At 37.2% G+C, this 288,358-nt stretch overlaps 2 pseudogenes; one reads left to right on the top strand and one right to left on the bottom strand.

The window, feature by feature from the left end:
• Positions 1-75,810: 75,810 nt before the first annotated feature.
• Positions 75,811-77,181, bottom strand: LOC118837051 (annotated as a pseudogene).
• Positions 77,182-105,406: 28,225 nt separating this feature from the next.
• LOC118835549 lies at positions 105,407-105,805 on the top strand (annotated as a pseudogene).
• The last annotated feature ends 182,553 nt before the right edge of the window (positions 105,806-288,358 follow it).

Raw genomic sequence — 288,358 nt, 5'->3', positions numbered from 1 at the left:
GATTTTTTTCCTGAATTCTTATGGAAGAAGTGATGGGAGATAATCAGAGCTGTGAAATGTCCCTCAGAAGGGTGATGTCAGTGTCGTGAAAAGAACAAGTCTGAACAAAAAGCCAGGAGGAAGAGATAAGATATCTGAACATCAATAAGGTTTATAATCATAAACTCCTGTATCATAAAAGGCAACAAAGGATAATCTCTCTCTCTCTCTCTCTCTCTCTCTCTCTCTCTCTCTCTCTCTCTCCCCCTCCCTTCCTCTCCTCCTCCTCCTCCGCCTTCTTTCCTCTTCGCCTTTCTGGTAATCTGTTTTATCAAGAGTCAATGATGTTATTGAAAAGAAAAGGAGGAATTAAAAGTAAGGACTTTATATCAAAATATTTACTGGGAAATACAACTACACTAAAGAAGGAAATACAACTACACTAAAGAAAGAAATAAAAATGAAAATGTTGATATTGTTGGAATGAATAGTCAAACTGGGAATAACACATTTTTTAAAAGCAGAAACCATGTGTGATAAACAACTGATATAAACATAATAATAATGTTTGAATTTATGGAGCATCTTTCTTTAGAGGAGTTAGTTTAGTGTTTATCATCCATTTTAAAGAAACTATATATTATATTTCTTTAACAGGTGGGAGACAACAGGGCCTGGACCTGTGATTTCATTGGTTTGAGGACACTTTCAAATGGGAAAACTCCTTTTGCCAATATTGGCCAGCACCTCCTATTCAACTTAGAATTTTAGAGAGTTGCCTAGTGCCCTGAGAGGTTATTTCTAAGGTCACAGAGCCAATATTTTTCAGAGGCAGGCAGACGGGGAAAATTAGGCATAATATATCAATCAATCAATTAATTAACAAATACTTATTAAGCTTTCTATGTGCTAGACCTTGTATTAGGTGATGTGGATTTAGATTATTAGTCATTTTCAATTATCCTCTTCTTCCCAGTTTCCATTACTTGCACAGTTGACTGCATATACATACCCTAATAAGGTATTTTGTCAAAGCATCATAAGGTTCTACCTAAACTTGGCTATTGCATAAGAGCCAAGGGCTGAAAATAAATAATAATGATCTCATTTTCAGAGAAAATTGACAAAAATACTCAGTTATATGGCTTTCTGATATGTTATTCTAAGAGTACACACAACCATAAATGCAATAGCAAATCTGAGAGAGGAACCTGGTAGTTCTTTCTCTTGCCTTGACTTTTTTTTATGTGTTTTTTAATTCATCATTTCCACAGTTTCAATTATCAAGCAATCATTTATTAAATGTCAACTCTGTACTAGCAGGATGAAAATTAAAACAGTCTTTGCTCTCAATGAGCTTACCTTGGGGTGGAGGAGAGAGGAGAATGGAAAAAAAATGCCTATGGATATATAGATAAAAGGTCTATTAAGTGTTTACAATCTATCAGACACTGTGCTGAGAACTGGAGATATAAATGCAAATAATCAACACAGCTTGAATATAATACAACTTATATTTTAATGAGCGAAGATAACACATATAGGGACACTGGTAAAGCTGAGTTGGGTGGGGTTCACCTGTGGCAGGCAGCATGGTTTGGAGCTAGTGGTCCAGAGCCAAGATAGAGTCCTTGTGCCTAGCCAGGTGAGGTTAAATCTCACCTATCAGAGCCTAGGTTCTGAGTCTAAGATTGCTGTTGGGAGGAGGTAGAAATAACGGCCGGAGTGGAGACAGCATGTTTTGGAGCCCATGGTTGAGAAGTACAGATAAGTAAAAGCAAAATATACAACTTAAATAATCTGGGGAGTGGTAGGTTAAGAGGAAATCAAATTCATGTCACAAGATGGAAGATTTCATAGACAAAATGCTTAAATATGTGTTGCTTCTCTCTTCCTTCTCTGCACCTCACTCGGAGCCCTCAGGCATTATATGTTTCATTCCTCTTTGCCTCAGTGTATCTCTTCTTCCAGCAGTTTCAACCTTGAGCTATACAGGGGTCTGGATACTAACCAGGTCTATATGTGGACCTATATAAGGAACTGTTTCTTAGGCACATAACATCTTGGTGTAATACTTTCCGTTACTAAAAAGGTAGGTCAATGGGGTCACTAAAAGTATTGGAAACGACTATGTTTCATTATCGAGGGCCAAAGTAATAATGAATTAATATAGTTAAATATAAATTATGTTCTCATATTTCCTCTATATAATTTGTGGCTAAATTTTTCCTTGCATATTAGTAACCAAAAGGTTAATTTTCATCTCTTCTCATTAATTACTTAGTTCACAGCATTTTTGAACGGCTGTTAACTGTGTTCAGAGTCTTGTATTGTGTACCACAGGGAGACAAAAGGAGAGGTAAGAGGTACATTCCCTACCCTTGAGAAGCTTATGATCTGATTGGGACAGATAAAACATGAACATAAGAAATGCTTTGAGAATACATGAAGAACAACTTATCAACAAATAGAAAGTAACATAGAATATAATATAAATGCCAATCGAATACATAAAATCTAGAGAGATGCATTTTTATTAGAATGGAATAATATAAATTGAAGAAGGCTTCTTAAACTAGGTGACCCCCCCATCTCAAACCTCTCAATGGGTTATAATTTGGAGAAGAGGAAGAAAGGAAATGTATGTCAGGGTTTCTTTGGGGGGTGGGGCAAGGTCAACGCAGAAATGAACAGGGGCAGAAGTTAGAGATCAACAGAGATCAGATTGGTTTATGTACTCTGGGCAATACTTGAAAGGGACAGACAGGAAATAGGGCTAGAGAATGATAGAATCCTTAATGTTGGGCTTAGATTTCATGCAATGAGCCATGGTAAACCATTGTAGTAACGTAATATAATGAAAACAGTATTTGTGGAAGATTATTTTGGCAACTCTGTAAAAGCTATTTAAAGTCAACCTCCTGAAAAGCATTCTCAGACAATGAACCACTGTATGATGATAAAGACATATATAATTAAGATCTGTGGAGAAATCAACATTTTAAAAACAGTTCTTTTTTGTCTCTTTCACAATATTCTTTGAAAGAAATCTCTCTCAGATATTCCTCTTATCTTAAAAGGGCATTCAGAATGCTTTTTCAGGGACAGAAAGAAAAAAGAAGTATCAGAAGGTATGAATAAGAAGTTTGTTATAAATGTAGAAAATGACCTTCATTGCTTTGTCTCCAATTTGTTAACAATAATCTATGTAGATACTTGGTTAGTAATGAATATCTCATTCTAAAACATCCCTTGCATATGTGGGTACAATTTCATGCTATCTTCTCTCCCTACCCCCCCTCCCCCATTTTGAACTTATTCTGCCTTCCCATCTGCCCTAATTCATGCTGTATGGTAACAAAGAGAGCCACATGGTACAATTAACTGACCCAACATTTGCTTTCTTCCTCTTCTAGGGTTTTTTCCTTACTCTGTACTTCTCTCTTCTCTTTTTGTCTTTCAGCGTTTATGGCTTATTCAATCCCACCTCAGGCAATTTCTTTTGATCATATACACATACAAACAAACATTCTCTTTAATGTTTCTCCTTCCATTCTCTCTAAGTTACCTGAAGGAACTCTCATTCTCTTTTTGTTACATCACTTGGCCAATATTAATGCTGATCATGATAAAGTATAAAAATAATACTAGTTCTCCAACTTTATACATAATAAAAGCCCTTGTCATGAAATTAAATTAAATTTAATACAGTACTAATGCTATCAGGTGCTAAAGCCCATGAAACCCTGCTGAAGTTCTTTTCAGAACTTGTATGAATATCTACATCTATCTCTTTACCTGTTTTTAGGTAAATCTTATTTTCCTCAAGTACTAATATTTGAGAAAAAACAACAACCCATTTTTATTCCATCCTATTATTTTATTACTATAAAAATGAATATTATAATATTTGGCAACTAGGGGGGGTAGTAGACAGAATATATTTGGAGTCAGGAAAAACTGGAACACTCAGTAGCTTAACATTTTGGAGTCTCAGTTTCCTAATCTGTAAAAAGAGGATTATAGTACAGGGGTGTTGTGAAGATCAAATGAAATAATGTATAGGAAGCACTTTGCAAAACTTCCACTGCTACATACATGCTAGCCAGCTATTATTTTGGCTTGCTATTAATTTTAATAGAACAAATACATATTACATTTATGTTGTTGACTAAATCAGCTTTTAAATAATGACCTTACTAAAAATTGGAAATCAAGGGGATGTCCATCAATTGGTGAATGGCTTACCAAGCTATGGTATATGACTACAATGGAATATTATTGTGCTATAAGAAATGACAAGCAGGATGATTTCAGAAAAACCTGGGAAGACTTACGTGAACACAAAGTAAACCGAGCAGAACCAGGAGAACATTGTTCACAGCAATAGGAAAATTGTGTGATGATCAATGGTGATAGACTTAGTTCTTCTGAGCTATGCTCTGTCTCTGTCTCTTGGTTTCTCTGTCTCTCTGTCTCTGTCTCTGTCTCTGTCTCTGTCTCTGTCTCTCTCTCTCTCTCTCTCTCTCTCTCTCACACACACACACACACACACACACACGCACAAATCATTTTGAATATTTTTTTGTAAAAAATTAATATTCACTTAGAGATAATGTAGTATAATGGAAAAAGCAGAAGATTTGGATACAGGGAACTGAGCTTCAAGTTGCAAGCAGATCTACTATTTACTCACTATATGATTTTAGCCAAGTCATTTCCTTTCTCTGGGCTGGAGTTTGTTCATCTATAAAATAAGGGAGTTGGAGTAGATGACTTTTAAAATTGCTTCCAGCCTTAGATTTTATGAATATTGTTTTTCTAGTCCAAATAGTTAACATATATAGACATAAGTGAATTGTAAGCCTTTCATAATTGTAAGGTTCCTGTCTATTGAAGCTCTGTTAGGTCTCTATGACTAAAGAGAGAAGCCAGTTAGGGCATAAAAACAAATACTAGCATTCAGATTGCATACCAAGTTACTCCTTTGTTTAAAAACCATGTCTGTCTGTCCATGTCTGTCTGTCTTTCTCTGTAGTACTGATGATTTTTTTTACACCATTGTCACTTCCTAGTCCCACCCCACAGAACTCATTTTTTTTTGTATTAAAGAAAATCAGTTTAACAGAGATAAATGTCAGAGTAACTACAACTGACAGTATATGTGGCATTTTGTGCCACCTCCCTACCCAGAGGAGGGAATTGTGGTCTTCTATAGTGATGATTGCTCATTGCATTTCATTCCAATTATGATGTCTTTCAAAGTAATTTTCATTTTCATTATTGTGCTCATTGTGTATTTTGTTCTGCTTCTTTCTTCACTCTGTTTCAATTCATATAAGTCATACTATGTTTCGATTCTTTATATTCATTATTTCTGAAGCAGTAGTAATCCACTAGGAATAATTACATTTTATAAAAAAGTTCGGATAGGCCAGCCTTTATTATTTTGTCTCATTGGGTGCCATGCACTATATAGTTTGTAGAAACACTTCATATTACAAAATAAATTTATTATTTATTGGCATTGATTTCAAGAGCGAGCTTCTGGAATTAGTTCTTTGGTTGAAATACCACATGAATCAACATGGATAGAAAAGAGGGGCCATTCAAAAGGCTGACTTTTTTGTTGCTTTTTTTCCCAGGGTTCAACTCAAGATGTGATAGTTTAACACTAAGCTAAGGATCGAATAAGTAGCAAGTGCCATAAATATCAATGAGGGAGAAATATGAGCTAACTGTACACCTGAGTGCCTGAAGGTGGGATACAAAGAACTGTAACAAAGCAAAGAAGAGGACAAGAACAGCTGGGGCAAGCAAAAATAAACCTTGCCTGCATTGCACTTTTGTTAGAGTCCAGCTTTGCTCTTTATCAATTCCATATTCTTCCGGCTCATCAGGTGAACTCCCCTGCCCTGGTTTTATCACCTTTGACAATGGATTATCATATTGAAAAGCCAATGTCACTCCATTAGATTGTTATAGTGTCTTTGTCCATAGGGTTTTCAATGACTCAAGCTGGATTTTCTGAAATACTAATATTCTTCGCAACCTCATAAATGTGTAGATTTTCAATTGCTTGATGACCACAGAAAAAAGAGAAGAGTTTGCATTCTGCTAACAACATAAATTCAATGAAATCAGAAATCCTGACTTTTATAGCATTACTTTAAACACTTTATTCTTCTAATAGAATTGGTGCCTAATATTTTTACGAGTGAATTCTTGATAACTTCTGATTATATTTATAATCAGAAATCAGATAAGAAAATACATTTAAGATTGGAGCATAATACATATATAATTGTAGATATAAAACATAAATAACCCATAAATCCCATAGTAACCATCACTTTGACATGTGCAGATGAGATTGTGCCTGCTAAAGAAAGGCCATCAATGGAGGTTATACAGACTTTTGTTGAGAATTAGACTGCAAATCCTTGAGGTAGGGAGCTGACTTTTGCTTCTTCTTGAATCCCTAGAGCTTAGCACAGTGCCTGACACAAAGGTGATATTCAACAAATGTTTATTGATTGATTGATTGAGTAACTTTTAAAAACAGAACATATCTCATAGATTTTTGGAGATTTGGGTGGCAGGGTGGATGATCTCAGGGAATTCCTTCTCTTGCCAATCTATTCAATAGGGATGTTACATTCAGAATAGATAAATGAAAGGCAAGAGTGATTATCTGAGGCTAGATCAAGATGATGCCAACTATGGCTTAAGGACTAGATCTCTGATTATAATGATATTGGGAAATCCCTAGATGAAGAAAGTCTCTCTACCAAATACAGGTTGGCACCTTCTACTCAAGTTAATGTCTTAAAAAATTGCCTGGAGTACCAAATTCCAAAAGACATACATCCAGTAAATGTTTAAGTTGGACTTATACTCATGTTCTCCTGGATTTGAAGTCAGCTCTATATCCATGATGCCATACTGTTTTAATTCTTATTTGATGTCAATTATTAATGAGAACTGAAGTATTTATGATCATCCAAATGTTTTCTTTACAGAGATATGGGCTACAAAGAAGTATTTAGAAGAATATCCTCTCAAAAACTTTGTTTGAAAGACAAAATCAATGCGCTTGAAACAATTAGTCTAAAATGTAGAACAATACATGTTGAAGTGCAAACCTATGCCGTATTGACTCTAAAGGTGACAGGAGATGATGGAAGATCAATAAAGGATGGAATGTTAAGGAGAAATATCATAAAGGAAGTAAAATTTAGGCTGAACCTTGAAGACTACCTTCTTGGGATACCTACCCACATTCAATTCATCATCAGGACTATTACAATTTCAGGAAAATGTTCAAAGAGATCAGTGAAAAGAGTAGCTCTGCATTGTTTTAAGACATTTGCTTAGATGGTGGAAAGAAGCCAGGAAATTGCCTGAGCTCTCTGCAGTTTCTCTCAGAAAAAAAGTTAAATCAAGCTTCTAAAAGAGTTCTAGAGTGACAGAACCCACAAAAAGATTCAATGAAACAATTTTCCAGCTCAGAGTAACTTAGATGGACTTCAGGAAATATTTATCTCATTTGGGTAAAAGGGGAATGCAGCCCAGCACAGGCAGTGTCTGGGCAAGCCAGCAGGAGGCTCTTAGTCACAGTACAGATCAGCAACCAAGAGCCCTCAGTTCTGGCTTGGCAGGCCAGTGGCAAAGCAGAACAGCTGTGAGGCCTCCAGCCGCAGGGCAGCAGGCAAACTGCCATACCCAGAACCAGGGTTCAACAGGCACAACTAGGCCCTGCCACCCTAGTGATTGGTTAAGTACAGCCCTAGAGGCCCTGGTGCAGATAGCGAGTGACCGGGGCCCTTGCCCCCCCAGTGTAGGAAGCTTGGGACAATGCCCCCTGTACCCCAGGAGCAGAGCTCAACTTTAAAAATGAGCAAAAACCAAAAAGATCTCTGACTATAGAAAGCTACTATGGCAACAGGGAAGATCAAAACACAAACTCAGAAGAGGACAACAATATCAAAATGCCTACATTTGAAGTCCAAAATGTGAATATGAATTGGTGGCAAGCCTAAAACGTCCTCTTGGAAGAGTTCAAAAAAGAGTTCCAAAATCAAGTAAAAGAGTTAGATGAAAAATTGGGAAAAGAAATGAAAGTCATTCAAGAGAATTTTGAAAAAGATTCAACAACTTAGAAAAGGAAGGACAAAAATAAACTGAAGAAAACAAACTCCTTAAAAATTAGAATTGACCAAATGGGGAAAATATCCACTGAAGAAAACAACTGCTTTAAAAGTAGAAATTGCTAAATGGAAAAGGAGGTACAAAAGCTAAGTGAATAATTCCTTAAAAGTTAGAAATGGGCAAGTGGAAGCTAATGACTATGAGATATCAAAAATCAGTCAAACAAAATCAAAAGAATGAAAAAATAGAAGAAAATATAAAATATCTCATTGAAAAACAACTGACCTGGAAAATAGATCCAGGAGAGATCATTTAAGAACTATTGAACTACCTGAAAGTCATGATAAAAAAGAGCCTGGACATCATCTTTCAAGAAATTAACAGAGCAAACTGCCCTGATATCCAGGAACCAGAGGGCAAAATAGTCATTGAAAGAATCCACTAATCATCTTCTGAAGGAGATCCTAAACTGAAAACTCCAAGGAATATTATAGCCAAATTCCAGAGCTATCAGGTCAAGGAGAAAATACTGTTAGCAGCCAGAAAGAAATAATTCACATATCAAGGAGTCACAGCCAGGATTACACAGGATTTAGCAACTTCTATTTTAAAGGATTGGATGGCTTGGAACATGATATTCTCAAAGGCAAAAGAGCTTGAATTACAACCAAGAATCAACTAGCTAGCAAAGTTTCAGGGGAAAAAATCAACATTCAAAAAATAGGGGACTTTCAAACTTTCCTAATGAAAAGGCCAGAGATAAACAGAAAGTTTAATCTTCAGATCCAAGTCTCAAGAGAAGCACAAAAAGGTAAATGAGAAAGAAAGAAAACATGTGTTCAATAAGGTTAAACTGTTTACATCCTTACATGGGAAGATGACTCTCGTAACTCTTAAGATCTGTGTTTCTATTGGGATAGTTAGATGGAGTATATATAGAGGTTGCAGGTATAAGCTGATTTTGATGTGATGATATAAAAAATCAATTAAGGGGTGATAAAAGGCTTGTACTGGGAGAAGAGGAAAGAGAAGGCAGAATAGTGTAAATTACATAACATGAAGAGGGGCAAAAGACCTATTACAGTAGAGTGAAAGAAGGGAGGGGGTGAGTATTGTTTGAACCTTACTCTCATTGAATTTGGCTCAAAGAGGGAACAACATAAACATTCAGTTGGGTGGAGAAATCTATCTTACCTTATAGGAAAGTAGGAGGGGAAAGGGAAAAGAAAAGGGGGGGGCTGATAGAAGGGAGGGCAGATTGGGGACGTGGTGATCAGAAGCAAAAGACTAGTAAAGACGGACAAGGTGAAAGGAGAGAAAAAAGTATAAATGGGGAAATAGTAGAGGGGGAATACACAGTAATCATAACTGTGAATGTGAATGGGATGAGCTCTCCCATAAAATGAAAGCAGAGAGCAGAGTGGATTAAAAACCAGAATCCTATAATATGTTGTTTACAAGAAATACATTTGAAGCAGAGAGATACACACAGAATAAAGGTAAAATGCTGGAGCACAATGAATTATGCTTCAACTGGAGTAAAAAAAAAGCAAGAGTAACAATCCTGATCTCAGTCAAAGTGAAAGCAAACATACGTCCAATTAAAAGAGACAAGGAAGGAAACTATATCTTGCTAAGAAGCTACCATAGATAATGAAGTAATATCAAAACTAAGCATATATGCACCCAGTTGTATAGCATCCAAATTCTTAGAGGAGAAATTAGGTGAGTTACAGAAAGAAATACACAGCAAAACTATATGAGTGGGGGACCTCAACCTTCCCCTCTCAGAACTTGATAAATCTAACTACAAAATAAACTAGAAATTAAGGAGGTGAACAGAATTTTAGAAAGGTTAGAGGCAATAGAACTTTGGAGAAAATTGAATGGGGATAGAAAACAATATACATTTTTCTTGGTGGTACATGGCATCTACACAAAAACTGACCATGTACTAGCACATTAAAAACCTCCCAATCCAATGCAGAAAGGTATAAATATTAAATGCATCCTTTTCAGATCATTTTGCAATAAAAATTACATGTAATAAAGGGCAATGAAAAGGTAGATTAAAAATTAATTAGAAACTGAATAATCTAATCCTAAAGAATGAGTGTGTCAAACAACACATCATAGAAACAATCAATAATTTCATCAGAGAGAATGACAATAATGAGGCAACATACCAAAATTTATGGGATGCAGCCAAAACAGTACTTAGGATTTCATACTCTTTGATCCAGCAATACCACTACTAGGCCTGTATCCCAAAAAGATCATAAGAAATTGAAAAGGGCCTACATGTACAAAAATATTTATAGTAGCTCTTTTTGTGGTGGCAAAGAATTGGAAATTGAGGGAATGCCCATCAATTGGGGAATGCCTGAAAAAGCTGTTGTATGTGAATGTAATGGAATTCTCTTGTGCTATAAGATATTATAAACAGACAGATTTCAGAAAAACCTGGAAAGTCTTATATGAACTGATGCAGAGTAAAGTGGGCAGAACCAGGAGAACATTGTCCACAATAATGGAAACATTGTGTGATAATCAGCTATGATTGCTTTAGCTCTTCTTAGCAATACAATGATCCAAGACAGTTACAAAAAAGTCATGATGGAAAATGCTATCCATATCCAGAGAAAGAACTATGATGTCTGAACATATATTGAAGCACACTAATTTCACTTTTTTTGTGGCTTTTCCCTTTAGTTCTGATTCTTCTTTCACAACATTGATACTGTGGAAATATGTTTATATGATTGTGCATATATAACCTATAATAGATTGCTTGCTTTCTTGGGGAGGGGGGTACTGAAAGGAGAGTGAAGAAGAAAGCTTGAAACTCAAAATCTTAAAAAAATGAATGTTGAAAACTATCTGTACATGTAATTTGAAAAAAAAATGCTCTTTACAAAAAGCAAAAACAAACAAAAAGACGTTTGTTTGTACTGAACCTGACTATCTTCTGATTCATATTCACACAGGTATGAAGAGGCTTATGTGAACTGGTTTACTCATTGAAGTCATTGAGGTGACATGGAAGGGTTTTTTTCCTCTGTTAAAATTTTATTGATAACTTTTGTTTGTATACCATAATAATGTCTTAATATCTCTCCCAACCTTATACCTTCCGCAAGAAGAACTGTTAAACAACACATATCTATAAAAACAACCAGGTCCAAAAGAACATGCAACATTCTATACCTGTGGTCTCCCATTCTTTCTTTTTGCCTTTTTATTGGAGGGGAGAAGGCAGGGCAATTGGGGTTAAGTGACTTGCCCAAGGTCACACAGCTAGTAAATGTGTCAAGTGTCTAAGGCCAGATTTGAACTCAGATCCTCCTGACTCCAGGGCTGGTACTCTACTCACTGTGCCACCTAGCTGCCCCAGTCTCCCATTCTTTGCTAAGAGAAGTGTGATCCATGACCTATTCTCTAGGATTAATCCATAAGTATATATTGATTTCCTGCTAAGTTATATATACTATGGTGATTGAGATTCATCATTGCAGTTAATCTGAGTTAAACTTTTAGTATTAATTTCATTTATGTAATTCTATCCATTTTATTTACATTTTCTCCTGGTATATCTTAACTCCTTTTGCATTAGTTCATACAAATTTTCTCATGTTTCTCTACATTTCTTCTATTTGTGGTATGAGGTGTAATTTAATACTAAATTACACTGTTTTACTATGCAATTCCCCAATCATAGGCACCTGATTTTGTTTCTAGATATTATTATCTTTTGCTGCTACAAAAAGTGTTGCTACAAATATTTTGCTATACATGGGGTCTCTCTTTTTCCCTTCTAAGAATAGTTTAATTAGTTTTCTGGCAAAATTCAATATTTTCTTTCAATTTCTAATTCCATTTTTTTTTATTCTTCACATATGATTTCAATAGTGAAATTGTTGAAATAGAACCAAGGTGACAGAGTTGCTTGAAGAAGTTAAGCCCGATTCCTCTGACACAAACTCTCCTCAGAGATTCAGAAAATACACTAAAGCAAGTCTTGCTTGGGAAATCCAATACAAAATTACAACGAGTCATATTTTAGCCAAGGTCAGAATAAGAGACAGGCAATTCTGTGACCATTAGGGAGTCAGGCCAGGGGTGTGCTGCATGGAGCATTATAGTGCACAGAAATTGAAAGAGGACCTAGGGTATGTACCAGGATATGGAGAAGAACCCTGATCTTTTGCAGTATGCAGAAACAGATGCCAACTAACATCTGTCATTCACTGACCATTTCTGGGTCACAGATTCAGGACTGATAGAAAATACCTGTCCCTAGGAGTGAGATTTCAGGTTAATTATGGTCACAGGCCCTAGCTTGTATCAAATAAGAAACAAGTTCAGAAATAACTAGCAGCTGTGTGATTCTGACCTCAGAAATGGATATGAGTTTCATTTCCAAGCTCTATACCAGTTTGAAGCCTACAGGAGTATTATCAGGAAAGGAATCCCAGAAGAAAGGGTAGCCTGCATTTCTACCACTCTGAATCTTCAGGGATTTTCAGCTGACTCATATGAGATAAATCTAGAAATAGTTGGAAGTCTGGAATTTCCAAACAGAGGCAAAGCCAACGGGAGTGTTGCCCGGAATCAAACCCAGGTCAGGAACTTGGAAAGCTCAGAGCAAGAGGGCAGTAGTAAAGCTTTGCTCTGGATTTTGGGACACTGGAAACTTTAAGTTCTCAGCCTTATTTCCTGGAATAACAACACTCAATACCACAAGATAGCAGTGGAAGGACCCAAGAGGACAAAACCTTAGCTCATACATTCTTCCCAGAAGTGCACAGAGCTTACCTCTAAAATAAAATCCAAAGTTTAAAAAGTAGCCTGGAAGAATTAACAAATAAAAGAATCTCACAGTAAGAATTATGGTGATGGGAATGCTCGACACAAAATTAAAAAAACAAAATACAACAAACTACAAAATTCCTATAAGCAAAACCACAAATTAAAACATAGCTTGGTCACAAATTCAACTAGAATTTGTGAAAGAAACAAAACAAGAGATCGTACCCCACCTGCCCCCCCCCCCCGCAATAAGCTGAGATGATTTTAAAAACCTAATGAGATCACTAGAAGAATTAATGAGGGAAGTAATGATAGTTATGGAAGAAAGATTTGGAAAGAGAATTAAAAATTTGGAAACAAAGGAACAAATCTTACCCGATGAGGGGAAAAAAACTCTCTGAAAATTATAATGGGTCAAACAAAAGCTAACAATTTCACAAAACAACAAGAAATAGTAAAACAAAGTCTAAAGACTAAAATCTATAAGAAAACAATAATAACAACAAAACAAAAAACCTTGACCTAGAAAACAAAGAAGGGTTAATTTAAGAATCATTAGAAGATCTGAAAAGCCTTACCCCAACCCTAAAAAAAGAACCTAGCCATCATATTTTAAGAGATAAAAAAAGAATGTTGCCATAGTCTCTCAGAACCAGATGACATTTGTCACCTCCTGAAAGAAATTCCAAAATGAAAAGCTCCCATAAACATTTGAACCAAAATCTAGAATTACCAAGTGAAAGAAAATACTGCAAACAGGAAGTAAGGAAGAATTCAAGTACTGAGCAGCCACAGTTAGTGTCACATATGACTTAGCAGCCACCAATGTAAAGGTGTAGAGAGCTTAGAATATGTTATGTTATTGTAGAAGGCAAAACATTATAGTCTTTTAACCAAGTGCAACCTATTTAGCAAAACTGAGAATAATCCTAAGAGGGGAAAATTCGTAATGAAAAGGCAGAGCTGCATAGAATCTTTGATAAGCAATATTAAACATTTTTAAGAACTAAAATAGCATTCGTTCTAAGTACATAAAGGAAAAATTAAGTGAAATACAGAGAAAACTAACTAGTTAAACTATAATAGCAGAGGACCTCACTTAATCCCTTTCAGACCTATATAAATGTCACCAAAAATAAACAAAAACAATGAAGAATCTGAATAGAATTTTAGAAAAGTTAGATATGATACATATAATTGGATGGGAATAGAAAGAAGCACATATTTCTCAGCTCTGCATGGCACTTTGGCAAAAAAGACTATTTTTGAACACATAAAAACCTCACAAAACTGTATAAAATAAAAAGTATTAAAAAATAAGTTTTTGGAACCACATTGGAGTCACTAAAGAAATAATTTAAAAACCAATATAGACTAAATAACATACTTCCAAGGAATAAATGGGCCCAAGAATAAATAAAAGGATTGATGGATAATTTCATTAGAGACAAGGACAAAAACAAGACAAAATATTAAAAAAAATTAAACTATAGCCAAAGGCAATCCTTATGGGAAAAGGTAACTAAAAAGGTAACTAAATTGATTTGTAAAAAAGAAAACCAAATTATGGATTTCAAGAATAAGATAGATGAATTTATAACTAATGAAGAATAAATAAAATATTAGGAACAATTAACCTAATGATATGCCAATAAACTGCAATGGATGAATACTTTTTAAAAATATAAAATTCCTAGATTAACTGAAAAAGTGAGCACTTAAATAGCCATGCCTTAGAAAAATAAATTGACCATACCATAAATGAACTTTCAAAGAAAAATCATCAGGGCCAGATGGATTTACAAGCAAATTCTCTCAAACATTTAATGAATAATAATTCTAATGTTACATAGACTTAAAAATATGAAAAAGGAAGTTCTAACAAATTCCTTCTATGACATAAATATAATCTTGGTATGTAAACAAAACTATAGATCATGATCCCTAATAAATGTTCATTCAAAATTTGTAAATAAAAGATTAACAAGGAGGCAACAGCAGTATATTACAAAGAATGTCCTCTATGATCAATGTTAGATTTATGTTTTGAATGCAGGGCTGGTTTAACATTAGGAAACTATCAATATAATTTACCATATTAACAACAAGAAAAACAAAAAGCATATGATTACATCAAGAGATTTAGAAACAACATTAAAAACATAGGAATAAATGATTTTTCCTTAATGTGATTAGTAGTATCTATCTAAAACTAAGAGCCAACATTCTCTGTAACGGGCATAAGCTAGGAGCCTTTTCAATAAGATCAGGGATAAAGCAAAGATGTTCATTTCACCATTACTATTCAATGCAGTGATGGAAATGGTAGCTATACTGAGAAGACAAAGAAAAGAAATTGGGTAAATAAGTGAAGGCAAAAAGGAAACACAATTACTTATGTAAAAGAAATGACAAAATAGAGAACCCTAGAAAATAAACAAAAAAAGAAATAATTAGCAAATTCAATAAAGATGCAGGATATAAAATTTTGTTGTTGTTTGGTTGTTTTTCAGTTGTATCCAAATTCATGACCCCATTTGGGATTTTCTTGGAAAAGATATTGGGGTGGTTTGCCTTTTCCTTTTCTAGATTATGTTGCAGATGAAGAAACTGAGGTAGACAGAGTTAAGTCACTTGCCCAAGATCACACAGCTAGTGAGTATCTGAACCCAGATTTGAACTCTGGAAGATTAGTCTTCCTGATTCCAGGCCCAGCACTTTACCCACTGTACCACCTAGCTGCCCAGGATATAAATACATCAAGAAGAGAACACAGTTACAGAACAGTTTTCACACAAAGTCAGATCTAAAAAATTTGCAAAACATCATTTGTTCATGGGTAGGCCAAGCTAATACAATAAAAATGACAATTCTACCTAATTTAATTATTCAGTGCCATACCAATCAAGCTACCCAAAATATTTTATAGATCTAGAAAAAAAATAAAATTCATCTGGAAGAACAAAAGGTCCAGAATATCAAGGGAATTAATGAAAAGAAATGAAAGGGAAGGCGGCCTAGCCATACCAGATCTTAAATTGCATTATAAAGTGGCAATCATCAAAACTATTTGGTACTGACTAAGAAATAGAGTGGTGGATCAGTGGAATAGGTTAGGTACACAAGATACAACAGTCAATGACTATAGTAAGCTACTGTTTGATAAACCCAAAGACTCCAGCTTCTGGGATAAGAATTCACTATTTGGCAAAAACCACTGGGAAAACTGGAAAATAGTATGGCAGAAGCCAGGAATAGACCAACTGTAGTAGCAATTAGATTTGAAGATCTTTCCCACCCCTTAATAGGCCATGTGACCTGCTTATGTCACAGAAGCCTACATCATAAGTGGTAGGAGGAGCTTCCTAACAGGAAAAGGAAGTTATATCACAGGAAGATGGAGAGAGAGAGAGAGAGAGAGAGAGAGAGAGAGAGAGAGAGAGAGAGAGAGATGTTATGGCTACTAATGGCTGCTAATGACCGCCCTTGTGACTGTTAGAACTGAACATGCTTACTTAGCCGTACTGTGAGTTTGTTTTGGGGAAGACCCCAGCAGGAGGTCAGAGAGGTTTTGGGATGGTGAGTCTCTAGGCTGTGATATGGTGTTTTCAGTTCCTTGCTGTTATGACAAAGTGGGCTGACTGGCTGTGGGAGCTGAACATTTGGTTATGGGATATGATTTTACAGTGTCTGAATAAATGTTATACTCCTTTTACCTTCTCTATGGAGAGTCTCTCATACTTTGCAATACAGAACTACATAGGCATGTTCATGATTACCGTTGATGTTGTGTTTATTGCCATTGTTACACCAACATCTTACACCATATACTAAAATAAAGTCAAAATGGGTATATGATTTAGACATAAAGGCTGATACTATAAGCAAACTGGGAGAGCAAGGAATAGTTTACCTGTCAAATTTATGGAGAACAGAAGAATTTATGACCAGATGAGATAGAGAACATTATGAAATGCAAAATGGATAATTTTGATTACATTAAATTCAAAAGTTTTTTTCACAAACAAAGCCAACACAACCAAGATTAGGAGGGAAACAAAAAACTGGGAAAGAGTTTTTTACAACCTGTATCCCTGATAAAGGCCTCATTTCTAAAATATATAGAGAGCTGTATCAAATTTCTAATAATATAAGTCATTCACCAATTGGTAAATGGTCAAAGGACAGGCAGTTTTCAGAGGAATAAATTAAAGGAATCGATAGTCATATGAAAAAATGCTCTAAATTACTGCTGATCAGAGCAATGCAAATTGGCTAACATGACAAAAACAGAAAATTACAAATGCTAGAGAAGTTGTGGGAAAATTGGAACACTGATGCATTATTGGTGGAGTTGTGAACTGATGCAACCATTCTGGAGAGCAATTTGGAATTATGTCCAAAAGGCTATAAAAGTATGCATACCCTTTGACCCAGCAGTACCACTTCTAGATCTGTATCCCAAAGAGATTATAAAAATGGGAAAAGGACTGACATGTACAAAAAATATTTATCGTAGCTCTTTTTATGGTGGCAAAGAATTGCAAATTAAGGGGATGTCCATCAGCTGGAGAATGTCTGGACAAGTTGTGGTATATGAATGTAATGGAATACTATTGTGCTATAAGAAATGATGAGCAAGCAGACTTCAGAGAAACCTAGAAAGACTTATATTAACTGATGCTGAGTGAAGTGAGCAAAACCAGGAGAACATTTTACACAGTAGCAACCACACTGTGCTATGACTTAGTTTGATAGACTTAGCTCTTTTCAGCAATGCAAAAATTTAGACGACTCCAAAAAACTCATAATGGAAAATGCTATCCACATCTAGAGAAAGAATTTGGTAGTCTGAATGAAGATGGAAGCATACTATTTGCTCTCCTTTTCTTTTGTTGTTTTGTTTTGTTTCTTCTTTCTCATGGCTCCTCCCATTAGTTATAATTCTTCTTTACATCATAACTAATGTGAAAATGTTTAATATGAATGCATAAATGGAACCTATATTAGGTTGCATGCCATCTTGGGGAGGGGGGAAGGGAGTGGGAGAAAATTTGAAACTCAAAATGTTATGGAAGTGAATGTTGAAGAAAAATAAGTAAATTAAATTTTTTTAAAAAGAAGAGAATGAAAGAGAAATTACATTTAAAATTACTCTTTATAGTATAAAATACTTGATAGTCTACCTGCCAAGAATCACACAGGAACTATATGAACACAATTATAAATCTCTCTTTATGCTAATAAAGACAGATCTAAATATTTGTAGAAATAATAACTGCTCATAAGTGGGCTGAGCCAATGCAACAAAAATGATAATACTACCTAAATTAATTTACTTATTCCATATCATACCAATCAAAGTAACAAAGAATTATTTTATATAGTTAGAAAAAAGATAACAAAATTTACCAAAACTCAGAAAAATTCATGAAAAAGTATAGAAGGGAAGGAGGACTAGAAGTACCAAATCTTAAACTATACTGCAAAGCAGTATCAAAACAAATCAGTGGTTCAGTAATAGAGAAGTGGATCAGTGGAATAGATTGCATGCACAATGCAAAGAAGCACTGTAGGATAGTGTTTGTTAAATCTAAGGATCCCAAATTTTAAAGGCGGGAACCCAATGTTTACAAAAAGTGTTCAGAAAGCTACAAAATGATCTAACAAAAACTAGTGATATACACAGAACACACAGAGAAACAGACATATACATGCACATTGGCTGTGTGTGTTATTCACACGCATGGCCAATGAAGGAATTTATTTTACTTGACTATATATATATATATATATATATATATATATATATATATATATATATATGTATGTATGTAATAGGAGAACTATATTTTTCTTACTTTCTCAAATGGGGGCAGAAGAGAAGGTGTATCTTCAAAAACTAGAGAATAATTAAGTTGCTGGAGGACATTTTGGCTCATCAGACATGTTTCTTCTCCTCTCAACTCTACCTGATTCAGGAGATCTTGTATTGAATAAATAGCAGTAGTAGTGATACAGGAAGGTACTTTCCTATGGAAAAATATCATTTGGCTTTTAGCTAATTGTTTTGATTATTCTTATTGTGGCTCTTATTCAAGGGCACGGTTAAAACCATTTCCTCAAAAAGAATGAAATTATACCAAGTTTTTATATTGGTCATTGGAAGGATTTTTTTTGTATTTCTGCTTCAACGTAAGGAGGATATTTGTTACATTTATAATAAAATAATATAACCCTCTACGGAAGGAAGACATAGTCATGTTGTCATCCCAAATTCCAGATCTTGTAATGATGATTTTAAAAATATCCAGCAAGAAATTCTTTTAGCAGAGACACAAAGGTCATAATGTATAAGAGGCAATGGGGTTGAGTATACAGAATACTAGATTTGGAGTCAGGAAGGCCTGGTTACAAAACTTAGTAGTTGTGAGAGCCTGAGTAAATGACTTAATTTTTCTGAGCCTCAGTTTCCTCATCTGTTAAAGGGAGCAATAATTGTACTTAACTGTCACAGAGTTTCCCAGAGAAACAATTGAGATAACGAACGTAAAGTGCTTTGCAATTCTTAAAGTGTCAAGTAGATGTGAGCTATAGTTTACAATGATACTCCATTAAAGGCCACAGGAGCTCAAGAAAAGGACTAAAGATTTCTGGGAGAATGAAGTGATTTTTCTAAGAGGTTTATAAACAGATACAAACAGAGGATTCTGTTACTTATCATTCTTTAGGCAAAAACATCTGATTCTGATTCTAATCTGGGATTTCACAAATAGGGGACCCCTACTCTTACAATTGCATCCTTACACCACTGGACTAAGAGCTGCATTGATTTCCCATAGGGATAAGGTCAATTAGGACTATTTTCTTTCTTGTTGTCTTGGACTCTTGAGTGAAGAATGTTGTTCCAACTTCCAGCCATGCTCAGCTAATCTTTCAATGCATCTGACAGCACCTGAGATTGATTTTTTGAGTCACTGAATAGGTTCATAAACTGAGGTTTATCAGTATGACTTTGGAAAGGGAATCCATTTTTAAAGTCCATGGTCCAGGGAACCAGGGAGAAACTGGGAAACTGAAAATGATAGATAATTGCCCCTCCACCATCACTTAGTTGTGATTTTCCACCTTCTCCACCATGAAAATATTTGAGTTACATTCAAGAGTATGAATTTATCTGAATCTTCCTTTTTTCCCCTTTTATCTTCTTAGTGTCTGGGTAATGCTTGACTGCTGGATAGCAATCCAATATTTAAAATCAGAAGAGGAAGGAAATTAAAGGGTCATTTATTAATCCTCAAATATTACAATAAACATTTAAATAAATCAAGAGTTAACTGTAATTCCATCAAGAAAAAATTACTATCTATTTCTTTGGGGACTAACATTCACAAGAAAATATGTAAGAAAATGGCATTTTATAATAGACCATGTTTCTTTGCCTTAGAACCAAGACAGGATGATTTCTAGGCTTAGTATTTTTATTGAAGATTCATTATACCTCAAAGTGAAAGATACTTCATTATTATTGTATAATTTACTTTTTTATAAATATTATTCTTCTTAAATTTTGTCCTAATTTGAATAATTCATGTATTTAAGAAAATATTTTAAAAAGGGTATAAAGAAAAAGAAGTTTTGATGATGATGATTTTGAGTGAACCAATTAAAAACAAAATAGTGGAGGAACATCCTGTTTAAAGAGAAGAACAATCTCAGTATTGATTTTTCTTCATAACATTCTCCTAATACAGGTTCCAAGGGAATACAAATTATTTATCCATCTTTCTTCTAGAGTATGAAGAACATCTTAGGAGGTTTTTCTTCTGGCATGGGCAAAGGCAGGCTAATCATTGGGGTGCAGGGCCTTATTTATGGGACACCTGATTGTGAGTTCCTCCAGAACATGTACCTTGTCATTTAACCATGAGTCTCCTTGCACGTATCTCATTACCTGTGTAAATACCTCAAAGAGCTATGCTTTAAGCACTGCCTATGAACTTTCTCCACTGCGGAAAGTTGCAACCTGCCATGACAACAGATAAATACTAGGTAGTTCCTAGAGGCACAGAGAGATTAAATACCTTGTCTGTGGTTACAAAGCTAGCAAATGTCAGAAATAGAGTACAAATTCAGATTTTCCTGACTCAAAGACAGCCCAGCACTATGCTATCTATCTCTTATTGATAACAACTGCCTAATAAATGTTGGATGAATGCATATCAACCATTAAAAAACAACTGGTACCCCAAGAGGCAGCTAGGTAGTCCAGTGAGTAGAGCACCGGCCCTGGAGTCAGGAGGATCTGAGTTCAAATCCAGCCTCAGACACTTGACACACTTACTAAATGTGTGACCTCGGGCAAGTCACTTAACCCCAATTGCCCTGCCTTCCCCCCTCCAAAAAAATAATTAAAAAAACTGGCACCCTGGAAGTCCAGTTCTGGAGTTCCCACATTAGAAATACCCTCTGCCCATGTGGTCCATCCCTCTGATCAACTGTTTTCTCCTAGACCATCTATTTTAAGGCCACCTAAGACACCCTTGTCTTCATTGAGAGTCATTCCTCTCAATGCTGTACTCTTGAATCTCTTCCCAGATTTTCTCTACAACGACTTAGCGTCCAGTAACTTCTCTCCCTTATATATGCCTTTCTAACTTCCTTTTATGAATTTTCTTCCCCCATTAGAATGTATGCTACTTGAGGGCAGCATCTGTGTTTCTTTCTGTTTGTACTTGTATTCCTAGCACTTAGCACAGTGCCTGGCACAGAGTAAGTGCTTAATAAATGCTTGTTGAATTGACTTGACATAAGGAAATGGAAGTTTAGAGAGATTAAATAACTTGGCCAGCATCACATAGGCAGTATCTAGAGTCAGAAGACTAGAGAGTGACATTTTAAATGACTGATGAAAACTACAGAATGACTCTCAGAGAAAGATCATAGACCTCTTTGCCTTTCAGCCTTTGGACCTCTATTCTTTCCTAGTTGTACTTCACAAATGATTTCATGAATATCCTCTGGTGTATCTCTGTTGTTCTTCCTCTTTTTTTCTCAAGAAAGAAATGCATGTGTACAGAAACATCTCAATTTAATTTTTCCCTTTCAGGTTTAATTAGATCTCCTGGGAGACATGGAGTTGCATGAATTAAAAATGAAAAAGTAGAAAGCATGGGAAAACTCATTATTAGATTTCCAGATTTCAGTATGCTGCTGGGGCTCGTTGGTTTTCTAAGGCTTCTCGAGATGGATGCTTTACCTATAGCAGTTAATACTTAAAGTGCAATGCGATAGGTAAAACCTATCTTGATTCCTTACTAGATCCTTAGATTATTAAACATTTGGCAGCCCAGCATTCCATCTTAGCATACAAAGCCCAGGGGACCTTTCAGCCTTCTGTTGGTCCTTGTTGACTTATTCTTTATAAAGTCATTCAAGATAAAGCAGATCAATAGTGCATCTGCATATTGCTAAAAATCTCATTTTCCTTCAATTTAATTGTTGGGTCATGGGAGAATTTTTTGACAAGTAGTTACAATGTCTCATTTCCAGATACACTTGAAATTTGCCTACTCATATTTGAATATTTAATCTTTCTCCCCAATGGTCCATCTGTCAAACTCTACAATGAAAGCTACATTAACCAGCATTCCATCAGACATATTCATGTGGGGCTATTCCATACTTCCATAGCACAGTTATAATCATTGGTCATTATGATGGGTCTGAACTATTTCAAAGTGTTGAAGTAACTTCTGAATCCTCAAAAAATGGTCAGATTATGGTTAAAAGAGTTTTAGTGGTAAGTATGCTTTATTCTATTCTAATACTTTTTAAAATGCTAATGTATTTTTGGTCTATAAATACATTTCCAGTTAACCAGAAAGTTTGATTAAGTAGACTAGCCCATTTTGTTACTCAAATCCAGCTGGATATTACAGCTTAAGGTATTTTAAATGCTGGTAAATTATAGGAAATCAGAGTTGCCTAACCCTGGTAGAATTGTTTGTGATTAAAGAATCATATTTGGACTAGAGAGATCCTTCTGTTATCTGACTATCATTAGTGCTAAAATTTTCTTGATTCTTCTCTTTCTTGGAATATAACACTGAGTTCCTTTGCCGTCCAAGGGATTTGTACCTCCCCTCTCCCCACAAGCAGACACACACACATACATAATACCAAAGCAAAGCATAGGCTACAAAAGAAAATTATCTTCACTCTTCAAGTTAAATTACTCTCCAGTAAGGTTTATCGTTACTGTTGTGATGTTTTCATTGTCTTCTGATACTAACGGTTGTGTCAGGTGGTAATGAGGGATAAATCTTGGGAATTTTTTTGAGGGGGTTAGGTTTGGGAGGAATGGTAATAATGTTACCTCCAAATTTATTAAAGAAAGAAAAGATTTATCAGTGGAAAAATATAAAATACAGAGAAGAGAAGAGAAGAGAAAGAACTTAAAAAAAATATAAGGAGAGTGTTACAATAAGAATGCTATATTTATGATGTACTTTTACCAAAAATAAGATTTACTTAATAGAAATTTGTGGTTTGATGTAAAATGATCTTTTGTGTTCTTCATATATTGAAATGATCCTATTTACTGTTCATTTTAATTTCATAGTATTAATCATAGTGATTTCATAGTATCTTTATATCTGGCCTGTGCAATATGGATGAAAGGATTGGTTATAAGGACTAAAATTCTTTCCCAGTATTCAACAGAATCTGCTAGTGTCAAATTCGTAGTAATAAAGAGAAAATATTAAAGCCTTAATTAAAGCCACTTCCTATTGCCCCTCTTAATTTTCTGCCTTTCTGAGATTTCAGATTTCTGATTTCCAATTGCTATCTTATTTGATTAGGTAAACAGAGAATCAAGTACCCTAATTTCAGAGGCTGATTCTGGAGTTATCTCACTGCCATACCCCTGTCTTGGGAAGACTCTTGAGTTAACATTCTTTGAATTTATTACTGTAACTCCTTTGTCTTAGTTTTTCATTTTCTTTGTGTGCTCCATTAGAGTAGGCAGCTCCATGCTAGAAACTGAAGTGAATGGTTTGTAGGAGAAGTCATCTATTAAAAAGAACTAACAAAACTGAGAGCTGGGTGAATGGTAGAGTTTGTTTGTTTTACAGTGAGCAATGGTGATGTTTAAAAAAACACTAAGATACCACTTTATAGCACTTTTTAAAAGATAATATATAAATTTTATATTTGGGAAGTATTTTAAGGGGAAATTTAGTTTAATAACATGAAAGAAATTTTATACACTGGTTATTTGGGCAGATAGGGCTTTGTAAGTTTGCAAATTGATCTTGAACATACTCTTGAGGGGCAAGGCTGAATTAAAAGCAGTAAGAAACTGGGAACCAAGATTCTAAAGTAATTTTGGATCAAGTTGGTTTTCACTCATGATGAAAATCTCAGATTTAAGAATCAATTTCAGCAGCAAATATTCTGATGTAGGAAGAAACTCTACAATTGTGTACTAAGTGAAAGGTATATTGGTTAGAAAACCACATTGAAAATATGTTAAGAAATGGAGCAATTTCATAGTATCCTTTTGACATCTGGCCTATGCAATATGGATAGAAGGGTTGGTTATCAGATATAAAGTGTCTACCAAGTACTCAACAGAATCAGTTAATGTATTTGCTAAAAAAAATCTGCTTGTGAAAATCAGTCATAATACTTCTCTTCTGAATTTATCAAGGATTGCAAGAGTGGTGTACTTAGCACCAATGGGCAGCCATGCTGTTAGCTATTTTAGGGACCCCTTAGGAGCTAAGCCAAATCTATAAAGTACCACTTCTTATCACATTTGGAGAATTTACAGCAAGCTGGGCTTAGTGTGACTTTAAAGAAAGTATGAAATGAATTTTGCAAATGTGTGCTCATTCTCCATCACATCAAAATGCTTTTTCTTGTGGGGTTGCTGGCTGAGTTGGCTTTCCTCTCTTTTTGTAGTAAAAATGAACTGGGAAGGAAAGAGAGAAAAGAAAAAAAGATCTTTCAGGCTTAGGGGTAAATTATTCATCTGAAGGTCATTTGCTGCTATCTATCTATCTATCTATCTATCTATCTATCTATCTACCTATCTATCTATCTATGTGTGTGTGAGAGATAGATAGATAGAGACAGAGAGAGAACAATTTATTGGAGTTACTAAAGTCTTTATAAGAAATTGTTCCCAGGAGTGACTTTATAAAGCAGAGCTGACCCTTAGGTAGCAGAGAAAATAGGAATGTTGTATGAAATATACTCAATCTGTGCCTAACGTTTTCCTCTATTGTCTATTTGGTTGTGACCAATTGGAAACATAATAGGATAGGCCACACTACAACATAACATAACACAATGTAATATAATATAGTGCAACATAAAACACAACACAATTGAATAGGATACAATAGAATAAATGGGAGAAAGCAGTGTGGAGTAGTAGAGAGGACACTGGACTGGAATCATGATGTTTTGGTTCTAGTCCTGTCTCAGACACTAAATAGCTGGGTAGAATTGCTTCCTTTCCACTTCCTTGGACCTCTATTTCCCTATATGTGTGTATATATATATATAATATATGTCTTTATGTATATATGTATATGTATGTATGCATGTATGTATATATACATACATATAGATATACGTATATATGTATATACATATATGTATGTGTGTGTGTATATATATATATATATATATATATATATATATATATATATATATATATATATATATATATATATATATATATATATATAAGACCTAGAGACCTAGAGGACCACTAACATTCCTTTTAGTGCTATCATTTGGACTTGATAATTCTTAGAAATGGAAAATCCTAGAGTCTTACATAGAAATATGCCCTATATTAAATGTTTCTAATGATTCCTGAAGGCTAGAGTAATTTCAACACATAGCCTGGCTAGTGGCAGAGCTTGAATATGTGTAGAGAACTCCAGTTTCTTTTCCTGACATGATTACAGGGCAGAGGTAGATTCTCTGGCAGTTATGGCCAATCCTTGGGCAAAGTTATGAAGTTTGCTCCAAAGTGACTAATCTTCACTTTTGCTTGTCCAGGCCCTTCTATGCCCTCAGTGGGTGACAGTTAGTATTCCATGACCCAGTCTTTCCCTATTACCACTTTTCTCTATATTACAACTTACATGTCTGGTCATTCTAGGCAAAAGGCAGAAGGAAATAGTCTTGTTCTCTCTTTACCATAAGCCTTGAGTCCTGAGAAGGCATTCTATAGATAAGGATGATGTTTAGGTTAACAATTATGCTGAAGCAGTCTTTTGTGGCATGCCCTAGGGGTCTGTCCTTGACACTGTCCTCCACAACATTTTCTTTAGTGACTAGAATGAAGGTTTAAAATTTTTGCTTGTCTTTTTCATTCTCTCTAAGTGATACTGACAGTGTTAGTATTAATACGGGGAACCTGAATTTTTACCAGAAACAAGATGGAAGAGCAGTGGATCTCTTCTCATCTCCATTTCAACACAAAATGGAAAAAGGGAAGGAAAAGTAGTCAAATTAGCAATTTTTGCAATAAGCCTTTTCAACTTCTCTGAATTGATCATGGACAACTCATGTCAACAAGCACTTATCCATTAGTGGTGACAGGAGGAAAGCAAGAGAAGGAGTAGAGCTATTTTTTTTCCCACCATATGGGTTCTGTCTTCATCAGCTGTCTCTAACTGATTGGCCCTCCAGGCTACATAGTCATTAAAAGTGCAACCAGAGAAGTGGGAGGGGATATAAAATAGCAGAAAGATTTTCTTCTCAAGGACTCCAAGGGGATAGGAAAGAACTACTTCAATTCAACATGTATTTACTCAGTATCTACTATGTGCTCGACACCTGTTACTTTTCCAGTAGAAAATATAATACATAGACCTTACCCTAAAGGGTTAGCTGGGGAGAAAAGAGAGCCAAATAAAACATTTTAATATCAATGCCTAAAATGTGCAATGTTTTTCAAATTTATATGCTTTCTTTGCTTTAGACTTTGTCGGCTATAGTCGTTTGTTTATGGACATATCTGAAGGGAAATGGTTTAATTCAATTGCATTTAATAAACATTTACCAAGTGCCTGCTATATGTTAAACATTGGGATAGACAAAAAGGAAACCTGTTCCTGCCTCTAATCAACTTTACATTCTTTTGGAGAAAACAATATGCACACATAGAAATAAATATAACATGTTTATGCATGTGTATATGAACCCCTCATATGCATATGTGTGCATGCATACACATGTGCACTAAATACAATGTAATTTCAATGTAGAACACTAATAGCTTTGAGAATTAGGAAAGTCTTCTTGTAGGGGCAGCACTTGAGATGAGCCTTGACAAGAGAGACAGATGCTATACAACTGCAAATGTGAGAAGAAAGAATTTTAGGCATTTCTTATAGAATAGTAGTATTCCTTCACAACCACCTACTGCAACTTATTTAGCCATTACCCAATTGATGTACATCCTATTAGTTTCTAATTCTTTGCCACCACAAAGAGAGCTGCTATAAACATTTTAGAAGATGTAGGTTCTTTTCCTCTTTTTCCTGACCACCTTGGAAAACAGACCTAATAGTGGTATTGCTTGGTCAAAGTGTGTGTATGGTTTTATAACTTTTATGCCATAATTTCAAATTATTCTAAAAATGGTTGGAATGGTTCACAATTCTGCTAACAGTGTATTATTGTCCCAATTTTTCTACATTCTCTCTGGCATTTGTCATTTTCCCCTTCTATACTTTTAGCCAATTTGAAAGGTATGAGATGGTACCTCAAAGTTATTGTTCAGTCGTTTAGTCATATCTGACTCTATGTAACCCCATGGATATACATGGGAATTTCTCAGCAAAGATGTTGCTGTGGTTTTCTGTGTTCTTCTTCAGTACATCACCATTTTACAGATGAAAACTGAAGCAAATAGGGGATAAATGACTTGCCCAGGGTCACATAGCTAGTAAGGGTCTGAGGCTGGATTCGAATTCATATCTTCCTGACTCCCAGCCAAGTGCTCTATCCACTGAGCCACCAAGCTTCCCCTACAATGAAAGCTTAGGGACAGCAAATGGAGATAATAGTTATAAAAATGAGTTTCTCTCTCTCTCTCTCTCTCTCTCTCTCTCTCTCTCTCTCTCTCTCTTTGGAAATAGCATTTTATTTTTGTAAATTACATGTAAAGATAGTATTGAACATTCATTTTTTTTAAATAAGATTTTGAGTTCCAAATATTTTTCTCCCTCCCTCCCTTCCATCCCCCCTTCCCAAGAGGTCAAGCAATTTCATATAGGTTATACATGTGCAATCATGTAAATATATTTTCACATTAGTTATATTGTGAGAGAAGAAACAGACCAAAAGGAGAAATCCATGAAAACAAACAAACAAACAACAACAAAATGAACATCAAAAAACACTGGAAAATAGTGTGCTTTGATCTGTATTCAGACTCCATAGTTCTTTTTCGGGATGGGGATAGCATTTTCCATCATGAGTCTTTTGGAGTTGTCTTGAATCATTGTATTACTAAGAAAAGCTAATTTTGTCGTAGTCGATCATCACACTATGTTGCTGTTACTGTGTACAATGTTCTCCTGGCTCTGCTCACTTCACTCAGCATCAGTTCCTGTAAGTGAAAGGATCTCTCTTGATGGGGACTGACAGTGAAGACAGAAACCCTAACACAGAGGTTCAGCTTCCACATGTTCTAATTCTTCTGTACCCTGATGCAATCAGTCATGAGACAAAAAAAAAAGCAGAAGTGAGAAAGAGACTTGAGCCCTCTCATGGTAAAAAGTCCCAGAATGAGCTTATTATTACCTTTGAGAGGAGGGTGATTCCTTCCATTTCTTTGTGTTCTCTGTTTTGGGAGCATATGACTGTATATAATAGATTCTAGAGCTTATTTTTACTTCTTTTTGTTTGCTGTGATTTCATCTTATTCATTTGCTATATTGTTTTGATTTTCTGCCTTCTTTTCAATCAGATTGGCTAAAGCTTTATCAATTTTTTTAGCCCTTTCAAAGAAACAGCATTTAGTTTTATCACTTCTGTAGTTTTTTTGGTTTATAGTTTATCCTTTACTTTTCTGTTTTTTAAATATACCCTCATTTTGAAGTTATTTTAGTTTTTTGGTTGGCTTTCTAATTTTTAAAAATGCATAGTAAGTTCATTAATTCTCCTTTCCTATTTTGTAAATATATCTTTGTGGGGCCATAATTTCCCCCTTGAGAACTGATTTAACTGCATCCAATAAATTTTGGTTTATTTTGTCATCATTATAATTTCCTTTTACATAATTATTAAGAATTTCCATTATTCATTCTTTGACCCATTCATTATTTAAGATTTCACATTTCAATCTCCATTTAACTATCTTTTGAAAAATACTCCCAGAACTGACTACTATTTTGGTTGCATTACAATCTATAATGGATGTTTACTAATTATCCCTTTTTTGCATTTTTTTTGCAATATTTCTGTGCTTTAATATATGGTCAATTTTTTTTGTAAAAGCTCCATGAAGTACTGAGAAATATGTGTATATTTTAACGGTGCTATTTTAAAGATGTCAGAAGACTTTTAGTTCTAGTTTCTCTAGCAACTTGATCAAGGTTATATTTTTTCCTTTTGTTAACTCTACTGTCAGAATTGTCCAAAAACTGAGAAAGAAATATTGAAGTCTCTTGGCACTTTTGTATTGCTGTCTATGTCTTCTTATAGACCAGTTATTTTTCCTTTATGAATTTTGATGCTAAGGAATTTGGAGCATCTAAGTTTAAAATTGTTTTTGCTTTGTTTTTTATGGGTCCTTTCAGCATAATGTAGTTTACTTCATCTCTTTTTTATGTTGTGAATGTTTGGTCTTTGCTTTGTCTGATAACATGATTACAACTCTTTCTCTTTTGAATATATAGCACATTTTGATGGATAATAATTTTTTTCAGTCTCTTGTTTTTATTCTGCATATGTCTTTGTTTGTAAAATGTGTTGTGTGTAAACAGCAGTTTGTTGAGTTTGATTTTCTTATCTAATCTGTCACTCTATTTTCATTTCATTAGTTTAATCCATTTACACTTAAAGTTATGAGACGTTAATACTTTCTTCCATTTGTCTGTAACATTATTTTTTCTGAATTAGGATTTTTCCTGTCTTCCTCAATGAAGAGAGTACTTTGTTTCTTCAGGTATATTAGCTTAACCTACTTTAAAGTGACCCCATACCCACTGGCTCTCTTCCTTCCCTTTCAGGTGCTCCTCTTCCCATTTGTTATTTCTTTCTCTAGTTTTGCTTTACATTTCTTTTTAAAAATTCTTTTAATCTAGTTGTCTAATTCTTCCTCTCTCTTTTTTCTTTCTTATTTTTATTTTTACTTTTTATTTCCAGCCAAAGAGAGAAACAAAGTTTATTAAAAATTCAACATATTGGGTAGAGTCTTTTGTTCTAGCAAGACTAATGGATTTTTCCTATATTCTTCAGTACATAAAACTAGTTGCTTTGAGCCCCCGGGTGGTGGATGAACCATGAACTCTTTTCACTCTGTCCCAGAAGTTTTTCCCACTAACCTTCTCTGTTGTCTTTGGTGTTTGTGGGTTGAGAAGTCTGGTAACTGCTGCAACTCAATGATTCAGGACCACATGGCCTATTCTGCCCAGCTCCTGGTCTGGTTGGTCCTGGCTCAGCCCACATTGGGCTCTGCTCCACTCAGCTCCCAGCTCCATGTGATAGAACCTTCCCAGCAACCATCCAGGCTGTCCTGGGCTGGAGCCCTGCTTCCCTCTGCTATTTTGTGGGTTCTGCAGCTCTAGAATTTGTTCAGAATCATTTTTTATAGGTGTTTGGAGCGACCTGGGGGAGAGCTTAAGCAAATCCCTGCTTTCAAGCCACTGTCTTGGCTCCACCCCATATTGGGTAGAATCTTAAGAAACTCACCATTTGTGACATTTGTCTGACAAGCTTGCCAGATTCAATTGAATCTGAGCTCTCTTTTGATTAATTATTAAAGTAAATCCCTTCTTTCTCTTTCTCCTTTCAGCTTGTTTTGTTTCTTAGTCTTTTAAATTTAATTTTCTGTTCCAGTTTCTAAAAATTATTTCTTCCCCTCAGTCTCGTCATTATTTCTCATCCACTTCTATATGTTAGGGCCTTTTATTCTTTGATTCAGGGATCTTATATTTATTCTTTCTTTAGTCTCTCTTGTCCTTACTGAATTGAAGTTTTGAAGGTATGTATTTTGGATTGTAGAGTTTCCCCCTCACCCCACCTTTTTTTCTGTTGTGCCTTACTCCAATTCCTAAAGGTGGTAGAGAGAACAAAAATATTGCTCCATGGTAGGAATTTTCCTGTATTCTTGCTGATGCAGTTGAGTCCTACCCTTTGCCCTCACCATGATCATTTCCTTTTCCTGTTAACCCTGCAATCTATTGCTGAGCCCATACCCTCCCACTCTTCTATGTATCAGTTGCCCCAAAGGAGCTCTGATTCAATTCCTCCTCAGGCAAGATAAGTGGTTACTCTAAGCACCAAGTCCCTGCAGTTTATACCCATAATAAAGTCAGCTTATCCATTTCTCTCCTTTTCTCCCCCAATGGAAGCATTCTTCAGTAGGACCCCTTCTCACCACTGAAAGAACATTTCTTCCTTTTCCCCTATGTTTCAATTTATTTCTCAGCTTCTTTGCCTATTCTCCTCTAGACTTTCTTCTTCTTAAGAGATTACAGGAGTTATTTTCCTTTCAATGTTAATATTTCATTTGATTATAGGATATAAAACATCCTCCTCTATCCTTACCTCTCCCCTTTAAAGTGCTTTTTTATTTTGCGTTTTGCCATCATCATTCAGCTCTTTCTGTTGTGTTCAGCTCTCCCTGACCTCACTTTTATTTTTATTTATTGTTTGGGTGGCAAAGATACTTGAATGGTTTGCTAATTTTCTTCTCCAGTTCTTTTTACAGATGAGGAAACTGAGGCAAATAAAGTTAAGTGACTTGCCTAGAGTCACATGGTTAGTAAGTGTCTATGGACAGATCTGAACTTAGGAAAATGAGTCTTCCTAACTCCAGGCTTGGCACTCTATCCACTGGTTTAGAACATAATGTTTCTGACTGGTTTCTGTATCATCTCTTTTTCAATGTGACCTCTACTTTCATCTTTGTCTCTGTATATTATAACAAAGAAATCTGTTATCGAGTTCCTGTTTTATTTTTGATCATATTGTTCTTGTTTGCTGTGTTTCTTGACCTTTCTGTTGTTTGGGGTATCTACATCACATACACACAAAAATTCTTCAGATCCAGTTTTATTTTTAGGGAAGCTTTGTTTTTTTTTTTCAACCTTAAATGTCCACATTTGGGGAAGGAGCCAAAGATGTTGTAGTACAGGCAGCAACCCAGCTGAACTCTCCTAATATTCCCTTACAACTTAAAAATAACTCCTCAAATAAAATTTTAAATCAGCAAAGCCAACAAGAGGTGAGAGTGAGGTATTTTTCCAACCTAAGACAACCTAGGAAATCAGCATGAGAGGTCTGTGATACTGGAGTGGGAGCTGACCTGGGGTATAGCAGCAGCACAACCGTTGGACCTTGGAGCAGCTGCCACAGTGGCATCAACAGCAGCTTTCAGAACTCTCAGCCCAGAGATGGCAAGGGGGATAGAATAATTGATCAGACAAAGATTGCAGGGGATACTTTGCTGTCACTGGGCACAGGACCTGGCACTGATTAGCAACTCCATTGCCCCTGAACAGTTCTGGATTGAAGTTCCAAGGCAGAGAGGAATGCTTCCCATAGAGTCACAAGGGAGCAGGGTTCCCTGGTCACAGTTGCAAAGCCAAGAGGAACATGAGTGCTTGTTGATGTGGGAGAGCAGGGGACCAGGTCCCAGTTCCAGGGCCAAGAGGAACACAAACACTTGAGGCTGCAAGGGAGCAGGGTCTCTCCCTACAAAAGACCAGAGAGCAGACCAGAAGAGTAGTGACTACACCTCCCTCTGGATCACATCACCTTTTAAGTAACAAAACTTACACCCCTCCCTCCCCAGAGCTAGCTCTGAAAACAGCAGCACAAAAAGCCTGAAACTTGAGACAGTGCCTGCCCACCACCAGGTAAGCAAAGCCCAAATTTAACATAAGTTTAAAGTTAAGAAATAGTCTGGAAAAATGAGCAAACAACAGCAAAAAGAACTTGACCATAAAAGCTTCTAGAATTGGGTGACTGGAAGCTAATAACTCCATAAGACATCAAGACATGGTCAAACAAAATCAAAAGAATGAAAAAAATACAGAAACAAAATGTGAATTATTTTGTTGGAAAAGGAAGTGACCTGGAAAATAGATTAAGGAGAGATAATTTCAGAATTATTCAGAATAAATTCAGAAACCATGATAAAAGAAAGAGCCTAGATATCAATTTCCAAAAAAAAACTATATCGGAAAATTACCCTGATATTGTAGATCCAGAGGGTAAAATAGCAACTGAAAGCATCAACCAATAACTTCTTAAAACAGACTCCAAAATGAAAGCTATATTAAGATGCAGAGGACCTGGAATATGACGTTCTGCAAGGCAAAGGAGCCAGGAATACAACCAAAAATAACCTACCCAGCAAAAATGAGTATAAATCCTTTGGGGGGTGGGTATTTAATGAAATAGAGGACTTTCAAGCATTTCTGATGAAAAGACCATAGCTGAACAGAAAATTTGACAATCAAACAGAAAACTCAAGTGAAGCATAAGAATTTAAACATGGAAGAGTAATCATAAAGGAATCAGTAAAACTAAAATGTTTACATTCCAATATGGGAAGATGACATATGTAACTCCTAAGATCTTTCTCATTATTATGGCAGTTAGAAGGAGTCTGCATAGACACAGGGCATGAATGTGAATTGTTGGAATCATCTTAAAAAATGAAGGGCCAAGAAAGAAGGATCCACTTGGGAGAAGGAGAAAGGGAGAAGTAGAATGGGGAAAATTATCTCACGTAAAAGAGGTGTACAAGGGAGAGCTTTTATAGTGGAGGCGGAAAGGGATGGTGGTGGGCAAAGTTTGAATGTCACTCTCATAAGAATTGGTTCAATTCGGTTGGGGACAGTTGGGTATAGAAATCTATCTTACCCAACAAGGAAATACTACATGAAGGGGATAAAAGATGTGAGGGGTGGGGACGTAAATGGGAAGGTGAATTAAAGGAGGCAGTGGTCAGAAGCAAAACAGATTTTTAAGGAGGTACAGGATTTAAGAAGAGAGAGAGAGAAGGATGAACAGAAAAAAAAATTGGAAGGAGGGAAATAATCATCACAAGTGTGAACATGAATTGAATGAGTTCACACACGAAGTGGAAGCAGATAGCTCAACGGTTTTGTAACCAGAATCCAACAATATATGGTTTACAAGAAGCACTCTTGAAAAAGAAACACACAGACACAGACACGGACACGGACACAGACATGGACACAGACACACAGACACAGACACAGACACACACACACACACACACGCACACAATTAAACCAAAGGGCGTAACAGATTCTGCTTCAGCTGAAGTAAAAAAAAGGCAGGGGTAGCAAACACAATATCAGACAAAGCAAGAGCAAAAAGAAACCTAATTAAAAGAGATAGACAGGGAAGCTACATTTTGCTAAATGGTACCATAGGCAATGAAGCAACATCAAAAAGTTTTCCAGCAAGGCCTGTTTGTCTGAATAAATAGGGAATTGAGTCAAACTTACAAAAAGTAAAGGCCATTCTCCAATTGATAAATGGCCAAAGGATATGAACATGCACTTTTCAGAAGAGGTTAAAGCTACCTATGTTCATACAAAAAAACCATACTCTAAATTACTATTGATTGGAGAAATGCAAATTAAAACCATTCTTTTTCCCACTTATTGAGGCTTTGTTAAAAAGTTCATAACTAAACAAGCAATAGAGAGGATTGTATAAGATAATAGACAGTTTTGATTATATAAACTTAAAGTCTGTGCAAAAACAAATCAAATGTAGTGAAAATTAGAAGGTAAACAGGTAATGTTAAAATCTTTGCAACAAGTTTCTCTGATAAAGGTCTCATATCCAAGATATATTTGGAATTGATTCAAGTTTACAAAATTACCAGCCATTGCCCAAAAGATAAATTGGTCAAAGGATTAAGAACAGGAAGGTTACAAGGGAAGAATTCTAAGCTGTCAGAAACAATGTGAAAAACAACTACAATAAATTCCAAAACACTCCAAATCTCTAACAATTAGAGAAATGCAAATTAAAGCAATCTTGGTGTTCCACTTTATCCCTACACTGGTAGAGATGAGATAAGATGACACATGATGGAAGAGCTTTGTGAAAACTGGCATATTAATGCCTTGCTGATAGAGTTGTAAATTGGTCTAACCATACTGAAAAATGATTTGCAACTATGCCCCCAAAGTTACTAAACTGCATACTCTCTGACTCAGATATACCACTACTAATGTGTATATATACCCCAAAGAAATCAGACAAGAGTTAAAGGATTTCTATGTACAAACATGTAAGACAACTCTTTTAATAGTAACCAAAGCTGAGAAACCAAGATACTGTCCTATGGGGAATGTCTGACCAAATCACATTATGTGAATGCAATAAAAAAGTATTGTGCCATAAGAAATTTTGGAAAGGACAGTTTTAGAAGAAATTGTGAAGACTTTTATGAATTTATGCAAAGTAGGCAGAATAAGAACAAGTTATATAACACTATATAGAAAAAAAAACAATTTTTCAAGACTTTAAAATTGTGATTAATTTCAATGGCAAACCATTAATCAACAAGATTGGAGATGAAACATACCACTCACCTTCTAGCAGACTAGTAAGTAATTTAAATTGCAGAGAAATAAAGTATGCATTATGAACAAGGTGGAAAATGTATGTTTTTGGAATTTGTGTGTATATTTGTGAAGTGGGGATTTTTTTTGGTTCAATGGTGGGAGTAGGATAAATTATAAATGATTGTAAAAAATTAAAAAAAAACATATCTAAAGAAACATTTTAGGATCAATTTTACTTTGAAAATGTGGTTGTATTCTCAAATGACCCTAAGAACACAATAACTGGAAAGAATTGAGTCATAGGGCTACTCTTTTCAAATGATGTTGCCCACATTTTCTGTTAGAAATGAGCAGGGCAATATGTAACTATGTAACTATGCCCAAAGGAATATCAAATTGTGTATACTCTTTGATCCAGCAATACCACATCTAGGTCTATATCTCAAAGAGATTTTAAAAGGGGGGAAATGTCTTACTTGTACAAAAATAGTTATAGAAACTCTTTTTGCCATGGCAAAGAATTGAAAATTGAGGGGATGTCCATCAATTGGGATATGGCTGAACTAGTTGTGGTATATGCTTGTGATGTAATCTTATTGTGCTATAAGAAATGATGAGAAATTGGGAGAGCAAGGAATAGTTTACCTGTCAGGTCTATGGAGAAGAGAAGAATTTGTGACCAAACAAGAGATAGAGAATATTATGAAACACAAAATGGATAATTTTGATTACATTACATTTAAAAAAAGTTTTTTTCTGCACAGACAAAACCAATGCAACCAAGATCAGAAGGAAAGCAGAAAGCTGGGAAAGAATTTTTACAGCCAGTGTTTCTGATAAAGATCCCATTTATTGAATATATAGAGAACTGAGTAAAATTCATAAGATATCAACAATATGAACAGGCAGTTTTCAATGAAGAAATTAAAGCTATCTGTAGTCATATGAAAAATGCTCCAGATAAGTATTGATTAGAGAAATGCAAATTATAACAACTATCAGGCACACCTATCAGATTGCCTAATATGAGAGAAAAGAAAAATGACAAATGTTGGAGAAGATGTGGGAAAACTGGAACACTACTGCATTATTGGTGGAGTTGTGAACTGATCCAACCATTCTAGAGAGCAATTTGGAACAATGCCCAAAGGGCTATAAAATGTGCATGAAAAAGAGAGCATGAAAAAGGTAAAAGGACCCAGATGCACAAAAATATTTATAGCAGATCTTTTTGTGGTGGCAAAGAATTGGAAACTGATTAGGGAATAACTGAACAAGTTGTGGTATATGAATGTAATGGAATAATATTGTGCTATAAGGAATGACAAACAGCTGGATTTCAGAAAAACCTGGAAAGACTTACATGAACTGATGCTGAGTGAAGTGAGCAGAATCAGGAGAATGTTGTACAGAATAACAGTAACATTGTGAAATTATCAACTATGACTGACTCATCTTTTCTCAGCAACACAATGATCCAAAGCAATTCCAAAAGACTTATCATGAAAAATGCTATCTATATCCAGAGATAGGACTATGGACCCAGAATACAAATTGAAACATACTACTTTCACTTTTTTTCTTGTTTTCATGGCTTTTCCCTTTTGTTGTATTTCTTCTTTCACAACATGACTAATATGGAAGTATGTTTAACCTGACTGCATAGTACAAACTATATCAAATTACTTGCTGTCTTGAGGAAAGGGAGGAAAGGAAGGGAGAAAGAAAAATTTGGAACCCAAAATTTTATAAAAATGAAATGTTGAAAACTATCTTTACCTGTAATTGAAAAAAAATACTATTATGTGGGGAAAAAAGAAATGATGAGGAGGTGGATTTCAGAAAAACCAAAGCATACTATTTTCACTTTTTATGTTTTTTTCCTTTGGTCTGTTACTTCTTTCACAACATGACTATTATGGAAATATAGTTTATGTGATTGCACTTATATAACCTATATCAAAGTACTTTCCATCTTAGAAAGGGGGAAGGTAAGGGAAGGAGGGAGAAATTTTGGAACTCAAATTTTTTTTTGAAAAAGAATATTAAAATCTGTCTTTACGTGTAATTAAAAATAAAATACTAGTAAAATAAAATAAACAATATTAAAAAAGAAGTGAGATCTGTAACAATTTGGTGAAATTATTTTAGCATTACAGAATTTCAGTCTAGTCAAAGCCATGGTCCTCTCTGGATGGGGCTCACCTTAATATGGAAGAAAGTCTCATCAACTTAATAGGCCTGTAGAAGCTTCTTCTCTGTCTTGGCAGAATGTCAGGAGAGGGAAGGGTGATGGAGATGGTCACTATAATGTAGGTTTCAGTCTAGACTCTAGAGCAATAAGGAGTCTTCACCAAAAATTTTTCTAGCTTTTTCCAACTTTAGTAGTACCATTAAGGGCCATCAAGGTCTGCTCCTGTAGTATCTTTCTCCTCAGGAGGAGATCTGGGCCTGAAGGGAAAACAAGAGTGCTTTGTAATATGTGTGGCCATGAGCATGCAGACAATATCAATTCTGCATCAGAAGAAGTTTGCTAGCTTGTTGCAACTCTAATAGTACCATCCAGGAGTAGGACTCCTATTGTCTTAATGGAGGAGGTGCTAGGGATTTTTATACAAGGCTGAACCTGGCCTAGCCACTGACAGCCCTCCACTGGGTTAGTTAAGTCAAAGCTGTCTCTCCTGACAGCTTTTTCCTACAGATTAATCTCAAAATATGCTACCTCTTAAAGTAACAGGGGGCATTGATGTAAAAATGGTTCTATTCTCCAATGCTCTTGAGTCATGCTTTCTTTCATTCTTTCTTTCTTGAAAGAAGTGTGGGAAAGGGATTTTTCAGGATGGGAAGGTTGAAACACCCTTCAAATTTGCAAATCCTGTTGATGTCTCAGTGGTCTTCAGATCAAAGTTGTAACAGCTATGGTTGTCTGTTGAAGAGGATCCCAGTCACCAGAAAGATTTCCTCTAATGACTTATCAGGCAGCTCAGTGAGAGCTAGTTAAATGAATTGGCCACTGGTGGCTCCTGCTTAGCCTGCTAGTCTGAAAGGTCTACACACCAGGCTGGTCTCAAAAGATCCAAGGATAGTGGTGGAAAAGAATCAAGGCCTCAAAAGACCTACAGATCAAGGTGGGGGGAATCAGGGCCTCCAAGGCCTGAGAACAAGGATAAGGGGTTATGGGTGGTCTAGGCCCCAACCTTGAAGGGCCCAAGGACCCATCTACCTCCTGTGGCATTATGAAGGCTTGCGAAATTTAAAACAATCCTTAAATACCAGTTCACACCTATCAGAAATGACAAATGCTGGAGGGGATGAGGGAAAATAGGTTCATTAAGGAACTCTTAGTGAAACAGTGAATTGATTCAAATATTCTGGAGAACAATTTGGAACTATGCCCAAAGGGCTATAAAACTGTGAGACTCTTTGATCTAGCAATAAGACTACTAGGTCTGTATCCAAAGGGATAAAAAGGCAAAGGACCTATGTGTACAAAAATATTTATAGTAGCTCTTTTTGTGTTGGCAAAGAATTGGAAATTAAGAGGATGCTCATGAACTGGGGAATGGCTGAAAAGTTGTGGCATATGATTGTGATAGATTAATATTGTGCTAAGAGAAATGATGAAAGATGTGATTTAAGAACAACAAAAACAAAAACATGGCAAGAGCAATGTCAAAAGATGCAAAGTGAAGTGAAAAGAACTGGGCCTTGTGCATAGTAACAGAAATGTAATGAAAATCAACTGTGAAAGACTTGGTTACTCTGATCAATTCAATGATCCAATACAATTCCAAAGGACTCATGCTTAAAAAATACAATCCACATCCAAAGAGAGAGAACTAATGAACTCTGAGTGCAAATTGAAATATAATTTTCTAGCTTTCTTTTTGTTGTTGTTGCCTTTTTGCAATGTGGCTCTTATGGAAATGTGTTTAATAAATTTATTTTTTTAATGTCCATCATTTTTTAAAATTAACAAGTAGGATCAAATTTGTAGTGTATGTCACCTTGCGATACATACTGAACTCCTTAATCTTTTGAACGCATTATCCATTCTGTGATTTCCTTAGGTACAAAATAATGCTGGGTTATTTTAATTTCCTTTACGTTTGAAGGTTTTTGTTTTGCTCACTTGAAGAATTTGTTGTCATTTGGAATTGCTAAATTGAACCATGATGTGTATTGAAATTTTTAGCATAGGATTTTTTCCCTAGAGATGAACTATGGATTCTTTTAATTGGCACATTCCTTTCTTCAAAATTCTCACTGGTTTTCTTATATTATTTCCTTTATTATGTTGCTTAGGTTTTTTGAGTTGCCGTGTTCTTCTGAGAACTCTGTAATCCTTAAACTGTTTCTATGTATTGTTTTCTACAATAATGTGTTTTGCTTATACAGTGATCATGCCTTCTTTTAACACTATTTCTTTTTCCTTCTCTTCTTCTAGATTGTCCTGTATTTATAAGTATTTGCACTCCCAATCAGTTCTCTCTTTTCTTTCTTTGATGAAGTTTGTCACCATTGATTCAAGTTTTTCTATTCTAAGAATTATTTCTTCTTTGCAGGATACAAATTCTCCTTCACAATTCCTATTTCCTTTTTAAACCATTCAGAAACATCCTTCAGTGATCCCATGCTTTCTTGGGGTCCTCTGCTTTATCAGATATTGATTTATTTTCTTTTAACTTATAGCATTTATTCATATATGTCTGGGCTCATTTAGCTTACCTAGAGGCCAGATTCCTTTCTCCTATTAATATTCTTTCCCTGTAGATTATCTGTTTGTGTTTAAGGTCTTTTATTGAGTTTTTTCTCCTCAAATCTTTGGTAATTGCAGTAATTTTTCCTTATATTGTCCCATTGCTCATTTTCTGAGTTCTTCTTTGATGGTAGTTATTCAAGGGTCTGGACCTGAAAGTTCTCTCAACCTTTTCCCTTGCTAGACAATTCATATTTCATTTCCCCCTGTCTGTGCACAAAGTACCCTCTAGGATGACAGAACTGGCCTCAGTTAGACATCAGTGTCATTTCCCTAAGATTTATTGGAGAACCAAGAATATGTTCACACATGTCTTGCCCCAGTGCTCTTTGCTCCTCAGTTCTCTAGCTAAGCTTTGTTGCAGCACAGAACACTGCCATAATGTTTGCCCAGACGTAGAAAGTTTCTTCCTTGCCTGAAGGTTGACTTGTGTAGCCCAACAAGAAAATAGCTGCAGTAGGGAGATGAGGTGCTAAGTGATACTTTTAGGAGTTAGGATTTGGAGTTTTTCTGCTGTAGTCCTCAGTTTGTTAACTTGTTAGAGATGTATTTTGTACAGGTTTGAGAATTGGAGGATGTGTCTATTCCTTCATCTTGTTGGTCACATGAAACCAGACATGGGTTAACTTCAGAGCTAGTGATCTTTTTGCCATCTCGTGAGTTAATTCTCTGAATTAATGCCTCTCTGAATCTCAGCCTCATCACTTATATGTATTTCAGAATGTAGGATGGATGGTAGACTCGATGAGCTTTAAAGTTCCTTCTAGTCCTAAATCCTAGGATACCGAATTTATGCTAAATAAACCATGTATTTTTTTATATACAGATCAACTAAGGCTCACAGAGAAGTGGTGTCATGCCCAATGTCATATAGTAGTTAGGCAACTTTTTCTTAATAGCCCTGATTGTATTAGCATGGTTTTGTACTCATAGTGAATGCTTACATATTTGTTGAACTAATATAAGGGCAAGCAAAGTGGGACTTTTTGTTGTCTTTTGTTTTGGAGTGCTTCTCAGCACTGGGGCAATCAAGCACCTTTGATTGAGTCTTGCCTTTGTTTGTAGGAAGGCCCAAACCCTTTTGCTAGTTACGAGGTGTGAAACCCTTAAGAGGGGTGAAACCCTCATGTGCTGGTAAACAAAATGGGCTCTTAGCACTCGGTTCAACCAAGTGCCCTTGAAGAGTTTGGCCTTTGTTTCCTTGATTAAATTGAGAGTCCTTGGTGACCTCCTTGCCTCAGGGGAGGGCCTGGTTTACACATGGGTTTGAGTGGCATGTTTGGGACATCAGAGGCTTTTAGACCACGTGGGTTTAAGTTGCCTCTTCATGACAATTTCAGGTCACATGGGTGAGTCACATGTGTGACTCACCATTGACCCTGAAAAAGATATAAAACCAGGGGTTGGCTTTCTATTTTTCGGAGCTCTTGCCCACAGCCATGGTGGCACTTGTGACTCTGGGCTAGCCCTTGTTATGAGCTCCTGGGCTGAACCTAGATGTTGGTAACTATGAATTGCATTTGGTCTGTCTGTCGATGTTGTAATTTGTTTGTATTTGTTCCGAAGTTTGAACTAAGTGAATAGTATTTGTATGCTGAATTAAAGTAAGCTTATTAACCCTTTAACGTTGCTTTCCTTAGTAAAGCAGATCAAAAGAACCTGGGCTTTGGCAGCATACTTGTTGTTGGGCTTGTGTTGGTCTTTCACACCCACAACAGCTGCTAGCCAAATTGTTGAAACACCTCAAGAGGTGTGATGAAGCCCTTGAGAAGTGTGAAGCCCTTGAGAGATGTGAAGCACTCTGATCCCAAAAAAGGGTGTGTATATATACATGTATATGTATATATGTATATATATATGTATATGTATATATGTATATGTATATATATATATATATATGTATGTGTGTGTGTGTGTGTGTGTGTACCCTTATATGGGGTATCACATGGAGTGGGGCTCACTCACTGGAAGAGTGTCATGTGATTTGACCAGATGAGAATCTGGGTAGCCATTAGGGAGCCCCCGCACCCTTTGAAAAACCCAGATGTTGGTGCTTCTCTCTCTGGTAGTTATGTATGTAATGTCTTGGTCAGACAGCTAGAAGCACGTCTGTTGATTTGTGTTATTTGCTCTGTTTATATTTTCTCTGTAATTTCTGTTTACATTTGCTCTGAAGTTCAGGGTGCTGACTTTTTCCCCTGAACTAAATGAATGGTATATGTATGTTTAATTAAAGTGAGATTGTTAAACCCTTAAAGTTACTTTCCTTAGAAAGGCAGATCAAAGAAATCTGTGCTAGCAGCCCTCCTGTGTGCTGGTGTTACTGATCTTACACAGCCACAGAAGCTGCTAGCAGCATTGTTGTTACAACTAATGAAAACATGAGTCCTTTGACAGTTGTGGGACAGGAACAAAGCAGTTTCCAGATGTACATGTTTGTCTGGTCAATAAACTAAAAATGTATTAATCACTAGTTGGTATTTTTTCTCTGTCCACAAATTATTATATATTTACTCGTGTTTAAATGCTACATCTTCAGGGGGGAACCCAAGTTTCTTATGTTTGTTCTATATCCCCCCACCCCGTATCTCACATAGTGACTTGTATTTAATAGGTGCTTAATGAATGAATAATATCTAAATGAATGAATTAACAATTAATGCTTAAGCTAATTTTCTGTTATTAAAATATATATGGCCCTATAAATTATTTCTTCCTTTTCTGGCTTTCTCATTTTCTCATTTCTAAAAACGAGACCATGTGTTCATAAAAAAAAATCAGAAAGCTTCAGTGTTATCCATTAGTTTTTTGACAGTAACTGGGATTTAATGACTTGCTGAATGTGTTCAGATTTCTCTCAACATCCACAAAGTTTTCAAGGTAAACTCTCAATGGATGAGAAACAAAGTATGCATTTCTACATTGATGTAACCTTCTACTCTAGAGTAGGGATTGCCTTCCTCCCAAACCTCTGTTCATTCTTTTCTTTTTCCTATGAGATACTTTTCAACATTGGCCACAATTAAATGAAAATATTGATTTAGAATCATAAACAAATCAAACAACTGGATAAGCAGGAGAAAAGCTGAAAAAGGAATGGCAAATGCTTAAGCAGCATAACAATGAGGGCTATAAGGTATAGCTAATGGCCATTCATGGTCAGAAAATTAGAAGCCTATAAAAATCTGCATACTGTACTGATGTTTTGTTTACTTAATCAATTCTGTATCTACTTGGCTTTTTGAGATAGACTGCCATTTTTACCTTGCCTACTCTTCCCCTAGCTTGGACCAGGCCTACAAGAATACATTATGTTTTAAAGCCTTTTCCTGTACTGTCTATGGCTACTTGCTTCAACCCAAACGAAATCACCTGCACTTTTTCTCCCCTCCTTGGGAACCTGGCATTGGCCAGGGCAAACTTACCATATTTCCCCTTAATTTGGGGGCCCAAAATTTGAAAAAAAAATGTATTACAAATAGTTATTGAACTTTGTCCATCTTTGCAATCTGTCCCAACTCAAACTGACGTGTCTTCCAACACTGAATGACAAAATGATGAAATTCAAGGACCTTCTGCTCATAGCTTTCAGGCATCTTTTGGGCAAGTCTGGTGTGTGTATATATGCTTAATCCATTCCGTTTCATGAACCTGAAGCACCAGTTGTGTCCTCCTTTGAAATCAGTAACTTCTTTTTCATCAGTCATTCTTCTTGCCTTATGCTGAACCATCTTTGTGGACACAGGAATTCCAATTGCCCTTTGCTCTTCAATCCATATCTTCAATTCCCAATCTAAATCAGGCCATTTTGCTGACTTGCCTCTCATGGCCTTCTTCTGCCACAATGTTTTCAGTAGGGTTTCTTCTTCCTGTAGCTAGTCTCGGATTGCTTTCTCAGTTGGAGGACCAAACGTACGTTCAGCAGCATGATTTCCGTTCACTTTTGCAAACTGCATCACTTTTAACTTGAATTCATCACTGTATGAAAGTCTTTTCTGAGCCATTTCTAGGCAGAATGTGGTAAAATGTAACCTAATATACAGGTAACAAATGTGAAACAATGAGTGCAAAGACAACAAGCACAAAAAAGAGGAAAATGCAAGTAAAAACATCTACAACCACTGTATAAGACGCACCAACTTTTTAGACCCCAAATTTTTCAAAAAAGGGTATGTCTTATACATGGGGAAATACAGTAATAAGAGAAGCACAGAGGCAGAAGTCATTATCACCAATGGCTGCCTGTCTCATCCCTGGATTCTAACCTGACTTCCACATTTTATTCCTGAATTCTTCCTCAGAAATCCAGTATAACAATGTGGAAGGAGTCCAAAGATCCGCCCCCCCCCCTCTTTCTTTCAGCTTTTCACCTTTGAAAAGTCACTCCTGTTTTCTGGCTCTTATCTGTAAAATAAGGAATTTGGTCTAAATCAAACGGTGTCAAACCTGGTATTGTATTCTAAGGCCATTATAGCTGCAAACTTCTCAAGTCTGGCCCAAACCAGGTTAAAATGTAATTGGGGCATATTTGACAAAATAAATAAGAAAATTAATAAAACACAGATAAAGTAATATGTAGCTTTTTCAATATTCCTGTGGGATCGTTATTTATATTTTAGTCTCCTCCATCATTTGAATTTGATACCCTAGTCTAGATGATTTATAAGATTTCTCCTGGCTCTAAAAAGAATACTATATGATTCCATAAGACTTAATTGCTTTGAAGTTAGGGATAAAGACTCAATCTGTGATTTCAAAGCTATGGAAAAATCCTAGGTAAGAAAAGCCCCTCTACCATTGAAAGTTAACACCTTCTTTGTATAGGTTTAGGAAGTTGCTTAGGGCATTGAAAGGCTAAATGACTTTCCCAGAGTGAAAGAGCCAATATCTTCAAAGATGGAATTTGCTCTGTAACTATCACTCAACTTTTTGTCCTTTGAACTTTTAGATTTTCAATTATACCAACCTCTCTGGATCTTTATTACTTATATCTACCTAAATTCAGAGGCTTGGAGTGAATTTCAATGGTAACTGTTTCTCTGTGGGATAGCAACCCTGAGGGTCTTTCCCTCCAAGCTTGATTTTTTCTTTTTTTTCTAATTATCATCATCCTTTTACTCACTTCTTAAAGAGACCTATTCACTGAATGGGTATTACCTCACTCTGAGAACCTGAAAAGACCTCAGCCTAAAAGGGCCAGGGTCTTCCAATGCATCCTGGGTCATCTCCAGTCATCCTGGTGAATATCAGGCCACTGGATCCAGATGGATCTGGAGAAGAAAGTGAGGCTTGATGACCTTGCACAGCCCTCCCCCACTCAAATAAAAGTCAACTGTAAGTCATGTAATCATTTCCCTGATGTCATAGTCCTCTTCGAAAACAAAGGACACATCCACCAGGATTAAAGGCTTCCTCTCTCCTCTCCTATTTTCCTTGAAAACATTAGAACACATCACGTTGATAGTGTCTAAGTTTCCGACCTTTCAGTTCCTTCATCTCATCAACTCCTATCATCTTCATCTTGACTTTTCATCTGCCATTTATACCGCTATAGTTACACCTTAAAACTCAACATCACTCAAAACTGATCAGCTGCTAAGATACAGAACTTTACACTTTCCTCCTTTTTACTTTTTTTAAAAAATCTTTTTATTAATTAATTTATTTTTAGTTTTCAACATTCACTTCCACAAGATTTTGAGTTCCAAATTTTCTCCCCATCTCTCCACTACCCCTCCCCCCCAAATTCCAAGATGGAATGCATTCTGATTACTCCTTCCCCCAATCTGCCTTCCCTTCTATTGCCTGCCCCCTTCCCTTATCCCCTTCTCTTCCATTTTCTTGTAGGGTGAGATAGATTTCTATAACCCATTGCCTGTATATCTTATTTCCCAGTTGCATGCAAAAACAATTTTTAACATTTATTCTTAAAATTTTGAGTTCCACATTCTCTCCCTTCCTCCCTCCCTACCCACACTCATCAAGAAGGCAAGCAATTCAATATAGTTGACACATGTGTAGTCATAGAAAACACTTCCATAACAGTCATGTTGTGAAAGACTAACTATATTTCCCTCTATCCTATCCCACCCCCCATCTGTTCTATTTTCTCCTTTGACCCTGTCCCTCTTCAAAAGCATTTTTTTCTGATTACCCCCTCCTCCCATTTGACCTCCCTTCTATCATCCCCCCCTCTCTTATTTCCTCCCCCCTCTGTTTCTGTAAGGTAAGATAGATTTTTCATACCCAATTGAGGGTGTATGTTATTCCCTCTTTAAGCCAAATGTGATGAGAGTAAAGTTCATTCATTCTCTCTCACCTCCCCCTCTTCCCCTCCATTATAAAAGCTTTTTCTTGCCTCTTTTATGGAGATAATTTACCTCATTCTACCTCTCCCTTTCTCCTTCTCCCAGTACAATCCTCTCTCACCCATTAATTTTATGTTTCGATATATCCCTTCATATCCAACTCACCCCGTGCCACCCCTCTATATGTATATATACATATATTCATATATATGTATATGAATATTGTGTGTATATATATGTATGTATGTATGTATGTATGTACAGATGTATGTATATATATTCCCTCCAACTACCCTAGTACTGAGAAAAGTCTCATGATTTACAAATACCATCTTTCCATGTAGGAATGTAAACAATTCAACTTTAATAAGTCCCTTATGCTTTCTCTTTCCTGTTTATCTTTTCATGCTTCTCTTGATTCTTGTATTTGAAAGTCAAATTTTCTATTCAGCTCTGCTCTTTTCATCAAGAATGCTTGAAAGTCCTCTACTTTGTTGAAGATCATTTTTTTCTCCTGCAGGATTATACTAAGTTTTTCTGGGGGTAGATGATTCTTGTTTTTAATCCTAGCTCATTTGACTTCTGGAATATCATAGTCCAAGCCCTATTATTCCTTAATGTAGAAACCGCTAAAGCTTGTCTTATGCTGATTGTGTTTCCGGAATACTTGAATAGTTTATTTTTTGGCTACTTGTAATATTTTCTCCTTGACCTGGGAACTCTGGAATTTAGCTACAATATTCCCAAGAGTTTTCTTTGGGGATCTATTTCAGGAGGTGATGGGTTCATCTTTTTAATATTTATTTTCCCCTCTAATTCTAGAATCTCAGGGCAGTTTTTCTTGATAATTTCTTGAAAGATGATGTCTAGGCTCTCTTTTTGATCATAGTTTTCAGGTAGTCCAAATTTTTTGAATTATCTCTCCTAGATCTGTTTTCCAGGTCAGTTATATTTCTAATGAGATATTTCATGTTGTCTTCTATTTTTTCATCCTTTTGGTTTTGTTTTATAATTTCTTGATTTCTCATAAAGTTATTAGCTTCCATTTGCTGCATTCTAATTTTTAAGGACTTATTTCTTTCAATGAACTTTTGGACATCCTTTTCCATTTGACCAATTTCTGCTTTTTAAGGCATGTTCTCCTCATTGGCTTTTTGAACTTCTTTTGCCATTTGGGTTAGTCTATTTTTTTAAGGTGTTATTTTCTTTAGCATTTTTTTGGGTCTCCTTTAGCAAGCTGTTGACTCATTTTTCATGATTTTCTTGTATCACTCTCATTTTTCTTCCCAGTTTTCCTCTACTTCTCTTATTTGATATTCAAAATCCTTTTTGAGCTCTTCCATGGCCTGTGATCAATTTATATTTTCTTGGAGCTTTGGATGTAGGTGCTTTGACTTTTTTGTCTTCTTCTGGCTGCATGTTTTGATCCTCCTTGTCACCAAAGTAAGATTCTAGAGCCTGATTTTTTTCCACTGTTTGCTCATTTCCCTAAGCAATTATTTGACTTTTTAATTTGTTAAGGAAGGTGTCTACTTCTAGTGTGAAAGTGTACTGTCCCAAACTTCAGGGGTTTTGTGCAGCTGTTCTCAGAGATATTTCTAGGGACCAGTAAATTTTCAGGTTTTTCAAGATTGTACGATAAAAGAAGTGTTTACTTCTCTCCTGGTCTGTGCTCTGGTCTGTGAGTGACTACAAGCACTCTTTTCTGCCTTGGAAGTGTAAGGAGGATTCTTTCTCCATCTCCACCATGAGCTTTGCCACACCAGCACCCCTCTTTGCTCCAGGACCACTACCCAGGATTGTGACCTAGATTGAAGCATGGACAAAGCAAGAGAATCCTGCCTCAGCATCAGCAAAGAAATTCCTGCAATCTCCCTCTGATCAGCCATTTGATCCCCCCACTGTCTGTGGGCCAAGCACTTGGGAAGCAGCCACTTCCACTGCTGCTGCCACCCTGCAGCTAGGGCCAGACCTTGCTTCTCTCTCACTGAGGTCCAGCAGACCTTTCCTATTGACCTTCTAATTGTCCTTGGAATTTGTGGGTTAAGAAGTCTGGAAACTGCCACAGATGCCAGTGATTCAGTCCCCTGAGGCTTACTCTGGCCCATCTACGCCAGTGCTGCCCATGCCGGACTGTGCTCTTCTCTCAGAGTGGTACAACAGACCTTTCCTGTTAACTTTCTAGGTTATCTTGGACTGGAAATTTGTTTCACTCTGTCATTTTGTAGCTTCTGCTGTTTTAGAATTTGTTTAGATCCTTTTTTTAAAGGTATTTGGAAAGGTCTGGGAGAGAGGTCAAGCAAACCCCTGCTTTTACTCTACCATGTTGGCTCCCCCTTCTCTTTTCCTATAACAATATCTTTTTCTCTTCTTCCACCCCTTTGTTTCTCTTTCAGCTGTTTTTGATCATCAATGTAATCTCTGGTCCTTCTATTCTTCACTGCTATAGCACAATGATTTCTGGCTACATTTGAGTCAGATATTTCAAAAATACTCCCCTTCTGTAACCCTTTGTTTCTTCCTTTGTAATTCCAAACCCTGAAAAACCTTAATTATTTGCTTTTCCTCATACTTGCACAAAACTATTGAAGGAATTCACAAAGCCACACTGACAGGATTTATGACGAATATATGTGAAGTTTATCTGGTCCCCTAGTGCCATTTTAATAATCCTTTTTCACCTTTAATGCTTCCCTATAACATTCCCAATAACATTTTAAAACATCCTCATCTCTCCTTAACCCCCACTACTACCTCTTCCTTTTTTCTTGCAGCAGATGACCTTGCATCCCCCTTTCCTGAGAAGACTGAGGCTATCTATCATGAATTCTGACAATTCCACTCCTCTGCAACTCAAAACTTGTTCCTTCCATCCATCTCTGTCTTTTCTCATCCTGTCCTCCTTTGCTCCAGATTCATAAGAAAAGATGGTCCTCCTCCTCCTTTCTAAAGCTATCCCATCTAAATACTTAATCTAATTCTCTCAGACCTTGTCTGCTTCCATTGTTATGCCCCATCTCTCACTTTCAAATTCTCCCTCTCCTGATTCCTTCCCCTCTGCCCTACTAACTTCAACATTTGGAAAATACTTTTCTTTGATTCAATTATTTCCCATACTATTGCCTCAAATCTCTTTCATTCACAGTTAAAATTTTAGGAAAATTAAATTATACTTGCTCCCTCCATTTCCATATTACCTTCTCAGTTCCTTGTGGTCAGGCTTCCTTCCTCTACATCATATTGCAACTGCTTTTTGCAAGGTCACTACTGGCCTCCCAAATGTAAAGTTTAGTGGCTGCCTCTTAGTCCTAAACCACCTTAATATTCCAAATAACATTTAACACTGATAATTACTGTCTTGGATTTTTTTCATTGATGTTGCTATTCCCTGCCTTTCAACTTACTTCTCTGACTGATCCTTCTTGGAGTTCTTTACTGATTTCTCTTCTCAAATGAAGAAAACACCTGTTTTTCTCAACCTGACAGCTTGGAAATGTAAAGCCAGAAATGTCTTTGAAAAGAATGTTGTCTAAATGTCACACTTATGGATATGTTTGTGGTCAAGACAGATCATGAAGGATAAGCCAAAAAAGCTGCTGGAATTGATGGAGATTATTCTTTCCCTGAATTGGAATGATTTCTTCTCCTTCTGGTTCCTAATTGTGGCATTTCCCTTAGGATCTATTCTCCATACTCTCTCTCCCCCTTTGTGATTAGCCAATCAAAAAGCACTTATTAATTACCTGCTGAGTATCAAGCACTGAAGAATTTCATCCATTCCTATAGATTTAATCATCACTTCTATAGATCACTTGTAATCACAAAGTCTAAAGAACATCAAAGTTAAGCTTCTTCATCAAGTGAAGAAAGTCCAGGATAGAACTTTAGAGAATACCCAGGGTATTCTTTATTTTTATTTCCTATTAAACTTTAATGAAATTAATTTAAAGCATTAATAAACATTTGTTATTCAAATTCTTAAATAATTAATTAAATATTAATAGAGACTAATGATCAAAGTACAAGACACTAATATTTATACAATTCAGTCACAAAAATGTTTATTGATGACCTGTTATAAGAATTATGCTAGGAGAAATCAACAACAAAACTAGCAGAAACCATATGATCATCTCAATAGACGCAGAAAAAGCCTTTGACAAAATACAACACCCATTCCTATTAAAAACACTAGAAAGCATAGGAATAAACGGAACCTTCCTTAAAATTATAAATAGCATCTACCTAAAACCATCAATAAGCATTATCTGTAATGGGGATAAGCTTGATGCATTCCCAATAATATCAGGGGTGAAACAAAGAGGTCCATTATCACCCCTATTATTTAATTTGGTACTAGAAACATTAGCTGTAGCAATAAGAGAAGAAAAAGAAATTGAAGGAATTAGATTAGGAAAAGAAGAAACTAAATTATCACTTTTGCAGATGATATGATGACTTAGTTAGAGAATCCTAGAGAATCAAGTAAAAAACTACTTGAAAAAATAAACAACTTTAGCAAAGTTGCAGGATATAAAATAAATCCACATAAATCCTCAGCATTCCTATACATTACTGACAAAGCCCAACAGCAAGAGATAGAAAGAGAAATTCCATTCAAAGTTACTGTAGACACTATAAAATATTTGGGAGTCTATTTGCCAAGACAAACCCAGGGCCTATATGAACATAACTATGAAACACTTTTCATGCGAAGAAAGTCAGATCTGAATAAATGGAAAAATATCAGTTGCTCAAGGTTAGGCCAAGCTAATATAATAAAAATGTCAATTTTACCTAAATTAATCTATCTATTCAGTGCCATACTAATCGAACTACCAAAAAATTATTTTACTGAGCTGGACAAAATTATAACAAAACTCATCTGGAAAAACAAGAGGTCTAGAATATCTAGGGTGTTAATGAAAAGACAAGCTAGAGAAGGTGGCCTAGCCATACCAGATATTAAACTGTACTACAGAGCAGCAGTCATCAAAACTACCTGGTACTAGCTAAGAAACAGAGGTGTGGATCAGTGGAATAGGATAGGAATACAAGATGGAGAAGTCAACAGCTATAGCAATCTACTCTTTGGTAAACCCAAAGAGGCCAGCTTCTGAGCTAATAATTCACTATTTCACAAAAACTGTTGGGAAAATTGGAAAATGGTAGGACAGAAAGTGGGCATAGACCAATATCTTACACCATATACCAAAATAAAGTCAAAATGGGTTCATGATTTAGGAGTAAAGGCTGATACTATAAGTAATTTGGGAAAGCAAGGACTAGTTTACTTATCAGATTTATGGACAAGAAAAGAATTCATGACCCAACAAGAGATAGAGAGCATTACAAAATGCAAAATGGATAATTTTGATTATGTTAAATTGGAAGGTTTTTGTACAAAAAAATCCAATGCAACAAAAATTAGGAGGGAAGCAGAAAATTGGGAGAAAATCTTTACAACTAGTATCTCTGATAAACGCCTCATTTCTAAAATATACAGGGAACTGAGCCAAATATATAGGAATACAAGCCATTCCCCAATTGAGAAATGGTCGAAGGATATGAACAGGCAGTTTTCAGAGGAAGAAATTAAAGATATCTATAGGCATATGAAAAAATGCTCTAAATCACTACTGATTAGAGAAATGCAAATCAAAACAACTCTTAGATATCACATCTCTCCTGTCAGATTGGCTAAAATAACAAAACAGGAAAATGATAAATGCTGGAAAGGATATGGGAAAATTGGAACATTGTTACATTGCTGGTGGAGTTGTGAGCTGATCCAGCCATTTTGGAGAGCAATTTGGAACTATGCCCAAAGGGCTATAAATATGTTCATACCCTTTGACCCAGCAATACCACTTCTAGGGTTGTATCCCAAAGAAATCACACAAGTGGGAAAAGGACCCATATGTACAAGGCTATTTATAGGAGCTCTTTTTGTGGTAGCCAAGAATTGGAAATCAAAGGGATGCCCATCAATTGGGGAATGACTGAACAAGCTGTGATATATGAAGGTAATGGAATACTATTGTGCCATAAGAAATGGGGATGATACGGACTTCATAACAACCTGGAAAAACCTACAGGACATAATGCTGAGTGAGCGGATCAGAGCCAGGAGAACACTGTACACAACCACAGATATATGGATTCCGTGAGGACCCACCCTGACAGACTTAGTCCTCTCAGTAACACAACGTGCAGGCACAACTCCAAAGGACTCATGATGGAGAATGCTATCTACATCCAGAGAAAGAACTATGAAGTTTGAATGCTGATTGAGGCACACTTCATGCTTGCCTTTTTCTCTTCTCTTTTGTTTTTGGGTTTTTTTTTTTTTGGTTCTGTTTCTTCTTTCTCATTATTCATTCCATTGGTCGTAATTCTTCTCCGCAACTTGACTACTGTATAAATTAATTCAATGCGAAGTCATTTGTGGTAGTTATATGAGATTCCATGCCATCTTGGGGAGGGAGAGGGGAGGGAGGGGAGAAAATCTGGAACTCAGAATTATGTAGAACCGTCTGTTGTAAAGTAAAATAAAAATAAATTAAAAAAAAAGAAATTATCTGGGGAATTCACTAATTCCTTGGAGAATTGAACTTTATTCTCAGGAGCCAATAAGGAAATTCTAAATATTTTGGTAAAGCATGTGCTTTCCCCCTAAATTACGTAAATAGTTCATGTAAGAGAAATCTTTTTGATGAGAGGAGCTAAATTTTCCTAATTATTATTGGCCCAATAAATGAAAATGTTAAAAAAAAAAGAGAGAGAGAGATAGCAGAACAAAAACAAGATAGGCTTTCCCTCAAGGAGTTTACATTATATTGGAGGAACAACATGTTGACAGATAAGCAAATACAAGATTATATAAGCAATGAGAGAGCCCTGATAATATGAGGGACAAGAAAGGCTTCTCATGGTACCTCGTAGCTGAACTGAACCTCGAAGGGGCTAAGAGAAAGAGTTGAAGTACATTCCAGGCATGGGAAACCATTTGTGCAAAGCCCCAGAGTCAGGAGATGGAGTTCCTGGGGAGTCCCAGGTAGGTGAGTTCAGTATGTGTACATATATACATACATATACCCACATGCACACACACTCACACCCACACCCACACATCACTATCCTTCACATCACTTGACTATAGGACCTCTTGCTACTTTTCCACTTGGTGTGCTATAATATCTCATCAACTATCCAGTAACCTATATTTGAAACAACTGGGATTTGATCAAAATTTGTTTAGATTCCCTCATTTCCCCAATCCTGAAAGTATCAAAAGAACAGAAGAACATGTGGCCCATATAGCCTCAGGGGACTAAAATGAAAGTTGCCAAGAGTCATATACTGCTGTGTTTTAGGGGGATGTTTAAAAATAAAGCAGTGTTGGTTTTATAGCAGACGTGCCAAATATGGCAGAGAATGACAGAATGGATGGTGAACTTGACATATGGTATATGGTGGATTTTGTCCTGAATTTTAAATAGGAAATACACCACTGCTCCCATATAGCTTCCTTTGTATGTTGGGATTGTTTTGTTGTTTGAACTTGTGTCCTTAGTGTCTAGCAAATTTTCTGGCACAAAGTAGGCACTTCGATAAATGTTTATTGATTGATTGGACATCAGTGATTTGTATTTTTTCAGTTGACCATGGCTTTCTGGATGGGGACCATGACGGAGAATGCCTAGAAAAGAAGGCACACATAACATGCCTAAGACACAACAGGGACAATGAGAGTTCAGAATGAGGTTGTGGAAACCCTGGATCTATGGCTAGATCATGGTGATGTACAAAATATCCCTTGTTAACCATGGGTCCCCAACATCTAGCCAGGAACAGACTTCTGTCTTTATAGCAGTTGGAAAATAAGACTCAATCTCGTCACATCGTGAATCTGGTTCATTCCTTTCTTTGTAACTGCAATATTGGGGAAATTCCTGGTAGGCCTCTTTAACAAATGGCATCTGAACCCATCTGTTCCCTTGGAAGAAGTGAAGTTGACACCTTAGATCAAGGGATGGAACGTCATCTGGGAGTTTTCTATTGTATCTTTTAACTTTTTATTCCATTCAGTAAGTTTATTTTATTTTTTAATGCACAGGAATTTAGAAACAAATTATAATACTAATGGCATAGGAATAGCTATTTTAACTAAGTTATGAAAAAATTATGATAATTGTTTCATTTTCAACCTTAGATTCAAGGATGGAAGATAGAATCTGGTCGGCACCTGGCAGTTTATGTAGAGGTTATAATCTGAATAGCTCTTTCATCCCTTTACTCAAAACTATGTGGACCTGGTCTGCTTACCTACCTAGCTGTTCTCAGTGGCAAGGTAATGACCAGTTGAATTTGTTAAGAAGAACACCTCATAGGGCTCCATAAAACCTTGTCCTGATCCTCCACCAATGGTGCCAGATCATACAAATGGCACATACATGGACCTTATAAGCAAAGATGGTGTTTAATTAAAACAGATGACAAGAAATTGATTAAAGTAATAAGTATTCTCTACACCCATTTACAAAAAGTTGACAACTTCCATGTCTCTAGAGCTATAGTATCAAGCTCCTCTTTTGTCCCTCTGTTTCTCACAGCATAGTGTCAGGACTTAAGCATTTCAGACTCACAACTGCCAGGGATCCAGGGCTGGCCGGCCATCTCTTGTATTTCTTTCCCTCCATTTTCAGTGGAACAGGCTAGCACTTTATGCTCACTGAAAGCTCTTACTGCTACTCTGGTTCTCTCTATCCCCTCTCTACTATGATGCTCTCTTCTTCTTCCAAATCCATGAATCCCAATTGCATATCACTGCTTGAAACCGTCATTTTACCATTTTTTTCAAATTTCCATTGCATGCTCCTCTCTTCTACCATGAAGCTGCTTTCTCCTTAGAGGCATCTGGTGGCATAGTGGATAAAGCCACAGGCCCGCAGTCAGGAAGACCTGCATTCAAATTGAACTTCACTAGCTGTGTGACCTTAGATTAGTCACTCAGCTACTATTTTCCTCAGTTTCCTCATTTATAAAATCGGGTTAATGATATCACCTACCTCACATGGTTTTTGTAAGGATCACATGAAAGAATATTTGTAAAAAGTACTTAGCACAGTGCCTGGAACACAGTAGGCATTATCCAAATGCTTATTCCCTTCCTTTCCCCTTCCTTACCATTCTCAGCACACCTATTCTTATTTTGCACACAACTGCTATCTGCATTGTGGTTAATGTTGCCATCCACCTGATAAAATTCTATACTTGAGAGCAAAGTGCCCCAGGAGTCCTGTGTCTGGGAGTTCTCTCCAATGAGCTGAGCAACTACTCATTTCAGAATTGTGGACAAAATGAAACTTCTGGAAAATTTATTGGAGCTGGATTGTGAAGGACTTTAAATGCCAGACAGAGAAGTTTGTATTCTGCCCTAGAGGTACAGAGGATGGCAACTGACTGAAGATATGTGAGCAGAGGAGCGACATGGTCAGACCTGTGGCTTAGGAAGATTAATTTGGTAGTTTCATGTATTAAAGAAGAGAAAAACAGTAGGGTAAGTTTGAGCAAGAGGTAGAACTACTGACTCTTCTTAGATGATCTGAAAGGACTGGAATAGTGAAATGAGGATAATAAGGTGGACTGGGAGTGAGGAGATCTGGAGTCTAGTTATAGCTCTAAATTAACTTGATACCTTTTGCCTGAGTAACAGTCTTTCTCTACCTCATTTTTCACATGTGTAAAATGAGGGAGTTGGCTTAAATGATCTCTAAGTTTCCTTTTTCCTCTTAAATTCTAGGAGTCTATGGTTTTAAGATCATTTATTTTTAACATTTTATTTAAAATGACTCTGCTTCATGTTGAGACCACAATATTTGTAGTTCTGTTTATTTATCATCGCTGGGCATTAATTGTAGTGTCACCTTTCATGCGACATAATATTCAACTTCTAAAATTGTGGGCCTTGGAAATTAGCTATGGTTGTTAGCATTTAATATTCTCCTCTTTTGCTGCGCAATTAGCTCACACTAATGCAATTTAATCAGTTTGCCGCATTTCTAGAAAATCATAGTGGTAGACAAGATTTGAAATGAAGTTACAATCCTTGAACTTTTCTTTAAGTTAATTTAAAATGCCAGCAGGGCACCCACTGCTGTGAAAATTAATGAATGAGCCATGGCAGTCTGTCTTAGTTTCATGTTTGAGTGATTTCACGTGCAGAGAACATATGTGACAAACAAAATATACTCAACACCAGAGAAACAAAAATCTATCTGCTGTTTGGCTAAACATTTGGGCCAACACTTCCTTCTCCTTTCCAGAAGAATATTACCGCAATCGCATCTCAAATTTAGCAAGGGAATGGCTTATGTCTTTGGACACTGGAGAGCATTCATCTCTTTCCTGGGAAATCCTTTTCATTTCTCTTGATGCTGGGTGTACATTTGGCATTTTGCTAACATTCTAACTTGCAATTTTTCCATTTCAGGAGCCCATGCCTACTCTCTACAACCAAGCTGCCATGCCCCCAAATCATTTTGGTGATGAAAAAAAGGCTCCATACCATCGGACCATAGAAAATCAAGTGAAAAGCTACTGGGAACTCAGTAGGCATTGGCTAAGCTGAATCTCAACTGTGTTGCTTTACTCTTGCAGACAGTAAAAGAAAGATGCCTACAGTTATTGCATTTAAAGTCTCCCTGTTGCATTTGAATTCTAGATGTAAAATGTAAAAGGGCATTCAAGGTGTATGCTAAGGAAAATGGTATTCAAAATGTTTTCATTCTTCTTTTTAATTAGGGGGGTGCTTTTCAAAAAATAAGTTTTATTGGTGCTTTTTGTTTGTTTGACATACCTAGTCTCTAATGCCCTCTCTCAAACTGAGTCCTCTCGAGTAACAACCTCCTACTCCAGCCCCAGCACAAGTAAGTAAAAAAAATAAATAACTGATTCAGGGATCTAATCTGACAACGTACTTTACTTTCTGCCCTTTGGGAGTTAATAGTTCTAGGGTTTTTGTTTTGTTTTTCATCTCTACTAACCCAAGAGAAAAAGGACATATATATTATCATTGAGTTAAAATGATTACTTCAAACAGAGGAACGTTAATTTAGGAAGGCATCTCCCCCTCTTTTCCTTTTGCAAGAAAGACACATTTCTCCTTCTATATTCTTTTCCTTTTCCCTCTTCTCCCCTTTTCCTCTTCCTTTCTCTCTCCCCTCTTCTCCTTCCCCTCCTTCTCCTCACTACCTTTGCCTCTCTTTTAATACCCCCTCCCAAACAAATATAGAGCAGATACTAGGTGAGTGTAAACCTTGACTTCCCCAAGGTCACATTGAAGTAATTGATGGAGGCAAGATTTGAATTGATATCTGGTGACTCCAAAGGTTCTTTTCATTCACTATAGTAAAGGAATTTGAATAGAGATGTTAAGGCAATAAGGTTTTGTATAAGTCTGAGATATTGGAAAGGTGTGAATCAAGTAGAGTCAAAGAATTTTAGAGAGTTGGAGACAAGCAAGATGGGATTATATTAGTAGAGAGTCAGTGTAGTAGACAGAAAAGAACATGAGGTTGGAAATTAGATGGTCTGTGTTTGAATTCTCATTTTATTACTTACCAACTGTATTATCTTAGGCAAGTCACTTAACATCTTTGGCCCTCAGTTTGCTCATCTGTAAAATGGTAGGACAGAATCAGACTAAATGAACTCCAAGGTCCCTTCTAGCTCTAAATTCTATGATGTTAAGGGATAGAATGGGGGCAGAATATGAACCTGCAATGAAATTTAATCCATTATTATTTTATATCATCAATTTTTTTTCATATTCTTCTTATTCTTTTCAGCCATTCATTTTACCCCTCAAACCACCACTTTAAATTAGTGTTTCAAAACTTTCTAACTCGGCTCCTCCAGGAAACCTTCTCCACTGTCTCTCCTTACAGAAGTGGCAGGATATAGATTCAGAATGATGCATGCATTGTTAGACTTGGCCAATAGATCAATTTGTTCTAATTAAATCACACTGTGTTAAAAAGGAGGGTTCCTTTGGATATATGTACAGAATCATAAATGGCAGCAAATTAAGAAATAGTATCAATGAAATATTTAAATATTGTCCTTTGTATTTTTAGATGAGTGCCCTGTGTTTTTGTCCCTTATGAGTCTCTCAAGGGAAGGAACAAGGACAAAGTTTTCAATATTTTAGGACTCTTTCCCCTACCCTCATCCCTAGCACATACACAGTGCCTAGCCCAGGGCTCTATATAAAATAGGTGCTCAATCAATGTTGCTGTCTGACAAAAAATATTACAAAAAATAAGAAGCCATTCCTGTTGCAAATATTAGCAGTGTGTAGAAATAGCCACCCTGGTATAAACGAATATTGAAACGTATATAGAACTGTCATTTTGAGTTTGGAATCCCAGCATACCAATTCAGAGGTTGGTTAAGTTCTCCTTCTATGATAATATGATTCTGTCCTTCTGGCCATTTTTAGCAGATTGCAATCACGGGTACCTTCCAGCCAAGCATCTCCATTCCATTCACAATGCAAGCAAAGGGGAGACAAGATTCTGCACTTTTCAAAATTGCTGCTCATTAGGGAGGGGCTATAGTGCATAGATTTACACAAGTCTACCTGGCAATTGCTTCTCTCAGTAAAGCATTAGACATTCTACATGGTACTGTCAGTTCCCAATCTATTAAAACGTGAAGAGTATAAAATTGAAAGCTCTGAAATCAATGAGAATGAAATGCCGGCAGAAGACACACTTCCTGATTATACACAGACAGACATACACACATATGTAAGTGAGTATGTATACACCTTCAAATCTTTATATTTTAGTGATTTAGATTAGTCTTAGTTATAAATTTTGATTTCCTGAGTATCCATCCTAGTGAAAAATAGATTTTAGTTGAATACTAATGATTTCTTGAGCAGTTTCAAATTTAAAAATTGCATCACAGAATAGTACTCTGTAAACTCCATGAAAAAAGGATGTTAAGAAATGAATTATCTTTCTTCTCTTCGTCAATTGATGCAAGGCTTTGTGGTTCATATTATAGCTCTGCTATCCTTAGGGGACAATTGCCATGTTTCATATTCACCTCTAAATTCAGGTTTTCTGAACTCCTAAGCCCCCAAACTATTCTTGGTGAATTCTTTCAGCAGTATGTTCAAACTGTCAAAAGTAAAAGGTTAATTTAGTAGAGAATCCACAGATAAAAAGGGATCTAAAGGTAGGGTCCAAGGTTGAAGGCTATATAGATGGAAGTCTATTCTTTCTAGAGCCTGGAGATCCAGGGCAATCCTATTAGGAATGATGCTCTATCAGTTGTGGAAACAGCATGGTTCAGTGGAATGTATGATGAATTTGGAGTCAGAATAAATGAAAAATTATTTATTAAATGCTTATTTTACATAAGGAACTGTGTTAAAGTCTGGGGACACAAAAACAAAAAAAAAGGCAGTCCCTTCCCTCAAGGCGATGATGTTATAATCTGAGGAAAACAAGATATATAGGTAAATACTAACCAGGAAAGAGATTTTTGTTTTGAGGAGCTATGGAAATAGTACATTGGTGAACAATGAATCAACATGGCTTTTCCAGAAGTAATGGGACTACTGATTTGTTTACTGTGCCCAGAGAAATGGTGAAAAGTATATGGGGTAGGCAAAGGGAAGGTTGGGAAGGAAACTATTGAGAATATAAATAGCAGGCAGATGGCCTGGGTAGACAGTAGGATGGTATATGAAGGTGAAGTGTGGTTTGGTGTCTGCTACCAGGACCTGCTTTCAAATCCTCTGACACTACCTGTGAGACCTTTGGCAAATTACATAACTTCTTCAAACCTCCCTCAATTTCTACAAATTTAAAGTAAGGGGGTTGGATTATATGAAATTGGAGGTCCCTTCCAAGTCTAAATCTCTGGTCACATGAGCCTTCTCTGGTAGGTAGAAAGGTAGAAATATCTCTTGTCTTATCTTTGCAGTTTAGAGTTGTCCAGTGTCTCATCATGGCATGGAGATGAACCTGGGTTCCACAAGATATGTTAGGCAGAGTATAACCTGGCAGCTCATACCAAACAGGAAAATGTTTGTGGAATAGGCCCAGTGATGAACTACAACTACATCCTAATAAGTTTAAATAATGAATTTCATGAAGTATTTGCATTATTTGAATTTACAGTATTCCAAGTTATGTGTAAAATATGACAATTGGTTCCAGTCCAATACAAATATGCAGTATGAATTTGAATAATGTGACGACTTCATAGGCTTCATCACTCTAGCTAAATGGGATCTAGTTGAACATCTTCCATCTCTTTCAACTAAAGGCTGGTCTACCTTAACTTAGACTTGTTAATCACCAGATGGTTGGTCATTAGGCATCAAGTTGGTCATTGTTATCATTTTGCTATAGCAATTGTCCTATATCCTCTACTGAGATGTGGAGGGAAATTACCTGTGTTGAAGATCCCCACCTCAATTGAATCATATATCCTTAAAGTAATTAAATAAAAGTATTTAAATGGCCAAAGCAATGAAAAAAAGTATTTAAATGGCTAAGCATCTTTTTAAAAAAAAGTGTTAACACAGCTTCACTTTTAATGTGTTAACATTACTGACTTTCTATTTGTTTTTGCATCTGTTATCCAAATTTATCCTCACAATGACCCTGTCAGATAAGTAGAATAGCTGTGGGATCTTTATGCTCTAGAGGTTGAAATGGAGGCCCAAAGAGGGTAAGTGATGGAATAATATTGTGTTATAAGGAATGATGAAGGGGGTGGTTTCAGAGAAACCTGAGGAGATTTGTAGGAATTGAAGTAGAGTGAAGTGAACAGAATCAGTACATTTTATTCTACGACATAAAACCATAAAGGACACAGAACATTGAAAGACTCAGGAACCCTGATCAGTATGATGACCAATCATGATTCCAGAGGATTTGTGCTACTCATCTCTTTCTAGAGAGGTAAAGGACTGTGAGTGCAGATGGAGGGTTTTTTTTTTCACATGGCCAATATGGAAATGTGTTTTCCTTGATTACACATGTTCATAAGACATTTTCTTTTTCTTTTTTGCTCAATTAGGGAAGGGATAAAAGAAAGAAAAACAATGTTTTTGTTGACTAAAAATGAAATTTAATTTAAAAATAATTATAATAATAATAACTCAAAATAAGAAGCTAGTGATTAGGCAGCAAACTCAATGCTAATAGCTGGGCCCTCATCACCATTGAATGGGGCATGCCAGTGGAAACATTGGCAGCATCCAAAAACATCCTCCTGCAGGAGCTCTGGGGCTTCACCTTTCCTGATAACCCACTGTGAGAGAATAAAACACCCAGGCTCCAAGGGTGCAGGACTGTTTTTCACCTAGAGATAGCTTTGATGCTAAAGGTGCATGGGGAAAAGGCTTCTTGTGTCTTGGTGGGAATGAATGCTCTCTTTCTTTCTCTGTGGACCACCAACCACCTCATCCCCTCCCCTTGGTTACTGCTAATGTAAACGTGTCTGTGTACTTCACTGGGCTACTGGACTGGACTGCCAGTCCTCCTTGTTCCTATTACTCCCCTTGCAATGTTAAAAAAAAGAGTTGTGGTAGTTGGTGGTAATCAGCCTTCCAGTGTTCCTCTTTCCTGGAGGAACTAGAACCCAGGGAGACTAGCTTAATTTCTTCCTCACTTTGGCCAATACTAAGAGGCCTGCAGCCTCCCTATCAGAAGCTTTGTGATAAAATAGAAGAATCTACCTGCTCCTCCACTAGGTTCTCTCCTGGGCTCTATCTAATTTACATTACACATATGCAGTTGTCACAAGTGCCCAAACTGTTACTAATAGTTCTGTCACTAATTCTAGAATTTGGAGCTATTTTGGGGTGGAATGAAAAGTGAGAGGGATTGTAGAATGATACTATTTCTTTAATGAACACAAAACACTTCCTACTTAAACTGGAAATCATTTCGCCATCTACATTATGGCTATGAACTGGAATGTATCCTTTGGCCAAATAAATTTCATACTTACAACATGTTGTTGTTACTGCCCTTTCACCAATGTGCTTCCTTGATTCTCAGAAGGGATTGGATACAAGAGGATAGATAGACAATGGAACTCATCCCCACTGCTAGAAATACAATTCAGAAATCACATCATATTTGTTAGAAGTGATGTCATTTATGAGTGAATATTGTGGAGCGACGTAGAGACCACATAAGCAGGGGCATGCTGGTGAAAGTTTTACACTCAGCTCTCTGAAAATACATGATACATTTTAAAGTTTCATCTTTCATATTAACTTTTTCTCCATTACTACAATAATCTAGATAATCACCAAATAGTCTAGACAATTACTGAAATAGTAAGTCAAGCCCTGATTTGTAGGTGTGCCTCTTTCAGAGGTGTAAATGCTCACTCTGAAAACTTAACAATCAGCTCTTGCTTTGTGCTGGCTCCAGCATATTACTGCCACAGCCCTTTAGGTCATTCAGAGTTCGCAATGTCAGAGAGTATTTCCAGAGACTGGATTCAATGATAACACATAGGGACCCAGATACATCTTGAGTCATAGTTATGCCAAAGTATTTCATTTTCAATAAAAAGGGGATTTATATATGCAACAGTTTGTTCCTCTTCAGTTCTGAACTCCCTCTGAAGGTCTGGCTACTCATGGATGCCATTTTGATAAGAGTCCTATTTCTCTTCTGATGGGTATGTAATGGTAATCAGGGTGGCACTTTTTTTTTTTTACTGTTTTCTCTTTTGGAATGCTGAAGTAATCAAATACCTTTGAAGCAAAGTAGGACTTTTTGTTGTTTTTTATTTGAGTCCTTCTCAGCACTGAGGTAATCACGTGCCTTTGTTTCAATTGAGAGTCTTTGATGACCTGCTTAGGAAACAAGAAAGCCCCAGCCCCCAGTCCCCATACCTTTTTGCTAAGTAGGCTTTGAGCCTACAGGGCCCTGAAGAGGGTATAAGAGCTCTGAGGTTGGTGTTTTGCTTTTAGGGGCACACTCATTGAAAGAGACTTGGTGATGAGACTCTAGGTAGCCTTTGAAAGACCTCCCTCCTTCTTTGAAAACCCAGATGGTGGAGCTTTTCTCTCTGGTAACTATGCATGTATTGCTATGATCAGACAAAAGCCTGTTTGTTGATCTGGTTATATTTTCTGTTTGTATTTGCTTTGAAGTTCAGTGTGCTGATTTTCTCCTCTGAACTAAGTGAATGATATATGTATGTTTAATTAAAGTAAGACAGTTAACCCCTTAAAGTTGCTTTCCTTAGAAAAGCAGATCAGGGTGAAGCCAAGATGGCAGCTGGAAAGCGGGGACTTGCTTAAGCTCTCCCCCAAATCCCTCCAAACACCTGTAAAAATGGCTCTGAACAAATTCTAGAAATGTGGAACCCAAGAAATAGCAGAGGGAAACAGGTCTCCAGCCCAGGAGAGCCTAGATGGTTGCTGGAAAGGGTCTACTGCATGGTGCTGGAAACGGAGCACAGCCCAGCATGAGCCACGCCAGGACAGACCAGAACTGGAGTCAGCCAGCCGGAACAGGCCTCAGGGCCATGAATCATTGAGCTGTGGCAGTTACCAGACTTCTCAACCCACAAACACCAAAGAGCAGATCAGTGGGAAACTTCAGGATCAAGTTTAGTGTGGTCGGGTCCCATCCCTGGGGGGTGGCAGAGGTGGTACAACTGTGGCAGTGGCAGCAGCAGGAAGCTCCTGAGGCTCCTTCCAAAGCTACAGTGTCAGCTTCTTCCCGAGACCCAGGCTTACACGGTGGGAGGAATCTAGCAGTGGATCAGAGTGGGAGTGCAACGCAGTTTCTCTTGCTGTGCCCTGCTTGGATCTGTATTGCGGTCCTGGTTGGCAGTTCTTGGGGGAGGAGGAGTACTGCTGTGTCAGAGCCTGGGGTGATGGTGGAGTTGAAGTAGCTCTGAAAACAGCAGAACGTGGAACCTAAAGCTTGCGACAAAGTACTCTCTACTCTACAAGCAGTCATACCCTGACAAAAAGCTCAAGGGTCGAGTAGTTGACTGGGAACATGAACAGGCAGCGAAAATGAACTCAGACTCAAACTCAGACTAAAACTCACAGTCTAGATTCCTTTTTTGGTGACAAAAAAGATCAAAACATGCAGCCAAAAGAAGTCAACAAAGTCAAAGAGCCTACATCAAAAGCCTCCAAGAAAAATATGAATTGGTCTCAGGCCATAGAAGAGCTCAAAAAAAATTTGGAAAAGCAAGTAAGAGAAGTAGAAGAAAAATTGGAATGAGAAATGAGAATGATGCAAGAAAACCATGAAAAACAAGTCAATGACTTGCTAAAGGAGACCCAAAAAAATACTGAAGAAAATAATACCTTAAAGAATAGACTAACCCAAATGTCAAAAGAGCTCCAAAAAGCCAATGAGGAGAAGATTGCCTTGAAAGGCAGAATTAGCCAAATGGAAAAGGAGGTCCAAAAGACCACTGAAGAAAATAACACCTTAAAAATTAGATTGAAGCAAGTGGAAGCTAGCAACATTATGAGAAATCAAGATATTATGAAACAGAACCAAAGGAATGAAAAAAATGGAAGACAACGTGAAATATCTCACTGGAAAAAAAAATGACCTGGAAAATAGATCCAGGAGAGATAATTTAAAAATTATTGGACTCCCTGAAAGCAGTGATCAAAAAACGAGCCCAGACATCATCTTTCAAGAAATTATTGAGGAAAACTGCCCTGATATTCTAGAACCAGAGGGTAAAATAGAAATTGAAAGAATCCACCGATTGATTGCCTCTTGAAAAAGGTCCTAAAAAGAAAACTCCTAGGAATATTGTAGCCAAATTCCAGAGTTTCTAGGTCAAGGAGAAAATACTGCAAGCAGCCAGAAAGAAACAATTTGAGTACTGTGGAAACATAATCAGAATAATACAAGATCTAGTAGCTTCTACATTAAGGGATCTAAGGGCTTGGAATATGATATTCTGGAGGTCAAAGGAGCTAGGATTAAAACCAAGAATCACCTACACAGCAAAACTGAGTATAATGCTCTAAGACAAAATATGGATTTTCATAAAATAGAGGACTTTCAAGCTTTCTCAATGAAAAGACCAGAGCTGAATAGAAAATTTGACTTTCAAATACAAGAATCGAGAGAAGCATGAAAAGGTAAACAAGAAAGAGAATTCATAAGGGACTTACTAAAGTTGAACTGTCTTGTTTCCATTCCTACATGGAAAGAGGTATAATTCATGAGACATTTTTCAGTATTAGGGTAGTTATTCAGTATTAGGGTAGAATACACATATATATAGACAGAGGGCACAGGGTAAGTTGAATATGAAGGGATGATATCTAAAAAATAAAATAAAATTAAGGGGTGAGAGAGGAATATATTGAGAGAAGGAGAAAGGGAGAGATAGAATGGGGTAAATTATCTCCCATAAAAGTGGCAAGAAAAAGCAGTTCTCTTGGAAGTTAAAAGGGGGCAGGTGAAGGTGAATGAGTGAATCTTGCTCTCATCGGATATGACTTGAGGAGGGAATAACATGCACACTCAGTTGGGTATCTTACCCTACAGGATAATAGGGGGAAGGGGTTAAGAGTGGGGGGATGATAGGAAGGGAGGGCAGATAGGGTGAGGAGGTAATCAAAAGCAAACACTTTTGCAAAGGGACAGGGTCTAGGGAGAAAACTGAATAAAGGGAGACAAGATAAGATGGAAGGAAATGTAGTTAGCCTTTCACAACATGAGTATTGTGGAAGTGTTTTACATAATGAAACATGTGTGACCTATGTTGAATTGCTTGCCTTCCTAGGGAGGGAGGATGGGAAGGGAAGAGGGGAGAGAATGTGGAACTCAAACTTATAAAAGCAGATGCTCAAAAAAAGGTTGTTTTTGCATGCAACTAGGAAACAAGATATATAGGGGATGGGGCATAGAAATCTATCCTGCCCTACAAGAAAGTAAGGGGAAAGGGGATGGGGTGGGGTGGGGTGACAGAAGGGAGGGCTGACAGGGGAATGAGGCAATCAGAATATAAGCCATCTTGGAATGGGGGGGAGGGTAGAAATGGGGAGAAAATTTGTAACTCAAAATCAGTGTTGAAAACTAAAATATTAAATAAAAATGATAAAATTAAAAAAAAAAGAAAAGCAGATCAAAGAACCTGTGCTAAGCAGCGCCCCTGTGTGCTGATGTTATCAGCCTTGCATAGCCACAGTAGCAGCAAGCAGCATTGTTTTTACAGGGTCATAACCCAGAACCCTTAAATATGACAATGTGATCTTAATAGCATTGTAGTCGAATGAAGGTACAATTTTAGAAAACATCTTTGCTTCTCTTTCTAAAATCTCTCCCCTATCTGTAGGGTGATACATTTGCTATTGCCTGACATTTATTCCTTTGGCTTAAGATCTTTGTTGTTCTTATTTTGGTTTTGGACTGTACTTGTGATTTCATTGGTATAGGAAACTACCAAAGTCTGTTAGTACCTACTTTATAATTATAATCACAGAGGATTTTCTAGGGGCATTGAGAGGTTAAATGAGTTGAATACAGTCACCCAGCCAATACACAGGGTGTCCCTAAAGTCTGGACACACAGGCAGAAATGCATATTTTGAAATATTCGGAATATTAACAGACCTTAGCCCCCTTGACTTCTTTTTCTGGGGTATGCTAAAGGAGAAGGTGTACTTAATGAAAACCACAGATGCAACACACTTGATTGAAAGTGCATAAAGAATGAATGTGCTAAAGTTGATGGCAATGTAGAGTTATTGCATCAAGTTCATGTGAATCTTGCAAAGCACATCAACCTTTGCACCACAAATGATGGAAATCATATTGAAGATGTTATTTTTCAATTTTCCAACTAAGTAAAATGTTGTTGAAAATTTCATTCATTTCATTTCTTGAAAATATGCATTTTTGCCTATGAGTCCAGACTTTAGGAACACCCTGTACTTCCAAGGCAGAACTTGAACCCAGTGTTTCCTTCCTTGAGGCCAGATCTTTATCCACAGATTCTAAGACTTTTTATAACTTATTAAAGGTCAAAGGCCTAATTATCAAAACTCTTTTAATAGATATATGCTTCTTCAATATATATTCCATATGTTTTGTGAACTTGGAATCTTTTAATTTTGGCAATAATATGGCTTGGCAGAATGTACCCAATAATTCACACCCTCCTGGTCCTTTCCTTGAAAACTGGGGTGTAAAATGATTAAGCACACAATTAAAACATTTATTGACTAGAATGAGGAGATTTTACCTTACAGATAATTGTTCATCAAAATGAGAATTAGCTCCATGAAATGGCTGCTTTTTAATAAGAACAGAGTTTTAACAAATTCTGGTAGAAAATCATACATCATAGTCTTAGGCTCGTTGATTTAGAACTGGGAGAGACATTTGAATCCTTCAGTTTTATTCCCTTATCTTAGAAATAAGGAAATTGAGAATCAAAGAACTTAAAGCGACTTACTGAGCGTTACACAACTAACAAACACCCTAGGCAAGCTCTAAACCTAAGTCTTCTTGACCCTGGGGTGTGGGCCTTCATTCACTATGCCACACTGCCTCAGAGACAGAAGATATGTACACCGAAAAGAGATACACAAGGCTAAGGTTCATGAAAGAAGGAAGACAGACACACAAAGAGCTAGAGTACTTGGGACAACAGAAGCGGGGCTGTAACTTGTAGTATTTACATTGCTAATACTACTTCTGGGAATTTTGGACAAGGTAATACAGATACCATTCCCTGGTTTGCATCAGCCCACTGTTGGATCAGATAGAGAAAAAAGAGAAAATACATTAGCCACTTAAGTCCCTGAAATGACACAAGAATTATTGTCTTTTGAGTTCCTCTCTAAGTTAAAGAGAGATAAACAAAAACAAAAACATAGAAAATGACCCCTTCTCAAAACAAGACACAACTGCAACAGAAAATAAGAGCCTACTTCTTTCTAATTTTTTCCCTCCACTTTCCAATTCTAAGTATTCTTTTATATATATATATATATATATATATATATATATATATATAATATATATATACATATATATGTATATACTTTGTGTAGACTGTAAAATTTATGGAGGCCATTGATAGTTCTTATATTGTCATGGTAAGAATGTATAGGAGTTCTTTGTTCCAGGATATATCTTCTTATTTAAGTCTTACCTTGAAAACAAACATGCTAGAAAGCTAAACAAAACATTAATGTAGAATACTTAAATATCTTCTTCAAGGACCATTATAATTTACTGTGAAAGGTAGGGAGAGGGTTTTTGTTTTTATTTCTATTTTTTTCAGTCTTGAGAGGATACTTGTGACAGCCTACAGTAGATTATGCTTTGCCAAGTTTTTGATCTGAAGATTGCAAAATGACCTTGAATAGTTTTTCTGGGTCCATTGTAGTACTGTTCAGGGTAAAGTTTGCTAATCCGTGTAAAATATCTTTGTTTTGATCGAAGAGCATAATAACTAAGGATTATTCCCACTTTAACCAGTCCTTCTCACTCACTGCTCCTAACTGTTTACCTGTATTGATTCAAATACAACATAAAGAAGCATTATTATTGTTTTAACATCTTCTTTGGCATATAGCAACCCTCTGCCACCAAAGCCTCAATGTCAATGAGTTTAATATGCTTTTCCCAAGAACGGTTTTTGATAAGATGGAAAAGAAAGAAAGCAAACAGGTCCTAGTGTAGGACTAAAGAGGATAGGCAAAATATGAGAAAGGGAGAAGCAAGACATGGAGAAAGAAGGGTGCTGAGAGGGAAAATGATGCTGAAGGGGCAGATGTATTGTGCACAAAGCAAATGCGACCTACTCCACCAATTGGCAAAGAGAAAGAAGTATTCTCATGTATATGTAAACCCTTTAGAAAATCTTCTGCACAAAGAGGCTAGGCAATTTGTTTAAAGTCACATTGCCATTTAATGGCAGGTTTCCTGACTCCCAATATTTTCTTTTCTGTACTCAGTGATGTTGATGGATTTGAAAATCCTAAGTTTGGTTGTTTCTTTATTCAAAGAAAAGTATTGTTTGAGCAGTTCTGTATTTCTATGGCTTCAAAAATGATCACTCGTTCTCTGTCTAACCAGGAGGCATCACAAACATATTTCTGGGAGTAGTAGTAAGAGACCTGGACTTTCAATTAACGGCACCATGTGTCAATTATTTACACATCCTAAATGAAAGCTGTACCTCAGAGAAGGATCCAGTAAGCTCTCCCAAAAAGGTGGCCATTTTTCTATGAGCTGACTGTAGATATTTTTCATCCTAAATCACTTCTAAATAGATTGCAAAATGAAAGAAAAATGAATGTCCTCATGTTTTCTGGGAAATGCTACTGGACAAATTAGTAGCTGGCAGTGACAAGATAGGATGTTATATTTGTCTATGACTGCAAAGGTAGATGGGAGGACATAATAGACTGGGCTACTATACACACACACACACACACACACATATACATATGTATACACTCATATGTCTGCTGTATAAATACTAATGATGAATGCTTTCTGAAACAACACATTAACGTGATTCCGTTCAAAATACTCTCTTAAATGCCTTCAGTTTATTTTTTCATTAAGTTAAGGTCTCGGAGTGGTGGCTGTGACTTTGTTGGGTTAATGATAGTGGAACATGAAAAAATAAACCAATCTTTGAGGAGATGAAAAGACAGGAGCCTGGAAGATAAAACTGTGGATGAACAATCATTTCTGATAACACATCAACCCTGGAAAGCTAAAAAAAGGTTTCATTTTTGGCAAAAAAAATGGCTTTTAAAAATTGTTCTTTTTTTCCTTTTAGTTTTTCTGATCTATGCAGTGCTCACTCCCCAAGGGAAAGTTTAGTTCAATCTTTCATATATCAAGCTTTTATGAAAAAAAATATATGAGAGGTTTCATTTCAACTTTGGGGGCAGCCAAGTTCCCTCATTATCATGCCAGCATGTTCCCAGGGGTGGGTGGGTTGAAGTGCATTTTGGTTCAAGAGACTTTTCATACCAGCCTTGCTTCAAAAGTGGTGGTGATCTCCATAGGAACCTGTTGCCTTCCCCCATCATTGCCTTGCCACGGTTAGCAAGGGCGGAATAAAGGACAAATCATTAACAGACTGGAGAAGTTTTTCAGAATGTGAGTTTCTATGGGATGGAGAAACTGTTCTTAAAAAAAAAAACTCTTGCCTCTCATGAGCTTTCCAAAGAAAAATGCCATTAGGAAATAAACTAACCCCAGAGCTGGCTGTCAGGATGGTAGAAGAACTGACAAGTTGACGTGATGTTTAATACTCTGATTTGTAGTATAATTGTTCCTCTGACCCTGAAAATGTAGAAATGAAGAGAGGATGGCTCCATTTGCTAACAGGAGTCACTTACCAGAGGACTAGGTACTCTTTGGAGACAAATATACTGAATTTAATAAAAAAAAAGATTCAGAGAGACCCAGTGGGCATGTGCCAATTATGTCTTTTTAACTAGATTGGAAACTATATGAGGGCAGGAAAAATAGGATTCTGGGAGATAAAAAAATGGTTAATGTAGTCCCTGTTCCTCAGCTTGAAGTCTAGTAGGAAGGACAATGTATATATACTGTACAAAAAGATAATGAATGATATGAGGCAGCATGTCATAAGTGCTACGTGAGAGGCAGAGAGCATAGCATAATGGATAGAGAACTAGCCTTGGAACCAGAAATAGCTGGGTTCATGTTTTGCCTCCGACACATACTGATTGTATGACCTTGGCAGATCTCTTAGCCTTTCATTGATGTAATATTGTAGGCAAGTATTCAAAATTACAATTTGTAGAGAAGGTGCCAACCTGGGCTACTATATGTATGTGTGTATATATGTACATATGTATACACACATCCATACATATATTTGTGTATACACACACACACACACACACACACATATATACACATATATATATATATATATATATATATATGTCTGCTATATGTTTTTTTGGCAGGGCAATTGGGGTTAAGTGACTTGCGCAAGGACACACAGCTAGTACATGTGTCAAGTGTCTGAGGCCTTATATGAATTCCGGTCCTCCTGACTCCAGGGCCAGTGCTCTACTTACTGCACCACCTAGCTGCCCCAACTTCTTAAACTTCTTTCCCTTTTTTTGGAGTGGGCAATTGTGGTTAGGTGACTTGCCCAAGGTCACACAGCTAGTAAATGTGTCAAGTATCTGAGGTCAGATTTGAACTCAGGTCCTCCTGATTCCAGGGCTGGTGCTCTACTCACTGAGCCACCTAGCTGACCCCGTGTCTGCTGTATGAACACTAATGATGAATGCTTTCTGAAACAACACATTAATGTGATTCCATTAAAAATATTCTCTTAAATGCCTTCTGTTTATTTTTTCATTAAGCGAAGGTCTCAGAGTGGTGGCTGTGACTTTGTTGGGTTAATGATAGTGGAACATGAAAAAATAAACCAATCTTTAAGGAGATGAAAATATAATAGCTTCCTTTCCTTTCCTGGAAAGGGGGGAGAAGCATCTACCTACTTTCTTTTCCCCCACTCTTTCTTCTTAGGAGCCTGGAAGATAAAACTGCGGATGAACAATCATTTCTGATAACACATCCATCCTGGAGGTTTTACTCATCCAGGAGTTCCCTATACACATGAAATCCCACCTATAGTCTTTACCCCTATTCTTCATCCCTAAGGTCCTTCACCATTGACTATATCTACTGAAGAACATTGAACTTAGGGATCATCACTAACTTACCTGCAGTTGCACACTTAACTTCTTTATTTCTTAGTTTCCCTAGCTGTACAATACAGGTAATCTTGTTTGCTAACCCTGTCTCAGAAGGTTGCTATCAGGAACAAATGAACATTTCCTATGAATGCATGTTACCTCTAAGCTTCAGTCAATATGCCCAGTGGAAGGAGGAAAGTGAAATCCTGCAGGAAATGTTGCCACATTTTAAACAAATATGCTGATAGGCAAAGGGCAGGGATGACAATGATAGTGTGGAGCAGGTCTTGGTTGAGAAAGAAAAATTGAAAGAGCAACAGCTGGAGGAAGAGCTCCAACTATGGGCATTCAGCTTGTCTGCCCCTAGTTAAGGGCATGGTGAGTATTAGTCATTAACTATAAATAGAAAATCTGAAGTAGAAGGAAAACAGATGCTGGAAAATGGACACATCATGGAAACGGGAGGGTGGGGGGGGAGGGACAGAGGAGGACTAAAAGAAAGAGGGGGGAAAAGAAAGTAAATAGATGCTTATCCCCCCCTCCCCCAGGAAAGAAGAATGGGAAAAGATGGGAAAAGATCAAGGAAAAGATATGGGTTTCAGTTCTGGTTCTGCTATGCATTAACTGCATGATCTTCTACAAGTCACTTCACTTCATCCAAGTCATGCTTGCTAACTGTATGGTTTCCCCTAGTCTCTGTCCTCAGTCCTTTTCTTCCTCTTCTCCCTCCCTGCGTTTTGCACGGTGATCTCATCAGCCCCTACAGAGTCTATTATCATCCCCTTGCAGATTTTTCTCAGCTTTTTCTAGCCCTAACCTCTCTTCTGACATCCAGTTTCAGATCTCTGCCTGCCTATTGTTCATCTTAAAGTGGAAATACTTTGGCATCTCAAATCCAAATGTCCAAAACTGAAATAGTGATCTCTCTTGCTCCAAGCCCTCCTTTCTTCCTAATTTCCTTATTATTGATCTCAATCTAGAGGTCATCCTCTACTTCATACTCTATCTTACTCCCCACACCCCAACCAATTTGTTGCTGAGACCTCTGGGTTCTACATTTGTGGCATGTCTCACAAATGCCTCTTGTTTTTTCTGATGCTGCCACCAAACTGGTACAGGTGCTACTGACCACATGCCTGACCTTTTGTCTTTCCCCAATTCATTCTATCTTCCACTTAACTCTCAATGTGATTTTTCTAATGCTCAAGTCTGACCATGTATAACCTCATTAGACTCCAGTGGTTCTATTAGTATTTTCATTATCAAATATAGAGTACTTCATTTGTCATTAGTATTAAAAATTTCTTGGACATTGTATTTTATTTTCTTTCAATATGCAAAAATTCACCTTCTTTCCTTCTCAACCCTATCAAGTATCAAAGAAAATAAAATCCTTGTTACTAACATGTCTAGTCAAATACAGCAAAATTTCTGTATGCACACTCTCTATGTATACATATATATAATATATGTATATATGTATATACACACACACACAAACACACACACATAAATTCTACGCTCTAAGTTCTTCATACCCCTATCAGGAGGTGGCTAGCATATGATTATTAGTCCTCTGGAATTATAGTTGGTTGTTATACAGTTTAGAGTTATTAGTTTTTTTCAAATTTGTTAGTCTTTAGCATATTGTTGTCATTGTATAAATTGTTCTCCTGATTCTGCTCACTTCATTCTACATTAGTTCATAAACATCTTCCAAAGTTTCTCTGACAACCATCCCCTTCATAATTTGTTACAGAACAATATTCCATCACATTTATATCCCATAACTTGTTTAGCCATTCATTAATGGATGGACATCCCTTCAGTTTCCAATTCTTTGCCATCTCAAAAAGACCTATGCATATTTTTGTGTATCCTTGGCTAGAGTTTGCTTTGCTAAGAACTAAACCCTTCCTTAACACATTCTCCCCCTAGTTCCCCCTTCACCCCTTTCCCTTGTATTTCCCCACTGAGTAAATGTATTTCTTTACCCATACTCTTCATTTGTGTGTTCTTCCTTCCTTTGACGAGGCCAAATAAGACTGAGGTTCAAGTGTCAGCCACTCTCCACCACCCTCTCTTCCTTTGTATAAATATCTATTTGCACATTTTTTGATTTCATGAGATAATTTTCCCATCCTTCCTTTCTCTTCCCCTCTTGGTATATTAATTTTTCACTCTCTTTCCATTCTTCTCTTAACATAACAGAACATTCCCAGGGCTTATCTATTTAGAGTCCCAACAAGACCCATGATGATGATATGGTTCTGAAGGAACATATGTATGATCTCCCCATTAAATAGAAGTAAGTTATCCTTTTTTTAGTTCTTTTTGATTGCTCATTAATGTTGAAATTTTTATATTTCTCTTAATATTTATGCTTGAGCTTCAAAGTTTCTATGCAGGGACATTTCATCAGGAATGTTTGGAAGTCTTTTATTTCATTTTGTTCTGTCATTTTTTTAGTCATATCTGACCTTTTGGGACCCCATTTGGGATTTACTTGGCAAATATACTGTAATGGTTTGCTATTTCCTTTTCCAGATTATTTTACAGATGAGGAAAGTGACCTCTCTGGAGTCACACAGCTAGTAAGTGTTTGAATCCAGATTTGAACTTAGGAAAATGAGTTTTCCTGACTCCTAGGGCTATGCTCTATCCACTGCACCACCTCACTCCTGTTTTCATTTAAGGTTCATTATTTTTCCTGAAAGATAATATTAAATTTTGCTGAGCAAGTTAATTTTGCCTGTAAACTTATTTCCTCTGTGTTATGGAATATCATATTCCAAGCTTTCTGTTACTTTATGGTTCTCACTGCTAAATCCTGTATGATGCTGACTGAGGTACCCTTGTACTTGAAGTCTTTCTTTCTGATGGCTTATAGAATTTTGTTCTTTGACCTGAAACATCCGGAATTTACTATGATGTTCCTGGGATTTTTCACTTGGAAATTTTTTTTTAATGCGACCTAGTAGTATCTTTATATTTTTAAGACCAAAAATTTGTTCTTTTATAATGACAAGCCTAATTAAGCACAAATGAGTTTCATTGGTGTAGACTGTTAGCATGCTGCTTTGAAATATGTCAATAAAATATTCCATTTCCCCCCACTCAGGAAAATTAATGACTATTCATAGCACGATGATACCATTAGGTATGAACTTTGGTTAATGAAAAATTGGCTCCCACAGAGGCTTCATTACAACCAGCAGTGTCAGCACCCAAAGTCATTTTTTAGCTGCTGTCCATACACAAGTTTCTGTTCCTCAGACTTCATAGCAGGACAAGTGTAGGGCTGGATGCTATATATGCACCTCCCTTTGCTCACATACCAGAGTTTTGCAGAGAAATCATCTAGCCCTATACAGAGAAGTCTTTCCTTGTGGTAAAGTGAATTTACTCGAGCACTGCATTCTAATAAGGTCTTAAAGGCTTCTCAGTCCTTCAATTGCTTCATTCTCAAAATTAGCTTCTAATAAACTTTCTTCCAATATAAAGTATCCTGAATAGAATCACCAATTTGCCCACTTGAGTTTTTACAGTCTGTCTTGTCATACTGTTGTAGAGACGCTAGTAACCTTATTCCACAGCTCAAGATGAGGCAACATGTAAGTAAGGTCTGAGGATTGAGCCATTTTAACAAATAAAAAATGGATTTCAGGGAAGAATTTTGAGGAACTCTCACTTGAGCAGAATCTCTTCATTACTAGAGAGATACCTGAGCTAGATTGCTCCACTTAGACTAATCAGGAGACCTGGACTTTTATTTTTCTGCAAGTCTGTTGGGGAAAGAAATGTAATAGAAAGGTTATCAAGCCATAACTTAAATTTAAAAAATCCTTTCTCTCCACAAAGTTATGTAAAAATATACCTGAGGGGGCACTCTGGGACCAGCAGGCTGAGGAAGGTGTAAAGGCTGTAAGGGCTCTTTATATTTCTTCTTTTAAATGCCTTTAATGATTCAGGCCTTTGTTTGAATGGAGCTGGTCAAGTAGGATCTTGTCTGGGAATGTTTCTCAGCACTAAGACAATTGGAAGTCATTGACTTGTATATGATGTGATGCTGGGGATGGGGAACTTTCACATACCCAGCCTGGGTGAGGTCAGAGCCCTCATGGCTCTGGATATAATTGAGGGGAGCTTGGTGTCTGACTTTTGGGGCTCACTCACGGAAGGAGTGTTGAGACTCTGGGCAAGCCATTGCAACGGCCCCTCAGCTTTGATAACCCAGACAGATATTGGTGCTTCTCTGGTAACTATGAATTGTGATTTGGATCAGACAAGGTCTGTCTGTTGATGTTTGTAATTTCTGTTTTGTATTTGCCTTGAAGTTCAAGAGGCTGATCTTTTCCCCCTCAACTAAGTGAATGATATATGTATGCTTGATTAAACTGAGATTGTTAACCCATTAAAGTTGCTTTCCTTAGAAAAGCAGATCAAAGAATCTGTGTTAGCAGCCTTCTGTGTGCTGGTTGTTGTTGGTCTTACACAGCCACAGTAGCTGCTAGCAACATTGTGGCTACAGAAGGACACACAGCACCTCGGCATTCAGAGGCCAAGATACCTGAACCTCTTCAGCAGCCATGGTGCTTGTGGCTGCTGCTTGAGCCCTGCAGACTCAGAGGGGCTGTGTCTTTATATCTTTGTCTTTCCATTTTGTTCTCTGGTTCTAAGAGGTCTGGGTAGTTTTTTTGTAAGATTTCTTGATAGATGATGTCTAAAATATTTTTTTTTTATTCATAGTGTTCACATAGTCCAATGATTCTTATTTTTTCTCCTTTCTCTATTTTCCAGGTTAATTGTTTTTGCTATGAGATTTTCTTCCATTTTCTCCAGTCTTTTAACTTTATTTTAATATTTCTTATTATTTCATGGAGTCATTGGTTTTTATTTGGCCCATTCTAACTGATAAGAACTTTGTTGCTTGGGCAAGATTTTGTACCTCTTATATCAAGCTATTAATTCCCTTTCTAATTCTTTCTTATATACCTCTCATTTTCCAATTTTTTTCCCTCCAGCAGACTTTTATTGAATTAAAAAAACACAGAACAACCTTTTAAAGTTCATTGTCCAATGCTTGTTTCATATCTTTCAAGACTTGTAGTTTAATTTGTGTTTATGCTATTTTTTGAGACCTGGCATGTCGATTTTTTTGAGTGATTCTTATCTTCTTTGTGTTTTGAGTTTGCCTGTCACCATAGTAGCTTTTTATGGCGGAATTCCCCCCCCCCTCTCTCTCATTCTCTCTCTCTCTGCCTCTCTCTCTCTCCCTCCCCACCTCTTTCTCTTTCTCATTTGCACATTCTTTTAGACTTCTCCCTGACTTTGGACATTTTGTTAGAGTCAAGCTCTTTGCATTTTGGAAGGGAAAGTCTGGACTGGTCCTCTTACTGCTTTCCTGTGATACTTGGTGTTGTATTATTCCAGGATTTCCAGGACAGCTCGATTTGGGGTCCTGCAAACTTTCCTCTTTGTATCCCCAGTGCTTAGTGCAGTGCTTGGCACATAGCAAGTGCTTAAGAAATGCTTGTTCAGTTGACTATAATTAGAGCTATGAAAAAGTGGTTTTATGCACAGTAAGAAGTAATATGACAATTTCAGCCATGGATTGGGTATAATGAAAATAAATCTCATCAATTAGCTATATGACCCTAAGAAATTTATAGTATCTTTGGGCCCAAGTTTATTGATCTTTAAGATGGGAATAGTGATCCATGAGAATTTTTACCATGAGAATCAAATGATATGAGGAAAATGAAAAATCTTTGAAAGGGATAGAGAACTACACAAATACAGTAAGCTACTTTCAAGTGCTCACATTTTCTCCTACAAAAGGTGATCTCTGAATTTAGGGAAAAAGACATTTTTCCGTAACCACTGACCAACAGAAAAAAAAATTGATGGTCATAAGGAGCTAACAAAAAATTTAATTTCATTTTTTAAGAGAGAGACACATAAAAAGCTAATTCTTACCTAAATTATAAATTGAGTAGAAAATATAAAACAGTATTTAATAAGCACACTTAAATTTTATATTCTGGTAACTAAAATGAGCATTATACAAAGAATGACACCATTTTCAGACTTTTCCCAATTGGCTGGCAGTATACATTTTGTTTTTAGTTCTTTACTATAACAACCTGGAAAAAAAATGGCACAAATATTCTTATGCATATGAACTCTCTCTCTCTCTCTCTCTCTCTCTCTCTCTCTCTCTCTCTCTGTCCTTGACCTCCTTGGAATATATACCTAATGGTAGTATTGATGAGGGCGCAGTCTCTGGGAACCCCCTTGAATCTGGAATACAGTCTCTGGGAGCCCCCTTGAACTGTCCTTGAATCTTCCAACTAGATCTGGCCTTCCCCAGAGACTATAGCCTCACATTATCATTGGGCCCAAGTCTCTACCTAAACCTTGCCCTTTATTGTTACTATAGATATGCATGCCTTCAGTTACTTCCCAACCTTGATACTATCTATATCCATGCCTTCAGCTACTTCCCATCCTTAATCCCATTCTCTTGGTTTCTGGACTCCGACTTCATCTGGTCCTCTTTAGACTCCTCCTTAGACTCCTCCTCAAGACCCTCCCTAAAGCCCTCCTCTAGTCACCCCAGACCACCCCTCAATCCCTCCTACAACCTTTGTGTATATAATCTCCATCTTGCCTCCATGAAGGTGCTCAGATTCAATCTAGTTCAGTAGGTTGAATCTGGCTGGCTTGTGAAAACAGGCGTCACAAAGGGTCGGATTTCTTAAGACAACCCATTATGGTGAATCCCTAATAAACTTTGTCTTCCCTTGGCTGAGAAGGCTTGAGTCGAATTCTTTTGGCAGGACCCAGCGTGTTGGTATTTTGGGGTCACAAGCACCCATAGGAACCTATGGTTCCCCTACAATCATCATTTTTTCCTTAACCTCTTCATTTTCACTGAACAAGTAGTATGTACAGCTTAATGATTTTTTGAATAGCATTCTGAATTATTTTAAAGAATGGCTGAATAAATACTGTTCCTCCAAATGTAAGTTAGTATGCCTCTTCTTCCATGTTTCTCTCAGTCACATTCTTCAAATTGTCAAGGATTTTAAAACAGGAAAATGGCAAGTTGTTGGAAGGGTTATGAGAGTACATTCGCAGAAGTGGCTAATATATTCAATGGTGTTTTGGACCATAAATATATGCTTTTAGAGGCAGTGTCACTTAATGGTCTCAGGACAACTTGAATTCAAATTCATACTGATTATGGACCCTGGGCAAGAAATTTAACCTTTTAGCACTCCAGGAAACTTTATAGCTCTCTAAGTTGCAGAAAATGGGCTGAATTGCATTGACAGAGGGAATTTTCTAACCAGAAGTTCCCTATATAAATGAAAACATAGTTTAAGTGCTTTTCCTGATACTTGTTACAAGGGCAGGTTTCCACTGGTTAGGAAAAAGGGAAAATATGTTAGCAGGTAGTGATAGATATGGAAAAGAAAGGGGCATCAATAAAATATTTTTAAAAATCGAACAGAAGAAAACCAAAAAGGTGTATAAGATGGCAAAGAGAAATTTTGTTACTATCTTGCTAAATATATATACAAACGTGTATCTGTATATGCATATGTATGTGTAGATTAGAAACAAACTAAAAGAAGTTCAATTTTTAGACAGTCCTCCTGGTCTTTGTATATTGAAAAGTTTGATGATTATTAAGTTCAATAAAATACAAAATTTTAAAAAGACAAAAATAAAAATGATAATGTACTTTTATGAAGGTGATGTTACTGATGTGGTTTTATTTTTATTTTTTCTTATATTTAGGCCATCCTTACTCTTTGCCATTTTCTTCTTGCAACAAAAGTTCAAATAAGTAGTACTCTTGACTAGTGAGCCAGTCAGAAGTAGGGTGTACAGTCTGTGGCTGTGGGACAGAAAAAAATAAAACAAAGGATGGAGATGAAAAGATTGATTTGAAAAAAAAATGAAGCTAGAGAGAAGAAAACAGAAGAGGGAGTCAGAAAGAGAGACACAAGCAGAGAGAGACAGAGACAGACACACACACACACACACACACACAGAGAGAGAGAGAGAGAGAGAGAGAGAGAGAGAGAGAGAGAGAGAGAGAGGCAGAAGAAAAATAGAGACAGACTGAGACAAAGACAGAAAGGCTGAGTTAGACATAGTAGACAAAGGGGAAAAAGTTGAAAAGTTAACCTATTTTTTTCCACTGGCTTGTTCAGTGGGGCTCTACCTCAGAATGTTTTCACTTCTTAACTTTGCCCTTTGAAGCTGAGTTGAGCAGATTAATCATTACTCCTAGCTCTTTTAATTGCTTTTTACCTGGAGACTTTACAATCTCTGCTTTGAGCAGGATTTCAGTAGTTGCAGCAGCTGACCAGAAGTGAAATAATTGACTCCTTTAGCGAAAGAGCCAGCGCAGTTCTACTTGCTTCAACCACCAGAAGATGAAATGGAAAATGTTTATTAAATAATATTTGTATTTCCTGGTTTTAATTTATAATTCCCTCAAATAGCCTCTTATATGTCTCTCTATTTTTTTTAAATTCAGTTCATTGCTTTTTACATCTCTGTGGCCCTCGATTGATCCCCCCCCCCCGCCCCCCGCCCCACATCATTGGTCAATGGGCCTTGATAGAATGCTCCTGTTCCCATAGTGTGAGGTCAGCTTTGTGGGAAAACATGAACACTGGAAAATGACGCACTTTGGAGGGCACTCAAACTTTTTTTGGGTGGAATATGGATTTCTCTGCTTGGGAGCAGAGCTTCCTTTCATTCTTTTCTCTCTTATTTCAAGCGTGTATTTTCTCAGACCTTTCCCCAACTAAGTTTGACATGCTCTGATTCCAGGGTGACTTTTTGCCTTCTTGAGCACTTAATTTTTACAGGTAATGGTTCTATTACTGCACTAGAATAAAGCACATTTGTAGCAAAAATCAAATCTGTACAGACTTCTCTTTGAACAGTTCACCTGATATTTTGTTCTAATTCTGAGAGGCTATAATTGTCTTAAAGCTCAGAATCTCATTGAATTTCCATGACTCAGGACACTGCAAGCTCATTATTGGTGTCTGTAGGGAAAGGTGAGAGTAGGGATAAATGAAATCCAAGGATAATCCCCAAACCTCATTTTCATGATTATTTTCAATTCCCTCCTCCAATAAAGCTGCTGCCCAAGATCCTAAGTCAGGGAAGCCTCGATTGGCGGGAGCTTCACCTTCTCTCTCTGCCCTTCCTCACCAACTGTCTTTGATTGGAAAGGTTCCAGAGTGCAATGAGCAAAAGGTGGTTGATTAGAGCACAGAAGGGGAAGCAAGGAGCCTGGATAATCCATAAAATGTATCATCAGCTGCTGTATAATAGTGAATTGATTATACATATAAGCCCTACCAAGGCTATCAAATTGCATCATTATCATCATCATGCATTTATTGAATGCCTAATTCAGTGTGTTCAGGATGATGTCCTAGTCATTGAGGAGAAAAACAAGTACAGAAAATAATCCCAGCTGTCAAGGGCTTTATACCTTAGTGGAGACAGAGGCTACAGACACACACACAAATAACTAACAATACAAGGCAGTGAACACCGAGTGGTGAATGAATGGTACAGACAGCAAATGCTACAGAGAAGGGAGTTGAAAACAATCATTAAAATGAGGTTGAGGGATTATCCATGTATTTAATTTATCCCTCTGCCTACAGGCATGAATAAATGAGTTGCTGTTTTGACTTATGGAAATTCAAGGAAATTCTGAACATTAAGAGAAGTCTATCTGTGTCTAATAACTTCCTAGTGGGAAGTGGTGAATTTCAAGTCAGAAGGCTCTGCCACTCATGTAAGGAATCTTAAGCAAATCACTTAACCTCTTTGGGCCTCAGTTTATTAATAGTTCTGGGTACCTGATTGTCTTGAACTGCTGGGGGCTGCTAGGGGTAAAGCAACAAAAGCTGTATGTCCAGAGTACTGATGACGAGGCATACTACTTGCCTCCTGACAGAGAGGTGAAGGACTCAGGGTTAAGAATGAGATATCTATTATTTTTGGACACAGCCAATGTGGAAATTTGTTTTGCTTGACCATGCATATTTGCTATGAGAGTTTTTGTTTTTTCTTCTTTTAAGTAGGAGGGAGAAAAAAGAAATGCTTATTAATTTAAAAAAAAATTCAAAAATGAAAATAAAATCCAGATCTTTCAAAAAAGGAAAAAAGGCATAAATAAAACTATACAAATGCACACGCATGCACATACACACACCTATATGTAATATATACATACATATACATAACCATCCAATTTTAACTCATAGAGTCACATTTATATATGCTTATCAAGTAGATATGCGTATGTATTTGCACATCATATATACATGTATAAAGCCCATGTGTATATATGTATACAAATGTACATATTTAAATTTTAGTTGATGGGGTGGTTTGGAAAAGGAATCCAGAAAATATATATATACACATATACATACACACATACACATACACATTCATATACATATATACATACACATACATATACATACACATACACATATATGGCATCAATAAGCATATGCACACAAATCTATTTAACTTTAAAATAAAGTATGTGTGTGTTATGTATGTATATACAAACACACATACATATATGTTTTATTTATAGGTTTTCCTTTTTACATCATAGTTATTCATGGATTGACTCCCTGCTCCCAATCTGCCACCACTCAGTGTTCTTTAGTTAAGAAAATGAATTAACAAAACCAATAAAATAACTGTACCTGATAGCCCATGGTTCTGTAGCTTCCCAAGGAAAAGGAGAGAGCTATGCATATCTCCTGAATATGCAATTATTGTTTTTTTACATTTACAGAGTGATCAGCTTTATTTTAGTGTTTTTATCATTTTCATTACTGCAGTCATCCTGTGTATATGTGTATGTAGCTGTCTATCCATTTATTTTATTTTATTTTGTTTTATTCTTCTGGATGAACTGCCGAGATAAAAGTCCCCAGTTGGCAGCAGAATCATGTCAGAGCAAGAGTTCACTTGAAATGTCTTAAGGTTTGTGAGTGGCCCTGCTGGAGCTGTCCCTGCCTGTCTGAAACCTTACTGATCTTGCCTTGTTTGACATTGGATCCTACTCTGTTCTGATTGTCTGCAGCAGTAAGAATTCATGCCTATCTGACCTTAGATTCAGCCTAGTCCTATTATATTATAAGGGCATATAATAACTTAAATGGCCACTTGGAGAGTAAAAACAAGTGCCCCAAATGTATGGAATTGACATTAAGTGCTATAGAAACCAAGAATGAGAGGGATTATAGTTGTTCTCAAAGGATTAACAAGAGATAGTCTATGTGGTGAAATAAGTACTTGGAACAAAGATAGATGTGTTATATCCTTTTTGTTTTTCTGGTTGAATAAGTCAAGAGAGAAAACCTATCTCATCTGGTGTCATCCCAAGTGGAAAGATTCAGATAACCTCAGCATGATAAGAAAAAATTCAGAATACCAATGATAGTCCCAACTGGAAAAGCTAAAAGTCTTCTTTAATTTTTAGTGAGTTCTCTCAGAGTACTCTAAAATGAATTCTAGAGACAGCTAGCAGATTGCAATTCAACAAATTAAGATACAAGTTGCATGCTTATCAAAGTTTCAGGTAAAATAAGGCTGTGAGAAATAGCTTACATGTGGAATGAAAGAATCTGGATCCAAATGATATTAAAAGTCTGTGACCAAATCTAATAAGATACACATGTACACACATGCACACATGCATGCACACACACATGCATATACTATATACCTACCCACCCACCTATACATACATACAGGTATACACATTCATATATACATATAATATGTATATCTATCAGTCTATCTATCTATCTATCTATCTACCTATCTATCTATCTATCTACCTACCTACCTACCTACCTATTTGTCTACTTAGGACTTGCTATTTCACTGGTACAAGAAATATGTCTACAAATGCAACTTCTCTGAAACTTGAACTCTTAGAAATTGCCTAGGGACACTGAGTGGTTAAATAGCCTCTCTAGGATTACAAAACCTAGTATATGTCAGTAGGAGTGGTTTAAATCCAAGGCTTGTTTGCCTTTTCTTTTTTTATAAAAAAAATATTTTCAGTTCCAAATTCTCTCCAGTCATTCACCCTTCCCCACTCATTAAAAAGGCAATACCCATTATTTATTTATTTATTTTTGGTTATTTTATTATTTATTTAATATTTTAGTTTTCAACATTGATTTCCACAAGATTTTGAGTTACAAATTTTCTCCCATTTCTACCCTCCCCCCTACTCCAAGATGGCATATATTCTGATTGCCCTGTTCCCGAATCAGCCTTCCCTTCTGTCACCCCACTCCCCCACCATCCCCTTTCCCCTGGCTTTCTTGTGGCGCTGGATAGATTTTTATGCCCAATTCCCTATATATCTTATTTCTTAGCTGCATGCAAAAACAACTTTTTAATACCAATTATTTATATGAAGCCATTCAAAACATATTTCTGCATTAGCCATGTTCTGAAAAAAAGCAAGAAAAATCAAGGAAAAAAATGTTTTAATCTGCTCTCTGAGTTCATCAGTTCTCTATCTGGAGGTGGATCACATTTAACATCATGAATTTTTTGGAATTGTCTTGGATCATTGTATTAATCAGAGCAGTAAATGTTTCCCAATTGATTATCTTTACAATATTGCTATTACTATGTGTGGAAATATGCTTTATATGACCTGACATATAGAAGTGAAATCAAAGTGCTTGCTTTCTTAAAGGCAGGGGAGGAGAGGAGGTGGTAGAGGGAGGTAAATAATTTGGAACTCATATTTTCAGAAAAATGATTTTTAAAAGTTTTTTACATGTAATTGGGAAACATCTAACAAAATAAATAAAATAATTTTAAACATACTGAGCCCTTGCCACAATACCTGGGTCCTTTGGATTTATCAAACACTAGGCTACTGTGTTCATTTGCTTCTGTAATACAGGTCTTCTTGCCCCTAAGACTGACTGCCCTTTCCATTATACTACATGGCTTCCCAAGATGGAGTTTAGTAGATATTACTGTAAAAACCTAATCTTGGGTTTAAAAATCAACTTCAAAAGTACAAAATGGAGAAGCATGTCTAGATCATCAGTCACTAAACAAGGATTTTTTTTATCCTTAGTGCTTATTATGTTCTAGGCATTGTGTGCTAAATTCTGGGGATACAAAGAAATGTAAAAAGGGAAGATTTCATTAAAAAATCTGGATGTGTTGATGCCTCACAACTTAAACATGAATCAACAGTGTGACAAGGGAGCCAAAAAAAGCTTATGTCATCTGAGACCCCACTAAGGGTCCAAAACAAAGTCACTAATAATACCATTGTGTCCTGACTTGATTAGATCCTATCTGGACAATTGCATTCCTTTTGAAGAACTACATTTTAGATTGTCACTTATAATCTAGAGAGAATCCAGAGCTCAATGACTAAGAAAGTACCTCAGGATTATATCATCACAGATTGACTGAAGGAAATGGAAATGTGTTTAGCCTAAAAAATACATGGCTTAGATAGGGAATGATAGCTGTTTTAAAATATTTGAATTGCTTCCACATGAAAGACGAATTAAATTTGTGCTGATGGACCTCAGAAGCAGAATGAAGAGCAATGGGTACATCTTCAGACCAGTTTTTTGTCAGGAAAAAATTTCCTAGTAATCAAGCCCAATCAAAAGTGAAATAGGCTACCTTAAGATTGAGGGAGTGGGATTTCCTCATTAGAAATCTTCTAGCAAAGGCAGGACGACAGCTAGCTGTGTATGTTATAGAGTGGACACTTGTACAAGTACATACCAGATTTGGTGGCTTCTAAGAATACTTGCAACTCTGAGATTTGGTGATTGGAGAGATTACTTTTTAAACACTTTCTGTGTGCAAGGCACTGTGCTAGGTGCCAAGTATATAAAATTAGAATTAACGTGGGTATTATGCTCAAAGTTCTTGCAGTTGAAAAAAAAGGTAGAAAAATAATCACACATATAACAAGGAGTGTGATAAGTATAATATCTAGATAACGTCCTTCAAGAAATTTAAGAAGACAGCAATAGCTTGCAGGAGGAGGTCATAGGAAAGAGAAGGAAACAAGCACTTACATAGTACCTGCTATGTGCTAGATAGTATGCTAACTGCTTTACAAATATATTAAAAACCCTGAAAGATAGGTGTCATTATTACATCCATTGTACAGTTGAAGAAACTGAGGCAAACATGTTAAATGACTTGTTCAGAGTTACAAAGCTACTAAGTGTCTAAGTCTAGATTTGAATTTATCTTCCCAACTCCAGACTCAGTACACTATCCACTGTACTATCTAGCTGCCTCAAGGATCAGATATCTGGAGCTGAAAGGAACCTCATAAAAAATTGAGTCCCAGAGAAGTTAAGTGTTCTGCCCAGAGTCACACAACTAATAAACATCAGAATCAGGATTTGAATCCAGGTCCGCTGACTCCAAAGCCCATGCTCTTTCCAAAGTGGAACCTAAGTTAGACTTAATGATAAATGGAAGATTTCTGGAATGGAGGTGGTGGATAGAATGCCATGAACAATGGCCTAGATGTGAAATGGCAAGATAAAATTAAGAAAGTATGTATAGAATGTGAAAGATATGTACAAAGGGGCAGTATGAAGTAAGACCAGAAAGTTAGGTTAGAGTCGGATTATGAAGCTTTGTGAATATAAGAATTAAAAATTTATTTTTATTTCATAGTCAATGAAGAACAACTGAAGTTTTTGAGTAAATTATATGATTGATAATTAAGTGCATTATACCGATCATTGTATGAGAGATGGATTCAAGGTGGAGGAGGTCAGAGTTTGAAAGAACAGTTAGGATGCTAACAATGTGATTGAAATAAATGAGGGCTTGAAGTAAAGTAGTTTCAGAGGAACTAGAAAGAAGATAGTCTGATAATTGAATTGATAGGACCTGACAACAGATTTGATTTGTGTTGTGAGAGAGAGGGGAGAATCAAAGATCACAAGGCTTGGTTGTGACTGCATAAAGGACGGTGCTAACAAAAGTATTAGAGAAATTAGGAAAAAAGAGAGCTCAGATAAGCTGAATTTAAGGTGCTAGGTGGGGGATGATATCAAGATAAAAGTATTAATTCAATTGAAAATGTGGGACTTGAGGTTACAGCTCTAGCACAGAAAAAGATAATGTAGGTAGGTGGTAGGTAGCCACATCCAAAGTTGGGCCATCTCTGACCCCTGATGCTCTCTTGGAAATCCAATAACCAGAAATCAGAGCAATGAAGAAGAGAAACAAAAAGACAGTGACATCAAGTACAGATAAGTTCTCTTTATCTTATCCCAAGTGACATTAAAAAAAGAAGGAAAGAAGGAAGGAAGGAAGGAAGGAAGGAAGGTAGGAAGGAAGGAAGGAAGGAAGGTAGGAAGGAAGGTAGGAAGGAAGGAAGGAAGGAAGAGAATCACAGGTCAAGGGTATGCTGGGAAATATTTAACAACTAGCTCTCTGGAAAAAATGTACACATTATATGCTTTTGATTGTAACCTGCATTATTAACATTTTATCCATAATTTTTAAAGGCCAGACAATCAAAAAAAATAATAAACCCAGTCCTCATTTGTAGCATTTGCCCATTTCCAATGTATAAATGTTCACACTGAAATTTAAAAGTCAGTTCTCTCAAGTTGATATGAGCTGGTTCCTGTACACCGGTGATTCTATGACCCAGGAAAGGCTAATCAATTTCTCATTGTCTAGATCATAAGAAATTGCTCTGCCAGTCTTTATTTATCTATGCATGATTTCCCAGGACTTAGGATCTCCACAGAGACAAAACAAGAGCAGCAGAATATATACAAATAAAATGATACAATAAAAATACAAGAATCCTAGACATTGGTGGGAGCTTCGGAGAGTAGCACTGAGTTGGAATTAGTAAGGAAGGAGGAATTTGATAAGAGGCATGAATTGCAGAGGCACAGAAGAATATTCTCCCAAAATTTCATAATTGTTTGTTATGCAGTATGGCTACATCAAAAGGTAATTAGATGAGAATAGAATGTTAACTCTGTTTATTCCCAGGCTCTTTCTTGGGTTGTCTTCTCTCTCCCTTGTGATCTTATTTGCTTCTATGGCTTCAATTATTGCCTCTCTGCTGATGACTCCCAAAGCCATCTATCTATCTATCTATCTATCTATCTATCTATCTATCTATCTATCTATCTATCTATCTATCTATCTATCGTCTATCCAGTCTATCAGCTTAGCCCTGTCCTTAGCTTGATCTTACATCAGCAGCCTATTGGCTACATTGAACTGAATGATACATTAGCATCTTGAACTTAGTGTGTGTGTGTGTGTATGTGAATGTTCATGTACATCTATACATACACACATACATGCACACACATATATGTATATTTGTGAGTATATATACATAAATATGTATATATATGTATATATATGTGTGTGTGTGTGTGTGTGTGTGTGTGTGTGTGTATGCATACATACTCACTATGTTTCCCCATAAATCAGGGATTCTTAACCACTTTGTCACCCTTTAGCAGTCTGCTGAAGCATATGGACTCCTCACAATTGTGTTTTTTAATGACTAAAATAGAATACATAATTTTATAAAAGCAATGAATTATATTAAATACAGTTATTGTTAAGGGCATTCTGGGAAGATGATGGAGTAGGTCAGACATTTCCAGGTTCTCCACATTTCATCCACAAAGAGAGAAAAAATCACTATGAAATCAACATAAAGGAGTAAAGAAATTGTCTTCTTAGGACATCTTGGGAGGACCTCAGAGAAGACTCCAGGGGCTGAGGTTTGGTCTGAGTGAAGTGTAAACACCTCTAGGCTGACTCCACCAAATCAACAAATAGTAGGCCCTGAGAGAAGCAGAGTAAACTTCAAGAAATTTTCATCTCATGAACTTTTACTTCATAAACTTTCATCTAAAGAACAGAAGATGCTGAGTGAGGGAAGATTGAAGGAGTACCTGCTGTTGCCTGAAGTCAGGCCTAGCAGTGCTGACCAGACATGTTCCCTGGTTGTGACTGTGGATGAAGAGGAGTGAGCAGAAGCCAGTGAGAGCCTAATGTGCAGTACTGCAGGAAGCAAGAACATTTTTGGGACAGCAGGGGTGGGGTTTAAAGGAAAAAGAGAGAAGCCCCTGAGTTTGAGCCCCTTGAAAGAATTCAGAAAACAATATTAAGAAGGACTTGGGGCCTAGGGCTGCTAAAGTAAAATAAAACAAATAAAAATTAAAAAAGTGAGTTAGCAAAGGAAAAAAAAGACTGGTCATGGATAGCTAATTTGGTGTAAAAGAAGATCTGGGTTTATATTCAGAGGAAGATAGTAAGGTTAAAAAAACACTCCTACACTAAATAGTAATGTGAAATATTCACAGCCCTGCCCCCAAAATCTTTGAAGAACTTAGAAAGGAATTAAAAAATCAAATAAGAGAGAATGAGTAAAAATTAGAAAAAAAAAACTAAAAGAAATCCAAGAAAATTATGAAAAGATAATTAACCAATTGGAAAAAAAGAGATACAATATCTTAAGCAAGAAAATAACTCCTCAAAAACTATGATTGGGCAAGTGAAATGAATGACATAAGACACCAAAATGTGATAAAACTAGAAAAAATAGAAGAGAATCTGAAACATCTCATTAAAAAAAAAACTTATCTAGAGAACAGATGGAGGAAACACAACATAAGAATTGTTGGACTACCTGAAACTTATACAATATTACAAGAAATTATTAAGGAAAATTGCCTACAAAGTTTTAGAACAAAAAGATAAAGTAGAAATGAAAGAACCCACAGATCACTACCTGAAAGAGATCTTAGGAAGAAAGCTTACGGGAATGTCATAGTCAAGTTTCAAAATTCCCAAGTTAAAGAAAATATATTTCAAACAACAAGAAAAAAAATAAATACTGCAGAAAAACAATCAGGATTTTACAAGATGAAGTAGCTTGTACATTAAAAGGCCATTGGTCTTGGAACATTATATTTCAAAAGTAAAGCAGTGAGGATTGCATACAAGAATAACTTATCCAGCAAAGTTGTGTATAATCCTCAGAAAAGGATATTTGATGAACTGACTTTCAGGTATTTGTAACAAAAAGACCAGAACTCAATGAAAAATTTTATATAAAATATCTGTAAGAAATACAAAGAAATTATTAAAGATTAGTTATAAGGCAATGATTAATATCAAACTGTTTATTTCTTATGTGTGAAATATTATTGTTAGTTTTTATTATTCATAATAGCATTCTTAAAACTGTTATCATTACTAACGTAGTTTGAAAGAAATGTTGGGGCTGTGTTGTGTATTATGAGGTGCTTCTAAAAAACAAAATTGGGTAGGAAAAGGTTAAAAGGAGAAAGTATCTCAAAAACAGGGTATGAAAGGGAGAACTAAAGCAAAGAAGCAGATAAGATGGAAGGCTGGTACTATTGGAACTTACTTTCATCTGTGTAGAAGAAGAAAAAACGTGTATATCTGAAGAGATTTAAAAGTCTTCTGAACTTCAAGAAAGGTGAGAAAACTGGGGAATAGAGTGGGGTAATGACTTTTAAAAGATATTAATCAAGATTAGGAGGATGGGGTAAATAGATGAGGGAGGGACTTTTTGGAGGAGAGTAAAATAAGGAAGACAATGAGAAGGGGAGAAGATAAGGTAACAGGGATAGGGTAAAAAAAAGAGGCTGAGAATGAAAATAGCAAGTAAAAATAAGGCAGAGGGAAATTCACAAATAGCAATTATAACTTTGAATGTGAATAGGATGAACTCACTCATAAAATGGAATCAGCCGAATGGATTAAAAATTAGAATCCAACAATATGTTGTTTACAAGAAATATTTAAAAAAATGAGAGATAAACAGTTAAAGTGGGGGGTTGGAATATAATTTATTATGCTTGAGCTGATGAAAAAAAGACAGGGATGGCAGTTATGATCTCAACCAAAGATATAGCTAAAATAGATATAATAAAAGAGATAAATAGAGTAACTACATTTTGATAAAAAGGTACCATAGACAATGAAGTATATACACAGACATACACTCACACACACACACACACACACACACACACACACACACATAATATTCAAATATTTAAGAATTCCATTCATTCCCCAATTGATAAATGGTCAAAGGATATGAAAATTTCCAATGAAGAAATTAAAACAATTTATAGTCACATAAAATGCTTTAAATCATGATCAATTAGAGAAATACAGATTAAAACAACCTTGTGATATCATTTTGCACCTACCAGATTAGTTAAAAAGTTAGAATGGGAAAGTGACAAATGTTGGAGAGTATGTGGAAAAATTGGAACACTAATTAATTGTTGGTGGAATTGTGAAATGATCCAAATATTTTGGAGAGCAGTCTGGAATTATGTCCAAAGAGTTATTAAATTACATATACCCTTTGACCCAGCATTACCACTGCTTGGTCTGTTTCCAAAGATAATCAGGGAAAAAGGAAAAGAACCTATATGTTTCAGAATGTTTATAGCAGCTCTCTTTGTGGCAACAAAGACCTAGATATTGCAGGGATGCCCATCCGTTGGGGAATGGCTGAACAAGTTGTGGTATATGATTGTGAAGCAATACTACTATCCTGTAAGAAATGATTAGATCAATGATTATAGGAAAAAAGAAAATCCTTGCATGAAATAATGAAGATCAAAAGGAACAGAACCAAGAGAACATTTTATACAGTAACAGCAATATTGTTTTAAGAACTACTTTGAGTGACTAAGTTATTTTGTCTATTATAAATACCCAAATTAACTACAAAGGACAGATGAAGAATGGTGCTACCTGCATCCAGAGAAAGAACTGATAAATAGAAGTATGTATAGAATAATTTTACATGTGTGAACCTATTTGTGCCCAATAATAGCCATCTCTGGGATGGAAGGGTGAAGGAAGAAAAAAAGAAATTTACATGACAATTTTGTGGTATATTTTTGAAAGGAATAGCAAGTTGGGCATAGTAGATTTACAGTTTCATGTACAATCATAGCTTTTATTGTACTATGCAATGGAAATACTTGTTTTATTCCATAAATTAAAATTAAATAAGAAAAAAAAGAAATATAGTTATCAAAATAGTATTTTTTAAACCTACAAAGTCAGGGACCCAACTTAAGAACTTCTGTTCTACCTACCCTAAACCAACTCCTCTTCTGGATTTTTCTAGTCCTATAACCATCCTTCTAATCAGTCAGCTTTACAACTTTGCTGTCCTCTGAGTTTCCTCATTCTCCCTCACTCCATTCAGTTGCTCAGTCTAGTTTCTGTTTCCCTAAAATCATGCGTGTATGTGTGTGTGTGTTTATTCCCTTGTTTTCCCTCACAGGGCCAACACCATAATTCAGCCTCTCTTCCTCTTTCACTTGCACCATTGCAACAGCAGCCTAACCAACTTCCCTTCCTCAAGTTTCTCCCAACTCCATCCTCTCTACAAAGTGATTTTTAAAACTGCATTTGTTTGGCAGAGTCTTTTCCTACCTTCCCAGTCTCTGGACGTACTCTGTGGCTTAGCTATACCTCCAAATTCCCTCCTGCATACATTCTTGGGATGCTTTGCTTCTGCTTCCTCACCTCCACCTCTTAAAATGCTTGGCTTAAGGCAGAGCTCAAGTACCCCTTTCTGCTGGAGGCCTATTCTGGGCTGCTAGTTGTTAGTACTTTCAGTCTCAAGATTAATTTGGCTTACAGCCACTTTGTACATACATATATTCAAACATACACAATTCTTATATATAAACAATACAGAAATATATACATATATTTATGTATATGTATACTCTCCATTCGTATACATTTATGTAGGTGTCTTGCCAAGGCCAAGGCCTCCATGACATTTCCTGCACCATTTCATGTTATTTCCTTTTTAAAAAATTATCTTCCTCTTTTACAATCTAAGTTCCTTGAAGGCAGAGACTATTTTTCTGGTTATTTATATCACTAGTGTTCAATACATTGCCTGGCACATGGTAAGCATTTAATAAATGATTATTTTTATCTAGTTAGCTAACTATTCTTATTCCTAGATGTCATGCCTCTTTCACTTAAACATGAAATGGCACTGGCTTTTTTTTGTGGTCGTAGCACCCAAGTTGACTAACCCTGAGGCATATTGTCCTGGCTGGTCTTACTCTAAAAGAGTAATGATAAAAAAGTCTAATGAAAGAGGACCTTTGGTGGTAAACATCGTATACACCAGTTAAAATGTGTTGTGCTGTAGTATCATCTGTAGATTAATGGTGAAAAAATTGGAATACAGATGGAATATTATCAGAAAGCAATTTTGAAAGCATCCATTTGCATTTTTGCCCAATGTTGTATAAACTGAAAAGACATATTGCTTATGTGTGAGGGGAGTAAAATTTCTGATATATATCATAAACTCAAATGTGCAGGACCACTCGTAGAGGATATTAGACTCCAAGGCAAATTACATCATGTACTTCATCCTGTCCCCTTATCGTGCTTCTTCCCAACAAATATATTTATAAAGGTAGGATCACATTAAACCAAATATCACACCAGCCCAAAGAAAGCACTACATAACACTGAATCAAGGGAAGCTCTAAATAAATTTTAAAATGACAACTTGTAGTCTGAAGGATGGGTTTCTAACAAGGATGGTTTGTTGCACCCATTTTGCTTTACTAATGTCGGGGAGACTTGCTGGCCCATTTTATGAGTCAGATAATGTTTCTTTTTATTAATAATCAGCTGGAAGCCAACTCATTCATCCCTTAACTCTTTTAGTCATTGCCGACAAGTGGTCTGACAGATGAGTGGCCACAAAAGCATGGGGTCAGAAATATAGAACAGCATGTGAAATCAGAGGGTTGGAATTAAAATCCCAGCTGTCTTTACTACCCGGGGCTATTCCTAAAATGATCCTAAGCTTCAGTTTCCTCATATATAAAATGAGGGGACTGGATTACATAATTTCTAAGGCCTCAGCTATAAATCTATGATCAAGAGATCACCAGGTAATAATAGCTGATGATCCTGGATAAAGGTTCTCTGGAGTGGTTTATCAAGACAATTCTTGAATTCAATAACGTCTTTATTCCAAAGACTTCTACCTAATGATCTAGGTTTATGCAATGAAAGTTATTCTAGGTTGAGTGAGCTTTCCCTGAATTGCAAATATTACATTGTGTAGTTGACAACCTACTTTATCTATGGATAAGTTTGGCTCTGATGAGGAGTCCTTTGGCTGCTCACTTAGAACACTGCTGATTGTTGTGGTTTTCCATCTTTTAGTTCAGAGATGGCCTTGATCTTCCCAATTCACTGCTGGCATCGACATAGAACCTCAGGTCCTTGATTGCTTCATTTTCGTGTATTGAGCTTTGTTTGCACTGGTCACTCACTTGGACCCTCTGTGAACTCCTCCAAGCCATGGTTATTTGGAGACAGCTGCTCTGTGTTTGAGCCACTTTGGGAAATGTCAGATTTTAATTAGGAAGCTTGATCTGCCAGATCAACATTCTCCCCGAATCCAAAAGTCTGCAAGGGGTTGTTCATCTCCTCATTAGAGACTGGAAAATAGCTTTTCATTTGGAGTGAGAGTGTGGAGGGAGAAAAAGGGGTGAAGATTTTGTAGATTTTTATTATTATTATTTTCAAAGAGCTACATCATTTATCTCTCATAGACCTGAGCGTGGTACTCAAGAAGATTGGAAAGTTTGTTGAGATCTCTGCCCAAGTCTGACATAGCATTCTGTCTAGATGAATACCAGTTCTGCCTTATGGGAATTACAGACTCCGGGAAGGGAGTATGAAAAGAATAGAAAAATATCTCTTTACTGAACTCTAAGTCCCCTTTATCAAGGGCTGAAAAGAGTTAGGGAAGACCTACAACTGTTATGACCTATATCTTCTCCCTTGTTGCTTCCCTTCCCTCCTACTACCTCTTAACACAAATAATAGCTAACACTTATAGGGCACTTTAAATTTTGCAAAGTGCTTTACAAATATTATCTCATTTAATCCTGACAGCAACCCAGTAAGGTAGATATGATTATTACTGACATTTTCAGTTGGGGAAAGTGCAGCTCAGGTTAAATGACTTACCCAGGGGCCTCAGCTAGAAGAATGAGGAAGGATTTAAAAGCAAGTCTTCCTGATTCCAAGTCCAGCACTCTATCCATCCAGCTGTTCCCCCCTCTCTTTGAGATTGCTGCAATGAATCTTTCCTAAAGAAGGGAAAGGAAATTGTGACTTGGGAGACCCAGAATAGGTGCGAGAAGTTTTCCTGGAGGCATTCTTCCCCTTCCCCTACCAGCCCGACTGGCAACAATCAAGAGAAGCAAAAATCAGAAGGAGATTTTAGGGGGGACTGGAAGAGCAAAGTCTAGTTCCGTATCTAGTTTTTTTTTTTTTTTTGCTTTCCTAAGTGTCACTATAACATAAACAGTATAGGTAGTATCATCCCCACTTTACAGACCGTGAAACAAAAAAGAAAGCAAACATTTATTAAACACCTACTATGTGCTAGCACTATTTGATAAGTCCTTTATAAATAATGTCATTTTATCCTTGCAACAATCTTATTAAGGAGATGCTATAATCTCCCTTTTAAAATGAAGAAAACTGAAGTAGATAGAAGTTAAGTCACTTGCCCAGAGTCAGACAGTAAGGATCAGAGGCTTTATAAAATTTTTTAAATATATATATATACACATACATACACACATGCATGTATATGTACATACACATGTATATACATATACATGCATGTACATGCATATGTACATGTGTATATATACATGTGTGTATATATGTATATGTGTGTATGTGTATGTATATATGTATATTTATCTATCTCTATCTATACACACACACACACACACACACACACACACACATACACACGCATGCCTTCCTGATTCTGCTGTGCCACCTAGCTTCCAAAAGAGTTGTGTTTCTTGTCCTAGCTTGCATATGAGTCCTTACAGAAGCTGGGAATAATCAGTGTAATGCTGGCCCATGGGGAGGTGATAGATTAGAGAAATTAGACAGCCAAGACCCAAAGGAAAAGAGAAAAAAAAAGAGGAGTGTAGAAGAATGTTGAATGTATGTGTGTGTGTGTGTGTGTGTATAGATATAGATATAGATGTAGATATAGATATAGATATAGATATAGATATAGATATAGATATAGATATAGATATAGATAAGAGGGTAAAGGAACAGTTTAAACCAGGGGTGGGGAACCTGAGGCCTCAACCCCCTAGGTGCTTAAGTGCTGCCCTTTGACTGAATCTAAATTTCACAGAACGAAGGAATAAAAACCTTGTACCACTGACAAGAGGGCCATGAAATGGAGGCAAAACATGCTTCAAAGAGGAAGACTCCCATTTTCTCTTATTGGACAATGACTGTCTTTTGGGGGACTGATCCACTTGGAAACTAGGAGATTAGCCTGATATCACAAAATTGTTCACTAACCTGACTGCCCCTCCCTGGCTCCAACCTTGCTCTTTTGACTGTAACCCCAAGCAGTTTCTCTTTGGTCTTCTAAATAATAAAGGGACAGATACTGGATCTGAGATTTCAGTGGTACAAGGAAGTCCCAGGTGTTCCTTACCCTTCTACTGATGCAGATCAGCACCTTCTCTGCAGCATAGTCTCAGAATGTTGCTTAGAGTACTAAGAAGCTGACTCCCTTGTGCAGGGTCATAGAGTTAGTATGTATAACAAAACAAGACTTGATCTTCCTGGCTCCAAGGCTACTTTCCATCCAGCATTCCATGCTGTAAGGCCAATTTGTAAGTGAAAGATCTTTCTGCCTATTGAACAGGCCTCAGGTGGGGCCAACAAAGAGAGGCCTGATTAGAGGCATGCCCATTCCTTTGTGATGCCATTCAGGGATTAAAGACTCTTCCCACTCCCTCAATAGAACTTAGGTGGGGCCAATAAAAGGAGTCTGATTAGAGGCAGGTGCATATCCTTTCATTAACTAGGTGTGACATCCCAGGCCCCACACCTTTTTGTTAAGTAGGACCTGAAACTTCAGGGCCCTGGACAGGGTATAAAAGCTCTGAGGTTGACCTTTTGACTTTGGGGCTCTCACTCACTGGAAGAATGTCATGTGATTTGACCAGATGAGACTCTGGGTAGCCACTGGACCCCCTGCCCCAGCTTTGAAAACCCAGATGTTGGTGCTTCTCTGGTAATTAAGTATTGTGATTTGGTTAGACAGAAATGTTCATCTCTTTATATTGTCTCTGTTTGCAATTTCTGTTTGTATTTGCTCTGAAGTTCAGGTTGCTGGCTTCTCCTCCTGAACTAAGTGGATGGTATATGTGTGTTTAATTAAAATGAAATTTTTAACCCCTTAAAGTTGCTTTCCTTAGAAAAGTAGATCAAAGAACATGTGCTAGCAGCCTTCCTGTGTGCTGGTGTTGTTGGTCTTACACAGCCACAGTAGTGGCAAGCAGCATTGTTGTTACACTTGCTGTCTTTCGTATATGGCTATTATGAGGGGAAAAAAAAATCTCTAAAAGAAGCAATTTTAAAAGTTAGATCCCTCTGATTTTACATGTTAATTACTTGGGTGCCCAAGTCTTTTCTCTGAACAATTTCTGAGTGGTTCAGTACAATTCTGAATGTTCCTGCTGCCATTCTGTTATTAAATGTTAGAAGCAGCTGTTGGTACAGTGGACAGAGTGCTAGGCTTGGAGTAAGGAAGACGAGTTAAAATACAACCTCAGATGCTTGTTAGCTGTGTAAATCATCTAACCTCTGTTGGTCTCAGGTTTCTGAACTATAAAATTGGGCAAGTATGTGGCACAACAGATAGAGCACTGGGGTTAGAACCAGGAAGACTCAACTTCATGAGTTCAAATCCAGACTCATACATTTACTAGCTGTGTGACCCAAAGCAAGTCACTTAACCCTATTTGCCTCAGTTTCCTCATCTGTGAAATGAGCTAGGAAAGGAAACGCCAAACCACTCCGGTATCTTTGCCAAGAAAACTCCAATTGAGTCATGAAGAATCTCACATAACTGAAATAACTGAACAAGCAAAAATTGGGATCAGAACAGCTCCTATTTCTTCAGGATGTTGTGAGGATAAAATAAGCTCTTAGCACAGCATCTGGTACATAGTAGACACTAAATGAATCCTTATTCCCTTTCCCTTTCTCTTTCCCTTATTACCACTGGAGAAGAGAATAACCTATGACTATCATTAGATACCTATGCATTCTTGTACCTTTACATGAATTAGCTCTCCATGAGCTCAGAGGGAGAAGTGGAACTTTCTCATCTACACTAATGTTGTAAATGGCCCTGAGTTTTACAGAAATGAGCCCAATTGCTTTAGAAAGCCTTGCAATCATTCCCTCAAATTAAATTACAGAACTAACTTAAGTATTTTAATTTATACAATATAGCCATGCTTTCTTTTACTAATATGTAATTTACACTATTAACCATAATAATCATTTATTAGAAGCCTACAGCATGCTGAGGTCTCTACATAAATTCCTCGGGAGTTCCTTCTCCCAAGGACTTTCTACTTAAAAGATATAATCGTAAAACATACCCAGTTCATAAAAGGAATGCTTCAAATTCTGCTTTCTCAGAAAAAGATCACTTCATCTCCAAATATATAAATATATTAGTATATGTGGATATATATGTGTGTGTATACACACACACATTTACATACACACACATACATATATATGTATATACGTATATATGTATATGTATATGTGTATATATATAAATACTTTATTGAATCTGTGATCACACCAATGAGGACAGTCCTTGATTGGTACACAATGAAACCCATCAATAACTTCTCATTCTGTATGATTCTTGCCCCAATACTTCCACACATATTTTGTAACAAATCAGCTCAACTTACTGGAAGCTTTCCTCTAAATCTTTTAACATTCCATGGCTACAGGTATAGCATGTTTGTATCTTTCTGCTTTTGTTAGCTGGCCAGTCCACTTCATTTTCCAATCATACTCTTCCTGGAATATTGCCTCGATCCTCTGATCATTACTGGAAATACCCAGTTGTGCATTTTCATCCACCAGGCTCTGTCTTCCCATTGCCTTCTGGGTGACTTGCAATTTCAATTCTTTGGAGATTGTAGTTTTCCGTGACTCATAGCCATATTGCATCATTAGAAGAATATTGATGTTATTTGGTAGGATTTTGCATTAGGGAGAAGCTTGAGACTGTTGAAAGTGCTGTATAATTTCCTGAATACCATCTAAGCCTGATTACTTTCTCTTGTTTAATTTGGGTCTTGTGCCTTCTCCACATTTGTATATTAAAGCACTAACTCATTAGGCTGCCAAACTAACTTCATTCTTCATCCATTCATTTCATCTGGCCTGCTGTCTGGAGAACTTCACTATCTCTTGAAAATCCCTCTCCGGTTAGGAGTTGGAAAAGTGAATCTTCCATGGCAATGGCAAATATATTTGGTAAACCTACATCTTCTTTTATGCTCCCGCTTGACTTAGATAATAAGAACGTTATTGAAAAAAGTTACTGCTGTGATTTTATATATAAATGATACAATCTTATAGCCATACAAGGGCATGATTTTAAAATATTTTTGAGTGACAACTTGTTGCTGGAAGAGAGCCCTCATGACGCTTAGGTTTTGTTCTCTCTGTCTCTGTTTTTCTGTCTCCCTCTCTCTGTCTCTCTCCTATATATACATACACACACATATATGTATATACACATGCATGTAATTAATGAAAAATAAGCTCAGGAAGATTTTGTACTCTCTATACCTTTTATTCATTTATGTAAGGAATTATTTTCAGAATAATGTTTTCATATTGCTATCATATTGACTAATATGCTTGTTGTATCTGTACTTCTTTCTCATAGAGATTGTAAACAGACATACATATATACCGGTAGTTATTGATGTCCTCCTGATCACTCAAAAAGTACATTTTATAATTTTTTTGCCAATCATTTGGTATCTCCCCTCCTTTCAGCTATCTAAAGAATTGATGTCTCAATGCTTTCAGAATTGGGATACCTTCAACCTATTAATTTGCTTTGCTCTTTCTCTGTGTGCTTGGCATGGTTCAGTTTATCTTCCTGACTTCATCATCTTGAGTGCACTTTTCACTCCAACATATGGTTCATCATGTATTGAGATAATAAGAGTCCAAATATAATGTTTCTACTATCATCAGTAATAAAAATTAAAGGAAAGTTCATTGTATTTTTTTATTTGTCCTTCCAATTTTATTTGTAAACGCTTTTTGGCTTGATTTGATTTATATACATCTAATGCTAAAATTTCTGTCATTTTGTTTTCCATTCCTCTGCTCTTGGTTATTTTGTCAGGAGATTTTGCTCATAACCATTCAATACTGTCCTTTGAGATGTTTTACAAATTAGCTTATATAATAAAATTAACATTTTCCTAAGCTTCCCCATTTCTCTGCTATACAAGAAGATAAGGGTTTGATGGATGAAGTGGGTTTCTGAAATCATCTGGAATTTCTGTTGCGGTCATTGAGTTAGTTTGATTAAATTTCTGTGGGGGAAGGGATAATTTGAGTCATCTTTTCTTGTTTTGTTGTTATTCAGTTATTTCAGTAGAATTGTACTCTTCATGACCCCATTTGGGGTTCTCTTGGCAAAGGTACTGGAGTGGTTTGCCATTTCCTTCTCCAGTTCATTTTACAGATGAGGGAACTGAGGCAAATAGGGTTGGGTGACTTGCCCTGGGTCACATAGCTATCAAATATCTGAGGCTGGATTTGATTTTGAAAAGCTGAGTCTTCCAGACTCCAGGTCTAGCACTCTATCCATTGTGCCACCTTTAGCTGTCTGTCTTTTCCTTTATCCATTAATAATTTTTCAGTATCTCTATAGCTTGATTAAGTGGTTTAAGTTAGTTACAGTTGTTATATCTTTCCAACAAAAGTGGTTATTATGGTATTATATAGCATTAAAGTAGGACTTTTATGTAAGATAACAATTATATACATATATATTCATATAATAGTATATATTTATATTAAAATAGAAGTTATATATGCATTAGATGTATATATTCATATGTATATAGATTTGCATACACATATGCATGTACATATATATAGACATCTATGTCTATCTATAAAACTGGACCTGTGATTTCATCACTACAGGGATGAGGAAAGAATTCCCTTTCTCAATGCAAATGTACATCTACTTTGCAACTTAACATTCTCAGAGGTTTTCTGGGGCACTGAGAAGCTATGATATATATCAGAGACAGAACTTGAACTTGTGGCTTTCTAGTGATTATGTGCAAAGCAATGTATCCGAATATACCGATTGATAGAATTCTGCCTATTCGAATTCCAAAACGAGAGTCCTAAAAAGTGCTTCTTTCCTGATGAACTAGCTAGGGTCTTCTAACTTCCCCTACCCAGTCAAACAAGCAGAGCATATCAATTGCCAATGAAAACATTATCAGATATGGTAGGCACTGAGAAGACATGCCCTGATAAAAGTCAATTTTATCTGTACCTCAGGCCTTCCCTCATCTAGTGGGGTGAGATACTTAGGAAGCAACAAAAATGCCCCACACTTCAAAGTCAGAAAATAATAAGTAGTAGAGGAAGTCCTCACTAAGACATATACACATTGAAGGTTAAATTACATTAGTAATACACACGTTGAAAGCTACATTGAGTAGCCGTACAAGCCACTATTACAAGAAGTGCTGTGTAGCAGCCTGAGTGCCAGCCAAATGAGAGGTGCAGACAAAGAAGGGTGACATTTCAGAGGAGGGATAGATGACTCAAGGCCAGTCTAGGTCATCAGGAGTTGTTTACTTAAACAGGTGCCAGTTTATTTATTTATCTATTTATTTATTTTGCAAGGGGGAAGGCAGGGCAATTGGGGTTAAGTGACTTGCCCAAGGTCACACAGCTAGTAAGTGTGTCAAGTGTCTGAGGCTGGATTTGACCTGAGATCCTCCCGACTCCAGGGCAGGTGCTGAACTTACTGCACCATCTAGCTGCCCCAGTACTATTTTATTAAAAAGGAAAATCTTTTACTAATTTTGATAGGGGATTTATTTCCCTAGACTCTTGTCCATTAAAATCTTTAGAGGAATAATTTACAGATTTTTCAGATTGAGGTCTATATACTTCCTAGATTGATATTACAAAGTAGGTTTAAGTATTTTTCTTTACATTTTGAAAAAGATAGAGCCAGTCTAGTCTGGCTCTTCTTAGAAGGGGTGTAGAAGGGAACAGCATTTATGAAGCACCTACTAAGCATATCTCATTTGATCCTTACACCAATGCTTGGAAGTAGATGCTATTTTTAATCTTCATTTTTAGTTAAGGAAACGGAGGCAGAAAGAGGTTAAGTGACTTCCTGAGGATCACATAGCTAGTAAGTATCTGGGACCAGATTTGAAATGAAGCCTTCTGGAATCCAGACACAGTGCCCCATTTACTGTGCTCTATGTGGAGTATGAACTCCCCATTCGAGAAGGGTAAATAATAAAATCGTATACTACAAAAATCTGGGTGTACTACAAAGGAATGTAAGGCATTTATGTTTTTACATACTTTCAAATATAGGGTTCCATTTTTTCCTGCCAAAAAGTGTGATTATTAGATTTATTTACTTAAAATATATACTTAATATTCTTTCTATAGAATTGTTCCATTATTTGTTTGCTTGGTGGTAGTGAGGAAAGAATGGCAAACATATTTATTATGTAATTCCTTTCTTAATCAGATACTTAAAAAATCCAATGGCAAATGTTGGAGAGGATGTGGAAAAATTGGGACACTAATTCATTGCTGATGGAATTGTGAAATGATCCAACCATTTTTGGAGAGCAATCTGGAATTATGCTCAATAAGTTATTAAACTACCTATATACCCTTTGATCCAACAATATCATTACTAAGTCTTTTTCCAAAGATAATTAAAAAAAAGGAAAAGAACCTATATGTTTGAAAATATTTTAACATGTTAAAATTGCAAAGATGTCTATCAATTGAGGAATGGCTAAAACAAGTTCTGGTATATGATTGTGATGGAAAACTACTGTGCTATAAGAAAAGATGAGCTCAATTATTTTAGGAAAAACAAGGAAAGACTTGCATGAAACAATAAAGAATGAAATGAGCAGAACCAAAAGAACATTGTTTACAGTAACAGTGATATTGTTTTAAGATTGACTTCGAATGAATAAATTATTTTTTCTATTATAAATATCCAAATTATTCATGAGACATATGAAGAAAAACGTTATATGCATCACAGAAAGAACAGATAAATAGAAGTATGTATGGAATAATTTTACATATATATTTATTTGTGTCTAATAGTAGCCTCCTCTAGGGTCGGGGGAGAGGGGAAAATAAAAAAAAAGAAATCAATGTGATATGTTACCTTGTAGTCATAAAAAGTATTCGTATCTATTATGTCATTTGAATATCATAACAATCTTATGAGGTAAGCAATGTCAGTTATTATTACTATTAAAATATTGAACTGTATTTTTGTTGTACTAGGAAGACAAATTTCTTTGAAATATGGAACTAGTGATTATTTGCCAGCAAGGCAGCTATTATCATATCTACTTTACAGGTTAAAACAATAGTCTTTGAAATGTATCCTACGCGAAGTTATACATCTGATAAGTGATAGTGCCCAGGCTTGAACTTGGCTCTCCTGACTACTTCTAGTGGTCTTCCTCCTATACTATGCTGCCTCCCCAAAATGGCATTGATGAAATACAAATTAACAATACTGATAATAGCATAAATGAGTATTGCCCTTGTCTTTGAGGAATTTTTACTTAAGGCATAACAGAAGACAGGAATTAGTGTTCTAGGTTTAAACCCTGCTTTTGGTTTTTCCCATCTGTGTGAGACACACACACACACAGCCTCAGTGTCCTCATGTCTAAAATGGGGGTTATAATGCCAATTCCAAGTACCATTATACATATTTCTCATGAGGATCAAGTAAAACATGTGTACTCCAGTTAACTGTAAAAATATCTGTTATTGTTACTGTCATTATTCTTGTATTAGGAAGACAAATTAATTTGAAATATGCAACCAGTGATTATTCAAAAATGTGAATGTATTCACAAATGTGAATTCACAATGTATCAAAATATACTAATTAATAGAGTTTTGATACTCATATCCCCCAAATGTGCTAAACAATACAACATCATTGAAATGGGTGTAGCCTGTTGAGCTTATTTCTATGAAAGAAAGCACTTATTTGAATATAGAATTCCAACACAGTTGTTACAAATTACTCCAATTTTTATATTTAATATATTTGAAATTGTCTTTATGATATTATATCATGGCATTGTTTTGGCCATCTCTACATCAGGCTGCATGCCTTATGCCTGTCATATTCATTTCCTTCTACCAGAACTCTAGACTTTGCCTTTGGGGCACTGGGCTCTGATAGGTGAGCTTTTGCCATTACATGGCAAACAAAATGGGACTTTTTGTTTTGCTCTTTTTTCTTTTGGAGTTCTAGTTTTTCTCAGCACTAAGGTAATCAAGTGCATTTGATTGAGACTTGCCTTTGTTTGAATCAAGAGTCTTTGATGGATGGCGAACCACGGGGGTGGGCAGTGGGAGGAGCCAAAGTTGGAGGAGCTTCCACCTTTTCACCCCTGGGGGGGTGCAGTGCTGTGGGAGACAGCAGCCTAGCAGCGTCTATCATGGCAGGGAGAGGGAAGCTGATCATGGTGATCAGAGACGAGGATACCGTTACCGGTTTCCTGCCGAGTAGCATTGGGGAGCTCAACAAGCACCGCCACCCGAACTTCCTGGTGGTGGAGAAGGACACAACCATCAATGAAATCGAGGACACCTTCTGGCAGTGTCTAAATCATGACGACATTTGTATCATCCTTATCAACCAGTATATTGCTGAAATGGTACAACACATGTTGGACGCCCACACACGTTCAATACCTGCTGTTTTGGAGATTCCTTCCAAGGAACATCCCTATGATGCAGCCAAGGACTCCATCCTGCGTAGGGCAGAGGCATGTTCACCGCTGAAGATCTTCGCTAAGGGATACCCCATATCACCCTTCCCTACATGCTACATTCCATTACTGAAATGAAAGGGGGGAGGGCTAATGGTACTTGCTATTTATTGGGCCTTGGAGTAAAGCTAAGACAGAATGAAGACTGGAAAACATAAAGCCCAACTCCTCAAATGTGTCCCTCTCCTTCTGTTTCCTCTTCCTTCTCCTGGTTGATTTTTGTGTCATCTTTGTCTTATGTCAATGCTAAATTAAAGTTCATTTCTCCAGGAAAAAGAGAGTCTTTGATGACCTGTTTAAGTCACAAGAAAGCCCAAGTCACATGAGTTTGAGTCACATGGTTGTAACATCCTCTGTGGGCTGACCCTGAACAAGTATATATATATACTCTGAGGTTAGCATTTTGCTTTGGGGTTCACTCACTGGAAGAGTGTTCATGTGATTTGACCACATAAGACTCTGGGTAGCTGTTAAGGAGGTCCCGGTTTTGAAAATCCAGATGTTGGTGCTTCTCTTTCTGGTAACTATGTATGTATTACTATGGACAGACTAATTTCTGCTTGTAATTTCTGTTTGTGTTTTCTCTGGAATTCAGGGTGCTGACTTTTTCCCCTGAATTAAGTGAATGATATATGTATGTTTAATTAAAGTGAGATTGTAAACCCCTTAAAGTTGCTTTCCTAAGAAAAACAGATCAGGGGGCGGAGCAAAGATGGTGGCTGGTAAGCAGGGACTAGAGTGAGCTCCGTTACCGAGTCCCTCCAAAAACCTATAAAAAATGGCTCTGAACCAATTCTAGAACGGCAGAACCCACAGAACAGCAGAGGGAAGCAGGGCTCCAGCCCAGGACAGCCTGAATGGTCTCTGGGTGAGGTCTATTCCACACGGAGCTGGGAGCTGGGAGCTGGGAACGGAGTGGAGCAGAGGCCAGCCTGAGTGGCGTGGAACAACCAAACTTGGAGTTGGGCGGATGGGGCCCCTAGCGCCCTGAATATGTGAGCTGCGGCAGTTACCAGACCCGTCAACCCACAAACACCAAAGACTGTGGAGAAGGTTAGTGGGAAAAGCTGCGGGAGCAGAAGGAGTTCAGGGTTCGGCTTCCAGCCCCGGGGGCAGTGGAGGTGGGGCAGCTACAGCTGTTGTTACTTCCGGCTCCAGGCCCACCTGGTGGGAGGAATTAAGTGGCGGATCCGAGCAGGGGTGCACAGCCTGCCGAAGATCTAAGCCCAGTTCGGGTTGGGGGTTCTTGGGGAAGGAGCAGTGCGGGTCTAACAGAGCTGGCACCTCCCCCTCAAATGTGGAACATAGAACTCGTTAATCTACAAGCAGTCATACCCCACTGAAAAACTCAAGGGTCAAGTTAGTTGGTTGGGAATATGGCCAGGCAGCGAAAACGCACCCAGATTCAGTCTCAGACTTTGGATTCTTTCTTTGGTGACAAAGAAGACCAAAACATACAGCCTAAAGAAGACAACAAAGTCATAGAGCCTATAACAAAAGCCTCCAAGAAAAACATGAATTGGCCCCAGGCCACAGAAGAACTCAAAAAGGATTTGGAAAAGCAAGTTAGAGAAGTGGAGGAAAAATTGGGAAGAGAAATGAGAAGGATGCAAGAAAACCATGAAAAACAAGTCAATGACTTGCTAAAGGAGACCCAAAAAAATACTGAAAAATACACTGAAGAAAACAACACCTTAAAAAAACAGACTAACTCAAATGGCAAAAGAGCTCCAAAAAGCCAATGAGGAGAAGAATGCCTTGAAAGGCAGAATTAGCCAAATGGAAAAGGAGGTCCAAAAGACCACTGAAGAAAATACTACTTTAAAAATTAGATTGGAGCAAGTGGAAGCTAGTGACTTGATGAGAAATCAGGATATTATAAAACAGAACCAGAGGAATGAAAAAATGGAAGACAATGTGAAATATCTCCTTGGAAAAACCACTGACCTGGAAAATAGATCCAGGAGAGATAATTTAAAAATTATTGGACTACCTGAAAGCCATGATCAAAAAAAGAGCCTAGATACCATCTTTCAAGAAATTATCAAGGAGAACTGCCCTGATATTCTAGAGCCACAGGGCAAAATAGAAATTGAAAGAATCCATCAATCGCCTCCTCAAATAGATCCCAAAAAGAAATCTCCTAGGAATGTTGTTGCCAAATTCCAGAGCTCCCAGATCAAGGAGAAAATACTGCAAGCAGCCAGAAAGAAACAATTTGAGTATTGTGGAAACCCAATCAGAATAACCCAGGATCTGGCAGCTTCTACATTAAGAGATCGAAGGGCTTGGAATGCGATATTCCGGAGGTCAATGGAGCTAGGATTAAAACCTAGAATCACCTACCCAGCAAAACTGAGTATCATGTTCCAAGGCAAAATATGGATTTTCAATAAAATAGAGGACTTTCAAGCTTTCTCAGTGAAAAGACCAGAACTGAATAGAAAATTTGACTTTCAAACACAAGAATCAAGAGAAGCATGAAAAGATAATCAAGAAATTGCAAGGGACTTACTAAAGTTGAATTGTTTTGTTTACATTCCTACATGGAAAGATGATGTGTATGATTCATGAGACCTCAGTATTAGGGTAGTTGAAGGGAATATGCATATATATATATATATATATATATATATATATATATATATATATGTTATGTATATATATAAGTGAATGTGTACGTATGTATATATCTATGTGTATATGTATGTATGTGTATGTGTATATATATATATATGTGTGTGTGTTTATATATATGTATATACACACACACACACACACACACTCAGACACACACACATATATATATATATATATATGTATATATATGTAAAAGAGAGAGAGCAGACACAGGGTGAGTTGAAGATGAAGGGAAGATATCTAAAAGAAATAAAATGAAATTAAGGGATGAGAGAGCAACATACTGAGAGAGGGAGATAGGGAGAGATAGAATGGGGTGGATTATCTCGCATAAAGGTGGCAAGAGGCAGCAGTTCTGTGGGAGGAGGGGAGAGGACAGGTGAGGGGGGAATGAGTGAACCTTGCTCTCATCAGATTTGGCCTGAGGGGGAATACCATACATACTCAGTTGGGTATCTTACCCCACAGGAAAGAAGAGGGAGGAAGATAGAAAAAAAATAAAATAAAATAAAAGGGGGGGGATGATGGAGGGGAGGGCAGATGGGGGTGGAGGTAATCAAAACAAACACCTTGGAAAGGGGACAGGGTCAAGGGTGAAAATTCAATAAAGCGGGATGGGTTGAAAAGGAGCAAAATGTAGTTAGCCTTTTACAACATGAGTATTGTGGAAGGGTTATACATAATGATACATGTGTGGCCTAGGTTGAATTGCTCGACTTCTTAGGGAGAGTGGGTGGGAAGAGAAGAGGGGAGAGAATTTGGAACTCAAAGTTTTAAAATCAGATGTTCAAAAAAAAAGTTATTGCATGCAACTAAAAATTAAGATACACAGGCAATGGGGTGTAGAAATTTATCTTGCCCTACAAGAAAGGAAGGGAAAAGGGGATGAGAGGGGAGGGGGGTGATAGATGGGAGGGCTGACTGGGGAACAGGGCAACCAGAATATATGCCATCTTGGAGTGGGGGGGGGTAGAAATGGGGAGAAAATTTGTAATTCAAACTGTTGTGAAAATCAATGCTGAAAACCAAAATATGTTAAATAAATAAATAAATTTAAATTTAAAACAACAGATCAAAGAATCTGTGCTAGCAGCCCTCCTGTGTGCTGGTGTTATTCACTTTATAACTCCACAGCAGCTGCAAGCAGCATTGTTGTTACACTCATTTGGCCTAGAACCCCAGGCCTCCACACCACTTCCTGCCCATCTCCACACTGCACACCTCACAGTCTAGCTATCTTCTTTATTCCCTTCCTCTTGGAGTCTGATGTGGGTGCTTCCACATTACTTTGGTACATTTCTAAACTATTCTGCTATGCGAGCTCCCCCCTTTTTTGTCTTACCCATTAGAATTTTAGTATTGCACAGAAATTCTGTTGATTGAGAAGATGACTTTTTTATCTGGCTACTGTGCAAAATCAGCAACTTGTGCAGAGGCAGTTTGAGCATGGCCCCATGTTTAAACCTTGCTTAAACTTCGGGTTTGTGCACAACCAGCCTGCAGGAGATGGCATTCTGGAAATACCCTTGCTGTTCTGCCCTTAGAAATGGGGTAAAGGCTGAGATGGCACAAAAACTCATCTTTTCATGATACATGTACCTGGCTGTAAAAGCTGACACAATTTTAAATCTGTGCACAAACTCCAACTGCTTGATGCCTTTGTGTTTGGTTTTCTTTTCTTGAGTTGCCTCATTGACCATGGAGAGGCCTGAACCAAGATTTCTTTTAACACGACTGTATTGAAGTTAAAAATTATCTTAATTAGTTTCTTCATTGATTCTTTAGTGGTTACTAAGTAAGCTATCATGTGATTTGCAAATAGTCGGTCCCTGACCTTTGACAAGGCATAGTCTAAAATGTATATCATTGCAAAGGATCCATGATCCTATTCATGGAGGTTCTTACTTTAGCAGTGAAAATTGTTATTCATTCACACATTCTCATGCTGTGAGATTCTGATCTATGCCCTTGTGGCAAGTCAAGTCAAAAAGCATTTATTAACCACTTACTATGCATCAGGCACTCTGCTAAATTCTGAGCATACAAAGAGAGCCCATTTCTCAAAAAATTCTAGACAGGAAGTTCATACAACACAGTCTTCTTTCAATCTCTTGAAATTATTTGGAGATACATGCAGCTTTCTCACTCCCTTATTTTTATTCCTCATTCTTGCTACATGACTAGTACAATTCTTTTTTCATTCATGCACTTCTTTGATCATCTCTTATAGTGGGATTCATGAATGTAATTTATCGTGGCTCATAATATATCACTGTTTATTTCAATCAATCATTCAGCCACCTGACCTTTATTAAACACTTGCTAGATTCCCAACATTATATTAGATGTTTAGGATAAAAAGACAAAAATCAAATAGTTCTTGCCCTCAGGGATCTTAATTCTCTTGGTAATGAGTGGAAACAACATGAACATGTATGATATTTACAAAGTATCTGCAAAGTAAATACAATGGCATTTCATGGGTAGAAGGCAGTACTATGTAGGGAATAAGCAAAAGTCTCATGTAGAAGGTGGCATATGGATATATGTGGATATAAAGTGGGACTACATTGATGAAGCATATTTAGAAACAAAGCACAAAGATAAAGGATGGGATGTTGTTTGTGAAGATCTACTCACTTCTGATTTTCAATGAATGAGATTGTGGGAGAGACAGAAGAGACAGGACTTAAGCCCAATAAGGAGAAGGGCATCATGTAGGTGACCTGGATAGGTTTGGAAGAGTCAAACGGGTTAGAGATTGAATTTGGGGAGAAAAAGTTGGCAACATATGGGAATGATTGAAGAAAATTGGAAGAAGAACAATCTCCAGGCCCTAATATTAGTTGAGATCGTACTTCTGGGATGTAAGAAGAAAAAAATCAGGGACATTTAAGTATTAAGGAGGAAAAAGGAAAATTGAGGAATAGAAAATGAAGGGGAAGCCTTGAGAAGGATAAAGAGTAAGCAGTTGTCAAGGCATGTAAAAAAAAAAGTTAAGTGGAACAAAAATAAATGAAATAAAATACAATGAAAAGATAAGTGGGACAAAAATAAATAAAATTAAATAAATAAAAGAAATGGATTGGTGAGTGGGAAAGTAGGTTGTAAAATGTTTAAATTTTAAAAATGAATAATTAAGTATAAAAAGTTTTAATCAGGTGCTTAAAGTTGAGGTATAAATACCCATAAGTAGTTTTATTGTCTTTTTAAAATATTTATTTATTTTAAATGTTCCATTCTTTTAAAATTTTGAGTTCCAAATGCTCTTCCTCCCTCCCCCCACTCTCCTACTCACTGAGAAGGCAAATAACATATCAATTATACATGTGAAATCATACAAAACATCTTTCTGTATTAACCATATCACTAAAAAAAAGCAAAAAAGAGAAAATTATACTTCGATTTTGCACTCAGAGTTTATCAATTCTCTCTCTTGGATAGCACTTTTTCATTGTTACACCATTGAAATTGTCTTGAGCCACTATATTCATCACAATTGATCATCATTATAACATTGCTGTAACTATGCACCATGATTTCTTGGTTCTTCTTACTTTACTTTGCATCCATTTACATAGTTCTTGCCATGTTTTTCAGAAGCAAAACCCCTCATCATTTCTTACAGCATAATAGTACTCCATCAAAAGCATCTGCTACAGCCTGTTCAGCCATTCCCCAATTGATTAGGATCACCTTGATTTCCAGTTCTTTGCCAGCACAAAAAGAGCTGCTACAAATATTTTTGTACATATAGGTCATTTTCCTTTTCCTTTCATCTCATTGGAATGTAGACTTAATAGTGTTATTGCTAGTTCACAGAGTGTGGACAGTTTTATAGCTCTTTGGGAATAATTCCAAATTATCTTCCAGAATGTTTGGACCAGTTCACTACCACACCAGTAGTTCATTAGTGTACATATTTTTGCCACATTCCCTCCAGCATTTTTCATTTCTGATAGGTGGGAGGTGATATCTCAGAGTTGTTTTAATTTGCATTTTTCTAATTAATAGTGATTTTAAGTATTTTCATATAACCATAAATAACTTTGATTTCCTCTTATGAAAACTGCCTTTTCATATCTCTTTGACCATTAGTCAACTGGAGTATGACTTATTCTTATCAATTTGATTCACTTCTCTAGATATTTGAGAAATGAGGCCTTTATCAGAGAAACTTACTGTAAATTTTTTGACATTCCATCAATGTCTATGGTACCATTCAGCAAAATGTAGTTTCCCTGACTATCTCTTAATTAGTTCTAATTTTGCTTTTGTGTCATCTGAGATAATGTTTGCCACCCATGCCCTCTTCACTTCAGCTAAAGAATAATTGTCTCCTCCAGCCCTTCATTTCAACTTTGTGTGTGTCTGCCTCAACTTTGTGTATGTCTCTCGTACACAACATATTTTTGGATTCTGGTTTCCAATTCATTCTGCTATCTACTTCTGTTCTATGGATTAGCTCATCTCATTCACACTGTTGCCAGATTTATCTTCCTTATGTTTAGATCTGATCTGATAATCATGCTATTCTTGCTCAAAAGAAGTCAGTCTTTCTTGCCCCATTCCTATTCTTCTTCATTGGAAATAACCTTTCCTTCTCAGACTTCACATAGCACTTTGTTTGCACTTCCAATCTTTTGTTTTAACCTCTGATTTCACTGCTATGAGAAACACTCCCTCTGATGACACAAGTCTTTAAGAATCCTCTAATAGACTTATCTTGTATTTTATGTTTTTAATATGTTATTTGTTTAGGTTCCTAGAATATAAGGATCACCCCTTATGAATACTCCCTTGTACCTAAAGTGTGTATTGAATTCTAGGTATCTTTCATTTTTACATCACTTTCATTTTTAAATCCAGCCTTATAAACTCCCTTCATCAGAGAGGCATCTCTTGTAAGATAGAATTGAAAGAAAAAAAGAAAAAAAACATCCCACAAAACTAACCAGTATATCAGTGGAATCTGAAAATAAATATGTTATTATGCACTCATAGCTCCCACTTTTATAAAGAAGAGGGGTGGGGTACATTTCTGTTTCTCTCCTTTAGGATCAAACTTAATTATTATTTTGTACAGTAAGCAATTAACTCAAATGAATTCTAAAGCTGGGTAAGCAAATTTGTTTTGGCTTTGGAAGCTAGTCCCACAATTTAGGGACTCCCTCTCATTTGACAGCTTTCAAGGAAAGAAAGCTACAACAACAAAATTGAGAGGCATATGCAGTATGTAATCATAGGGCACTGGTTCTCAGTCTAAAATAAACAATTAAATTAGTGGTCATTATTTGCTTCTCTTTTGAACAAATGGATCAAAAGAGATAATTCATGCAATGCACTTTGCAAATCTCAAAGTCCCATATATATATATACATGAGTTATGACCACTACCACCACCATCATTATTATTTGTTTTTACTACTACTATCATCATTATTATAATTACAAGTAGTAGTAGTGGTGGTGGTGGTAGTAGCAGTAGCAGCAATAGTACAATAGTAGTAGTAATAGTAATGATGGTGTTGGTGGGAGGAAGAGGAGGATGAAGAATAATAGAGGTGGTGATGGTGGTAGTGGTGGTGGTAATTTTAGTAGTAGAAGCAGTAGTAACGGATCTCCTAACTGCTGCTGGATTGAGATAAGAGCCAGAATCTCTCAGCTCTGAGGAAGTGAGTTGATGCCTCTTCAGACCACCTCTCTTCCTTGCCCACAACACATATTCCCACTTCAACTTTTAAAAGGTACCGGGGACTTGACAAGCATCTAGTGGCTTGGAAATGCTTTTTGTCATGCTGTCACCAGACCTTGATCAAGAGGAGCAACTCAGCAGGAAAATTCACTGCACCATAAATTTATAATCCATTTTTCTCCGTATGCTTTGGCCACCTTATGATGTTCATAATTAAAACTTTATACAGACTTATAGCTACTGAGACAGCTTGATTCAGTGCTGGCTATGGAGCCTAATAAATCACTGGGGCTCATAGTATAATTGTGCCTTGATAATTATTCCATCTGCACTATGAAGGGCTAACCCTGTGTAAAATTATGAGGGAGGAAATGTTTGTCCTTAGTCCCTTTCCATCATTTTCTGATGTTTCTTGTGAACTTGTGGCATCTTCCTTTTGCTCAGCATGTGTTTTTTGCCCCCAGGCATACTCCCAGTCTGCTCAAGGCTCTTAACTAATTTTTCAACTTTCTAGGACCCATCAGATCATCATTTCAACCTTCCTCTTTGTTCTCCCTGAAACTCTCACCTTCTTATCACAGTTTACCTGACCTTTATGCAGGAGTGTTCTAGAGCTAACTTGATTTGGCTCACGAGAACTGATCGTTAACATTTTTTATATGAGCACTTTGCCCCAGAAATTGCAGGGCTTGATTGATTGTTTTGTTGATTGTTGACTTTAGAAAATCATAGTGATAATATTAATAATCAGATTAAACTCAAAAGTGTGTCATTCATAACCCCTCCTCCCATTTTAGACATTTACCAGAATACCCTATATTCCATTCCTTTGGACTTTTTTAAGCTCAGGCTAATAATCATAAAATAATTCCAGCAAAGGTATAAATGAATGGAGATTGGTTAGTGGATTCCTCCTCCCAAAAAAAAAAAAAGTTGTATTTTGACAGAAGCTACAAGAACGATTAAGCCTAGGAATTATAGAAAGGGCTGATGATGGGAACATTTTTGGACTAGGAAAATGAGTGCTTCTTATATCCCACAAATTATCCTAAGATCTCTTTCTAACTGTAGATACCACAGACATCCAAACCAAGTTGTCCTACAGACCATTGTCCATGAACTATCAGAGAAGGCTTAGTATAGCACCCCATAAACTCTCATGGATTTACTCTCATGGATTTCCTCTCATTTCTTAGGTAAGAGATAGTTGGAATGTGTGAGAAAAAGAAATGAGTGGTTTGCTAATTAATTAGGGCATGTGTGCCAGTACATCAGCTCTTAGTCTGTGGTCTCCTCTATAGCAACATCCATGTTATAGGCTCGTTAGTCCATATTAACATTGCTATTGATTCAGCAGTAGAAATATCTTCTGATCAGGAGACGTGTCTTCCCTCCTCCACTTTTTTTTGGGGGGGGGGATGTGGGGCATGAGATTGAGGGCAGAAGGTAATAGAATGATTATAAAGAACACAAGGAAAAGCTGCTTTAGATTGAGGGAAATGTCTACAAGATAAAGGAAGTACTTTCCATCTTTGGTTCATACAGCAGACAATTACCCAAATCCATGCCTCTGTAAATATGACTTGGCTTTCTACATCACTGGGCTATAAACTTTAGCAATAATAATGCCCTAGTAGTTCGCTCTTCAATTAAGTTACTGACCAAGAGGATATTTAACAGGATATTACATGTTCAACAACTGAATCAAAGAACTTAATATATTCCACTGCCTATTCAAGGATCAATAGGAAGCATTTAAAGGAAAATGGATGTAAATAGATTAAGATAAAGGAGATGGGGAAACCATACTTGTTATCCCATGCTTCTGGCATGCTGGTGGGTGGGAAAGAAGACACATTATGATGCAATAAACATTTAATAAGTAGCAAATGTATGCAACTGTAGAAGTTTGTGGCTAGAATGCTACTTTCAAAGAATTTATATTTTAGAAGGAAGCAGGAGAGCTGATCTGATCCAATAAAATACCATCTACCAAACATTTCTTAAGTAACTACTATGTGCATATTAGCTACAAAAATAATTAGCTATATAGGAGAGGTCAAATAGATTAAAGAAAAAGCAGAATAAAAGAGGGAGCTTATTGTAATTTAAGGTGGAAAGTGTTGGTTTCAACCCAGTTTCTACCAGAGTATATTCCAGTTTTCCAAGAAGTTTGTAATCAAATTGTGAGTTCTTATACCAGAAAGTCTTGAATTTATTTCACCCTATTCCACTGTTTGGTTCCTTCTAGGTACTGTTTATCTAATTTTTTCCATGCATCAGGACTTGCATTTTTCAGAACTAGTACCAAATTGTTTTGATAATTCTTGTTTCACAATAAAGTTTGAAATTTGATACTTACAGACTCCACTAATTCCTACTCTTTTATTAATTCTCTTAGAATTCTTGACCTTTTATTCCTCCAGATAAATTGCATTATTTTGTCTATATCTATAGAATAAACCCTTGGAAATTTGATTGATATAGCATGAAATCTGTAACATTATTTAAATAATAACATTTTTTATTGTATTTGTATGATTCAATTATGAGCAATTAATATATCTGGAGAAATTTAAGTCTTAATGGCATTGTTGAGGAGAACATTCTAGGCAGATAAAATCATATGCATATATTCACAGAGGTGGGAAAGGTAAGGGAGAAAGACTGGGAAAAGGCAGCAGTTAGAGTACAAAGTTTTCAAAAGTTAGAACCATGAAATGAAGCTGAGAAGGTAGGTTTCAGCTAGATTGTTGAGGGCAATGACAAGGAGAGAGAGAGAGAGAGAGAGACAGACACAGAGAGAGAGAGAGCTTTTAAGTATGAAATTATGGATTAGGAAGATTTTGGCTAAGTCCTGACACCAGATAGCCAGAATCTAGTAGTCTCTGGCATAGACATACCCAGGAGAATAGGAAAAATCTTCAAAGGTATTGTCAAGGAAGTAGTTCATGTTGCCCTTATGACATAGTTCTCATTGACCTGTCCTTCAGTGTTTTCAGAGCTTGTGAATTCTGGCAGTTACAGCATTTTCCCACACAGAAGATTTTTTCCAAGGATACATACAGTACCAGGGAATGCAAACACAGACACACAAGGTAAGTCAGTCAGGAATACCAGATTCCCTTAGCCACATCACTTTGATAGGAGGAAGTCTCACCTAACGTCCATTATTTCTACTTCTAAGGTAATCATTTCTAACTATAACATAATGGGCTAGTCAAAAATCAAACTCTAGCTTTCCCACTTTTATGTAATTCTATAAGTGGTCTCCCTTAAAGAGAGAGATAGGACAGTGCCCTTATTAGGGCTCCAAACAACTACTATTGTCTTTCTGGCATTGAAGATCAATTGTCGGGTCTTTCTGATTATGGTAACAATCAATTTAGCAGTGATATGAAGGTTGGATTAAGAGGGAAGAGATTAGAGTCAAGTTTGGAGAATATTATAATACTCTGGAAAAGAGGTAAGGAGTATCTAAAAGATGATAATGGCTATAGGACCTGATGAATGTGAGAACTGTTTTGCAAGTAGAATAAAGAGTGATGAGGCAATGATTGGCTTCAGGGAATGAAAAAGGCAGAAGAGCAAAAGGTTTCAATCCTAGGTGAGTGATTGAATTGTGGTGCCAAAGACAGAAATAATAATATTAGGGGGAAGGTCATATTTTTGGAGGAAGGTGATGAGTTCATTTTGAATTTGAGGTTATATAAAACCCTTAGTTAGATTTTTTCCAGTAAGTATATGAAAATCCATCATAAGTTCAGGTGAAAGATAAAGATTAGAGATATTGACTTAATAGCCATCTGTATAACATGATGATTGAAGCCATAGGAGTACATGAAACAATCAAGTAAAAACTATTTTTAGAAAAAAAAACTGAGAACAACTTCGGGTGAATCCCAAATACAGAAGGAGGAAGAGGAGAGAACCAATAACTCATAGGAAGAGACAATATCCAAAAATAGAGTCATCAATAACATCAATGGTCTCAGATCTATACATACAGATGCACAAGTAAGACTTGATGATATGGGGCAATAGGACTGGAATATGAGTCTGATGGGGCAGCTAGGTGGCACAGTGGATAGAGTGCCAGGCATGGAGTCAGGAAAACTCCATCTTCCTGAGTTCAAATATGGCTGTGTGACCCTGGACAAATTACTTATTGCTGTTTGCCTCAGTTTCCTTATCTGTAAAATGAACTGGAGAAGGAAATGGCAAAACACTCCAACATCTTTGCCAAGAAATCCCCAAATGGAATCATGGAGAGTCAGACATAACTGAAATGACTGAACAACAAAATAACTCTGAAAGAGTTTTAATGATTCAAAAAACCCCAGAATATTTATTATCAATCGATAAGCTTCTAGGCTTGGTCATCAGAGATGCACATCCAACCCATGGCCTATGTACACTCATGCTGGTCACTTCACGGTAATTGGAACTGAAAAGGGCATCTCTATACCAGAGGTGTCAAACTCAAGTCCATGGACTCTCCCTAATGAGACCTGAACTAGATACAATGACAAAAATAAAAGTTTCTCTTCTCAAGGAGTTTAAATTCTATGGGGAGAGACAATATGTTTAAAAGGTTGGCATATATGGTGTTTCAGAAAGTTTTGGTGCAGTATTAAGTATTAGTAATAAAACTTCACAAAGATTTTGGAACACTCTCAATTAAGTGAAATGCAATGTAAATAATATTTTGAGGGTGAGAAACGTAGCAGTTGGAGGATCAGGAAAGCATGTTGGTAGGTGGTGCTCTAGTTAGATTTTTGAAGAAAATAAGATATTCTAAGAGACGGAGATAAGGACACTAAACAAGCAAGAGAGTCAATGAAAAATCACAGAAATGTGTCAGGAACAGCCAGAAAGCCAGTTTAGCTAGACAATAGAGTGTCAGAAGGGGAGCAAGGTATAGTAAAGTTTAAAAGGCAAGTTGAAGCCAGTTTTTGAATAGCTTTTGTAGGAAAAAAGGTTAGATTTGATTCTAGAGAAAATAGGGAGCCTTGGGAGTTCACTAAATAGATCAACAGCATGGTCAAACCTACACTAAGGAAAATTACTTTGGCAACTGTGAGAAGAATGGATCTGAAACGAAAGAGACTAGGAAGAGGGAGTCCAATTGGGAGACTATTGTAATAGTACAGAAGATCAGTAGGTTAGGTAGGGTGGTAGCCATGCTTGTAGAGAATAGGGGTTAGGTATGAGAGATATTGCGGGTGTTGAAACAGCATGATTTGCCAGCTGATTTGATATATGGGAGATTAAGAAGTCAGGTTTCACTGGTTTACTTTTGTTTCAAAGTTTACAAATAACCTTATTACAGTCTATTAAAATGAATAATAATTATAATAATAGTAGTACTGAAATAGAACTGAAGGTATTCAAGGTGTTTTACTAATGTTATCTCATTTTGCTCTCATGATAACACTGGGAGGCAGGTGGTATTTTTATTCCCATTTTAGACATGAGGAAACCAAGGTAGTGATTCATTCCTTTAATTACTGTGCATTCCTTTAGGATCTACTCAATATACCTTTATGACACTGAGAAAGCAGAAGCCATACTTTTCTTCTTGAGAAAGGTTGGATTTCATTTATAAGTCAACTTGAACCAGCAGAGTCTTATTACTAATGGAGGGGAAGAGACTTTCATGTTCATTCCCTCCTACCATTTGGAAAGTTCCATTACTGCCATTCTTAACTATTACAATAGTGTCCCAATAGGTTTTCTTTTTTCTCTTTTTTTTAATAAAATTATTTTTTTTTATTTTTAGTTTACATCACTCAGTTCCACAAGTTTTTGGGTTCCAAATTTTCTCTCCCTCCCTCTCCTACCCCCACCCCCAAGATGGAATCCAATGTAGGTTCTACACATGCCTTCACATTGAACTTATTTATATAGTAGCCCAGTTGTAAAGAACAGTTATGACCAATGGAATGAATCACGAGAAAGGAGAAAGGAAACCAAAAAGGCAGGAAAAAAAAAAGAGAGAGCAAAAAGTTTGACTCAATCTGCATTCAGACTCCATAATTCTTTCTCTGGATGTGCATAGCTTTTTCTGTCATGAGTCTTTTGGAGCTGTCTTTGAACCTTGCATTGATTAGAGGAGTCAAATTACTCCTTAAAGATACCATGTGTCTGTAATTGTGTATAATGATCTCCTGGTTCTGCTCCCCTCACTCAGCATCAGTTCATATATGGCATTCCAGGTTGTAATGAAGTCCGTCTGCTCCTCATTTCTTATAGCACAATATTATTCAATTATATTCATATACCACAATTCTTTGCCACACTGGTTTACTTTTAACTAATGCCAAAGTATCGATGATTTCACAAAATGAATTCTTTCCCACTAAACTTACCCCACTTCTTGTTATAGATCTGGGTGACTGGAGTGATGAAGTTCTTGGCAGGAATAGAGCAGTTTCTGAAAAGGAGTGAGTTTTGGCAGAGAGATAGTGAATTCACTTTTAGACGTGTTTGCTTTGAGATGCCTACAAGATATCTAGTTTGAAATATCCACTAGACATTTGGAGGTGTGTGAGTGGAACTCGGGAAAGAGAATAGGAATGGATATACAGATTTAGGAGTCACCTACAAAGATATGATGCTTAAACTGTTTACATACATACTCTAGTCATATAATAATTTCTGTGGCCCATTAGAACAAAATGCCTATCTACAATTCTCTTCCAGATAAAGAGGGAAACCTGGGAACATTGTCAAAGTAGTCTTCATTGCATTTTGTAATTCTCATTCATTATTGAAAACTTAAAATCTCATAACTCAAGGGAATTTCTAAAGATTATTAAATCCAACTTACTACTTTTATTGAAGTAAATGTCTACAACCATCCAGAACAGGTGGTTATCTGTCCTTTCGTAAAATAAGTAGCATTAGAACCCCACAAACTTATAATATATTAAAATGATTATCTTTGTTATGAAAAATGCTACTTGCATGCAAACCAAAGGTCTCTTGTTAAAATGTATTGGGACCTCAACATTAGATGGAGAATTACCCTTCTTGTTAATCTATGTTGTTTTAGAGTACCTATTGGAAAGAGAAGTATCTGGTAATCCTCAGGGCAAATATCCGTAGGAGTTACTCTTATACTATAGATTGATGTCTGCTTGATATGATTTGAGGAGTTAAAAAGTGCCAGAAAGAGGTCTCCTTTAAGTTCACCTGAAAATATTGCCATCTTTTATCTCCAAAGGTCTTTGTTGCATATTATCTGGAAAGGAGCTAAGTTCAAACAGAGCTAATGTACAAATATTAATTGCCTTTTTAAATCACCTAAACTGTTGATATCTTTTGCCCTAAGGAGTTGAGATATAGAACAGATTCATTTCATGGAGGAGAGAGAAAGGAAAGAAGGTTCAAGTGGGAATGGGGAAGAATGAACTCAAGGGTGATACTGAGCCAGCAACAATAGGTATTGAGTGATGGGGCATCTAACCTGGTGGACAGAGACACACATCCAACTCATGGTCTATGTGCACTCATGCTAGTCACTTCAAGATCAAAGGTGTTAAACTCAAGTCCATGGACCCTCTCTAATGAGACCTGAACTAGATAAAAATGTAACTGTGGAATGTTTAACCAAGCAAAAATATAATACAACATAGGGTAATGCTAATTTATGATTCTGAACATCAATATTTGATCTTCAGTGATCCATTTCCATTTGAATTTGACATCACTGATTTAATCCATGCTGTATCTATAACCACTCATGCTGGACCCCTGAGGGTAGGTGGAGCTGAAAGGGTTTGTGGTGGTTTTGTAGATAAAATGTAATAGAAAAAAGAGCAGCAACCTTGGAATTAGCTCAGATTTTGAACGCTCTTTTTATTTGTCTCTGTCTCTCCCTGTCTCTCTGTCTCTGTCTCTCTCTCTCTCTCCCTCTCCCTCTCTCTCTCTCTCTCTCTCTCTCTCTCTCTCTCTCTCTGTCTCTCTCTCTGTCTCTCTCTCTCTCTGCCACTCACTAGTTATATCACTTACCCTTTCCAAGTCTCTGACTGCTTGTGAAATTGGATGACAATTTGGACTGTCTATGTCACAGTTTTGGTAGGGGAAAACAGAATGGAGCACATATATCTTTGAAGCAGCATGCAATAATGGACAGTTAGTCTGCCTAACTCAGAGCCAAAGAGACCCTCCTGGATTCAAGGCTTTCCTCTGACATACATTGCATGTCCGTGGACAAGGGGAATGTCTTCTCCAAGATGATAGGATGCAGAGTAGTTGCCTCTCTATTTAGGAATGGAGGCTTCCTCAGAGAATGTTCTTCACATGAATGAAAGCAGAGCTTTGTACCTAAAACAAAGTGCACAGAAATGTAAGTTGTCGTTGTTTTTCCTTTTACCTCACCATTGTTTTCCCCTAGAGCAAGGCCTACCCTCATACTTCTTCTTGAGATTTTAAAGACTACTAGAGATAAATAAAAGTTTGTGGAGTTTAGAGTCTATTGAAAAATTATGTATTTAGCCATTTGGGATTATATGTGAAAATAGTTTTATGCAAATATATGCAGAATTTGTGCGAAAATGACTTTATGGAAATATGTAGTGTTACAGGGGAGGAAATAAACTTTGAAATGACAATGTAGCATCTCCTCAGTAAACCTCTTAACCTCATTAAAAAGGTCTTGACTCTTTCCTGACTACATTGGCAAAGTGATGCATGAACATGCCTGTATTATGAGAAATTATGATGAAAGGCAAATAAACACATGACTTTAAACATGAGGGTTAGACATCGGAAGTGATATTTGCAGTTGTTTTGAAAGAGAATCCTATCTATAAACTCAAAACATGGACCAGATTATATAAGAACCTTAATCATTAGCATTTTTTACTAATCCAGGTAAAAACATTGTTTTTAAAAATTCCTTTGGACATTACTTACTCTGCTATTTGTACTCCTTTGTCGATATTGAGGTAGTAGGAATGTCTTCCAGGCTGCCATTTCCCATGCATACTAGTTGCCTGACTATCTGGTGGTTACAACGTAAGTAGAGCACTCTAGTGTGAATGTATTCTGAGTGTTGTGAGATTGAAAAAGCAGAAAGGTCAGCATGAAAGAGGTGGGAAAGGGATTGGGTTGATTGGAAAGACCATGATCAATCAGGATTCTGGTTGGCATGATTAAGGGGATAAGTAAGGCTGCCACTAATCCCTGAACATAAGAGTTCCTTGAAGAGCTCTGATGATCACATAGAGCAACCTGAGATACATGTCTGTGCTGGAGAAACTTTAGCAGACCCTCATGGAAGTTGTCAGGAGTGGAGGGAAACATGGAGCCATGATGATTCGGGCAGGATAATTTTTCCAATTGTAAAAAAAAAAGCTAATTTATGCTGAGGCCTAAAACCTTCCTAAATGGAGGAGAGTACACACATTTTCGTAAAGGTACTGAGGTTGCTATTGCTTTACACTTCATAGAATCAGAGTTTTTCACTTTCCAATTCTAGCCCAATCACATTCTTTGCCAGTTAATTTATAATTACTATCTACTTGCAAGAAAGTAACTGGATACCTAGACTTGACCTTGACTTTAGTCAGAATTCTTAACCTCTGGTCATTGAACCTCTTTTTAAACAAATTATTTCAGTATATTTGATTTCCCTTTATTTCTATGTATTTTATTCAAAGCATTTAAAGGCATCGGATTAAGACATGGTCAATAGGCTTCACCCAGATGCCAAAGAGGTCCATGAAACAAATAAACATTATGAAGTTCCTTGTTTTTGGTTGCATTTGTATGTCTTTATGGGGAAAATATGTATAATGAGGAGAGAAATGAATAATTGCTAAATATCCCTTTGTGGCAAACAGTTAATATCTGATTCTCAAGATAAGTTGAATATGTATGTCTATAAATATACCTATATACAAATATAAATATAAATTTAAACATGTTGTATTTATTTTTATAGCTGTAACTTCCAAATATTGCAATCTCCACTCCTCCCCCACCCCTATATAGCAAAGAAGTACAATTAAACAAAACAAAATGACATACTGCCAATGTCTGAAGACATTCTATATCCACAGTCCACAACTTCTCTCCCAAGAAGAGAGGATGGAAACAAACACTCATTTAGGACCTATTATGTTCCAGGTACTGTACAAAGCACTTTACAAATATTATCTTTTTTGATCTTAACAACAACTCTGACATTATTGTGCTCATTCTGTAGGTTTTCTCTTGCTTCTGCTGGGTAACACAATGGACAGAATGCTAGACCTGAAGTGAGGAGGACCTTAGTTCAAATCTGGCCTTAGATACTTACTAGCTTTGCAACTGTGCCAATCACTTAACTTCTATCTGCCTCAGTTTCCTCATCTTCATCTTCTGCAACATGAGGACAATACTAGTATTTACCTACAGGATTATTGTGAGGATCAAATGAGTGAATATTTGCAAAGCACTTTGCTTATATATACTTAAGGTACTATATAAATGTGATGATGATGATGATGATGTTTTATTCTGCATTAGTTCAAACAAACCTTCCAAAGCTTCTCTGATACTGGTTATCTCTTGTAACATAATAATATTCCATAGTATTCATAAACCAAAATCTGGTGAAACATTTCACAGTTCATGGGAACCTAATTTATTCCCAGTTTTTGCTAATAGAATGGGGCTGCTATGCATATTTTATATGTATATTACTCTTTTCTTTTTACCTTTTGGAAAATATTTTCCAGTGGTAAGACTTCTGGGTCAAACTATTTGAACAACTGTCATTTTAAAAAAGTAATTTCATCCTGAAAATTGGATCAATTCACAGCTCCAACCTTAGTGCATTAGCATCTTTGTCTTCACAGGTCTCTTCCAATAGTCACTGTTTTCCTCTTTTATAATGTTCATCAATTTGCTGAGAGTGAGGTGAAATGTAATTTCTACCAAACTGCTTCCAAATGTTTTCCTTACACATAATTTTTTTTTAAATAGAAAGTCTTTATTTGTGGAGTTTGTGTCGGGTTTATAGATAATTTGATAAATTTCGTATCTTATTTAGTTAGTTGCTTATCAAGTTAGTTAAATAAAAGGTTTACTTTTATTTTACCTAGTACTAAAATCTTGATGAACTCATTGTCTTTTGCCCTAAACCTGCCTCTCTTCTTAACTATTTATTATTGTTGAAAGCACCACCATCTTTCCAGTTATACAGGTTTGCCATCTTGGTATCAACCTTGACTTTTCACTCTTACCCACCTCATATATTAAATCAGTTACCAAAATCCTGTGGTTTTTATACCTACAATTCTCACACATGTTCCTTTCTCTCTCCTCATACAGTCACCACCCTAGTTGTGCCCTTATCTCCTTTCACCTGGACTGTTTTAACAGCCCCCTATATGGTCTCCCTACCTCAAACCACTGCAACTCACTCTCTACGCAGCTGTTAATGTGATCTTCCTAAGGTTCAGTTCTGAATCAATATACTCCAGCAGTCTCTTACTGCTTCTAGGATCAAATATAAACTCCTTTGTTTGGCATTTTAAGTTCTTCACAATTTTCCCCTTCCCTGCCTTTCCAGTCACCTTACATGCTACTCCACTTCACACACTTGATGGTAAACCTATAATGGTCTGCTTGCTGAGATGCACGTGTTACTCTTTGTCAACCATTTCCATTCCTTTGCACTGTTACTCCATACATAGAATGCGTTCCTTCCACACCACCTCTGTCTCTTTGAATCCCGGGTTTCCTCCAAAACTCAGCTAAAGCATCACCTGATCCGTGAGGTGTTTCCTCATTCTCCTGGGTTGCTAATGACTCTCTCCTAAAACTACCTCCTATTAATTTTTATATGTGCATGATGCACTTATGTGTCTATATGTACATACTGTCTTTCCCATTATTATGGAAGCCCTGAAAGGACAAGGATCATGTCACTTTTGTCTTTGTACCTCCAGTGGTTAACACAATGTAGTGTTGACACTGGATTCAGCTGGATCTGAGTTCTAAAAACTTATTAGTTCTTTGCCCCAGAAATGTTAATTTATCTCTTTCAGACTACATTTTTTCACTTGTAATATAAGAATAATAATACATACAGAGAGAGAGAGAGAGAGAGAGAGAGAGAGAGAGAGAGAGAGAGAGAGTACTTTGCCAGTCTCAATGTACTAATGCTATGGAAGTGATGTATATCATTATTGCTATTATTAATAAATGTTTATTGGTTGTGCAATTAATTCAAAATGATGTTTCCTTCATGTCAACTTTTAAAAAATCATTTCTCCTGGAAATCTTGGCTTTTTGTTCCTCTAAATTAATGTTATTACATTTTATATCTATGTAAAGAAAGACCTACATAATGTAATGCACATAGCATTAAATTACTGAATTAATTTAAGGAATATTATTTTTGTTGCATTAGTTTGGTCCAATTGTGAATGATGAATATCTGAAGCATGTATCAAAACAGTCATCTTTATTTACACCTATTCCCTTTGAAAAGTTATTGTCTATTTTGAAGGAAGGCCTTTAAAACTATTGATATATTTTCTTTCGACAAACATTTCTCAATGAATCCATCCTGCCCGTGGGGAAAACCTTAAAGAAAAAAATATAAACATAAACAAAACAAAAACATAAAACATCTTTTAATTTTGATTGCATGGTGTTAACTTTGATCATTTTACTTTACCATAGTTTTTTTTAATCTCTCTATTGACTCAAATTACATTATTATGTTCATTATGTATATTTTCTTTTGATTCTGCTGCCTTCATTCCACATGACTTCATTCATATTCAATTCATATTTCTATGAATTGTTTATATTTTTCCTTCCATTATATCCATATGCCCTAATTTCTACCACTATTGCAAAATCTTTGGGCATATATTTTGTTTTCAACTTTTTGTTAGGAGGAAGAACATTTAGATTTAAACATTAATTACTTTCTCTGTATTCCAAGGTGTTGATTAGAATGAAATAGAAGGTTATCAAGACATCAAGAAAGGGCATCTCTGCTGAGAGAAAGAGCATTTCAGGTCAAGCTGAAAAAATGATGCTGTCTGTCCTCAGTATGAAGCTAAGGCAAAAGTCACTAGGCAAAGAGTAAGGAATGGAAAACAGAATTATAGCTGTTTGCATCAAATGATTATAATGTGACTTTAGTATTTTGTTTAAATGATTATGAACACCCAGCAATTTGTAGATGTCCAAATCCTAAGAAATATGTGAATGCAAATTCCAAGCCAGAAGGAAGCAATATCTTTTCTGATGTTCTGCTACTGCTTCATTATCAATGCCAGCATTATTTTGTGGATAATTGAGAGATGGTTGAATTTTTGTAATCTTTATATATAGGGTAGAGATTTTCTTCAATGTTTCATTCAGTTTCTAACTGAAGGAAAGAACTAGCCTGGGGACCAGAGGACCTGGGCTATCATTCTGACTCTTCCAATGGCTCATAATGTGACCTATGGGAAATTATTTTCCCTTTTGAGAATAAAAATTCCTTATCTGTGAAATAAGGAAATTGGGTTGGAAAATATATATGATTCATTTTTGCTTTTTAAGATTATAACTCTATGAACTCTACAGGGCACTTGATTGCAACAGAACATTGTTCTCATCACCTTAACAGGACACATCCATGCATGACTCTCAAAACTTCCCCTTTTTCTTATTCCTATTGTTTTATATCCCCTTAATCAATTTTATTATTATATGTCCATATTAATCCAGCAATGTTGTGTTTAAGTATACCAAAGCATTAATTTATCTTTCAGAAATTTGCAATTGTTCTTTCAATAATACTTAGGTAGTGGGAGTAGGAAGGGAATTCTTTGCTTCAAATTGACATTATCAGAAAATATACTTAATCTGTAATAAAATACCATCAGAGTAAGAGCTACCTCTTACTCTGAAACTTCCCATTAATCACATCAGTCATTAAAATACTATTTCTTCTTCCTTTCTTCCTTCCATCCATCCTTCCTTCCTTCCTTCCTTCCTTCCTTCCTTCCTTCCTTCCTTTCTTCCTTTCTTCCTTCCTTTCTTCCTTCCTTCCATCATTCCTTCCATCCTTCCTTCCTTTCTTCCTTCCTTCCATATTTCCTTCTTTCCTTCCTTCCTTCCTTCCTTTCCTTACTCCCTTCCTTTCCTATCATTTTCTTTTTATTTATTTTTTTAGACTGAGTGCATCTTCTTATTTTGCTCAGGATAGAAGTGCAGTGGTCAGACTCCACTGCTGACAAGCATGGGAATTTTAATCTGCTCTGTTTTGTTTTTGTTTTTCCTCAGCCAGTTCAACCCTCCTTTTTCAGCCTTGTACCCCTAGCTCCTAAGGGTTTACCATACTGGACCAGACTTAGTGCAGACTTTGAAACAGGTCAACTTTAGCCTAACTCTATGTTAGAGCTTTGGAACGTTACTAGCCTTGGCATCCCCAGTAGCAGGGATTATAAATGCACTCCATCAGAACCAGCAAAAATATTGTTTATTCACCAAGTACCTGATCCAAACACACTTCCAATATAGTGTTTTACTAAGCAGCCTCCTTTTTAAAGTACAAGGCAGTCTTTGATATCTATATCACTTGAGCTATTTTATGATGTTGAATAGCATTTAAAAAAAAATCCATGTGTACCCTGTCTGCAAACCCAGTAGGTTATCCACTACACTCAGATGCTGCTTGTAACCTAGTATATGGTCTTTGAGAATTATTATTTTCTTTTTTCCCATTTGATAGCATTTTATTTTTCCCCCATTACATATACAGATAGTTTTCAACATTCATTTTTACAGAATTTTGAGTTCCAAATTTTTCCCTCTTCTCCCCTTCCCTACCCCATCCTCAGGACAGCAAGCAATCTGATTTAGGTTGTACATGTACAATTGTGTTAAATATATTTCTGCATTACTCATGTTGTGAAAGAAGAGTCAAAACAAAATGGAAAAGCCATGAGAAAGGAAAAAAAACAAAAACATGAAAATAGTGTGCTTTGATCTGTATTCAGATGCCATAGTTTTTTTCTCTGTATGTAGACAGCATTTTCCATAATGAGTCCTTTGGAATTGTCTTGGATCATTGAATTGATGAGAATAGCTAAGTGTGTCATGGTTGATCATCATGCTAAGTTGCGTTACTATTTACAATATTTTCCTGGTTCTGCTCACTTCACTTAGCATGAGTTCATGTAAATCTTTCCAGGTTTTTCTGAAGTCCACCTGCTCATCATTTCTTATAGCACAATAGTATTCTATTACATTTATATGCCACAACTTGTTGAGCCATTCCCCAAATGATGGGCATCCCCTCAATTTCTAATTCTTTGCTACCGTAAAAAGAGATGCTATACATGTTTGTACATGTAGATCCTTTTTTCTTTTGTATGATCTCTTTGAGTTACAGCCCTAGAAGTGGTATTGCTGGATCAAAGGTTATACACAATGTGATTGCCCTTTGGGCATTCCTGGTATAAATCCTACCTGATCACAGTATATTGTCTTTGTGATAAATTGCTCTATAATTTTCTTTCTCTGTTTTGGCTTTTCCTGGTTTAGGTATCAGCACCATATTTGTATCATAAAAAGAATTTGGTAAGGACTAAGAATTGCTAATTAAAAAAAAATTACATAGGCTGCCTTGCAGGTAAATTGACAATGACTCTGAGTTTACTTAATTTTGTCTTCAGATCTCAAACATTCATTGCATTACTAGGCTTGAATTCAACACTTTCCCACTTTGGTAGGACCTCCTAGATCTTTTGCTCCATTGGCATAAGCTTTAAGAACCCAGGACCACCTATGCCTTGGCAAAGAATTTTAATGGATAATAAAGAAATGCTTGTGACAATATTTCTAACAAAACAACACATAAATTGCATCTAATGTAATTGGCATCCTGATTAGTGAAAAAAGCTTCTTAGAAAAGGTAGTTTTGGTGGAATTGTGGATTTTGCACTGTATTCCTAGCTCAGATGCCCACTGGTTGTGTGATCCTAGGCAATTCACAAGACCTTTCTGGATCTCCTCTGTTAAATGAGGAAGTCAGACTTTACACCCTTCAAGGTTTCTTTTAGCCCTAAAAATGATCCTATATACTTCCCGATCATCTATATACCATGTCTCCTCTGTAGGGCTCATCATCAACCCCCTTTCTTGAGAGTTTTCTAAGATTCTGACTCTGGAACTACACTGGGCTTTCATGATCTTTTTGCTTCATCTTGGCCAAGTTGAGACCCCTCCCCACTACACTTTCAAGTCATCTCCAATCTATGCCACCACCCATGAAACCCTTTCCCTTCATGTATTCTCTTCACTCTATTGGAATGCAATTTTGTCAAGGCAGGAACTATCTTGCTCACTTTTATTTGTATTTCTGAAGATCAGCATCGTGCTTGGAAATACCTCTCTCTTGGTCTCTGTCTGTCTGTCTGACTTTCTCTCTGCCTCTGTCTCTGTCTCTGTCTCTCTATCTCTGTCTGTCTCTGTCTCTCTTTTTTTTTTTCTCTCTCTCTCTCTCCTTTGTTAGCTCACCACTTATTACAGTGCCTAGTGCTTAATAAATAAATGCTTGTTGACTGGCCAACTCTTGCAGACATTTCTAATATTCCCAAAGGCAACACCTTGGCCTACATTCAGTGAGGGGAATAATTGTATTATATTTTCCTTATATATATTTAATTTTGGGTGCAGGAAGGGGCATGGAGAAGTAGGAAAGGTCCGGACCTGTGATTTTATTAATACAGGAAATTCATAATTTACAAGCTCCATCCACAGATACAGATTAGTCATCCATAGCTGGAGAGTTCCTGGGGCTCTGAGAGGTTAAAAGACTTGCTAGTGGTCATATAACCACTATGTGTAAGAAATACTTGAATCCCTGGATCCCTGACTTCAAGACCAGTCCTCTAGCCAATATGCTGCTGCTATTCTCTCTTTAAATACTTCAGTAAAAAGACACCTCTGTACATTGAAAATGGTGCCTCAATTATTCACAAAGCAGTGTCACCTTATTCCTTTCCTCAGACTTTTTGATTCCATTAGTTGTCACATTAACAAGGCAGGCAGAAAAGTATAGGGCAGCAGTAGCAAAGAAAGGACTTTGATGATAGAAATTATTTTCTATCCCACTTCTGCTTCATTTTACTGTTCTACCTGTCTTTGGTAAAAATCAATCAATTCAAAGCAAGTTCAAATTGAACATGGATTCAGACATAACACCCTGCTACCAGTAGAGGCTTAATAAATGTTTATTGATTAATTGGTTGATGGTGAAAGCAGAACATAAGTGGATTGGTAATGAATGTAGAGACAGTAAAGCTGAAGCCATTTGACAGAGACTGGTGAAAGATGAGGGGCTTAATTTTATTTTCCATGTAACTGAAGCTTAATAATTTAGGCATCATTTTTTAAACATTTTAACTTTTTGATGGACTGTATCTAAAATGTATTATAGACTTCCTTGTCTTATTAAGCAAACTCTTCTAAACATAATAAAGTTCTCTTAATTCCGGAGTCTTCCCTCTGTTAATTATTTCCTATTTGTCATACATACTCACTTAATGTATATGTATAATAAACATATATCTACGTAACTTACTTTGTATATATTTGCATGTTGTCTCATCTATTAGATTGTAAGCTACTTGAGGGCAGGTACTATCTCTTAACTCTTTTTGTATCCTCAGCATTTAGCATAGTGCTTGGCTCATAATAAGTGCTTAATTAATGTTTATTGATTGATCATCTGGTGAATCCCCAATCAGTAATATAAGTATGAGTCACTGATATTATTGTGTATAGGGTTGCTTATGTTAATATTAATTGGCCCCAGAGAGGTGTGATTTCTATTTCTTCTGAAAAGGTGACCTTTGACTCCTTAATCTGCTGTGACATGGGTCCCCTCAATTGCACAGGGGCAGAATATTAGAAGAGGTGCTGGAAAGCAAAAAATTGGCATATGTGTATAAGAAATACTTGCTGACCACCATGTCTTAGGCATGCCTTTATGTTGTTCCCCAGAAGGAACAGAGCCCACCTCTGGATTCCAAATGTTACTGAATATTCATTATTTTCACTCCAAGAGAGACCTGGAAAGGACCTTAGAAATCACCAAGTCTGGTCCACAATCTTACAAATGGGGAAAAGTGATTTGCTAAAAGTCATATAGATAATACGTAGAAGTGCCAGGAGTTTAACTCTATTCTTCTGAATCTAACTTCTTTGTTGTTTCCACTATGTCGCTATTACCAGACTCCTTTCCTCCAATTTGCAGTCTTGGTCTATGGATTTCTTTTATAGAAAACCCTGATATAACTTACTTATATGTCCAGGTTGGGAAAAACATTTTCTTTTTTCTTTTTTTTTAACATACTGCCTATCTATCTATTGCCTAAGCTAAAAGTTGAAGTACTACTCACAGGTCTGGACCTACTTTGATTGGTTCCACATTTTTGACCTGGCTCAGTTTCTAACTTCTTAGGTAATCTGGTTCCTCCTTCTCCTCCCTTCTCCCACTTCTGGGGTCTCACTGTATTGATAATGAATTTAGGATTGACACTTGATAGGCTTTACCAATTGCAAATCAGAACTTTTGAGCTTAAGAGATCTGCCAGCTTCAGCCTTCTCATGGGATTGTTGGTATTGTTCAGCCATTTCAGTCATGTCCAACTCTTCATGACCCCATTTAGGGTTTTCTTGGCAAATATACTGGAGTGGTTTGCTGTTACCTTCTCTAGCTTATTTTACAGATGAGGAAACTGAGGCAAACAAGGTTCAGTGACTTGCCCAGGGTCATCCAGCTGGTAAGTGTCTGAGGCCAGATTTGAACTCCTGAAGATGAGTCTTCTTGCCTCCAGACCCTATGGTCTGTTCACTGCAACCCCTAGCTTCTCATGTAGCTGGGATTACAGGCAAGTAATCTGGACACCATGTCTACCTTAATGAGGAGCTTTAAAAGTCAAAAAGAAGAGCTGATATTTGACATTAAGGACAACAGGGAACCACTGGAATCTATAGAGTAGGGTAGTGACATGTTCAGATCTGCAGTTTATGAAAATCACTTTGGCATCTATGAGAATGGTGTATTAGGAAAGGGAGAGACTTGAATCAGGGAGACCAGTTAGGAGGTTATTGCAATAGTCTAGGCAAGAAGTGATGAAGGCTGTCAGCTGATTTGGAAATGTTACTAGGACCAAACTATGAGGATGGGAAGTTTAACATCTTTTAGACCTTTTGAAACTTTCAAGACCTTCCTCTTGCCAAGGGAGGCTATGTGTGGTGGTGGTAGAATCTCTAGGTTTGTCTTGGCAGGTAAACTCCCAAATATTTTATAATGTCTGCAATTATTTTACATGGGATTTCTCTTTTAATATCTCCCTCCTGGGCATTGTTGGTGATATTTAGAAATATTGATGATTTATGTAGGTTTATTTTATACTCTGCAATTTTGCTGAAATCATTCATTATTTTAACTATTTTTTGGTGATTCTCTAGGGTTCTCTTAGTGTATCATCATATCACCTGCAGAGTTTTGGTTTTGTTTCCTCACTGCCCATTTTTATTCCTTCAATTTCTTTTTCTTATTACTATAGCTTGCATTTCTTTTTATTTTATTCTGAATTTGTGAAATAAAAAAACACATTTCTATAACATAGTAAAATAGAAAAAAAGATGTTTGTACATGAAAAATGGAAGTCTATTATGTACAACTTGTTATTCTTTTTAAATATATAATAAAGTTATCATATAAAATCTTTCCTTTTATTCTTCCCTCCCCCCAACCATAGGGGTCTATGATTAGGTACAAATATGTGTGTATACATACATACATGCATACATACATACATGTATATACACATACAAATATATGTACACACATATACATATGTGTGTATGCATATACACATACATATGTATGTGTTATGTATACATGTATACACACACCATTCTATACATACTTTACTTTCTCAGGTTTTTTCACTGGATGTAGATAGTGTCTTCCTTCATATTGAACAATAGTGGTGATAATGGGCATTCTTGCTTCATCCCTGATCTTACTGGAAAAATTTCTATTTTATCCCATTACAGATAATGCTTCATCTTGGTTTTAGATAAATATAACATATCATTTTAAGAAAGACTTTGTTCATTCCTATGCTTTCTAATGTTTTCAATAAGGTTCAATAGGTTACCTTTTGTCAAATCTTTTTCTGCATCTATTGATATAATTTCATGTTTTTTGTTATTTTTGTTATTGACATGGTCAATTTTATTAATAGTTTTCCTAATATTGAACCAGCCTTGTATTTCTGGTACATATCTCATCTAGTCCTGGCGTATGATCTTTGTGATATATTCAGCAGGTATATCTTGATTGATAAGGTGAGTTATCATATTATTACTTTTTCTGAGTCAGGTAAGGTCACTTGATTCATCTTCTCCATCATTTCGCTCTTCCATAAACTTTTAAATTTCTTCCCATGAACTTCATAGCAACCACATCAAAATGTTCTGGTAATACTAAACTTGTTCAAACATACTCTATGATGAGTGATACCATTGACACTTCATGAGAACTATGTACTAGATACCTGGGAATTTGGGCTCAGAAATTAGAAGAATCTTTGGAGAATGCTATAAACAACAAATGGCAACAGACAAATTTCTCAATTTCACCAGTGGCAGGACTCAGCCATAGCACCAGTACACTGTCATGATGATTTGAAGCAGTAAGTCAATATCTCTAGCTTGGAATAAATCAGAAGTTGGGTTACTGGGCTCAATTCTAGAAACCACAAGTTAGGAAGGACATTTCTTAAACTGAAAAAACTTCCAGAGAAGGGAGACCATGATAGTGAAGGTCATGGAAGTCTCTCCATATGAGGATCAATTGAAGAATCTAGGAATGTTTAAACTGGAGAAGACTCAGTCTTTAAGTATTATGAAAACTGTCACATGCAAGATGCATTAGAGTTGTTTTGTTTGATACCAGAGAACAGAAATAAGAGCAATGGGTAGAAGTTGCAAAGAGACAAATTAGTCTTGAAGTTTAAAAAAAATCCCTAAAAATTTTAAGAATGTAGAATGAGAATGTTTTGCCTCAGGAATCAAATCCATCCTTTTATTTGAGCTTCTTAAGCAGAATACATATGTACATACTCACATATCTCTATCTCTCTATCTATGGAGAGAGACAGGGAGGGAGGGAGGGAGGGAAGGAGAGAGAGAGAGAGAGAGAGAGAGAGAGAGAGAGATCCTTTAGTATAGGTTGACTTAAAGGTCCACTGAAATCTTATCTAACTCTGTAGTTTCATGAGGCTACTACAATGAACCAATTTTGAAGAGACTTCTAGAATTGCAGTTAAATTAAACAGTTGTTTAATTGTAGAATTGTGGATGGATTTTGCAGATGTGCAGGAGCAGAACTATGACTCCTTGTAGTGAAGAAGCTTAGAGAACTTAGAGTGTGACATTATGTCACATTAGGGCCTTGTTATATACTAGAGGCCATAATCAGAACCAGGCAGATCCATCTGGAAGGGAAAAATCAATGCCACATCAGAGGTTTATAGGTGTGTGTATCTTACATATGTGTATATATCTATATCTAGATGTAGATATATGTATACACACACATACATACATATATACATACATATACACATACAATATAAAGCTATCTATACACACATTTGTATCTATATTTATATGTATAGATAGAGGTCTTATTTTTCATTGACTTTATTTCCAAATGTAAAATCCCTCTACCCTATCCAGCGAGCCAGCCTTTGTAACAAAGAATAAAGATGAGAGGAAAAAAAAAGAAATTAAATAAAATTAACCAAGACATTAATCAAATCTGATAGCTTATGCATTGATCCATAAATATAGCACTCTTTCTACCCCTCCCCTTTTTTCCATATTTTCTTATCTTTTCTATTGGACCAGGTTTGGTCATTCATTAACTTTCTACAATATTTAGCTTCATTTTTGTTGGTGTTCTCAGTTTTGTTTGGTTTTATTAAAATAAAAATTATTCTATAAATATTTTAATATACATGGGATATTTCTTTTGAGCTTTGAGATTTTTGGGGTGTAGGCCTGATAGAAAGATTTTTGACTGTGGATATTTTGGTCACTTTTTAGCAAGATTCCAAATTGCTTTCTGAAATGGTTGGACCAATTCACAGCTCCAACAGCAGTATATTGTATCCATCTTTCTGAAACCTCAACAGAAGTACAAGTGAGGAATTTTTACAAAAATTCTTCAAAGAATGAGATTAAGAATTACCACTGGTGGAGCCAAGATGGCGGCTGGAAAGAAGGGACTAGCGTGAACTCCCTGCCGAGTCCCTCCAAAAACATATAAAAAATGGCTCTGAACCAATTCTAGAACTGTAGAACCCACAAAACAGCAGAGGGAAGCAGGGCTCCAGCCCAGGACAGCCTGGATGGTTTCTGGGTAAGGTCTATCCCACACGGAGCTGGGAGCTGGGAACGGAGCGGAGCAGAGCCCAGCATGAGCAGCGCGGACCAACCAGACCAGGAGCCAGGCAGAGCGGGCCCTAGCGCCCTGAATCAGTGAGCTGTGGCAGTTACCAGACTTCTCAACCCACAACCACCAAAGACAGCAGAGAAGGTTAGTGGGAAAAGCTGCGGGAGTGGAAGGAGTTCGCGGTTTGGCTAACGCCCTGGGGGCAGTGGAGGTGGGGCAGCTACAGAAGTACAGCTGCAGTTGCTTCTGGACCCAAGCCCACCTGGTGGGAGGAATTAAGTGGTGGATCAGAGCAGGAGTGCACAACCTGCTGAAGATCCAAGTCCAGTCCAGGTTGGGGGTTTTTGGGGAAGGAGGAGTGCTGGTGTGGCAGAGCTGGCGCATCCCCCCAAGCTTGGAACATAGAACTCTTTACTCTACAAGCAGTCATACCCTGCTGAAAAAACTCAAGGGTCAAGTAAGTAGGCTGGGAATATGGCCAGGCAGCAAAAACACATCCAGATTCAGTCTCAGACTTTGGATTCTTTCTTTGGTGACAAAGAAGACCAAAACATACAGCCTAAAGAAGTCAACAAAGTGCAAGAACACAAAACATGAACTAGTACCAGGCCATGGAAGAGCTCCAAAAGGATTTAGAAAAGCAAGTTAGAGAAGTAGAGGAAAAATTGGGAAGAGAAATGAGAAGGATGCGAGAAAACCATGAAAAACAAGTCAATGACTTGCTAAAGGAGACCCAAAAAGATACTGAAAAATACACTGAAGAAAACAACACCTCAAAAAACAGACTAACTCAAATGTCAAAAGAGCTCCAAAAAGCCAATGAGGAGAAGAATGCCCTGAAAGGCAGAATTAGCCAAATGGAAAAGGAGGTCCAATGGATCACAGCAGAAAATACTACCTTAAAAATTAGATTGGAGCAAGTGGAAGCTAGTGACTTGATGAGAAATCAAGATATTATAAAACAGAACCAAAGGAATGAAAAAATGAAAGACAATGTGAAATATCTCATTGAAAAAACCACTGACCTGGAAAATAGATCCAGGAGAGATAATTTAAAAATTATTGGACTACCTGAAAGCCATGATCAAAAAAAGAGCCTAGATATCCTCTTTCAAGAAACTATTAAGGAGAACTTTCCTGATATTCTAGAGCCACAGGGCAAGATAGAAATTGAAAGAATCCATCGATCACCTCCTCAAATAGATCCCAAAAAGAAATCTCCTAGGAATATTGCCACCAGATTCCAGAGCTCCCAGATCAAGGAGAAAATACTGCAAGCAGCCAGAAAGAAACAATTTGAGTATTGTGGAAACCCAATCAGAATAACCCAATATCTGGCAGCTTCTACATTAAGAGATCAAAGGGCTTGGAATACGATATTCTGGAAGTCAATGGAGCTAGGATTAAAACCTCGAATCACCTACCCAGCAAAACTGAGTATCATGCTCCAAGGCAAAATATGGATTTTCAATAAAATAGAGGACTTTCAAGCTTTCTCAGTGAAAAGACCAGAGCTGAATAGAAAATTTGACTTTCAAACACAAGAATCAAGAGAAGCATGAAAAGGTAATCAAGAACGGAAATTGCAAGGGACTTACTAAAGTTGAACTGTTTTGTTTACATTCCTACATGGAAAGATGATGTGTATGATTCATGAGACCTCAGTATTGGGGTAGCTGAAGGGAATATGCATATATATGTTATGTATATATATATATATATATATATATATATATATATATATATATATATATATATATATGTTTATGTATATATATGAATGTGTATGTATGTATATATGTATGTGTATATATACATATATATATATATAAAGAGAGAGAGAGAGTGGACACAGGGTGAGTTGAAGATGAAGGGAAGATATCTAAAAGAAATAAAATCAAATTAAGGGATGAGAGAGGAATATATTGAGAGAGGGAGATAGGGAGAGATAGAATGGGGTGGATTATCTTGCATAAAGGTGGCAAGAGGAAGCAGTTCTGTGGGAGGAGAGGACAGGGCAGATGAGGGGGGAATGAGTGAACATTGCTCTCATCAGATTTGGCCTAAGGAGGGAATACCATACATACTCAGTTGGGAATCTTACCCCACAGGAAAGAAGAGGGAAGAAGATAAAAAAGGGGGGGTGATGGAGAGGCGGGCAGATGGGGGTGGAGGTAATCAAAAAGAAACACTTTGAAAAGGGGAAAGGGTCAAGGGAGAAAATTCAATAAAGTGGGATGGGTTGGGAAGGAGCAAAATATAGTTAGTCTTTCACAACATGAGTATTGTGGAAGGGTTATACATAATGATACACATGTGGTCCATGTTGAATTGCTTGACTTCTTAGGGAGGGTGGGTGGGAAGGGAAGAGGGGAGAGAATTTGGAACTCAAAGTTTTAAAAACAGATGTTCAAAATGAAAAAAAAAGTTTTTGCATGCAAGTAGAAAATAAGATATACAGGCAATGGGGTGTAGAAATTTATCTTGCCCTACAAGAAAGAAAGGGAAAAGGGGATGGGAAGGGAGTGGGGTGACAGAAGGGAGGGCTGACTGGGGAACAGGGAAACCAGAATATTTGCCATCTTGGAGTGGGAGGAGGGTAGAAATGGGGCGAAAATTTGTAATTCAAACTCTTGTGAAAATCAATGCTGAAAACTAAATATGTCAAATAAATAAATTTAAAAAAGAATTACCACTAAGAAGTCAAAATACAGAAATCTCAGTAACAATGGAATCACATTTTGGACTTTTCCAGTGCTGGTGAGTTAAGATTGAACTTCCTAGGTTCTGTGGTCTATGGGCAGTTCTTAGCTATTACTCCTGTTGATAGCAGTTATATCAGTGGTGGAACCACCACAAGTATCAATTAACAGTTTTCAGTGTATCCTAACAACTTCTAAACCATGGCCTCTTTCCAACACATAACTTTTAACCCATAATTATCTGGGTGAAAGCCTGAGGAAGGTGCACAAGTGCTTAGTGACAAGTATTTTCCAACCTACTCAGAAATATATTATTTGCTTCTATATTTATTCCTGTATTACTGGTGATTAATGTTTCTAAAAGAATGATGTCTCAGTAAATGGGATATTGTGGTATTCATTAAGACTGTTTATGATTGTTGCTGTCATGTTATTGAGTTTTTGCAGCTGTGGACATAGGTGAAACTAAAGCCTTTGCTTCTAAATCATAAGGAAACTTAGATTATAAATTTTACCTCATACAAATATATTAAATAATCCAATATGAAAAATGTAATAATTTTGCTTCTATTGCTTGAAGGGACATTAATTATCCTTTTACAATAGAATCTTCTTTGGAAGACAGTGAATTGCTATGCATGAAAATAGGTCAGACTCAGGAAGGGGGAAATGTGTTTATTATAATACGAGTTAAAATACATGAACTTTTTATTTATTTATGGAGTAGGGTTTTTTCCATCTTATAACTGAATAGCTCTCTGGTTCAGGATTAGAATTGAAATTACAGAAGCTTTTCCCTCCAGTCATTCCCTATACAAATTAAATAAATTTCTTCTCCTCTGCTGCACAGACAGCATGCTTTTTTATTTCTCATCTTAGTTGTATTTTTCCATAGATCAGTCTTCACTGTTCTCCCCCATTTGAGAGATGTCTGCAATTCCTCAGTCCCTTTTAGTCCCTTTTCCCTCAACTGCATTAATTTTCGTACTTATGCCATATTTTCACTTTCTTAATGGATTCCTGTTCACTTCTTCCACAGATAGATCAATGATTTTCATGCTTCAGAAGCCATCGGTAAAGATGACTGGGAAATCTAGTTTCTTCTCTGACAGGTGACTTTGGTTTGATGCTGACACTATTTTCTGTGGTAATTCCCATTAGATTTTATTTGGGGATTTTGGAGAAGAAACTCCCAAATGTCATTTTGCTGTTGTACTACAGACAAGGCGAATGCTCTCTTTGTTATGGATTCTTTATTCACTGTGTGACTTTGGATGAGTCCCAAGTGAAGAAGTGAAAGAAAGTCCCCAAAGAAGCTAGACATCAATCTAAGGATATCATCTTATTACTCAGAATTCTTCAAAGTTTGTGCTACCATAGCATCTGTACCTTAGAAAAATTCAAGGGCAGTTCCCCTCCAAGACCATGGGAGAGTTATACCCCAATGCAATGTTGGACTAGAATAAGCTGATGGGTTATAGTCTAGTTATGCCAGGAGACTCAGCTTTTAACAATATGATTGATATATAAGGTCTTTTTATTTCAAGCCTTTGTAACTCATTTTCCACTCAACTCTGCATTTCAATGGATTAAAGATTCAATGTGGTTATTTCAGAAGAGAATGCTAATTTATTTTACTTGGCCCAAACCAGCTTCATAGGAATTTCTTAGGATCTCTCACTAAGAGATCAGGTTGTAGCCATGTATTAAAATGGCTAGATATTTAACTTGGACAGAATTGCAAAACAAAACAAGAGAAAAAATATCAAAAAATTTCCAAAGAAGAAGAACCTCATCCAGGTCAAAATAAATCCAAAATAGTGTCAGTTGAGAAAGAAGAGGAGTTTCTCTAATTCCTGCATTCACCCACCTACATGGAGCATTGCTGTCTTTATTTGAGAAGAGTCTGTAACTTGGGTATATTTAATATTGAGGGATAATTTCTGAACCATGTATGACATATGAGGAAGATATATGTTTAAGTGATGCCCCCAAATTATTTAAAATTAATTAATATTTAGTAGTCTACCAGATCCTAAGAAGACAGAGAAATAGTCTGTTGGGCCCCTACTTCCCCTCCTACTCCTTTGACATTTCAATTGGACCCTACTGGAAGTTTATCCTTACTGGAACCTTGAGAATGAGATCTACTAGTTGGGAGAGCACCTGCAAGAGTCTTCTCCAGCCTGTGAAATGTCACTTGGGAATTTTTCTTAATAATTCCCTGCTATGGGAATTTCAATATATAAGTAAATGGTAAGATCATAGAACCTTAGATTTGGAGTTGGAAAACTCCTTAGTGCCCACAGGTCTAACTTCCTTGTGCTAGCAGTAGGACCTGGTTTTTGAGAGGTGGGGTTGGTTTCCTTTTATGGGGGCAGGGAGGTTGTTTTTAGGCTCTCCTTTGGTTGGGCTTCCTTGATACCTGAGGCAAAAAACTGCAAGCCTAATGGGAAACTGATGTTCTGGCAGGAAATCTTACTACTTTGTCATTCAATACCTTCCTCACCAAGCATGGCCAGTTGTAGTCATGAATAGCCAGTATATTTTTAATAGCTAGTATATTTTTAAGATTAGTAACTATATCCTTTGTAACCTATGTCACTCATGAACTTTTTAAAAACATTTGTATATTATGGTATGCTATTGTTTCATTTTATCCTAACCCCAAGTATGAATCAGTGTGCTGTCCTGAGTCAAGGCTAATCCAGAATACCTTTCATTTTCTGGATGAGTATATGAAGCCCAGAGAGATGAACAGATTTGCCCAAGGTCATAAAGGTAGTAAGTGATAGGGGCAAAATTTGTCTTCAAAGATGATTTTTTCCTCCACTGTACCACTTTGTCTCTTGGGAGAGGGCCCAGGCCCCTTTAGTTTCTTCCTTGGAATAGCTCAAACCTAATTTGTAACTGTAATTGCTGCCTATAAAGCTAGCTAACACTCATCCCACTTAGGCTTTGAGTGAAGCATAGGGAAAAAGAGTGTGTGTGTGTGTGTGTGTGTGTGTGTGTGTGTGTGCGTGGTTTTCATTCTCACCACCTGTCCCACTCATTCCTACTTTAAGCTGCTGTGTACAACCTTTTTATCCAGCTGTCTTATAGCTGTACCACATTGTTAAAGTTGGCACTTGGTCATATCCATAAAAAATTCTGCACACTTGGCTCATAGTCTCCTCCCAATATATAATGACTTGTATTTCTATTTGCAGATTACTAGGAATATCATCTCATCTGTGGAGTCAAGTCTAGTTGGCTTTTTCTTGTCCAGGTGTTTCTTAACAGCTCAACAATGTTATTTGTATATGAATATTTTGACATTAAAATTAAAGTAATGTTTACTGCTAATAGATAAAGTACCATATTATGGGCTTGCTTATGGAGAACATCAACATCCATATAAAATTATGGCATTTTATTTCCATTATGAGCAAGCAGGAGCTCCTTCCAGCAAAGGAATTATTACTTGATATTTCTAGCTCATTTTATTTCAGGAGAACATGAATCAGATTACTAGCCAAATAGAGTCAGTCCTATGGTATCCTGTAAATCAGTTCTCAAATGTCAAGACTTTTTATTTTTGTTTTTTGAGAGAGATTTATTCCTTTTATTACTTGGGGTGCATCACAAATGTACAAAATGTGAGAATGTGTCCTTGAAGAGAGACTACATATGTCTAGAAATTTACCCAAGAAAGCAGAGCCATACAAGAGCTGTGAAATAAGAGCCAGGAGTCTGAGGTTCTAAGCCTGGCTGTGCTGCCTGGGATGCACACACACTTATTAGGTACTTTCTTTACTCAAGGCATTGTGCTGAGCACTGAGATACAAAGATTAAGAAACAAAGAGAAGTTTAACAAGTAAAGATGAAGAAGGAATACATTCAAAAAATGGTGGCTATTCAGTTCTGGTCTTTTCACTGAGAAAGCTTGAAAGTCCTCTATTTTTATTGAAAGTTTGTATTTTGCCTTGGAGCATTATACTCAGTTTTACTGGGTAGGTGATTCTTGGTTTTAATCCTAACCTTTGACCTCCATAATGTCATATTCCAAGCCCTTCGGTGCCCTAATGTGGAAGCTGCTAGATCTTGTATTATCCTGATTGTGTTTCCACAATACTCAAATTGTTTCTTTCTGGCTGCTTGCAGGATTTTCTCCTTGACATGGAAACTCTGGAATTTGGCTACAATATTCCTAGGAATTTTCTTTTGGGGATCTTTTTCAAGAGGCAATTGGTGGATTCTTTCCATTTCTATATTACCCTCTGGTTCTAGAATATCAGGGAAGTTTTCCTTGATAATTTCTTGAAAGATGATGATTTTTTCCTCCACTGTACTACTTTGTCTCTTGGGAGAGGATCCAGGCTCCTTTAGTTTCTTCCTTGGAATAGCTCAAACCTAATTTGTAACTGTAATTGCTGCCTATAAAGCTAGTTTTGATCATGGTTTTCAGGTAGTCCAACTATTTTTAAATGATCTCTACTGGATCTATTTTCCAGGTCAGTGGTTTTTCCAATGAGATATTTCACGTTGTCTTCCATTTTTTCATTCCTTTGGTTCTGTTCTATATCTTGATTTCTCATAAAGTCATTAGCTTCCACTTGCTCCAATCTAATTTTGAGGTAATATTTTCTTCAGTGATCTTTTGGACCTGTTTTTCCATTTGGCTAATTCTGACTTTCAAGGCATTCTTCTCCTCATTGGCTTTTTTGGAGCTCTTTTGCCATTTGAGTTAGTCTATTTTTTAAGGTGTTATTTTCTTCAGTATTTTTTGGGTGTCCTTTAGCAAGTCATTGACTTGTTTTTCATAATTTTCTTGCCTCATTCTCATTTCTCTTCCAATTTTTTCCTCTACTTTTCTTGCTTGCTTTTCCAAATCCTTTTTGAGCTCTTCCATGGCCTGAGACCAATTCATATTTTTCTTGGAGGCTTTTGACGTAGGCTCTTTGACTTTGTTGACTTCTTCTCGTTGTATGTTTTGATCTTCTTTGTCACCAAAAAATGATTCCAAAGTCTGAGCCTGAATCTGAGACTGTTTTACCTGCCTGTTCGTGTTCCCAGCCAACTACTTGACCCTTGAGCTTTTTGTCAAGGTATGATTGCTTGTAGAGTAGGGAGTACTTTGTCCCAAGTTTGAGGGGACGCACTGTTGTTTTCAGAGCTCTGTGATTGTTCCTGGGTCCATGCTCTTCCTGACAAGCCCAGCTTGGAGACTGGTACATACATGCTGGCCCTTCTGTTGCCCAAACAGTCAAAGATAGACTGGGAAAAGATGTGGGGTGCTGATCTTACCCAGAGCAAGGTGAGGAGCATCAGCAGACTAGAGGAGTAGAGAACTGGTGGAACTAGCAAATGCTAGTAATTGATGAGAATGAATTTCAAACCATGGCAAATTTCTTCTTCCCTCTTGATTCCCTTGAGGGCTTCCTGGAGCCCTTGTTTGACCCCTTTTCCTCCCATTTCTGATTCCAACATAAGGGGGGACAAGGGTGTAATAGATTGAGGAGAAACTAGACATTCCCCTGCCCCAAGCCAGCTCTAAGCTGTATTGTAGCTTACCCTATCCTGTTTCAATCTCTCTGTGTTTTTATGCCATTTGACAGTATAATATAAAAGAACATTTCTATCAGCAATGATTTTTTATCCAAGCCTGTAAGTAGATGGCTTGGGGTTGAGAGAAGGAAAGCTAACCCAAAGGGAGAACAATTTTCTCTTTCCCCAAATTACTTTGTAATTACTTATTTGTGGAGATGTAATGTCCTTTAATCTCATCCCCAGGTAGTATGCAAGCTATTGAAGGCAGGCACTACTTTTGTTTTTTTTTTCTTATATACATCAGGCCTTTAAAAATATTGTTTGGTTGGGTTAAGTGGAAAAGATCAAATTCATTACATTTTTTACAAATAACATCTCACTTATGTTTCATCGTCACAATATGATTTTTAATGATTCTTCTAGATAATGTCTGTAAATTGCTGTAATAACTTTTTTTCAGTTGTGACTCAACATTTTTAGGGGATAGTGAAGTGCTTCCTTTGTGATTTCTGTCAAATGTGGGACTTTCACATGAACAAATGTCACCTTTAAAATATTGAGCTGGATATGGTTCTACACTAAGAGGCAATACTGTTTTCTTTGGTTTCCAGCTGTTTCACTTGGACCTTTTTCCCCTGTACAAATTGCTTTAGAGCAGGCTTTTACAATCCTTTTCAAGGGAAGAGGAAGGGGAGGAAACAAAGGTGAAGCCTACAGAGGCCCTTAAAACACTAAGCCACATGACTAAATTAAGGCCAGTGGCAGATATCTCAGGATATAAGAGAATTACCAAAAAGATGAGGCAAAGGAAAAGGGGAAGAAGAGAAGAACCAAATAGATGCTCTGTATGTGAATGAAGGATCAAGGATGTCTATCCTAGAAAGGCATTTAGCAAGAGCCACATAATGCCATTTGATCTGGAATTTCAGGCAAAATATTTGACCTGATGAATAGTTCCTGTGGGTTGTGTGTCCCTTGCCTCATTTTGGCTTGTTTTCCCTGCTGTATTGTGTTTAAACTCATGTAGGACCAAGGAAGGCCATTTCTATTGAATGAGACTTCCCTTGGGTGAAGGTTAAATGGATTAGTGTCATGGGTTCATACTGGGAGGTTTAGAAGTTCATTAGCTATTTTATCCAAGGTATTTTAGACTGGTTGCTTTTGAAGAAAATTGTCTTATCATGTTTCATATATATATATATATATATATATATATATATATATATATATATATATATATATATATATACACACACACACACACATATGTACATATACATATATACACACATATATATACACATATATAGATATAAATATATACACACATATGTACATATACATACATACACACATATATATATACAGATATATAGATATAAATAGAGATAGATAGAAAAAGAAGTCTTTTTAAAAAAACTTTTTAATAACATCATCATCATAAACTTAAATACAAAGTAAGAAAGAAAAAAAGCATGTCATGCGCATAGTAGAATATAAAAGAGGATTCAAAATATGTAACAATAAATTTCATGTCAAGAAAGCCTGAATGATAAATAATACACCTTGTGTTGAGAACTGTCCATCTTTGCTTTCTTGTGTTTTCTTTTGTTCTCTGCTGTGCACTTTTTAACTTTGTTATTTTTTCCTCTTCCCCCACCCTCCAGAAGGCTACAATATAGTTTAGATATGTTTCTCAATATATACACACACATGCATATATATATGTGTGTGTGTATATATATATGTGTATATATACATACATACATCTATACAGAGTATATAGACATATACTTTCCCAAACATACCTTACTCCCGATCTTTGTTATGTTTGTACGTTTCCTATCTTTCCTGCCTCCTCTACTTTACTTCTACGTGCTACATCATCCTCCTATTACTTGCTTACTCCCCTCCTCCACCAACCACCCTGTCCGCCTGCTACTTGCCTTCCCTCCTCCAAGGATCCCTCCCCTATATTCCCATTTCCATTCATCTAAACACCCTTTACCTATTTCCTCACTCTCCCTTCTAAAAATCCCTCCCTTGTCCTCTCCCCCCTCACTATACCCCTACCATTTTATTTCTTCTAAATTTAGAAGACTTTTATGCTCTTCTAAATATATATGTATTGTTCCCTCTTAAACCCAGTCCTGATGAAAGTAGGTTACTAGAACTACCAGGCCTCCTCTCCCATCTAAATCCTCTGTGTCCTTTCTTCCTCTTGCACCTTTTTTGTATAAAATGTTTACTCTTTTTAGCTGTTTCTAAATGGTTTTACTTTTAAATTCATATCACAGTCAAGTTTATCTCCTTCTTACTTATGAGTTCAAAAATTATTAATGAGAATCTTAGACATACATTTTACATTTTATGTTATATAAAAGGTAAACAGTCTGTCCTTGTGAATCCCTTATAGTCAGTTTTTGGTAAGTACCTTATGTTTCTCCTGGAGCTCGTATGTTGAATCTTCTATTAAGTTGAGGATTTTTTTTTAACAAAGTCTTGAAATTCTGAGGGTTTGTCAAATGTCCATATTTTTGAAATTTCAAATTGTTTTATTATTTAATGTTTTTTAGTTTTCAACATTGATTTCCGCAAGAATTTGAATTACAAATTTTCTCCCCATTTCTACCCTTCCCCCACCCCAAGATGGCATGTATTCTGATTGCCCTTTTCCCCAGTCTGCCCTCCCTTCTGTCTTGCCCCGCCCCCATCCCCTTTCCCATTACTTTGTTGTTAAGGCAAGATAAATTTCTATACCCCATTGCTTGTATATCTTATTTCCCAGTTTCATGTAAAAACAACTTTTTTGAGCATTTATTTTTAGAACTTTGAGTTCCAAATTCTCTCCCTTCTTCCCTCCCCACCCACGCTCCTTGAGAAGGCAAGCAATTCAACATAGGCCACACATGTATCATTATCCAAAACACTTTCATGACAGTCATGTTGTGAAAAATTAATTATATTTCCCTCCAACCTATACTGTCCCCCTTTATTCAATTTTCTACCTTGACCCTGTCCCTTTTCAAAAGTGTTGGCTTTTGATTACCTCCTGCCCCAATCTGCCCTCCCTTCTATCACCCCCCATCCCCTTTCCCCCCATTTTCCTGTAGAGTAAGAGACCCAATTGGGTGTGTGTGTCATTCCCTCCTTAAGTCAAATCTGATGAGAGCAAGATTCACTCATTCCCCCTCACCTGCCCCCTCTTCCCTTCCAATAGAAATGCTTTTACTTACCACTTTGATGTGAGATAATTTACCACATTCTATCTCTCCTTTTCTCCTTCTTCCAATATATTTCTCTCTCACCCCTTAATTGTATTTATTGACTTATTTATAGATATCATTCCTTCATATTCAACTCACCCTGTGCCCTTTGTCTCTCTCTCTCTCTATATATATATATATATATATATGTATATATACACACATATGTATATGTACATATATACACATATATGTATATATGTACATATATACACATATACATACATACATATACATATATATGTATATATGTATATTCCCTCCAACTACTGAGAAAGATTTCATGAGTTATAAATATCATCTTTCCATGTAGGAATGTAACCTAGACAGTTCAACTTTAGTAAGTCCCTTATTATTTCTCTTTCTTGTTTACCTTTTCATGCTTCTTTTGATACTTGTATTTGAAAGTCAGATTTTCTATTCAGCTCTGGTCTTCTCATCGAAAAAGCTTGAAAGTCCTCTATTTTATGGAAAGTTTATATTTTGCCTTGGAGCATTATACTCAGTTTTGCTGGGTAGTTGATTCTTGGTTTTAATCCTAGCTCCTTTGACGCCCAGAATATCACATTCCAAGCCCTTTGATCCCTTAATGTAGAAGCTGCTAGATCTTTTGTTATCCTAATTGTGTTTTCACAATACTCAAATTGTTTCTTTCTGGCTGCTTGCAGTATTTTCTCCTTGACCTGGGAGCTCTGTACTTTGGTGACAATATTCCTAGGAGTTTTGGGGGGGGGGAATCTTTTTCAGGAGGTGATCAGTGGATTCTTTCAATTTCTATTTTACCCTCTAGTTCTAGAATATCAGGGCAGTCCTCCTTGATAATTCCTTGAAAGATGATATCTAGGCTCTTTTTTGATCATGGCTTTCAGGTAGTCCAATAATTTTTAAATTATCTCTCCTGGATCTATTTTCCAGGTCAGTGGTTTTTCCAATGAGATATTTCACATTGTCTTCCACTTTTTCATTCCTTTGGTTCTGTTTTGTAATATCTTGATTTCTCATAAAGTCACTAGCTTCCACTTGCTCCAATCTAATTTTTAAGGTAGTATTTTCTTCAGTGGCCTTTTGGACCTCCTTTTCCATTTGGCTAATTCTGCCTTTTTTGGGGGGGTCTGTATTTTTGGGGTCTTCTTTAGCAAGTTGTTGACTTGTTTTTCATGATTTTCTTGCACCACTCTCATTTTTCTTCCAAATTTTTCCTCTACTTGTCTTACTTGCTTTTCCAAATCCTTTTTGAGCTCTTCTATGGCCAAGAGCAATTCATACTTTTCTTTGAGGCTTTTGATGTGGGTCTTTGACTTTGTTGATTTCTTCTGGCTGTATGTTTTGATCTTCTTTGTCATCAAAAAAAGATTCTATAGTCTGAGTCCTTTTATGATGCTTGCTCATGTTCCCAGTCTACTACTTGACCCCTGAGCTTTTTGTCAGGGTATGACTGCCTTCAGAGTGGAGAGTGCTTTGTCCCAAGCTTCAAGGGACTTGCACTACTATTTTCAGATCTACTTCTACACAACAAGCTCTGCCACACCAACACTCCTCCTCCCCCAAACACTACCAATGAGGACCATGATCCAAATCGAAGCAGGGCAAAGCAAGAGAACCCTGCCTCTGTGCCAATAAAGCGCTCCCTGCACTCCTGCTCTGATTCGCTGCTTGATTCCTACCACCAGGTGTGTCTGGGTCTGGATGCAGTCACAGCTGGAGCTCTGGAAGCAGCCACTGGAGCTTCCTCCTGCTGCTGCTGCTGCTGCACAACCTCTGCCACCTTGGGGCTGTGGCCAGACCTTGCACTTCTCTGACCCAGATACAGTAGTGTTCCCACTGACCTGCTAAGTTGTCTTTGGTGTTTGTGGGTTGAGAAGTCTGATAACTGCTACAGCTCAGTGATTCATGGCCTTAAGTCCTCCTATACCTGATCTATTGGCCTGGTGAGGTCCATGCTGGGCTGTGCTCTGCTCCCAGTAGATGTGATAGACCCTTCCCAGTGACCATCCAGGCAGTCCTGGGTTTGAGACCTGCTTCCCTGTGTTATTTTGTGGGTTCTGTAGCTCCAGAATTTGTTCAGAGCCATTGTTTACAGGTGTGTGAAGGGATTTGGGGAAGAGCTTAAGCAAGTCCCTGTTTTCCAGTCTCCATTTTGGCTCCACCCCCATCCATTTTTTTTAATTCAAAATAATACTTAAATTTGAAGAGTATCATATTTTCAGCCAGAGCTCCAGCTCTTTTTGCTTTTCGATATATTGTGTTCCAAGACCTGCAGTCCTTAAATGTCTCTGCTGCTAGGTCTTATGTACTTCTAATTGTGGCACCATCATATTTAAATTGTTTTAATTTTGCTGCTTTTAATATTTTATCCTTGAGCTGGGGGTTTCAGAATTTGACTATGGTATTCCTATGAGTTTTCCTCATAGGATCTCTTTTAAGTGGTGTTTGATGGCTTTTTCATATTTTTATTTACCTGCCTTGTTCTAATGCTTCAGGACAATTTCCTTTCATTATTTATTTCTTGTATTATTGCATCAAGATTTTTTTTATCATAATTTTTAGTTAGTCCAATTATTTTGATGTTTTCTCTTCTTAATCTATTCTCCAAATCTGTTGTTTTTCTTATAAGATGTTTCACTTTCTCTTCTATTTTTCATTATTCATGTTTCATTTAATTATTTGTTGATCTCTTATAGTTTCACTGGCTTCACTTTGCCCAATTCTAATTTTCAAGCTGTCATCTTCCTCCTTGAGATTCTGGATCTCCTTTTCTAATTGGTTGACTTTCCTTTCATAACCTTCTTGTTTTTCTTGGATTATTTTTATTTATTTATTTATCCATTTATCTATCTATTTATTTATTTGTTTGTTCATTCATTTATTTATTTACTTGTTTATTTATTTTAGTTTTTCCTCCATCTCTTGTCATTTGATTTTTAAAGTCTTTTTTAAGATCTTCTATAAATTCTTTTTGAGCAAGTTACTATTTGACATTGCTCTTTGGGGGTTTCTTTACTTTAATATCCTCCTCTGAAAATGGACCCCGGTCATCTCTATTCCTGTAAAAGATTTCTGTGGTTGGATTCTTTCTCCTTTGCCTGTGCATATTTTTTTGTGGTAATAACTTGATTTTTGTAATCACTTCTAGCCCTGGGGTATGGGAAATGGTGCCTCTTCCTCCAGATCTTCTGTTCTGTCCTTTAGCCTGGAACCAATGCCAAACCTCCAACCTCTAGTAAGTACCCACAGCCCAGGGCTTTCTGCCTCACTGCTTCTGCCCTCACTGGACTGTGCTGGTTCCTTCTTGCCCCAACCTCTCTTCGAAGCATAGCTGAGTCTGGAGTTCCTCATCAGCAGAGGTTCCCTCAATCATTCTGGGCTCAAACTCAGGACTCCCCTCACTATCCCAGGGTTAAAAGTTCCTGTGACTGGATTGGAGGCAGCCTCTCAAACCAACTAACTCCAGGGCTTGCTGCTGGTTGTTTAAGCAGCTTGTCCACTTGTTGTTGAAAGGGAACCTAGCCCGGAGGTATTTTCTCTGCACAGGGACCAAACCTGTTCCTGAGATTTTTCTTCAGATCTTCTCAAATTGTCCCATGAAGACCCAGGTTGTGCCCCTATTCTTCTTTGGCTCCACTCATACTTTGTTCTCCTCAAGGTGCTATTTTGTCTCTTTTGTGGTAAAATCTTGAGAGCTTTGAATTTTCTGACCTACTCCACCATCTTTCCAGAATCCTCTCCCAGAAGTCTTTTTTTGATCAGTGTAGTAGGGGAGCGAAAAATTGCTGACTCTTGAATAAAAGTCCTTGAATTAAAATTGCGCCTCTCATGCTTACCGCCTATGTGACCCTGGGCAAGTCACTTGGCCACTCTCGACCTCAGTTTCCTCATCTATAAAATGAGAAAGTTCAACCAGATAACTTCCAAGATTTATACCTCTGAGACTGTAATCCTGTTACCTGTCCTGACACTAAACTGATTACTTCATGAGAGAGGTGAGAGTGGGAGGAAAGGGAGGGTTGTCGTGCTACTGTGGCCAGCTAGTTTTTATATACAATGATTCACAGAATCATAAAATTCCCAACATAGAATGCCAGAACTGGGAGAGAACATCCTCCTTGAATTCTTAACCTTTCTATGTCATGGATCCCTTTAGCTTGAATCTCTAGTGAAATCTATGGATCTTTTCTCTGAATGCTTTTTTAAATGCGTAAGATAAAACACATAGGATTACAAAGAAAAACAGTTATGATAAAATACAGTTATCAAAATATTTATAAAAACAGTTTAAAACCCCCAGACTAAGAACCATTGACTTAATCTAATACTTTCATTTATAGTAATAGGAGACTGGATCTATTCATTCGTTTAGGAAACTTCCAGGTGAAGAAACTCTCTGTACTAATGCAGGTTGACACTTTTCCCACAAATTAAAGTCTGCAAATGTTTTCTCTCGGAAGTCTTTCATGATCTGTTTCTGCCTTTCCTCATTTCAGTTATTAAAATCTTCTCCCATCTCAATATGTTCATCTATCAGTTCCTCCTTAGTCCTAGGTTCAGTGTTGGGAGGTACATGAAGAGGCAATGTGGGTAGCATAGCAGTTAAAGCAGTTGGCCTCATTTATAGGGGAGGAAATCATCCAAGGTCACACAACTTGCTAATGACAGTGCCATATTTATGGTTCAGTGCTTTATCTCTCTACATCATGCCACCATCTCCTAATCCTACCATTAACCTGGTTACTTCTGGAAAGATGTTTTCACACCAGTTAACATCATCCAGGTAGGCAAATATCTATGTTCCCCAAACCACTTCATTCAGCCTCTTGGCTAGATTAGACATTAAGTCTGATTGAGGCTTGCAAGTTGAAGATGAAGTTTGCTTAAAGCTGAAGAGGGAAGCATCATTGAAAATGATTGCTTCTTTTGAAACTACCCATGATGCCACTAGAAAATAATATTTTATTCAGAAGGGCTTGAAATGACCCTCTTTGCATGTTTGAGCATAAGCAATATGCCATGCTTTTTGTGGCAGTTCATAAATAACCCAAATGCAAGCTCATACATATATGCATATATGCATCATCTCTTTGAATATATTGTTATTGTATTAAATTGAAGAATTAACATGATTAAATATGCAAATCAACCACTGTAGTTTTCATTCTTCCCCAGTTACCCCTTTCATTCCTGATTTTATACATATACACACCCACAGATACGTATACACACACACATATATATATATATATACATACACACACATATACATATATATACATATACATATACATACACACACACAAGGAATAGAGGGAGATTCCTTCTCCCCAAGAGTTCCCTAAATTAATAAAGTCATGGGTCTGATGTTAAAAAAAAGTGAAGAACTTTTTTTTCATTTAATGAGCAACACATGCAATAATTCACTTAGATAGAACTGTCTTTAGGTCAGGGCCCTGAACCAGAAGGTTTTTCAAAGTACTTCCTTACCTTAACGTTCTATGAAAAGACATAACAAATTTTTGTGCTAAATGCCCCACTCTCTGCATACACATTCATGCTCATGTAACTTTGTTAAATAACAAACAAACTACTCCCACCTCATCTAAGGCCATATTCAGTCATTCTGATCTATATCTGGCCACTGGACCTAGATGGCTCTGGAGGAGAAAGTGAGGCTGCTGACTTTGTACAGCCCTTCCTCACTTAAATCCAGTTCATTTGTAGATCAGGGCATCACCTCCCTGATGTTACTGTCCTCCAAGATGGCAGCTGGAAAGCAGGGACTAGCATGACCTCCCTGCCGAGTCCCTCCAAAAACCTATTAAAAATGGCTCTGAACCAATTCTAGAATGGCATAACCCACAAAACAGCAGAGGGAAGCAGGGCTCCAGCCCAGGACAGCCTGGATGGTCTCTGGGTGAGGTCTATCCCACACAGAGCTGGGAGCAGAGGGGAGCCGTGGGGAGCCGAGCCCAGCCGAGCCCAGCATGAGCTGCGCAGACCAACCAGACCAGAAGCTGGGCGGAAAGTGCCCTAGCGCCCTGAATCAGTGAGCTGCTGCAGTTACCAGACTTCTCAACCCACAAACACCAAAGACAGCAGAGAAGGTTAGTGGGAAAACCTGCAGGAGTGGAAGGAGTTCGCAGTTCGGCTACCAGCCCCGGGGGCAGCGGAGGTGGGGCAGCTACAGCTGTTGTTGCTTCCGGCCCCAGGCCCACCTGGTGGTAGGAATTAAGTGGCGGATCAGAGCAGGAGTGCACAGCCTGCTGAAGATCTAAGCCCAGTCTGGGTTGGGGGTTCTTGGGGAAGGAGCAGTGCTGGTGTGGCAGAGCTGGCACATCCCTCCCAAACGTGGAACATAGAACCCTTTAATCTACAAGCAGTCATACCCCGCTGAAAAACTCAAGGGTCAAGTTAGTTGTTTGGGAATATGGCCAGGCAGTGAAAACACACCCAGATTCAGTCTCAGACTTTGGATTCTTTCTTTGGTGACAAAGAACACCAAAACATACGGCCTAACGAAGTCAACAAAGTGCAAGGGCCTACACCAAAAGCCTCCAAGAAAAACATGAACTGGTCCCAGGCCATGGAAGAGCTCAAAAAGGATTTGGAAAAGCAAGTTAGAGAAGTAGAGGAAAAATTGGGAAGAGAAATGAGAAGGATGCAAGAAAACCATGAAAAACAAGTCAATGACTTGCTAAAGGAGACCCAAAAAAAAAAAAAAACTGAAAAATACACTGAAGAAAACAACACCTTAAAAAATAGACTAACTCAATGTCAAAAGAGCTCCAAAAAGCCAATGAGAAGAATGCCTTGAAAGGCAGAATTAGCCAAATGGAAAAGGAGGTCCAAAAGACCACTGAAGAAAATAGTACCTTAAAAGTTAGATGGAGCAAGTGGAAGCTAGTGACTTTATGAGAAATCAAGATATTATAAAACAGAACCAAGGAATGAAAAAATGGAAGACAATGTGAAATATCTCATTGGAAAAACCACTGACCTGGAAAATAGATCCAGGAGAGATAATTTAAAAATTATTGGACTACCTGAAAGCCATGATCAAAAAAAGAGCCTAGATATCATCTTTCAAGAAATTATCAAGGAGAACTGCCCTGATATTCTAGAGCCACAGGGCAAAATAGAAATTGAAAGAATCCATTGATCGCCTCCTCAAATAGATCTCAAAAAGAAATCTCCTAGGAATATTATCTCCAAATTCCAGAGCTCCCAGATCAAGGAGAAAATACTGCCAGCAGCCAGAAAGAAACAATTTGAGTATTGTGGAAACCCAATCAGAATAACCCGAGATCTGGCAGCTTCTACATTAAGAGATCGAAGGACTTGGAATACGATATTCCGGAGGTCAATCGAGCTAGGATTAAAACCAAGAATCACCTAGCCAGCAAAACTGAGTATCATGCTCCAAGGCAAAATATGGATTTTTAATAAAATAGAGGACTTTCAAGCTTTCTCAGTGAAAAGACCAAAACTGAATAGAAAATTTGACTTTCAAACACAAGAATCAAGAGAAGCATGAAAAGGTAATCAAGAAAAAGAACAAGAAAAAGAAATTGCAAGAGATTTACTAAAGTTGAACTGTTTTGTTTACATTCCTACATGGAAAGATGATGTGTATGATTCATGAGACCTCAGTATTAGGGTTGCTGAAGGGAATATGCATATATATATATATATATATATATATATATATATATATATATATATATATAGAGAGAGAGAGAGAGAGAGAGAGAGAGAGAGAGAGAGCCGACACAGGGTGAGTTGAAGATGAAGGGAAGATATCTAAAAGAAATAAAATCAAATTAAGGGATGAGAGAGGAGGAACATATTGAGAGAGGGAGAGGGAGATAGGGAGAGACAGAATGGGGTGGATTATCTCGCATAAAGTTTGCAAGAGGAAGCAGTTCTGTGGGAGGAGGGGAGAGGGCAGGTGAGGGGGGAATGAGCGAATCTTTCTCTCATCAGATTGGGCCTGAGGAGAGAATACCATACATACCCAATTGGGTATCTTACCCCACAAGAAAGAAGAAGGAAGAAGATAAAAAAGGGGGGGATGATGGAGAGGACGGCAGATGGGGGTGGAGGTAATCAAATACAAACATTTTCAAAAGGGGACAGGGTCAAGGGAGAAAATTCAATAAAGGGGGATGGGTTTGGAAGGAACAAAATATAGTTAGTCTTTCATAACATGAGTATTGTGGAAGGGTTATACATAATGATACACATGTGGCCTATGTTGAATTGCTTGACTTCTTGGGGAGGGTGGGTGGGAAGGGAGGAGGGAGGAGAATTTGGAACTCAAAGTTTTTAAAAACAGACGTTCAAAAACAGAAAAAAGTTTTTTGCATGCAACTAGAAAATAAGATACACAGGCAATGGGGCGTAGAAAATTATCTTGCCCTACAAGAGAGGAAGGGAAAAGGGGATGAGAGGGGAGTGGGGTGACAGAAGGGAGGGCTGACTGGGGAACAGGGCAACCAGAATATACACCATCTTGGAGTGGGGGGGAGGGTAGAAATGGGGAGAAAATTTGTAATTCAAACTATTGTGAAAACCAATGCTGAAAACTAAATATGTTCAATAAATAAATTAAATTTAAAAAAAAAACAGAAAAAAAAGAAAGAAAGAAGGACAAACAATGACAATGACAACAACACTGTTTAAAGACCAACAGTATAGTGATGGTCACAATTAACATTTAGATATCACCAATGCTCCCCTAGCACAAGGTAGAATATGGAGGAATAGAAATTCACAAATAATCTCTAAATCTCACCTTCCCCTTCCCTTTCTTCTTTCTCCTCCCTCAATATTTGACTTAGTAAAGATAAATGATATGAATTTCACATACTTTATCTTCTCTTGATCACTCAGTGGAAGATATTTAATAGTGAAATAGGTCCACAGTAAGTGGCCATAAAAAAGTAGATCCAGGACTGGGATACATGTTAGATTTCATCTAGCTCCTCCTCTCCCCCAAAATGTTCTAGCTTAGTCTTGACTCAGAGTTGTTTGGTGGTTTAGGTTCAGGAACTGGAAGGAAATGAGATTTGTGGAATATTTAGCAGTTCACAACACAAACTTTACTTAGCATGGGAAGGATAGTCAGAAAGGATACAATATTGATTCATTTGTACACATGTTCCCTGCCTCCACATTTGCCATGATAAATCACATAAAAAATGTGTAAAGACCTATGATACTAATTGTTCCATTCTCTACACTCACTCACAGAGTGACCATGATGGTTCAGATACTCATCACCTGTCACCTCTATTACTGTAATACTCTAATAATCAGGGGTAGGGAACCTGTGGCCTTAAGGCCGTACGTGGCTTTCAAGGTCCTTAAGTGCAGCGTTTTGATGGAATCCAAATTTTACAGAACAAATAAGAATTTGGATTCAATTAAAAGGCTGCACTTAAGGACCTAGAAGGCCATATGTAGCCTTAAGGCCGCAGGTTCCCCATCCTTGATTCCTAATTGGTATCTTTGCCTCCAGCTTTATCCTTCTCCAATTCATCCTTCACACAGCAGCTAAAGTGATAGGCCCTAAGCTTAGTTCTGACTGTTAAACACTGTCAAAAAAGTCAACAAGCTCCAGTGGTTCCCTCTTATTTCTAGGATCAAATATAAACTCCTCTGTTGGATGTTTAAAGCCATTCACAATCTTTCAACAATTTCCCTTCCCAAATTGGTTTTTCATTACCCCTCGCCCCCCACACTCTATGAGTGATATATTGGCCTACTTCTTGTTTTCTGTGCAGGTTTTTCCACCTCATATTTCTGTACCTTTGAACAAGCCATTCCTCACACCAGGAATGGTCTCTCTTTCTCTCCTCACTTCTACCTCAATGTCTAGCTCATGTAAAGATGCAGCTCAAATACCACCATTTATAGAGGAGAGTTATTTTGATTCTCACAACCTCTCCAGAAACTATGTTACTTCTCTGTTTATGTGTTGTTTTCTCCATTAAGAATACAACTTGGGGCAGCTAGGTGGCACAGTGAGTCCAGCACAGGCCCCGGAGTCAGGAGGACTGAGTTCAAATCCAGCCTCAGACACTTGACATACTTACTAGGTGTGTGACCTTGGGCAAGTTACTTAACCCTAATTGCCCTGCCTCCCTCCCTTCAAAAAAAATACAAAAAAAAATACAAGATCCTTGAAGGTAGCAACTGTTTACGTAACTGAATACTAAATCACACAAGTAGTTTTTCTACCATGTCATGATGCTTTTCTCATGGTAGAAAGAGTAACAATTAATTAAATTCCATTCTCTACATCTCTTCTGAGTATCTAGTCAGCTTCTAGTACTGTGCTAAGTGCTTTGGAGACTAAAGAAGTATCAGATAATTGCTCCTAATAGTTTTCTTTAGTTCCTCTTTACTTGTTAATTCTCCTTTTTCGTCTTTGATGTTGGAAATCTGGCTTTCCGGTTTCTTTTTCAAATTTAAGTGAACTAATAGTTGTTCTCTTTTGTTAGTTTGAAATTAATTGACAGCTCCTAAGTTTGTCAATTGAGTTTTTAAATTTTAATTTTGTTAGTCTCCTCTTTGGTCATAATTTGCTTTTTTTAAATTTGTTACTTTTCTATTTTGGGGAAAGGGAAGAGAAGCTCTCGTTACATGCTTAATTCGTCTATTTGTTGTTGTTGAGAGTACTGACAAATATACAGTTTTCCCTAAATATTGCTTTGGCTGAAATTCAAAAGTCAGCTAGGTGGCATGGTGCATAGAGCACTGTGGCTGGAACCAGAAAGACGTATCTTCCTGAGTTCAAATCTGGCCTCAGACACTTACTAGCTGTGTGACCCCGAATAAGTCACTTAACCCTGTTTGCCTCAGTTCCTCATTTATAAAATGAGCTAAAAAAGGAAAGAGCAAACCACTCCAATATCTTTGCCAAGAACACCTGAAAAGGAGTCACCAAAAATTGGACATCACTGAAAAATGACTGAAAAACAATAGTTTTGATATGTCATTTCACTGTTGTCATTTTCTTTCATGAAGCCATCTATATTTCTATGATTTATTCTTTGTTAAAGCCATTCCTAGGATTAAATTATTTATCCTCTGTTTAGGTTTGATTTCTTTCTTTAGTGGTCTTCTGCAGATTATTTTCATTGTACTGAAGTCAGTAAATGTACTTTCCTGCTGTTCCGCATTTGTTTATGAGGTTTTTAAGGCCCTAGTGCATACATTGTCAATTTTTACAAATGTGACAGCTGAAAAAAAATATGTACTCTTTCCTACTCACATTAAGTAATCACTAGATATGTATCATGTCTGACCTTTCTAACATTTTATTTAGGAAATTACTATTGTTACTATTTATTTTTTGTTAGATTTTTCTAGGTGTGAAAGGGATATATTTATATCCCCAACTACTGTACTTTTGCTATGTATTTCTCCTTGTATTTCAATTAACTTAATGCTTAGGTATTTAGTTCAATGCCTGGCAGATAGTACATTTAATAAATTTAACAAATACTTACTGATTGCTTAGTTAGATGCTATGCCACTTTAGTGAGTATATATTACGTAGTTGAATCACTTCATTGTATATAATGGATGCCTTTCTCTTCATATTTTCTTGCAGGATTTGGTTTCTTCTCTTTACTCCTATCTCCAGCCTTAGTGATTGATTAGGAATTTCATGCTAGACCAGGCTCAACCCCCTTTCATGTTCTTGTATAGGCACTGTTTAGTCCTAACTTTGATTACATGAACTCCTCACTCTGACTTCCACCTCTGTTGGTTGATCTGCACTCAGTACTGTCAATCTTTGTCATCTACACACTCTAGCTTCCCATTCCAGGTATCCTACTGGCACCAAATGTCATTGGGATATCAACAGCTTTAAGCACTGACGGACTTCTTATTTGCTTATCTATCCTCATCCTGACTTCCTTGGTGAAGGGATCTCAGCCTTCTGGATATTTTTTGTGAAGTCTCAGACTGAATGAGTATGCTTATTATACTTTCTCTTTGGATTTTTTGGTGATTATTGGTCTTGTGCTATTTTTAGATCTTTGATGGAATATGTGTGGAAAAAAACTGGATACCTTTCTACCATCTTGAACATAATTCTTGTGTATTTCATTCAAAAATCTAATTTGGGTGGTCAATTCTCTGTGTATCTATATGGAGCTTCACAATCAATTTCCCCTTTTCTTCCTAGCATTTTAGAAAATAGCTTTTTATACCAACTGAGATTTCTAAAATCCCTGGCTTTTTATTGAAATAAATTTGCATGGGAAAGCAGAAACAAGTGTTAGAACCTGTCACTAATTGAATTCAAATGATCAATTTATATTAGAGTCAGATAAGGCATTGGTCAGGAAGGAATGATGAATCTTAACATGGGTTCCCTTAACAAATTGTGAAGAAGAAAGAGAAAGGGAGGGAGGAAATGATAAAAAAGTAAAGCCTGGGAGGTGATCGGGTTGAGATAAATCTTATAGGATTGGGAAGGAATAAGTGTTGAGAGTCTCAGGTCAGGGGATGTATAACTGTATTTTTTTTCTCTTGCTTCTGCCTTTGATTAGAGAGAGAAGAAAACTAGTAGTGAGGAATTAGAGAGAAATACCTTCTCTGCACCTCAGCTATTTCTTCCATGTACTAACAGAGACCAGCAAAAACTGTGATGTTAGGTTGTGAAAGTGCTAAGCACTGTAGATTAAATAAGAAAGCTCACAGCAATCAAAGGATTCTCACAAGTGAACTTATAACTGGAAACTGCTAACAGATAGAAATGATTTTTGAGAGCCAATGGGCCCAACATCCAGAAAATTGTGGATAAACCCCAGCTGGGGACTTATTCTGAAATAAATCTTCTGGGCAAATTAGAAAAAAAAGCATTCTATATAAGTCTGGGGAGTGGATTTAGGGGATGAGGGAATGGTGGATCAAAACTAGACTAAGAAATAAGTGACTGATAGCAATGAAAGATCAAGGAGAAAAGCATTAAATTTTACTTCGTCATTAATTTCTTTAGCTTTTAGTGTAAATTGGTATATATTCCTTAATAAGCTGACAATTAAGCTTAGTTCAATTCCTACCCTCCTCAATAAACAGAACAAAACAAAAAAACCCCACAAATATTCAGCAACATCTGCTCTGGTCAGATAACATCTGGAATACTATGCTGAGATAGGGAAACACTGTTTTAGGAAGGACAGTGATAAACTGGACCATGTCCAGAGGAGAGAAACAAGAATGGTAAAGGGACTTTAAATCATACCATATGAGGACTGGATGAAAGAAAAGGATTGCAGAAGAGAAAACTTAAGGGGACTGGTGATTATTTTTAAGTATGTGGAAGAGGGAATACTATTCTGCCAGAAGGAAAAAAAAATTACTAGTAATAGATGGAAATTTCAAAGAGGCAAATTTTAGTTAGAAAAATGTAAGGAAAAGCTCCCTGGTAATTCGAAGTATCCAAAGGTGGAATTAGCTGCTTTTGGAGGGAATGACTTCCGTTTAATTAAAATCTTTGGACAAAAAATTGTATAGCCAATCACCATATATTCTGTAGGCTAGGAGAGATAATGGGAGCAGGTGTAACACCTAATGAAAAAGCAATAATGAAGAAAAAAACAAATTAAATTATATAACCCAAGAAATATATGACAAAAAGATGGTCTTGTCACATGGTGAGAATGAAGAATAACTGGTAGACAGCCCATATGCTCCTCTAATAGCTCCTTGATGTTAGAAGAAAGTGAGGAAAGCAATCCACCATGACATCAAGTTTACCTTCTATGACTAACTGATAGGAGGACGTAAACAAGAGACATATAGGATGGTGAATAATGAATGGTTTGCCATTTGAATCATTGAAGGGAATGCCCTCATTGATGAAATCACAGATTCCTTTGTGTATGAGTACACGCCAAGCTAGCTAACCTCTGAGGAGCCTTCCAAAACTGATGTTGTACAGTTTTGTGATTCCAGGAGCTATATTCAAAAGGCTATACTGATATTGCTAGTTGTGTTTGGCAGTTTAAATGCAGTTGTTTTTTTTCTTTTGTGTTACAAATAAAATAACAGTTTAAATGAAGTTTTCTTTTTTTCTTTCTTCTTTTTTTGCAAATAAAATAACAAAATTAATTATTGTCTCAGTTAGCCATACCTATGAATTGTTTGGATCTCAGGCCATGACCAGAAGGTACCACTACTTACCTGATAGAATTTTACATTAAATTTAAACCAATTCAATGCAGTTCTATGAAGCCAAGCACTTAGGAAGAAATTAATGGAAAGGGAAAAAAAACATTAACAAGCACCTACTATGTGCCAAGCTCTCTGTTAAGCACTTTGTACATAGTATCTTATTTGATTCTCACAACGTCTGGTAGCATAGTTCTATAATTATTCCCATTTTACAGTTGAGGAAACTGAGGCACAGAGAGGTTCCCAGAAAGGAAGTGTCACATAGCTAGGAAGTGTCTGAGGCTAAATTGGAACTCAGATCTTTCTGACTCCAACCCTAGTGCTCTATCTAGTTTGCCAGCCACATGTATCTAATAGCCTCTTAAGTGCTAAATTTGCAAACCTAAACCTAATGGAATAACCATAAGGTACAACTGAGAATGCCCCATAACTCTACTCCAATCTAAGAATGATCAGCTTGGAGAGTCAGTGCAGTGTAGTAAAAATTAAGTTGGCTTTAGAATTAGGAGAGACCTGAGGTTGAAGTTAAATTGTGTAATAGTGGGCAAGCCACTCAGTCTTTCTGGACTTCAGTTTCTACACTTGTAAAATGCGGATAATAATGTTACTTCACCTGCTGTGAAGATCAAATGAAATGCTGGATATGAAACACTTTATAGGACTAAATAAACTATTGCTACAGATATTCCCTCTGTCTATGCAGATTATAACCGATTTATGATCTGGAAAAGAAATCGTAATAGGTTGTTGCATTGACACCTAGAAATTAAACGACTTGGCCAATGTCACAATGTAGTAAGCATCAGAGGCAGGATATGAACTCAGATCTTCCTGTTTCTAAGCACTTGATTCTTTTCATGACATCTCACTGCTATCTTTGATTTGAGTGAGGGAAGACTGTTTCAAGGTCACCAGCCTCACTTTCTCCTCCAGAGCCATCTGGGTCCAGGGACCAGATATTTATCAGGATGACTGGAGATGACCCAGGATGCAATGGGCGATTCTGACCCTTTTAGGCTGAGGCCTTTTCATGTACTCACTTAGAGTGAGGTAAAGCTTATTTAGTGAATAGACCTCTTTAAGAAGTGAGTCAAGGGATGGCCCCTTTAATTATAAAAAAGGGGAAAAATCAAGCTAGGAGAAGAAAACCCTCAGGGTTGCTGTTCTAAAGAGAAACAGTTATCATTGACATTCACTCTAAGCCAGGAGAGCCCAAAATGCAGCCATTAAGTGGAGTTTGGGCTGGGACCTATTCATGAGCTTCTGAATGAACTGCTGTTGCTGCTGCTGCTGATGTGATTTGGGCATTGATTATCTTTAGGAAAACTAAGGGCTGAGCTTCTTGTTATGCATACTTTACAAATCTTTTCTGTAGGTTAGATTATGTTGGTTTTGGGGGAGTACCAGTTGGTTGGGGGGTGGGGTTTTCCACCATAAGATTTTTTTTTCACTCAGAGACATTCGACTGGCAATTTAGTTTGGTCTTCTGTTGAAGTCAGTATATCACGTATTGATTGGCCAGTGATTCACCCACTTGGAACTTTGCTAGCACACAAGATCAAAAATCTCAATTGTATCACTTATGTAATAACTACTGCATTGAAGCTAGCTGAAGCCCTTGAAGATTTATATAATTTGGATATTAAAAATATTACTATTTGCATAGCATGGGCCAACACTCTATTCAGGTGTCTGGCTTTATTGTGTCTTTGGCACTGAGGTCATTTTATCTCTTCTGTTCCAATAGTCCCCTTCCCCCAAATATGTATTTATGAAGGGTTCCTATGCTGCCAACAAGCTGGATTCTATTAGTACAACAGAGCAGGACAAATTATAACAACAAGGTGACAGGAAAATACCAGTGGGGCTTTCTGCACCTTAATCTCACCTTTTTTCATTTTAATCTACTTGTTTTAGGAAAGACAATCGGGACCTTCCCAGTCTTATATTATACTCAAACTCCTCAAATGAATTGGAAATTTAGAGTGGATCAAGGATAAAATTTTGTTTATAACTTTCTTTTCTTTTTGTTTTATATTTTTCATGTTACTTTAACAATTTGCATTCTAAGGCTGTTTCTCTGCTTCTGGATCAATACCCTCCAGACTGGACCTAGACTTTTATATACTGGATCTCCAGAATCTATATTCCCTCTACTCCCAGTCATTGGGAAGTTAATTCATCCATATCTGGAGTTCCTGACCTAGGGTATAGCTATCTTGATTAAAATATCCCACTTAGCTCATTAAATCTAGTTGGCCCAGTGAAACTTCAATTACACATCCCATCCCATCATTTATCCATCACCATCATGCCATCTGCCTGTCAATAGACCAATTGCCCTTGACCACTGCCATCTCTCCTCCTCTCCTGTAGCTCAGGGGACTTTTCTGACACCCTATGCTAGCCCTATCCCTGTCCTTTGCCTTTGGCCTCTATTTTCCAATGATACTGTGCCAGGACTCATTCCTCAATAATTAGCAAACTTACACTTTCCTCTTTGTTGTATAAATTCCATTGTCCATTCCCAACTGTGTGCTTTCTCACTATCATTCCCCTCTACTCTACCTTCCCAATATTGTACTACAGAGTGGGGAATTCTACTGTGCTTCCTAGAATGCCTACTTCATAATTTAGAGCTTAAACAGTTTGTTTTTTTCATTCCTTCCATCTTATAGTACTCAATGAGACCTAGCTCTTTCCTGATAACATAGCATCTCTGGCCATCCATTCCAGTACTGTTTGTACTTTTACCCGTACCATTTGATTTACTGGACATGGTGAGGATGTTGGGATACTCCTTACTCCTCACTACTACTTCTAAGTTTTCTACCTTCATCACTTTTTAACGTCTCCTCCTCTGAGATTCATTTGATCCACGTTTATCATCCCATCCATATTCTTGTACCTCATATCTGTGAACCTCAAGGCATTCTCCTTCCTTCCTCAATGAATTCAGTGTCTGGCTTACATTTTTTCTCTATACCCTCAGCGCTTATCTTATATTGAGGACTTCAACATTTATATTGATATTCCCCTGAATACCCCAAATATTCAGTTCCTCAAATCTGCTCAGTTTATATCACCTACTCTTTACCTCACATCCTGGATTTTGCCAACACTGACAAGTGTGCCATGCCCATATTTATGAATTTTGAATTTTCTTTATATGATTGTAATTTTAATCATTTTATTTTTCCCCTATGTATTATCCTCCCTAACTCCATTTTCATCCTCACTATTACCTTCTGTCACTTCTCCTTTCAGTTATTTCCCATGGCATGAGAATATGCATTAGCTATAGTCCACTTCCTTCCCTAACTTGATCCTTAAGTGAAGCAGGTCATCCTCTAAGAGAAGAGGCTAGACACATGACTTAGTAGCATAAGGATTAAAGGTGCTATGGCAAATATAGGGATAAGGACTGGATTTGTGATTTTATTTCTGATTCAGGTTGCCACCTTCTCTGTGACCTATAGTCTTAGAGAGTCACCTAATGCACTTAGAGGTGAATTGACTTGCCCAGGGTCACACAGTATGTGGTAATAGTCAGACTGTACCGCATGTCTTCTTGGCATCAAATTCCTTTTGTACTACATGTTACCTATCCTGTATATAATACATAATGTAATATACATAATATATATAATACTAATAATAACTAAAACAACAATGACAGTATCAGCAACAGTAAAGAAAACTTATCCATTGTTGACTAGACTCGGGATACGTCTGTTGTAGCTGATCTACTAATGGTCTGGGCACAGGGCAGAGCTCAGAATCAGGGATGTTGGGATGAAGGCAATGTGGAACCATAATCTTTTGAACAAGAAGAGAAACTCAGTCTGGAGGTGGAACTGAGCTGATAAGAAACAGCTTTGCAGAGATAACAATAGTAGCTTAAAGAATATATTCACAGAGAACCCTCACACCGCAAGGAAAGGGGAAACAGATACCAATGTAGGGCCATAGACTAGAGAAACCATCTGCAAAGGAAGGACTGTGGCACTTATTTGCAAGAAAGGGAATTTAGAAGGCTGGTGCACCAAGACCTCTAAACAAAGGGGTAGAATAAATGTTAATAGATGGCAAGATGGATGGATAAATATGACTATAGGGCAGATGGTCTGATATCCTAGAAGAGGATACTTGAATTTCAAAGAGGGAAAGACCTTTCTAGTCTAGATATACAGAAGAGTTATGCTTTCTTACATCTGTATTGAACTAAGTTCTTAACACTCATTTGTGTATGCCAATTATATTGAGCACACTGCTTCTCCCCAACACACACTGACCCTCTTTCATGAGCCTTCCCCTAACACTTGCTTAAGTATTTCTTGTACATACTCCGGCTCTTGCATGAAGCATTGATTCACATGTACATCCCTGCATATTCTGATTCTCTTGAACAGACTCCGATGCTATATGTTGAATGCTAGCACAGAATCTTATATCAACAATATACACACTAAGCTTCCTTCTGCATGCCTTGTTTTTCACTACCTTTTGCCAAACCAGATTCAGAGTGATATCTCTGCATTTGTTAATAGGTCTGCAAAATTACAGGCAACTATTTTCTGGCATAGCCTCAGGAGCCCAGATGTTCTACCTTCTGACCTAGGCATTTCCAGATGCTAACACAAGTTTCAGGGTTTTCTATGGGAAGAGAATGAATTCCACTTTTTATCACTAGTATTTTATTTGCATGTCAAGGACAGTATCCTATAATCAGAGAGCTACAACATTGAAAAACAAAACAAAAATAAGGACATTATCCTCCCTTCCTTTCCTGTACTCCAGAAGTGTCAGGGATAGCAGCTGTGGTCCCTTAGGCTGTGTCACTACAATAAACTTTTATTGGGTGCTTGTGGTAGACTGAGTGGGAATAGGGGAAAGAAAAAAGAATGATGAGATATGAGCAAAATTAGAAATGCGGTCCAGATACAGACCAGATGTGGTCTTTTGTATTCACAAATGCTTAACTTTGGCTTCCTTCTTATATCTTCAACCCCACCTGTTTCTGTTGATGCACAACTTTTCCCAAGGCTGGGTGTTTTCAGCCTCCTCACATTTCAAATGAGAACCTGGCTCAAGTCTCTGGATTGATCTAAGGGTGAATTTCTAGTTTCAATTCTTTTGGGAGAGTTAGGCAGCAAATGGAGAGCCAGGCCTACAGGCAGGAAGACCTGAGTTCAAATTTGACCTCAGATACTTACTAGCTTATGACTCCAGGTAAGTGACTTAACCTCTGTTTGTCTCCTTTCCTCATCTATGAAATGGGGATGATAACAGCACCATCAAATGAGATAATTATTATAAAGCACTTAGCATAGTGCCTGATAAAATATGTTTTTCCAGCCCTTATGAGATGGACTTCAGCGTCAGTCAAGAATGACCCATAAAATCAAATATCATTTTCCAACACAATACGTTTCTATAATATAGACAATTGTTAACTTCCCAAATCATTTATTTTTTTCCCTTCTATAGACTGAACTTTTAGCCAGAAAGAGAATTAAAAAAAAAACAATCCCAAAGGTGCTCCATTTCCACCTCCAAACCTTTCATTTTCTAATAACCTCATTTAAAAAAAAAACATTTCAGCATTTTTCCTGGTGCCTACATGAATCATTAGAAAAAGTACAGTTGTTGAGTTTGATGAGTCCCTGAGCAGATTATCTGTCAGAAATTATACTCTTAATATTAATTCAAGAAAAGCAGTGCCAATCCTTGTGAGATCCTGGCACATAGTGAGCACCATGTAAATGTTAGGTATTATTATTAATTACCTTGTTCATGAAAGCCCTTTCCATCTAGCTGATTCTGAGTTTCTTGTATCTTTGCTCACCCTTAGCCCTTCCATTTGCTCTTCTTTTCCTTTGAATGGCTAAGCAAATTCAGTGTCTCCTATAGTATGAGATACAGTTCACATTGAACCACTGGTGTGAGTGGACTGGATAGAAACTCCACAGTCAGATCTTGATTCACAATCTGGTGTGATGGCTTTTGTGGCCAGAAAGTGGCAAGCAGAAGAGTTTGAGAGGGTAGGGAAGACATGTGGGAGGTTTAGCTACCATGGGTGGGGAAGCTATAGCCTTCTAGGTCCTTGGGTGCAGCCTTTTGACTGAGGCTAAGTTTTACAGAACAAATCCTTTTATTAAAGGCATTTGTTTTGTGAAGTTTGGATTCAGTCAAAGGACTGCACTAGAAGGCCACATGTGGCCTTGAAGCCGAAGGTTCCCCACCCTTGAAACTATCTGATATTATTTCATGAAGTTTTTAAACAAATGTTTCCACCAACTTTGAGTTCTCTATATCTGACACAATTTTTTCTAAGATTTTTGTGCCGGAGAAGTTTGCAGAAAAGAACTTCACTATCAGCTTACCAATCACATAAGCCTCTACTCATCTATTTTTGTTTTTTTGTGTCATTTCCACTTCCTCAGGCACTGCCTTTAGGACTATGACATTAGAGTCTACAGGGGGTGGATTCAGTGTCCTTTTATACTAAAAAAAAGTTTGTTACAAAATATTTAATTATCTTTTCTCATTGTTTTTGTTCCTGTTGTTCTATTTCCATTTTCATCCTTAAATATCCTCGTATGACTCATATGACTCATGGTTGGGTTTCTTACTAACTTTCTTTAAACTAGTTTTTGCTCCATCTCTTCTTTATCTTCCCCCCATACCCAATCTACTTCTCTCCTTATTTCTCACAATCTTAGGCCATTCATTTCCTTTAGAGTTTACCAACAAGTTCAGCTTCTAACCTGGTATTGCACTTGACAGCCATAAAAAAGATTAAAACAACAACAAACAGGAAGGTCACTTATAAAACAACAAAGTCATTAGAGTAGTTTTTGTGAATTAAATGTTGCACAATAGTAAGTGATGAGAGCTTAATTAAGTTACTATATTAAGAAAGAGATTGCAACAGATAAATTCCAATATAGTTTTTAACTTCAAGTTTCTATGAGTAGTCAATACATAACAGGAGATTAGAGGGAAGTAAGATAACTTATGCCTGGGGGTAGTCAGGAAAGATTACCAGGAATGATTTTGAAGAAAGAAGAAAATTTGGATAATGGTTGAAATTCTTGTCATAGGAAATGAGGATGATAAAAGGACCAGGTTGTCTGGACTGTAACTAACAAAATAGAATAATGGATAATAAGGTCAGAAAAGTGAGTTGGGTCAAATTGTCTATAGTATTGTATGCAAGAAAAAAAAACTGAATTTCACCCTGTAAGCAACAGAGAACCTTTAAGAAAACCCATTCAGGCAAGGTTTGAGTGATAGAAGAAGAACATATGATACCACCAGGAATAGGTGATTTTGAAAATTTTGTTTGATAAGAATAAAAGATTTCGTATTTGAATAGTAGTGCTGAGATTTGATATAACGGAAAAACAATTGGAGTAGAGGTCAAAAGATGTGTGACCCTGAGCAAATCACTTAACTTCCCTAGGCCATGATTTGCTCATGTATAAATGAAGGATCCTTAGATAATTTCTTAAGACAATCTTGCCTCTTAAATATCATACAAAATGATTAATGCTCATCTTTGCTTTGTTGGCAAAAGAACTACTCTACAAAACACATACCATTTCATTAAATATCCCCTTGAAACAATACATCTATCTATTCTGGAAGCTTTTAAATCTCTGAAAAATAAATAACCAACTTTACTGCATCCGTGAATAATTTCACCATCTTTCAAAATCAAGTACATTGTGATGAAGATTTGGAACACAAAATGAATTGTGCATACCTGCTGATGAGGGATAAATAGTGTCACTTTAAGGCTCAATCAGAGCCTTCTTCAAGAGGGAGTATGGTGTTGTACAAAGAGCCGTGGACTGGAAGCTGGGCCAACTGTTTTTTGTCTCATAATTTCTAAAAGCCACCAATATGACCATAGGCAAGTCAATGAAAAATGAACAGTCTGGTGTACCTGATTTCTAAGGTCTATTTCAGCATTGAATTTCTAAGTTCTTATTGAATGAGATACATCTGAAAAGATACATGCAAAATCAGTCTTAATTTACTTTCTTTTCCCCCATTTTTATTTAATTCATTTTAAGTGCTTGGTAAACCACACGCAACACAAAATTGAGCAACTGAGTGAAGATTAAAAAATATCTTGGTAGAACAAGTGATGGGACACATGTATTGGAGATAAATGTAAAAACCTAATGTAAGGTTAAAAAACACTCCCACACACAGGATGAAGGAATTATTGCTAGACAGTGTAATGGTAATCAAGGTGGGACTTTTTGTTTTACTGCTTTCTCTTTTAGAATGCTAAGGCAATCAAGTACCTTTGATGAATCTTGCCTTTCAAATGTAATGGCAAAGTGGGACTTTTTGCTGTTCTCTTTTTTTTTTTGAGTGCTTCTCAGCCCTGAGGTAATCAACTGCCTTTGATGAGTCTTGCCTTTGTTTTGATGTGGAGTCTCTAACTGAATTCAAGAGTCATTGAATGAGATGGCATGCTTAAGTCACAAGAAAGCCTAGGTCACATGGCTTTGAATCACATGGTTGTGATGACCTATGACCCTGAGAAGGGTATATATGATCTGAGGTTGGTGTTTTGTTTTAGGGCTCTCACTCACTGGAAGAGTGTTGTGTGATTTGACCATCTATGACTTTAGGTAGCCATCACAGAGCCTGGCTTTGAAAACCCAGATGTTGGTGCTTCTTTCTCTGGTAACTGTTTATGTATTACTTGGACAGATAGCTAGAAGCCTGTCTGCTGATTTGTGTTATTTTGCTGTTTATATGATTTCTGCTTGTAATTTCTGTTTGTGTTTTTCTGAAGTTCAGGGTGCTGACTTTTTCCCCTAAACTAAGTGAATGACATATGTACATTTAATTAAAGTGAGATTGTAAACCCCTTAAAGTTGCTTTCCTTGGAAGAGCAGATCAAAGAACCTATGCTAGCAGCCCTCCTGTGTGCTGGTGTTATTGGCCTTACATCTCCACAGCAGCTACAACCAGCATTGTTGATATGGACAGTAGTTTATGTGAAAAAGATTTTAGGTTTTTAAGGGACTCTAAGTTCAGTACACCTCAACAGTACAATGTGCCAATGGTGGTGGGGGGGAGTCTTAGATCACATTAACTGAAGCCTAATGTCAAGAACAAAAGGTGTTTTAGTCTTGTTAATGTTTGGTCTTTGTCAGTCCCTAGTTGAAGATTTTGTTCAGTTGTAGGTGATATATTTTCGGAACATGTTTAGTATAGTGGTACTAGAATGGTAAAGGGATTAGAGACCATATCACATAAAGATAAGCTGAAGAAACCGGCACCATGAGTGTGATGGTGGAAAAGGTCTATAATACTAATGCTCAAGTATTTGAAAGGCTAAAGTATTTAAAGTAAGCTGATTTATTTTTCTGGGCCTCAAACTTTATTCAGAGGGAGTTGCAGGGGCCAAGTCAAGGATCTAGCTTTCTAATTATGCCCACTCAAATTTCGGGTTTGGATTATTCCTGTCATTCATCACATTCACTCCTACACCCATGCTGCTGCATGAAGTTGGAGAAAATCATGCAACTTTTCTGATTGGGTCCACTGCAAATTTATGTTTATATAACCTTAACTGGGTCCTCCCTGCTGCTAGGCAATTTTACTATACCTCCCTTATCAACTTAGTATCCCACTGTCCATAGTAGCTCTTCCAAACCTATTAATCCCTCCTCAAACCTCCAGTGGCTCTCTCTATTTCCAGTGTCAGCTAAGAACATTGCCTTATATCTTATGGAAAAGAATGAGGCCATTTCCATGAAGTGCCTCTACTCTCCTCTTCCTCATCTCCTATCACTTTGATGGCTTCTGCCACTTTCTTCTCTTTCACCCCAGTCTTAAATGATGAAGTGACTTTACTCCTTACCAAGGCTGCTGCTAAATTTTCAAGCAATCCCCTTTCATCCCATCTACTCCAACAGATTGCCCTTTCTGTCATCCCCACTTTCACTTATTTTTAATCTCTCCCTTCCTACTGCCTACAAACATACCCACGTCTCTCCATTCCCCTCAGAAAAACCTTTCCTTTATCTTCCCATCCCCACAACTGTCCTATTATCTATTTGGCTACTTTGTAGCTAAACTCCTTGAATAGGCTTAATAGGTACCTCCATACTTTCTCCTCTCATTCCCTTCTTCACCTCTTATAATATGGCTTCTGACCTTGCCACTCCACTGAAACTGCTCTTTCAAAAATTGCTAATGTTGCCAAACCCAATGACTTTTTCTCACTCTTCATTCTCCTTGACTTCTCTGCAGACTTTGACACTTGATCACTTTCTCCTCCTTGATTCTCTTCTCTCTGGGTTTTCAGGACACCACTCTCTCCTGGTTCTCCTCTTATCTGACCACTCCTCTGTCTCCTTTGCTTGATCCTTTTCCAGATCATACTCTATAACTGTAGATATCCCTCCAGTTTCTGTCCTGGGCCCTTTTCTCTTCTCCATCTATACTAATTCACTTTGGGATCTCATTAGCTCCCATTGATTTAATTACCATCTCTACAGAGAAGATTCTCCAATCTACCTATCCTGCCACAAACTTTCTGCTGATATCCAGCCTTGCATTTCCAACTGCCTTTCAGAAAGCTCAAACCGGATGTCCAGTAGACATCATAAATTTATGATGTTCAAAATAGAACTCATCATTTCTCCCCTTTGACCCTATCTCTTTCCTACCTTCCCTGTTACTACAGAGGGTAACCATTCCTCCCAGTCCCTCAGGAGTTACCTGGATTTTCCTCAATCTCTCAGCCCCCATATCTAATCTGTTACCAAGCCCTGTCAATTTTATCTTTGCAACATCTCTTGTGTATGTTCCCTTCTTTCCCCTGATGCTGCCACCACTCTGGTACAGGTCCTCCTAACTTTACAACTGGATTGTTGCAACAGCTTGTTACTGGGTCAGCCTGCCTCAGTCCTCTCCCCACTCCAGTCCAACCTCCATTCAACCAGTAAAGTGATTTTCATAAAATGCAGATATGATTATATCACCTCTCCCCCAGCACCCCTGCCCAAAACTCCAGTGGTTTCCTATAGCCTCAGTACCCAATACAAAATGCTCTTTTGGGATTTCAAAGTCCTTTATAACCTAGCCCCCTCCTACCTTACCATACTTCTCATACTTTATTCCCTGACACATTCTCCTCTATCCAGAGGCATTGGTCTCCTGGCTGTTTTATGAACAAGACAACCCATCTCTTGGAATCCTCTCTCTCCTCCATTTTGCCTACTGACATTCATGTCTACCTTTAACTCTAGGCTGAAATCCTTCCTTATGTAGGAAGCCTTCCCCAGCCCCTCTCAATTGCAATGCCTTCCCATCTTAATTATTTCCTATTTATCCTATATATAGTTTGCTTTGTATATATTCGTTTGCATGCTGTCTCCCCAATTAAGATTGTAAGCTCCTTGAAGGCAGTCACTGTCTTTTGCCTCTTTTCATCTCCAGCTCCTAGTATAGTACCTGGCACATAGTAGGTTCTTAAGAATGTTTATTGATGGATTGAGAGACTTATCATCATTGTAAGAATTAAGTTAAAGTGACAAAAGCTAATAAAAACTTAATAGGACATCTCAAGTTAAAATGAGATGCCTCAGGAGAGAATGGGATCTTTATAACTTAACACCATTAGGCAGAGAATAAATAACCAATTTTGGAGATAATACTCATACAATACTTTGTACTGTATGAATTCTGGTATCACAAAAGGCCAATAATTCCATAATTTAGTAAATAAATATATACCATGAAGTATTATATAGATGACAGGTTTAGCCAACAGACAAACAAACAAACCAAAAAACTCACCTTATTATAAGGACTTGTGTGGCATAGTGAACATAATGATAGACTTGGAGTCAGGAAGACCTACCTGGATTTGAAGACACTTACTAGCTATATCTGAGCCTCAACAAGTCACAATTTTTTGAGCTTCATTTTCCCCACATATAAAATTGGAGATAATAATAGTGCTTCATTCCCATGGTTGTTGTGAAGATTAAATGAGATAATGTAAGGTGTTTTGCAAACCTTAAAGTTAATGTATTCATGAAAAAATCTAGATCAAGCACTGACCACGTAGCAAGCACCAGATATACAATACTATGGTTTTTCTCAGTTGTGTTTTTTTTTTCCTGTGGAGATTTTCATGCATTCAAAGGCTCTACTGTAAGCCACTAGAAGTTACAAGGCACAAACAGCATATACCAGAGTTTTGGGTAGTGACTTTGCTGTACCCCAAGCTCAGTTTTGTCTTTTTTGTGCTATAATCAACCTAGGCTATCTCTGTGCCTAGATGACACTTTGTGAATCTTTTAATACTTTCTAAATTATGTTTGTGCCAAAGGTTTCAGGATCCCAATGCATCCTTTATACTTGTAGTTTTTTTCTGGTTCCTAACCTTGAGTCACTTTAATGTATTCTTTTTAGATATTGTGGGACTATTCCAATAAACCATAGCCTAGACCTCCTACCTTGCCTCCGATCTAACCCCCAACCAGAGCTAGGTCAGCTAGGCCAAGGTGTGTCACTATTGTGTACATGATTCTTTATCACTTTACTCTGTCCAGAGTTCCATTCACTTGGTATATTATGCCAGAGAAGTCTGCTAAGACAGTTTTGCTTCTATTTGTTTTCTTTGTTTTTGTCTACTTACCACCAGCTGAAAGTTATTTCTAGTAGTCTCCTCATTTTATGAAAATAGTATTACACAAAAACATATTGAACGTCCCTGAAGTTCTTTATAATAGATCTTTCTCTTCTTGCTCTTAATGCTTGAGGATAGGTTGTGCATTATTCAAAATCACTTTTCTCATTTGTTCCTTCTTTAGCTGAGACCTCTTAAGCTTTAGAAACAGGGGATGGCATAAAAAATAACTAGATGTTCAGCTACTGATTAGTGAAGAAATACTTGTCAAATATTTATTTTGAATTACTTAGGACAAGGCATTATACTTCTTCCTTGTATGAGATTCAATCAAGATTCTGTTTGTGATACTGTGTACACATTGTTCTCTGGTGCCATTCTTTATTAAATCCTGTTAGAACACAGATTTTATCATGGCACAGAGATTGTCATGGTTGATTATAGCATGAGAGACAAAACTTGACTACCCCACTGGTAATTTATTTTGTGTTCTTATTCATCAAGACATCTTGAAGAAAGTTAAGTGAACCTTGTAATGTTACTACTTAAACGCATGTATTCCATTTTGTAAACATGAGGCAGGTGAGTTGTCCTTGAAGAGCTACCTAATTATCTGCCAGAACCCATCTTAGGAAGGCAAATGGATTTTCTCCAGGTTGTGCTTAGGAAAGGACTTCATTTTGTTTTGGGCAACATACATTTTTAATTCAATCTAAGATCGCATTAGTTTATTTCCCCCCCCCCCCAACATCATATTATGCTGTTGACTTCTACTGAACTTGTAGGCAGCATTGCCTAGTAGATTGATTGCTGGACTTAAAATCTTAAAGACTGATTAAATCTAGTCTCTGACACTTACTAGCTGTTTGACCATGGATGAGTTATTTTTCCTCACCTTAATATGGTGATAATAATGCTTATGGTACCTATTTTCCATGGTTGTTGTGAGATTTAAGTGAAATTGTCTATTTAAAGTGCTTGGCAAATTTAAGTTTAAAAGGGTATCTAAATGCTTGCATAATGTTGGAAGAGTCTTCCCCATCCAATATCCTTGTTTCTTCCCCCCCCCATGCTCCCAGTATCCAGTATGTACTTAGTACCTTGTCTTCCTTCTGAAAATGATATTTCACATATAGAAGGGCCTCCTCACTTATTGGAAATAGTTTCTAGAAATTTCCAAGACTTGTGAAGTCTAAGAATACTGTGTTCTTGGTGTATGCTTTTATTTATTTTTTAAAAGAGCTTAAGGAGGAACCATATTGTAAAGTATTGACAAGAAATATTGGGTCAAATCCTGCAGCTGAAAGTTATCAGATTTGTAATTATGGGTGAGCCACAACTTCTCTGACCTCAGTTTCCTCATTGTGGTGCAAAAGAGTTCCAATAAAGAACAGCAAAACCACACAAGAATAGCAGTTAGCAAAACTTTATTCCTACTCGCAAGGGGAGAACAGATGCTGACAGGCAGCAGCCTCAATGCATGGTTTCTCTTGTCCCTGAACCCAAGCCAAGGGCAGTACACAGTGGAAGTGGCTTTCAGACATGGAACCATGCAGTTTTCATGCTCTGGTTGATGGCTCAGAACATTTCAGCACTCAATGCTTATGCAGAGATTTTGACAAAGAAGCAGCTATTTCCAAAAGGAGATTGCCTTGTCATCTATAGGGGAAAATAGGAATACCACTGGGACCAAAGAAATGGTAGTATTTAAATTATGTGATGGGGGTGGGGAGAAATGAGGGGCGGGTTTTAGCCATAATTTTGCCAGTCCATTAAGATTCTGGGGGTGGTAGTTATGATAATGCTCAATCTTTCATTTTATTTAATTTTTAAAATTTTTATTTTATTATGTTTAATTTATTTATTCTCAGTTTTCACCATTCACTTTCATAAGTTTTAAAATTTCTCCCCCTCCTTCTACCCTCCCTCCCCAAGATGGCATGCCATGTGATGTGGGCTCTACACATACATTCCTATTAAACACATTTTCACATTAGTCATGTTGCACAGAAGAATTATAATGCATGGGAGAAACCATGAGAAAGAAAACAAAACAATGCAAAACAAAAGAGAAAAGAGTCTGCTTCACTCTATGACTCCATAGTTCTTTCTCTGGATGTGGATGACATTTTCTATTGTGAGTCCTTTGGAAGAGTTTCAGATCTTTATATTGCTGAGAAGGGCCAAGTCTATCAAAATCAGTTTTCACATACTGTGGCTGTTACTGTATACAGTGTTCTCCTGGTTCTGCTCACTTCACTCAGCTCCAGTTCATATAAGTCTTTCCAGGTTTCCTGAAGTCTGCCTGCTCATTATTTCTTGTAGTCCAACAGTATTCCTTTACATTCACATACCATAACATGCTTATTCATTTCCCAATTGATGGGCACCCCCTTGATTTCCAGTTCTTGGCTACCACAAAAAGTTGCTATAAATATTTTTGTACATGTGGGTCCTTTTCTCATTTTTATGTTCTCTGTGCAATACAGCCCTAGAAGTGATATTGCTGGGTCAAAGGGTATGCACATTTTCATAGCCTTTTGGGCATAGTTCCAAATTGCTTTCCAGAATAGTTGGATCAGCTCACAGCTCCACCAACAATGAAATAGTGTTCCGACTTTCCCACATCTTCTCTAACATTTATCATTTTCCTATTTTGTCATGTTAGCCAATCTGATAGGTGTGATGTGGTACCTCAGAGTTGTTTTGAATTGCATCTCTCTAATCAATAGTGATTCAAAGCATTTTTTTCATATGAATATATATATGTTAAATTTCTTCCTCTAAAAAATGTCTGTTCATAACCTTTGACCATTTATCGATTGGGGAATGACCTGTATTCATATAAACTTGACTCAGTTCTCTATATATTTTAGAAATGAGGCCTTTATCAGAGACACTAGTTGTAAAAATTCTTTCCCAGTTTTCTCAATCTTTCATTTTAATAGCCTTGCTATACATGCAGCCTAAATGACTGGGGGCCATACCAGTCAAATTGGTTTTCATTGGTCAATACTCATCAGGGAAACGGGAATGATATACATCAGATTTCTGCTCTCATAAGTTTGTTGCAGAAGATTAAATGAGATAATGTGCCTAAGTGCTTTATAAATCTTAAATTACTATATAAATGTAAGCGATGAGTTGTGTGTCTGTGATGTTGGTTACTTTTAGTTGTTATGTGGGATAGTAGATATATGAAAACATGATTTGCAAAATTACAAATTGAGAAACTTTCCTATAGCTTCCCTCACATCACCATGGAATCAATACCTGATTCTCATAAAAAAACAGTTTTTAATAATTTTGCTAAACATGGTGTTGTAATTGGAAACACATAATAAGTAAACTGATGGGGCCTTTAGAGCTTAGAGTTTAACAATAACAGAATGATCTGCAATCATAACAATAAGGTTTTCCTGAGATGTAGGTCATCCATTCCTATTGACTAGAATTCATTATGAACAGATAGGTTCTCTTATCATTTCCCTACTTATCTTTGGTTTCAACTCCTTGTTAACTAACCATTATTACTCTATCTATCTCAATCAGAAGGCCGTTCTCCATGTTAGGAAAAAAAAAACAGAAAAAAAAAAAACACCCCACCATTTTGTTAACCATTGCCGTTATCCCATCCATCATGAATAATGGTCCTACCTTTTCTTTAAGTTTACTCTTTCTTTCAACATAGCTAAAGAAGTGTCTTTTCTATTGTTCTCAGTATTTATCATCAGCTCCATCTCATTTTCAACTTTGGAGATCTTAATACTTTTCTTACATATTCACATCATTTTCAGTATCCATTTTCTGTTTCTTGTCCATAATTCTCTCTTCTATGTATGGCTTTCAAAAAGTTCTAGCTTATTTATCATTTCCCTATGCTTCTACAGCAATGTAGTTAGGAAGTCCTTTTCCTCTGTCTGTTCTCCCTCATAACAATTTAATTTTTAAGAACTTTTCATTCACCTTGGGCAATATTGTAGAATTTTAGGCTATGGTCTGCTATCAATTTATTCTCTGCACACTGGTATCTGTTTTCCTAAATTCTAGGATGCATGTCAGACTATATAGTTTACCTCTATTTTCCCTACATGAACTCTAAAATGGAATGTTCATTTCCTTCCATTGTTTCTATAATTTTCACATCAATAACCAGTTACTCCTTATCTATCAGAATTGGGTTTAGAATAGCAGTCTCCCAGTTACTTCCCCTAACTTTTAAAGAAATAAATGATCATTAAGGCAAGTCAGAAATTTATCAGCTGCTCTGTTTTGAGCAAAGAGAAAGCTGCAACAGATGTCCAGATGTCAATGTCCCCCATCACTACTCTATATTCTTATGTGCCAAATTTATCATTCTGTTTCTCATACCCCTCACCATAATAGAAGCCTGTCTGCTCAGCCATCCTTGGCAATATCATAATTACAACTGCCACAAAGGTACCTTCTAGCTATTTTGCATTTTTAAAATCAGAAATGGCATAATTATTGTTCCTTCTCTTCTTGGCATTAAGCAGAACAATCCTGAGCCTTAACACAAATCATGAAAATGTATTAAGGAAGCAATTTTCTACTTGGTAACAGAGTAGGGCCTCCGTGATTCATAAACATCCTTCCTTTTGAATTGGGACACCGGCACTGACTCCCAGAACTTGAACATAGAAACATGTTTCTATCTTCTAGTGGGGTGGAGCTGAGGAGCAGGCTGGGGAACTAGTATGTAATCATTTGGAATAACCTCCCTTTGGGGCCTCCATTTCCTCTTTTCTTAGTGAACAGAGCCTGGAATTATCCTTTCTTTTGGGTGATTCCAAAGGGGGAGCCCTTTGGGCCTAGGGCAGACATTGATGAATAATTTCCTCCCTATTTGAGGTTAAAATTAAGGATGTTATTTTGATGTATTTGTATATTTGTACCAAATAAGGAAATTACCAGAAAAATGACACTCTCTATTAACTATTTCTATTGGACAAAATTTTATATTTATTCATTGTGGTTCAGCCCACCAGTTGTCCCACTGGTCATAAACAAAAAACACTAGCCCTTAACAAATGTAATGTACTTTAATATTAACACATTGTCTCTGACCATGTGATCTGTAGCATAATTCTATCATTGTACAATATGTTTCTTCATAGATTAATCCTCATCCAAAAACTCTTCATAGTACTTCACCACTCTATTTGTTAATTTTCTCACATGATAATAGTTTCTTAATAAACACTGCTATTCCGCTCCCCATTATCTATCTATATCTGCATATCTATATCTATAGCTATCTATCCATATCTATCTATCTATCTACATCTTTCTATTCATTTACTGTAAGTTCTACATTTCCATGGCCATTTTCAGGCACCAATCATATGCAAAATTTCAGTAATATGAAGTAAAATTTACCTCCATGTTTTAGTTCATATTGTTTGTTATCTCTACTTTGTGTATTGAATTTTAGCCTCTGGGGTAATTTGTTTTATTGCTTCCCTTCTTCTGGAATGATGTCTCCTATTAAATACTGGTCTTTTTTGCTGACATTCTTCTTTCTATCTTATATGTCCTAAAAAGCTTCTTGAGAGTAAGAATTATTTCAGTCTTTGCATGTTAATCCCTAGCAGCTAACACATAGTAGGCATTTAGTAAATACTAGATTATTTGTTTTTTATCTGGTTTGGCAGAAGTTTTTCAATTTAAAGCCCTATTGATAAGATTCTCAGGACTATAGACAAATTTCTAATGACCTTTATTAGGGTCCAACCCTTACTAGTCAAGAGTACATCATCTTTCTATCTGAAGTTGTAATCTAGAAATCCAAAATGCAGTTCTCAGCCACTATTTTCTTTTTGGAAAAAAACTTTCATTTATTTTGTTAAATATTTCCTAATTAATGTAAATTTTTAAATTAATATTTAAAATTTTGGGTTCTAAATTCTCTCTCCCTCTTGCCCCTTCCCCACACCTTGAAAAGGCAAGTGATATGATATCATTTATACATGTGAAGTCACACAAGTCATATTTCCATATTAGCAAAGTTACAAAATACACATAAATAAAAACAAATAAAAATATAGAAAGTTTTTTTTTTAAAGAATGCTTCAATCTCTTCTCAGAGTTCATCAGTTCCCTCTTTGGAGGTGGATAACATTTTTCATCATGTATCTTTTGAAATTGTCTTGGATCATTGTCTTGATCAGAGTAGCTAAGTTGACCTAAGATGATCCCACTTGATCAGCATACAATACTTCCATTACTGTGTACGTTGTTCTCCTGATTCTGCTCACTTCACTTTGTATCAGTTTCTGTAAGACTTTTCATATTTTTCTGAAACCATACTGTGTATCATTTCTTATGACACAAAAATACTCCATCACAATCATATCCTACAACCTGTTTAGCCATTCCACAATTGATGGGCAGCCCCTAGATTTCCAATTCTTTGCCACTACAAAAAGAGCTGCTATAAATATTTTTATTGATTTTTATCTTCATTAATTCAATCATTCATTCATTCATTCAAGAAACATCAATCTTTATCAGTGCTCTACTGCTGAATTCCCAATCTTTTAAATTCTATACAAACAGACTTTACCCATAGAGGCAGCTAGGTGATGGCCTGTAGATCTCTGGGTCTGGGGTTAGGGAAGCCTTATCATCAATTACTTTCTAGTTGTATCACCCTGGGCAAGTAACTTAAAATTTGACTGTCTCAATTTACTCAACTGTAAAATGGGGATAATAATGACATATTTGTAAAGCAGTTAAAGTGCCTGGTGCACAGGAGGCATTTAATATTTGTTGCTTTTCTCATACTTCTCTATACTTGAAGTATGGCATTGCCTACAGGAGTGTCTGCCCATTAAGCTCCTTACACCCAGTATCCTACTCTTTAAGCCACATTGGCATATAACTCTACCTATTGTAAGGCTGCTAAAACTAGCAGTGGATTAGGTGAGGGGTTAGCAATCTAATATAAAAGTGTTGCTGCTTGTTTGAGATAATTGTTGATGGTACCCTCCCACTTCTCATTGATAGATGCATTCCTCTACCCCCCTTCACAGGGATATAAGAGCATAAAATGAAAAAAATGGGCCATGCATTTTTATTATAGCATTGACATGACTAGTGAGACTTTGGACATATTAGCAGGTCAGGTACCCAGAGTATGGGTACTTTTATCTCCCCCTCAGATTCTAGATAAACTCCTAAGATGAATGGGGTTCATTTAATGCTATCAGCTTGGCTGATATTCCAATATGTTCTCCACAATATAAATTGCCAGTGATTATCACCACTGGCAATAACATTTGCCAGTGTCAATTATTATCTCCCCAATATCAACTTAATTTTTTCCTTTTTCTTGATTTTAATTAAACAATTAACATCAATTATCTTTAACTGAGGGATGTTTCCTAAAGCAACATAGCAAGACCAAAAGTACAAAATGTCCCATCCCACATATATTTTCTCCTTTTCCACTTGGCCCCTGGGGAGAGCAGGCTCATAATTAAAGTGGTAGTTACAAATAAACTTAATACCTTTGGGTTTACTTTGGAGTGTGGCATGCTAATGGACAAGTTGCTCCTTTGTTTGTAGGACACAGGGCCTCAACTGCCAGGTCAATCCACTGCCAGCTGAGTTTGTGATTGACTCACTGCTTTGGTCAAGTTGGTTAATACTCAGAGGTGGTCTTGTTTACTAGACTTGGAAGCAGGCAAACTCTGGTATGGACTAAAGTTCTGGAATTCTGGTGGCCCTTTAAACCTATTGAACCTAATGAGGTCCTTCCATCTCTAGTACTCCACCTAAAAGCAAGAAAGAATGAGACATGTCAAAGACTAAAACGGTAGTGCCCTATGTTCGTGACGGCTAGGTGATAGTGATACTGAAGCACCTCTCCCACCTAGAGGGCACAATAGTGCATAACTAGTGTTCTGCTTCCAGGGAAGAGCACTAGATTGGACCAGTTATACACACTTTTGGTGTACACGCTCAATATTGAGTTCAGGAGTCAATCAAAAGTCATTTTTTTTTTTTCACTAAACAGGAGGCATCGAGGAAACAGTCACAGAATGCCTATGTATTCTCTGCATTGAGGAGCAAGCGTCTCTCTACTTCATATCACTACAAACTTCCAGGAGGAAGCTGCATGGGATGGCAGCAGGCAGTGGTTAATGTATGTGTTCCCAGAACTGGGCCCTTGTTGACCTGTCCCCATTATGCATGTTGAATACAGTGGATATTTTTTAAGGATTTTTATGTTTAAAGCTTTTAGAATAAGCAACTTGATTGCCAAGTGCTCCAAATATTTTTCGAAGAAAAACACTAACATTTGTAGGCACATAACTGCCTAGATTTGTAGATTTGTTCATTTTTAGGTAGGAGGACCTAATCTCTTAGTCAGATGGGCCTTGCACAGGTGACAATAACCTTTGAAAGTTTTTCAAAATGAATTGAAAGAATCAACATATGAGTCAAGACACTCCGAAGGATATAAATGTAAATGTCAAGTTACCCTCTGCTATCTGCTAAGCAAAACAAACAGCCAAGAACACTTAAAAGGTACGATGGAAATATTCCTGCTTCGATAACTTTCTTTTGACTTTGAAAGAAGAAAAAACACAGTAGAACTGGTTGCACATTGGGCAGAAATTTGCTTATTTTGTTTTCTCAGTTTATATCTAATTGTCCCAGTGGTTATGAGGATCCTAAATATTTCTCTGAATTTAATTAAAGTATATCCAGAAATTTGTAAGCAAGTATATATTTCTACAAATGAATAGATATGCAGCCACATATGAAATTGTTATTAATACAGTGAAAATTTAGCAAGCTAGAATGATTTCTTGCAGCACCATTCTGGTTAATTGATATTTCTCCCTCCCCCGCACGTGACTAAAATTCCTTAACGCTTAACCACAGAATTACAGAGTTGGAAGGAATTTCAAAGGCTGACTAACAGTTAACCAATCTTCACCTGGAAATCTCTAATAAGGGAGAAACCACTCATTCCCAAGGCAGCTCATTCCCCTTTGGGGTAATTCCAAATGTTAGGAAGTTTTTCCTTTCCTTTAGCTGAAATTTACTTCATTTCAACGTTCATTTCTTGCTCCTATGTGTGACTTTCAAGGTGAAACAATATAAACCTAATTTCTTTAATATAACAGTACTTCAGGTACTTGAAGACTGCTATCAAGCTCTATCCCACATATCTTCTTTTCCTTAGGCTAAATATCTTTAGTTTCTTCAGTTAATCTTTGTATGGCAGAGTTTCCATTCCTCTGATCATCTTGTTTACTTTCCCCCAAATAAGTTCCAGCTTCTGAATGTCCTTTCAAAAATACGGTACTTAGAACTGATCAAAATACTGCTGTAGATGTGGCCTGATCAAGGCAGAGAGCAGCAGGATTATGATTTTCCTCATTCTGAAACATACTTCCACATCTCTTGATATAGCTTAAAATAGTTGATCAGTGGCTACATCACATATTGACCAATATGAACTTGCTGCTGTCCACTAAAATGCTCACATCTTCAGAGGAAGGAGGAATCATTGCATATGGAGCCACTCAGGAAAGATTGCACTGAAGAAATGAATTTTAAAATGTATCTTAATAGATAAGTTGTTCTTAGATTAAAAGAAGAAATGGGGTGAATAATTGGCATTTTAACCATGGAAAATTGTGTGAACAAAGATACAGGGGCAGATGTGGACAGAGTGTTTTTGGAGAGTGTAAAGGCAATCAGTGAACAGCAAAATCTTCCTCACCCATTTGAGGGGGTTTTGGGGGTGGGGCTCTCACGGTCCTGGGGGGAGTGACTAGGACTGGAGCCAATGGTAGGCACCTGAGTTCTGGTCCACATGGTGACATGAAGCCTGTGGTGGGAGGAGTTTGCTGAATGGTTGCAGCAGAGCTAAGAGGCAGTTGGTGAGAGCAGTTAAGAGCTGAACAAGAGAGGAAGCAGTTAGCTAGGTGGAACACAGCTTGGAGTTTGCAGTGGAGGCAGCAGAAGTGGTGGCAATGGCAGCAGGTGCTACAAAAAAAGCAGGACTGACCTTCGTGGAGACTGAGAGCACTGAGCAGGGGCTTGAGGCCAGTGGGTGGTCTTCTTGCTGGAGGGCCCTGGCATTGGGGAGGGGGGCGGGAAGCACTAGTATGGCTTGGCTTGCTACCATAATGTTTTTCTGTGGCCTCCAGGTCACTATTGTGAGATGGGCATACAGGTTTCAGAAGGTTCTTGCCAGGATGTCGAACTGGGGACACTGGTCTGTGGGTCTGCTACTTTTGAGTTTCAATAAATGCTTTAACTCCTCTGCCTTCTACTTAGAGAATTCCTTATATCCTGTGATACTGGACCATTCAGGCTTATTCATGGTTATCTTTGAAGTCATGAATTCTGCCTTAATGATATAAGGAGTAATAAAGGTAGAACTGCCTGGAGCAGAGTATATGTATAGGAGATTAATAGAAGATAAAAAAATAAGAAAATCTAAGTACAAGAGCTGGCTCTTGAAGGAAGGAAAGGGTTATAAGAGGTTAAAGATTTCAAGAGAAAATACATTGGAGATTCTCTGTGTTGTCTGTGAATCCTATTTGACTATATTAGAAAAAATAATGATAATAATGGCTATCATTTATATAGTTCTTTAAGGTTTGCAAAGCATTTAACATATATTTCCATTACCCACAAGCTCTAATGTTCCTGGACTTCTTGGAACTCTCCATTATGCCTTTAAAGTTTCCTTAGGAAACTCATCAATGGGAGACTGTTTCTATTTTGCTAGAAACTCTGAGGATCATCCCCTCGCAGACTGATTTTTTTGTGAAGGCAAACTAGGTTATCTTTTGCCTCCATTCTTATATAGCTTTTAATTACTGAGTGGGTATTGCCACAGTCAAACTGAGACCAGTATGGTCCATGGCATCAGGAAGAGTCAAATATGACTGATCATCAACAACAACAGTCTGCCAGCCACTATGCTAAGTGCTCAGGAAACAAAGAAAGGCACATGATAGTCCCTGCCCTCAAAGGGCCTACAATCTGATGAAAGGATACAACATATAAAAGAAGCTAAAATACAGGGTGGAAGGGGAAGAGAGAATGTTATCAGGCACAGGAGCATGATAAAGTCTTGCAGTAGGGATGGGAAATGATCTGCAATGAGAGTTGCAAGGTCGATTGATCTTGCCAAGTGATGAATTCCTAGTAATCATGAAATCCAGGAAAGTAGGTAGGTGAGAAATGATCTGTAGTATGCTTTTGTATTTGTATGCTAATAAATACAGGCATAATATATATACATATATGTACACATGGATATGTTCTTTCTCATAAGATAATAGATTAATAGACTGATGACATAATTTAGGCCAGGGGTTCTTAACCTGAAGTACACAGTCTAAGAAAAGATTTCAGGAGAATGCAGAACTTGGATGGGGGAAAATTACATTTTTATTTTTCTAACCATTATTTGAAATTGAGCCTTTCCTTCAACTGTAAATATAGGCAATGAACATTATTCTGAGTAGGGGTCCACAGGCTTCACCAGGCTGCCACACGCCCAAAAATTAAGAGCCTCTGATCTAGTCAAATACCCTCATTTTATGGATAAGAAAATAGGTCCAAAAAGATTTCTTAGAGTCACATGGGTAGCTAATGTCACAACTGAGAATAGAAATGAGAACTTTTAAGTGAGTAATTTTCAAAATTTTTGGTGTCGATATTCCTATATACACTCTAAAAATTTATTGGGGACCACAAAAGAGCTTTTGTTTATGTGAATTATATCTATCAATATTTACTAAATTAGAAATTAAAAATCTTTGTATTGTTGGAAACATAGTTTTGACTTCACAAACCCCTTGAAAAGGTCTTGGAGACTTCAAGGGGAGCCCAGTCTACATTTTGAGAACCACTACTTCAAGCCCAAATTTAGTGTTATTTCAATGACACTATCAACTTCCTAAATGGAGACTGAGAAAACCTATTAAGATCTTTGATGGACTGCACCATGTACATTTTGGAAAATATTGAGCTAAGGATTTGTCCCCACACTGGCCCTTACTAGTGAAGGGAAAAGTAAGGCATGTTTCTGTCAGGAGTGTTTCTTTGGTGGTTCCCCAGAATAGGCTGGATGCCTTAGCCTCTTTCAAGCTGAGACAATCAATACATTCTAAGCAAAGGCACCTGGAAAAGGTCCTATTTTACAGTTTGATTGATGTTCCATTAATGTTACTGGGAAATGGTTTTCTAGACAATTCAGAGACATAAATATAAATCGGAGGCATAAGCATGAATGTCAATGCTCACATTTAAAGATATGTTCCTCCTCCTCAGCTGACATCTGTAGCAAAGTATCATTTTCCTGTCCTGAGGAGCTTAAATGAACTCAGATCAGAGTGTGTGAGAGCTGGAGTCTCTTGTACAGGAAGGAACATAGGAGATGTTCAGTGGTTGTTGACCCATGAATATCCTTGTGGAAGGCTGATGATAGTTGTTACTGTCTCCCCCTTATTGTTCATACTAGGGTTACCACAAACAATTCTATATATTCTTTATCAAGTTCCTACTATGTTCAATTCACTGGGTTGGGCAATGAGGATCTGAAGATAAAAAATAATATAGTCTTTTCCCCTAAGAAGTATATAATATATTAGGGTTATCAGGAATGTACACAAAAATGTTTGGCAAAATCCAAGTTGCAACAACAAGCATTTACTAAGTACCTACTATATGCCAGATTTTGTGCTAAGTACTAAGAATACAAAGGTTAAAATATAATCTCTGGGGAAAAATGAAAAATGTTCGAAGGAAGGGGGCCAAGGAACACAAATAATATTATGCAACAATAATCCTTAAAATAATTTTGTACTGGTAAATTTGACCATTAGAACAGATTAAGTACACAACATACAGAAGTGAATGATCATAGAAACCTTTAGTTTTTTAACCCCAGGATTATAGCTATTAGGGTAAGAACTTATTATTTCACAGAAAACTGGAAATCGGTCTAGTAGAAGCTACATATAGAGCGACATTTCACATTTTATGCCAAATAATTTCTAAATAGGAACATGACTTAGATACACAAGGTGAAATCAGAAACAAATCAGAGTAGGCTGGAAGAAATTATCTACCATATAAGAGTTCATGACCAAACAAAGGATAGAAACAATCACAGCAGGTAAAATGTTCCTGACCTTTACTTCCTTCTGATTCATTTTTAAAATTATTTTTCTAGCTTTCTGAAGTAATCTTTTGATGGACGGAAATACAGCCAGCAACTGTAACTGTGAAAAACATTTTGAAACAAGCTTCCCTGATAAAGGCCTCATTTCTCAAATGTATAGAGAACTGAGTCAAATTTATAAAAATAAGAGCCATTCCCCAACTGATAAATGATCAAAAGTTATGAAGTTTTCAGATGAAGTAATCAAAACTATCTGTAGCCATATTTTTATAAAAATGCTCTAAATCACTATTGATTGGAGAAATGCAAGTTAAAATAGTTCTGAGGTACTACCTCATACTGATTAGATTGGCTAATAAGAAAAGGAAAATGACAAATGGTGGAGGGGGAAAATGGGGCATTAATGCATTGTTGGTGGAGTTGTGAACTGATTCAATCATTCTGTAGAGCAATTTGAACTATGCCCAAAGGGCTATAAAATCATGCATTCTCTTTGACCTAGCAGTACCACTACTAGATCGGTTTTCAAAAAGACATTTAAAAAAAAACCACCAAAAAGGAAAAAGACCTATATGTACAAAAATATTTGTAGCAGCTCTTTTTTGGTGGCAAAGAATTGGAAATGGAGGGGATGTCAATCAATTGGGGAATAGCTGAATAAATTGTGGTACCTTATTATGATGGAATGCTATTGCTCTGTAAGAAATGATGAGCAGGATACTCTCAGAAAAACTCGGAAAGACTTACATGAACTGATGCAAAGTGACATGGACTCTGTACAAAGTAGCAGCAATATTGTAAGATGATCAGCTGTAAATGACTTAGCTCTTCTTAGCCATACAGGGATCCAAGACAATTCTGAAGTACTTATGAGGAAAAACTGCTATCCATCCCCAAGGGATAAAACTAATAGTATCTGAATGTATGTTGAAGCATACTTTTTTTTTTTACTTTACTTTTCTCGAGTTTTTTGTCTATGTTTTCTTTTACAACATGACTAATACAGAAATATGTTTTGCATGACTACACATGTATAACCACTATTAAATTGCTTGCCTTCTCAATGAGGGGTGGTGGGAAAGGAGAGAATTTTAACAAAGTTTTAAAAAACAAATGTTAAAAATTGTTTTTAAATGTAATTGGAGAAAAATAAGACACTAAACAAGATGAATCAGTTAAAAATAAAATAATCCTTTTGTAATTTGATTGGTAGAACACTGACAAAGCAAATTCATTTAGATAGTATTGTCATTTTATTATATTGACTGTAACAAAATCTTGTATGCTTTTTTATCATTTATGTGAATACTTTGCCTGAAGAGAGCCTTTAGAGATAAATTTTGTTTTACTTTCTCATTAATTAGAAATACTTCAAATCCCCCAATATATTCATCACAGGGTATCAGCGCAACATTTTTCAGGTCTTCTTCACTTCCCTCTCGTTTCAGTGGAACATTCTAGCTGTTCACTGCCATTTTTCATTCTTGCTGCATGTCAAGCTTATCTTCTCTTCCTATCCTGAAATTCCTAGGTGATGTCTTTTACTCCTGTTTTCCTTTGAGTTCCCCTTCAGTTATATATTACAGCCTTCTTACACCCAGCATACTTCTCTCCATTTCCATCTCTGGTGCTCATTTTTAATTCTTCACAGACTTATATTCATGCCTTGTTGACATAGAGCAATGCTGAGAGAATATTAGTGTGAAAAAATGAGGCTTTTCTTTTACAAGGATCTTGGAATCAGTAAAGGAACATTGCAGTTTCCCAAATTTTCTCTCATATCTACCATAGCCATTTGGGCATAGTTCCAAATTTCTCTACAGATCTCCTCTCCTTCTCTTTTTCCATTTGGGGCTTCTTGTTCAATTGTATTGTCTGTGCTGTACTCTGTTCATACAACTGGACAAATTTGATGGGACATCCATTCAAAGGCATGTAGGAATCTGGGTAATATATATTCTTTATCCACTTGGCCTTTCCTGTGTGGCTGGAGCACAGTAGAGTTAAAACAAAAATATAAGATAATACTACAATGTATTATGTAAACAAATGCCAAATTAATGGTATAAGTGTTAAGTTCTTTTTATGCCTATCTTAGATACCCATTGTCCATGGTTTCAATGATCAATAATTTGTATCATATTGATTGGTGATGTTATGAAATTATCCTTGATTTTTTAAAAACTGACAGCAAGGGGGGCAGAGCCAAGATGGTGGCTGGAAAGCAGGGACTAGCATGAGCTCCCTGCCGAGTCCTTCCAAAAACCTATAAAAAATGGCTCTGAACCAATTCTAGAACTGTAGAACCCACAAAACAGCAGAGGGAAGCAGGGCTCCAGACCAGGACAGCCTGGATGGTCTCTGGGTAAGGTCTATCCCACATGGAGGTGGGAGCAGGGAGCTGAGAGCTGAGAATGGAGCAGAGCAGAGCCCAGCATGAGCAGCTCAGACCAACCAGACCAGGAGCCGGGCGGAGCGGGCTGTAGCACCCTGAATCAGTGAGCTGCAGCAGTTATCAGACTTCTCAACCCACAAACACCAAAGACAGTGGAGAAGGTTAGTGGGAAAAGCTGCAGGAGTGGAAGGAGTTTGAGGTTCGGCCACCGCCCCCAGGGCAGCGGAGGTGATGCTACAGCTGCAGTTGCTTCCGGACCCAGGCCCACCTGATGGGAAGAATTAAGTGGTGGGTCAGAGCATGAGTGCAGAGCCTGCTGAAGATCCAAGTCCAGTCCAGGTTGGGGGTTCTTGGGGAAGCAGGAGTGCTGGTGTGGCAGAGCTGGCGCATCCCCCCCAAACGTGGAACATAGAACTCTTTAGTCTACAAGCAGTCATACCCCGCTGAAAAACTCAAGGGTCAAGTTAGTTGGTTGGGAATATGGCCAGGCAGTGAAAACACACCCAGATTCAGTCTCAGACTTTGGATTCTTTGGTGACAAAGAAGACCAAAACATACAGCCTAAAGAAGTCAACAAAGTGCAAGAGCCTACACCAAAAGCCTCCAAGAAAAACATGAACTGGTCCCAGGCCATGGAAGAGCTCAAAAAGGATTTGGAAAAGCAAGTTAGAGAAGTAGAGGAAAAATTGGGAATAGAAATGAGAAGGATGCAAGAAAATCATGAAAAAGAAGTCAATGACTTGCTAAAGGAGACCCAAAAAAATACTGAAAAATACACTGAAGAAAACAACACCTTAAAAAATAGACTAACTCAAATGTCAAAAGAGGTCCAAAAAGCCAATGAGGAGAAGAATGCCTTGAAAGGCAGAATTAGCCAAATGGAAAAGGAGGTCCAATGGACCACTGAAGAAAATACTACCTTAAAAATTAGACTGGAGCAAGTGGAAGCTAGTGACTTTATGAGAAATCAAGATATTATAAAACAGAACCAAAGGAATGAAAAAATGGAAGACAACATGAAATATCTCATTGGAAAAACCACTGACCTGGAAAATAGATCCAGGAGAAATAATTTAAAAATTATTGGACTACCTGAAAGCCATGATCAAAAAAAGAACCTAGATATCATCTTTCAAGAAATTATCAAGGAGAACTGCCCTGATATTCTAGAGCCACAGGGCAAAATAGAAATTGAAAGAATCTACCGATCACCTCCTCAAATAGATCCCCAAAAGAAATCTCCTAGGAATATTATCGCCAAATTCCAGAGCTCCCAGATCAAGGAGAAAATACTTCAAGCAGCCAGAAAGAAACAATTTGAGTATTGTGGAAACATAATCAGGATAATCCAAGATCTGCCAGCTTCTACATTAAGAGATCGAAGGGCTTGGAATGCGACATTCCAGAGGTCAATGGAGCTAGGACTAAAACCTAGAATCACCTACCCAGCAAAACTGAGTATCATGCTCCAAGGCAAAATATGGATTTTCAATAAAATAGAGGACTTTCAAGCTTTCTCAGTGAAAAGACCAGAGCTGAATAGAAAATTTGACTTTCAAACACAAGAATTAAGAGAAGCATGAAAAGGTAAACAAGAAAGAGAAATCATAAGGGACTTACTAAAGTTGAACTGCTTTGTTTACATTCCTACATAGAAAGATGATGTGTATGATTCATGAGACCTCAATATCATAGTAGCTGAAAGGAATATGCATATGTATATATATATATATATATTTATATATATATATGTTTATATATATAAGTGAATGTGTATGTATGTATATATATATATATATATATATATATATATATATATATATATATATATATATACAGAGAGAGAGAGAGAGAGAGAGAGAGAGAGAGTGGACACAGGGTGAGTTGAAGATGAAGGGAAGATATCTAAAAGAAATAAAATCAAATTAAGGGATGAGAGATGAATATTGAGAGAGGGAGATAGGGAGAGATAGAATGGGGTGGATTATCTTGCATAAAGGTGACAAGAGGAAGCAGTTCTGTGGGAGGACGGGAGAGGGCAGGTGAGGGGGGAATGAATGAATCTTGCTCTCATCAAATTTGACCTGAGGAGGGAATACCATATGTACTCAATTGGGTATCCTACCCCACAGGAAAGAGGAGGGAAGAAGATAAAAAAGGGGGGGATGATGGAGGGGAGGGCAGATGGGGGTGGAGGTAATCAAAAACAAACACTTTGGAAAGGGGACAGGGTCAAGGGAGAAAATTCAATAAAGTGGGATGGGTTGGGAAGGAGCAAAATATAGTTAGTCTTTCACAACATGAGTATTGTGGAAGGGTTATACATAATGATACACATGTGGCCTATGTTGAATTGCTTGACTTCTAGGGAGGGTGGGTGGTAAGGGAAGAGGGGAGAGAATTTGGAACTCAAAGTTTTAAAAACAGATGTTCAAAAACAAACAAAAAAAATTTTTGCATGCAACTAGAAAATAAGATACACAGGCAATGGGGTGTAGAAATTTATCTTGCCCTACAAGAAAGAAAGGCAAAAGGGGATGGGAGGGGAGTGGGGTGACAGAAGGGAGGGCTGACTGGGGAACAGGGCAACCAGAATATACGTCATCTTGGAGTGGGGGGGAGGGTAGAAATGGGGAGAAAATTTGTAATTGAAACTTTTGTGAAAATCAAAGCTGAAAACTAAATATGTTAAATAAATAAATTTAAAAAAAAACAAAGAAACAAAAAAAAATAAAAAAATAAAAAAAACTGAGAGCAAGGTTTTAAATGACACCCATCATCCGGTTTTTCATGGCACAGACACAATTGGCTTCTACGATACGCTTGAGGGGCATACATTTTCCATTGGTGCTCCTTCCATATTGTATACATGATGAGTTTTAAGTTATAATAAGAATAAATTTTCCGATATTTGGTCAGAGGGAAATGACTCAATAAAGAAATAGCCTACAAATTAGGTAGTAAAGATCACATTTTGTTCTGTGGTTGTTTGCAGTACTGTTACTGCTGTAAGTTGTCTACCTGAATGACTTCCTAAGCTCTTCCAGAGACATTTAGAAAGATACAACCACATACTCACACATTTAGAAGGGTACATAACAGAAGTACAAGAAAGAGGGACTCATCTGATTAGAGAATTCATACTCCTTGAGGAATTTAGATGGAAAGAATTCAGTCTACAGGTTTTTAACAATGTAGTAACAGAGGACTATCTTTGTGGATTATCATAGTTAGTTTTATAGCCCGCAGAGCCAACCCTAAGTTGCAGTTATGAAGTAAATTATGTGAGGCAAACACCTTCTCCCTCCCTAGTCTTTGCTCAGACTTTCAATGTTCTCATAGACAATAAAGTCCTGAAGACATTCTCTAGCATAAACATAGAGTCTGTGACTATTTTGTTTAGTGAGCTTTTCTCCTCATATACTACAAATCCTTTTTTTTTAAATATAGATTTGAGCAGCTTCCAGCCAAAGCGTTATGGTAACCAATATCAACAGTGAATTCCTAAAGAGTATCCCTGAAGTGTGAGCTTATGTGCTTTGAGACAAAGATTGGAACTTTTTAGGCCCATCCTGAGCAAGGAGTGGGAGCTCAGTCACAGGCAGCATGGCTAGACCATTCTTGAACAGAGAGTAGCTAACTTCCCAAGAAGAGGTAGAGTAGGTCAGCATCAGCCTCCCAGAAAACTTAAGGTACCAATATATTTTTATATGTCATGCTACATATATGAATAGCCCTAAGAAATACACACATGCACACACACACATACACTATATATGTATATGGATGACTTTTATGCGTTGTAATTATGATGCTTTGTAATTGAGTTATTTTTTAATAAAATTATTTTGAGATATTTTTAAATTGCCACCAGCTGCCGGTAAGTATTAATCTCTGAGGCAGCTTTCAGGTGGTAAGTAATCATGGAATATTGTCAACTGATTTGATTTTCTTTTTAGTATAAAAATAAACTTGTATTCAATACAGTGTTCAAAAATAGATTATGAATCAATATAAGTTGAATAAGAGACATGGAATGCAAAGAAAAAAAGAAAAAGAAATGACTATTTTCCCCCAAGTCCCTTCAAAAGTTAATTATTTTTCTGAGTTACCTAACCAATCAATTGAGGGGGTGGGAAGAGAGATTTCATTCATTCATTCATTCATCCATTTATTTATTTATTCATGTATTTATAACTCATTCCAAACTTTCTGTGTCTCAGAGAGCCTGATCAATCATTTGCACATGAGTTTCCCTCCATCTCTTTCTGTCTTATTCTTCATCTTAAGATGGCAAATTTACCAACCTGACTCTTCCTATCAGTCATTGCTTTTTGAACTCTCTCTCTCTCTCTCTCTCTCTCTCTCTCTCTCTCTCTCTCTCTCTCTCTCTCCCTCCCTTCTCCTTAATCTTTAACATAGAAAAAATGTAAATATTTGCAGATAGCAACTGATAAGAAGAAAATAGAAAACAAAAAACAAAAAAGTTGGTAACCAAGGATAAGGCTCATTTTCTTGGTATAAATTTAACCCACATATTCTCCTAGGTCGGACAAAAGAGGTGGGAGGCATCCTCTAGGCCAGACATGTGTAAGGGAAGAGTAGAGCCCTTTCTTAATCCTGGTGCCCATGCAATCACAACCAGCTCAGAGTTCAAGTTCCTTTTCACCTAGTAAATATCCAAGATTTTGGGAACCAAATTATGTTGTTTAAAAAAGAAGTTTTATACCTTATCCTAAAGTTATTCACTTCAGGGAAAGAAAGGCTAGTTTTATTATGTGCCATATGGAAAAAACATGAATACTGTCTTCATTGCCATGGCAACTGGCTTCTTCTTCTAATAAGTTAGGAACACATTACTTTTGTAAGAACTGTTCCTCCTGAGGAGGGGAAAGGACTTAGTCTCTTGCCTCAAATGCCCTCTCTTTATGAAACTGCATTTTCAAATAATATTAGTTGCTTAATAACATCAAGCCAGGACATTGTATTTCTAGATACCTTTGCTGGAAGTCAGTGAATAATGCCCAGCTAGCTTGTTACAAAAACCCACTTCAAAGCTCCCATGGGAATAACGCATTGCAATGGGGGACAGACATATTTTTTTAAAAAAGTTATCATCTTAAGTGTTTAACCATACTTATTACATCTCAACAGTGCCACAGTGTTACTGTCTTATCTGTAAATTAAAGTACCTCAGGGTATGTTGTTCCCTTTCTAACTTAAAAGCATATATGTGTGTGTGTGTGTGTGTGTATATGTGTATATATATATATATATATATATATACACACACGCATATCTATTCCTCCCCCCTCCCCTTTGCTTTTCACTTAATAAAGTAAAAGCTCCAACCTCCTTTTCAGGCAGCCCGATCTTCTTCAATTCATCATCAGAGGGTTTCATCTGAATGATGCATTATCCTAACCCATCACCAGAGTCCAATCCCATTGGTAATATATTACTCACTGACAAACGCCAGCTGGCAAGAATTGCTTTTGTGATTCTCAACAAGAGTTACCTCATTATTTAAAATGATGAATTATTTTTGAAAGGATAACTACTAGTTGGAGAAAGGGAGAGTGTGTTAACACCTGGTCTGGGAAGGTACCCAAAACCAGCCAAGACTTTTAGAAGTCTTTTCTTTAATGAATGAGCACAACTTCATCTTTCCATTTTGGAAAGTGAACAAGATCTTCTGGGGACGATAGTCAGAAACATTACTCTTCCTGTTTGGAAGGGATTCAAGGACAGTAAGGAATGTAAACCAGCTCCTGAAAGTGGCACAGCTATAGATACTCAGAGGGGGCAGAACTGTTCAAAAGGATAAACCATACACTGCATTGTCTTGAGAGGAAGCTGATCCCTCTTTGGGGCTGACAGATGTTTTTCATTTCTAGGGAATATTCACGTCTCTCCCTGACAGAATGACAGTAAGAACTAGCACTTTTCTCACAGACACCCTGTATGATAAGCATTGCTACTTCTTTTATTATTGCTATTTTAAAGAACTACAGTTCAGAGAGGTTAAGAGAATTTGCTATGGACACGTAACTAGTAAGTGGCAGAATCCAAAGTCAAGCCTCTCCTGGAAGATACAGTTTGCTGAGGAGATAGCTGTTTACCTTGGATTCAAGAATGATTTGAACTTTGTACCAGTTATTATATTTTTAAAATGCTAGATTGAAGTAGGCAATGCTAATGGCAAAATCTAGCCCGCCTCTCTTCTGGGACTTTAAGAATTATAATGTGGGCCAGTGCCCACATTCAGACTTGAGATTTGAATACAAAGAGACACTCGTGAGCCATAGACTATTTAAAATTATAAATTTGATCAGCCATTAACAAAAGATGTAATAAAAGTACAGCATGACTTCAGGTAGATGCAGGTTTCCTCTGCTTCTGTGTCTGTAACAGAAATAGCACCCAATGAAAGAGCTATACTCACTCTCATGGCAGTAGGAATCCCACCAAATCTAAGGAGCCCTGACACCCTATCAGCCTGACTTTTTTATATCTCAACTGACCAGATGTCACACCAACAATTGCATTCCTTATCCCCCAGACTAAATGAATCCTTCTTGTTAAGGGGAATTGGTTCAGCCTACATAAAACAATTGTCTCTCTTACCACAAGGATGTAAAAAGGATAACTTCTCAGGTGGAGAAGAGTGCTTTTTGGGAAGGGGTGGGGAAGAAGGCAATTAGTATTAAGTGACTTGTCCGGTCACACAGCTCATAAGTGTCTGAAGCCGGATTTCAATTCAGGTCGTCCTGACTCCAGGGCTGGTGTTCTATACACAGTAGCACCTAAGAGTTCTTATTATTCTTATAACAACAGTTACAGGGTATACCTGTTGTTTTGCATCTACCTTTTATGAATAGCCACCAAACCATAAGTAAGTTAAAAGATTACTAGTTCATCAAATTTATTGGTGGAGAAACTGAAGTTTTGAAAGGTTAAGTGACTAGCTTAAGATCATCTCATGAATTAGTAGCAGCACATTGTATGCAACTTCTGTCTAAATGTGCTCTTTTCCAAAGAGAATAGAGCCTTGCAGATGTACTGCCATTAATCATGACCTTAACACACTGACATTGAATTTTCTTGTAATGCAGAACACCTGTCTTTATGCCATATATTCTATTTATTCAGTCAGTCAACGAATATTCATTAAGTGCCTCATGTACTAGGCACTCTGCTAAGGACTAGAGATACAAAGAAACCCCACAGTCCTTGCTGTCAAGAAGCTCCCAGTCTAATGAATGAGATGGCATGAAAAAACTATATACAATCAAGATCTCATACTGGATAAATTGGAGGTGTTCTCAGAGGGCAGGAATTAAGATTAAGAAGAACTGGGAAAGGGTTATTGCAAAAGGTGGGAACTCAGCTGAGATGTGAAGGAAACCAGGGGAGCCTGGAGATAGAGATGAAGAGAAAGAGAAGTCCTGGAATGGGGGATTACCTACATAAATGGCAGGTGTTGGAAGATGGAGTATCTTGTTCAAGGATAATAAGGATGCTAGTTTAACTAAATTAGAGTATATTTAATAATAAGGCTTAAGAAGATTGGAAAGGTAGGATGGGACCATGTTATAAGGAACTTTAAAGGCCAATCAGAGGATATTATATTTAACCCTTGATGTAATAGGGAATCACTGGAGTTGACTGAATGAGGGAGGGGTATGACATGTCAGACCTGTTCTTAAGGAAGTTGATGCTGATAACAGAGTAGTGGATAAATTGGAGTGGAAAGTGACCTGAGGGAGAGCCATCAGGAGAGTATTATAACAGTCCATGTATGAAGTGGTAAGGACTTGTGTCAGAGTGGTGATAATGTGCGAGGAGAGAAGGGGAGGATGGATTATACAAGAGATACCACGAAGGGAAAATGCCAGGATTTTACAAATGTTTGAATAGTGTGTGTATGTGTGTGTGTGTGTGTGTGTGTGTGTGTGTATGTGTGTGTGTGTACTTGTGCTCCCACATTCATTCATCTACACCTCCCTCTCAGATCTCAATACATTACCAGCACATCCCTGTATCTCCGGGGTACAGGAAAAGGCTCACAGAATGAAGTCATCATCAGACTGGGGTCCTAGAGACTATTGTTATTATTATTATTATCATTATTTTTATTATTATTGCAGCTGGCATTTTTATGGTACTTTAAGGTTTGCAAGTTCTTTATATCATTATCTCATTTGAAGCTCATAATTCCCCTTGGCATAATTCAGGGTTCAAGACTAGTCCATTTTCGCAAAACTACTCCATGGTAGAGAGAATGCTTACTGTGTAAGGTGCAAAGTTGGGTGAGAACTGAAAAGAAGAGAGTCCGCCTTGCTTCAAGAGAAGACGCATGGTCCAGACTCTCTTCTAAAAAAATGTGTAAAGACAAAATATTTTGAAGGCAGACAGGGAGGGGAAACTTACCCCAACCTTCCTTCATATATCACTGATTTCCAAATTGCTTCTTTGGCGATTTTGGGGATTTCCCTTTGGGTCATATTGGGGACTTTCTTTTGACTAAGTGGAAATATCTCTTTCCCAGTTAGAAATCTCATTCACTGCATATTATCTGGTATATTTTAATCTACATATTTTTCTGATTTCTGTTTGCTATCTGCTTGGTTAAAGAAGTATATTTGCCATTCATTGTTTGTGAAGGTCTTTTGTGTAGCCAACATTTGATGGGAAAGGCTCAAGACTTCAGTTGTAAGCTTTAATTCTTCCTTTCTAAGCGATAGTGACTAGAAGATCAGTTTCAACCTAAAAAAATCACTTTCCCTAGAATAACAATATTTAGGAGAGTAGATGCATATAATTCTAGTCTGGTTATTCCTCTCTGATGAGATCTAAGCTGCCAACTTAGGGGCCCCTTTTTCCTGATTCTCTGCAAGCAGGTATCAAAGTCTCCTTTGGAAAGAATTGGGTGAGATTCCAGAGATATCTATTCACACCCTCCTTGTAAGCCAAATTTAGACAAACACATGTAATCATATGCATAACCTACATTAGCAACACATATGCCCTTCATAGCTATTATGAAAGTTTATATGAATAAATTGAGTTTAAAACATAAATGGTTGTGAATGTTTTAAAAGTCAAGTGCATAATGAGTTACTTTTTTCAGATTGTAAGAAGTTGTAATTAAAATTCCCAAAGTGCAGTCTGGGGTGGGGGCCAGATGTTGTCCTCATCATATTTTGAAATCAGCGTATTAGGAAGGAGGAATGAGAATAACCGTTTATATAGGGCCTATTATGTGCCAGGCAATGTATTAGGCACTTTTTACGAATGCTATCTCATTTGATCTTGATAACAACACTGTAAGATAGGTTCTGTTCTTATCCCCATTTTATAGCTGGCAAAATTTACACTGCTTGTAAGTATCTGAGATCAGAATTGAACTCAGGTCTTCCTGACTCCATGCTCCACTCTCTACTCCTTGTGCCATCCATTGCCTCTATATTAACACTTTTGTTGACTATACACACGGATATGTATGTAATATTTAGGATGTGGAAATATGTGGGTACAATTATTTATTTGCTTTAAATGTTTATGCTTTCATGTTTGGCATTCAAGAGGCTACTGATTTTTTCCTAGGCATTGTACCTATAACTTGGGTAACCATGTGATTACTTTACCATATGGTGGGCATTAATTCCTTTCTTATAACCATATAACCTGAATAAAATGGCTGAATCCACAGGTGTGGATAAATATAAACATATTTTAAGCACCTACTGCGCCCCAGGCACTGAAGTGATGGGGGTTAAAAAAAACAACAACAAAAAAAAACAAAGATGTCCTGACTCTCAGGGAGTATATATATCCTATGGAATATCTATCTATCTGTCTGTCTGTCTGTCTATCTATCTGTCTGGCTCTCTGTCAGTCTGTCTGTCTACATATGTGTGCATACATACATATTTCTAATTTTGATTTTTCATTTGTCTTGGCCTCTTTGCAGCAGTTGACACTTTTGACCAACCCTTCTTATTAGACACTGTAGACCAGAGGTGGGGAGCCCGTGGCCTTCTAGTTGGTTGGGTGTGGACTTTTGACTGAGTCCAAGTTTTACAGAACTAATCCTTTTGTTAAAGGGATTTATTCTGTGAAGTTTGGATGCAGATAAAGGGCTGCACTTGAAGGCCTAGGGGGCCACTTACGGTCTTGAGGCTACAGGTTCCCCACCCTTGATCTGAACTTTGGCTTCAATGACACCAAATTCTGATGTTTCTTCTCCTACATCTTTGAATATTTCTTCTCTGTGTGCTTCACTAGTACTCTTTTTTCTTCCTCTTTTCCTTAAGGTCACTGCTCTTCCAGGATTCTTTCCTTAGTCCTTTTGCTTAACTAAACTTTTCCCCCTCGGCAATCTCCTTTATTCCTATAACTTCAACTTTCAACTCTCTGGTAGTGACTACTAAAGAGATTATTAGCATTTCTAACCCCATTTAGTAACTGTTAACCCTAATTTAAAATATTTATTCAAAACAGAACTTCTCTCTACCTCCCCCAAAATTGACTCCTTTTTGTTGTTGTCCATTTGTTTCAGTCATGTCCAACTTTTTGTGACCCCATTTGGGGTTTTCTTGGTGGTTTGTCATTTCCTTCCCCAGCATATTTTATAGATAACGAAACTGAGGCAAATAGCATTCAGTGACTTGCCCAGAGTCACACAGCTAGTAAGCATCTGAGGACAGATTTGAACTCCTTTTCCTGACTCTAGGCCTAGCGCTCTATCAACTGTGCCACCTAGCTGCCCCCAAGATTGATTTCTATTGAAATTTTATTTCTGTTAATAGAACCACAATTCACTGAGATACTCATATTCTAAACCTTGTTATCTTTCTCTTTTTCTTTTCTCATACATCACACAATCAATTCCCAAGTTGACAAATTCCATCTCCTCAGCATTGTCTAGAATCTGCTACCTTTTTTTCTGTTTACACTGTCATTAACCTAGTACAGACCCTTATTACTCCATATGTATAACCTACTAATTATTCTCACTACTTACAGTTTCTCCTCTTCTCCAGTCCATCCATAATAATAGCTAGCATTTACAAAGCCCTTTAAAGTTTGCAGAGCATTTATTGTATCCTCACAGCAATTCCAGTAGTTTGATGCTATTATTTTACCTATTTAACAAATGAGGAAACTGAGGCAAGTGGAGCTTAAATGATTTGCACAGGTTCATGCAGCTGGTAAGTGTCTGAGGTTGGGTTTGAACTCCAGACACTTAAGGTTTTTGAGTTAATCAGTGATGCTGTCAGATCTTTTCCATAGAAAGTTGTGTGTGTGTGTGTGTGTGTGTGTGATGAGGATAGATTAGAAGGAGAGATGATAAGAAGGAATATGAGTAAGGAAGCTTGTTTTTGTCCTTCATTCTCGAAGAGGACCATGACATCAGGGAAATGTTGACATGACTTGCAGTTGACTTGGATATGATTGTGGGAAAGCTATGCAAGAGGCTGATCACCAGCCTCACTTTCTCCTCAGCCAATAAAATAGGCAGAGCACCCTCAGGTAAGTGGAGGAGAGAGGAAAGGAGAGGAGAGAAGACTGGAGAGGAGAGGACTGTACTCACAAGATTGTTTGCCTTTCATCCTAAAAGAGGACCATGGCATCAGGAAGATGATGCATGACTTGCAGTTGACCTGAGGGAGGAAGGGCTTTGCAAGGTCACCAGCCTCACTTTTTCCTTCAGAGCCATCTGGGTCCAGTGGCCTGATATTCACCAGGATGCCTGTAGATAGCCAAGATGGTTTGGGAGACCCTGGCCCTTTTAGGCTAAGGTCTTTTCTAGTGCTCACTGTGAGTGAGGTAAAGCCCATTCACTGAGTAGGCCTCTTCAAGAAAGTGAGTCAAGGGATGGCCTGTGTAATAAAAAAAAAAAATAAAAGTGGGAGGGGAAGGCCCTCAGGGATGCTGGCTAAAAGAGAAAGAGCTTTTACTATTTACTATTTACATTCTCTCCGTGCTAGGAGGGCAGGGATCTATTGTTGTTCAATCTATGAGTTCCAGAGTGAATTGGGTTTAAGGCTTGGTCTTTGAGAAAGGAATCTAGCCAGAAAACCCCAAATTAACAATGCAGCTCTCAGTCAACAAAAATGTACCTCTAAGAAAGCTATTGTAGGAGTAAAAGAATTGTGTTTTTCCTGACTTAATTACTTCCCTCAAACTCCTTGCTGTCAAGATCTCTGTTCATTGTGACCTCTACCTTCTTCACCAAATCCTCCAGGGTAGGTGTTATATAGAACATTCTCAAGTATTGTCTTCTACAAAACACCCAGTAAATTTTGAACCACCTAGATTAGGTAATTCACAGAGCAATGAGTGGTTTCTCTAGCCTTTAATTTGCTACAAATTGTCTTACAATCATCCAGTTCTTTGACATTTATCTTCAAAGTCCTTATAATGTCCTTATTGCTAATTTTTTTTCAACACTCTTAACATTGGGAGATCTCTAAGAGTTTCTAGTAAAAAAAACTTACTAAATATTTTTATTTTTAATTTTTTAAAAAAAACATTTGCTTAAAAGTTTTTTAATTCCAAATTCTCTTCTGTTTCAAATCCCTTCCCCACACCCATCTAGAAGGCAATCAGTATGACATCCATTATACATGTCATGACATTTTTAAAGCAATTTATGCAGCATTTGGTCAATAGTTTTACAATCAATCAATAAACATTTATGAAGCACTTACTGTGTACCAGGTACTATGCTAAATTCTAGAGATACAAAAAGTGGCAAAGGACAGTTCCTGCTGTCAAAGAGCTTACAATCTAATGAAAGAGGTAAAATGCAAACATAAATTTGTAGCAAGCTATATACAAGATAAATAGGACATAACAGAGGGAAGGCACTGGAATTAAAGAGGGTCTGGCAAGGCTTCCTGTAGAAGGTGGGTTTTTGTTTGGGAATTAAAAGAAATTGGGGAGGTCAGTAGTTTGTAATACAAGGAAAATTAGGAACCCCTGAGTAACCCCTAGCTACTGACGAGCCCCCTAGGATCCGGTGACTCCTTCCTGGAATGTCAATAGATAGGACCATCCCACTGAGAGATAACCTGGCAGATCCTGTCTAGCAGATATCCCTGAGACTCCTTGGTTCCTTCCTGGAATGTCAATAGATAGGACCATCCCACTGAGAGATAACTTGATAGACCCTTCCTGGGAGATACCCCTGGGACTCTGTGACTCCACCAAGGAATGTAAATGAGATTATCCCACTAGTACGATAACCTGACTGAATCTTTTGATCAGCCAGGACCTTTGTTCCTCTTCCCCCCTACTCTGTACCCCCATATCCTATATAAGCCAAGCCATCACCCCAACACATTTGCCATTGATTTGTGGTGCCGTACCCCGATGGCCGCCGGCTAATAAATTCTCCACTTAAAACTTATACTCTGTGGTGTGTCTCGCTCGCTTCTGGTACAACATTTTGGAGGCCCCAGCGAGATGTGGCGGTATTTCGTGTTACCGCCCTGGAGACACACACAGAATTCGGACCTCAACAGGGAGTCTCTGCCCCCGATCCACCTTCTCTCACTTCAGAGGGCCGGCTCCTGGGGATTTCTTTTCCTAGGACTCTGATGTGGAGTGATGGTCTCGGAGAATGGACTCTTTGCTGACCTGTCCCTTTTCGGCCTACGGAGAATTCTGGTTTTGTAGACCTCTAGAGGTAAGGTTTTTCTGGTTTGGTTTCTGGTTTGGGGCTAGCCATTTGGGTCTCTGATACCATGCTAAACCCTGACGAGGCTGTGGTACAGAGCTAGGAAGCTGGGACGCCACCCTTCCTATTGGGGTGTGGGAAGATTGGGGTGTTTTCCTTGAAGAGGGAACCTGGTTTATTTTCTTTCCTCTGAGGGGACCTGCTTAGCCCCAGTTAACTCATGCCATTGGTTATATGTTTTGTGTTGGGTGTGGGAAGATTGGGGTGTTTTCCTTGAAGAGGGAACCTGGTTTATTTTCTTCCCTCTGAGGGGACCTGCTTAGCCTCAGTTAACCCATGCTACCGGGTCTGTTTGGGTATGGGAAGATTGGGGGTGTTTTCCTTGAAGAGGAAACCTGGTTTATCTTCTTTCCTCTGAGGGGACCTGTTTAGCCTCCAATTAGCCCATGCTGTTGGTCTCTGTTTTGTGTTGGAGGTGTGAGAGAGATTGGGGGTCGTATCTTTGAGGAGGAAATCTTTCCTCTGAGGGGGCCTGCTTAGCCTTCAGTTCGATCCACACCGTGAACTTTGTTGTGTTTTGAGTTCGTCTCTGTTAGCGTGTCTGTGTCAATTGTGAAATGTCTATGTTTTGTTAAAAAAATCTGAAACTTAGGCAGCCAGAGATATCAGGCTGCCACTAGGGAAACAGACTCCCTTCCTTGTGGCTCCCGTTTGGCCAGCGTGGAACTACGGGAATGGGTTAAAATTTGGCAAATTCTGGGTTTTAAATTGTTAAAAAGTTTGGAAATTGGTTAGTTGAATTTGGGAAGAAAGACTCCTGAAATTGTAAATCCATTCCAGGAGCTCACTCTTGCTGGAAACATCTCCTCCCAATGAATGCCTTCTGGCTAAAACCTCAGTTATAGTCTTCAGCGGGACTCTCGCATTTGTCTTAGTCCCGGATTCCCTTAGATTCAAGTACAAAAGAGGTTTTTGGGAGTGAGCAAGGGGTGAAGTTTACCTGAATTACAATCATTGAGATCTTTTCACTAGGGCTGCAGTAAAAGTTAGAGCAGTTAAATCAAACTCCTCTTCTCCCGGATCAGATTAGTAGAGAATGCAGGAGAACTGTAGGGAAAAACTTAAATCGCCCTCCCCACCGGGCAATGAGGAGAGGGATAGAAAGTCACAGACTGACAGTCAGTCCTGTGCCCCTGAGTACCTTTGTAGCCCGTCCTTGTGGTAAAGTTTAAAAGGTAAATTTATGAAAGAGAGAGATAGAAAACCTGTATAAGGAATTTAGGAGGGTTGTAGAATAGCAGCTTGAGATTACCTGTCTAGTCAGGAGTCCATGTGCTCCTCTTGGCTGCCATGTGCTGCTCCTGGTCTCACCCTTCCCCCACCCTCCACATTGAAAGGTTATCAGAGCTGAAGCTAAAGGAAACTTGTAAAGAAACAGGGCTGGTTAGTTAGTGCTTGGAAGGGTAGGCTCCTTGCCCTCAAGGGGCTGCCAGGCCCTACCTAGGGAGGAGCCCCTTTAGAAAACTAAAAGGGATTTTTTCCTGCTCTTATCTTCCTTGGGAGTCCGAAAAAAATCCTTTTAGGCATTTTTGTATAAGATGAAGCTTGGAACAAAATTAAGTTTCTCTTTCTTTCATAAATTCATTCATGGCCAGGCAAAAGTTCCTATACCTGGACCAGAGGTAGTGGTGCTGAAGAATATACAGCTAAATAAAGTGTATTTGGGATGTTAATGTATTAGTATATGTGATACATGTATTATATATTAATACATTAATATATAATACCAAAAGTAATAAGCTGAATAATTTTTATATGTGTATCTGGAAATGCAATAGACGTCATCTGAAAATTATTGTTTCTGTATTTCTAAACTTGCATTGTGTTCCCAAAATTCTCTTAGATTGTGAAATTTGAGAAGACCATTGTGTGGTAAGAAATGATATTATAGCAATTTTAATCTGATTTTGATATATGTGAATTGGGTTTTTAAAGGGATGTGATAAAATTTGGAACTGTTATATGTGGTTATAACAAGTAAATAATTAATAATACTGATATTTAACCATGAGAACAGACTTTTTGCGTGAAAAAGTTTTCTATTATGAGAATATATCTGGTGATTTAAAGTTATAGTTTCAAATAATGATATGAAAGATTCTCCGTGCAAGGAGATTTAGAAATGTGATCACCTAAATTGATAAAAGGGTTGTTTCAAGTTTTAAAATGCATAATTATGTTTAGGGCTCTGGTACATTTCTAAATTGTGTAATTTGACAAACAGATGTATCAGCAATATTGAAAAATGTGGTAATCTTTTACAATGCAGAGAGTATTGGGCCTTAGAAATTAAAATGTTACCACTAGTGGTTATGAATCAGATTTGATTTGCTTATCCAACTCAGTCATGATCACTAGATTGGTAATTAATTGGAATCTGTTTCAAGTTTTAAGTACATGATAATTGCTTGTGGTGTACTTATTTCTAAGTTAGTTATTATATACAAATTGGTTAACATCGCATTACCTGTGCTGTTAGAGAATAATTCTCTTATAATCTGGATGTTGTTAGATTGAGAATCGTAGTTAGTTAAGATGAGGTTGTTAACTGGAACAAGAACTTTTGAAACCATCTAGTCATGAATTCTTATCAATCTTGTGTGGTTTTCTGTGTAGAGGAATTCTTATGAAAAAAAAAAAAAGCTTTTTCAAGTCCTGGTAAACCTTATTATTGTGATAAGGCTAATTAATTGAGTATGTAATTTATAGATATTAAGTGTCCTCCCATTATAACACTTTTTGATTAAGGAACTTTGCAATGTCTAGGAATTCTGTGCAATATTTGAGAATGAGGACATTTGGCACCAACTTAGTTAATGAATCCCAGCATTTAAGGGTTAATTTGCTTTAAGGAAAAAGGAGATGTCTATCATTTTAAAACCTTCTAAATAATTGTGTTCAGGAAAGTTTAGCGAGCATGCCTTTTAACATCTGGATAAAAAAAAAATCCTTATTAGAATTATTAGAATTGATGCTTATCTATAGAAGGGCCCATTCAATGTCTTATTCAAGTTTTTTTTTTTTTTTTGAGTAAGGAGGTTCCAAACGACAGTCTGAATTCCTTACTCCTCCCCGCCCTTAGTTTAGATAAGAAGAAAAGAATTTCACCTTAGCCCACCTGTCAGAAGGGAAGGAAAGGGGAGGGGCAGCAATAAGAGGACGGTAGGGGCCTAGAAGCCTCCAACCTGGCTTCTTTTTAAAAAAAACTGATAAGATTAGACTAAGACTTGAGATGGGTTTGGCCTAGTAGGTTAATTAGTGAAGTCTGCCAACTAATGGAGAAGAACCCACCTTCAGGGGGAGATGAGATGGCAGATCTTTTTAATAAGTGTTCCTTCTTTTAAAATGAGTTATCACGAAAAACAAATCCCCTTTTGTTGTGTCTTTGTGTGTTTAAGAAGCTGGAATGGGATTCCAGTATACACAGTTATGACAATGAAAGTACTAACTTATGAGTTGTTTTGTCTTATGGTTGAAATGTAAAGAAGACTTAGTACTAGGTTTGAAAGATTTGGAAAGGTGAATTAAGGTTGAGGGAAAATAGGAAAGGCAGATAAGAAAGTTTGGGGACAAATGGGAGTTAGCTAAGCCTCTCCTGTCCCGAGAATGATAGTTTCAGATGGTCAAAGTAAGTTGGAGATGAGTGTGAGGAAGTATTTAGAAGATGGAAAAGTTATGTAGCTTGATTTGATAATTATTAGCTCAATAAAATTTGGGCAGTCTTATCTGAAGGATATTTATTTGCTATTTAAGATTTTATGGGACTACAGTTTAATATTGTCTTAAGCTCTGATTACAGGACTAGGTCACATGAAGCCAGTAATGGCATGGCAGGCGTTACAAGCTGAGAATTTTTTAGGTGGATCTGCCTGGGAGCAGTCGTGAAGACGACCTTGGTCACAGCCTAGGTAGGATCTTCCTGACTTTATTTCCCAACTCTGCTGTTTCCTTTCTGAAAAGGAAAGTCCCCACCTGGTTACACCTAAGCCCTGCTTTCAGCACCTGGTGACTATAAGATTGGCTATCAGATATGACTCGTGCCTGGAATCAAACAGAGCTAAGGAAGTAAGTTCTTTCCTTCTGTTAAGATATATGACATAGTCCCTCACTTCTTTCATAGCAAATTTATATTAACAAGAAGTTTTGTAAGCACTATGCTAAATCTGTTAGGTAATAGATAGATGAATATTGAAATATCTCTGAGTTATTATAATAGGATACAGGTATGAATAGCTTACAATTTTAACTTAGGTTCATGACCAATAAGACATTGAAATAATATAGGGATAACATCCTCCAAAAGGGGAAAATGATTAGGCAAAGCAAATAAGGCAAAGATGTAATGTGATAGATGTCTAATAAAAGGAAAGGATAGCGAATTTTGAAAAAAGGCAATTGATTGATTCCCCTAAGAATTATGTACAGATGTGTATGATTGGCTCTAAAAATTTATCAATTCTGGAAATTCGAGCTGTTAAGTGTGTTTTGGTAATAAGATCTTAAATTTGGATGCTAATACAAGAAAATTGTATAAGATAATGGTACAAGTGAAAATATATCCCCTTTGTAAAGTATCTGTAAGTTATAGTAAGTTAAAATTGTCTGAGAATTTCTAGATCTGAACCAGAGAAGCAGAACTCTCTTTTACTATCAAGGGACCAGATAACTACAATCAGGCATCTGGGATTTTAAAATACTGCTTTAAATGAACATTGTGAGGAGTGGACATCTGGGGCTATAGAAGACCTTGCCCTGCGGTTCCAAGAGCCTGAGAGGGACAGCACCGGATGCGGACGGCTTTCTCACGGGATCCGGAGCCAGAACCTGAGCAAAGACCTGCTTTTTTCCCTTCTGCGTCCTTGTGTTCCCAAGACTGCTTTTCCTGAACTTTTATTATGTTCCCTCTGCTTACTTACAATTAGTTTACAATTTCTGCCCATCCCTGGGGATGTCCAAATACAGAAAAGGGAAAACCTGACTCCAACTAGATAGGGATTTTAAAACTTCACCCTGTGGAAAATAGAGTTTTTTTTTCCATACCTTTAATTGGTCTTTAGGCGAAACTTTCAGTTTGCCTTTGACCAAAAAGGGGGAAATGTGGGATGTTTTGGGAAATGTGGGATGTTTTATACCATTTTTTAAAAATTTCTGGAGTGCAGTACCTGGGGAGGCTCCTTGGACTCTCCTTGAGTCTTCCAATTAGGTCTGGCCTTCCCCTGGGGCCAACGACCTAGCGTTCCTTTTATTGTCACCCCTGCTTAGCGTTTTGGTTGGCCTCCTAATTTTATTGCTATGCTCCATCAGGTCGTTCCTTTTTCAAGGATTTGAAACCCCCCATGAAGAAAAAAAGTGGGGAATGTAATACAAGGAAAATTAGGAACCCCTGAGTAACCCCTAGCTACTGACGAGCCCCCTAGGATCCGGTGACTCCTTCCTGGAATGTCAATAGATAGGACCATCCCACTGAGAGATAACCTGGCAGATCCTGTCTAGCAGATATCCCTGAGACTCCTTGGTTCCTTCCTGGAATGTCAATAGATAGGACCATCCCACTGAGAGATAACTTGATAGACCCTTCCTGGGAGATACCCCTGGGACTCTGTGACTCCACCAAGGAATGTAAATGAGATTATCCCACTAGTACGATAACCTGACTGAATCTTTTGATCAGCCAGGACCTTTGTTCCTCTTCCCCCCTACTCTGTACCCCCATATCCTATATAAGCCAAGCCATCACCCCAACACATTTGCCATTGATTTGTGGTGCCGTACCCCGATGGCCGCCGGCTAATAAATTCTCCACTTAAAACTTATACTCTGTGGTGTGTCTCGCTCGCTTCTGGTACAACAGTTGGAGAGTGTTCCAGTCAAGACAAGGTGGACTTCAGAGAGAATGCCTAAAGGTGAGAGATATAGTGTCTTGTTCATGTAACAGGTAGGAGGCCAATTTCACTGGTTGAAGAGTACGTGTTGGGAAGTAAGGTGTAAGAAGACTGGGATGGTAAGATGAGTCTAGGTTATGAAGAATTTTCAATGCCAGAGAGAGCCCTTTTATTAATATATATTAAAAACATTCAACAAGGCCACAGTATAGAAATAAATCAGATCCACAATATTATATCACAATGATAGAATAAACAATACTGTCAGAAAGTGGCACTTAGCAACTATAAAGCAAATTTGTAAATTAGTCTTTCTTAAAAGAAACAGGAACATAGAAATAAAAAGTATTCATACTCACAAAGAAAAAAAATTAAATCTTTGATAAGCCGCTACTTAATAATGTTGCATCAATAAAGGGACAGTATGGCAACCCGTGTTGTCCAACCACTTCTACTAGTATGACTCACTCTCAAATGAGTTTTGTGCTATAAACAATCCTTCTCTACTCTAGGAAGTAGTATCAAAAAATCTGAAAATATTTTGCAATTTTTTTTCTTATAAGGTCTGAGTCCCTAGCCAGAGAAGGCACTTGTGGAAAAATTCTTCAGTCTTCGATCTACTACTACCTCCTCTCAAGGAATGTTTTCCACATTGTTGCTTTTTCACAATCCTCTTTTATATAAGTATGTTATTAACAGCAGATAAACACATGTCCGTATTCACAGAAAAAAAGGATTTACTCTCCTGTATATACAAGAGCTCAAGAGGAGAAAAACATATGCGATTATTGCCTTGGTGTCTGTAGTTAAGGGCTGTGATGTAGGGTTCAGTAAAATGGAATTGTTCCAACACATATTCAGATCATCCCCAAAAGGCTCACTCCCAGAGTCCTGGCTTTTTTCTTTGTGATAGTTACAGCTCTATTTTTATTCTGCCCTATTCATTCCCTCTGGAGCTAGCCTTCTCTTCAAGTCTGTTTCCCAGACTCAAGAAACTAATGAATAAAGATCACCTAGCAGTGTGGCCTATCATTGTTTATCCTTACTTTCTAATTCACACCTAGACCTCAAAAAGGGATGATCTGACAATGTTGCATTTTTAATATTTATATTAATACCCCATTATTAGGCTCCTTTTCTATGATCATGTCTTCCTTACACAGACAGAAAAAGATAAAGAAACTTTAGAGAAGTGAGGGTCACATGAGAGGAGAATAGTGGAAAGATGTGAAGCTAGAATTGACAGAACATGGCAATTGATTGGATAAGGTAGGTGAGGAAGGGAAGGTTCAGGAATGATTCTGAGCTGTTAATGCTTTTTTTAATTTAGAGGATGGCATTACTCAATAGCAATACAAAATTTCAAGGAAAGTCTAAGTTTAGGAAGAAAGACAATGAATTCTACTTTTGAGCCTGTTGAATATATGTCAATGATACACGCAGATAGCAATGTCTAGTAGACAGTGGGAAATCTATTATTTTGGAGCAATATTAAAGTTGGATACATAGAACTAGTAGTCATATAATTCAAGTCTACTCAGCAAGTACATATTAAATATCTTCTATGTATATGCAAGACATTGCAATAGGCACTGGGCATTTAAAAAAAAAGAGTCATTCTTCTCACCAAACTCATTAGACTAGGGATAAGGGGCAGAGAGCCATGAAGGGTAGGGAGAAAATAAAACATGGATACAAAGAAGTATAATATAAGAAAAATTGAGGGCAGAGAGAACAACATCAGCTGGAAGGATGACAGAAACCTTCATAGAAATATAGTACATGAGTTGCAGCTTCAAGGAAGAAAAGGATTCTGAGAGAACAAGATTAGGAAAGGGTGTATTCCAGTCACAGGAGATGGTTTTTCCAAATGCAAGTGAGTGGGAGGTGGAATTTCAAGTTTAGGGAACAGCTCATAGTCCAGTTTAGTTGGACACAGAGTTGAAGGTAGGTGAAAGTTAGATTGAGGAGGGCCCATGTTCCAGGCTAAGGACTTTGTGATTTTTTTTTCTTATTGGTAATGTAAAGCCATGGAAGAATTTTCTTATTTTATTGGAACATCTCCATGAAGACTCATCTACATAGAAAAGAGAGTGAATGATTGAAAAAATTATTAAGCACTTAATATATGCCAGGAATTGTGCTCTAGGGGAGTGGATACAATCACTAAGATTGTTATGTTTCTTAATTGTTTCTGATTTTTCTTTTGTGGTTTCAAAGTAAGAAAAAAAAAATTTTTCTCCTTACTCTTTTACTTTATGTTTGTAATGCCCTGTATTTATGACTCAGGTTCTATGGTTTCTCTATCTTTACTTTTATTTTTTAAATAAATTTTATTTTTTTGGTTTTCTTTTCACATTACCTGTGTTTTCTAAAAAAAAACCCAATAAACCTTTGTTTCCCAGAGAGAAATCCCTTAAAACCAAAAATAAAAGATAACAACTAGTTTAGCAAAGCTAAAGAAAAAAAAACTTAGATTTAAACAAAACAGAAAAAAAAACCGTTAAGATATGTACCTTTCTAAAACCATAGTCTCCCATGTCTGCAAAGAAATTTTTGGTTACATTTCTTCTTGTCGGCCAAGCTGCTCATAATTAGTTCGATAATTTCACAATATTTTATTTGAATTTTTTGTCGTTCTTCCCTTTACATTGTTATAGTCATTGTGCATATTCCTTTTCCTGGTTTTGCTTACTTAAATTGTCATCAGTTCATAGAACTGATTTGTATCAATTCACATTCTCTGTATTTATCACATTAACCATTGCTTCTGGCCCAATAAAATTACATTCATTTAAAATACCTTATTCAGCCATTCTTTAAATGATGAACATCTTTATTTCCTATGCTTCAAAACTACAAAAGGTACAGCTACATATTCCTGGACATATTCTTTTTGTCACTGACCTTCTTGAAAGTATCCATATGACTTTCCTTCAATTAAAGTTCCCCTCCCTATGGTTTTTACTGTAGCCAAGTTCCTCTCTCAGATAGCTGAGGAAGATAATGTTAAAAAGGAGTAAGGTATAATATTTCTACTCACAAAATCCATCTAAGTCTTAAGAGCTATAATTAGCTTTCTTATCTGTAATCCATAAGGAAGGAGAAGGGGAAAACAAGTCTTTATGCAGGGTATATGTTGTATTTACTTAATTATTTATATATTGTGTTTCTCAGTAGAATGGTAGCTCCTTGAGTGCAGTGACTTCCTCTGCCTTTCTTTTCCTTTTCTTAACTCAATGCCTCATTTATAGTAAGTACTTAATGATTACTTGTTGATCAAAAGACATACATGTGTCTCTCTATTAACAACATCAACCAACCTCCCCTCCACAAAGATTCTTTCTATTGTTGTTACACTGATCAGAATGAATATCTAATAAATGCAAAAGAATCAAATATTTATTGGAATCCAGCTGTTAACTGTAATGTTTACAGGTGATTTTAATAGAATGCCTTTTTTTGTTCTTCAGAAACTGGAGTTGATTTTTTAAAAATCTGCTTTGGATATAGACTATCTTAGCAAAACAGCCTTTACAACTGACTTCATAAAAAACTTGCATTCCTGCCAGAACAAAACATTTTAAGCATCATTTAAAAAGAATTTAATGAGATTTGTAGACATAGATTTACAGTTGTTTTGTGCCTACATCAAATAAAACTCATAACAAACTTGTGGCTAACCCAGATGGGAGAGTGAGTACATGAGGGTGAAAATAATGTCACAAAAGAGACTTCCTTTTGCCTTCCAGAGTATTGTTGGAAAAAAGATAATATGAGATGAACCTAATCTCAGCCTCAATAACCCACAGAATCTGGACAGAATCAATAAAACAAGGGAAAACTCCAGAGTGTCCAGGGCTGAATTTAATAATCAACCCTGAGAGATATTTCATTGTCTAGCCCACACCAAGTTCAGCAAAGGACTTGAAAATTGGTTGGCACACAAAACTTCCTCTACCCCTTTATATAAATAGGCTCAAATTTTTTTTTAACATTCAAAGGTCTCAATGGAACAAATTTAATAACAAATGATTTGCAGCAGCCCAAATAGACATAATAGTTACTAAAGCATTCATTATTGTTGTTCCTATTTTGATGGTAAGGGAAGTTAATTCTTTGGCCTTTAATTTCTGATAGTCTAAAATCACAGAAATAAAGGATTAAGGGGGACCTCAGAAGTGAATGATCTAGTTCAATATCTGAAACACAAAACCCTTCTACAAAGAGCAATATCCCAGTCAAGTGACTGTCCAATCTCTGTTCAATGACCCTCACTATTCATAGAGGTAGCCCATTATATGAAGCTAACCCTGCAAATTTGGTACATTTTTTTGACAAAGTAAAAGAAAAGATAGAACTCCATATTCTGTATATTAGTTATGAGCTCAGTTCTCTACGATCTGCTTGTGTATGAATTGCTTTGTAGAATTTTTGTTCATTTCCTTCATCAAACAGCTATATTTATATTTATTTTACTTTTTTATAATTAAGATGTTTTATTTTTAGTTTACAATGCTCGGTTCCACATAATTCTGAGTTCCAGATTTTCTTCCCCCTCCCCCCGCAAGACAGCATGGAATCCTATATATCTTCTACATATAATTTCACATTGAACTTATTTACACAATAGTCAAGTTGTAAAGAAGAATCATGACCAATGGAATGAATCAGGAGAAAGAAGAAACAAAACCAAAAAATCTTTGTTGCATTGGCTTTTTTATACAAAAACATTTCAATTTAGCATAATCAAAATTATCTATTTTGCATTTTGTAATACTCTCTTTCTCTTATTGTGTCACGAATTCTTTGCTTTTCCATAAATCTGATAGGTAAACTATTCCTTGCTTTCCCAAATTGCTGTAGATCAGTGGAATAGGATAGGTACACAAGATACAGTAGTCAACGACTATAGCAATCTACTCTTTGATAAACCCAAAGAATCCAGCTTCTGGGCTAAGAATTTGCTATTTTACAAAAACTGCTGGGAAAAGTGGAAAACAGTAGGGCAGAAACTGGGCATAGACCAATATCTTACACTGTATACCAAAATAAAGTCAAAATGGGTTTATGATTTACAAACAGCCATATTTATTAAACACTTAAGGGAAGTACTATAATAAATGCTAGAAGATATACTAAACTTGACTGTTACCCTCATAGGAGATAAGATACATACACAGATAAGAGATCAAATGAAAGGGAAGGTCATTATTGAATGGGTAGTAGGCATGGGCATGAAAGCTTTCTTTCTAGATAGAATGATCCTCAGACTGCTTTCTACCTGCCGCCCCCCCCCCCCAAAAAAAACACAACCCTGCTATTAACAAGGAATGTTCAACTGGAGCCCCCAAACACACTTCAGGAAAACAACATTCTTATTGCCCTCAAGTCAAATAATACATTCCAAAACAAATTAGAAATGGTTTGGAGATTATCTAATATTTTAGATAATTCTACTTTATGCATAGCATGAATAATTGAGTGGTCCAAAAGAAAAAAAAAATCAAAGGAATTGAGAAATAAATACTGTCATAGAAGTTGTCTCATGACTCAATTAGAAGTAAATGTTTGGAGGATATGGATTCAGATGAAGCAGAAAGAATTGAGGAAGATTCATAATCTTACAAAATGACTGTCTAGTTGATACTTGGTACACACTTTAATAAAAGTACTATTGTAGAACAGGGCCTCAATAATTAGTAAAGTCATTCATTCATTTATTCATCAAACATTTTCAAGCCCATGCTATTCTCAGAGCACTGAAATCATCACTAGGGGAAGTATAAATTATATATAAGGCATGAATCCTACCCTAAATGATAAGGTTCATGTTAATCACGGAAAGTGTATGATAAATGTGATGGCTAATTATGACTCCGGAAAGACAATGATGAAGCATGCTTCCCACCTCTTGGTAAAGTAGTATTGGACTAGAGATAAAGAATAAAGCAGACATTTTTCAAACACGGCCAATGTTTAAATTAATTATGATTGACTATACTCATTTGTTACAAAGGAGGGATTTTATTTACTTATTTTGGAAGGGCAAGGAGACTTAGGGGTGCAGGGAAGAGTGTGTAGGTAGTAACAGGGATACCAAAAAGCAGAAAAGAAAGAAAAGGGAAGAAAGAAAATGTAATGACAATAGTTGCCAGCACAGAACCCTACACAAAAAAGAGAAAGAAAACTCATGATAAAACATGTCTGACATGTATTTGGAGATGTTCCCTTATCTTTGTGGAGTCCCTTCTCTTTTTTATGGAATCAGAACCAGAATAAATCATCTGTTGATACAAGCCCTGTTAAGCTTGCAAGTAAATGTGATACTGACATAATCATTGTAGCTGTTGGCAATATGATTGTGGGCCTTACCATCACTTTTTCATTTCCCCAACATTGAACCTTTTAGTCATCCAGATATCATCCCAGTTACTTCTCCATTTTATTGACACCTCCACTTCCTCCCTACCCACTATTTCCTCAACCCCTTTCGGTCAGACTTCTTATCCTCTCATGAAATGAAACTGTCTTCAGTATATTCCTATGGCTTTTATAATAAAATGCTTAACTCACTTTTTTTGGCATTCAAAGCCCTTCACAATCTCTTTCCAACCTACGCTTAATTAGACTAATTTCTCATGGGCTGTTTCTCAGTACCCTATGTTGCAGCTGTAACCTGCTATTATCCATGCATTTATTCCATTCCTTGCTTTCATGTCTTTGCAACAGGTGAGCCCCTATATCTGAAATGCTTACCCTCCATACCTCCACCTTTTGAAAGCCCTTGTTCCCTTTAAGACTAAGTTCAGATGTCACCAAACAGTGGAGTCCCTTTCTAATTCTCCTAGATGTTAAAATTCTTCCCATTCTTCCTCCAAATTACTTTGCATACATTTTGCTTTTTCTTTCCCCTAGTAATATTAAGCTCCTTCTTTGTCTTTGTATCTCCTGGTACTTAGAAGGCATGTAATATTACTATGGAGGATACCACCATCCTGCTAATTACCCAGGCTCACAATTAGGTGTCATCCTTGATTTCTTACCAGGTCAAACCCCAATTCTGTCATATTTAATCTGCTGGCAAATCCTATTATTTCTACCTTTGGGATCTCTTGAAAATGGTCCCATCTGAAAAGGACCTGTTCATACAAAATATTTGTAGCATCTCTTTCTGTGGTGGCTAAGAATTGGAAATTGAGGGAAATGGCTGAATTAGTTGTGGTATTTGATTGCAGTGGTATATTATTATGCTATAAGAAATGAAGAGCAGAAAAACATGGAAAGACATGAACTGATGCAGAGTGAAGCGAACAGAATCAGGATAACATTGTGCACAGTAACAGCAATAGTGTATGATGAACAACTGTGAATGACTTAGCTGTTTTTAGCAATACAATGATCCAAGACAATCCCAAAGGTCTCATGAGGAAAAATGCTATCTGTTTCTCTCCAAAGAAAGAAGTGATAGCATCTGAATACATCTGAAGAATAATATTTTTCTTCCTTCCTTTTTTCCTTCTTTCCTACCTACTTTCCTTCTTTCTTCCTTTCTTTATTTTTTTTGTTTGAATTTTCTTCTACAAAATGACTAATATGGAAATGTGTTTTACATGATTGCATATGTATAACCTTTACCAGATTGCTTACTGGCTCAAGGAGGGGGGAGGGAAGGAAGGGAGGGATAGATTTTGAACTCAAAATTAAAAAAAAAAAAGTTAATGGTTGTTTTTACATGTAATTCAGTGAAAATCAAATATTATTAGCAAGAAAGAAAGAAAGAGAAAAGAAAAAAAGTCCCCCTTTCTGCTCTGACACTGAAATCATGCTGTTACATACAGGCCCTCATAATCTCAGCCTTGGACTATTGCAATAATCTGCTTCTTGAGGTCCCTGAACTAAGTCTCTCCCTACTCAAATTGATTATCCATTCAACTGTCAAATTCATCATCCTTAAATACAGGTTTGATCATGTCACCTTCCTATTCAATCAGCTCTAGTGGTTCTCAATTGCCTTCAGAATAAAATATAAAATCCTTTGTTTGGCTTATAAAACGCTCCACAATCTGGTTTTTCCTACATTTCTAGTCTTCTTACATATTACTTGCCTCATTGCACTCATTTTGCAATCTAGAGACAATGGCCTCTTTGATTCACAAAGGAAACTCCAACTTTTTTTGAATTTTCACGAGTGGTCCTTCATACCAAGAACTGTCTCCCTCTTCATTTCTATCTCCTACTATCAGTAGCTTCCTTCAAGTCTCAGCTAAAGTCCCATCTTCTGTAAAAGTCTTTTCTAGTCCTCTTTAATCTCAATGTTTTCTCTCAAATTACCTCTGATCTATCCTGTATATCTTCTTTGTACATAATTGTTTGCATGTTGTTTCCCCGTTAGATTGTTAGCTCCTTGTAAGTGTCTGGCAAATAATAGGCATTTGACAAATGCTAGTTGACTGAGTGAATTGAATTATAGGTCATAACTGCTCTTTTTACCCAGTGATAGTTCCATTTTTAACAATTCCAATATTAATCCTTAATTGTAGATGTGTGAGAAAATGAGATTGGAAGTCTAAATCTTTAGCTGGCAAGTTCGGGAGGCCATTTTGCAGATCCTTTTATTTATTAGTCTCATCTATTTGTTTATCTATTTATTTACATTTTTGGTATTATTTATTTATTAGCATTTACACTCTTTTAGTATAATTCCCTCTGTTTATCTGGTACATTCTTTGATAAGTATGAAGGCTACCTAGAGATATTACAATAATGATGATTTTATAGCACTTTTTCATGTTTTCTCATTTGCCCCTCACAATAATCCTTTAAAGTAGCACTACAGGTATTGTTGTCCCAATTTTGAAGATGAGCAAACTGAGGGGTAGAAAGAAGAAAGAATTAAGTTGCCTAAGATGACATAGAGACTCAGACTGGATCTGTGATTTCCTTGGTATGAGAAACTTCCAGAGGAGAAAACTTCTATTAAAGATGCAGCTTAGCTCCTTATGTGCAATGGATTGTTTTAGAGTGTTGCCTTAGGCACTGAGAAGTTAAAAGACTTTCCCAAGGTTATTCAACTAATTTGCATCAGAAGCAGCTTTAGATCCCAGATCTTATTTCCTCTGAGTCCAGCTCTTTTTTCCATTAACTCAGAGGTAAGATTTAGATCTGGGTTTTTTTTCTTCTAATTCCAATGTCCTTTATCCAATACCATCCTGCCTAGGATATGAATGCCTAAAGCTAGAGAGTAGGGAATGGAATAGAAGCAGCTGCCTTCTTCCCTTAGGCTTTTAAGATGCCTCCATAGCTAGAAGGTACCTTACAGATAAACTAGTCCAACTCCCTCATTTTCTAACTTATGAAACATAATCCAAAGGAAGGTATCACTTCCTCAAAGTTCCTCAACTGGCAGAGATGGAGTTTTAATCCAGGTTTTCTGGTACCAAACCTAAAGCTTTGCACTAATTATGAGTACTACAGAACATTTCAAGGGGATGAAATCAAAGAATTTCCTAAGATTCTATTATAAATTTCACAGACTGGAGCTGTCCAAAGTCCCGTAGTTAAGATCCTGTGAGCTTCTAGAGAGAAGATTTTTTCTTTCTTTCTTACTTTGGCCTTTCTTTGTATTTTCAGTGTTAAGCATAGTGGTTGACACATAGTGGGTGATTAATTAATGCTTGCTAACCTCACTCAGGATGAAAGCTCAAGTGATGAGACATGAAATTGTTCTAGCAGAACCATTACTCTCACCCTCTTGCTAAACATAGTCTTTGCCAATATATAGGGAAAATAAAGCTTGGGATGCCAATCCTCACATACATGTGGAATAGAAAGACAGCTAGCCAAATATTGCATCTTTTGCAAGTGGGAATCCCAAACAGCTATAATGGGTTTTGGCACATGCTCAGAACACCTAAAATGAAATCACCCATGTGGGAGATACCAGGGACCTTACTCTGTAAGACAAGGGAACTGGCTTGTGAATAGACTTTCTGAATTGGCCTACCAAGTGATTGAGTGCAGCTCTTTTCTTTTGGCTGCATAGTTGGACTTATTTATGTCTTTAAATCTGCCCTACTAAGGCAGATTTGGTTTCTTTTTCTGTGGTGTCCAGTAAAGGACTCATTGACTCATAGCAAGTGATACCATGTAGTTAGTGAATAAGGGCCTGAGGGCCACCTCCCACTTTTTTTAAGGCTATTTGGCCTCAAAAAATAGGTTTGGGGTTTTGGTCTGTTACAGGCTGAATGTTGTAGCTGTCCCTATTGTATCAGGTAAGCCCTGAAAAGTCAGAAGCAGAGTGGAGGAGGGAGGAAGGGGCAGTTTTGGACTCAAATTTAGTGGAACTACTCCTATAGAGGAATTAAATTAAACTATGAGCCTAATTCCTCTCCTTTCCCAGGATATAAGCAAAGGGGGTAGAATGGGGGGAATTATGCCTCAAAGTACTGGTAGAAATGTTTGTGTACTTGTTCTTGCTATACCTTTGAGGTGAATTTTTCTTCATTACTTCTTTATTTAATATTTATTAGTTTTCAACATTAATTTCCACAAGAATTTGAGTTACAAATTTTCTCCCCATTTCTACTCTCCATCCCACTCCAAGATGGCATATATTCTGATTGCCCTTTTCCCTAGTCTGCCCTCCCTTCTGTCACCCCACTCCCCCCCCCCATCTCTTTTCCCCTTACTTTCTTGTAGGGCAAGGTAGATTTTTATACCTCATTGCTTATATATCTTATTTCCCAGTTGCATGTAAAAAACAACTTTTTTGAGCATTTGTTTTTAGAATTTTGAGTTCCCAATTTTCTCTGTTCTTCCCTCCCCACCTACCCTCCTTGAGAACGCAAGCAATTCAACATAGGCCACACATGTATCATTATGCAAAACACTTCCATAACAGTCATGTTGTGAAACACTATATTTCCCTCCATCCTATGCTATCCCCCTTTATTAAATTTTATCCGCTTGACCCTGGCCCTTTTCAAAAGTGTTTGCTTTTGATTACCTCCTTCCCTGCTCTGCTCTGCCTTCTATCATCCCCTCTCTTATCTCCTTCCTCCACCACTTTCCTGTAGGGTAAAATACTCAATTGAGTGTGTACGTTATTCCCTCCTTAAATCAAGTCTGATGAGAGCAAGATTCATTCATTCCCTTTCACCTGCCCCTCTTCCCTTCCAATAGAACTGCTTTTCCTTGCCACTTTTATGTGAGATAATTTGCCCCATTCTATCTCTCCCTTTCTCCTTCTCCCAATATATCCCTCTCACCCCTTAATTGTATTTATTTATTTTTAGATAGCATCCCTTCATATTCAACTCACTCTGTGCCCTTTGTCTATATGTGTGTGTGTGTGTGTATTATGCTCAATTACCCTTATACTTAGAAAGATTTCATGAGTTACAAATATCATCTTTTCATGTAGGAATGTAACTAAAACAGTTCAACTTTAGTAAGTCCCTTATGATTTCTCTTTCCTGTTTACCTTTTCATGCTTCTCTGGATTCTTATATTTGAAAGTCAAACTTTCTTTCAGCTCTGGTTCTTTCATCGAGTATGCTTGAAAGTCCTCTATTTTATTGAAAATCCATATTTTGTTCTGCAGTATGACACTCAGTTTTTCTGGGTAGGTGATTCTTGGTTTTAATCCTAGCTTCTTTGACCTCCAGAATATCATATTCCAATCCCTTCGATCCCTTAACATAGAAGCTGCTAGATCTTGTGTTATCCTGAGTGTGTTTCCACAATACTTGAATTGTTTCTTTCTGGCTGCTTACAGTATTTTCTCCTTGACCTGGGAACTCTGGAATTTGTCTGTAATATTCCTAGGAGATTTCTTTTGGGGATCTTTTTCAAGAGGCAATCAGTGGATTCTTTCAATTTCAATTTTCCCCTCTAGTTCTACAATATCAAGGGAGTTTTCCTTGACAATTTCTTAAAAGATGATGTCTAGGCTCATTTTTTGATCATGGCTTTCAGGTAGCCCAATAATTTTTAAGTCATCTCTCCTGGATCTGTTCTCCAGGTCAGTGGTTTTTCTAATGAGATATTTTACATTGTCTTCCATTTTTTCATTCCTTTGGTTCTGTTTTATAATATCTTGATTTCTCGTAAAGTCACTAGCTTCCACTTGCTCCAATCTAATTTTTAAGGTAGCATTTTCTTCAGTGGTCTTTTGGACCTCCTTTTCCATTTGGCTAATTCTGCCTTTTAAGACACTCTCCTCCTCATTGGCTTTTTGGAGCTCCTTTGCCACTTGAGTTAGTCTACTTTTTAAGGTGTTATTTTCTTCAGTATTTTTTTGGGTCTCCTTTAGCAAGTCGTTGACTTGTTTTTCATGGTTTTCTAGCATCACTCTCATTTTTCATCCTCCTGGGTTGAGAAGTCTGGGTAGATGCCACAGCTCAGTGATTCAGAGCCCTTCGGCTTGCTCTGCCTGATCTCCTCAGCACCTGGTCTGTCCTGGTGTGGCCCACACTGGGTTCTCATCATGGTGCAATAGACCCTTCCCAGTGACCATCCAGGCCATCTTGGGTCAGAGACCTGCTTCCCTCTTTCATTTCGTGTATTCTGTAGCTCTAGAATTTGTTCAGAGCCATTTTTACAGGTATTTGGAGGGATTTAGGGGAGAGCCTAAGTGAATTCCTGCTTTCCTGCCACCATCTTGGCTCTGCCTACCAGGGTAAAAATTCTTATGTAAAGCTAATCTGACTGTTAGTTGGTTAAAGTCTCTCTCTTCCTCCCTCCCCGCCCCCCCTTGCTCTGTACATAACCTTAGCCTGAAAGGGCCAGGGCATTCTGGGCCATCTCCAGTCATCATGGTGAATGACAGGCCGCTGGACCCAGATGACTCTGGAGGAAAAAGTGAGGCTGGTGACCTTGCACAGCCTTCCCTCCCTCAAATCAAAGTCAACTGCAAATCATGTCATCATCTCCCTGATGCCATGGTCCTCCTTGATAATGAAGGACAAACAAAATGTCAATGTGTGTATGTATGTGTGTATATGTATATATATATGTGTGTGTGTGTGTGTGTATGTGTATATATATATATGTGTATGTGTGTGTACATATATATGTATATATATGTATATATATGTGTGTGTGTGTGTGTGTGTGTATATACATTCCAAATATAGGATTGCATGAGGTCCTTGAAAGCAGAAATCACTTCTACCGTTTTTTTTTTTTTTACCCCCAGCATGTAACACAGTGCTTGACACATAGTATGTTTGCTTGAGTTGAGGTCAAAGACCCAGGGAGTGAGACATCAGATTTTCCAGTAGGACCATTATTCTCTCCCTCTTTCTAGGTCTTTGCTAGGCTGAAAGGAAAGTAGAGTTTGTGAGGATAATCTTTAAATGCATGTGAAATGGGAAGACAGCTAGTCCTCTTGAAAATGGAAAAGCCAAACAGCGAATGAAGATAGATATTCATGCATTTTATTTTCTTCTCCATATCCATCTCCCCTATGTATTTCCACATAAGTGGAATGGTTTTTGTCAACAACTATTGTGTCTTCCCCAAAGCACTTAGAAACAGTGATTATTTTAAGGTTCCCTGTAAATAAAGGCTTTCTCTTCTACATTTTTCCCAGTGGAGCCTTGTTACTTTTCATCCAAAGAAATGGTTCTTTGTTCAGGCCACTGTGAACTTGCCCAGGCCTCCGAAGCCTCCATGCCCAGCCTTGAGTGGCTTTCGGGAATTGAAATTCCTTGGTGGCTCTGCTGTAATAAACCATTTTCTTTGAAATTGATAGACTGCAATAGTGGATATCCAAGTCATTTCTTTTAGCCACTGTAGCTCCTCAAAGTATATTGGTTATCTTTGTGAATTTAAGAGGTGACTGTTTTACAGAAATGTGATTCAGAGGCAACTTGTTTGCATCTTCAATTCAGGGCAACTCTGGGTGTGCATCTTTAAATCAGAAAAGAACTTCAGATGGCTACATTTTAACTCTTATGTTTCTTTAGCAAAAGCACAGACATTGTGGCTTTAAATTTTCAATTAACCAATCGGCAAGTATTTATTAAAGAAATGTTATGTACGATCATTGTGCCAGAATGCCAGAGGATTACATAGAACCCTATGGATTCTCTCTAGTTCTTGCCTTGTGCAAGTTTACAATCTAATTAGGTAGTTAAGATTACAAAAATCATTCCCATGTGAAACAGTGTATAATAAGCACTATATGAGTGTTATGGAAAATAGATGTCCATTTCTTTACTGTATCAAGATGTAGCTAGTAGTAATCTTCATTGAATTTTTTTTTGAGGAAAGGAGGGGGACTGTTTGAACTTGTGATTTTATTGGTTTATGCAACTCCTGACGATGTCTGCAATGGATAGTCTTACAGAGTTGCCTGGGGCACTGAAAAATTGAATGACCTGCTCAGGATAACAGACATTTTTCAATAATAGCAGAAATGGAACCAAGGCCTTCTTGGCACCAATGCCAGGTCTCTATCTACTGAGCAGATTTCCCAAATGCTTTCAAATTTTTACATCATTTAATCCTTACAACCACCCGGGAAAATAACGGTAAGCATGTATTATGTTCACAAAGTACCCTTTGACAGATGAAGAAACTGAGTTCAGAGAATGTATGTGACCACACAGATATTGGTAGAGCTGAGACAGGAATCCAAATATCCTGATTCTCAAATTAGGTTGTTTAATATGAACTAAGCTGTTTTCCTTAAACTTCATTTATCTACATATAGTTTGTGGCCTCCAACTCATTCCCAGTTTCAAGGAATTGAGGCTATTATAAGAGGAGATTGTCCCCAACCCTAGAGAAATGAGGTTCCTGTGACTAGAGAAAATTACGAAACCTGTAGTATAGCAGTCCTAAAGATTTATGTATGTGAGTGTGGCTGTGGGTGTGGTGATCTGTTTCTATTATAAACTGGACAATTGCCTTTATTCATGCCCAAAGCTCCTTCTTTTTCCATGCTCTTTTAATTTCTTCTGATTTTACCTTTTAATGCTGTATCTATGGGATGCTCCATCTCTGTAAAAAGATCTCCTATTTCTCTTATTTGTTGTTGTTGCTAATGAAGACACTGCTTATGGACACACTAAACCAGGACTCATAGTCCTTAAAGACAAGACCTCTTTTAGCTACAGGGGGCCAACTACAGCAGTGGCTTTGGTGATAGCATGGAGAAGAAGAGTAATTAAATCCATGATGGTTGGCAGGGTACACTTTCCATATTCCAAATGACATTGTGAATCCCTATCAGAAGGCTTAGTTACCTTTCAATTATCCACATGAACGGAAGAGAACTACTGATAATCTATAAGGCAGTACATTTATATGGGGTAGGACTATGAAATAAGATTCTGGTTTTAGAGCTAGAAGAGACATTAGAGGTCATAGAGTCTAACCATCCCTCCTATGTTTTGTGGAAGGGGAAACTAAGGCAGAGACAAGCAGAATGACTTGGACAGGTTCCCATAGCTAGTAACTGTCTGAGGCAAGATTTGAAAGTTAGTCCTCTTGATTTCAGGTATAGTGACTTATCTGCTAAAACATGCTTCCTTCTGTAATAGCAAGTAAAGTTGGACTTTTTGTTGCCTTTTGTTTGGAGTACTTCTCAGCACTAAAGCAGTCAAGTGCCTTTGAGTCTTGCTTTTATTTTGATCAAGAGTCTTTGATTGAATTGGGAGTCTTTTATGACCTGCTTAAGTCGTGGGAAGGCCTAGGTCACATGGGTTTGAATTGCATGGTTGTAACACCCTCAGAGCTTAGCATTTTGCTTTGGGGCTCACTCACTGGAATAGCATCATGTGATTTGACCAGATGAGACTTGGGTAGTTGTTAGAGCGCCCCCCCCCCCCCGGCTTTGAAAAACCCAGATGTTGGTACTTCTCTGTCTGGTAACTCTGTATGTAACGTCTTGGACAGACAGCTAAAAGCCTGTCTGGTGATTTGTTTAATTTTGCTCTGTTTATATAATTTCTGCTTGTAATTTCTGTTTTTGTTTTCTCTGAAATTCAGGGTGTTGACTTTTCCCCCTGAATTGAGTGAATGATATACGTCTGTTTAATTAAAGTGAGATTGTTAACCCCTTAAAGTTGCTTTCCTGAGAAAAGCAGATCAAAGAACCTGTGCTAGCAGCCCTCCTGTGTGCTGGTGTTATTGGTCTTACACAGCCACAGTAGCAGCAAGTAGCATTGTTGTTATACCTTCTTACTGTGACACAAAACAAACAAAAACAAAAAAGAATCCCCTGTACCACAAACTAGAATTTCTAAGACAAAATATTTTCCCCTTCAATTAGGTTGGTTTAGGAAACCATATCAATGATGCTTCCATAGCTTCAAGCTTTTCTGGACCCTCCACCTTCCTTTGGAATTGCCAACCAGTATGTGTCCAGCTATCTATTTTTTAAAAATAATCTCAATAAAGCAAAATATATTTTGAGAATATCTGATGTGTGAAAACAGCTAAAAATCACTGATAGCGAAGTCCAGTGAGGAAGGTGTATGATTATAATGGGGACTGGTATTTTGGCTCAAAATCAATATATGACTTCAATGTAAGAATATTAGTTGTATTGGGAGGCCCTGAAACTGACTTCAACAGTCAAACTGAAAGGCAATCCAGGAAATATTTTACTTTCTGATGACATAATTAGATTAAATATGAAATAACAATGTGTGTGTTTTCAAGAATAACAACTCATTGCTATATATGTGTTCTGAGGTGTGTGTGTGTGTGTGTGTGTGTGTGTGTGTGTGTGTGTGTGTGTGTGTATGAAAAAGACAGAGAAAGAGAGAGAGAGACAGACAGACAAGCAGGCAGGCAGACACAGACACAGATAAGAGAGAAACAAAAGGGGCAAACAGAGAGAGTTTAAAATAAATCATTACTTTATGGTCATCCTGAGTATGCTTTACATTACAGTTAGACACACTAACAGCATCGTAACTACAGATACTCTGATGAGAGTGCAAAACTGCCAGCTGTGTAAAGAAAACTACACAGGATACTTGGAGAGAATTTAAACTGTATCTTTCAAAGGGCCGCCAAGTCTCTTCCTTCCTTCTCTCTTCCCAAGTCACCTCTCTATCACACCCTGGGTAACAAATGAGAAATTTTGAGGGCTATTGAGCACTGGAAATTTTCACAGCAGGACTGCTTCTTAGCCCCGGAGTTTGGGTAATTGCCACACATTGGTAAAATTCATAAGAGACAATTGCCCTCCAATCGACATTTCTATCTTCAAGGTGTAGTGCCCTGGGGTGAAGATTCCGGTTTAGGCTATTAGGAACATAGGTAAGAATTCTGACTAACTGTGACTTGCATACTGAGGCCATGATTTTGTTCATCATTCCTTTGTGTTGTGTGTGTGGTTTTCTGTTGGATTATTGTATTTTCTAAACTTTTTCCCATTTAAAATGTACATTTTGTAAATATGTGAGTAGCTTACCCTTCCTGTTTTGTTTCCCGGTACTCTGCTATGATAGGTATCGTTTATAGCTAGACTTATTCGTCCCTTTCCCTAGAACACAACTTAGCCTTTCCAATATAAGTACCTTTGCTCATCTTTCCATAACCTAGAATAAAATATAATAATTCACATTCTCATAGTACTTTGTAAACTTTATGAAATGCTTTAAAATAATGCCTTAAATTGAAATAGGAAGTGGCAGAGCCAGCAAAAGTTCAGAGGTAGACATTCTTTAAGCTCAAAATAACTTAGAAAATTGGAGGGAAAGATGTATGACATGGGCACGGAGGGTGGCCTAGAGCCTATATGGACACCACATTAGTGGTGGGATTAGGTAGTGGTGTTGACTTAAGTGGCAGTAGCCTGCGAGCTCTCAAGCCAGAGATGGAAAGGGCACCTGGAAACTGGTTAGAAAGAAATTACAGGTGATCCTTGTGATAGCAATGGACTCAGGATTGGAAGGTCCTTGGCAACTTCATTGCCTGTACCCACTTCTGGGTCACAGTTTAATGGCAGAGAATAGCACTGTCAGTGAAGGGGGAGCAGGCACCCTGAGGAGCGTTATTGCTTGAGATTCCAAGAGATAAGGGGCCCTTCCTCGGTAAGGAACAGAGCACAGACCAGGAGAGCAGTGACCACACCTCTTCCTACATCACACCACCTTGAAAACACCAGAAACTCCCAAACTCCACCAATTTAGCTCTTAAAACAGCAGTGCAAAAATTCTGAAACTTGGTACAATGCTCCTTCTACCATGCCTGGAATAGAGCCCAACATTTTTTTTAATTTCTTTTTTTATTTTTAGTTTACAACACTAAGTTCCACAAGTTTTTGAGTTCCAAATTTTCTCCCCCTCCCTCTCTTACTCTCTCCCCACAAAACAGCATGTAATGGAATATAATTTCTAAATAGTCCTTCACATTAAACTTATTTACACAATAGTCAAGTTGTAAAGAAAAATTAGAACCAATGGAATGAATCATGAGAAAGAAGAAAAAAAATCAACAAAGGAAGAAAAAGAGAGCAAAGAGTTTGCCTCAATCTTCATTCAGACTCCATAATTCTTTCTCTGGATATGGACAGTATTTTTCTATCATGAGTCTTTTGGAGCTGACTTTGAATGTTGTGTTGCTGAGAAAAGCTATGTCTATCAAAATTAGTCATCACAGATACTGTGTTTCTGTAATCTTGTATAATGTTCTCCTGGTTCTGCTCCCCTCACTCAGCATCAGATCACATAAGTATTTCCAGGTTATTATGAAGTCCGTTTGCTCCCCATTTCTTATAGCACAATAGTATTCCATTACATCCTTGGTTAGCCATTCCTCAGTTGATGGGCATCCCCTTGATTTTCAATTTTTTGCTACCACAAAAAGAGCTGCTATAAATATTTTTGTACGTGTGGGTCCCTTTCCCATTTGTGTGATCTCTTTGGGATACCACCTTAGAAGGAGTGTACTGGGTCAAAGAGTATGCACTTTTTTATACTCCTTTAGACATAGTGACAAATTACTCTCCAGAGTGGCTGGATCAGTTCACAACTCTCCCAAAAATGTAACAGTGTTCCAATTTTCCCACATCCTCTCCAGTATTTATGATTTTCCTGTTTTGACATGTTGCCAATCTGACAGGAGAGATGTATAACCTAAGAGCTGTTTTCATTTGCATTTCTCTAATCAATAGTGATTTATAACATTTTTTCATGTGACTATAGATATCTTTAATTTCTTCCTCTGAAAACTGCCTGTTCATATCCTTTGACCATTTCTCAATTGGGGAATGACTTATATTCCTATAAATTTGATTCAGTTCCCCATATATTTTAGAGATGAAGCCTTTATCAGAGACACTGGTTGTAAAAATTCCCAATTTTCTGATTCCCTCCTAATCTTTGTTGCATTGGCTTTGTTTATAGAAAACTTTTCAATTTAACATAATCAAAATTATCCATTTTGCATTTCGTAACACTATCTCCTGTTTGGTCATAAATTCTTTTCTTATCCATAAATTTGACAGGCAAATTATTCCTTGTTCTCCCAAATTTCTTATAGTATCAGCCTTTATACCTAAATCATGAACCCACTATGGCTTTATTTTGGTATATGGTGTAAGATATCGGTCTATGTCCAGTTTCTTTTGTACTGTCTTACAGTTTTCCTTGCAGTTTTTGTGAAAAAGTGAGTTCTTAACCCAGAAGCTAGAATCTTTGGGTTTATCAAGGAGTAGATTGCTATCATCATTGACTACTGTGTTTTGTGTACCTTACCTATTCCACTGATCCATGACTCTGTTTCTTAGCAAGTACTAAGTAGTTTTGATGACTGCTCCTTTCTAATACAGTTTAATATCTGGTATGGTCAGGCCACCTTCCGTAGCATTTCTTTTAATTAATTCCCTCAATATTCTGGACCTTTTGTTCTTCCGGATGAATTTTGTTATTATTTTTTCCAGTTCTATAAAATAATTTTTTGGTAGTTCAATTGGTATGGCACTGAATAAGTAAATTAATTTAGGTAAAAGAGTCATTTTTATTATATTAGCTCAGCCTAATCACAAGCAACTAATGTTTTTCCATTCATTTAGATTTGACCTTATTTGTGTGAAAAATGTTTTGTAGTTGTGTTCGTATAGGTCCTAGGTTTGTCTTGGCAGAGAGACTCTCAAATATTTTATAGTGTCTACAGGAACTTTAAATGGAATGTGTCTTTCTATCTCCTGCTGTTGGGCTTTGTTAGTAATATATAGAAATGCCGAGGATTTATGTGGGTTTATTTTATATCCTGCAAATTTGCTAAAGTTATTTATTATTTTAAGTAGTTTTTTCCTTGATTCTCTAAGTAAATCATCATATCACCTGCAAAGAGTGATAACTTAGTTTCTTCTTTGCCTATTCTAATTCCTTCAATTACTTTTTCTTCTCATTGCTAAAGCTAACATTTCTAGTAACAAATTGAATAATAGGGGTGATAATGGACATCCTTGTTTAAACTCTGATCCTATTGAAATGCATCTACTTTATCCCCATTACATATAATGCTTGCTGATGGTTTTAGGTAGATGCTACTTATGATTTTAAGGAAGACTCTGTTTCAATACTTTCTAGCGTTTTAATAGGAATGGGTGTTATATTTTGTCAAAAACTTTTTCTGCATCTACTGAGATTATCATACAGTTCCTGCTAGTTTTGTTGTTGATATGGTCAATCATGATGATAATTTTTCTGACATTGAATCAGCCTGGCATTCCTGAAATAAATCCTACCTGGTCATAGTGTATTATTCTCATGATAAGTTGCTGTAATCTTTTTGCCAATATTTTATTTAAAATTATCACATCTGTATTCATTAGGGAAATTGATCTATAATGTTCTTTCTCTATTTTGACTCTCCCTGGTTTAGGTATTAGTACCATATTCACGTCATAAAAAGAATTTGGTAGGACTCCTTCATTGCCTATTTTACCAGATAGTCTATAAAGCATGGGAATTAATTGTTCTTTAAATGTTCGATAGAATTCAAATGTAAATCCGTCTTGTCATAGAGATTTTTTCCTAGGGAGTTCATTGATGGTTTGCTAAATTTCTGTTTCTGAGATGGGGTTATTTAGGTATTTTACTTCCTCTTCTGTTAATCTGTGCTATATTTCTGTAAACATTCATCCATTTCCCTAAGATTGTCAAATTTATGTGCATACAATTGGGCAAAATAATTCCTAATTATTATTTTAATTTCCTCTTTATTGGAGGTGAATTCACCCTTTTCATTTTTGATACTGGTAATTTGGTTTTCTTCTTTTTTTTTAATCAAATTGACCAAAGGTTTATCTATTTTGTTGTTTTTTTTTTTTCATAAAACCAGCTCTTAGTTTTATTTATTAGTTCAATAGTTTTTTTTATTTCAATTTTATTAATCTCTCCTTTGGTTTTCAGTATTTCTAATTTGGTATTTATTCGGGGATTTTCAATTCATTATTTTTCTAGCTTTACAGTTGCATGCCCAATTCATTGACATCTTTTTTTCTATTTTATTCATGTAAACATTCAGAGATATAAAACTTCCTCTTACAACTATTTTTGCTGCATCCCATAAGTTTTGGTATGGTGGCTCATTATTGTCATTCTCTTGAATGAAATTACTGATTGTGTCTATGATTTGTTCTTTGACTCATTCATTCTATAAGATTAGATTATTTAGTTTCCAATTTGCTTTTGTCTATCTTTTGACAACCCTTTATTACAAATAATTTTTATTGCATCATGATCTGCGAAAAGAATGTACTGAGTATTTCTGCCTTTCTGCATTGGATTGTGAGGTTTTATGACCTAGTACATGGTCAATTTTTCTGTATGTGCCATGTACCACTGAGAAAAAATATATTCCTTTCTATCCCCATTCATTTTTCTCCAGGGGTCTATCATGTCTACTTTTTCTATAATTCAATTGGCCTCCTTAACTTCTTTCTTGTTTATCTTGAAGTCAGATTTATCAAGTTCTGAGAGGAGGCGGTTAGGGTTCCCCACTAGTACAATTTTGCTGTCTATTTCTTCCTGTAACTCCCTTATCTTCTCCTCTAAGAATATGGATGTTGTACCAGTTGGTGCATATATGTTAAGTCATGATATTACTTCATTATCTGTGGTGCTTTTTAGCAGGATATAGTTTCCTTCCTTATCTCTTTTAATTAGACCTAGCTTTGCTTTTTCTTTGTCTAAGATTAGGATTGCTACCCCTGCTTTTTTTTACTTCAACTGAAGCATAATACATTCTACTCCAGCCTTTTACCTTTACTTTTGTGTATCCCCCTGTTTCAAATGTGTTTCTTGTAAACAACGTACTGTAGATATATGGTTTTTGATCCATTCTGCTATCTGCCTCCATTTTACGAGTGAGTTCATTCCATTCACATTCACAGTTATGATTATTATCTGTATCTTTTTCTCCATCCTATTTAACCCCATTTATGCTTTTATTTCTCCCTTCTCCCTTCCCCTCCTCAAAACAGTTTTACTCTTGACCCCCTCCCCAGTTTCCCTCCCTTTCAGCTCCCCTCCCTTATTTTACCCTTTTTCCTTCCCTTCTAACCACCCCCCCCCTTTTATTTCCCCTTTCCCCTTCTACTGCCTGTGAGACAAGTTTGATTTCTATACTTATCAGAGTATGTTGTTCCCTCCTTGAACTAAATCGGATGGGAGTAAAGCTCAAACACTACTCTTCTCCCTCACTTCTTTCCCTCTATTATATGTTTTTGTGCCTCTTCATGTGATGTAATTGACCCTTTTCTACCTCTTCCTTACCTCTTCCCTCAGATCAATCCCTTCGCACCCCTTAATTATTTTTTATCATCACATTGGTTAATTTATTCAAACCCTCTGTCTATGTTTTAATTGTTGTGATAACTAGACCATTATCAAGATTAACATATATACAACATATTTAAAATAATAAGTCCTATATAAGGTTGTAACCAATTTGCCCTTATTGAATAACAAGGGTTTTTTTCCCCCTGTTTGCCTTTTTATGTCTTTCTTCCATTTTGTAATTGGAGATTGAATTTTCCATTGATGTCTGGCCTTTTTATCAGGAAGGTCTGGAATTCCCTTATTTCATTGAATGTCCATCTCCTTTCCTGAAGAAAAAAATATGTTCGGTTTTGCTGGTAGTTGATCCTTGGTTGTAGTCCAAGCTCCTTTGCTTTTGGGGATATTATATTCCAATCCCTCCCCTCTTTTAATGCAGAAGCTGCAAGGTCCTGTGTGATCCTGACTACAGTTCCATGATATTTGAATTGGCTCTTTCTGGCTGCTTGCAGTATTTTCTCCTTGACATGATAATTCTAGAATTTGGCTGTGATATTCCTTGGAGTTTTCAATTTGTGATCTCTTTCAGGGGATGATTGGTGGATTATTTTGATGACTATTTTACCTTCTGGTTCTAGAACCTCAGGGAAGTTTTCCCTGTTGGTTTCTTGGAAGATACTCTCCAGACTCTTTTTTTCATCATGGCTTCCTGGTAGACCAATAATTATTAGATTATCTCTCCTGAATCTATTTTCCCAGTTGGTTGTTTTTCCAATGACATATTTTACATTTTTCCTATTTTTTTATTCTTTAGATTTTGTTTGACTGATTCTTGATGCCTCATAGAGTCATCAGCTTCTACTTGCCCAATTTGAATTTTTAACAAATTGTTTTCTTCATTTAGCTTCTGTACCTTCTTTTCCATTTGGCCAATTTTACTTTTCAAGGAGTCAATTTCTTCACTTAGGTTCTGTACCTTCTTAACTATTTCACCAATTTTACTTTTTAAAGATTTGTTCTCATCAGTGATTTTTTCCCCAATTTTTTCTTTTACCTCTCTAATTCAGCTTCTCAAATCCTCCTTAAGCTCTTCCAGGAATGCTTTTTTGGGCTTGAGATGATTCATATTCCCTTTTGAGATTTCAGATGTGGGTATAATGTCAATGCTGTCTTCTTCTGAATTCATATTTTTATCTTACCTGTCTCCATAGTAAGAGTCAATGGTCCTTGTCTTTTTAGTTTGCTTGTTCATGGTGGTTGACATTTTTCGTGGCTGTTAGAGTGGATCTCTGCTTCTGGGGCACAGAGGTCTCTGTTGTAAGCTTCTTGTGCTGGGGCCTGTGGTCCTGGTTACTGGCTTTGTGTGTTGTGGCCTCTGGTTTTGTCAGCTATATGCTATATAATGCTGCTGCTCACCCAGTGCTGAGCTGGAGCTGCATGGTGTGTGCCAAGGTCAATGCCAGGTGCAGTCTTTCTGACTTTCCCTGGGTTACCTGGTGCTCCCCATCTGAGGTGTTGGGGAGGGGTGGTCTGACTGCTGGAAGTCTCCTCTTCCCCTAGGGCTGCACTATAACATGGGTGGTTTCAGCTATTGTCTGTGCTGGTGTCTGCCACTTCCCCTGGCTGTGAGAAGGCACACCTGAGGTCCTGATGCTGGTGCTTGCTGGCTCCACCCCCACTGGGGCTCAGGAACTCCCACTGTTCTGCTAAGGTGGGGTTTGCTGGGATGCCTTCCTTCCTGCATTGGTCTCCTTCTGCCACCACAAGAGGGGCCCATCTCTCTAGCCTCCAGGGCTAAAAGATTTTACTGGGTCATCATGGCTCCTGGGAGTCCAAGAAGGTGAGTTTCACACCTTTAGACTGTGGGCTGAAAGCCTCAGGAGTAGCTGTTGTCATGGATGCAGGCTCTGCACTTCTGTCTCACCCAGCTCTGATAGATTCCTGTCCTGGCCTGAGAGGCCTGGGGATAGCCACTGCAGCCAGCAATTCAGCCCCAGGCCTGCTCTCACTCCCACTCTGGTATGATTTAGTTCTGTGCTCTCCCATCTTGGTCAGCTGGCTGGGTTCCACTGCTGTTCCCACTCTGGTGTTGTCCTGAAGCCCAATTTTTACATAAATTCAAAGTAAAACAATAGGCTGAAAAAGAAAGAGCAAACAACAACAAAAATGAACCTGACCATAAAAAGCTACTATGGTCCTGAGGAAGATCAAGACACAAACTCAGAAAAAGGCAAAACAACTACAAGCAAAACTTGAAAGGGGAAAAATGATTAAGATAGAAGGCCAACAAGAATTGCTAGAAGTGCTAAACAAATAATTTCCAAAATCAATTAAGAATGTTAGAGGAAAAATTATAGAAAGAAATGAGAGTGAGAGAAGGTTATGAAAAGCCAATTATGAGCTTGGAAAAGAGGCACAAAATACTGAAGAAAATAACACAGTAAAAACAGAATTACTCAAATGGAAGAAGAGGTCCAAAAGATCGTTGAAGAATGCAATTCCTTAAAAATTAGAATTAGGTAAGAGAAAGCTAATGACTGTATGAAACAGCAAGAAACAATAATATGAACTCAGAAGAATGAAAAAATAGAAGAAAATGTAAAATATCTTGTTGGAAAAACAACAGACCTAGTTTAAAAATAGATCAAGGAGAGATAAATTAAGAATTATTGGACTCCCTGAAAGCCATAATCAAAGAGAAAGCCTAGATGTTGCATTTCAAGAAATTATACGAGAAAACTACCCTAATATCCTACAACCATAGGGTGAGATAGAAATTGAAATAATCTACTGATCACCACCTGAAAGAGATCCCCAAATTAAAACTCAGTACTATAGCCAAATTCCAGATCTCCTGAGTCAAAGAGAAAATACTTCAAAATACCAGAAAGAAACCATTCAAATATTGTTGAGCCACAGCCATGATCACACACAATTTAGCCATTTCTACATTAAAAGAGAAATAATAATTGCTTGTGAGTAGGACAAGTCCACTTAATAAGAATGACAATTTCACCTTGCTTAATTTACTTATGCAGTGTCATACCAATCAGACTACCAAAAATTATTTCATAGCACTAGAATAAATAATAAAACTCACATAGGAAGAACAAAAGTCAAGAATATCGAGAGAATAAATAAAAAAATGTGAAGGAGGACAGCCTATTAGTAGCAAATTTCAAACTATATTACAAAATTGTAATGATTAAAATAATCTGATGCTAGCTAAGAAATAGAGTAGTGGATCAGTGGAATAGATTAGATACTGAGTACACAGAAGTAAATGATTACAGTAATCTAGTTTTTGATAAACCAAAAGATTTGAGCTTTTGGGATAAGTACTTATCATTTGACAAAAATTACTGGGAAAATTGGAGAGCAATTTGTAAGAAACTTGGCATAAATCAACATCTAACACCATGAAGGCCCCCAATGTGTACCAAAATAAGGTCAAAATGAATAAATGATTTAGACATAAAGGGTTATGTCATAACCAAATTAGGGGATAATGGAAAATATATCTGTCAAGTCTATGGATAAGTTAAGACTTTATGACTGAAGAATAAGGAGAGAGGATCACAGGAAGCAAAACGGTTAATTTTGATTACATGAAATTAAAAAGATTTTGCATAAAAAACTTAGGTAACCAAAATTAAAAAGAAAACAGGAAAGTGGGAAAACTTTCTGCAGCAGTTTTCTTTCAGAACCATTTTGTTTCTCAAATATATATTTAACTGAGTCAAATTTATTTTAAAATGAACAATTTTATAATTGATAAATGATCAAAGGATTTGAGTGGTCAGTTTTAGAAGAAATCAAAGCAATCAATAGTTATATGAAAAATGCTGTATTGATAATTATAAATTAAACAGAATTGAGAAATTGAGAATAATTGAGAAATGCAAATTAAAACAACCCTGAGATACATCTCACACCTGTCATATTGAGTAACATGACAGAAATGGAAAATTAGAAATGATGGAAGGGATATAGAACACTGATGTCTTCTTGACAGAGTTATGAACTAGTCCCACCATTCTGGAAAACAATTTGGGACAGTATTTAAAGGGTGATAAAACTATGTATACCCTTTGACCCAGCAATACCACTATTTGTATCCAAAGAAAGGGAAAAGGAACTATTTGGACTCAAATATTTATAGCCATTTTTTGTGGCAAAGAATTGGAATTTGAGAGGATGTCCATCAATTTGCAAATGGCTGAACAAGTTATGGAATAGGATTTTGATGAACTACTATTGTGGTAAGAGAAATGATTGTTTCTTAAAAACCTGGTAAGATTTTTATGAACTGATGCAAAGTGAGGTGAGCAGAACCATGAGAAATTGTACACAGTGACAGCAGTATTGTTAACTATGATCAATTGAGAAAGACTTAGTAACTCTGATGAACAGAATGATTCAAGAATATTCCAAAGGACTCATGATGAAAAATGATATCCATCTCCAGAAAGAAAACTGATGAACTCTGAATGCAGATTGAAGCATATTTCAAAAAAATTATTTATATTTCTTGTGTGTGTTTTATTTTGTAGCATAGCTAATTTGGAAATCTATTTTATTTGATTTCATATGTATAATTGGTGTATTACTTGCTGTCTTAAGGGGCAGGGTTGGGGTGATAGGGAGAAAGAGAATTTTGAACTCAAAATTCCAAAAAAACTTAAAATTTTTACATGTGTTTGGTAAATATTTAATATAACAAATAAAATATACATTAACATTAAAATAAATAGAAAAGGCTAAGTAACTTGCCAATCATTTTACATAGTAAAGATCAGACTTTAATTGTTCTCCTCACTCCTCTATATCCAAAGTGTTACCCCATTTTAATAATTAGCTTGTTTTAAACCTAGGTACAAAATAAGAGCCCCTAAAGTCTACTTGATTCCCTTTTATTCAGCTTTAGGGAAATAATTTTATATGAAAAGTTCTGAGTTCAAGAAATATTTGGGATCCACCATTTATGAAATTTCCTAACACCTGGATGGAAGCTAGGTTCTCTGTCTAAACTAATCTCCTTATGTTTGAGTCTAAATTCATTTTCTTGGAATTGTTTGGGTAATGAAACAGCAGATTATATTGTAGTGTTTATGGATAACAAAGAGGCACCAGGAGGGGATGTTGAGGGAAAAGTTAACCTTTACATGTGACCTCCTTCATCCTGAATCTTCTACTTGTAGAGCCAATGACTACTCTTTTCAGCATCTTTCTTTTATTTCATATTTCAGTTCTCCATTTGCTCCTTAAACATGTGCTGGCAATGTCATGCCTACTCCAGCATCTTGAATTCAGATGCTCAGAATCTTTTCCTCCAATTCTGAGAGAGCTTCCTTCTCTACAAATTGTTTAGGATGTGATCTTACCACTCACACATTAATTAATTCCAAGAGGTATGTAGACCTTGTGTATACCCACTTCTGTTTGTATGATTGGATTTAAAAAAAAAACTCTTAGTCAAGATATCAGAGCTAAAAAGGGAGGTTTTTCAAACTCAGTTTTATATTTATGCAACTCTACCTATCCTTCTATATGAAGTTCAAACATTAAATCCTCTGTGGGACCTTCCCAGCCCATCTCAGTCCAAAATAATCTATCTCCCTCTTTTGTATTCTTATAGCATTTGTTATTTCCATCATCCACTGACTCATATAAATCAGCTCTAGTGTATTGCTTTACATTTTAACCATATTATAGGACATCAATTTCATGTGGTTCTTTGTATGCAATGCCTTACACGTTGTAGACAACCAATCGATATCTTTTAAGTTGAATGTTTGAAAACCATCCATGAACCTTTTACTGTCATTTAAAACCTCAATAAAGTTTCACCTTTCCTTGGCAATAATTTGAGTACATTTTGAAGACATTTGGTGCCCTTCTGTGCATAGAGAGCGGAAGGAGAATTAAACCTGGAGTAGGGAGATAAGGGTTCAGGTACTAGCTCTGCTATTAACTAATCCTCTACATAGAATAGAATTTAGTTCGAGAATCCACTTCAAAACTGTATTCCATTATCCTTAGAACAAGTGAACACATAACCACAAGTTGTTACCCAATTATTAAAACTAGCTTAAACTTAGTGACCCCTAAGTGTTTGTCATCACCTAACCTTATTCTTTCTCCTTGCTTCAGCAGTAATAATGTTGCTATTTTAATACTCATAAAAGTCTGAACCTAACAGACATACAGTTCCCTATTTGGTTAAGTTTCAAAAGATACTTTAAAACCCTTACACCATTGGAGCTATTTTCTAAAGACACTATTCCACAACTAGCCAATTTAATAAAACAATGTGCCATCTGACATGCGAAGCAAGAGGTTGATTTTATTCTGAAACATCTCACTTGACCAAGTTCCTTTGCTTCTTTTGACCTCACTGTCCTCTTCCGTAGGATGGAATTATCTCATTTATTCTCCCTCCCATCACAGAAGATCTATGATTCTGTTATTACCTATATAGGGACAAAAAGAAGCTCACATGGAAAGTATTTCTGGGGGCAATAGCCCTAGAAGGAGACTCGCTTAACTGAATTTCTCTTGCCATCCCCAAATTAACACCACTATTGAAATGGTTTGACTAATATCAGGTTCAATATTCCATAACAACTTGCAAGTTATTATTACATTTGTTCTGATATTTCTTTTTTTTTTCAATTTATTGGCTTGCATTAAAATGGAAAATAGTGGCATCATTTCTACCATATCAATATGGTATCAGCTGAGTTTAGCAATTCAATTTTTTTGGTAGTATTTATTTTGAATCTTAATGGTAGGATTTTAAAATATATAAATAAAATGGTTGATCTTTTCCTCAGATTTTCTTAGAGAACTTTGTCCAGACCTCTAATTTGCCATTAGAATTTACCTTTTCCACACTTAATTTTATGCATTTCCTATATCTGAGTGTTACTTAAAAATCAATTCTATAATAATTAATTAATTTCTTACCATGTGCCAGGTATTGTGCTAAGTACTAGGTACTCAACTACAAGAAAAACAGGAACTTACATTCTAATGGAGTGAAAGTTAATACAAAAAACAAAGCTGAAAAGAATGAGGAGAGAGAAAGTCCCTGCCCTCAAAGAACTTGTATTCTAAAGGGGGAAAACAACACAGAAAACTGAAAATGGGAGAGGAAGTGAGATGAAGGGGTGAAGGGAATGAGAGAAAGTTTGGAGACTCAAGAATGCAGAATGGAGAGGAATTATTGGCCTAGCCATTCTCTTAACAAAGAAGGCTATGAGAAGAGGGAGGGAGAAATAGCAGGGAAGAAAGTATTTCTAATGTGACAAGTCCAGGAGTAGAGTGAACTCCCAGGGAGAAGAGGTGTCTTTGTCATGTTAGAGAAAGTGTGGAGAGTAAGGAGTACAACCTAGAGAGGAGTATTCCCCAGCTCTTTCAAATCAGTCAAATCAAAAAAGCCAATCAAAGTGTTTCTTGAATTCTTTTTTAATCTCGTTTTTTAATGATATCTGGGTTTTTTTTTACTTCACTTCTAAATACATTCCTCACTCTTTTCAACTAATTGTTCCTTGTAACAAAGATTAACAAAGGAAGAGAAAATGCAATTTTAATTGAATTCTAATAGCCTTTGATGGTGATACTTAAAGAAACAAAACATTGAATTGAGAACAGATGTGCAACAGACAAATTCTATTAATTTATTGATCACTGAGGAACATTAACTAGTAGATGGACATATATAAAGGCACTATCCATATTGCCTCCAGGTGTTTTCAACAAATAGAATCTTAGTGGTGTTAGCATGTCTCCAATAAATAGTATGACTCATTTAGGACTGTGTCAATGCAAAGACATGAGGCAGCTACGTGGCTCAGAGGATGGAGCTCCAGGCCTGAAGTCAGAAAGCCCTGAGTTCAAATTTGGCCTCAGTTACTTACTAGCTGCGTGACTCTGGGCAAGTCACTTAACCTCTGTTTGCCTTAATCTACTGGAGAAGCAAATGGCAGAACACTTCAGTATCTTTGCCAAGAAAACCTCATGGACAGTATTGGTGCTTTTTGGTCTATGGGGTCACAAAGAGACGAACAGCACAATGACTGAACAACAACAACAATGCGAAGAAGAGACATCTGTCATTGCTCCTTTCACAGGGATGATAAACCAGCTTTTAAGCTCTTAGGTAGAAGAAATTCAGCATCCATAGCAGAGTTGTATTCACCTGCCTCATGAACTGAGTAAAACACCTGGATGCCAGGCCAGTGGTTATGCTTTGTGGAAAAAAGGGATTTCTGGAGAGGGTGGTGACATCCTACATGTTGTCACTAGAAAGCAGAAGTAGGGGTTCAGTTGTGCCCTACTCTTCGTGACCTCATTTATGCTAATAAACTGGGTTATTTACTGTCTTCTGTATATACTCCATACTTTTTTCACCTTTTCACTTTCCTTGCTTTGTTTCCTATTCTAGGAATGCCATCTCCCAACTCTTATTCTTCTTTTCTCATTGAATTCCCTTCCACCGTTTGAAATCCAACTCAAATATCATGTTCTTCACGAATTCTTCCCAGATTTGTTCAATTGATGTGACCTTTATTCCTTTGGACGTCTCAAAATTTTTGTTTATACGCTTCATATAATTATCATGTATTATTTCATATTATCATTATTTATGCATTTGTTCTCTCTCTCCTATTGGACCACATGTTAAATGAGAGTAAGACCTGCGTAACACCTTATCAAACTTTATATCTTCCCTAGCACCTAGAACAGTGCTCTGCATACTTTAGGCAAGTAATAAATGCTGATTGGATTAAATTAAATTGTAAGAAGAATATGTGACCTCAAGAAACTTACTATTTGGAGATAAATGGAACATACATAAAAGCCATGAATTATAATACAAGTATAAGGTCTGATCTTTTTAAAAGTATTTCTCTATGATAAAGAGAAGCTTGTTGCTGACTTGTCTGCCTTGACCATTCACTTCTCTGGGGCTTTTGTTCAGGGTTCTAAGATAAATTGTTTCTCTGACTCAGAGTTCTGAGACAATTTTTTTTTTTGAATGTGACAAGCTGTGGTATGCCAGAGTCATGTGGACACCCCAATTGTTTTATGATTATTGGACAAATGTATTTTATCTTATCATATACAGAAGATGAAAATTTGGTTACTAACCATAAGTTAAAGAGGGATTATTTGAAGGAGGACTCAGAGTCTGAAAACAGAGAAATAAGAAATATAACCCCTGTCCCAAGGTCCTTGAGTGTGCTTCTGCATACCTGGTAAAATGATCACGTGCTACCAACTACTGGCTCTGTTATAGGAGCAGAGAGATAAGTAACAGGAGAATGAGGCCTATTACACCAGTCACTACAAGGGGTGGGGAACCTGTGGCCTCGAGGCCACATGTGGCCCTCTAGGTCCTCAAGTACAGTCCTTTGAATCCAAACTTCATAGAACAAATCCCTTTAATAAAAGGATTTGTTCCGTGAAGTTTGGATTCATTCAAAGGGCCATGCTTGAGGACCTAGAGGGCCACATATGGTCTCGAGGCCATAGGTTCCCCACCTGCACTAGAGTAAGTTATAATGTTTAGGTAAATCTGCAAACATAGTTACATGTCTCTAGATAAAAATGCTAGAAACTGCTCATTTAAAAATCACCTTGCAGGTGATTGCATATGATTACTGCTGTACGGAAGAATTACTGCCTACTTGAGAATGCTTGTTTTTATTATGCTGTTATGTTCATTTGACAGTTTTGTGTTATTTTTATGTTATAGCAATGTCTTTTTGTTGGTTGTTTTGAGTATATACTACTGTATTTTATATATAGGCCTATTAATAGTGATATCATTGCAGCTATCTAGGTTTGCTTTGTTAATTAACGTGCTTACTGTTTTTGATTGATTGCTGTGTACTATGGGTATGCTGTGTACTACACTTCTAAAATGTGCATGTGTTATAGCCTGTGTATAGTCAGGCATACTGTCACTGTAGTATCCTCACAGGTGATGCTCTGGATAGTGCCATGTCTCTTGTGTGTACTGCTAACGTGCATTTGTTTTGTTTCATTTCAATAGTACTCAAGGTTGGTTGCGTATGACACCAGGAAAACCACGCTTGTTTAAAAGCACTGACATTTGTGTTTATACTGTACATTTACAGGTTTTGGATCTGTCTCAGTTGATCTTTGCAAGAGACTGCAGGGGAAAGATCCTGGGAAGATGTGAGAGGAGCAGACAGTCTCCATCATGCCCCTATTCCCAGCTTTCTACTCTGGAGACTTCAGGGAGTTTCCCACTGGGTGGGATCCAGGTCCCTATCTCTTGGCTAAGCTGAGTTATGTCATTCCTAATGGGAGAGCTCCTTCAGTCTGTATCTGTCTGATATATTTTCTTCTATGTATACTTTCTCTGATTTCTGTTTTGTTATGATTTTGATATATGGGCTTTTTTACTGTTGGCTAATTTTGGGGAACTGGTATTAGGTGGAAAAGGGGTAAACCTTGGATATAGAGCTTGGGGTCTAAAATGACAAAGTGACCAAAAGTTAGCTCAAACTCATATCCCCTAGATGAACAATATTTAAGAAAGCAGATAGATGTGTGTCTAGCCCAGTACCTGCTCTTTCTCTGAGGAAAGGAATGGCCTCTGACTTCAGCTTCCTGCTTTTTCTTCTGACAGGAATGAAAACCTCTTTTGGAGAAGGCTGGGAATAGAAGAGGCTAGAGATTTCTTTTTGTCACACACAATGACAGCTCTTGCCATACTCACTATACATGGGGACCCCACTCTTCTGCTACACAGAAATAAAAGAGCAGATTTCAAGACATCATTGGCTAAGCTGGAAGCTCAGCATTTTGGATTCTACGCTTGCTAGTGAGGAGTAAAATTTTCTGAGCAGAGCAATAGCTTGGAAGCAAAGAACAGGATGTCACCCATAGGATGAAGTAGTTTAGCCAAGGTGTCATGCCCCGTGAGGTATTAGTCAAACATAACGTGGATCACCTCAGTTTTGTTGTGGAGACATATGTTCAACAGAGAAGTAACATTTAAAAAGGAATTTTATGGACAGTTCCAGAGAGAAAAAAAGGACACTGGAATTCACAATTTCAGTGTTGTGAGCTGCCCTAAGTCAATGGGCTTTTTTACTCATATGCGACTACTCTCACCACCATCCCCCCTCCAGATACTGAGTGAATTATTGGAAGAGTATGACTGAGATTGTGATGTATTTTTCATTTGCTTTAATATATGAACACCTATGATATTTCTTTTGCCTTATTAACAAAATGGTTCTCAGATCTAAAAATATTATCATTGTGAGTGGCTGGATTTTTTGTATATGAAAACTCATTTGTGGGGCGGAGAGAGACAGAGAGAGAGAGATAGAGAGAGAGAGAGAGAGAGAGAGAGAGAGAGAGAGAGAGAGAGAGAGAGAGAGAACATGGAGATTAGGAGGAGGAGGAGTATATTCCCTCAGAAGAGGGTTACCCCTAGGACACTCAAAGAATTTAAGTGTAAACCTTCAGTAGTGGTCCTTCTCTGGGAACACCGATCTGGCAATGGGAGAACAAATTGGAATGATAGGGCTACCTTAGAGAGTGAATAATTGTCCAAATATCTATGTGAGAGGTCTAAGGCAATACAATGGATGTGGCTACTTCATGCACCAGTTACACAAGCAATATCTGAAGCTCTAAAGTTTGTGTTTGAGAATACAAGTGTATATGGATATTCAGAAGAAGACATCATTGTGGACTGTGGTGGTTGTGGAAAGCTTCATGGAAAAGGAGACATGAGTTTTCTACACAAAATATTTCAATAAAGCACATTTTTATCACCACTTTCCTATTTACATAAAGAAGATTTACTGAACGTCAACACCACATAAAGTAATGTTCCATGTAAAGGCCTTATGGAATATATAAAAGAAAATAAATGAATGTGGTTTTTACACTCATGGAGATTAGTCTAGTTGGGCAGACTATATACATATATAAATGAATTGGTAGCCATAGTTTCAGTTTCCTCACCTGGGAATACTTGACTAGATTATCTCTCCATTCTTAGCTAAAATTTTATAGTTTGTGAAAAAGTGCTGTTGGTGGCCTCCACAATTTCTAGACGACTTCAAGGAAGCAATTGATTACTATGGATGAGAGAGAACAGGGAAAGCTTCAGGTAAGGTATAGGACTTGAGTTGGACTTTGTAAGTAACATGATTATATATTGGCACATGCATGGGCTAGCATTTATATAGCACTTTACATATTCCCCATTAAAATCCTGTGGCTTAAATAATGCATGGCTATAAATGAATTCATTGTTCTTATATCTAGAAAGAACATTAAGAGATTATTAGATAAATCAGCTTGACTTTATGAAGGTAAGACACTATTATTTATATATAATAGGTTAAATGGCCTGGCTAAGATCACATAACTAATACTATAGTCCCAAACTGATTGGGGACTAAAACCAATATTTCCTGTAGTGTACCACATTGCTTATTTTAAATACATCCAAGGGTGAAAGACAAGGAAGGAAGGAAGGAAGAAAGGAAGGGAGGAAGGAAGGAAAGAAGGGAAGGAAGGGAGGCCGGAAGGAAGGAAGGTAGGAAGGGAGAAAGGAAGGGAGAAAGGAAGGAAGGAAGGGAGGGAGGGGGGGAAGGAGGGAGGGAAGAAGGAAAGAGAGAACAAAGAAAAGAATGAAAAGAAAGAAACATTGGAAACTGCAAATTTAAAATGAAAGCTCTGGCTAGCCATTTCATGTAGTGACATTAACTTCTGAAAAGATAGCATAATTACAAGTTTTAAGATAATGGTAATTTAAAAAATGCCAGCATATAAATTTGCCTAATTAAACATCTGCTAAAAGAAAGCATAGAGGAGAATGAAATGAAAAAAAAAGAGAGAGACTATAACATGTGGAGATCAATTGCAAGAACTTGCGGAAGAGACAAATTATCCTAGATAAAAGATTTAGAGGAGAAAACCTATAAGTATTTATTAGGCACCCAGAATTTACCAGACGCTGTGGTAGGCACTGGGAAAAGGAAAAGCACAGAAATCTCTACCCTTATGGAGCTTACATTCTATTGTCTTCACACCTCAGGCCTTTCTCCACTCCTATCCATTCTGCACTCAGATGTCAAACTGATTTTCCTAAAACAATGGTCTGACAATTATCACTCCCACCCCTCCCCATTCAATAAACTCTAGTGGATCCCTATTACCTCCAGCATAAATATAAATTCCTCTGTTTGGCTTTTAATGCCTTAATAATATGAGCCCTTTTATGTATTTAGTCTTCTTATACCTAACTTGTTTCAACAGAATCTTCAATGCAGTGATACTGGTCTTAGTGTTTCTAAAAGAAGACACTGCTACTTCTGAATCTGAGTGCTTCTACTAGCTGTCTCCCATGTGTGGTTGACTCCTCCTTCTCATCTCCTTCTCCTAGTTTACCTGACTTCCTTCAGGTCTCCACTAAAGTCCTATCTTCTGAAAGAAGCCTTTCCCCATCCTCCTTAATCTTAGACCTTCTCTCTGAAGTTAGCCTCAATTTATCATGTATATATCTTGCTTGCACATAGCTTTTTTGCATGTTTTCTCCCCCATTAGACTGTGAGCTCCCTGAGAGCAGGGACTTTTTTCCCATTTCTTTGTATCACCAGCTCTTAGCACAGTGCCTGGCACATAGCAGGCCCTTTATAAACATTGGTTGACTGACTGTCTATCATAATAATAGCTGTCTTCAAGTTTTTGAAAGGCCGTCATGTGAAAGACAGTAAGTCTATTTGATTCCAGAAGTGGGTTGAAGTTGGAAAGAAGTAGATTTATTTAATATTATATATGTATGTACATACTTTAATATGTATACTAATATATTATATATTTTAATTGTATATACTTTATATTGTTTATGGGTGTTTATGTATATATGTATATGTGTGTGTATCTGAAAAACTCCCTCTTCTGCTGGGGACAAGAGTGAGAGAACCTCTTACCTCCTGGAATAGTCCCCTAGTGGGCTATCAAATATATGTTGAGAGAGAGAGAGAGAGAGAGAGAGAGAGAGAGAGAGAAAGAAAGAGGGAGGGAGAGAGAGAGAAGCAATCGGATGAAGTTGCAAAGAGGTAGATTTAAGCATGCACACATACATACATATATGTCTATATATTTAAGCATATATAAAGTATGTATACATATTTATAGAAATATGACTTAAAAATCTGACAAATGTGGCTTAAATCTAACTCTTTGCAACTTTAACGCATTGTTTCTGTTATCTAGCCATCTATCTATCTATCTATCTATCTATCTATCTACTGTATATCTAATTTCTTAACATTTAGAGCTACCCAAGAGTGGAGTGCATTGTCATAGGACATATTAGGTTTTTCCTCACTCTTGTCCCCAAAAGCACAGAGAACATTTCTAATTCCCCATTGTGGAATGACAGCTCAAATTCTGGGTTAGCTCAGCATACTTCAACTTTGAAAATCATACTTTTAAGTATATTTACTGCAGACCTCTGCACTTTGCCCAACCAACCAATAAGCATTTATTAGGAACTATCTTTTAAAATTTAAAAACAGTATCTGGTTTCTCAGGATACTTCAGTGCTCCCCATTTTAATTCAGGTGATGGCAATTCAGAAATAAACATGTATAAGAAGCATTCCAAGTGAGTTGAAGATGACACTAGAGGGAAAGGTGGTGGTAGCTGGGGAGACAGGAAAGGCCTCCTGCAAAAGTTGACACTTGTGCTTAATTTTGACGGAAGGAAGAATTTTCAGAGTAAGAGGTGAGGAGGGAAAACATAGCAGGAGGAAGACAGTAAGTATAGAGGCATGAGGATAGAAGATGGAGCTTGGTGCATGAGTACTGTCACATAAGGCAGTATAGTTGGACTATGGGAAGAGAATTAATATGCAAGACAAGAGTTCATAACCTTTTTGTGTCATGGATCCTTTTATCAGTGTCATGAATCCTATAGAGTCCTTCTCAGAATAATATTTAATTGCATATAAGATTACAAAGGGAACCAATATTACTGAAATGCAGTTAACATTTGAGAAAGGTCACAGATTACAGGTTAAGAACCCTTGATATAGGGAGGCCAAGAAAATTCAAAAGGAACCAGGCTGTGAGGAATTGTAAATGTCAGACAGAAGAGTCTATATGTGATTCTAGAGATAATAGGAACCTGCAGGAGTTTGTGGTCTGTGGAAGAAGTGGGACATGGGAAGAAATAGTCTTTAGGAAAATCACTTTAGTTGCTGTGTTCAGAATGAATTGAGTTGGGAAGAGACTTGAGACAAGGAGACAAATTAGTAGACTATTGCAGTAGTCCAGGTGAGAGGTGACAGGGGCCTGAAATAGGGTAATAATTGAGTGGAGAGAAGGGGATGAATCTAAGAAATGTAGAAGAAACAACAATAGCAACAACAAACAAACAAAACCCAGCAAGCTTTGTCAACTGATTGGATTTGTGGGGTGAGTGAAACTGAGTAAATAGGGGATGACAGCAAGGTTATCAGCCTGTGTATCTGGATGGATGATGTGGTCCTGAAGAGTGTGGCTGAGTTTCCTGCGAGTTCTGAAAATTTTGGCATCAATACATTTTTGCTATAAGAGTTAATTGCTTCTTCCTTTTACCCCTAAAACCATCTTAGAAAGCATTTCCCTTCTTTCCCAATAATAATTTTATGCATAGATTACTATCTGTGATCAAATAGCTACTTAAGAACTATCATGATATAGAGGACCCTTCCCATTTCCCTTATTAACTTTAGGAAAGCAACAAATATCTCAGTTCCATATTCTAATTCACCTCAACTACTTACTAGGCTCAGCAATCCCAGAGTGAATGAATGGAAGCAGAGATAGTGGATAACACCTTGCTCCTGACCAATGTCCATGGAATCCCTGCAAGGGAGGGATCATCTCAAATATTGTTCCTATATAAAAAAGGAAAAGCTAAGAAGCCATCTTGGGGTGTACTATACTTCCCTGATCTGGGAAACAGGCACAAAATGATCCTGTTCTGGATGCAGACTTGGAGACCAACAGTATTTCATTCTTGTTTCCAACCAGCTGTAAAGAACATCTGGTAATAAATTTCTTTTGGACACATTAGTCTTGTGCATGGATTCCCTTATTCTCTTTATAGTACAGATGCTTGGTTTACCACATAATCACTCATTTGAAGTAAGTAGCACTAATTTAAACCTTCCTCATTGACACTAGGTTGAATCAGGATTAAATATTAGTCTAATGTCCTTTATTCTCCCAGTTTGTAGTCAATACAGTTTTTAATATCAGCACTTTTCTAAAGCTCAGAAGTTGGATAGAAAACCTCCACTTTTCCCCCAGGCTTTTCTGTAGTTCTTCATGTCCTTCTGGTACCAACTGAAATACTGAAATAATTTCAAATTCTCTGCTTGGTGGCCAAACATTCCCCTGGTGTTGCTGTGTCCTTGGGAAATCTATCTATCTATCTATCTATCTATCTATCTATCTATCTATCTATCTACCTATCTATCTACTCTTCCATCTGTCTGCTGGTCTGTCTATCTCCTGTCGCCAAGCAGAGTTTTCTGTATGCAATAGCTGTTTATTATTTGTCAAATTAAAAAAAATCTCAGTAACTTAGACTTATTAACTGCCTTTCACATAAAGAAGCTTAGGCTCTTGTTAAGTAAATTCCCCTTTAACACTATCTTTTTTCTTCTTCCAGATTGTCCTTAATTTCCATTTATTTGCATTCCCCATCAGTTATTTTCTCTTATGTTTCTTTGATGAGGTTTGCCACCACAGTTTTTTCAATGCCGCTTATTATTTCTAATGTGCAGTCTGTTAACATCAGCTTTCAGAATTCTTATTTTATTCTAAAACATTTGGGAATATTCTACTATAGTCCCATGATCTCTTGAGAACCCACAGGGTCCTCTGCCTCATGGGGTATTAATGTATTTTTTCTTTTCTTGTAGTATTTGTTCATAGACGTTTATATTCACTTAGCTGATGTGGAAGCTATATTCCTCTCTATTATTGACAAATTCTCTGTGGGTTTACCTGAGTTTTCTTCCTCTTGAGGACTTTGAAAATTTGAGTATTTTCCCCTTTATATTTCCCTATTTCTCACTTTCTGATTCTTTCCTCTTCGATTGTGCTTTTGCTGAAAGCTGGACCTCAGAGCCAACTTATCCTTCACCCTCACTGGGCAATTTAATTTTCACCAGCTTCAATCTTTACCCTAAGAGACTTCTGGGAGGGACATATCTAGCCCCAGATGGATGCTGGGACTTTCACTTCAGGCAGGCAGGTAGATCCATACATATTCTAGTATATTGCCCAGTTTCCCTCTGTTAAGTTCTGTAGCTGCATATTGTTGCAGCACAGAGCACTGATCCCACTGTAGGTCTAGCAAGAGAAAGCTTTTAACTTCTGGTTTTCCACGGCAGAGGCAGCGGGGAGGGAGGGAGAGTTGAGTTTTCTCTAAGTCCATAAGTTGGTTTGTATAGGCTAGCCAGAGCATAATAGCTGATGGGAGAAGGGGTGGCAAGGGATTAGGTTTTGGGTTAGTGACTAGCCTTCTTTGCTGTTAGTTCATTGGGGTTTTATTTCATTAGGGTTCTTCATGTCTTAGATTGTGGAGACAGTTAAAATTGCTTCATCTCTTGCAAATATTTCTATTTTGTAGAGGTTTAAGAGGCCATGAACATCAGAGAAAGTATCTAGTCCTCCCTCTTTGGGTAAATTGTCAAATATTCACTAGTTTGATCTAACCTTGAATTTTGGTTATCCACAATTTCAATACCCCTTAGGAAGAGTTCATCAATGAGGGTATATCTATGAATGACCCATAGATGAGCACAATGAGGAGAAAGTGTTGCCTGTATCATCCTTCCCCCATGCCAAGTGGAATACTCACATCTATGAACTTACCTTCTACCCAACACATTTGTTATTTCATCTGTCTTTTAGTTAAAATGCAGGGAAATCTAGTTTAATGTATTACTTTATTGGGAGGAGACTGGGAAGATAATGGAAGAAACTATTTGAGTATTATAGCTTAGGGTACAGAGTTCTGGACTAGTAGACCCTAGTGTTGGCCTTGTGAATAGCTAGCTATTGACAAGTGAGTCAATTTTTCTAGGACTCAACTATCTCATCTGTACAATGATTATAATAATGGTAGTCCTACCTACCTCATGAGGATGAATGACATAATTGACATGATAATAATAATGTAAGTTGAAGTTCACTAGCTCTTTAAGTTTTTCAAAGTTCTGTGCTTGAACTATCTTGTTTAATATTTGTAACTCTGGGAGGAAGGTATGAAAGGTAGTAATATAACAATTTTACATATGGAGAACCTGAAGCTATTCTCAGAGTCTTACATGTTACAGATACGTAAGGAAGGACTTGAACCCAAGTCTGCCATAACTACAAGTCATAGACTCTTTCTACCAGATTATGCTGTCTCTCAATACATTAAGTTGTTTGAAAAATGATATTATATTAATTATTACATTATTGCAAGGTATTACATTAATTGCAAGTAATCATTGCTTTTGTGATATTTAGTATGTGGCATAGGCATATTTTCTCATCAAATGAATTAATATTTGTAAAAACTACTTAGTACAGTGCCTAGTACATAGTAAGTGACAGATAGGTTTTTATTTCATTCTCTCTTTTCCATTTCCACATTTTGGCTTCATTAACTGCTATTTGGACTTCATTTGCATCAAAATTTTCATGTAAGAGTGAATAACATGGTTGGAGAATGCTATGAATGTTTATATAGTGTGATATTCCTTGTGAAAGGAATTTAAAAAAAGAGTAGATATAATTTCAGCTTTTGCTCTATTTATAATTTATTGAGAGAAAGAAGATATTCATTAGATAGTATAATATTTGCAAAGCAAATGATAATGGTACATGTGTAAGGCATAACCAAATGAGACTGTACAATGACACACCCAGTTGCATAGGGAATTGCTTAAAAGTTCTGTTTTATTTACCCTGAATGCTCTGAAAAGAGGACATAGATATATAGATAGATAGATATAGATTCACTTGTCATTAAGAAAAATCATGTTCATGAGGTTAATATTATCATTGGCAAGCACTTGAAATCACTCTCCTGTGATGGAAAAAAACAACCAAATATTTTTCCTGATCGTATTTTGAGGTTATTTTAAAAAGGAGATTTCATCAAATATGCCATTCGTGCATGGGACTTTTTAGCACATGAATGCATCAGGATACCATTTTATATATACCTTACAACTTGGGGAAATTCACAACACATACATGAGCCATGATTACCCCAAATGATACAATACCCATTTCTATAAAGGACTATAATCATTTTTAGTGGTTGACTTTGAGACTGAGGAGAAACCAAGTCAAACATTGTTTGAACAGAATGATTCTTTTAAGGAGGGAGTTCATTGTGTTTGCTCTAATGTATTGAAAGTGCCTTAAATCAGCTTATCTGAGCATGCATTTACTGTGCAATCCGTGAGTCTCATTCTCTAGGGGAGGCACTAAAATCCTAAAAGCTTTTATCAGAATACACTGAATCTGTTCAAAAGTAATTTAAATGGGCTCCAGTCAAGTACTATTTGATCTTATTTTTCTGACTCCTGTGGTTTTGTAGCAATATTTCAAAAGTTAGAAAATAAAATTTCCCTGATATCTAATTTTCCTCTCCTTTTGGAAAGGGTCACTTTCTCAGCTGTGTTTCTATTGTTCCCAAAGTCTGGTTTGTAATATTTTTTTTTCCTTCTCCTGCTATAGAAAAATGCTGTGAAGGGATGATGATAGCTTGTGGAGTGGTTAGCTCAGCATAAGGGAAGTTTGGGTCTAAAGATCAAGTCAAAGAATTGTAATGGATTATTTATGTCTTCTGATTTCTGGTGATCTAAAGAAAATTGAAAGCACGTATGTATAATAAGATATCTGCATTTACTTGCATCCTCTATGATTAGCTTAAAGGGTAATTAGCCTTATAGGTCAACTTACAGGCCAAGTCATACTTCTGAGTTTTCCAAACTTTTTGGCTTATGGACCCCTTAGTGTCTTAGGAATTTTTTTATAAGGCTCCTAGGTAATTCATAAAGCCCTTTGTGTCTTGGAAATTTTTTCACTGTATCATAGGCAAAGAGAAATATCTGATAGTTCTGTTTGTTAAGCAGTTAGTTCCAAACAACTTAATAGCATTTATAGCCTAATAACTAAGTAGTCATTTGAGAAAAAATAAAAATTGAAAAAAAGCCCACTTTTTATTTCATTCAAAAACAATCCCAACTAATGAGATGTTTGTCTCCGGTGGGCATTGTACAACTTCTCAAAGCTTGTGATCAGACTGGGAAATAAACAAAATCCAACAACAAAATAAATGTCCTGCTAACATTCTGAGTTACTGTCCTATCACTTTCCTTTTATCTCTTAATATCTATATTCATAGTTGTCTTGACTTCTTCACCAACAAATCAATCATGTCATGTTTCTACCATTCTCCCAAATACAGTCCTGATTGCCAATAATAGTGAGAAGCGATGTCCTACTTTCTGTGATTTGAAGAATATGGATTACTGTTTGATTTCTCCTTGTTTTTGCCTAGTCCTAGTCCGTGTTCTATCATGCTTCCCTGAATTAAGGAAAGCAAAGGTTTGAAATCAATTAATGACCAAGTACTTCCTAAGTTCTTAATCTATGGCAAACACTATACTAAGTCCTAGGGATAAGAAGAAAAAAACCTTTCCTTTCAAAGAGTACACACACACATACACAAATATACATATACACACATATGTATTATGCAATACACATATTACACACATACATCACACATATCTTCATGCATATATGTACACACTCAAATATAGGTATAGTATATATACATATAATATATATTCTATATATAAATATATACATAATATACACACATATATAATATACACACATATATGCACAGCTGTGCATACACATACATTATGTCCACATATACCATGCACACATATACACACATGTATACACATAGTCTAATACATATTGATTGAGTTAATGGAATCTGGAATAATGGATATGTTTTGTAAAATACACACACAGATACACAATTTTATGTATATGTATATGCATATGCATATGTATATATGTATGTGTATGCATGCATATGTATGTGTGTATGTGTATGTATATGTATATGTATATGTATATGTATATGTATATGTATATGTATATGTATGTTTAATGAAGTGTAGACAGGTCATGTTTTATCTCCCTTTGTAGTCATTCTAAATTAAACTTATCTCTTCCCTTGTGATGAATATACTAAGTTTTTAGTGTTTACTATTTTAAAAACTGATTGTAGAGGGCAATGGAATGAACGGAAGTGGTGAGATAAGCATAGAGCTAAAGAGATACAGACTTATGATAGTTGAGTAGTCAAATATGAATTGTTATATTACAATAAGATACATGACATCCTAATTTTAGGTGTTATATCAAGTTCAGTTCATTGCTGTGGGCATTGTAAAAATCATAATGCAACCAACAGTGTGTTAAGTAGCTTAAGAAGCTCTAGAACATGATCTACAGGCAGGTTTAACTTTGTAACCACTCAAAGACAACATGTATAGATACCATTTTTTCTTTCCAAGAGGTCAATCGGTACTCACCTCAGGTTAAATTGAACCAAATAGTATAAATGTCCCACAACAGTGGTACCATCTGTGAAACTAAAGAAACAAATGATTCAACTTAGCCTCATATGTGAATCAAAGCTGCTTCCTCCTAGACCGTATAAATGTATCCTATGAAAACCATAGTCTAAATATTGCTCCTGTCATTCGTCATTTGTGGGTCTTTAGGGAAGTCACTTAGGCAACTGGGCCTCAGTGTCCTTATTTATAAAATAAGGCAGTTGTACCAGATGACCGCTAAGACCTCTTCCAACTCTAACTCTGTAATCCTATGATTCTATGAAACTTGAAAGTGCTGATGACTCAATACTCCATCATTCAAAGGTTAAGTATGAAAAAACAAAACAAAAACAAAACTATCCTCTTTGCCCAGTATAACCCAATCAGTCAAACAGTATTTATTGAGCATCTACCATGTGCTAGGCTTTGTGTTAGGTGATGGGCATATAAAGTTAAACGGCAATAGTTCCTGTCTTCAAAGAGCTTACTTTCTATGGGGGGGGAGGGGGTTGACACATACAAACGTGCATATATATATATATACATATATATATATATATGAATAAAAACAATGTATATACAAGACAAATACAAAGTAATTTTGGGGCAAAAGTATATAAAGAAAAAGTCATATATAAAAGGTGTCACTTGACCTGAATTTTGAGAGCTAGGGTTTCTATCCAACTAGGTTTGAAAGGGGCAGCTAGGTGGTGCAGTGGATAAAGTTCCAAGCTTAGAATCAGGAAGATGAGTTCAAATCTTGCCTCAGACACTAGCTGTGTGACCCTGGGCAAGTTGCTACACTGTTTGACTCAATTTCCTCATCTGTAAAATGAGCTGGACAGCAAAATGGCAAACCCCTTCATAATCTTTGTCAAGAAAATCCCAAATAGGGTCACAAAGAGTCAGACATGACTGAAAGTGAATGAACAACAACAACAACAGGGTGTGAAGGGCAATGGTGAATAATCATCCTGGAAACATAGGCCAGAGACAGATTGTAAATAAGTTTTTAGTTTAGTCTAGAGACAATAAATAAATTTTTTTTCAGGATGGGGGTGGGTAGAGGGATGGATGAAAATGACATGGTCAGACTTGTACTTTAGAAGTATCGCTTTGCCACCTATGTGGAAAATGGGTTAGAGGACAGATTGCAGGCAAGGAGATGAATGGATAATTTGGCAAATGACTGGATATGTGGAGTGAGGGTGAGTGACAAGTTGAGGATGACTTTGAGGTTGTGAATTTGGATAATTGGAAGGATGATGATGCCCTCTATAGAAATAAGGAAGTTGAGAAATGGGTGGATTTTGGGGGAAAGGTGATTTTTTAAAAACCATATCCCAATGGGATATTCAGTGGGAGATGTTTAATGAATGATTAGTGACACATGAATATGTCTTGGAGGAGAGACAAGGGCTTAGTATATAGATATGGGAGTCATTTGTGTAGAGATAATGACTGAACCCATGAGAACTGATGAAATCAAACGAAGAATGGTTTGAAACTTTCCCATCTACAGGACACCATTTCATCAACTCATTAACGAAGAGTAAGGCTCAGATAAACTACACAAGGCCTTCCAGGTTCTCCAAAACCTCACACTCTATCAAGGCTCCAGCATTAGGGTAGATTGTCTTTGAAAGATTATGTTGTTGCTGCTGCAGTTGTTCTGCTTGATCAAAAACTGAATGATATTATAACCTGCTTCCTGTGTTATATCAATCTCCATGTCCCATAAGATGCTGAATATTAAAGTAAAAAATAGAGATCTGAAACCACAATTAATTGATGTTTTTCTCTGCAGCTGTTTCTACTTAGTCCTTCAAATACTTCACAAAATAAAATGATTCCTGGACCATGAAAGTCTTTGCACAGACTTTTATTTTGTTTGTTTTGTTTTGTTGGGTTTTCTTTTTTGTTTTGTTTTTGTTTTAGTCCAGACTTGATTTCACCAGCTCAAGGAACTCCCATTGTGGAAGATTCCTTCACTGATCTAAATGGGCAATTTTTGATAATGTGTATCACTTTGCCTGAGATGTTAGATAAAATATCCTTGGTTAGTATGAGTTAGGGGCAGGTCATTAAACCAAGTGTTGTTGACTATGATCAACTGTGTATCTGACTTCTCAAATTAAATTAATTAAATAAAGTATTTTGAACTATAGGTGGCCTTGGTACCACAGGTGCTCAATTCATTCTTATCCACTCCCTTAATGCTAAATATTTATTGATTTCTCTACTCTTTCTAACTTGAGAAGTAGTGGAACTGCATAGGTGACTGCAGTCAATGAGACACTAAAGGGGTTCCATTGGATCATTGTTTTAGATCTGGAAGGGACTATCTAGGCCTTTCCAGTCTGCTTCATTTTATAGATCAAACACTGGCATAGAGAGGTTGACTTGTCCAAGGTCACACAAGCAAGCTTTTTTTGATGCCAATGTCAGTGATTGGATCAGACGTTCTTCCCTACTTTGTCCAAATTACCATCCATACCATAGTCCTTCCTTACAGGAATTTTACAGGGCTCAAATCAGAAGGCGCATTATCTAGCAAAGTCCCCTAATTATTTTTTCTTTCATCTGTTTAAAGGAAAGTGAAAGTAAAACCAAGTCTGTCACCGTTATGGTAAGTATATGCCTGTAAGTGGACAGCTAGGTGGCACAGTGGATAGAGTCCCAAGGCCTAGAGTCGAGAAGTTTCATCTTTCTGAGTTCAAATCCGACTTCAGACACTTATTAGCTATGTGGCTCTGGTCAAGTTGCTTAACTCTGTTGGCCTCAGTTTCCTCATCTCTCAAATGAGTTGGAGAAAGAAATGGCAAACTTCTCCAGTATCTTTGCCAAGAAAACCCCAAATGGGTTCATGGGAAGAACCAGACAAAAATGAAGCAAATGAACAATGAAATCTACCTCTAAGTGCGTCTGTGTTTGGGGAGATAGCTGGTTAGCTAAGTAGGAAGTTGCTCTTCCCTGATACATTGACCACTTGAGGATTATTTCTATGACCTTGTCAACATATGAAGCATGAGATTAAAAGACAAGGGTGGCCTGTAATCTACAGACTCATCAAATTTTGTTAAGTGATTTTGCCACATATAAATACATTTGTATGCTCCTTGTGGGAAAAGGATACTTCATATCTGTTTTTCATACAGAGTATGACATAGCTTAGGGTTATGTAGTAGGATTTGGTCTTAGTTTCTACTCAAAGCTTAGTGACATGGGAAAGTCATTAAACCTCCTGGAGACTTAGTTTTCTTATCTGTATAAAGAGAACAAACTTACATTATGCTTCATAGTATTGTGAAGAAAATGCTTTGTAAATCTTAAATATGCATGTAGATTATATGTATAAATATTTACAAATATACAGATACACATATATATACATATACACATGCTTATATATATATATAACATGTTTTATATATATATATATACATATATTTATATATCTTTAAAGCTTTTTTTGTATGTAGCTAGGCACTAGCTACATACTAGCTAGCTAGGCACTAGGCAGTGTTGCAAAGTAGATAGCAAACCAGCCTTAGAGGCAAGAAGACCTGTGTTTAAGTTCCAGTTTTGCCATGTATTGGTTGTGTGACCCTAGGCAAGTCACTTAAGTGCTCTAGGGAACTCTTTAAGAACAAAAGTTACAGAGGAAATACTGACCTGTATCCACAGAGGGAGTTTTCTTACCAAGGAGGTTCTTATACCAGTGATGTCACAGGTCTAGGCCCTGAACTGCAAGTTAGTTAGGTAGTACAGTGGATAGAGTCTTGGGCCTGGAGTCATACCTGAGTTCAAATGTGACTTCCCACACTTACTAACAGTGTGACCCTGGGTAAATCACTTAACATCTATTTGCCTCAATTCTCTCAACTTCAAGGAGGGAATAATAACAGCATCTATTTTTTAGGGTTGTTGTGATGATCAAATGAGATAATATTTGTATAAGAGTTAGGATAGTGCCTGGCCCATAGAAGGTACTTTCTTTTCTTCCTATCACATATTTTTAGTATATAATCAATTTTATGAATGATCACAATTAGAGGTTGCTATAATCACATTATAAATCAAAAGCATCTATTAGGCTTCTCATAAGCTTAGTTTCACCTTTCTGATTTTCCCCACATCATCTAACATTCTGCTTTTCCGGTGTTGGCATGCATAGTAAAGCCTTCTTTTATTTATTTGCTCCAAGAACTTGAAATAATAATGCAAGAATGGATTTTAAGCCTCAAATTGAATGGTTTTCAAAGGTCTCTAAGCTATAGAAATGTCAAGGAATAATATATTTTGGAATGATTTACAAAATCACTTACTACTGCCTGATTCTTTCTGGCTTCAGACACAAATGAAAGCACTGATGTATCCAGGAGGTTGTTGGGTTTAGTGGGGCATTTGCAAGAATTGAAGAAAAGTCTAATTTTATAAATTATGAATTAACAATGATTTTGACAACAGGCTGTTTTGGATAAAACAATAGCTTCTTTGTCCTAGTGAAATAATTACCTTTGTAACCTGAACTTAGGGAAGGTTTTTCTCTTTCCCTTTTTGCTTTTGCTGTTTCACATATTGATGTTTCCATTGGCCATCTAGGGAAGCCTCTGAGTCCTTTTCTCCCTTTCATTAAATGTCTGTATTTGATTGCTTGCTTCTGATCCAGCATATTGATGTAACACATTGACAGGAATAAAACAGGCTCCTACGTGTAGAAGTCATTCTCTACCTTTGAAGAAGGAAATGAAGCAGCCATTAACATGAGTAATGTGTTCAAGCACAGGCAGACATAGGAGGGGATGTGCATTTGTAAAGGTCAAAATAATAGACACGATTTAGTGGTGAGTGAACGGCTGTAGAGAGTTTTGCTTACAAATGATCATGATTATCAGTTCATTTGACAAAGCACAAGGAATCTGAAAGCCTGATAAAACTGAGTTATTAATGATAACTCATTTAAAGGATATGGTCAGCGTCATAAAATCAGGGGCGCATGTCTGTGGGCTGGGGTTTTCATATTGAAAAATCAGCCAATTTGGGGGTAATTAAACAATTTTATGAGCATAGAACTCCCATCTGGCCCATCCTTCCTCTTCTCCTTCAGGGTAGAGTAATTAATGTCAAACATCTCTGAAATGTTTATTGAAACATAGTAACAGTTGTCTTTCCCGTTGTTAAAGTTTCTTTGGCCTTTACTTGCTAAAGTTGAAATCAGTCACTTTTTCATCCACCTATTCATCTACCATCACTCCTGTGCTCCAATCTTATGCCCAAACATAATGCAAGTGTCTGCACACATAATACACGCACTTTGTTTTTCATCATGTTTATCACCACCATGGAAAGAGATCTGTTTGAGCACTTGTGACACACTGAGGTATTTTGTCCATATACACAGAGTACCAAAATTGCATGATGTAATATGTGGGTAACAGGGGACTGAAGAAAAGCACAGGATTTCCCCCGTAATTCAGAAGAAAAAATGTATCATTCAAGATACCTTAAAAGATCTGTAGCTAGAATGGAGCAACTGGGGCTTTGCCTCAGGCCCTGGTATTCAGGGCCATTTTTCTTCCCCTTATTAGTCCTTCATTTTGCTGTTACTCACTTTCCACTTCTTCCCAGGTGTTAAGGAGTAAAGGATCATTGATAATAACATGGGAGTTTAGGACACAATTTGCAGAAGATGAGCCACCTCCTTTCCTGACGCAAATGACTATACCTTACTGAGGCAAATAGGGTCAAGAGAGACAAAACTATAACCAAGCGGCAAGGGGCATAGATTGGAATAATTAGGTGATGAGTTGCTCCCTCTTCTAGTGTGATAGAACCAGAGAGAGCTTGTCTTTTGTATCTTATACCTCCTTCAATCCAACTACTCAATTAACTATATTTACTCTAGGCACAACAATACCCAGTTATATAAAAGCCTGAAGAGTCTTTAGCATCGTAAATGGTAGCTGTTGTATAAAGTATAATATAGTCAAATTGTATCATTAGTATTAGTAATTGGTTTCTTTGGAACTCCTGAGTAACTCAGAAACACAGCAACCCTACGAGTGTGATTAACCTATTAGAATTTCTAGTAAATGATAAACAATTGCTGGAAGTGGATAGATCCTGGAGTAATTATGACGTTTAAAGAAATGCTTCTCTCAGTTTTGGGATGCAGAGTAATTTAGATAGACCCAGTGGAGGGAGAGGTTAATCTTATCTATTTATCAAAGCAGTGAAAATGGATTTCTTAACAACAAATAACTTACAATTTCTCAGGGAGAAATAGTGTAACCTGAACCTTTACCATCTTAAACACGTGTGTGTAATATACACATGTATATGTATGTAAATCATATATTATATATATTTAAAATACGTGCTTTTAAATATTTTTTCCAGAAAATGACATGCACAAAATAAAATTTCTTCTATAATGTTGTAAATAACCCCTCCAGGGTCAGAATGAAAGCAGATTTCAAATTAAGCCTGAATTTGCAATTTGGTATGATTAGTTATTCAGTTTTCTCAGGTAAATAAGGAGCACTGTATATTCAAGCATTTTCAAAATAAATTTTGCTGCAGGAAATATTGTAGTTAGGAGAAATATGAAAAGTTTAATTTTATATCACTAAAATCTAATTTCTTTGTCAATTATGGGCAAGTCCTACCTATAATTCCCCCCCACAAAGAAATCAATATTTTTTGATCAAGTTTAAGGATTTGAAAGTGTCTAGATGCTTTTTTGTGCCTCAAAAGTTTATAAAATTATTATGATGCAATGAGTAGATAATTCCATGTGGCTGGTTGGTTGTTGGTTGTTGTCCTTCATTCCCACAGAGGAACAAAGTGACATCACTATGTTAGAGTCAAGGTACAGTGTGTCCAACTGTAGCTGATCAGGCTAATATGAGCACAGAAGGCTCTACCACTGGCAAGTCACAAATATTCCAAATGAACATAGGGAATGGAGATGTCTAAATTTGCACATCTCACATTTCTTTTCAGCTACTGCAATTCTCCTTCACTCATAGAATATAGCACCTTCTTTGATGCAAACACACTGTGCTGGGCAGCCCATTGCCAGTGTCTCCCATGTCATGTAATCAATTCCAAAGCGCTTCAGAGAGACTTTGAGAGTGTCCTCGTAATTGCTTTTTCTGACTTCCATGTTTGTGCTTGCCTAGTGTGAGTTCTCCATAAAATAGCCTTTTAGGTAAATGTATGTTTGGCATTCAAACAACTTGGCCAGCCCATCAGAGTTGTGCTCTCTGCAGTAGAGTTTAAATGCTTGACTGTTCAGCTTGAGGTAGAACCTTAGTGTCTGGTACCTTCTCTTGCCAGGTGATCTTCAGAATCTTACTAAGACAATTCAAATGGAAGTGATTCAATTTCCTGGCATGGTGCCATACTGTCCAATTTTCATAGACATATAACCATGAGGTCAGCACAACAGCTCTGTAAACCTTCAGTTTGGTAGGCAATCTAATACCTCTTCTCTCTCACACTTCCCTTTGGAGCCCCCAAACACAAAGCTAGCTCTGGTAATGCATGCATCAACCTCATCATGATGTGTATGTGTATATCCCTGGGAAATATACTGTGGAGGTATTCAGCACTCAATATTTTTCCATTTGCTGTAACTGATGGTTCCATGTATGGATGGTATGGTGATGGCTAGTGGAGAGCCTGTTTTTTCCTTAAAGTTAATTGTTAGCCACAGAGAATCAATCCATACTTTGTTGTGTCTCAGACTCAGAGGCTGCACTTAGTGCACAACCAACCTCTATGAGGCAGATTTATGGTGGACATAGACAAGATTGCAGATATGTAACTCAGTCAATAGAGCACTGAGCCTGCAATCAAGAAGATTTCAGTTCAAATTTGACCTTAGATATTTATTAGGTGTGTTAATCCAGGCAAATAATTTAACCTCTGTCTGCCTCAGTTTTTTTTAATCTATAAAATAGGGGTAATAATAGGACCTACCTTTCAGGGTTGTGAGGATCAAATGAGAAACTATTTGTAAAGTTCTTTGGAAAACTTAAAGTGCTGTATAGTTATCTATGATGATGTTGATGGTCATCATGATACTGAGGAAGATTATTAGTTTTAGATTAATCCCAATCTGTATTGTTAGAGTCGTAATAATGACATGGAGGAAATCATAGATCCATCCAAATACAGAATAAAAAGAGACCAAGTCCTCCCAATTCCTGCCAGTCAGGCATTCAATACTATTAAGCAACTACTATGTGCTAGGAACTGTGCTGGAAATAGAAAGTAAAAAAAAAAAAACAGTCCATGCTCTCAAGGGATTCACAATGAATGGAGGAGACAACATGCAAACAACCATGTACAAAAAAGGTAAATTGGAAATAAAGAATGGAAGGAAGAAACTAACATTAAGGTTGATCAGGAATGACTTCTAACAAAAGGTAGAATCATAGTTGCAGCTTGTAGGAGGCTAAAGAGGACAAAGGAAGGAATTAAGGAAGGAGAAAACTACAGGCAGGATTGATAGCCAGTGAAAATGCCTGGAATTTGAGATTGTTTGAGGAAGGACAAAAAAAAATGTGTTACTGGTAATCATCCCAAAGACTGGAAAGGAAGGTTGTGAAGGGCTTTGTAGAGGAGTTTATATTTGGTCTTGGATGTGATAGGAGCCCTCTGGAGTTTTTCTGAATGGGGAGGGGTGTTATTGTCATATTTGTGTTTTAAGATCAGTTTGACCGATGTAAGGAGGATGGATTAGAGTGACTAGAGGCAAGGAGGTCAAAAAGAAGGCTATTGCAATCTTTGAGGGGAAAAGGGCCTGGACCAGGGTAGTGGCAGTGTCACAGAAAAGAAGTCATACAGGGGAGATATTGTGAAGGTGCAATAGAAAGGTCTCAGCAAAAGATTGGATATCTGGGTTGGTGGTGACAGAGATTGAGGAGTTTAGCATGACACTAGGTTGAGAGCCTAGGTGGCAAGAAGGGTAATGGTGTTCTTAATAGTAATAGGAAAATTATAAAAAGTGATAAAAGCATGGGAGACACTCAGGTTTAAGTGGAATAACCATTATGAAGATCTAACAAAGGAGACTAAGAAGGCATGATCATATAGGTAGGAGGAGAGTAAGGAGAGAATAGTATCATGAAAACCTAGAAAGAAAAGCATATCAAGAAGAGGATAATTGACAGTGCGTAAGTCTGTAGAGAGACCATGAAGGATGAGGATTGAGAAGAGTTCATTAGATATGGCAGCAGAAAGATCACTGGAAACTTTAATGAGAGCAGTTTCAGTTGAATGATTGGAAGGTTGGAAGCCAGGCTGCAGAGGATTAAGAAGACAGTGAGAGGAAAGGAATTGGCTGTTGCTGTTAAGTCATTTTCAGTTGTGCCTGATTGTTTGTGACCCCATTTGGGGTTCTTCCAAAGGAAGTAGAGGCATTGGTTATAGTCGTCTCATGGAGTTTAGGCATAAAAGAGGACAGATATAGATGAAAACTTGTGGAAATGGATGGATCAAGTGAAGATTTTTTAAAGTATAGATGATACAGTTGTGTTCTTAGGCAGTCAGGAAGCAATCACTGGAAGGGAGAGACTGAAGATTAGTGAGCATAGGGATGATAGAGGAAATAATCTGCTACAGGAGACCAGATAGAATAGGATAACTTCTGCATGTATAGAAGTTTGCCTTGGCAACTAGAAGGACAACCTTTTTATATATGATGCGGTAAAGAGATATTGGCAGGGGCATCTGAGTGATGTGAGTTGAGGATGAAGAGAGGAGAAGGAGCACTCAATGTATAACCTTGAAATTTCCAGTGAAATATGAGGCAATGTCCTCAGCTGAGTATGTGTGTGGGGGTGATGGGAGAGGTACAGTGGAGTCTTTTGAAGCTGAAGGAGAATAAAAAAGTTTGGGTGAAACTAGTATGGTGAATGGGCCAGGGAATCAAGTAGAGAGGTGTAGAAGGATGAGTTTTCTGCAGAGAGAGCCCAGTTGAAATTAGGTAACATAAATCTGCCGTGGAACTGGCAAGCACAAGTAAACAGTTGTTTCCATCTTTGTTCAAAACCACCTGAGTAGGATCAAAGGGAGCTGATGGTGGGCATAATTCAAGGCTGAGATTTGGCAGGGCAAGATGAGCAATGGGATATGAGGATAACAGAATAAAGAGAAGAGTAAAATGTAGAATTGTGCTGGTTCATCAAAGCATCAAGGTGGAAAAGATAGAGTATAACCAGTGGAAGGATGATTGCCCACTAGAGACTAAGTTCATACTCCTTACATGAAAGACCAAATCCTCTTCCCTACCCCCTACTCTTCTCCAACATGCTGGTCACCCTCTCAATCCCACTCTAGATATCCAGTTCCACAGTTCTTTATTTTTTTAATTTTTTTTGGAGGGGGGAAGGCAGGGCAATTAAGTGACTTGCCCAAGGTCACACAGCTAGTAAATGTGTGAAGTGTCTGAGATCGGATTTGAACTCAGGTCCTCCTGACTCCAGGGCTGGTGCTCTACTCACTGCACCACCTAGATGCCCCCCAGTCCCACAGTTCTTGAGCAAAAGATTAAGCTTCTTTTCCCCCACCCCTTGGTATTCTGGTCAAATGTCACTGACTAAATCCCCACTTCTTCGATATTAGTTAACTTTATGTTTGAGATATACATTGGATGCAGCTAGGTAGAACAGTAGTTAAAGTACTTGACCTGGATTCAGGAAGACCTGAGTTCAAATCTCACTTCAGATACTTACTAACTCTGTAACCTTGGGCAAGTCACTTAAATTCCTTAGTTTCTTCAATTGCAAAATAGAAATAAATTTTTTTACATTTTTTATTTAATATATTTAGTTTTCAGCATTGATTTTCGCAAGAGTTTGAATTATAAATTTTCTCCCCATTTCTACCCTCCCCGCCACTCCAAGATGGCGTATATTCTGATTGCCCTGTTCACCAGTCAGCCCTCCCTTCTGTCACCCCACTCCCCTCCCATCCCCTTTTCCCTTTCTTTCTTATAGGGCAAGATAAATTTCTATGGCCCATTGCCTGTGTATCTTATTTTCTAAATGCATGCAAAAACATTTTTTTTTTGTTTTTGAACATCTGTTTTTAAAACTTTGAGTTCCAAATTCTCTCCCCTCTTCCCTTCCCACCCACCCTCCCTAAGAAGTCAAGCAATTCAACATAGGCCACATGTGTATCATTATGTATGACCCTTCCACAATTCTCATGTTGTGAAAGACTCACTATATTTTGCTCCTTCCTAACCTATCCCCCTTTATTGAATTTTCTCCCTTGACCCTGTCCACTTTCAAAGGTATTTGTTTTTGATTACCTCCACCCCCATCTGCCCTCCCCTCCATCATCCCTCCTTTTTTTTTTATCTTCTTCTTCCTCCTTTTTTCCTGTGGGGTAAGTTACCCAATTGAGTATGTATGGTATTCTCTCCTCAGGTCAAATCTGATGAGAGCAAGATTCACTCATTCCCCCTCACCTGACTTCTCTTCCATTCCTACAGAAATGCTTTTTCTTGCCACTTTTATGTGAGATAATTTACCCCATTCTATCTCTCCCTATCTCCCTCTCTCAGTATATTCCTTTCTCATCACTTAATTTGATTTTATTTCTTTTAGATATCTTCCCTTCATCTTCAACTCACCCTGTGTCCACTCCCTCTCTCTCTCTCTCTCTCTCTCTCTCTCTCTATATATATATATATATATATATATATATATATATATATATATACACACACACACACATAGATATACATACATACACACTCACACATACATATATATATATATATGTATGTATATGAATATTCCCTTCAGCTACCCTAATACTGAGGTGTCATGAATCTTACACATCATCTTTCCATGTAGGAATGTAAACAAAACAGTTCAACTTTAGTAAGTCCCTTATGATTTCTTTTTCTTGATTACCTTTTCATGCTTCTCTTGATTTTTGTGTTTGAAAGTCAAATTTTCTATTCAGCTCTGGTCTTTTCACTGAGAAAGCTTGAAAGTCCTCTATTTTGTTGAAAATCCATATTTTGCCTTGGAGCATGATACTCAGTTTTGCTGAGTAGGTGATTCTTGGTTTTAATCCTAGCTCCATTGACCTCTGGAATATCGCATTCCAAGCCCTTCGGGCTCTTAATGTAGAAGCTACTAGATCGTGGATTATTCTGATTGTGTTTCCACAATACTCAAATTGTTTCTTTCCGGCTGCTTGCAGCATTTTCTCCTTTATCTGGGAGCTGTGGAATTTGGTGACAATATTCCTAGGAGATTTCTTTTTGGGATCTATTTGAGGAGGCGATGGATGGATTCTTTCAATTTCTATTTTGCCCTGTGGCTCTAGAATATCAGGGCAGTTCTCCTTGATAATTTCTTGAAAGATGATATCTAGGCTCTTTTGTTGATCATGGCTTTCAGGTAGTCCAGTAATTTTTAAATTATCTCTCCTGGATCTATTTTCCAGGTCAGTGTTTTTTCTAATGAGATATTTCACATTGTCTTCCATTTTTTCATTCCTTTGGTTCTGTTTTATAATATCTTGATTTCTCATAAAGTGACTACCTTTCACTTGCTCCAATCTAATTTTTAAGGTAGTATTTTCTTCAGTGGTGTTTTGGATCTCCTTTTCCATTTGGCTAATTCTGCCTCCCAAGGCATTCTTCTCCTCATTGGCTTTTTGGAGCTCTTTTGCCATTTGAGTTAGTCTATTTTTCAAGGTGTTGTTTTCTTCAGTGTATTTTTCAGCATTTTTTGGGTCTCCTTTAGCAAGTCGTTGACTTGTTTTTTATGATTTTCTCGCATCCTTCTCATTTCTCTTCCCAATTTTTCCTCTACTTCTCTAATTTGCTTTTCCAAATCCTTTTTGAGCTCTTCTATTGCTTAAGACCAATTCATGTTTTTCTTGGAGGCTTTTGTTGTAGGCTTTTTGACTTTGTTGACTTCTTCTGGCTGTATGTTTTGGTGTTCTTTGTCACCAAAGTAAGATTCCAAAGTCTGAGACTGAATCTGGGTGCGTTTTCACTGCCTGGCCATATTCCCAACCAACTAAGTTGACCCTTGAGTTTTTCGGCGGGGTATGACTGCTTGTTCCAAGCTTGGGGGGATGCACCAGCTCTGTCAGAGCTGCACTCCTCCTTCCCCAAGAACCCCCAACCCAGACTGGACTTGGATCTTCAGCAGGCTCTGCACTCCTGCTCTGATCCACCACTTAATTCCTCCCACCAGGTGGGCCTGGGTCCAGAAGCAAATGCAGCTGTACTTCTGTAGCTGCCCCACCTCCACTGCCCCCGGGGCAGTAGCCTAACCGCAAACTCCTTCCACTCCCGCAGCTTTTCCCGCTAACCTTCTCTGTTGTCTTTGGTGTTTGTGGGTTGAGAAGTCTGGTAACTGCTGCTGCTCACTGATTCAGGGCTCTAGAGCCCGCTCCGCCTGGCTCCTGGTCTGGTTGGTCCGCGCAGCTCACGCTGGGCTCTGCTCTGCTCCATTCCCAGCTCTCAGCTCCCTGCTCCCAGCTCCATGTGGGATAGACCTCACCCAGAGACCATCCAGGCTGTCCTGGGCTGGAGCCCTGCTTCCCTCTGCTGTTTTGTGGGTTCAGAGCCATTTTTTATAGATTTTTGGAGGGACTCGGTGGGGAGCTCGTGCTAGTCCCTGATTTGCAGCCGCCATCTTGGCTCCGCCGCCCACAAAATAGAGATAATTACCTACTTCTCATGGTTGTTATGAAGATCAAATGACCAAATAATTGTAAAATCCTTATCGCAGTGCTCATCACTTAATAGGTGCTGAATAGAAGCTAGCTGCTATCATTACTATCATTATTGTCATTACCAAGCTAATGAAAGGGAAAATGGCCATACTTTTCAGAAGGGAACTACCAAAAACTGAATCCGTTTGATTTTGGATCAATGGTACGTACTCAGATATGTGCATGCCTCCTCTACATATATATGTATATACACACACATTCAAACTGTATACAATCCAAACAACGCAGAGTTTTATGTCAAACAAGCAGACAACTCCAATGACATCAGTGTTTTCTGACCAAAGCATCTGTGCTAGTTTTTGACAAAGACAAATAAGATACTCTTAATCAATCAAGCAATAGGCATTTATTTAGCACTTCTCCTTTGGCCAGCTTGTCCTTAAGGAGCTTCCATTTTAATGGCAAAGACAACTTATACATAACTACACACAAAATACAGAGTAGATGGAAGGGAGCCTTAAAGAGGAAAGCACTAGCATGTGAGATGGTAGAGGAAGTGGCACCAGGAAAATTCGTGCCTTTATGCAGTTCATAATCTATTATAGTGGCACTCAAGTGGATGAAGTGCCAGGCCTGAAATCAGAAAGATTCATTTTCCTGAGTTCAAATTTGGCCTCAAACACTTGTTAGCTGTGTGACTTTGGGCAAGTCAGTTGACACTGTTTGCCTCAGTTTCCTCACCTGTAAAATGAACTGGAGAAGGAAATAGTAAACCAGTTCAGTATCTTTGCCGAGAAAACCCCAAATGGGGTTAAGAAGAGCTGGGAACAACTAAAAAAATGATTGAATAACAAAAAATCTATTATGGGAAATAAAGCATACATATTAAAATGGCTGTAGTATAAACATAGATCATAGTTATGCTATGCATTGTACAAAATATGCTCTGAAATTATAGAGGAGCAAAAGGTCACCTTTTAACCAGAACAAGGGTCAGCGAATTGTAGGCCCAATGTGTCCCATAGACTGTTTGCATACAGTCCACGAGCCAAGAACTTCTTTTGCATTTTTAAAAACAATAAAAGTTTATTTAAAAAGGTAAGTCATTCTGAGGTGGGGGTTATACAGAAACAGGTAGCCTTGGGGATGTGGCATTCAGGCTATAGTTTGCTGACCCTTGAACTAGAAGGATGATGGAAGACTTCATGGAAAAATGGATATGATTTCAAAGGATGAAACCATAGGTGCAAGAGATCACAATGAAGCAACAAAGGAGTTCTAGATTTGGCATTGTAAGACTTCCATTCAAGTCTCTGTTTACCATCTGTGTCTCTGACCTAGCCACCCAATTTCTGAGCCTCAGTATCCTCCCCTATAAAATAAGAAGGTTAACTTAGATGACCTCTGTGGATCGATTATTGTAATCCATATATTATTGTAATATATTCTAAAGGTATGTCCTCTGGAAGAACAGAATGAATAGAGTCTCAGTGTCAGCAAAATTCCAGGTGGAGTTAAGGGGTGTCAAGTCAAGTTGGCTGGAGATTAAAGGACATGAGGAAGGAGAGTTAGGGACCCATCACTCCAAGAGACACATACCACATGCACTAAGTTCCCTTTCTAAAAAGAGCACTGACAATGTAGACAGAGAAATTGGAACCCAACCTTCTCTGAGGTTTAAAATCTGTGGGAAACTCTCCAGGTTTCAGTCTTCTCATCTGTAAAATGAGGAGGGTGGACTAGAAGTCCCTTCCCAGGTCTATGCATATAATCCTATAATACCTCTTTTACCTCACCCTTAGGGTTTCTCACCAGGTTGCATTCTGGACTTCCTCTACCATTCCCCAGAAACTTCTTCATCGTGGACGCCCTCTGCAGTCCTAGAATTCATGCATTGGAAGTACCCTTTGTTCCTGTGGTGTCTCTATGTGATTGGATGGCACCTCCCAGGACCTTCATTTAAGAAAGATGCCCAGATGAATCCATTCTTCTCCAGGCTGTACTCTGGACTTCCTCTGTTAAGGACTGTTAAGGGGTCCCCTCAAAGTGTCTTTTTGAGTTGCCATATTTTCCAGAAACACTGGGCCCAGAGCATGCTGGAAGCCTTGAATGTGTCAGGGACAAAGCCTCACCCCCAGGTGACATGATTTGTTGTTTGCATTCACAATTGGTATCTCCTCTTTTCTTTGTCCTGCTGTTATAAACATGTAAATTTTTGTATGGGTGGTGAACTCTTTGGGTTCTACATGCATGTTCACTTTCTTGTAATAAACCTAGTTTTCACATAAGTTTCATGAAAGTGTGATTGCCTGTTGACACCTCTACCATATTCCCATCCTCCCCTCTCCCCAACTTCAGCTTCATTTTATGTGTTTTCTTCCCTCATTAGAATGTAAACTTTTTGAGGGCAAGGACTCCCTTCCATCCTTCCTTCCTTCTCTCCTTCCTTCATACCTTCCTTCCTTCCTCCCTTCCATCCTTCCTTCCTTTTCTCCTTCCTTCCTTCCTTCCTTCTTTCCTTCCTTCCTTCCTTCCTCCCTTCCTTCCTCCCTTCCTTCCTTCCTTCCTTCTTTCCTTCCTTCCTTCCTTCCTTCCTTCCTTCCTTCCTTCCTTCCTCCCTTCCTTCCTCCCTTCCATCCTTCCTTCCTTTTCTCCTTCCTTCCTTCCTTCCTCCCTTCCATCCTTCCTTCCTTTTCTCCTTCCTTCCTTCCTTCTTTCCTTCCTTCCTTCCTTCCTCCCTTCCTTCCTCCCTTCCTTCCTTCCTTCCTTCCTTCCTCCCTCCCTTCCTTCCTTCCTTCCTTCCTCCCTTCCTTCCTTCCCATTGATTAGCACAGTGCCTGACATATAATAAATGTGTATTGACTTGATTTGTTGCCCCATCTTCACCCCTGCTAACAGGTATATTTTCTTCCTGTGTTAAAACTATAGAAATATCAAAAATTTACCATTAAGAAAGGCTATTTACTATAGAATCTGACACAGCCTCTTACCCCAGATACCCAGTACTGGTTTTCCTTCACGAGACTGAAAGAGAGAAGATTGCCACCAAGATCTAAACTTAGCATAAATCCTCACCATATACCAAATAAGGCTACAGACTCCAACCTTAACACACATTGATTTTCTGATACCTGAAGCTCCAAAGTTGCCAATACTCAATTACACATAGCATTTCAACTTATTCCTCTTTTGCTAACTCTTATACGCTTCTTTATCCACACTCTGTAGACTCTCGATTTGTGCATGCACACTGACTACATCTCAGCAATAATTCTGCTATTAGAACCTAAATTTCCTACTATATGCCAAGGGAGCTAATTTCTTTCACCATACTTTCTATCTGACTAACTAAGTAGTTTGGGCAGTAACCAAGAACTACTGGCAATTACGAACAGTTACATGTCTCTGCAGCCTCAGGTATAAATATATGAACCTCCTTTGCCAGAATCCTTGACATCTTTCTGGTAGACTAAGGCTAAAGTATCCTGGAAAAAAAGCCTGGGACCAACTCAGTAAGAACTTTGAATACCAGGCTAAGCAGTTGTCTCTCCTTAGTAGGCTATAGGGGAAGGCAATGTACGTTTATATAGTACCTACTATGTGCCAGGCACTGTTGTATGTGGTTTTTTACAAATATGCTCTCATTTGATCCTCACAACAACCCTGCAATGTACGCATTGTAATTATCCCCAGTTTTCATTTTAAGAAACTGAGGAAGACAGAGATTTAAGGAATTTGCCCAAACTCTTGGAGGTATTAAGTGCTTGAAACTGTGTTTGAGCTCAAGTCTTCCTGCCTCTAGGGCTAGCACTCAACTTCAGTTGGCAGCTCTTTAGGGTTTTTGAGTAGGAACTTGATGAGATCAGAAAAGTGAATTAGGAAGATAGACCTTGAATAAGGGATGAATTAGATAAGATCAGAGGAATGTATTAGGAAGATTGACCCCAGCACAGTGAATTAATTAGAGGAAAGAAATACTGTTGAAACAGCCATGAATTAAGAAATATTAGGGCCTTCAACCTCTGACAAAGACAATTTTTTAAAAATTTTATAATATTTTATTATTTATTTAATATATTTAGTTTTCAGCATTGATTTCCAAAAGATTTTGAGTTACAAATTTTCTCTCCATTTATTCCCTCCCCCACTCCAAGATGGCATATATTATGACTGCCCCATTCGCCAGTCACCCCTCCCTTCTGTTACCCCACTTCCCCTCATCCCCTTTTCTCTTACTTTCTTATAGGACAAAATAGATTTCTATGCCCCATTGCCTGTATATCTTATTTCCCAGTTGCATGCAAAAACAATTTCTTTTTTTTTCAACATCTGCTTTTAAAACTTTGAGTTCCAAATTCTCTCCCCTCTTCCCTCCCCACCCACCTTCCATAATAAGGCAAGCAATTCAACATAGGACACATGTGTATTGTTATGCAAAACCTTTCCACAATACTCATGTTGTGAAAGACTAACTATATTTTGCTCCCTCCTATACTGTCCCCCCTTTATTCTATTTTCTCCCTTGACCCTGTCCCTTTTTAAAAGTGTTGGCTTTTGATTACCTCCTCCCCAATCTGCCCTCCCTTCCATAATCCTCCCCTTTTTATCCCCTTCTCCCTTCTTTCCTGTGGAGTAAGAGACCCAATTGAGTGTTTATATTATTCCCTCCTCAAGTCAAATCCAAGGAGAGCAAGATTCACTCATTCCCCCTCACCTGCCCCCTCTCCCCTTCCAATGAACTGCTTCTTCTTGTCACTTTTGTGTGAGATAATTTATCCCATTCTATCTCTCCCTTTCTCCGTCTCTCAATATATTCCTTTCTCATCCCTTAATTTGATTTTATTTTTTCAGATATCATCCCTTCATATTAAACTCACCCTGTGCCCTCTGTCTGTCTAAATCTATATCTATATCTATATCTATCTATCTAAATATCTATATATGTATATATACATACATATCTCTCTCTCTCTCTCTCTCTCTCTCTCTCTCTCTCTATATATATATATATATATATATATATATATATATATTCCCTTCAGCTACCTTGATACTGAGGTCTCATGAATTCTACACATCATCTTTCCATGTAGGAATGTAAACAAAACAGTTCAACTTTAGTAAGTCCCTTATGATTTCTCTTTCTTGTTTGCCTTTTCATGCTTCTCTTGATTTTTGTGTTTGAAAGTCAAATTTCCTATTCAGCTCTGGTCCTTTCATCAAGAATGCTTGAAAGTCCTCTATTTTATTGAATATCCATATTTTGCCTTGGAGCATGATACTCAGTTTTGCTGGATAGGTGATTCTTGGTTTTCATCCTAGCTCCATTGACCTCTGGAATATCATATTCCAAGCCCTTTGATCCCTTAATGTAGAAGCTGCTAGATCTTGTGTTATCCTGATTGTGTTTCCACAATACTCAAATTGTTTCTTTCTGGCTGCTTGCAGCATTTTCTCCTTGATCTGGGAGCTCTGGAATTTGGTGACAATATTTCTAGGAGTTTTCTTTTTGGGATCTTTTTCAGGAGGCAATTGGTGGATTCTTTCAATTTCTATTTTGCCCTGTGGCTCTAGAATATCAGGGCAGTTTTCCATGATAATTTCTTGAAAGATGATATCTATGCTATTGTTTGGTCATGATTTTCAGGTAGTCCAATAATTTTTAAGTTATCTCTCCTGGATCTATTTTCTAGGTCAGTGTTTCTTCCAATGAGATATTTCACATTGTCTTCCACCTTCTCACTCCTTTGGTTCTGTTTTATAATATCTTCATTTCTCATAAAGTCACTAGCTTCCACTTGCTCCAATCTCATTTTTAAGGTAGTATTTTCTTCAGTGGTCTTTTGGACCTCCTTTTCCTTTTGGCTAATTCTGCCTTTCAAGGTATTCTTCTCCTCTTTGGCTTTTTGGAGCTCTTTTGCCATTTGAGTTAGTCTATTTTTAAGCTGTTATTTTTTTCAGTATTTTTTGGGTCTCTTTTAGCAAGTCATGACTTGTTTTTCATGGTTTCTCACATCACTCATTTCTCTTCCCAATTTTTCCTCTACTTCTCTTACTTGCTTTTTCAAATCCTTTTTGAGCACTTCCATGGCCTGGGACCAATTCATATTTTTCTTGGAGGCTTTTTATGTAGGCTCTTTGACTTTGTTGACTTCTTCTGGCTATGTGTTTTGGTCTTCTTTGTCACCAAAGAAAGATTCCAAAATCTGAGTCTGAATCTGAGTCCATTTTCACTGCCTGTTCATGTTCCCAGACAACTACTTGACCCTTGAGCTTTTTGTCGGGGCATGACTGCTTGTAGAGGAGATAGAACTTTGTCCTAAGCTTGAGGGGATGCAGTGCTGTTTTCAGAGTTATTTATACACAGCAAGCTCTGCCACACCAGCGCTCCTTCTCTCCCAAGAACCACCAACCAGGATTGAGGCCCAGATCCGGGCAGGGCAAAGCAGGCTTTGCACTCCTGCTCTAATCCACCACTTAATTCCTCCCACCAGGTGGGCCTGGGGCTGAAAGCAACTACAGCTATAGTTCTGGAAGCAGCCTCAGAGCTGCACCACCTCCACCGCCCCCAGGGTGGTGGCCAACCTTGAATTCCTTTCACTCTCTCTCAGTAGTCTTTCCCACTAACCTGCTCTGTTGCCTTTGGCATTTGTGAGTTGAGAAGTCTGGTAACTGCCACAGCTCAATGATTCAGGGCCCTACAGCCTGTTCCACCTGGCTCCTGGTCTGATTGGTCCTGGTGTGGCCCACACTGGGCTCTGCTCTGCTCCACTCCCAGCTCTGCGCGACAGACCCTTTCCAGCAACCATCCAGGCCATCCTGGGCTGGAGCCCTGCTTCCCTCTGCTATTTCGTGGATTCTGCAGCTCTAGAAGTTGTTCAGAGCCATTTTTATAGGTGTTTGGAGGGACCTGGGGGAGAGCTTAAGCAAGTCCCTGCTTTCTAGCTGCCATCTTGGCTCCTCCCCTGACAAAGACAATTCTTAAAGAAGAAGGTATGACCCTGGAATAAAGAGGCAGTTTCTGCTGCCTTGTTCTTATGGATTATTCATAGGCTAGTTTTCTGGTAGTATAGTATGTGGTTTGGACACAAGTCTCGAGGCAGCTTCAACAAGATGACTACCACAAATAACACTTATCCAGGTAATACATGAGGGAGATGCCCTGATGACTCCAAACCTCCTCTTACCTCCTTTCTCCAGCCTCCACAATGAACACTCTCATCAAACCACCATAATTTGGATGAAAAACATCCTAAGGAACCCCATCTCCATAGTTATATATTTCCATTCTTCAAGATCTTATCAGATTTCATTTCTTCTGTGGCTCTATATTCATTATAAAGAGATATCTTTACAGATATCAGCCAGATTAACCTTATCTCTCTCAAGCAATACCCAGGCCTCTGGGATTCTAAACAGGGCTAGGAGCCCTTGAGTACTCACTTGATACAAATAGCTAAGCCTTTGTTATTCCTGACTCTGCTGGTTGGCTATGTTTCCTTCCCTATTGTACTTAGAGAATGCCATTTTAGTAGTCTTTTGTTGTTCAGTTGTGTCCAACTCTTCATGACCCTATTTGGGGTTTTCTTGGCAAAGATACTGGAGTGGTACCTTCTCCAGTTCATTTTACATATGAGGAAACTGAAACAAACAGAGTTAAGTGACTTGCCCAGGGTCACACAGCTAGTATGTGTCTGAGGCCAGATTTGAACTCAGGAAGATGAGTATTTCTGACTCCAGGCCTGGCCTTCTATCCATTGAGCCACCTAGGAGCCTGTATAGTAGTCTAGACAAGTGGTAATGAGTATTTGGACAAGGGTGATGACAAGGAATGGAGTGCAGTGAATAGAGGTGGGAGAGGTTGTGGAGGTAGAAGAGACAGGACTTGGAAACTGACTTGATATAGGGAGCAAGGGAAAGGAAGATTTAAAGATGGATGCAAGTTCATAAGCAGGGGTGAGAGAGTCACATTGGTAAACAACAATTTTTCAAATTTAATCTGAATCTGTGATAGAATGCAAATAATTCTTTAGATTTTCATTTATTCATCCCATCTATGGACTGCTTCAATTCCTTGTTGTTTAACCTTTTGCTATCAGTTTCAGATCCTAAGGGTTAGTGCTTGCCTGAGCTTTTTGATCCGGGTTGGTAAATAATAGTCAGGAGGGCTTAGAGTGAAGCAAAGGCCAGTCAGGCAGACACCAAGATGGGAGACATCTGGCCCAAGCCTCTGGGGAAAGAGAAATTTTTATACACAGCTTTCAGGCAGCTTTCTCCAGCATATACTACATACAATCCAGTGACTGGTTAGGTTAGGCTTTGAAGCTGAGGGAAGAGGAGGAATAGTACATTTTGGGGAAATTAGATTGCAATAACAAGAGGCTTGTGTAACAGGGGGTTCCTGAAGGTTTGAGCCATGAGGCATGGGGAAGGTTTGCTGACTCAGTTACTGGAGGCTATCAGCTTGGGGGCAAAGTTATCAGGAAGCTATCAGGGACCCAGTCTTTAAGCTCAATATACCGTATTTCCCCATGAATAAGACACACCTTAATTTGGGGGCCCAAAATTTGAAAAAAAATTTATTACATAAAGTTATTGAACTCAAGTTTTATTCATCATAAAATCATAAAACAATATGATGAAATTCAAGGGCCTTCTGCTCATAGTTTTCAGGTGTCTTTTGGGCAAGTCTGGTTTGTGTATGCATGCTTAGTCCATTCTGTTTCATGAACCTGTGTCCTCCTTCGAAATCAGTAACTTCTTTTTCATCAGCAATTCTTCTTGCCTCATGCTGAACCATCTTTGTGGACACAGGAATTCCAATTGCCCTTTGCTAGTTAATCCATATCTTCAATTCCCTCTCTAAATCAAGTCATTTTGCTGACTTGCCTTTCATGGCCTTCTTCTGCCATGGTGTTTTCAGTAGGGTTTCTTCTTCCTGTAGCCAGTCTCAGATCGTTTTCTCAGTTGGAGGAGGACCAAACTTACATTCAGCAGCACAATTTCCATTCACTTTTGCAAACTGGATCACTTTTAACTTGAATTCAGGACTGTATGAAAATATTTTCTGAGCCATTTCTGGGCAGAATGTGGAAAAAGTGGGAAAACGTAACCTAATATACTGATAACAAATGCAAAACAATGAGCGCAAAGACAACACGAGCAAAAAAAGCGGGAAATGCAAGTAAAAAGATCTACGACCACTGTATAAGACGCACCCAGTTTTTAGCCCCCAATTTTTTCTGACAGGGGTGTGTCTTATACATGGGGAAATATGGTAGTTGTCCTGGTTTTCTTCCATATCTACATGGAAGTATATGATCCTGGGCTAATTAATTAAGCTTCTTATGCTTCAATTTCTTCATCCCTAAAATGAAGGAGTTGAATTAGGTGATCTCTGAGGTCTCATACATATATATAATACACACACACACACACATATATACATACAGACATATGTATATATGTGTGTATATATACACACATACAGGTATAGATATAAGCAGATATATGATCCTATGAATCCACAGAATGGTCAAGCCATTAAAAGTTCATGTCGAAACTTGAGTCAATAATCATTCTTTAGTAAGAATTCCTTCTTTTTCTTTAACACGTTTATAGAGTGTATTCCTCTCAGTATTCTTTTCACTGTGGGACACAAGAGATAGTACAAGGATAATTTGAATAATCCCACCCACTTACTCTAGGGTAGTATATAGCTCTGGATCAGAGCACTGCACCTGGAGTAAAGACATCGTGTTGTTGTTAAATCATTCCGGTTGTGTCTGACTCGATCTGAGTTCAAATCTAGCCTCAGAAACCAACCAGCTCTGTGGTTGGGCAAGTACCTTAACTTCTGTCTTCCTCATTTCACTCATCTATAAAATGGAGATAATAATAGTACCTATTTCTCAGAGTTGTAGTCCGAATAAAATGGGATTGTATTTATAAAGTGCTGAGTAAGTACTATAGTTGTTGTTGTAGTTCTTATTGCTGATATCATCATCAGAAAAAGTCATTGGAATTTGGGAGACAGAGAAAAATTAGGTTGCGTTGACCATTTCCTTAATTAATTAATGGGAAGTGTTTACCAGGAGAAGCAGCACAAAGTGACTGAAGGAAGAAAGGACGTCAGATTTTTCAGGCAGCATGTTTGGACTTCTTGTTGGTGAGACTTCCTCTAAGAAGAGAGAGGCAAGGTGTTCTTGTTATCTTGGGAACTTCAGCACATCAAAGACCAACAGCAATAATAGCACAAGTACGAGTGTGTTGGTAAGCAAAATGGGCTCTTAGCACTTAGTTCAACAAGTGCCCTTGAAGAATTTGGCTTTTGTTTGCTTTGAGTAATTCGGCATACTTCATTGAGTCTTACTAAGTGCTAAGCCCCAGGCCCAAACCCTTATTAGGTGTAAAACCTATGTGGGTGTGGATTGGTAACTAAGGTGGGGCCCAAGGTGGGGCTAACTCAAGGGAGGGCCTAGTTTTACACATGAGTTTGAGTGATAGGTTTGGGACATCAGAGGCTCTTAGACCACTTGGGTTTAAGTTGCCTCTTTGTGATGATTTTAGGTTACGTGGGTGAGTCGCATGTGTGACTCACCCCTGCCACTGAAAAAGATATAAAACCAGAGGTTGGCTTTCGCTTCTTTGGAGCTCCTTCCCACAGCAGTGGTGGCTTGAGTGACTCTGAGTCAGCCCTTGTTCTGAGCTCTGGAGCTGAACCTAGATGTTGGTAACTATGAATTGTATTGGGTCTGTCTGTAATTTGTTTAGGGCTCTCACTTGTGATGGTGCTGATGCAGACATCTCAGCAGCTGTAGCTAAGGAGCCCCCCAGCTTGTAACCCGGATGCTGGGACTTTGTTAAACTCTGGTAGCTATGTATTGGAATTTGAATCAGACAAGGTCTGTCTGTTGACGTTTGTACTTTTTTGTATTTTATTCTGGAGTTCGGGCATGCTGGTTTTTTCCCCTGAACTAAGTGAATGATATTTGTATGCTGAATTAAAAGTAAGCTTGTCAACCCCTTCACGTAGCTTTCCTTAGTTAAGCAGATCAAAAGAACCTGTGCTTTTGCAGCGTGCTGGTAGCATTCTTGTTGTTGAGCTTTAACCCCCACAACAGCTGCTAGCCGGATTATTGAAACAACAAGACAAAAATTTCTTGAGACTAAGTCATTTGTCTGGTACTATATTGGAAATATGATGCAGAGAGAACTGTGACTTTTGCCCATACTAGGAAGTTCTGGCCTATTGGAAGTCAGTTAATAAGCATTTGTTAAGTCCAATGTGGTACAACCCAGGCCCTAAGTGTTGGTACTCACCCAAGGTTCTTGATCCAGGTTGGTAAGTAATAGTCAGGAAAGGTTAGTGAAGCAAAGGCCAGTCAGACAGATGATGGGAGGCATCTGGCCAAAGCCTCTGGGGAAAGAGAAGTTTTTATACAGAGCTTTCAGTGCTGGATAAAAATAAAGACAAAGACAAAAGAGCCTCTGTTCTCAAGGAGCTTACATACAAAAGGAGGAGGGAGAAACTATATAAATAATTAGGTAGAGACAGATTATGTTCAGAGTAGATAGGAGGTAAACTGCAAGGTGAAGGCAGTAACCATTGAGAGGTGATGGGAATACTATAGAGCTTTCTGAAGAATTACATTGCCAAGGAATAACTGGAAAAAATGCAGTAAGAAGTAATGCTTTGTAATAATAATAATAATAATGATAATAACAATAATAGCTTTAATAATATTTATAAGAGTTTGATTTAATATTTGCAAAGTACTTCACACATTAGTTAATTTGACCTGTACAATAAATCTATTAGATGGGCATTTTTATTCCAATTCACAGATAAAGAAATTGAGGTAGATAAAGGATAAGTGACAACTTGATAGGAACCCTCCATAGTTGGGACTATAAGTGACTGACTGCACAATGGATCTCAAAGGGAGAGGACACTCATTGGTGGATGCTTTTGTTTTCCAAAATCTCTATTATGAGTTCCACTTTTTCTTTTTTGACTTGTCAACAAAACTTTCTTTTATTGAGTTATGACCTGAGTGTTTGCAAAAGGGATTTTCTAGATAGAAGAAATGAGCCAGATAACTGAGATATCCCACTAAATGTATCTCATCTCTTCAAATCCTTAGAGAGTCTCTGGTACCATGGTTAATTCTTTTTCTATAGCTGATTGACTGCTGCAGGTAGAATGCATTATCGTTAAGGACAAGGTCAGGGGCAATCAATCTCCATCTTGGCATCTCTGTTACGGAGGCACCCAATACAATATCAATTTCTTCCTAGGTGTTTGTTTCCTTGGTGCAATGGAAAGAATGCTCACAGGACCTAAGTTCGAATTCTGACTCCCCAGTTTACAGCCTGCATGGCCAAAGGCAAATCATCTAACCTTTCTGGGTCTCTTTTCTCAGCTATAAAATCAAGAGCTTGGGATAGAAGACCTCTAAGATGCCCTGCAGTTCTAGATCAATAAACCTATGAGCCTTTGTGGCAGAAGGAGATTGTGAGAACAAATGTGTACTAACCAATGTATGCCTGCAGCTAAGCAAATGATTCAAAGCAAATTCCCTACCATGATGGTAGCTGGTAATGGTGCTTTTGAATAGAAAGGGTACTATTTCCCTTTCCTTATTTGGTTTGCTTTTTGTGCCTTTCTTCATGTAGTCTCCCCACACAAAGTCTCCACTTACCCCTACTCTGGTTTTCTCAGACTATAGGCCTGTCCAACAATATGTTCAACTACCCTACAATTTGTAGCTGGGGCCAATTCCTCTAGGAAATTATTAGCCATTAAGCCCATCCCAATTCCAACAGGCCAGCACAATCTCTTCTTCACCTCTTCCTCTCAAGGAAATCATGAATTCACTGCCAAGAATACTAAGCTATTCTAAGAGAATTATAACTTAGTACATTTTTATTTATGGATTTCCTAGCTTGTTTCTACAAAAGGAGGTGAAATGAGGTGGAGCTCTGTTAGGGTGGAGGTAAGGCTTCTAGAGGTGGCTGACCTCAGCCTTTTTGTTGACTAGCTGTGCAATTAAGTTTTATGCAACAAATCCTAACTCCAGCTACTCTGTCTACCCCATCTGTCATTGTCCTGGTCCAAAGCAAATAAGGTATAGAAAAAATAAATGTCAATGAATATGTATTGATATGTCGTTGGGGCAAAGATGTGAAAGACATGGATGTTCTCTGAGCCGTTGGAAGGATAGATAGAGAGGACAGGGTAAACATAGCACTCAGTGAGTGCCCAGAATTTTAAGATGACTGGTCTAGGAGGTGAAGAGACCATAATGAGGACAGGCTTTGAAAGGAGAGTAGCCAAGATTAAAGACAAAAAGCAATGAAATGAACAGTGTTTTTCAGCTACCTGTCACCTCCTTTGCAATTTTGGCTTGGCTTGGCTCTAACTGATGGCATTTGGAAAAGTTCCTCCCATTTAGTTTTTATGGTGTGCGTGTGCGTGTGTGTGTGTGTGTGTGTGTGTGTGTGTGTGCGCGTGTGTGTGTGTTGTCCTCTAGAGTTAGTTGGAAATCCAGTTATTGGTAATAGTTCTGGTCATATTACCAGTGACTCTCAATGAATAAAATGGATCCAAAAGAACACAAACACACACACCCACACACAGACACACATACACACACACAAACACACACTCATACTACATACAGACATACACACATATACAAGTATATATTCCATACTCTGTTTTATTGGTTCACAGAATCATTAGGCTAGCACCTGATCCAGCTCCCCTGACACATCTTTTGTAACAGACAGAATTGAATTGAGTCCCTAATATACCTTGGAACCCCACAAGGCATCATTGACTCTATTTATTGACTTCTTACTCCTTCCATATATTAAAAATTCCTGTTCAGGTTGAGCAGGCACTTTCATGGTTTGTTTTTTTAAAGCAACTCACAAAACTCTTTTCCCAAACAAAACAAAACCAGCTATATAATACATGATGCTTATTAATACATGTGTATATCACACAATGAATTCTCAACTAATACAAGCTTTCAAGGGGAAGCTAAGGTCTAAATTATGTAACTATATACATATATAAACTTTTGTGGCTACACAAATTCCTTGGTTAGGTTAACCAATGATCAAACTCTCAACTTACTGTTCCATGCCTTAGTAGACAGTTTCATAAGTCATTTTGACCAAGGAATTAATTTCTTTGACCTCTCTGACTTAAGTCCTATCTAAAATCTCACTTTCTACAGGAAACCTTCTCCAATCCCTCTTAATTCCAGCTGCCTTCATTCTTTTAATTATTTACTATTTATTTTGTTTATGGCTTGATTTGTATTAAATTTGTTTATATGCTGCCTCCTCCATTAGATTGTAATTTCCTGGAAGGAAATTTGTCTCATTTTGTTTCCTCAGTGTTTAGCACCGTGCCTAGCTTATAGGAGACACTTAATAAATGTATATTGAAAGATTGATTGATTTCCTAGCAATCAGCCTCATGGTTATGAGATTCCTTGAAATTTTCATGTCTGGTTGTCGAAGGAAATACAGACACACAGACACAGACACAGACATAGACACACACACACACACACACACACACACACTATTTTTTCCAGGTCTATATTTGAAGTCTTTAAAACACCACCACCACCACTACAACAACAAAACTTGATAACCTCTTCCAGAGCCTGTCCTCCATTAGCATAAAGTTGGAGAAGCTAGGCTCATCTCCACAATCTGATAAGGCACCAGAGTAGAATTTTAATCAAAGGATATATTCATTCTTCTTGATCTCAGTGGATCTGTGATATCATCATTCCTTCCAACAATGAAAATCACAACTCATCTATGTTTTCTTATCTTATCCTCTTCTTGTCCATGCTCCCCCATAGACATTTTATGGGGTCAGTCCAACATGTTACCTTTGGATCTATTGGCATGGTGGAAACAATAAGCTGTGGAAATGATGAAGAGGTTGGGTATATGGTTGTGATGGAATGCTATTGCGCTAAAAGAAATGATGAGCAGAATGCTTTTGGAGAAATCTGGAAGGACTTACACGAGCTGAGGGATAGTGAGGTGAGCAGGGTCAGGAAAGCATTGTGCACAAAACAACACCAACATTTGTATGATGATTAGCTGTGACTCAGCTATTCTCAGCAATGCAAACATCCAAGACAATTCCAAAGGACTTGTGATGAAAAATGCTATTCATTTTCAGACAGAACTGATGAAGTCTGAATCAAAGAAGACCAAAGTACACCATTTTTTATTTTCTTTATTTTGGAGAATTTTCTTTTTGGTCTGTGTTTTTCTCCACAACATGAATAATATGGAGATATGTTTTTCATGCCTGTATATCTATATAGAACCTATATCAAATTGCTTGCTCTCTCAGTAAGGGCAGAGGGAAGAAAGGGTGGGAGAGAATTTGATATTTCAAATTAAAAAGATAATAAATGCTAAAAATTGTTTTTACATGTTATTGGAAAAAAATAAAATGTTAAACACCTGAAAAGGGGAAAATAGCAAGTTACTCCTTAGTTACCTGTCCCTTTGGTCCATAACCAACATACGTCCAACTAATAATATCAGGCATTGTTAATGTGAGAGAGCTGCACATTGTGTGATACCACAGTCTTCAAATAATTAAAATTAAGTTTCATTCCTAAAGATAATGGAGAAGTTTTTGATGGGTATGAATACATTTCAATGCATTTCTAATGAAGAATTGTATAAGGGAAATGGAATACAGGAGAGATATTTTATTATGCTTATTCTATTATGTTATTTCCAGAACTCAGGGGGACCACCACACCATGATAAGAAATCAGAGTAAGTCATTGTTTACTACAAAACTTACTGAATGAATGAACCTTGCAAAGCCATGAAAAGGATGCTGATCTAAGAGTCAGGAGACTTGAATTAAAGTCCTAAGACTTTAGACAAATCACTAATTTTTCTGGACTCCATTTTCTCCATTTATAAAAAAGAGGGGCTTGGATTAGCTGACCTTTAATATACCTTAAAACTGTGAGTCCTAGGAGTTATAATCTACAATCCTATTTACCTCAATCCATTCCACACTAAGCCTTAAGTTATTAAAAGAGATTAACCTTATCATCCATACTGTAAACATAAAATAGATATAAAATTCATACTGCCCAGATTTTGACCTGAAATTGGAAAGGCAATCCATGGATATAGTCCATTACTGTGTGCATGTGTGCATTGTTTATATGCTATATATACACATAGAACATAGGTATTATATACATTAATGCATATCTCCCTCATCTATCTATTTGCTTGCCTGTCCATCCATTCGTCTGTCTGTGTATCTATAACCAAGTCACCAGGATGTTCCTCTGCTTGGAGGGCTCTGGAACTGAGTCTAGAACTTAATCTTCTTCCACATGACAGCTGAAACAAAGACATCTATCATCGAGAGGGTGGAGGCAAGGAATACTACTACTCACCCCCATTGCTCCCCTCACTTCTACACCCAACAGCATGATAGACAGAGACAGAGAGATACAGAGTTAAGAGACAGAATGATAGACACAGAGAGACAAAGAGAGGCAAAGAGTTAGACAGACAGAAATAGAGAGATAGAAGAGGACCTGTGTTTCATTGCTGTAGGGAACTCTGTGTGAGGAAACTCTCTCTATTAGTGCTGGTTGGCACCCTTTTCTGAAAGTCTTGTCTTAGAGTTACCTAGAACACTGAGAGATTAAATGACTTGCTCATGGTTCCACACCTATTTTTTTTCAAAGGCAGTCTTAAACACAGGTATTCTGGTCTTCAAGGCAGCATTTTCCATAATATCACACACATAGATACAGACATACACAGATACACATACGTCTGTGCATACATGCACATATCATACATATATACACACATGTGCATACACACATGTGTACATGTATTTGTACATAATTATGTGTGCATGCACACAATACTCAGATTTGTATATGCGCATGTGTACATGTATGTGCATGCACATATGTACATATTGCATGCATATACTCACATAGATTCATGTGTGCATATATGTGTATGTATGCATATGTGTTTGTGGGTATACGCACGCATGTGCGCACACACACACACACACACACACACACTAGATGGACATTCCAGATAGATGAAGAGTTGGTCTTAGAATCAACATAAAGATGAGATTGGATTGGACCAGGTTTAAGAAACTTCACAGCATTTTTAATGATCCCACTCTGCATCTAGACTCAAGGTTCATCTTGATAATGAAAAATTTTTCTAGTGATTTTGCTCCAAATCATGGTCCATTGTGTTCTCATAAGTATTAAAAGTATTATGGCTCTAAACTATTTAAAAGGTTCTTCAGGTTGGTGCTACTGCTAGGAATCTTGAGTAAGTCAACAAGGGAGATATTTGGGGCAGATGAGCCTTTCATTGCCCCTCAAATCACACTTCAGAGACAACTGCCTTTTCCTCCTCTGCATGGGCTCTGTTGGGGATACTGATACACACACAATATAAATATATCACCATGATATAGCAGTTGTCACAGGAATGTGGAGAAAGGGCTGAGGATTGTACTGACCGATGGGTTACTCTGAAACCTATATTCCCTCATGGGCGATTCTTGCTATTTATCGGCGATTGTAAGGAAAGAAAGAACTACGTGTTACTGGGCTTGTTTTCCACAGTTCCACAGCAGCAGTGAACAATAGGTCAGAAAGAGAACAGACACCTCCTATCTCTTCCTGACCCAGTTAGTTTATTCAGAAAGTGACTTTTCTCCAGAAGCTCCCTGGGGCCCAAGTGACTGTCAGTCTATTAGGGAAAGGGGAAGGGAATTAAGTGACACCTACAGATTGTCAGAGTATAATAACGTGGGCCATAAATCTACCCAAGGCCCATTATTAATCTCCAAGCTCTGTGGGAAGCCACTTCTGTTATTAGCTATCCTGTGGGAATGGATCATTTTATCACTCAGGAAGCTGTGAAATACCTCAAGCCCAGGAGTGTGCTTATCTCTCCAGGAAGTTTTTAGGGGAATGAATTCAAGAGCACAGCCTCTTGCAGTGGCCTGGCCATCTGAGGGAGTCATACATAATCTCAAAAGAGTAGAGCTTTAAACGAAATATGGCAAATACAAAGATTTGTACTCGACGATGCTAATAGTCCAGAACAGGATGGTTATTTGTATGAAATTATAGTTATCTGAATAAAGGTAACTTTTTATAGTGTGGCTGATATACTTCCATAGGTCTCATCTTCCTCGATCTCCATCCACACTGAACAATACTTATCCTTTATAGTAAAGTAAAATTGCTTTCTTTATAATATGAACATAATTGGTTTACTTCTGATGTTTTATAGCCCATCTTGACTTCTGAAAGTTAGGTTAGGATCCTTTCTTTAGTAAGCAAAAAACCTACCTTGTTAAAATTCAAGCACCCAAAGGAATATGTAAATTGTGTATACCTAAAACTAGACTTGGAGTAAATACTATAAATAAAAATAGCATGAGGTTTCTGTGAGGATCAACCAAGCTTACACATGTAAAGTGCCTTGCAAAGCATGAAGTGCTATCTAAATATTAGATATCACAATTAATGTTCTTATTGCCGATTGCCAAATGAGAGCCATAGAGCAACATTCCAGGTGTCAGAACCATATATTCTGAAGTGGGAAAGCGCCTAACAAATGAGAAAATGAGGCTCAGAGTGGTTAAATAACTTTGGTGAAAGTCATGTAGGTAGTCAGGCCCAGAACTAGGTTGAGAACTCAGCTTCTTTTACTCTGTAACCAATACTTTTTTCTGTCCCACCATATCGTTTTCAAGGCCGCATGATGATGTCTGTCTTATTTTCTCAAGAAAATCTTGTATAGGCATCTTCTTGGTATACCTTACTCTCCCAAACTATAGAATATTAGAACTACAAGGAAATAATTTACAGAGAAGCTAGTAGGTCTTTACAGATAACGCTCCATTCTCCAAATCATAGTTGGTAAGTAAAAATTACTTAGCCTCTGGGGCCTAACTCTACTATTTTCAAGTCCAAGTTTCTTTCCCTTAACAGTATTCTGCCTTCATGAACTTGAGGTCTATATATTGATGGCCAATCTATTTGGCCAACTCTTGACTCATTTGGAATTCTTATAAAAAATGACTGTCTTTAATAGTTCATGCCTAGCAATTATTAGGGTGTATGTACATTATTATGTTTAATGTGCTATAGCTTTGTCTTCTCAAATATAATATAGCCCCCTTGAAGATCAGGCCTATAACAATATTTTTTACATCACCAGGAGCAGCTAAAAGAAAGTCAGGCATATGACACAAAATGGACACTTAATTGATTGAACATCATATTTACCAAAGGAGAAACTCTACTATTGGGACTTTTCTTTCTAGCCATATTAGATACTTCAAGTCATTTCCTGTTGTCATTTTCTAATTATAAAAGAAAATACATTTAATCAAGGTAGGAAAGGAAGTAAATGAAGAAAAAAAGAAGAAAAACAAGGCAGTCTGGCCATCTGCATATGTAGAGCTACGTGATTGCTCATAAGCAATCTTCAGGGCTACCCATCTGACTCAAACAAGCAGATGTCACGGATAGTAATTAAACACAACTTGTTCTCCTGCTACAATGTAAAAATAGCTTTTCCCTTGATGACAAAGAATATGTGTCATATCATCAAGACTAATCAAAAAAGAGATAAATATTAACTTTGTTAATCATTGTGGTGTACCAGAAATTTGGAGATGGCTCTTTCTCAAGGTAAGTGTGTCTTCCTGAAATAAAGAGCCCACTCAGCTTACGAATGAGGTTAGAGAAACAAACAAAAGGAATATAAGATGGTTTTACTTCCCTTTTTTCCAAAAACTTTCCTCAGTGCCTTAATGATGAGCTGCCACGTTTCAGAACATTTTTTCATCCAAAATGTCTCTCAAAAACTTTATATTTTGATGTAGTAGGTGGGTGGTACCACCTCCAAAACATACTTAGTGCTTGACTGCAAAGATTGTTTGCAACCTTT

Source organism: Trichosurus vulpecula, chromosome 2 (assembly GCF_011100635.1).
Source record: "Trichosurus vulpecula isolate mTriVul1 chromosome 2, mTriVul1.pri, whole genome shotgun sequence".
Taxonomy (NCBI): domain Eukaryota; kingdom Metazoa; phylum Chordata; class Mammalia; order Diprotodontia; family Phalangeridae; genus Trichosurus; species Trichosurus vulpecula.
Note: the sequence above shows the minus strand (reverse complement) of the source record. Positions and strands in the feature narration are given on the sequence as shown.